This window comes from Metopolophium dirhodum, chromosome 1 (assembly GCF_019925205.1).
Source record: "Metopolophium dirhodum isolate CAU chromosome 1, ASM1992520v1, whole genome shotgun sequence".
Taxonomy (NCBI): domain Eukaryota; kingdom Metazoa; phylum Arthropoda; class Insecta; order Hemiptera; family Aphididae; genus Metopolophium; species Metopolophium dirhodum.
In genome coordinates this window covers 22,015,516-22,260,117 of record NC_083560.1, presented here as the reverse complement: position 1 = coordinate 22,260,117, position 244,602 = coordinate 22,015,516, and the positions used below count along the sequence as shown (strand labels likewise).

General features: G+C 27.9%; 5 protein-coding genes across 15 annotated transcripts; 2 read left to right on the top strand and 3 right to left on the bottom strand.

The window, feature by feature from the left end:
* Positions 1-3,057: 3,057 nt before the first annotated feature.
* LOC132940456 (sentrin-specific protease 2-like) lies at positions 3,058-17,838 on the bottom strand. Its single transcript, XM_061008083.1, has 4 exons — positions 17,700-17,838; positions 5,313-5,389; positions 5,179-5,239; positions 3,058-4,044 (listed from the first exon to the last, which is right to left on the bottom strand). The coding sequence occupies exon 4, from the start codon at positions 4,029-4,031 to the stop codon at positions 3,399-3,401; it is 633 nt and encodes a 210-aa protein (XP_060864066.1). The 5' UTR covers positions 4,032-4,044; positions 5,179-5,239; positions 5,313-5,389; positions 17,700-17,838; the 3' UTR covers positions 3,058-3,398.
* LOC132940433 (uncharacterized) lies at positions 7,254-135,815 on the top strand. Of its 7 annotated transcripts, XM_061008046.1 has the most exons (11): positions 120,333-120,363; positions 120,545-120,643; positions 120,948-121,111; positions 121,181-121,348; positions 121,427-121,498; positions 122,950-123,020; positions 134,585-134,694; positions 134,755-135,087; positions 135,158-135,298; positions 135,404-135,516; positions 135,575-135,815. In XM_061008046.1, the coding sequence occupies exons 7-11, from the start codon at positions 134,587-134,589 to the stop codon at positions 135,705-135,707; spliced, it is 828 nt and encodes a 275-aa protein (XP_060864029.1). In that variant the 5' UTR covers positions 120,333-120,363; positions 120,545-120,643; positions 120,948-121,111; positions 121,181-121,348; positions 121,427-121,498; positions 122,950-123,020; positions 134,585-134,586; the 3' UTR covers positions 135,708-135,815. The 7 variants fall into 7 exon arrangements, 2 of the variants coding, with proteins under 2 accessions (XP_060864029.1, XP_060864037.1); XM_061008054.1 differs by lacking the exons at positions 120,333-120,363; positions 120,545-120,643; positions 120,948-121,111; ... (1 more) ...; positions 121,427-121,498; positions 122,950-123,020 and adding an exon at positions 130,125-130,736; XR_009664089.1 differs by lacking the exons at positions 120,333-120,363; positions 120,545-120,643; positions 120,948-121,111; ... (6 more) ...; positions 135,404-135,516; positions 135,575-135,815 and adding exons at positions 13,439-13,971; positions 14,039-14,154; positions 16,767-16,847; positions 17,572-18,996.
* LOC132935832 (probable peptidoglycan muropeptide transporter SLC46) lies at positions 30,971-40,633 on the bottom strand. Its single transcript, XM_061002464.1, has 10 exons — positions 39,945-40,633; positions 39,717-39,876; positions 35,705-35,947; positions 35,462-35,636; positions 35,006-35,177; positions 34,720-34,858; positions 34,488-34,583; positions 34,188-34,415; positions 33,953-34,109; positions 30,971-33,290 (listed from the first exon to the last, which is right to left on the bottom strand). Exons 1-10 carry the CDS (start codon positions 39,951-39,953, stop codon positions 33,230-33,232), a joined length of 1,440 nt encoding a protein of 479 aa, XP_060858447.1. The 5' UTR covers positions 39,954-40,633; the 3' UTR covers positions 30,971-33,229.
* LOC132934308 (NF-kappa-B-repressing factor-like) lies at positions 126,895-128,314 on the bottom strand. The gene is made up of 5 exons (XM_061000603.1): positions 128,298-128,314; positions 127,912-128,038; positions 127,653-127,846; positions 127,134-127,325; positions 126,895-127,072 (listed from the first exon to the last, which is right to left on the bottom strand). Exons 1-5 carry the CDS (start codon positions 128,312-128,314, stop codon positions 126,895-126,897), a joined length of 708 nt encoding a protein of 235 aa, XP_060856586.1.
* Positions 135,816-225,088: 89,273 nt separating the features above from the next.
* Positions 225,089-239,964, top strand: LOC132933975 (GTPase-activating protein skywalker-like). Of its 5 annotated transcripts, XM_061000248.1 has the most exons (12): positions 225,089-225,327; positions 226,033-227,067; positions 227,787-227,975; positions 228,078-228,202; positions 228,278-228,385; positions 228,454-228,627; positions 228,710-228,928; positions 231,441-231,527; positions 233,784-233,942; positions 234,023-234,240; positions 234,326-234,463; positions 236,520-239,964. In XM_061000248.1, the coding sequence occupies exons 2-12, from the start codon at positions 226,683-226,685 to the stop codon at positions 236,527-236,529; spliced, it is 1,812 nt and encodes a 603-aa protein (XP_060856231.1). In that variant the 5' UTR covers positions 225,089-225,327; positions 226,033-226,682; the 3' UTR covers positions 236,530-239,964. The 5 variants fall into 5 exon arrangements, with proteins under 5 accessions (XP_060856231.1, XP_060856232.1, XP_060856230.1 ...); XM_061000247.1 differs by lacking the exon at positions 225,089-225,327 and having other exon boundaries at positions 225,426-227,067; XM_061000249.1 differs by lacking the exons at positions 225,089-225,327; positions 236,520-239,964 and having other exon boundaries at positions 225,425-227,067; positions 234,326-234,467.
* Positions 239,965-244,602: the final 4,638 nt, after the last annotated feature.

Sequence of the window (244,602 nt, the reverse complement as noted above, 5' to 3'; positions counted from 1 at the left end):
TAAAATCGGTCGGTGGTCCATTCCTATTATTCCTTTTTTTTAAAAAATTCAAATTTTTAACCCTATTTCCACCCAGCAAGACAAAACTATTTTAAATAATTGTAACGAAGGCTCGTAACTTTCAAGATACAGCTGACAATAGACATATAAGGTTTTTTCCTGTCTTAAAAATTGAAGGGTTAAAAGTGAGTTAAATAGCCTTGATTTGTGCAATAGATGGTATTTATGATTTGACGAAGCATTAACTCGTGATCAAAACCTATGGTATTCATTTCCAGTTTATACCACTACAAAACATTGCACTTTTTTCATTAGGTACACACATTTTTTAACCCCCATACATAGGTACCTACCTAAGACATATTATAATGTCAACAATCGGATAACATTTACCAAATTAGCAAAGCAAAAAAAGAATACAAATTTATGATATTGTAAGAAAAGTAACTATGATGAAAAAAATGTAATTACAATTTTATTTATGTTATTTTTTTGAGCGTGTCATTAGATTACTGATTCAACTTCAATGTATCAAAAGGTAGTTAAAAGAAAAAAATATTTAGCTCTTGTAAATTAAACCTATACCAATTATTTCAATTTAAAAGTATTAATGCATATTTTACTAATCTTTAGAAGACCATAGTTAATATACCAGCAAACCAAAATTGATGATTTAACTATCGAAATTTTCAGGAAAAAAAGATTTACCAGAATCCATTAAAAAATATAGTAGTTACCATTTGAAAAAATAAAGTTGATTTTGCTATTGGTACGCCTAGGTGTTTAAAAATTTTGAAATTGTTATAAAAAAATGACCTGTTAAAAATAAAGAAACGTTTTTTCGTTTTAACAAAAGTTCATATCATTGTTCCATAATTGTTAAAAAAAACCCCACATACAATGACATAAGATACACCCTGTATAATTATTATCAATTATTATGGCCCATGACACATACGCCAATATAATGGAGGGGAATAGTAAGTTCCTACATGAGAGTATAAAGTAAAAAACTACATACATTAATTCCTACAAATGTGATGTGTTAATTCTTACACTGATCATACACTAAATTTTTATCAACAATATATCCATATATTTTGAAAATTATTTAAATACTTTAACCAACAAAAACTTTTACTATTGTCAAATGTAGGACAATGCTATTTTCTTTTCAAAATATACTTCAATTTGTTAAGTGCGACTGAAGTTTAAACTATACAATTTTGACTTCTTACAATTTTCATTTTTAAATACTTGCCTTAGTCTGCAATATGTATATACAGGCAAGGATAACTTAATACATATTTTCCAGACAAAAAAAAATAATATAAATTACCAGTTAGCATCATAATTTTTGGGTCCAAATGATTTTAAGTTTTATAAATATAATAAAACGAAGTACAGCAAATCTTAACATTTTATATTTTTATAAACTGAATTAAAATGTAGCACAGGCCAGTGAAAAATGAAACGCTGGCCGCCAGTTGCCCATCCCTGCTATAGTGTATTGTTTTTTTACTTCAAAATCAACTCGTAGGTATTATAAATTTAGGTAGGTACGCTAGGTGCACAATTAGCAATATTGCGTTAACCTGGTTACCTATCTGACACATATCGGGCGCAAAATAATATTATAAACCAGATTACACGCCATTTATTTTATTATTATTGTCGTTTAATCCGGCCAACAAATATTTTGTACTTCACTATCACACGGACTTATCTTTAATAAATACTAATAATCACTTACTACGCACACATTTAGACCATGACAAATCTAGTTTGTCATTATTTACACTACCCGCACTCAAAACTATAATATGAAAATAAATTGCATAGTACCTATGTTTAATTCCTTAAAATCGGTCGGTGGTCCATTCACATTATTCCTTTTTTTAAAAAATTCAAATTTTTAACCCTATTTCCACCCAGCAACACAAAATTATTTTAAACAATTGTAACGAAGGCTCGTAACTTTCAAGATACAGCTGACAATAGACATATAAGGTTTTTTCCTGTCTTAAAAATTGAAGGGTTGAGAGTGAGTTAAATAGCCTTGATTTGTGCATTAGAAGGTATTTATGATTTGACGAAGCATTAACTCGTGATCAAAACCTATAGTATTAATTTCCAGTTTATACCACTACAAAACATTGCACTTTTTTCATTAGGTACACATTTTTTTAACCCCCATACATAAGTACCATAGTTAATATACCAGCAAACCAAAATTGATGATTTAACTATCAAAATTTTCAGAAAAAAGATTTACCAGAATCTATTAAAAAATATAGTAGTTACCATTTGAAAAAATTGTTGATTTTGCTATTGGTACGCCTAGGTGTTTAAAAATTTTGAAATTGTTATAAAAAAATGACCTGTTAAAAATAAGGAAACGTTTTTTCGTTTTAACAAAAGTTCATATTATTGTTCCATAATTATTAAAAAAAACCCCACATACAATGACATAAGATACACCCCGTATAATTATTATCAATTATTACGGCCCATGACCCATATGCCATTATAATGGAGGGGAATAGTAAGTTCCTACACGAGAGTATAAAGTAAAAAACTACATACATTAATTCCTACAAATGTGATGTTATAATTCTTACACTGATCATACACTAAATTTTTATCAACAATATATCCATATATTTTGAAAATTATTTAAATACTTTAACCAACAAAAACTTTTACTATTGTCAAATGTAGGACAATGCTATTTTCTTTTCAAAATATACTTCAATTTGTTAAGTGCGACTGAAGTTTAAACTATACAATTTTGACTTCTTACAATTTTCATTTTTAAATACTTGCCTTAGTCTGCAATATGTATATACAGGCAAGGATAACTTCATACATATTTTCCAGACAAAAAAAAAATAATATAAATTACCAGTTAGCATCATAATTTTTGGGTCCAAATGATTTTCCAATCCGTCGAAATGTACATTATTACATTAAGTACCTAAATGAAATATATTTTCAGATTATTTAGATGGTATAAGTTAGGCAGTTAGCTATCTATGAACGAGTAAATAACCCAAATACATTTGCATGTTGTAATTTAATCAATATTTGAAGAATGACATTTTAAAAACACAAACAAGGATTTGACAATCTTATGTTTTCAAAAATATTATTGTCTTATTATATAACATATTTTCCACAAAAAGAAGGACACAATATAAACATTAAATAATATAAAACTAATCAGTACCCATAATATTAACTTACCATTTAAAGAGAATAATAAACAAAAATACATAAATACAATCAGTCAATAGTTTATGTATTTTATATACACAACTTTTTACACTGATATAATTAAATCTAAATACTTAAGACTAATATTTTATTATTTACAAATAATAGGTACTAACCAAAAATTAAATTAATTTGTTAATTAAAAAATTATTAGTTATACGATCTATTTCCTCATCAATATGATTTTCCTCCACATGTATGTTAATGAGTTGCTGGGTACTCAGTTCATAAGCGATTAATTTCCTAAATGAGAGCATATGCTTTTGACTGAAATTAAATACGGCATCTCTTGACAAATACTCCGCGAATGTGCACACAAACACTCCGCAGTCCTTCCCGTTAGACTGAATGGGGTTGTCAGCTTTTACTAATTTCCAGTCTTCAAAAGGTAGAGGTGTACCCAACTTTCGTCTGTGCTCGAGGCCTAAGTATTCCAATATATCACTATGAATTTCAAAATTGTGATGATTGCTTAGACTGTCATAGTATACAACTTGCTGGTCTTCCATGTCCGCCATGACGAGTACCCAGTGTGCAAAATTGTTCGCTTTAATGTTGATAGGAAAAAATACTTTTCTTTTTGAAAAAATATTAACACGTTTTGTCCAACGCTCTATAAAATTGTATCCAGATTTCTTAAGCCGCTCATAAAAATAGGTATCAAAGGAATAAACGCTCGGATTTTGTTTTTTGATCAAATTAAAATAATCATTTATTACGTTGTCATTTAAGTACCAGTGGGTCGGTGGAGCCATACTTGTCGACAAACTAAAATCATAAAATATAATTATTAGAAACACAATTTAATTGTACTTGTTTTATATTTGTTAAAATTAATAGTTTCTAGTTTGTTCTTACGGAATACAAAATAGACCCCCTGTAATAGTTACACATTTTAAAATTAAGTAACTTGGTGACATCTTACATTTCTAACTTATAACAAGATTGAATCATTTTCAAGTGACATGCCAATAAATATAACTAGTTTCAATGTGTGTTGTAACTTTTTATAATAGATTCATGTAACATAATGTTCTTATATTACGTGTCTATGCTTTAGCTAATTTAAATTATATTAACTCAACAAGATTTAATCAGGCAAAGTCTATTAACCTTTTCACAGCTAAGTTTTTTTTCCTGAAATAATCATATCTGCTGAGTAATTTTTTCACTTTATTAACCACTGGAATAAATAATATGTTAAATTAATTTTCATTGCTACCATAATGAACATAGAAACGTTTTTTTTTCATACCAATTCGTTTAATTTTTCTGCATTTTTCGGTGTAATCACTAATGAGATAACGTGCGTATTTTGTTTTATAAATAAAGGAACGTAATACTACGTCTGTGGCAGTGAAAATGTTAATGAAAACAGATTTTTAGGCAAAACCAGTTTTTGACAAAAAGTTCAGTTTTTTTGATATAACACAAAAACATATAATTATAGATACTTTAAATTTTAACGAAATCTTTGCATGTCAATTTTCCATACATACTTACATTTTCAAAGTATTTTGAAACTTATTCAGCTATTTATTTATTAATTTTTTTTAAAATTATTGTCAGTATATTTTACGTTTTTAAAAAGAGTATAGATGTTAACCAATAAAATTTTTTGTAAAACATTGTTAAGAATATTTTAATAAGAGAAATTAACAAACTCTAATTAATATATAATAATAATTAAATAAAAATAGGTTTCATCAAAACATTGATTTTTTAAGCTTATCAATCGAGCTACTTATTATTGAGTTTATTTACAGACTTTTATAGTTTACAAATAATGAATATAAACTAGAAGAGTTTTTTTTTTTTTTTGTAAATACATTGACTAAAATAAATTACTCTTTCAAACAAATTATTATTTTATAAACATAAAACCAATAATAAAAGGTATACCTTGGGTCTTGAAAATTTGAATAAATTAAAGAGTGTTGATGGTAAATTGGCAACAGCAGACCTAAAATAAAAGTTAAAATTCAGCATAAAGTTGTATAATACATGATATAAATATATATTCACAAATTACTTACAATCCAAACCGGGCAATAAATTGCAATTTGTGAAATTGTTCTGCGTTGTAAATAAGTGTTTCGAAGCATCAAATTTTCTGTGAAAAATGTTTAAAACTTAGATAATATTTCATTAAAATGTAAATTTTCAATTTTTGTATGTATATTTTGTAAGAGTTTTATGTATTAAATGATAGTTTTTCTTTTTTATAAATATCAATTAACATTTTTCATTGAGTTGCAATGATTGAAAATTGAATACAAGGGTTCTTTATAAGTAGTTGATACTATACCTAACCAAAAAACTAAATATTATAAGACACAGTTTTTATTTTATAGATATTTTAAGTTCAAATTGGGATAAAATTAGATATTTAAATGAAGAATAATAATTGTAGATGTTTTGTTGTAATTTTAGGAATACTAGCTTAACGTTTAACTACTATTAAATTGCATTAACTACACTCTGTCTCATATTATAATAAGAGTACCTAACCTAAGGCAACGACAGATTTTTTTTCTGTACTTTTTTACTGGTAATAGTCATACTACTATGGATAAAATTCACTTTAATTGCCATGAGTTTTATTAATTTTAAACATAGCATTGTTTTTAGACTGGGTACAACATTTTTTTCTAACCGATTTTAGTAACGCTTTGTTTATTGCCAAGGAAATGCAAATCAACAATAATAACAATAAAATAATATAAATGTATATAATATAAGTAGCGTCATAGTAAATAGAGGTAGCAATTTGTATTGATAATATTATAATACCATTATTATCTTTATTCTAAAAGTATTATTTTTTAAAATAATATTTTTATACAACGAACTGCCACTGGATGATTCGTCAATTTTCTTTGAAGAGGAAAAATGTTTAGTACACATATCATACATATGTTCTAAAAAAAAAAAAAGACATTCGTAGGTATAATATAATAATATTTATATTTCATAATAATGTTAATATATAAGTATTATTATATTATACCTACGAATGTCTTTTTTTTTTTTTTGGAACATGTATAAATTAGTTTATGAGATAGTGCGAAACAAATATTGGAGAAATTTTATGTTTTGCGATTTTTCCTCTAGATCAGGGATCTCCACCGCAGTTTCACTGCACAAAAGTGTGACATGAAATTATTTATTGTAATTTTTGTCTTATTCAGTGTAGCATGTGTCAAGCATCAAATGATAAGAGAGTTTAAAAGGACGCCACCCCCGAATGTGTTATCTCTTTCTTACAAACGCGTAACATACCAAATTTATGCTTAGCAGTTCACATTTTATGCCGTTAGCTTAAAAATTAGAGTGAATCGATCTATTATGAAACTTTATGGAACCTAAGTACATTATTTGTGTTTTGTTGGAAGTTTTTACGATAATTCAGTTTTTAAGTGAGTTATGAGCATTTTTAATTTACTTAAAAACTGATTTATCGTAATAAAACTTCCAACAAATCACAGATGATGTTCTTACCATCAAGTTTCATAGTAGGTCTATTCACTCTAATATTTAAGCTAACTAAATAAAATGTGAACTTCTGAGCGTAAATTTGGTATGTTACGCTTTAGTACAACGGAGACAACACAAGTTTAAAAGTTATACGTAAATATGCTGATGGTTATTTATGTTTTGGTTTCACCCGAAATGACTAGGTATTGATTATAATTTACCCGTTTGTATCGTCAAAAATAAAATGTATTCATTTATTTGTGTGTGTCGTGAAAATGTATTAAAAGATCAAAGCGCCGTCAAGTAAAATAGGTTTGGGGTCAATGAACTAGAGAGTTGAGGCGCATGCGTAACAATAAAAATAGCAAAGTGGGGGTTATTGTTCCAATACCATTGTATATTCAACGCGTCTGGTTATGATTTCTTCTTTAATACTTTTTCAGTATGTATCGTCGCCGTCGCGTAACGCGTTGTCGAGTCACCGACCGCCGCAAACTCGTTAAGGTGGTTGGTTTTAAATTTACGGTTTGTTTATAAGTGATTGGTTTTAATTTGTGAATTGTCCTACGATAAAGTATCAGTAACTTAAGAGATCGTGAATCTTAATAGCCATCAGTCGTCACAGCACAATCAAGAAATTATCTGAAGCCTAATATTCTGAGGAACATACATGATTTTCAAGAAGAAAAAATCGGTAAGTCTGTTGTACACATTCTTAAAAATGTAAAATATAACTTTACAAATGGGCTATAACTAAATAAAATAATGATTTCCTCAATTTATTTTTGCACCGTCCGCATCTAACTCTTTGAAATACATGTCTCGAAAAACAAAAATCTTAAAAACGCGTGGTAACTAAATCTAATTTGTACCGAGTACCAAAACTCGTACTGAAGTCTGAGTCTGATACTGATCGGTATTCGTGTAACACACGCGTAACTTCTCGAACACTTAATATTAAACCGACACGTATCGTAATACATTTAACTCAAATTTATTCCTTGAAAATCTAGATGAAAACTCGAGTCTTTTGAGATCTTGGTGTACCACACTTGCACATAGAGCACTAGATTTTTTCGATTTTACAACAATTGTTATTACATCTGTATATTGTAAACGTCTCTATCGCGTGCCCACGCCCATGCACAACAACAAAACACGACGCAGCTGCGAATGCACTTTAACCCTCGTTATTTTACTAGGGTTGCTACTTTTAAATTTTATAGCTCGCAGAATTTTACAATCGAGATACATATTTTGACGTTTCATAAATCACAATTATTACATCTTTTCGTGTTTTAGAATATCGGTAGCAATGAGAAAGCATTTTCTGAAAAGGATTCAGCTATCAATATTAAAAACAATAAATAAGAATGAAAAAGTTCTAATTAAATTCATTTTTTTTTATTTTAGGATGAAAAGGTTTTAATATAGAATACTTATAATTTTATAATTAATTGTATTTTATTAATTTGTATACCAGCTAATACAGCAAATTATTATTATAATGTTGTGAATTAAACTAAGCAAGTAGCTGCATGCCTTAGAACTTTAAATTTCGACAAATTTTGTTCAAGGAGTAAAATATTTGAACTCAAACCTTAAAATTGCTCTTTTGGACAATTTAATACAAACGATTTAGAACCTTTTCATTCTAGACCCACTACGTGTGCATATTATGTGTATCTTCCATAAACATTTTATACCGATATGTATCATTATACTTAAATTTGTTTCTTAAAATGTTGAATGTTAATGCAATATTAACATATTATGCACATGTATAAATGCGTAAAATTGTACAAGCTATACAATTTTAAAAGGGTCATGGTTCAAAATAATGCATATATTTTCCAAAAAAACTCAAAAAACATGAATAGTTCCTATACTATGTGGCTTAAAGTAGCAACTCTAGCGATCGCAGAGCTGCGTGTGGCAGTTTTATCGTGCGACTCATTTCGACGCGTTATAAGAACATTCAAAGACCTTTAACCACGCCCTTATCTTAGCCCGTGCTATAAGTAGTTAAGTAGTTATCATGGTTAGTCTTCATGATTACCCTAGATCATATACAAAAAAATGGCTTAGCTCCCGTGAATTATAATTAATAATCATATAATCATTTCAAAGAGTATAAAAATAATTTGTGAGTGAACCGTGATGAGGAAAATTCGGGAACGTTCGATAAGAATTATGTCCAATCCATTGTTTGTTATCTATGAAACACGTATAATGTCTGGTTGCAGCGAGGTCTCCCTTCCGTGTTTTTCAGTTCATCTGATCGTGTATTGCTTCTCTATTGTTCTGTATTATTAGTTTTTATAGTCGCGGCACACTTTGTATAATAATTAGTATTGTGTAATTTGCCAAAAATTAATACTACAAATCCGGTAACAAGTTTTCATAGACCTTATAGTTAGTTAGTATAAGCTCTATGCGTTTATTAGCACCGTGAAAACTAGAATATTTTACTCTTCATAATTAACTTATTAGTTACATTATCACAGAAGCAGTATACAATTTAACTAAAGAGGGTGAGTGGATGTAGCTCTGCTGTACATTAGGTTACACATGGGGAAATGTATACTATAATGAATTGTATTAAACTTGAATTCAATGATATAATATCATTGTTTAAGAAAAACGTTTCTGAGTGGAGACGGTTTGTCATTCAGGATATGTTATATTGAATTTATTCGTTATAGCTTGTAAGTTTAATTAATTATATAATATTATTATCTTTTATTCATTTCTATGGTGATAAACAAAGCGTTAGAAATTAAAATCCCATTTTAATCGATTTTTTGTAATTTGTTGGTGGTTTTTCTAGTGCCATTAAATTATTATAGAGAAAATCTAAAAATGACCTCTTTAACGTACCACCTTGATCCAATTTGCTAAAAGATAAGATACTATATGTTGATATCGAAGCCTTCTTCTTCTAGTAGAAATTTTGTATACAGGATAATATAAAAATAAAAATAAACACCATTGTAAAATTACTAGCTTCCTCACTCCACTCAGAATTTAAAATAATCAAAAATAAGTTTTATATTTTATTTTAACAAATTTAATAAAATTATAACAATAAAAGGAAAACATTAATTCATTAGTATACTAAACTAATTTATCAATTTAATTAAAAATGGTTTCTATTAAGTTTGCTTCACTTCAAGGTGATTAAAACAAATTTGATATACAAAAATATATATGGTAGTTGTTTCAATAAAATTAACTGTAAAAATTAATAATTTGAAAGAGAAGGAGAAATTCCGAATTGGCTACTTCTACACATTATTTCCAACATAGAGAGTCAAAAATCAATATGGACAAAACAATTATAACAAAATATTGTCATACATTTGAGGTATTTACAACTAAAAGTGAAGAAAAATGTTCATAAAAAATAAATAAATCGAGTAAAAAATGTAAAAAATAAATAAAAAAATAACTAGCTTACACAAAACATTATTTTACAGATTTTAATGTTAAATTCTGCCCTTATTTTATTAACTGATGGGTTCACACAACTTATTGTAAAACTCGCCTTAAACACCAAAATTAAATTAAACTTCTTCCTATTCCTACAGACAAAAATTACAAACTAAAGATCTAGACCTAAATGCTAACTCAAGCCTAAATATTTTCTAAGCATTAATTATAATTTTATATTTTTAAATGTCCTTCTATTATTTATTCATAAGACTAGGTGTCTAGGTAGTATGATTATAAAACATCAGTTGTATAGAACATACAACTAATAACCAAGTGATAACCTAATTTAATAAATAGTAATACATTATATTAATTTAAATTTATATTTTTATATTGGTACACACAAGTAACGTGCCTAACATGAGTTGGCTTGGTTAAATATACTATTAATGTTTGTTATATTATTTAATATTATTTTTAAATGTACTAAGATATTATTCCAATTAATTCAGATAAAGTGACATCTGCTTGTGAGTATTATTTTACATTGATTGTACTTAAATTATTGTGATTGATGAATTTGGTGAAGGATACCCTGCTACTTTTTATATCAGTTCAAAGATAGATAAGTATATGTCATAGCTGTTTTACTTTTTTTGAAAATCATGGAGGTAACCAGTTGGCAACTTACAACTCCCGATACAGCAGTCACTCGATAATTCGAAAATTTAGGGGACTGAGATAAAAATTCGATTTATATAGGTTTTCGAATTTACAGAGTGTTCGAATAATAAAAGGAAAACAAATTAATTTGAATTAAAGAGAGGTAAAAAATTGTATGTATACATTACTTTTTTTTTTGACATTTATTTATTATACATACATATTAAAGTTTAGATTAGGTAGGTAAGGTACAATAACATTTATAAACAACGATAATATTTAACCAACATTGTTATTAGTTTCATTACGAGTATGTCAAATAGATTGTACATAATTTTTATATGTACATACATATGAACTTACATATAACCACGTTTAAGGAAATTTGAACTGTGAAATGTGTCCCACGGACAGACATTTCGAATTATCGAGAGGATAATAACCGGAATACCTAACCTATTTTCTTCTAATTATAGAGGTTTTCTCAGGGGACTCAGCGTTAAGTTCGATTTATGGAGTTTATCCAATTATTGAGATTCGAATTATCGAGTGACTAATGTATATTTACGACCAATAATGCTCCTACATTCTGGAATGTATGGATAAAAACTATATCACCTATTTTTAAATTCTATCTTTTATGTAAATGGGATATATTGACCACAACTGGCACAATATTGAAAACAAATTCAAAGTTCACAAACTACAAAAGCTTACATTTATAAAACTATTCATATCTTACTTAATGAATCGGTTGAAACAAAGTTTGAAAAGTTGTTAAGTATTTTTCTGTACTAGTTAGAAGAGAATCTTGCAATGCATAACTTCTAGGCACACATTGTAAGCACTTATATTTAACATAATAACATAGGTAGCTGCATTACCTAAATTTTAGTAGGTGCAGTAGTTACAATTAACTTGTTGTTACTATATTATATTTTAACTGAAATTGTACAACCACTTTATAAAAAATATGTTAAAAAATAATAAGTATCAAGCTTTCATATTAAGTATCAACAGTTTATTAATTTAACTATATATCTAATTAGTATATCTTAACTGATTATCAAAAATTACAAGCTAAAGATCTTTACCTAATTGAGTTAGCAAGCCAATATTTTACAAGAATTAATTATAATTTTATATTTTCAAATGTCCTTTTATTATATTATTTATTCACAAGACTAGGTATCTACTAGAAAGTATGATTAAAAAATATAACCTCTTAAAAAAATTTTCTTCTTTCAATATTGTTACGTATCAGTAGAGCTCAGGAAATAGTAATATAATTTATTATAATCAAGGCTGGATTTAATGAATTCATAAGTTAAAAGTTGATTTAATTTTAACATATATACTTAAGAGGATGTCAGCACAATATTTCCAACGCGCACATAGATAAAACACTTTCAACTAAAATCGTTATTTTGTGATTTTTAAGTAATTTTGAGTAAAATCAAAATTTTTAAAGATTATAAAAGATAATATTTTGAAGGTAAACATATTAGTTTTATATTTTGATGTTATTTGACTTTCAAAATAAACAAAAAAAATGTTGTTTAAATTGTATAGAGACAATATTTAGACAAATCGATCATACACACAAAAATATAATTCTGTATCATTTTTATAATGGGCTCTAAGACTCTAAAATGACTCCAAAATGACTTAAAAACATAAAAAAATGATTCTGCGTAAATGCAATTTGTCTATGTTGCGCGTGGGCCAGATAGAAAAAATGTATAACATTACGTTATTTACGAAGAATTTTATTCATAAATTTTTAGAAAAAAACTATTATATTGTTTTAATTAGTACAATAATACGATTATCATAAATTGTACGAATAGTACATACCTATGAATATAGTTTTCTATCAAAGTGGTCATAATTTATTTTATTAATTAATATGTTATCGATGGAGTCTTTTTAATTCTTTTTAATGAACTTAAGTTAATTGAAGTTAAGAAAAGTTAACAGTATTAGTTGGTCTAAAATTGAAGATTTTCTAAATTATTTATTTTGGTAAACAATTAACAAAAAATATGCAGTCATTTTTCAACACACATTTCCCATTACCTACTTTTGTTGTAAATACCAACCTTTAGTGTGGGATTTATTATTATTAAATTCTACAATAAATTTGATTGAAAAATAAAATACTTTTGTATTATACTAAATAAATCTATTTTAGCGTTTGCTTACTTATATAGTTTGACGTAAATTAAAGTAGCATACAGCAGTTAATTAACAAACTCTTCATAATTTTTTCCTATTTCAGGTATTTTTTTTTTTTTTTTTTGCTTTATTTAATGATTCATAATTAATGCTTATTAGAGTGCTCATAAATATGTTTATTAAGAGATTATTAAGAGATTATTCTGATGAGTTTCTGATTTAAGTGCTGGACGTCCAGAGCCCAGCTGGTCGTGATTACTGAATTCTCTATTGTGTACATATTGTTTATCAAATATTCAAATTGTTTCATTCTTAACCAATGGATAATAAAAAAAGTTACTTTATTTTCTATCTTAATCATAGATACCTATATACAATAACTACAACTAGATAGCCGTCTCCTTCTTATCATTGAAGCCGACCGCCATTTACCAAGCGGGTAATGATTACAACATCATCACAGAGTATGATGCGCATATATAAGTATATGAATAAATGTTAACATTGCCCTCTTTACAAATGGTGACAGACTTCAACATCGACCACAACCCCGGCTATTGAACTTAATCAAGTTACCATAATATTATAACCTAATCTATGTAGTATAAAGTCTGCTATCTAGAATTGTGTGATAAGGCAACTTATGTGATAGCGTGAAACTGATAAAGAATGAGGTGGTAGACGCTAGTGTAGCCGTGTCTTAAACGAGATCGCGCACCAATCGGAGTGAACCACGCATATGTTTACTGCCACGTCAGTGTTCGGGCCCAGCACTGTTGCCCGATCCGGCATTACGATTTTCGTCTAAATAGTAAAGGTTCAACCAGACACCAGTAACCACGCATCCAAAGTGTTAACTATAGGACATATTATTATTATTAAAATATGTCTATGGCATCTACTATCGATTATCATAGAGTTGCCGCATGGTCATAATTTTAGGTTAATTTATAAATTAATAAATTAAATAAATAAATACAATTAGTTTATAATTTTGTGTGCTTTATAGTCTTACAATTTACAAATGGAAAATGGTTCCATTTGTGTCAACTGTAGGTCGCAGGATGATGTTTTGAGTGCATTGAAAATTAACCCCAAATGGAGAGAAGTGGATTAAAACACGTGGTAAGTGAACCAACTGCATTAACGAAATATTAGTATTTAGTCATTAGAAATACATATTATTAGTAGTAATATCAGCTGATATCAGTGCCGTAACTATTAATTCTGAGGCCCTTATTCAAAATGTATATTCCTAATTAATATTATAATTTAGCAATTAATTTATTCTTTATAAATTCTAAGTGGACCAATGAATGTATTGATTTTTCAAATATTATGTGTATTATTTTTTTTGTATGTGTGTATACACGATAAATTGTTGAAATAATACTTTCAACTTTAAGGGTGGTATCTAATAGATAATAGGATCTTGTTGGTACTTTTAAATGGTTAAATGGTAAAAATTGAAAATTCCTAGTACTTTTCAAGCGCGTCCCAATTTTTACGGTAAACCCGATTTTCCCGAAATCAAAAATTTTTAATAACCGTAAATACTTTGTAAATACTTTGTTTTTTTTCTTTAAATGTCGTACCATCAAAAAGTTGTTAAGTTGACGTCACACCCGCATGTGTTGTCTCCGTCTTACACACGTACGATATAGACAAAACGCGTTAACGCAGTCCAAGTATAAATCGCTCAATTTTGGTTCTAGAGTAAAAATACCTATTATAAAATTTAATTGTGACAATATTTCTGAAGGCATGTTGTTACGTTTTTTCAATTATACCCAATGTAACGTTCATTATATCGTTTAGATAAAATTTTAATTTTTTAAAAAAAACTCAATGCCCTGCTTTCCAAAATATTGTCGTCTTTTAATTTTGTAATAATTGTTGTTTCTATTTTAACACCAAAATTGAGCGAGTTATACTCAGAATGCGTTAACACGTTTTGTCTATGTCGTACGTGTGTAAGGCGGAGACGGTGTGTCCGTCCTCATAATATACCATTTAAAAAATGTACAAAATACATATTTAAAATATTTTCTATACGCATTTAAACTAAGAATTATGAAGTCAAAATTGCGAAAATTATTTTATATGTAAAAAATTTATAGTAAAATGTTTTTCTCCAACTAACGTTTGAAAATGTAATACAAGATTCATGATTTGTTTATCTACCTTACAACAAAAAATGTTTACCGAAGTCACATTAATTTTTTATGAGCATTTGAAGTTCAAATTGTTACAACTTTGGTATATTATGCAGGTAATAAAACGATTTTTCACCTAACAATTTTCTTATGCTTTAGTTGTAATTCAAAAACAAATGATAACTTTTTAAAATTTTACTTTATACAGTATTTTCATACAAGTTAAATTGGAAAAAAAATAAAATGTTCAACTTAAAACAATTCACGGTAAATATTTTTTGATATAAAACAAAATAGATTAAAATAGTGAAATGTGATAAAATTTAAAAAAATAATAATTATCTTACCTATTAATTGAAATAAAAAATGAATGAATTCAATTTATGTTAATTAAAAAAGAAATTTAGTGAGTTAATAGTTAATTAAATGAAAATTCCAATAGTATAATGTAAGGTATAAAGTTTAAATTAAATTAACTTTAACTTTATAACTCGTTAAGTTAAATTGGAAAAAAATAAAATGTTCAACTTATAACGATTCACGGTAAATATTTTTTGATATAAAAACGAAATAGATTGAATAGTGAAATGTGATATATTAAAAAAAAAATAAAATAATTATCTTACTTATTAATTGAAATAAAACATGAATTCATTCATTTTATGTTAATTAAAAAAGAAATTTAGTGAGTTAATAGTTAATTAAATGAAAATTCCAATAGTATAATGTAAGGTATAAAGTTTAAATTAAATTAACTTTAACTTTATAACTCGTTGAGTTAAATTGGAAAAAAATAAAATGTTCAACTTATAACGATTCACGGTAAATATTTTTTGATATAAAAACGAAATAGATTGAATAGTGAAATGTGATATATTAAAAAAAAAATAAAATAATTATCTTACTTATTAATTGAAATAAAACATGAATTCATTCATTTTATGTTAATTAAAAAAGAAGTTTAGTGAGCTAATAGTTAATTAAATAAAAAATCAAAAGTATAAAGTTAAAATTACATTAACTTTAACTTTTTAACTACCTATACCCAGCGTTGTAAATAGTACCTACATTGAAGAAACCTTTTGAATGATAACTTTTTTAAATTTTACTTCATACAGTATTCCCATACAAGTTAAATTGGGAAAAAATAAAATGTTTAACTTAAAACAATTCACGGTAAATAATTTTTGATATAAAATAAAATAGATTGAAATAGTAAAACGTGATAAAATTAAAAAAAATAAAAACTTAAATTACTAATTAAATTAAAAAATGAATTCATTTTATTTTATGTTAATTAAAAAAGAAATTTAGTGAGTTAATTAAATGAAAAATCCAAAAGTATAAAGCGAGCTATAAAGTTAAAATTAAATTAACTTTAACATTGTTAAGTTAAATTGGAAAACAATTTATGGTAAATATTTTTTGATATAAAAACAAGATAAAATGACTTTGTGAAATGTGGCCTATTTTTTTAATTGTTCCAAGTCTTGAAAACATGCAATCACTTTACAAATATATAATATATATTTTATGTTTTGTAAATTCTGTAGTTCTTGACCGATTTTTTTTATTTTCCAGAGTCTTGAAAACGTGCGATCACTTTGCTATTATATATTCTAATATTATATAGTATATATAAACACCAAAAAATGGTTCAAGGTACCTACAATGTATAATGCACCTTGGAATTTACATTGAAATTTATAAAACAATTTCGAATATATTACTTGAAAAATAATATATAACCACTTAATTTTAGGTAGATGATAAAAATATAGTTCAATTCTTTAAAAATTAAGAATTAATGATTTTGTCCAAAAGTACATGTATATCAATTCGGTTGAATGTATTGATTTTGGACCTAAATACACATTTTTGTAAGAATGGACTACACCATTAAATTCTAAACAATAAAATTTCTAAACTTAAAATTGCACTAACCTTAAGAACTTCTATGAAAAAATTTAAATGTTGAAAATAAAATTAAAAGAAACCAAAAATTGTTATTTTGATAGGAGAAATTAATAATTTTTATAAATTAATGAGTGGTTTCATTGTTTTGACTGTGAGTAAATGGAGTTCCATAGTGACTATAATTGCTTCCACAAATAAATTCTTTATCAATTATTAAGGAAGAAATAAACATTAGACCAAGGTACACAAGGGCCAAAAAAACCAATACCAACTCTTCTTCACAAAAAAAAATATATTCATTTATTAATTTTATAAATTAAAATAGTATATTTTTATTGTAGAAGATAATGCAATTAAAAAATATAGTTATGATTGTTTTTTTCTAATACATGGTTTTTTATTAGGTATGTGCTTAAACCTTGTTTTAAATTAAAACTAATTCTTTTAAACATAACAATTTTCCTTTCAGGTATATCATTATAATATGAGACACAGTATAAAATGCAGGTTCTACAACACAGATGGAAGCAGTGTTGTAAATCAATGGATAACGTTGTTTTTGAAGTGTTAATTGTCTTAGTGTACTAGGCCGCTTACCTTCACACAACTTCTTAGTGTCGACTACTGTATACGACACAACTGGAACGCTGAAAGCAAGATGAAATTTATGTCTGACGTCGGTACTTTGACACTCTGCAAACAATCGTTAATGAAGCGCAGGAAAGCGATCGACACACGTTGACGAAGCGCTGACAGATCTCTGACGACACAGACCTAGAACCGAGAGAAAATTATTGAAAACATGCAAATACAACTGTGTAAAGGTCCCCCCCCCCCCCCCCACACACACACTGCAGCACTAGGCGTTAAATTCTATCGTCTTGGTTTTACCGCCGCGGTGAGCGGTGAAATGTGTCCTGCGTCGATTCACCGCCACCGCTGCAGTGCGTGAGGACCCTTGTGAAAAACATTTAATGCCACCCGAACAACAACAACAACGGTAATTTCAATGATGTCGCGTCGCACGTACAGAAACCACGGTAGTCACCGAACTCGCGTTATGACGTGGGTCTCGTTAACCGTTCGGTACGAAATATCGTATTCTACTATAATAGCGAGCAATCCCTTCTTTCGGATACGACGTTTTCGCCGACGGACGAAATGCGCGCGTTTCGGCACGTACAATATTCCCGTCGTATTAGTATTTCGGCGTACCTAACCCTATATTACGTGGTTTGGAAGAAATACACGCGTAGGTACGCGGTGGACCCGACGGATAAAAATGGCGTTTCGCGTCGTGTACGCGGTCTCGGACGTAAAATTTCGGACGGTTTGTGACGCGCAGACGTCTATTTGGCTAGTTTCGATCGCGTTCGGGGAAAAAAAAAAAAAATCGTACGGCGGCGCGCACGCGGTCCCGGGGCGGCGGTACCTCGAACGGCTCGGCGGCCATATTTCGTTGGAGACCGCTGCTTCGCATTTCGATGTTCGCGAAAAAAGAAACGTCGTGCGATCGCGTTGCGCCGTTACCGACGTGTCGTCGGGTGTCGTTGGTTACACTTACGTTGTTACGAAAAAAATTGCGATCCGAAGACTCGTTTACTCGGTGCAAGCGACGGGAAAAAATTCCGTTCGTAGACGACGAGAACGCGTCGTAGTAGAAAAACGAAAATGGCGTCTGTAAACAACTGTGTCGACGAATCCAATGCCGTGTGGCGGGTTCATTGTCTGACAGTCTGGCACTCTGACACGGAGATTTTCGGTGATAGATAAGGAACGAGTACGATTATTATTATTATTATTATTATTATTATTATTGTTGTTGTTGTTTGTGAGCGGAACGTAACGGCGGTGTCTATGGAGGCATAATATAATATTATAATAATATGTGAAATCCGATGGCGGTATTATATTATAAAAACCAAAATTTTCTAAACCAAAATAGTATTTATATTGTAATAAAAAACTATAGATATGATGTTTTTTTCTAGTACATGGTTTTTTATTGGGCGTGTGCTCAGACCTTGTTTTGAATTTGACTAAATCTTTTAAACATGACAAATTTCCCCTTTCAGGTGTATCAGCATAACAATAAAGACACGGTAAAGTATATGAAATGCGAATTCTACGAGACCCGCTCGGTAAGCGGTGTTGTCTTCGGAGCGTAATTGTCTTGGAATAATAGGCCGCTCACCGCCCGCACCGATCTACGAAGTATTTCCTACCGTCGAACTGCCTACTGTACGGGACGACGTTGAAATGCGAGACGAAATCTGTAGGTCTGACGTCGAACACTTGGCGAACAGTCGTCGACGAAGCGCCGGAAAGCGACCGACACACGTAGTTGGCGAAGCGCAAACGGAATTCTGACGACACGGCTGACCTAGGGGAAACCGAACGAAATGTGTCGAAGTAACGCGCGAATTCACAACAGTGAAAACCGTTTAATTATAATTCGTCGGCCGTTCGGCACGAAATATCGTATTCTATTATGATAGCGAGCAATCCGACTTTTGGATACGAAGTTTTCGCCGGCGGACGAAATGCGCGCGAATTCCCGTCGTTTCAAGTGTTACGGCGTACCTAACCCTATATAACGTACGTGGTCTGGACGAGAAATGCACACGTAAGGTGCGCGGTGGGCCCGACGGATAAAAATGGCGTTTAACGTCGAATAAGCGGTTTCGGGTGTAAGATTTCCGACGATTTACGACGCGCGGACGTCGGATTCGGCCGGTTCCGATGGCGTTCGGGGGGAAAAAATCGCGTGGCGGCGGCGCGCACACGGTCCTGGGGCGGCGGTACCTCGAACGGCTCGGCGGCCATATTTGTGCGAGACCGCCGGCGTCGGCGTTGGCGGAAAAAAAAAATAATAATGAGCCCCGAACGGTCGCGTTGCGCCGTTGCCGACGTGCCGGGTCGTTGCGGTTGTACTTACGTGACGAACAAGCGTCGGTCCGAAGACAGATTTCCTCGACGAGAGCTGCGTGTAAAAAAATTCGATGGCAGACGACGTGAACGCCTCGGAGGTGAAAAAAGGAAATGGCGACTGTGAACGACGACGGCGACCGCACAGACGAATCCAACGCGAGCTCGGTGTCTCGGGCTCGGAGATTATGGACAAAAGCGATTGTTGTAGTTGTTGTCGTTTGCGAGCGGAGCGCATGCGCGGTGCCCGTGGAGGTAGATGTGTCGATTTTCCAATGGCCGTAGTTCGAATTGAGCGTACCGCAGCTCTTAACACCGTGGTGTTACGCCAGATGAAATGAAAAAAATTACAGTGGTCGAGGAGGAGATTAGGACGGTAATTAATACCGTGAGAAAACGATTGTTTACTCTTCGTCGATCCGGGTGACTTCGAACTTCGGCATAATACTTGAAACGGTTTCCTTTTTTTTTTTTTATTAATCGTAGCAATAATAATATACCTATTGTGTTACCGACATTTTAAGAAGTAGGTAGTAAGCGAACCGTTATTGGATCACAATTTTCTTTGCGTGTCTGTGGTTCAAAATATTCTTATCGATCGGTCGGATTCGTCTTGGCGAATACGAAAAACAATAATATTAATAATCCGTTATTAAAATGTTCCATATTTATACGTAGAACATCAAATTGTAACGTTTGTATATTGTAGGTATCGGACAGTATATAGTTTAAAAAAACATTTATTTAATCGAGAATAAATTAAAACGCTTTTCTTGATTTTAAAAATTTGTAAAAATTCGAAATGCTGAACGCGACGAGTAAAAAAAAAGCTTTGTCGCTTAGTGTTCAAAAAAAAATAATAGTGCTATTATATAGGTACATAATTATACCATAAAAAATGGGTACCTAAAATATAATAATAATATAGTTTATCCAGCTAAGTAAAAAAAAGCGAGTTGCCACTATAATGTACAATCAACATTAGTTGTACCATCGAAAAACCGTACAAATTTGTGCTAATCCGCTCTACAGGCCAAACGGCTGAACACATAACCTACCAATTTACCTCTTAATAATATATTGTTATAATTTCATACACTTTTCACCCGTAAATGACAAAAAACCCGATCGGCAGATAAGTGACAACAATTTAAACTTAATAATACGGAATGATGAACGCAACGAGTAAAAAAAAACCTTGTCGCTTAGTGTTCAAAAAAAAATAATAGTGCTATTATATAGGTACATAATTATACCATAAAAAGTGGATACCTAATAAATAATAATAATATAGTTTATCCAGCTAAGTAAACCAAAAAGCTAGTTGCCGCTTATTATATTGTATAGTTAACATTAGTGCAAATTTGTACTAATACATCGGCTAATCCGCTCTACAGGCCAAACGGCTGAACACATAAGGTCGTGTGAAGTATCAATCGATCAGAAATACTGTGCACATGGAAACGGAGGAACTCGCGAGCAGATTGGTCGGATGGCTTAAAAGATACGACCAAAAACGTTCGAGTACTTTTAAGTCGGATTTTTCGTACCTATACGCGGCGAAAAAATCGAAAAATGCGAAATAATGTCCCCCCGATCCGCCGCCTATCCATCACTTCACTCTTGCCGCTGTGGCAATTACAGTCGTAATTCGCAATATAAACAATATGAATATTAAATAGAATTTAAAATATATTATATCATACATATAATTTATACAGAGTGTACCTATAATAATATCACACCAAAAACACTTCGTTATAACTCCGTGTAAAAATAAAGCTAAGTTAAAAAAAAAAAATTTAGTAATGATAAATCTTTAAAAGTCGTGATATATTATGGAAATTAAGTAAAATGACATTTTATAATATTACGAATACCTATGATGACAAATAAGATCAATTGTTATGTTAAATACTTAGTCAACATAATATTATGTTTAACTATTTGGCAGGACGTAGAAGTATACTTAAATAAATACAATTAAGTAACCACTACAGTATTTACAGGAATTAATAATGTATCAACAATATGTTGACTAAGTATTTAACATTACAATTGATCTTATTTGTCATCATAGGTATTTGTAATATTATAAAATGGCATTTTACTTAATTTCCATATTATATCACGTATTTTAAAGATTTAATCATTACTAAATTTTTTTTTTTTTAGCTTAGCTTTTTTTTTTACACGGAGTTATAACGAGTGTTATTGGTGTGATATCAACTATTTTTAATGTTGATGTGTTAATTATCTGGTATTCTATAATAATAATAATGATAATAATAATAATAATAATTTAATAATTAAATGATCGGTTTGTTAACAAAAACACCGATCATAATAAAAAAACACTGCTCTAAAAGTTGCGATAAAGCTTTATTATTGCTAAGTTTTTATACTTTAGATATCACCTGTGTTAAAATCGCCTGCTAAATAATTGAACTTGGCTTAGAGACTTAAATTAAGCACTTAAAAATACTATAGCGTAACGAGTACCTACCAGTACATAGGTACTACATAATAATATAGTCTACTATATTATTATTGAAATAGGTAGTGCGTATTACTAATCAAGTGTTTTAAAGTGGGTTTCAAGCCAAGTTCAATTATTTAGCAGACTGTTTTAACATAAATTATAACTATAGTTTAATGACTTGACTATAAAACGATATCACAACTTTCAGAGCCTTTTTTTTATACTTTGTACTTTTTACAAAATAAAAATACACCTTTGCTGCGGGATGTCATATTTTATAATTTTTATTGTGTATTTGGTGATACAGCCATATAGATACTTGAAAATGTTTCCAAAATTTTATATTTAGGTATTATCTTTGATCATAATCGAAAAGAGCTGATAATATTATATTATATTAAGAAGACGCTACACGGACACTTGTTGTCTCCGTCTTACTAGTACGTAACATACCGAATTGTACGCTTAGCAGATCGCGTTTAGCTCCGTTAGTTTAAAATTTAGGGTGAATTGACCTCTTATGAAATTTAAAAGTAAGGTTATTATCGAGGACATTTCAAAGGATTTTCATCATATTTTAATTTGAAAGCGAGTTATTAGTGTTTTAAAACTGTAAATTGTTTGTACATCTTAAAATACTCATAACTCGCTTTAAAATTAAAACGTAACAAAAATCATTTGATATGTCCTCGATAACAATATTACCCTTAGATTTCATAAGAGGTCAATTCACTCTAATTTTTAAACCAACGGAGTTAAACGTGATTTTCCGAGCGTAAAATGTGCTATGTTACGCACTTGTAAGACGGAGAAAACAAATGTCCGTGTAACGTCTTCTTAATTTTATTGTTTTTAGAAAATTATTTTATATACGTATTTAAAATATTATAAAAAAAATCTTCGCAATAATATACTAAGGTAATTTACATTGCACTTGCTCAATATAATATTATTAGCTATGTCCTATATGGAATATGTATTTGAGGATCAGCTTTTAAATCTCACCTTTACCCACTGAGCATAAGTTTGAGCAAGTTGTTAAGAATAAATTTACCTACTCAGTTTATTCTCTTTATTCCGAACTGTATGTTTAAAATTATTTAAATCCCATTTCTATAAAAAAATATTCTGGTTTACTTATAATTGCACACATCCGATGACATAAAATGTAATCATAAATATACCAACAGGTAGGTATGACTATAGGAGTTAGGAAATATCGAATATTACATCTGATTTTTGTTCTGCTAGGTACCTATACTTTTGGCAAAAGTCGGTTTAAACATTTGTAAATCATTACAATTAAATACCTATTTTATATTTTAAATCCGATACTATTACTATACGTTTTGGTGTCAATAAAAAATGATTATTTTTTTGGGGCGGAACGCAGTCACGTCGGCTGTCCACCGTTGTCCACTGTCCGCACTCACGACTCGCCGTCGTCGTCGTGAGCCTGTCGATCGGGCGTTGAGACCGCGGTATAAAGGCGCCGTTCAATGACCACGATCTACCGGGAAAATTCCAGACCCGGACCGAGGCGGGCTCGCGGATTAAGGTCGTGACTTTGAACCGGCCTTAAGGTCGCCGTACACCGGAGCCGCGCGAAACATCCTTTGTCTCGGCGGTGGAGGTAAGATATCGCGTCCGCCGTCCGGCTACACTCCGCCGTTACCACTGCCGCTGGGGCCGCAGTGTGTCCATCCTTATGACTCCGAAAAAAAAATTACGTTTACGAGTCAAGACGACGCGACGTTTAAAAATTAAAATATCTCTCCGCCGCTGGTTTTTCGTCGTTTCCCACCGTTATTAATCATTATCTATCGAAAGTACTGTCAATTATTACTATTCAAAATAAAAAATATTATAGACCATATTATTTGGTTATTTCAACTAGTCCGTTCGGCCATATTTGTTTACTCACACAACTGCACAAGACACAAACGCACAGTCCGGCGGGTGGGCGTGTACGAAAAAACAATTGAAAAATACGACGCCGGCCAGCGGCTTCCGTGGCAGGCACTCCGAGCGGAAGCCGGAGCAAGTCGGTGCGCAACGGCCGGCACCGCTACGTGTCGACGCGCATCGATGCGCAACGACGTCGTCGCGAACTATTACGACGTAGATCGTGGCTACGGGATTTTTCTTCCTCGGTTTTATTGGCAATTCGCATTAGCTAATTTAACGGGACACGGCCCGTACTCGAAATCGTAGAGGGTCCTACCCCGGGAAATGGCAATCGGGACGAGGCATACAAAACGATGGGCCGAACTAATGTAGGCATTAGATTTAAATACAAAAGTTTTTATCGTGGCACATTGGTAGGTCATCTGTCTGGAAGCGGCTAAATATACAGAACACCTGTAGCCTAATTATAATATTATGTACAATAGTCGTGGGGTACCTACCTTGTGTTTAGTATCATTATATTTTTTTTTTACATGAAACAATACAGACAGGTACGGTGTCGAATAGCTGTATTTAAAATTTTAAAATATAGTACCTACACACTAATTAGTAATTATCAAATAAAATAGTGGATTTAGTACAAACAGGTAGTACGTATAGCGGGTAAACCTACTGAATCTGAGGCCATACCTCCCTATACTGCCTACAAATCGGTAGACGGGCGAAAAAAAAATCAAGAAAAAAAAGTAAAAATTATGAAATTAAAAACCAAATTTTTATGTTATGCCAGTATGCCGCTACATGTCTTGCCTTATTTCATTGGACTACATTAAATTTTATAAATTTTTCAATTTCGTCGAATTTACCTACTCATTTATAAAACGATATTAACTATTTTTCAGTTGTGTCCACGTAATGTTAATTTGGTTATTATTTATATTTTATTGAAAAACGTTTAAAGAATGTAAACATTTAATGCATACAGTATAGTCCAATTAAATTACGTAGTTAATATTATATTATAGATTATAAATATATTATTTAAGAAAAAGAAAATTGAAAATAAATGTGAAATGATTTTGTATTGAATATTTATTTGAAGTTACTGTCAACTGTAAAATAAAAATAATAATAATAAATAATAACAATTAATATAAAACATTTATAACAAATTGTTATTTTAGATTCTGAGCGAAGCGATGAAAGTATTGATTTTACAATGATCTGTGTTTTATTTTTATTTTTTTATTTTTGTGTCTGTCATCACCTTTTAGGACAGTAAGAGTGCTTAGATTTTCTTCAATAGTAACTTTTCTGATAGGAAAGTGAATCTAGTTAGTACTTTTGGAGGAGGAGGGGGGGTCAAAAGTAAAAATTTCCCAGTAGTTTTCAAAAGCGACGTGAAAAAAAAAAAAAATTAAGGAAAAACGGGAATTTTTACGCAAAATCTGTTTTCGAGAAAAACGATTTTGGTTTTTGGTGTAACTCTAAAACAAATGACCGTAGGGACATGACATTTTGACTGAATGTTTATATTAGCATTTTCTACACACCACAACATTTTGAGAATATTTTGACTCTTTTTGAGATGTATACGGACATTGTCAGTTTTCAATTTTTTTAGTTTTTTTTTCTATAAATATCAATAAAATTTTATCTGTTGAGTAAAAAAGCTTGAAAATTTAATAGAAGCCTCCAAGGTAATTGTTTCAAAGGCAGATGAAAAAAATTAAAAAACCTTAGTCACAGTTTTTATTTATAAGCATTTAAAGTTCAAATGTTGACAAAATACGGAAAAATCACGAAAATTAGCAAATTATTTTGAGTTGAGAATTCATAAAAATTTTTCTGTTTAAATCTAAGATTTTAAAATGTAATATAAGATTACTCATAAGTTTGTCTACCTTTATCAAAAAAAAAATGTCTACAAGAAACTTAAATTAAATTTTTATGAGCGTCTGAAATTTATATTCTTACAACATTTGATATTCACTCGATTTCTCGTGTAACGATTTTCTTATTTTGTTGTAATTAAAAAAACGTATGACTGTAGATATTTGAAAATTTCACTGAATGTTTATATCAGCATTTTCTATACACTATACAATTTTGAAAATATTTTGACTCTTTTTGAGCGGCTTACGGACATTGTAAGTTTTCAATTTTTTTTTTCTATAAATATCAATAAAAAATTTTTTGTTGGGTAAAAAAGCGTGAAAATTTAATATAAGGCTCCTGATATATCGTTCTAATAACAGTTAAAAAATATTAAAAATACATAGGCACAATTTTTTTTTATAAGCATTTAAAGTTCAAATGTTGACAAAATTTATCAAATTTATAATTTATAAATTATTTTGTAGTTAAAAATGTATAAAATGTTTAACTTTTATGGCTAAGGATTGAAAATTTAAAACAAGGCTCCACGTAAATAGGTTATATATAAATTACTTTATTCACAGTAATATCATCAAATATACTTGAAAATATCATAGGCTGACTGACCGTTTTCGTTCAGCATCGTTTTTCTTATACAATGATATTATGTCATTGCATTTAAATTTAACACCATCCATTACAGTGACCCACTTGTAACCTACAGTACAGCAGAGCGACATCCACTTATCCACCTTTTTTTAGTATGATACTGCAATCAATTTTATTATTTTTTTTTTACTTCAACATCTATGTATTAAATTGATTAAACTAGTTTTTTTTTATAAAAATAGAATTTTGTTTGGATCTATAATTGTTGATATTTTATTTATGCAAAACAAATTTCAAAACTTCTACCATTATCTCTTTTGAAATTACAATGGTATACGGGGGAAAAAAAATTTAAGGAAAAGAAGTAAAAACTATGAAATTAAAAACCAAATTTTTATATTATGTTAGTATGCCACTATGTTGTATGCTTTATGTTATCAGCCTACATTTAATTTTATTATTACAAGTTTTAGATCAATAATTCAACTGACCCATTAGGTATACTCCTACAGTCATACTAATTCATAATAGGAAATTAATTAAATTTATGTCTTTGTATTTAATTAGATAAAAAATGAATTAGTCTAATTAAGAAAAAAAATACAAATACCTAGAAACTTGGCCAGTCAAATAAAGTAAAAATAATAAATATATGGTTAGTCAAGCAATGTTATTGAAAAAAAAATATATTTATTTAGAAAATGTAATTTATTATAATATATTATTATATTTTATTAATTTAAAACTCGGATGTTGTTGCATTTGCAACTTCTTTTCTACTGTTGGAATTTATTGATAGAAAGTCTTAAATGTGTTTCACAAATTAAATCATAAAATTATTAAAAGCAAATTTTTGGAATATTTCAATTTTGTTGAATTTACTAATTTATAAAACAATATTAAATATTTTTCAATTGTGTTCACCTTATGTTAATTTGGTTTTTATTTATTGGCTCCAAATTGAAAAAAGTTTAAAGAATATAAAAATTTAAAGCAAACAGTATAGTCCAATTAATTGTTTAAAATTGTTTAAATAAAATGAATAATATTTATTTATTTTTATGTAGAATTTAAAATATAATATTTAAGAATAAAAAAGTTGAAAATAAATGAAATGATTTTTTATTGAATATTTATCTGAAGTTACTGTCAACTGTAAAGTAAAAAAAAATAATAATAAATTAAAAACAATTAATTTAAAGCATTCATAACAAAATGTTATTTTTTAGTATGATACTGCAATCAATTTTATTAGTTTTTTATGACATCAACATCTGTGCCATACTTATATTATGATTAATATAATTAAATTTATTAAATTAGTTTTTTTTATTAAATAGAATTTTGTTTGGATTTATAAATGTTGACATTTTATTTATACAAAACAAATTTCATAATTTCTACCATTATCTCTTTTTAAATTAAAAGAATAGATATTATACCTAGTATTAAACAAAATATACAATTTACATACTTCCTAATATTATTAAATTAATGGCAAGGGCTTCTAATCGCTTAAATAACTATGTGCAGACAAAAATTTAGAATTATATTTACATTTTACATATTATGTACTATGGTACTGAAAATTATTTATTAAATAATATGTTTACCATAAAATATAAACCATAAATATTTTATGAGAATTTTTAAGTATGCAATTTTTAAAAACTAAATTTTTTCATTAAAAAATATAACTATTCATATTAATTAGTTACTTAAAAAAAAAATTGATATTTTAAACACATAAATAAGTAAATTTAAAAATATTCTTGTAAAATATAACATTGATTCAATTAGTTATCTAAATAATATTGATTTTATATAAATCCGATCACATAAAAGTTGCAACACTATGATTGTATAATAAGTATTATTTTGTACATAATATATATTATATTATAAATATTATATTTTACCTAATAGTAATTCCATATTGGCATATTGTACAATACCAATTTAGTTTTCCATTGTTATGAACTCACCAACTCCAAGCACAAGCTTCTCTTTTTGGAGAGGATTTTATCAATTAATGTAAAATTAATTTGTTTATGTATAGTTTTCTTTCTTATGTAATAATGAAATATATTATTAATATTATTAAAATAATTATAAAAATATAAACCATTCAACTTTAATAAATGTTTTTACAATTAAGTTTTCTAGAATCCAGATTTACAAATTTGTATTCTAAAATAAAAATATTATATTATATGTGTAGCATATTCATATAATTGTACAGAAAAAAAAATTATTAGAACAAAAAAAGTTATTTAATTTGTAGTAGGTAATTAATATTTTTAATTTTTAATATATTATTAATTGACTCTTTTGCTACACTTATAATATAATATAACTATTTTCTAATTAATGAGTCATATTTAAAAAAAAAAATTAAAAACTACTTAAATTAACGTATTACAATTAAAATTCTTTTTGAGAAGCAGATTTAAAAATTAACTATTTCAATATATTATTTCAATCAGTTTTAATATTAAAAAATTAATTAAATATGTTAGATTATATGTGTGGCGTAAGAGTCAATAAATAAAGTGGTAAAAAAAAATGAAAATATTACTAGAGACAAAGTTATTAGTTATTACATTTGTCTAGTCTTCCTGTTATAATCTGATTACAGTAAATTTGTTTGGTCCTATCTTGTTTTTAAAATAAAAATAAAAAATAACTTAGATTTATTTGGGCATTCTTAAAACAGTTACAATTCATCAGTTCAATATAAATAAATAATAAATTATTTATAACAGTTTATATTTAACTTATGTAACAATAACACAATTTTATTATGATAATCATGACAGGTTAGTGTATTTTATCATTTTTCATACATGTTCAATGTCAGTTAAAATAATTTTGAATATAACATAAACAATAAATTTTTTTTTAATTTTAAATTGTATGCATAATAAATTTAACTTCTTTTTAGTGTAACATATTTATGATTATGTCATAAATTCTGTTTAGTTGACTAGATTTATTTTTCAATATTTATCACAATTAATAAAAATATATCAAAAATAATTATACAAAAAAATATATTATTTAAACTTACTGATTTAATACAATATATTATGGTTTTATAAATACACCTTAGTAACAGTAAAACCTGACAAATGAAAAAACTTTTGCTAAAATCAAAATTTTAATTTTAATTTTTTATACTGATAGTAAAGAAATTTAAATCTGATATCGAAATTTTGAAAAATTCAAAATACTCAATTTGTAAATCTGGTTTATAGTAACAATTTAACCGTACAAATATCTATTCGAGCAATGTAGTTGATTTTTATATTTTTTTACATTTTATTTTTATTAAATTAAGTTGATCCAGTCTTAAAAAAACATTTTAAATCCAAAAAGTATTAACTTCTTATAAAAATTTTATGAGAATTTTTAAGTAATTGTTGAAAACTAAATTAAAATAAAAAGTTATAACTTCAATTAATTACTTTCTTCAAAAAATATTCTATTATAGTTCAATTATTGATCTAAATAATATTATTTTATATTAATACGATCTAATAAAAGTTGTAACACTATGATTGTATAATAAGTATTATTTTGTAAATATATTATATTATAAATATTATATTTTAACTAATAGTAATTCATATAGGCATATTGTATAGTAACACATATTAACACCAATTTAGTTTTCCATTGTTATGATGAAATATATTGTGAATATTATTATTTAAAAAAAAATATAAAAATTTAAACCATTCAAAACCTAGATAAATGTTTTTACAATAAATTTTTCTAGAAACCAGATTTACAAATTTGTATTAAAAAATAAAAATGTTAAATTATATGACGTATAACGTAATTCAATTAATTATAAAGAAAAAAAAATTAAAAACCTTTATTAACTTAACAATTTTAGTTCTTTCATCTGTTTTAATTAATATTTTTAATTTTTAATATTTAAATAATTGACAATTTTGCTACATGTATAATATAATATTATAACATTTTATTTTTTTAATACCGACCTGTAAATCTTGATTTTAGAAAATTTGATTATAAAAACATTTATCTTAGTGAAATGATTTTTTAAAAGTTATTGAATTAACTCATCATTTGAAATGTAATAACTTTTAAAAAAAATATTATGATTTTTAATTTAAATATTTTTTTCCTCCCTTACTCTCCAAAAATCAAATATCTCGGGCTCACTCTCGACCAAAGGTTAACCTGGGATCATCACATCAAAATCAAAAGATTAGCACTGAATCATCGTTTCCGTATCCTCAAACCCTTATTAAGCAATAACTCTACCGCCATTAAAACAAAAATTCTGATTTATTAAACACTTCTCAAACCCATTTGGACTTATGGACTCCAACTTTGGGGAAACGCTAAAAAGTCTAACATACTGAAAATTCAAACATTTCAAAATATTGCTCTCCGAAAAATAATGAATGCACCACCCTACGTGTCTAATCACACCCTTCATACTGACACCAAACTCAAAACAATTAATGACGAAGCCAAGATATATTATAAAAGATTTTATTCCAAACTAATTAACCACCCTAATTAACTCATAAAAAAACTTATCTACTCCTTCCATACCTGGTAATCCCCCTAGACGTCTGAAGCGTAAGTGGTGTCGTGATCTCTTAAGATAAGAAAAAAAAAAATCCATAGAAAGTGCCATCGATAGGTGGCTTCTTTCATCAAATTCCCATGTCAATCTTTGTAACTCTCATCATATATGCTTATTGTGTCTAGTCGATACAGATTGTGTATAACGTTTAAAAATATAAAAAAAAAATATATGATGCTAATATTCTCGAAAAAACCTTAAAATATTCTCATTATATTCTCTTAAAAATTTAAAAAATATGCTAAAATATACAAAAAAAAGCAAAAATATGCAAAAATAATCAATAAATATCATTATATTTACTTTAATATGCATTTTAAATTTTTTTTTTTCAATTTTATATTAATAGTGAGTTAATTATTAGGTATTTATATTATTGCACTTTAGTAAGAGTTGGAAATGATAAAATAAAAAATTGTAAATGTTCAAAAAAAATTTTTCTGGGTACCGTAATATTAAAATTTAAAATAAATACAAATTTTTTCTCACAATTTACGAAATATTCCAAAATATGCTAAATGAGTTAAATATTCTCTAACCCATAAATTATTCTCAAATATGCAAAAAAAACTTTTTTCTATGCATTCAGAATTGAACAAATCATCCACATTTTTTACTTTCATAAGACTGCATAGACCCAGTAACGATATGTAAAAACATATAAATCCGGTCTTTACTAATGACAATACGGTACACTTGCGATAAACTTTGCAGTTTCAAAGGATCTCGTATAGTAAGCAATCAAACATGGGTATCTCCAAACACAATAAATAAAAGCCAAATTGAACACGTCATAATAGTCAATAAATCCGGTCTTTAATTATAAGTGTAGCAAGAGAGTCAATTAATTATGTATTATAAAATATAATAAAAAAATAAATAATCTTGATTAAAACAAGTTATTTAATTTGCCAGATCTTCTTGTTACACCCTGTAAACGGTTAATTGGAAGTAATCCACAGTATTATTATAATAATAATTTATATTTTAAAATAAGATATTTCAAAGATATTTATTGCAATTTATTTAGATAAATCACACGTTACAACAAAACGTAACTGAGAAATTTTTTGGCGATTTAAAGGTATCTATAAAATTGATTGAGAAACAATGAATACACTGCAGCTCAAATAAGTAAAAAGTAAAATTAGTGTTAATAAATTAAGTTAAATGTTGATAAAAATATATCATTCATAACTGAAAGATTTACTTAAATTTTTTAATTTATTAGAAATAAAATGTGTGTATTAAATAAAAAATATAATATAATATAAAATCAGTAATAATAAGTGTATATATTTAAATTCATAAAAAAATCATAGTTGACATTTCATAAAATTGTAAAACCTTCATAACATAAATAGTACAAAAACATCACAGATATAATATAAGATCCAACATGAGTATCAAAAATTGAGAATTTCTTATAATATACTAAATAATACGTATTTAATGTCATGCATAATCATTGATCTTACAATTATTATATTAATTAAAATGTAATATCAATAAAAAAATAAAATAAAATTTGTTAACATGTTTTTAAATTTTAAGCGAGTATTGTATTCAACTATAATATAATATTGTGTACATTGTATTTAAATTAAATAAATCTTCACCAAATAAACAATATAAAATGCTATAGGTACCCTTACATTTCAAAAAAAAGTTGGATGTATTTCCTTTGTTCGATAATTAGTTTATAATTAATAAATCTTCTGTTTTGGTACTTCTTGAAAGTAAGAATAATATCATTCTGAAAAATTAATAATTGCATTAAGTTGATAAGCAGAATTGTAACTTATTTAAATATAAAAGTTTAAATTAACATAACTTTGTTTAACGAACCTCAATTATGAATACATCAAGTATTACAGAAGATAATCAGTAAGTAGGTATACAGATACCAAGGAAAAAATTAGAATAGAAGTAAGCTGGATTTAATTTAATCAACATTGGGTAGAAAATTTATACTGTTATCTATACAGAGAATTTCATCGTCAATGATAGTAGACACTAGACAGAAGTATAAGAAATAGCAATTGAAAAAGGACAACTGATGAAAGTCATCATCGCCATTTAAGAATGTTTAATGATAAATCAAACATTTTCCTTCACTAGACTATTTTCTGACAAGGTTTTTCTAAATATTAAAAATTAAAACTATTCAAAGATAGTTTAATTTTTACCCACAATTGCACAATGATTTTTGTAATCTAGATTTGACTCGATTGCTTGGATACCTTTAAAACAAAATTGAGTAACCAGTAAAAATTAAATGGGGGCTATGCTACAAATCCCTATAACCATTATTATACCTGCACAAATTACAAAAAATATTTATAAATGTTTTTTTAACTATAAAATTAAATTAAAAAATAAATTTATTGTAATCTATTTGAATTGAAAATAACTTACATGTATAAACCTAAAACAAATGTGCCAAATATTGATGATAGGAGAAATATGAAATTGGCAAAATTATGGATTGTCATGTTATATGCCGTGGTATATATTGGAGAACCGAGTAATGTACCAAAACCTTCGATCACGCTTATGAACGCATATATTTTGCCTGCAAATTATTATTATTATTATAACCAATAAACAAATTTAAGAATGGTTATAATTATTTTGATTTGTTGTAATTTACCTAAATCTTCAGGTGGAAAACTCTTAGACAATTGAGACCGAACTAGTGGTTCACTGGTCAATACCACACAACCAAAAATCTTCACAAAATAAAATTGCCATGTATATTGTGAGTATGCTAAACCAACTTTTTCTATAATTCGTAGTCCTGTAGCAGCAGTAGCAAGATACATGTCTGGTATTTCAAGTTTAGTACTCAACACATACAACCCAATTGCAGGAATACTAGCTAAAATAATAAATAAATGCTTAGTTTATGTCTAATATTACATAAAATATTTACTAAAATAAAATTACAAACCACTTAATAAAGTTGCATAAGCATTAAACAAAGTATAATTTTCTAAAGTCCATGAAAATTGTTTTTGTAAGTACATATACATCAACGAATCTTCACCTAAAAATAAAAATACAATATTAATATATTGAATTGGATTAAATGACTTTTAATTGGTATTTATACCGAACAATGTTTTTAGGAATATTTTATTATAATTTATTATTGATAGTAAATAAATGAATTAAGTACTTGCCTAATACAATAGCTAAATTAAAAGTTAATACCACAGCAGAAAGAATTATTATGCATCTCAAAAATCCAAATCGTCTTTTCATAACGGTTTCCCACATACTTTTTACTAGATCGAGGTTGAAAAGTTTTGTATTTGTACCCTGTAAATAAACAAAAACAAGTTAAAAATGCATTAATTATGAAACCATAAATTTCTTACCAAGTACAGAATCTAAAAAACAAATGCTTCAACTTAACCTAATTTTTACTTTTAATTTAGAAAATATTAAAATTTATAAAATACATACTTTTTTTATGACAACAGTTTCTTTGAGAAAAAGAGATGTGTAAAGAAGGCCAGCTATTGTGAACATTGAACTTAAGGCAAAAGCATAAGTAGGCGATTTGCTGTATAACAAAGGACTTAGTAATGATCCAATAATTGAGCCAAAAGATATAAATGTTTGCAATACTCCTAATCTGTAAATAAAAATAAATTATTAAGTTACAATAAACTAAACATTTACAAATTGATAACATTCAAATAATGTCATTAAATGTAATTAGTACATTTTATAAACAATTTATTAAAATCTTATAGTTAAACGGTGATTTGGTGATATGTATTTATAGTTTTTTAATTTTGTTATTGAAATATTACGGTTTGATAATGTTATACATTATTATATTTCGTATAAAATACAAAATGTTGATTATATCTTAAATTGCTTTAACTCTTTAATCCAATATTTGAAATTTATTACCTGAAAGCTCTGGTTTTGAAATCAGTAATGTCAACAATATAACAAAATGAAGCTATAAACAATGCACCACCACCACCACTTACGGCAACAGGTATGCTACACAGCAAAAACATTATTGGAGGTAGACTAGGCATTGTAGAAAACACACAGTACATACAGTTAGAGACTACCATACCTTCAATTTTAAATGATCACAATTTCAATTAATATATACAAATAAATATTTGTACAATTATTTCTTACCTGAGATAGCTGCTAAAAACAATGGCAAACGACCGTTTAGATCACTCCATGGCCCTAAAAATAATGCTGTTACACAAGGCACCAATGTTTCGATTAGATTTTTAATCATCTGCAAATCTGCCACAGCCGGCTGAACTATTTCTTGTTCTGCTGCAGTCATATTGTAACAATTCACAGATTTATTTTTTCCGAGATCACTATGGAGGCATACACGTTCTTCGATTAGGTTAGTCTGCACCATCACTAAAATCATAAATAATAAATTTAACATATTTTCTATGAATAAAGTGATTTCATATCAAATCTTAGGTTATTGCAAGGATGGGTTAAAAAGTGAATTTTATTTAAACATTTGAACTTAGCACTACTTAATACTAGTTAAATGTTTATTTTAAGATTAGAAGTTAATTTAGATTTCAATATCAATTTATTTTATTAAATTTCAATCAATTTTGTTTTTATGTCAAATATTTCAGGTAATATTTGGTGTGAATTCATTACTTCAATGAAATACTGTATAAACACTTTATATTTTTGTATTGGTAAAAAACTTAAATATTTTTTCAACTTAATAAATTTAAAAGTTTAAAAAAATGTTGTATTGAACATCAAACTTAACTCAGTTAAGTAATCAAAAATGTATATTTAACTTTTAACTTTTTCTTAATAATGCATATTAACTGAACTGAGTTTAAAAAAAAAAATCATTAACTTGTTCAGCTTTGGGTTATTGCACAAATTACATAAACACGAAGCTGTATAAAGAAATAACAATTTAATTTTAATTATTAATTATAAATAATTTATAGTTAGGCAAAGAATTTTTAGTGAACAGCCAATGGCTGATGGATAAAAACTGGTTATAAATCAACGAGTTGTTTGTTAAGAGGATGTTAGTACAATATTTGTTTTCTCTCATAGACCCACACGCAATATTGATATACTTGATATACAATATTGAGCCGAGAGAGCATAAGTCTCACGCGTATCCAAATGAAATCGCTCCGCGGTTTTGGGATCTAATTTCTCCCACCAAATGGACCATCGTTAACCACCGCACGTGAGCCGATCATTCGACAGCGGAAGGCACGTTGGTGTTAGATGTGTGGACAACAAGGAATATTATAATTAGTCATGTAAAATTGTTTCTAATGATTTTTCAGTAATCTTATTTGAATATCACCTCTATGGAAATATTAATACATAAATTATAAATCTATTATAATTTATTAAAACAAAATAACATTCATATAAAAAATAACATATAACTACACACAATGCAGTGCAATAAGATAATATTTATTAGATATGATGTATACCAGCAGAATAAATTAAATAATAGTGACAACAAGGGGGTACCTTATACTAAATATCTCGAGAAGCTAATTTTTTAAGTAATAATCAGTTTGGCTTTAGAAAAGGATTATCTACCAACTATGCAATGTTTATTGTCACAAAATATAATAATGATAATAAAGTCTTAAGAATATTTATTGATCTAAAGAAAGCTTTTGATTCCATATACCAAAATCATAGTTGCCACAATATTTCATTAAGCACTTTCCCTGACTTTTCAATAACATACACATTGTTCTCATGACATATTTTAATAGTAATTATGTATTTTGTTTAGCAATTTTGTTAATTATATTTAATCAAATGCTGTATAAACACTATATAGTTTTGTATTGGTAAATAAATTAAACATTTTTTCAACTTATTGAATGTAAAAGTTTAAAAAGATTGTGTATTAAACATCAAACTCAGTAACGAAAAATTAAATTTATATTTAATTTTTAACTTTTTGTTCTTAATGCATATTAACTGAACTGAGTTTAAAAAAAAATCATTAACTTTGTAATTAACAACAGTAACTTTTCTGATAGGAAAGTGTATCTAGTTGGTACTTTGAAGGGGCCAAAAGTAAAAATTTCTCAGTCGTTTTCAAACTTGAAGTGAAAAACAAAAGAAAAATTAAGGGAAAACGGGAATTTTTACAGAAAATCTGTTTTTGAGAGAATCGATTTTGGTTTTTGGTGCAACTCTAAAACAAATGACCGTAGGGACATGACATTTTGACTGAATGTTTATAATTGCATTTCCTATACACCATAACATTTTCAAAATATTTTGACTTATTTTGAGCTGTTTAAGGACATTGTCAATTTCCATTTTTTTTAGTTTTTCAATCTATAAATATCAATAAAATTTTATCTGTTGAGTAAAAAAGCTTGAAAATTTAATAGAAGGCTCCTAGGGTTTTGTTTCAAAGGCATATGAAAAAAATTAAAAATCCTTAGTCACAGTTTTTATTTATAAGCATTTAAAGTTCAAATTTTGACAAAATACGGAAAAATCACGAAAATTAGCAAATTATTTTGAGTTGAGAATTCATAAAAAATTTTCTTTTTAAATCTAAGATTGAAAAATCTAAGAAAAAAAAAATGTCTACAAGAAACTTAAATTAAATTTTTATGAGCGTCTGAAATTTATATTTTTACAACATTTGATATTCATTTGATTTCTCATGTAACAATTTTCTTATTTTATTGTAATTAAAAACGAATGACTGTAGATACTTTAAAATTTCACTGAATGTTTATATTAGCATTTCCTATACACGGTAAAATTTATAAAATAATTTGACTATTTTTGAGCTGTTTACGGGCATAGTCAGTTTTCAATTTTTTTAGTTTTTTTTTCTACAAATATCAATAAAATTTTATTTGTTTGGTAAAAAACCATGAAAATTTATTGCGAGGCTCCTGATATAATGTTACGATAGCAGTTGAAAATATTAAAAATACATAGGCACAATTTAATTTTATAAGCATTTAAAGTTCAAATTTTGACAAAATTTAATAATTATTTTTTAGTTAAAAATTTATAAAATGTTCAACTTTTATAACTAAGGATTGAAAATTGAAAACAAGGCTCCAGGTAAATTTATATTTATATTATAAGTAATAAATTACTTTATTTACAATAATATCATCAAATATACTTGGTAATATCATAGGCTGACTGGCCGTTTTCGCTCGGAAACGTTTTTCTTATACAATGATATTATATCATTAAATTCAAATTTAACACCATCCATTACAGTGACCCACTTGTAACCTACTGTACAGCAGAGCGACATCTAATTACCCACCTTTTTCTATATTAACTTAACGAGTTAAAAAAAATAGTTCACTTGACCAGCCTTGAGTATCCTAGTATAAGGTCTATGATAAAATATGATACAAAGAACTATAAATTCATTATAATCGCGGGGGGTATGTATAAATAACAGTAAGACCAAACCGCCATTATTTAAATATTGTCATCTTTTAAATTAATTTATTATCACGTTTAAGGTCTGTGATTTAGCTTATATCATAGGTATACTTTGGATATACCACAACGTATTATTTTGTTCCCGATATTGGCAAGGAGTCTCCGAATTAGGTGATTGATGTGCGCATGTGTGATGCAACTACTTGCATAATTATTATCTATAGGTTACTATCACAGAATTATTCTAAATCTTGCTATCTTTGATTGTGGTTAGTTATATTATTATAGTAATTACTAATTATTATATTATTATAGTAGGTAGGTCATTATACTATTTATTGAATGTAATATTATGTTTAAAACATAACATGGTGATTTGATAACAGGTATTATCTGTGGATAAATATGAGAAATAAGTAAATTGTAGGTATTATGCTATTTTTTGAATATAGTATTATATTCAGAACATAATATGATTCAATATTTTGACAAATCAATATGTCATATCCACAGAAATATTGTTCTCTATAATTTTTCTAATGTTACAACCACCACCGCAAATACTCGAAAACGTGAAAAAATTAATTTATTATGTGGGAACACGTGTTGCATACGCCAGATAGAGAAAACAAACAGTGCGCTGACATCCCCTCAACATAACATTATTAACCACCAACACAACTTTTGTTTAAGACAGTATAGGCAGGTACGGTCAAATGGCGAAAGCACTCACTGCTGACATTCACTCCCAGGAGCAACAGCATCATGATGGGCTCCAAAGTCAGCCTGAACTTGGTCTTGTCACTGGGCTCGATGACTTGCACAGCACCGCCGTCTGTCTCGGGTTCCTGGATGCTGCCCGCCAGGGCCACCACGGACGCACTCTCGCCGTCCTGCAACAGTCGCACGCGTGAACAACCGACGGCTGCCTACGAAACCCGAAATCGTGGAGTGTACTCACGGTTTCCATGTCTCGGTGGCTCGGTCGACTGCCGGGGACGGGGTCGGTTTTTTACGACGTTGTGTCCGGCGACGACGGGTACGTCGTTATTCGCGACACTATTAATAACATGCACCGCCGATGCGAAAACAACAATGTTATTGCCTATTCAATAACAATATAATCATACCGTGTGCCTGCCTGTAGTTGTGCTACAACGTTTTTGTTTGCCGAACAAAGGAACTCGTTACGCAATATCAGTGACATTTACGGACGCGCATTGTTCTGCGGACGACCTCCGCGACGGCACAAAGTCGAGAGACGCGCTACAACTACTACTGCACTACTACGTATAATAATATTATTACTATCGTATCGGAGTCGATCCGGTCGGGACGGGAAAAAAAATATTTTTCTAGTCGGTACATTCACTAGGACTGTTCCTACTACAACAACTGTATAGTTGCGGTCAACCGCGTAGCACGATAAAAATAATTATTAAAACCGGTTGGTTTTTTCATCGCGCTACGTACACAATTCACCGTACCGAATAATATTACATAACACGAAATAATATAATATTTTATTATTATTGCTCAACAATAATAATATTATTGCTGTTATCATCTATTCTGTTCGGACGACGTCGTTCGGTCTGTTCCGGCCGCCGCCGAGCGATACGACAACGACATTCCACACACGATGAGAATTGAGAATAATATCATTCTACGATACGACGTTTCCGTAGACATGTGACACCGGGCCGGCGGTGTAGTGGGGTGACGGTAAATTGCGAATAACAGTGATAAGTATCTATGTGTATTACATGACGTATTCATGTGTCATTCACAATTTTAATTTATTGTGATAAGACCGGAACGTCGAAATCGAAAACCAGACGATGGTTTGAGAGGACGCTAATACGCGGACACTTGTTGTCTCCGTCTTACACACGTACGACACGGCAAAAACTGTTTTGCGCGGGACAACTTTTGTCTTTCCGTGCCGGGCCGGCGCTACAAAATTGATTGGATACAATTATTATAACACTCTGTTGAATTATACCTACGTAAATAAATTATAATATAATACATTTATGAAGAGGTTTAAAACTAAGAATTACACCGTTGATATATTATGACGTGTTATATGTTTTAAATGCTGTACCTAAACATTTTCAAAGGGACGATTTGTAAATTTATGAACTATAGAGTGACCGAACGTAACTTTTGGACAAAATTCGCTACCCGAATACTGCAGTGTCTGTGGACTATAGATAAAAAATAAACTTAGCTTCACTCGGAAATCAGAATCTAAAAATAAACAAAAAGATTTACGAGTGGCTTTGTTAAATACCTATTAGCTGGTAGGGTAAGCGAATACTATATTAGGTTATTAATTTATTATATTGAAATGGACTGAAACTTAATTACGCGAACGCCGCACGCCTATGGTTTCATATTAATTTAGTTTTATACCGTTTATTGTAGTTTAAGTACTTCAGTACCTAATAATTACGATTCACATTGTTTATCCTCTTCGATGAACCGTAAATACTAAATATTGTTAAAAATATTTGAGATTTTTTAAATTTTTGTTGATGTATAAAATGATGTTTTAAATAAAAGTTAGATTATACATATATTATAACCGTACGGATGTCGCAAAATTATTATTTCAACTGTAGTTTGAAAAATATTATCTTTTATAAAATTATAATATTTCATTAGTGATGATTTGCTTTTCTGGAGTGAGCTCAGCTTCCGCGGGGCCCTGTACAGGGGCACCGGTTGCACTGCCCTTGCTCCGGTCCTGTTTCTGTGTTTGTAGTAGTGACTCCAAAATTGCTAGAAAATTATCCATGCAACAGCGTGCCTATATTTTAAATAAGATAAATACAATAAAAGTCATTTCCTTCTAAACAATTGGTTTTTTTCATTTGCTTATAAAAAATAATTGGATAGTGCTATTTGAAAAAAAAGCATGCTGTTGCACGGATAAAGTTCTTCTCTATGTGTTGTGACATTTTGGTAGTTCTACAACAATAATATGGTGCGAGAAAAGTTGTCCCGCGCAAAACAGTTTTCGCTACGTTGTACATTAATATTGTAAGACGGAGACAACACGTGACGTCCTATTATGGGGCCTCGCTATGGCATTGATTTGAGAGGATGTCAGCGCACTATTTGTTTTCTCTCTCTGGTCCACGCGCGACATGTACAAAACGCGTTAACGCAGAATTATTTTTTCAATCTTTTTAAGTAATCTTAGAGTAAAATCAACTATTACAAAAAAGATAGAGAATAATATTTTTGTGGGAATGACATATCGATACTATATTTTATTGTTATTTGACTTTGTATTCGACTCTCGAAATAAACAAAAAATGTTGAAAATTTAAATTATATTTAAATTATTTTGGTACAGTATTTCGACAAATCGATATGTCATTCCCTTAAAAATATTATTCTCTATCTTTTTTATAATAGGTGATTTTACTCTAAAATTATTTAAAAACATAGAAAAAATGATTCTTCGTAAATGCGTTTTGTCCATGTTGCGCGTGGGCCAGAGAGAGAAAACAAATACTGCGCTGATATCCCTCTCAAGGAAAATCGTTTAGGCAATTTCTAATCTCGTCGTTGCCACTCGAGATCTATGTGTTAAAATTAAATTAAATTTTAGTCGTAAATGATTATTAGTGTGTCCATACAGGTCAATTTTATTGTTGCGGTACGGAGGGCTCTCGCAAGCACTCGCACAACCACATGTCAGTGTGTAATATTGTGATCATGAAAAAATGTTTATTTCCCACTCAAACATACGATCCTAATTCCGACAATACGTCGCAGCGATTACCTCGATTTGCATTCTGACAAAATATTCTTTTTTTCCACAAGTGCGAGGGTTCGATCGAGGCACATTTTTAAAACTGTATTTGGTTAATTAAATATTGAAGTTGGAAATTCTATATTTGTTTGAATATAGTTTACAGTTCTTATTGCAATTTAAATAAATAAATAATTAAATTACAAAAATTAAAAATGTGGCTCGATCGTTCCCTTGTGTATATTACGGACAATCCGAATTATTTTTTCAGAATGAAAATCGTGATAACTGTCGACACGTATCGTTGGAATTTTATTAGAAACAGTAGTTTTTGACAAAGTGGTAGCGAGGCCTCTTAAGACGACGTCGCACCATAGACCTAAACTAACTATTTGGTTTATACTTTATAGCAGCTCCCTAGGGTTTAAAAAAAAATCAAAAAAACTGTTTTAATCGTTTAAATGATTTTTTCAACTGTTTAAAACAATAGATGTAGTTTATTTTAAAAAAAAATTATTAATTTAATATCTTAATTTTATAAAAATTTTATATATATTTATATAAATATTTATTTATGTTGGAATACAACTATAATTACTAATTGTTATGTTATTTATTGGTATGTAATTTTAATAATTTTATTTCTAATTTCTATATAGCTTATGCTTTACATTATTACTTGTTAAGTGTCAACTGTTATGACTGAACAGTAAACATTAAACAATACATTTTAATATTTTATAATTCTGTTGTATTTTGTGTTGTAATTTGTAAATGAAATAGGTATTAAAAATTAAAATTAAACAAATATATTACCTACAGAACTGCAGAATAGTAATAGAACCATAGAAGTATATATACTTTTAGTAATTTGAATAAGTAAACTTATTATTATAAATGTTATAAATTTCAAATTTGTTTATGAAACAAAAAAAAAATAATAAATAGGAGTTGCCAGTATGAACTTATAAATTATAAGTTATATGCACATAAATTATGTTTTTCTGTTTTAAACAACTGTTTTTTTTATATTGTTTAAATCATTTGTTTTAAACAAAACCATGTTTGATTAATTTAGATATTCAAAACATGTTTTAAACAAGTGTTTAAAACATTTTGTTTTAAACAAGTGTTTAAAACATTTTGTTTTAAACATCTCAACTCTACTTCATAGACATATGCGTCGCACCCGTATGTGTTGTCTCCGTCTTACACACGTAAGACATGGCACATTTTCGTTTCCTAGTTTCAATAGTAGGTACGCCTGTCAGTTTTGATATTGAAGCGAATTGACCTATTATCAAAATTTTGAGTAACAACATTATCTGTGTTCTCTCGTTATTGGTTATTTATGATATTTTAGTTTGTAAATGAATTATGAGCATTTTAATATCGATGTTTTACATACTCGTGACTCGCTTAAAAACTAAAATATCGTACCTAAAAAACCAACGAGAGATCAACGAATAATTTTTTTTTGGTATTTTTGGAAAAAAACTAATACTTATCAAATAAAATCCAAGCGAATAAGGTCTAACCAAGATTACCAAACAATTTCAGCAAATTTTCATTTGTTTTTGTTTTTCCTGATTATTTTAAATAATACCGAGAATTTTCAATTTCGACCTCCCAAAAATATGAACTAGTCGAACTAGTTTAAACTTGCTTTCAAAAACCTCCATCAAAGTATATGTTCAGAGCGTTTTGATACGATACGATACGACATTCCCGTTGACATACGACAATGGTTCGGCGGTTGTTGGGTGGTGCGGTGACGGTATTATATTGCGAATAACAGTGATAAGTATTTATGTGTTATTCACAATTTTATTCATTGTGATAAGACCGGAACGTCGAAATCAAAAACCAGACGAGTCACTATATAGTTTGAGCGGACACTTTTTGTCTCCGTCTTACGAGTGCATAACATGGCAAATTTACGCTCAGCAGATCGCGTTTAAGAGGATGTCAGCCGTCAGCGCACTATTTGGTTTCTCTCTCTGGCCCACGCGCAACATAGACAAAACGCATTAGCGCAGAATCATTTTTTCTACGTTTTTAAGTACCTAAACTTAAATCACCTATTACAAAAAAAGATAGAGAATAATATTTTTGAGGGAATGACATATCTATTTTTTATTTTATTATGTTATTTGATTTTAAAAATAAACAAAAAAATGTTGTACATTTAAATTATCTAATTTTGAGACAATATTAAGACAAATCGATATCGACGAGAGAACAACAAATAATTTTTTTATCGACATTTTTAGAAAAAAACTAAAATTAATCAAATGCAATCCAAGCGAAGACGGTCTAACCAAGGTCACCAAACAGTTTTAACACATTTTTATTTATTTTTGTTTTTTTCGATTATTTAAAAAAATACTTATAAAATAAAAAATATTTTTCATTTCGACCTCTCGAATTAGATCCAAATTCCTTACAAAAACCTCCATCGATGTTTATGATCAGGGAATTTTTCCTACTGGAAAAGTAGAATAGTTGAAGTTGTACACCATTTTAAAATACCTCACCCATGCGTATAAAATGACTAGACTGGACAAAATAAAAATAAAATTATAATTAATTTTCAAGCCCCCCCCTTTCTATCATTGATATGGGTCCTTGTTCTAAGCAGAGCTCGAATTGTGCGGGGGCAAGGTGACGGAGCTCCCTTACTGTTTTTATATTTTTTTTTTGCGCACTCCAACTATTTTTTCTACAATACGTCATGTTCAAGTGTATAAGTTATTAATTGCCTTAGTTAAAAAAATAAATTAATGAAAATTAGTGTTGAAAATAATTTAATAATTTATCTAAAATCTAAAATATATCTTGAGGACTCGGGGATAAATACGTTAATGGTAGGTACATTATATTAAATTGTTTCACATTTTGCAATGGTAACTTTCGAAAACTGACTTCACAAATTGGAACGCAGTGCTGTTTTTATATTATATAGGTAGCTTGAAATATTATCTTCAGTAGGTATTTGTTTTGTGTTTTTTATTTTTACTATTTTGTAAACTATGTTATTTTCTTTTTGAATACCTACTATTAGTTTTAATATATAATATGTTTGTACTTAGGTAAGTACCAAACCTTAAAAATTATGGTTTGTTTTCAAATTTTCAAATTATTTTTAATATTATTATTTTTCACATTTTTGGTACTTCAATGTATCGTCCGACGCAATTGACGTATAAGCGTATGGCCTTTTTTTAATCCCGCAATTTTGTTCTTTTTACCTTTACGATTTCCGGCGCAATTTACGTAAAATTTTCAAATTATTTTTAATATTATTATTTTTCCCATTTTTGGTACTTCAATGTATCGTCCGACGCAATTGACGTATAAGCGTATGGCCTTTTTTGAATCCCGAAATTTTGTTCTTTTTACCTTTACGATTTCCGGCGCAATTTACGTATACCAGATACAGCGGCATTACCGGTAATAATATCCTTCAGGATCGTACCAGTACACCGCCACCACCCACTGCTGAGCGGCGACGTAAACGATGAAATTTTATGGTTTTTATTGGGAAACATAATATAATCGTCGTAATTTAATTATTATTATTATTATTATTATTATAAACAAGGGCGTCCGCAGGGGGTGGGAGGGAAGTAGGAGCAGTTACCCGTCCCTTGGCTTTTTCTGGGTTGATTATCATGTATTATTATTGATGATTTTAATGTTTTAAAAAAACCTAAATAATGCACTAAATTATTTTTATTTTTAATACTTGATATATAAATTCTAATATACATTTTAAACTTTTAAATGATTGTAGAAAAGTTTAACAGACAGAACTTATCATTTAGACTACTTATTTAATCTAAAAATTAACTTTTTTTTTTTGTAACTATAGGTTTAGACTTAAGATCATATATTCATTATAAAAATCATATAAAAACATGTGAATATTTTAAATTTAAATTTAAAAAAAATTTCAAAATGCTCTAAAAATCTTTAAATTTAAAAAATGACCTTAAATTTAAAATCGTCAAAAAATTCAATATAGGTACGGTATAAAACGAGTATCGCGTAGATTTAGAAAACAATGCAAAGTGCATTATAATCCCAACCTAAATCATTACCGTTGTAATATAAAATATCGAAAAATAAACTTTTTTTAAATTAAAAATAAAAACATTTTTTTTTTTTTTACAGAGTGATTTTTATTACACTCGATTCAGAGTCAGAACTAAGAACGTTGCTTTTATAGATTATGAGATGTAGTGGTGGGACCAAGTGCAATACTGAAGTGTCAGCCAAGTTTTTACTTTTTTGATAAAAAAAATTAAATGTTCATAGATGCATACCTACAATAGCTACAACTTTTTCAAGTTTGTGGTATCAATGACTGAATAAGCTAGAAATATTTAATTTTATAAATTACCTAAAATTATAAAACCAACGGTAAAATGTTATCTATTAAAAAATAATGTATTTGATAATTTAAAATTACATAACAATTAATTAAAATGAATGCTGCATGATTAAGTTTTGAGAGGACGTGATACCCGCATGTGTTGTCTCCGTCTTACAAGTGCGTAATATAGCTAATTCTACGCTCAGCAGAACACGTGTAGCTTCGTTATTTTAAAAATAAGAGTGAATTGACCTCTTATAAAATCTAAAGGTAACATAATTATCTAGACAACCTCATGGGCTTTTTATTATATTTTAATTTTTAAGTGAGTTATGAGTACTTTAAGATATACAAACAATTTACAATTTTAAAATACTCATTGCTCGCTTTCAAATTAAAATATAATGAAAGGCCCACGAGGTTAGGTTAGATAATAACCTTTAGATTTTATAAGAGGTCAATTCACACTAATTTTTGAACTAACGGAGCTACACGTGTTCTGCTGAGCGTAGAATTTGCTATATTACGCACTTGTAAGGCGGAGACAACACATGCGGGTATCACTTTTAACTAACTATGTACGTATAATTCATAAATATTTTTATATTCCTTGTCTATATGAAAGAAAATATGTCACAAAAAATACTTTATAACCAATAGGATAGTGAGACAAAAAATGTAAAAAGGAAAATATTTTGCCCTCCCCTTGACAAATTCATGCGGACGCCCTTGAATTTATACATACACGACCGGACCTTGGACACTTTGTTGCTATTTGACCACAGGTGGCAGTCCAATCGTGCACGACAACATCACGTCATCTCATGCCGGAGATCTATATTGTTTGCCGTTTGGCCGATTAATAAAAATAACGATTAAATCGTCGTAGCGCGATTGTTTGTTTTAAGGAATAATAATATTATTATTATATATTATTTGGAGAAAACCGAGCGGTTGCAGATTGCCTTTGCATAAAGTTAATATTTATTTAAAATATTTTAATTAACATATTGTTATTTTATATAATATTAAGTGGACATAGTACCCTATCACGCGTTGTCTCCGTCTAACCAACGCATAATATACCAAAATATGTACGTCTGGCAGTTCCAATTTTGTGTTGTTAGTTTTATAAATACTTTTTAATATTTAAAAATGCTCATAGTTCGCTTAAAAATAAATATATCGTAAAAAACTAACGAGAAACACGGATAATAATAGATCAATCCGACAATCCCTCTAATATTTAAGCCAACAACACAAAATTGGAACTGTTAGACGTAAATTTAAACATTTTGGCATCTAGCGTTATAGTATAAGACGGAAACAACTCAAGTGCGGTTAAATTAGGTTAGGTTACGTCCTCTCAAAAATAATATAATTCTCATAAGTTTACGTATTTTTTGTTACAAAAAAGAAAAGACGTGTTGACTGATTTTGAACCACTAGTTGATTGAATATTTTTGGAATGTTTAGACAAAGACAAAAAGTGTTGTATTAAGTTAGCTTTACGCTTTATATTGGCGAGGAAACAATTTTGTTAAACTATAAATTTTACAATCAGCCTCAGTTCGTTTTCAGTTTTTGTAAATATATTTATCATTAAAATGTATACGTTTTTGCCAACCACAACTCACAAATAATACACGTACACGAGAAGGTAACAGATACTATAGACAATTAGTTGACTAATGACTAGTGAGTATAGTGACTAAAGACTAATTCCGCGATTTCCGACCTAGCAAAAACCTGGGCAAGTTAATGATTTTTTTCAACTCGGTTAAGTTAAGTTAATATGCACCAATAACAAAAAGTTAAAAGTTAATTTAACTATATAGGTTAACTCAGTTAAGTTAAAAGTTAATACACACTTTTTGTTAACTTTTTATTAAGTTAAAAAAAAAGTTAATTTGTTTGTACAACGCTAGCGTGCTTAATTTTTTTCCAACCCAAAACTAAATTATAGACTATAGTGTTTATACTTTGTACAGTATTTCCATATAAGTTAGATTCGAATGATATACATTTTTAACTTCAAACAATTGTAACAATCAAAAGTAACTAGTTGAAAAAAATTTAAATTAAATTAACTTTTTTACTTAACTTTCACTTTTTAACTCGTTAATGCCCAGCCTTGGATTTAGGTACCACTTGTACACTGTAGAAATGTCGGAGAAAAATGTCAACGCCCCCGCCGATTAAATATAAATAGGTAATACAAATTGTATGTTATTTGTTCAGTACATTATGTGTGGAATTTCAGAATTAAATATAAACAGCAAAAAAAAAAACAGAGTGGCTACATTATTGCCAAAATATAAAAAAAGTACGCCGTGTACTGTTGAAACGCGTTTATAAGTAAAACGCGTCGAGAAAATCATCGCCAAGCATAGTATTCTATACAGTGTAGAAATCGATAGCCACTGTTTTTCTTGACGTACTTTTTGTTAAAACTCGTTTATAACAATGTAAGCAACCGATGTCTTTAGTATCAATAATGCATTTTCATAAATGCATAAATTATCTTAAGAATGTACCTTTAGGTGTACATCAATTTGGTATTCTACAAACCGGAGTCTTAAACATTTCAGAAAACAATTTATTGATTCAGGCGTTTAAAAATATATGTATATTTTGAGTATAAAAACAAAACAAATATAAAAATTAATATGTACATTTTTATATTCTCATAACAAAAAAACGGGTAAATGGAAGTCACTCTGCAGTAACAAGTGGGTCACTGTGTAATGGACGGTGTTAAAAGTGCATTGAATTCACTATAAAAATATAAAATATACGAAAAAAGAAAACGGTTTTGAGCGAAAACTATTTGTCCGCCTATAAAATTTCTAAGTTTATTATTGATGGTATATTATATTGTGATTAAAGTAATTTATTTTACTATTAGGCATTAGTACAACAGTAGGTTAAATTTATTTCTGACAAAAATTACATTTTAAAATGTCATTGTGTGTATAAAATATAATAATATAATATATTCTAAAGTTTCATATACCAACTACTAAATAATTTGTACATTTTAAATTTGAACTTTGAATAGATACTAATAAAAAATGTAACTTTTCTGATAGGAAAGTGAATCTAGTTGGTACTTTGGGGGGGGGGGGGGGGGGTCAAAAGTAAAAACGTCCCAGTAATTTTCAAAAGCGACGTGAAAAAAAAAGAAAAAATTAAGGAAAAACGGGAATTTTTACACAAAATCTGTTTTCGGGAAAATAGATTTTGGTTTTTGGTGTAACATTTAATATTCACTCGATTTCTCATGTAGCGAATTTCTTATTTTGTTGTAATTAAAAACCGTATGACTGTAGATACTCGAAATTTTCACTGAATGTTTATATTAAAAGTTTCTATACACCATACAATTTTGAAAATATTTTGACTCTTTTTGAGCTGTTTACGCACATTGTCAGTTTTCCATTTTTTTAGTTTTTTTTTCTATAAATATCAATACAATTTTATCTGTTGAGTAAAAAGCTTGAAAATGTAATAGAAGGCTCCTAGGTTATTGTTTCAAAGGCAGATGAAAAAAATTAAAAATCCTTAGTCACAGTTTTTATTTATAAGCATTTAAAGTTCAAATATTGACTAAATACGGAAAAATCACGAAAATTAGCAAATTATTTTGAGTTGAGGATTCATAAAAATTTTTCTTTTTAAATCTAAGATTTGAAAATGTAATATAAGATTACTCATAAGTTTGTCTACCTTTATCAAAAAAAAAAATGTCTACAAGAAACTTAAATTAAATTTTTATGAGCGTCTGAAATTTATATTTTTACAACATTTGATATTCACTCGATTTCTCGTGTAACAATTTTCTTATTTTATTGTAATTAAAAAACGAATGACTGTAGATACTTGAAAAATGAATGTTTATATTAGCATTTTCTATACACCATAAAATTTTGAAAATATTTTGACTCTTTTTGAGCTGTTTACGGACATTGTTAGTTTTAAATTTTTTTAGTTTTTTTTTCTATAAATATCAATAAAATTTTATGTGTTGGGTAAAAAAGCGTGAAAATTTAATATAAGGCTCCTGATATATCGTTCTAATAGCAGTTGAAAAATATTAAAAATACATAGTCACAATTTTTTTTTATAAGCACTTAAAGTTCAAATTTTGACAACATTTATCAAATTTTCAATTTATTAATTATTTTGTAGTTAAAAATGTATAAAATGTTTAACTTTTATGACTAAGGATTGAAAATTTGAAACAAGGCTCCACGTAAATAGGTTATATATAAATTACTTTATTCACAATAATATCATCAAATATACTTGGTAATATCATAGGCTGACTGACCGTTTTCGCTCAGAATCTTTTTCTCAGAAAATTTTTTTTATACAATGATATTATATCATTGAATTTAAATTTAACACCATCCATTACAGTTACCCACTTGTAACCTACTGTACAGCAGAGCAACATCCACTTATCCACCTTTTTATTATCTTATTGTAATTCAAAAAATATTAATTGTAGACACTATTATCTACTTGAAACATATCCACCACTATTTAGGTATTTTAAATATTATTTTCTATACATAATTCAAGTTTCAAAATATATACTAAATTTGGGTAATTTTGAGTTAGGTTCCTATTTATAGCAATTTTAAACGTATGATTTATTTTAGTTTTTTTCTATGAATGTTAATGAAATAAAGTTTTCGATCAAAAAGCTTGACAATATGTAATAAGTACAAGGTTCTTCATAAGTTGTTCTTATGAAACCAGTACTTGACATATAAAATTTCTCCATTTATTGTAGTTGCATTTAAATATTTATAAGCCAACAACATCTAACTTTTAACAGTGCAAATAAACAATTAGGTACCTACTTAGTTATTAAAAATCAATGACGCTTCAGACATTGCGGTTGATACGTTTAATATGTATTTGTTGGTATATTATATTATAAAAAAAAAAGGTGCTGCTCTCATATGCGGACTACAAATGCATGAGGTCTACCATCATAAATGTAGACCGCATATCGTAACAGAAAAAAAATAATTATTTATAAACTGCATTATAAACACGTACATCCACTAAATGATAAAATAAAATTTGTCAGATAAAATAATGTTCTGATATATGTCATATCTTGTATTTTCCAACTATGTTAATTGTTATTAAAACATGAAATTGTTGATATAGGTTAGGTACCTAACCTAGTAACCGACCTACAATTACTGTGCGACATTATGACGAATTCAATAAGGTTGTTAGTTACGAATTGGTCGTCGATTGGGTTGTACCTACTGCGTTTATATTTATGTCCGTATTGTATATCGTGTGCATTATGCAATTAGATGATTTTTATTCGTACATTTTTTATTATTTTTTATATTGAGGTTTTTCTTTTATTTTATGTAGACATATTATTATTAATACATTATATTTTTCAAATTTGAGCTAATGAACATATAATATTATAATTATGAAAAGATAAGCATGGCGCATTACAACATAGGTATATCATGCGATCTACGTCTTACAAGGTAGAACGCATACGTAAGCAGAAATATGTCTGTAGTCTGCATATGAGAGTAGCACCAAAAAAAATTTGCGTATTTAATTCATAAAATCACTTTGGTTAATGTAAAAATAATATGATTTTTTTTTAATTTAAACTATTCTAGGCAGATAAACATACAAAAAAATGTGAATAATCAATCATAATAGTAGCGGTACACTAGATGTATTTATTTAAATCAATTTATTGATAATACGTAAATTAAAAATATAATTTTTAATATTTTTTTTTTTTTTAGATCAACACAATCGAAACAAATTTTTGCTACCAGACATACTATATTGTCCACTGAAAAATAAAGGCAACGATTAAAAAATAAACACATTTTTAATATGCATAATATTATATTTTATAGTAATTTTTAGGGAATAGATATGCATTAGTAACATAATATCTAGAGATTTTGAAGTCTTATAGCATAATATGTTACAATTCATAATTCTATGGATTGTACCTACTTTCGACATAATATTATAACTAAAGTAACACATCACAGGAAAATGTTTATATTCGATTTAAATTAAGACTCACCAAGTAATTGGGTACCTACCTGCCTACTAAAAGTCCATGTAATGAAGACATGAAGTAATACAATATTTGGGATTAACACTTCGTGAAATCGTTCTTTTTAACCTTTCAAGAAAAGTTGTCCATTTCGATTTCATGAAATGGTCACTACAATTTTTCATAATGTAGTCAATGGTCATTCGCTTTGTGAAATAACGTATTTACCGCATACAATTATATTATTACTTACCTATTTTAATAATTAGATATTAAATGTACCTACCTACGAATATTATTTAATTACGTAAATACGAAATACCTAATTCCATACAAGATTTTATACATATAACTATTAATTTAAGTTGTAACCACTTGTAGGTAATTATATTTTAATAAGGTCTATTAGTTCACATTTTAATAATAATTAATATTTAGTTATCTATATGGTCTATGATTAGTCATAATATTTAACGTACATACGTACAAAATATTTAAATGTGTTTTTATTTAAAATAAAAAAATCAGTTTATTATAACCAGGGATGGGCAAGATATAGGTACTAAAAAATCAGTATCACGATACTAGATACTAGATACTTGGATTTAGAGTATCGAGATACTAGATACTCGATACTTACATTTTAAGTATTTAGATACTCAGTATCCGATAATCGATACTCGATACATTTGAATAAAATTAGTCGTAGGTTTTTTTAAAAATTGTATTTATACACAATTAAGTAGGAATATATTATGTGTTATTATATTATTAATTAGTTAATATAGACCACAAAGTGTAACAATTTAATAATAATATTCTACAAGACGATTAATTATTATTCACGTACATAATTATTTCGATAGTCATAAACTACATATTATTATAAAGCCAGTAAGTAATAGTTTAAATATTGAACTAGTATTACCTATATAATATATAAATGTTTAATTATGTATAATGTGTATTGTATAATAATAGTCACTAGTCAGGCTTGAATTTAATTTATATTGTACATACCTAGGTAACGTCTTGTTTCATTTAAAAAATGCTAATTTTACAAAAGTGACGTCTGATAATTTATTCCTCCAAGTTGAAGGCTACAACCTACAATAAATCACCTGTGACTACTTAATTGTATTGGTATTCCAAAAATAAATATTAATTAATTATGATAGTAAAATCAGAATTGTTGATAATTTGAAATTAAGTAATACTGTAATTGAGTTATGGTATTCATACAATGTCTAAATAAAAATCAGTTTTGATAGAACTTTAGTCACTAAATAATGATATAATGTAAACTAGGTACTAAAACTTAAAAATAATGTTTTAAGTAAATTGTTATTGTAATTATATATTAAGAAACGTTTTCTTAAGAATAAGTTTTATTTTATATTGAATAAAAGGACATAATACAAATTGTATTTGTCATTTGCTTGAAACGATATGAACACCGTTAAATTAGTAGATGGTTCAAAGCTAAAATCAAATGAAATCAATAACTTTTAGATAAGTAGTTCCAAAAAATAGGCGTCTATACGACTAAATGAAAATATTACAGCCTAATAAGCAGGGTTGGGATTTTATAGCATTTGCATATTTCTTATGAGATGCTTAAAAAATAGCAGAGTAAGATAAAAATGTGTTTCACGATACAGAGAACTGAAATTAAAAATTTTATTTTGCATATTTTGCGATTTTTTAGTTTTTAGTGGTTCTTTGAACTTTTTTTTTTCATTTTTACCTGTTTTTGAATCAAAATCGGCCATATTTTATGAAATTATATTTTAGTAAACGTGTTTTTAGATTTTTGTCAATCGAATTATTATGATAATTTCGTATTAGGTGTTTGGTTCTAATTTTTGTTATCTGCTGATTTTGTTGGGTTTTTTTTTGCCGATTTCTACTGCGATTATTAATCGCTGGTTATCAACGAACGATCGTTGAATGCGTTGTGTAGTAAATTCATTTGGATTTTGATCAGAGTGACTAAATTATTTCAAATCTTAAGTAACTACCTATAATAATGTGTAAGTGATCAAAAAATGATCAATTAATAAATTTCCTTTTTTTTGCATATTTTGTTGTTTTTATTGCATATTTTTAGCGATATTTAAGGTAATATTATAGCGCGTATTTATGCAATTTTAAGTGCTACAAAATCCCAACCCTGCAAATAAGTAATATAATGTAATGGTATAATAAATTATACTATACCTATTGAAAGACATAATATTATGCGATGATCGCCGGTGTAATATATATTATGATCCCTATAAGCTTATGGGGATAAAAAAAAATATCTTAAAACACTTTCCAAAGAGAGAGATTTAAATTATTTCGATGTTAGTAATTAATTAGTACGAACAGGTGTCATATTGAAAAGCGCTGGCCTGAAAATATATCGGTTGGCCCGCGTTAAAAATGTTCGGAGCCACTCCTCCCCCGCAGTGTCCATTATGTAACAGTTTTAGTATCTATAGGGAGGTTTGAGTTTCCAAAATCGTTTGCAGTGCACGAGTAAGAGCGCACGTCAATCCGGACGATGTGCCATTGTTTTAAAGGTACGTATTTTAGTATAATAGTATATACCTACCTAATATATATATATATATATATATATTATAAAGTATGAAAATACTAATTGATCCCCGGACGATGGAAAAAAAATAATATTTTATAGCTACTGTAATATACCGAGTCCCCCGGGTGTAGAAAAAAAATAATATAGCGATTGAATCCGTGATTGGGAAACGTAAATTTGTACTAATTGAGCAGTAGCTGATGCCTATCGGGAAAAGTAAAACGACATAATAATATACATCGATCGAGTCTGTAGATTTTTATTTTGTACGTATTTATATGAGGGCGTTTCTCTACCTACAGTTATGCAGGTCGAAACAACTGAACGCGAAACGTTAAATTAGTTTATTGGTCTATGCATTAACCGGATCTAACCGAAAGAAATTATATATATTTATATATCATACCTAATTAAAGAAAACGTAATTAGTGCAAAAAAAAAAGTGAAACAAAGACAATTATATCAAAATTATAGAATTTATTTATACATGTACAATAAGGCACATTGTTTATTACTGAAACGTCACATCTCTGCACTGTCCTGCTTAAAATATAGGTTGCCGGTACCATTTTTTGGAAAAAATGTTTTGTTTATTAAATGTGATTTAATAAAATATTATATTTCTAAAAAATATTGAATACAAAATATTACTGTGTATGATTTATCGTATATTTATATAAGTACAACTTGAAATCATAAATTATGTAAAAAAAACATTGTTTGGTGCCTATATAGGTATTAAATATAACATAAATAAATGCAGTGGGACCTTGATAACTCGAACTTCTATGAGTCGAATTTTCGATAACTCGAATTTTTCGATAAGTCGAAGTAATTTTAGTTGAATTTTGGCTTTTAGCTCGAATCTTTGTTCGACATACATTACCGAAAATCACTGAAATAATATAACACGCACGTACCTCGATAACTCGAAGGTCAAATAGAAAAGTGTATTTTTATAAATAACTAAAATCGTAATCGAAAACCGATTAATATTATCAATCTAATCCTTACCTAATGCTTGAAAGGAACAGTTATGAATTATATTTAAATTATAAAAATCCAGCCAGGAATAATTTTCAGCACTATAAAATATAGAATATACAAATATGAAATAATAAATCAACAAAAATAATATGTTTTTCTTTAATTCTAAGTGTGTAATAAATTTATTGTTTCTAATCATCTATAACCGAACACGTTTAAAAAAAGAAAAAAATATTTTTAATAATTTCAAGTGAAATATTTCAAATTTAGAACCCTAGGTATACCTATGTATTATATTTTAACAATTTATTATTGAAAATATTTCATATGATCGAAAGAATAAACCGATTTATTCAAATTTTAATTTTATTATTATGTATAATTAATTTCTTTTATATTTATTGACAATTTTTTATAAGATCGAAATTTTTAAATAACTACCTACCTACTTATATAAAATATTAATTTTGGCGCAAATGATATGTCAGTTTTGCGCCTTTGGCGCTTCTGCCTTCTGTTATAATATGTTGGGTATAACAGGTACTTATTGAATATTATAGGCGCTTATGTCCTACATATTTTGGCGAAAATGATATATTATTTTTATACCTTTGGCGCTTATGTCATATATAGCCACCTATTTAATATTCCAATTCATATAAGTATTTTATATAAATGTTAAGTAGGTATTTGATAATATTGAAGTAGGTCGTAGGAGGTACCTATTAAGTATTTAAATGCTTTTATTCGAATTCTTTACACAACTCTGGTAGACGTGAACCGCCTATATTGTCTGTACCGCAATGAAATAAGTTATTTAAGTTATTAGTTTATTATTTTATTTATTTATCGTATAGATCTATTATAGGTAACTACAATCATTAAACACACACAACATCAGTTCAACAAAAAATAAATAAATGTTAATACAGATATAATATGAGTATAACAAGTCATAAAAATCCCCTATAGTCGACATATTATAATAATTTCTAGAGTTTAATGTCTAAGTCCATATTCTAATGGGGAGGACGATGGTAGCCTGCTCGTGGGCCGTGGCCCTCCCTGCATAAGCTATTTCGACGTCGAAGATCTAACAAACGGAAATAACCAAAATAGCATGACGAATACCATTGCACCAAGGCGGTAATTACCAGCATTACTATTACTCTGTACCGTACACAGTGATAAATTGTATAAGAATAATAAATAATAATTTAATGCTATAATGTATTATTATCGTTACCTATATATTATATAATATAATAATATGTTCATTGTTCACTAGCTGTTTAGCTAGTGTACGTACGTAACCACAGTTTAACACAAACTGTTTAGATTACCTAAAGGTTGTACACTTGTACTACTAAGTCCTAATCTTATTATGATACAGACTACGACTTAGAAATTATATAAATTATTATAAAATAATTATGAAATAATTAAAAAATAATTATTATTATTATAGAGATATGGGTGCGATAATGGCTGTCCGAGCAATTTAAAATATTAACTGTAAAATTAATAGACGATAGAAAACATTTACATTTTAAGTTTTATTAGCGGTAAACAAAAAGATATGAAATTATCAACAAAAAAAATGTGAAGTAAAATAGAAATAATAAAAAAAACAAAATCCCACAAATCTAAAATTTAAGAAAAATCCACCATCCTAACCTAACCTGTACAAAAACTGCAAACAATTTACTATAATATGAAAAAATTGATGTGAACATTTGAAATATACAAAAATGACGTTAAAATAAAAAAAAAATTAAATTAGTATATTGTGAATCAACGGAGCGTGAAACGAGATTTTAGCTAAGATAGCATTTTGTAAGATTAAAGGAAAAAAAATGCTAAATCATCAATATCCTATCTCTAGTCATCACTTTTTGTGGTATTAAAAATACTTCGATTTTTACATCAGCATCTTTTCTGGTAGGAAAGTAAATTTACTTTGGGGGGGGGGGGGGGGAGGTCAAAAGGTTAGCCCAACAATTGGACAACATTTAATAACTAAATCAAAAACCTACTTTTAAATAGTCATGATAGGTGAAGTATGACAAGAGCATGTCAAAATATGACAACTGGCCAAATGTAATGACTAAAAAAAAAAAAAGTTGTGTGTGCAAGCTTGCTCGTATGAAGTGAAACTTCTTTCGTAGTTTTAAGTGATACTGAGCTTTTCTGAAAACGAACAAGGGACTTGCACGAACTCATAGGATTTTAGTTTCAAGTTCATGATACAAAAATTTATTCATTTGTTTGATTATTTTTATTCATTCTATTTATTTTATTTACAGCTTTCTTTATTTATTTTGCTTGATAAACGAAACCGTTCTGCATTAGTTTTAACCATAATACAATGTACAACTTGCAATTGTTTCGTATTCATAGTTATTACTATTATATAACACACCTATAGGTATATACATGATCATTACATAACTATTAAATATCCAAATAGATAATAATACTAATGATATATGTATATAAACTGAATTAACTTACAGTGTATATTAAAACGTTTCTACTCACTATTCCACACTATAGTTATTAAATAGATAAATAGATAAAAAAAAAAATATAATAATATTAGCAGATTTATATGATTTACGTTTAATTTATTTTTTGTTTTCATGGAAATTATCTTGTCGTGAACACGAGTATAATTATTTCGTTACAAATTTTTCAGCGGTGTACCCTCCGAAAATAAGATTCCCTTCAAAAAAATGATTTAGTCTGTGGTTGAATGTCTGTGGTTGAATTACTGTTTTGGGCGTTCCATTCCAGAAAAATATAAACTAAAATTGCCTAGTAAAATTGAGATTATATAAAATTGGACAATTGGGTATCGCTCTGATGTCGGTATATTATACTTACGGAAAACGATTCTGAGCGTAGAAGGTCTGTCAGCCTATAATACCAATATTATATATTATATAATAGCCTATTATTAATAGGTATAATAAAAATTATACCGGGTGGCGGGTATAGAAAATTCTAAAATAAACATTTGATGCAAATTTCAAGTGTACCTACGGTTATTCATTTTTGAATTAAAAAAAAAAATTGTTTGATGAGAATTCGTTAATATTTAGGGATGGATACCCAATGTCAAGATCATTTGAACTTCAGACGCTCGTAATTTTCAAATCTTAGATAGGTGTATAAAAATAATATTTAATAAATTATGAATATCTAACTCAAAATAATTTGCGAATTTCCGTGATTTTGATGAATTTGATCAAAATTCTAACTTTAGACACTCATAACAAATTATTGTGAACTTAAGCTCAACTTAATTTTTTTAATTACACAAATTACAACTTATAATAGGAACCTATTGTATTTAATTTTCAATTTTTTTGATCGAGCCAAAACATTACCGTCAATATTAATTAAAAACTAAACTAAACATTTTTATGTCTATAAATAACTTAAAAGAAGTCAAAATATTTTGAAATTTGTATCATTTACAGGAAATCCTAATATAAATATTTGATGAAAATTTCAAGTGTCTACGGTTATTTGTTTTTGAGTAGTGCCAATAAAATAAAATCAATTTTGTCAAAAACCGGATTATTGAAAATAAAATAACACATGTAATTTTTTTTTAAATTGTTCATCACTTTTCTCAGAATCTAAAATAATCTGAAGTCTTTAGTATCATAAAATGTTAACTAATTTTTATCATTATTAACCTAAAACCCTTTTACTTTAAGACGATATCAGCGCACTATTTGTTTTCTCTCCCTGACGCATTGATTTGTCTAAGTATTGTCTCAATACAATTTAAACATAATTTAAATTTACAACATTTTTTTGTTTATTTTGAAAGTCGAATACAAAGTTAAATGACAATAACATTTAAAATCTGATTCTGAAAAAATGATTCTGCGTTAATGCGTTTTGTATATGGTGCGTGTGGGCCAGAGAGAGAAAACAAATAGTGCGCTGACATCCTCTTAAAACAATAATACAATGTATTGTGTATTAAAACATATCTACAATGTTCAAACTACATAGGTATAATACATTTATATCTAAAAGCATTTCGAATTTTAAACTTACAACGTTATACATATTGGTTAAAAATGGTTGTAGGTACCTACTAAGGTAATGAGAGTAGAATGAAAATATATAGGCGACAATTGCAAACATCTAGCTCTAAACTTATATTCTTCATTTTTAATACTTCTAATGATCTATTTGGTAGCTTTATTATTTTGTACTTGTAAAGATAATAGTGAATAAAATAATTTACGTTTCTGTAGCTTATAATGATTTATAGTTCAGTTTACTTTGAATTTTAATCGTCGTATAAATAAAATAAGAAATAAGGTACATTTTTTGTCGAATCAGCCGATTCTCTGTTGAGGGCCGATAGAAATTTAAAATCTCGTTGGGCCGAAAAGTCTCAATCCTGAGCTGGAAGTACTACGTGTATAAAAAAAGCAAATATTATAGACTTAAACTGAAAATCAGGTAGACTTATACGTTCAACTTATCTCGTGAAACCGGAAGACGAATAAATTATTGATTCCCACAAGATTATATTTAATAGAAAAAAAAAGCGGGTAAGTGGATATCACTCTGCTCTACAGTATGTTACAAGTGGGTCACTGCATATTAGGATGCCGGATGGTATTAAATTACGAAAAATGATTCTGAGTGGTGAAGGTACTTATTATTAATACGGCAGCCGGTAAGTTGAATTAATATTATAAAATTACAACAAAATAACTAAAATCGTTATTCTTGGTTATTTTATATCTTTTTTCCTCCTGTAAATTCGAATATAAAATAACTATTAAAAAAACTGTGTTTTTATATTTTTGAGATTTTTTAGTTACAGAATAACCTACTAACGTGAAACCTTGTTTTAAATTTTAAATCCTTAGCTATAATAATTGAATATTTAAAACAATTTTAACCACAAACTTGTCAAAAACTAAAGTTTAAATGATTATAAAAAAAAAATTGTGCGTTATATGTATTTTCAGAAGTAATTCCACTTCTATTGTAACAATATATTAGGAGCCTTGTATTAATTTTCCACGCTTTTCGACCCAACAAATAAAATTTTATTGACATTTATAGAAAAGAAAACCAAAAAAGGTTGTCAAGTGGATGTCGCTCTGCTGTACAGTAGGTTACAAGTGGGTCACTGTATAATGGTTGGTATTAAATTTGAATTCAATGATATTATATCATTGTATAAGAAAATCGATTCTGAGCGGAGACGGTATGTCAGTCTAGGTTTAAGACATATTATATACTTATCTATGGTATTAAAAAAATAATTGACCTATAATAAATTCCAAATTAATCATATCACAATATCCATTAGGTACTTATAACGCGTTATACATCAACAACTAGCCGTGATACTATCATAGATAATAAAAGTAGTATAACAATAGTATACTTAAGAAGTTTCAAGTGTCCACGAATAATATTATACAATCAGAACAAAATAACTAAAAAAATATTCTAGGTTTTTTAATATGTAATTTCGTCCAAATTTGAACTTAAAATTACTATAATAATAAACTGTGTTTATATGTATTATTTAGATTTTTTGGTAACATAATTAACTATTTATGTGCAATCTTGTTTTAAATTCTCAATCTTTAGATATAAAAGTTGAACATTTTAAACATTTTAACTACAAAATAATTATTCAATTTTAAATTTGATAAATGTTGTCGAAATTCGATCTTCAAAGGCTTATAAAAAAAAATTGTGCCTAAGTATTTTTAATATTTTTCAACTGCTATTGTAACAATATATCAGAAGCCTTGTATTAAATTTTCACGCTTTTTTACCCAACAAATAAAATTTTATTGATATTCATAGTGAAAAAAATTAAAAAATTGAAATATTAAACTGTCCGTAAAGAGCTCAAAACAAGTCAAAATATTTTAAAAATTTTATTAAGTATAAGAATTGATAAAATAAACATTCAGAAAAATTTTCATGTATCTACAGTTATTCGTTTTTGAATTACAACAAAATAAGAAAATCGCTACATGAGAAATCGAGTAAGTATCCAATGTTGTAAAAATTTGAATTTCAAACGCTCATATAGATTTAATTTGACTTTCTTACAGAAATTTATTTTTGATAAAGTTATATAATCTAATAAGGAATCTTGTATTACATTTTAAAATCTTAGATTTAAAAAGAAAACTTTTTATGAATTTCTAACTAAAAATAATTTGCAAAATTTCGTGTTTTTTTCGTATTTTGTCAATGTTAGAACTTTAAATGCTTATAAAAAAAACTGTGACGAAGGATTTTTAATATTTTTCAAACGTAAATGTAACAACATAGTAGGAGCTTTGTATTCAATTTTCAAACTTTTTTACCCAACAAATAAAGTTTTATTGACATCCATGGAAAAAAAGACTAATAAAATTCGAAACTGAAAATGTTCCTAATTAATTCAAAACAAATAAAAATATTTTGAAAATTTTATCGTGTATAGAAAATGCTAATATAAATGACCAGTGAAAATGTGTATACGTTCATTTGTTTTAGAGTTACACCAAAAGCCAAAATTGATTTTGTCAAAAACCGATTTTGCGTAAAAATTCCCGTTTTTCCTTAATTTGTATTTTGTTTTTCCGGGCGCTTTTGAAAACTATTGGGAATTTTAAATTTTAAATAGCTCAAAACAAGTCAAAATATTTTTAAAATTTTATAGTGTATAGAAAACGCTAGTATTCATTGAAATATACATTTCGACCTTCCAAAAGTACCAACTAGATTCACTTTCCCATCGAACAAAATACTGAAGTTGAAAATCAAAACATTATTTCAACTACCAATCGTGAAAAAAGACACAAAAATAAAAAAATAAAAAAACAAATTGAAATTTTAAATTGACCGTAACAGCTCTAAACAAGTCAAAATATTTTGACCATTTTATCAAGTATAGAAATTGATAAAATAAACATATGGTGATATACGGTTATTCGTTTTAAATTACAACAAAGTAAGAAAATCGCTATGTACTAGAAAAATCAAATGAATATCCAATGTTGTAAAAATTTGAATTTCAAACGCTCATAAAAATGTAATTTGACTTTCTTATAGACATTATTTTTTTTTGATAAAGTAGACAAACTTATAAGGGAATTTTATATTACATTTTAAAATCTTAGATCAAAATAATTTGCATATTTTCGTGATTTATAATTAAGTTGTCAAAATTCGAACTTAAAATGATTATAAAAAAAAAATTGTGACTACATTTATGTTTTTAATATTTTTCAACATTTATTGTAACAATATATTAGGAGCCTTGTATTACGTTTTCGAGCTTTTTGACCCAACGAATAAAATTTAATTGACATTTATAGAAAAAAAACTAAAAAATTTGAAACTGAAAATGTCCGTTATGTCGTATATTGCAGACAGTCGTCAAAATAATATTATTTAATTTATATGTAATATAGGTGGGAATATTTCAAATTGTAAATTATTGACATAGGTTAGGCCAGCGAAGCAATAATGTGCTGAGGCGACGATAATATTTTCTATATAACACCGCCGTACGCGCAGGCACGGCCCCGTTATCGCTGAGTGATTCGGCGAGGACGTAGGTACGACGTGCGTGTGAAACGCCGATCGTAGTACGGGCTAGGCGATCTGAATTTGCTAAGTGTTTTATTTATGTTTGTTTTAATACGATAAAAGTGTTTCCGGCCTGAAAACCCGAGTTAAACATTATTTTAGTCATTCTTACGTTCTTACCTTTTATAGGAACAGCGCCGGGATATACGTATACTATGTGTCAATGAAGTCTTATTAAACTGAATAGTGCCAAGGTATATTATGTAATCTTTGAGTCATTTCAACTAGATAGGAACGAACTAAGAATTGACAAGCGCATACCATCGTACCTCAATCCGTGCCATTCTAATTAACTTTAGAGAGTGTCATTAACTAGAGAATACGAGGGTAAGGCGTATACTAGTTGGTTTACCGCGTAGTGTCCAATACGAGTGATACCACAATATTGCTAATTCAATATCAACGAATTGTCGTGCTCAAATTATCATTCGATTAAATTTGGCAATGTTGGAAAAAAAATAAAATATCGAGCGTTCTCAATCGTGTTACCAAAAATGCCGTTCTCAATCGTATTTTACCGGTTGACACAGATCCTCGTTATTTAAACGGAAATATTATGTTCCTTACTCCTAATTTGGTTTTAAACATTTACCAAGCAACCTATATTGGTGATTTCAAAAGCCATTTAGATTCATATCTATGCATGCATGTAAATTACATCGATAGCAATGATTATCCGATAACAATTAAATCAATGAAGTTTTATTAAACTGAATAGTGCCAAGGTATATTATGTAATCTTTGAGTCATTTCAACTAGATAGGAACGAACTAAGAATTGACAAGCGCATACCATCGTACCTCAACGAGTTAACAGTGCCATTCTAATTAACTTTAGAGAGTGTCATTAACTAGAGAATACGAGGGTAAGGCGTATAGTTGGTTTACCGCGTATTGTCTAATACGGGTGATACCGCAGTTATAACTGCTCAAAACAAGACGAAATATTTTGAACATTTTATCGTGTATAGAAAATGGTTAATTTAAACATTCAGTGAAAATGTCATCAAAAAACAAAATCAATTTTGCCGAAAATGGATGTTTGCACTTTGCGAATAAATTTCCGTTTTGGAATTTTTGTTTTGTTTTTCCCCGCACTTTTGGAAACTAAGTTTTTCCTTAATTTATTAAAATTTTGACCTCCTAAATGCACCAACTCAATTCACTTTCCCATCGAACAAGATCTTGTATATCTTTCGAAGAAGATAGTTTGACTGCCCCGAACGGTGATGACAGACACAAAAATTAAAAAATTAAAAATCACACATTATTGTAAAATCAATACATTCATCGCTCCGCTCAGAATATAAAATAAAACATTGACTATAATTTCATCTTTTAGACAGTGTATATATCGTGTTAGCAAACACCATTTTCATACTCATCCTAATAGGTACCATATATGTTTAATATACAGTAGATTCTTAATATGTCGAACGTCGCTATCTCGAATTTTTCGTTATATCGAACTACATTGAATTCCCCTTGAAACCACTATTACACTAAATAGTGTTTTGCTCTCGATAACTCGATATAAAATGAATCGTTTTTCGTTATCTCGAATAAGTTGCTTCATAAAACCCGGTTTTCAACTACTATTTCTGATGATAAATGGAATTTTGTAGCTTAATTTAGATGACAAAAGTTTTTCACATCGTGTGGAAATGGACAACAAATAATATTGAGCAAACCTTAATAACAGTTTTTTAAAAAAAAATAATAAAATAATATATTCAGTCATTTCAATTTTTTAAGTATTCAAACTATGTATTTTAGGCATTTGTGTTATTTATTATTCATATACATTTTCATATTCATATTGCATTTCATTTAGGTTAAATTTTTTAATAAAACTCGATATCTCGAACTTTTTTCTGTTCCTTTCGAGATTCGACATAACGAGAGTTTACTGTAATATCTAATAACTTCATATTAAAAAAAAATTTTGTTTTGTATATCAAGAAAAAAAATATTGCATAAAAATGTCATGTGCTTAGCTAATCTTGGATTGGTTATGTGATTCTAAAAATGGGAAGGAAAATGTAGGTATTAGACATATTGGGTGCCCGTATAAATTTCGCCCAAAATTATGTACATACATTTGCCTAAACGATATGTGTTTTAGCCTTTTTGGGCGATTTGTTCATATACGAATACCGCCTAAAACCAATCTAAAAACAGAATTTGAATAAATGTACTATATCAAAGAGAAAAACGGGCGTGAGTATGCTTAAAAAATCACTCTGTATAAGTAGACAATAGAAAATATATAGTATAATATACATAATAATATTATCTCACACAATACGTCTATATTATATTGATTATTCACTAGTTAAATAAATAGGTCTATGAGTTGCATACACTGCAGATAAGTACCTACTTCTTTAACTAATTGCATTTTTTATAATTGGGTACCTATCTATCTCGTATGCAAAGGTCGTATGAGCAGTATTATGATATACACTAGTGGTAGTAGTACTATTATAATTATTATAAGTGCCTACCTAATTATGTAGATAATTGTAATATTATTATTGTGTACATACAATGGAGTATGGATATTATAATATTTTATAATGATTACAGTCATGATTATAATTGTATTTAATTTTAGTAACATCAGTCGACAGTAAAACACAAACACATTTGTTTTAAGACATATAATTTACCAAAGGAGATTAGAAATTTAAATTTTCTTGTTTGTATATTATTATATTAGGGACAAGTGTACAGAGTGTGTTATGTTTTAAACATGAATTTATATAATTTGTTTTAAACGTTTTGTTCGTTATTTAAAACAAATAAAACATAATATGTTTAAAACAGTGTAAAATCCAAATGAATATTGTGTTTTTTTTTTGGTTTATAGTAAATAACAATTTAGATATCCTTCAGAAAAAAATTATATCTATTAGGTACCATCCTTCAATTTAATTTAATTTAAATTTTATTGAATAAATTACCAAATTTAAAATGTTTTTACTTGATAGTTAATATATACATAATTTAATGTCCACATAAAACATCCATTCAGAAGATATTTAAAATACATTTAAAATAAGTAATAAATAAACAGTGAAACATATTATATACTAGACACACGGCATATTGGCATGTAAGTGCAAAAATTAATTGAAATTGTATTATTATTTAAAATTATATATTAAATTAAAATTAAATTATTTTAAATAAACTGTTTAAAACATTGTTGTTAACCGTTTGAAACTCAAAATCATTTTTTTTAAATAGGTGGGCAAGTGGGTGTCGTTCTGCTGTACAGTAGGTTACCAGTGGGTCATTGTACTGGGTGGTGTTAAATTTGAATTCAATGATATAATATGATTGTATAAGAAAAACGATTCTGAGCGAAGTCAGCGAGGTCAGTAGGCCTATGATATTACTAAGTATATGTCCGTAAACAGCTCAAAAGTAGTTAAATTTGTGAAATTTTCATGTATTTACAGTTATTCGTTTTTGAATTACAACAATATACCTAACAAAATCGCTACATGAGAAATCGACTGAATATCCAATCTTGTAAAAATATGAACTTCAATCGCTTATAAAGATTTAATTTGATTTGCTGTAGACACTTTTTTTTGCTGATTAAGGTAGACAAACTTATGAGGAATCTTGTATTACATTTTTAAATCTTAGATTTAAATAGTTACATTTTTATGAATTTCTAATTCAATATAATTTGCAAATTTTCGTTAATCTTACGTATTTTGTCAATATTTGAACTTTTAATGCTTATAAAAAAAATTATGACTGAATTTTTAATATTTTTCATCTGTCTTTGAAACAATATATAAGGAGACTTCAATTAAATTTTCAAGCTTTTTTACCCAACAAATAAAATTGTATTGATATTTATAAAATAAAAAACTAAAAAAATTGAAAACTGAAAATGTCCGTAAACAGCTCAAAATAAGTCACAATATTTTGAAAATGTTATGGTGTATATAAAATGCCAATATAAACATTCATTCGAAATTGCACGTATCTACGGTCTTTCGTTTTAGAGTTACACCAAAAACCAAAATCAATTTTGTGTAAAAATTCCTGTTTTTCCTTAATTTTTCTTTTTTTTGGACGGCGCTTTTGAAAACTACTTTTTGACTCCACAACGTACCAACTAGATTCACTTACCTATCAGAAAAGATACTGTTGAAGAAAATCCAAGCACTTTTACTGTCCTAAAAGGGGATGATAGACACAAAAAAAAAATTAAAAATAAATATATATAAAAAAAAAAAATCATTGTATAATCAATAATACATTCATCGCTCCGCTCAGAATCTAAAACAGTTTAAGACAATAAATACGGTTTTTTTTTTTCAATAATGAAAAACTACACCAATAATTTACACTACTATGTTTCCAGATCGATGTAAAGCTCGAAGCACAATACATATCGGCTGTTTAATATTTCGCCGCAAGGGCCCGCACTTGTGATGCGAAATTCGTCACACTTTTATTGCCGAAAATTCCACAAAAATCGATTGAAAACATCGTAGAGTGCCCAAACTCGATTCATAGGGACAAAATCAAAAAAATATCGAGTAGGTACCTACAGCGGATTTCTTTGCGTGCGCTGCAGAGATTAGATCTGCGTGGAAAACCTTTTTACTATATGCGTTACTTTATTGATCGCGTACGGTTAAAATTAAATAGGTATACCTTCTAGCTACGTTGCAAATTGAATACGTCTGAACTGTGAATAATATGTCACAGGCATGTGATAGACGGAGACAGGAAATCACCACTTCCATTCAACTCGAGTTCAAAAAAAAAAAATAAATAAAAATACTTGACCTCGAATCGAGTGGGTCGCTCGGAAACGAAAGGATAATATAATATACTACGAGAGTATAAATTATGATGATTAAAATTCAACTTTACACGCTTTTAAAGTGGATTTTATAATTTTTCAAAAGTCGCGCTGAATTATTAATGCAATTTAATGCATTTAAATATTTATTTTACATATTTTAACTCGTAGGAAAGGAATTCAAACAAATCATTTAGTTCTTCGGCGGCACTGCGATAGTAATAATAATATAATACCCACTTACACGTGACTTATATAAATGTTGCCGTTTTTACTGTTTGGCTGCTGTTAACTTTTGGTATAAAAGAGTATTACCTAAATACTTACATACTATAATACATATAATAATAATATTATAATGTGACCTTTCGGCTTCTGCTAACTTGATTGTCTGTTCAATCATATATAATGTGACCCTTTCCGAATTCTATGACCCGCACCTATCTATATTATAATAATATTATATTATTTTGATCATATTATAATTATCGTTAATTATTGTTCGCACGAATTATAGCAATTACTTCGCGGGAGCAAAGTACAAACATCAAATTCTATATCAGAATACTACTCGATATTTTCCCCTTCAGGAAAAATGTACGAATCGTAATATTCGTAAATGTGTATTTGGGTTTTAAACGAAATTTGAAAAATATCGAGTACTAAATTACAAATAGTCAAAATTAATGTCTAATAAAACACAATTATAACCAAAGAAATTATTAATTATGCATTTATCAAATTCCCTTTGTTCTAACTCATTACGTTTCCGTTCCCTGAACGCTTTCTGCAGGTGTCGGAATTTATGATTATTTTTTAGTACAAATTCCGATAAAATTCTGGATGATAAGTTTTGTTAATAAGTGACCATAACAACAAAAATCTTACGAAAAATCGGTCAGCAACAAAAAAATTTTATATCCATTCCATTATATTTAAATTTAAATATTTAAAAAAAAATAATAATTATTAATTATTATTTTTTTTTTATCAATAATTATTATTGATTTGACGCCGACCGTTTTTAAGGAGTTTAATATAGGCAATTTATACGAATGTAGTACCCACAGCATCGTCGGTTCTAACCTGAAATAAAAAATTCCGAAGTAATTTTATATGTGTGTGAACGCACAATATATTATGTCAATATCGCATGAATATAATGATATGTACAGTCATGATTATAATAATATTATATTATTATGATTATATTATAATTATTGTTCGCACAAATTATATTTAGCAATTACTTCGCGGGTGCAAATTAGAAACATAAAATTCTATATCAAAAAGCTGCTCGATGTTTTCTACTTTAGGGAAAATGTACAAATCGTAAATATGTTTTTGGGTTATTAACGAAAATTTAAAAATATTATGTGATTTTAATTTGAAAAATATCGAGTATATTGTGCTATGCGTTATAAGTTATTTTTTTACTTAATTAATTGTAAATTGGTGTGTGAATGCACAATATTATATTATGTCAATATCGCATGAATATAACAATGTGTATTAATTATTTTGTTTTTATCATAAGTATACCTATACGTATTGATCTTTTGCCTGCAATTGTTTCACCTGACATATTATCTATCTGATTAAATTTCCAAAATTATAGGTAAGAATTTAAATTTTTTATGAAATTTACTTGAAAACGACTTTCTTACATTTTTAAATTAATTTGTTCACTTTAATATGATATTGACATTTTAACATTTGTAATATACTAAAATAAAAGTCCAATATTGAAAGGTTTAGAATAGTATTTTTGGAATCACAACAGATTTTTTTTCATTTAAATATACTGCAAAGTGTAACATAATGACCCATCAAATTAAATAACTTTTGTTCTGAACTAAATTTTTTTTTTTTTTAATAATTTATATACACACGTGTTACAAGAACAGAATGCATTATTTTCTTTTAATACCAAAAGTTTTAAATTATTTTAATTTGGTTTCTGAAAAATTTTAAATTGTAAATCTAATTTTTAGACGAATTTTGATGGTAAAAACGTTTATTTAGGTCAAGTAGCTTATTTTGTTTTGAGAATTTCCTAACAAGACGTGTTTTTCTTAAATTATTTATTACACATATAATTTGCATAATTTTTTTCATATGTCTAACTAGTAAGTACCTACCAACTTCAAATGATTATAAAAAAACATCGTCCCTATAATTTACTATATATTATGTAGTATGTACCTACCTAATTTTAATATTTTTGAATAGCAATAATAGCAATTTATGATTCAACTTGTATTACATTTTCAAGCTTTTTGATAGAGCGAAGACATTTTTATCGATATTTATAGGAAAAAAACTAAAGTAAAAATATTTTGAAAATTGTTATAATATTATGTATAGAAAATGCTAAAATAAACATTTGGTGAAAATTTCAACGGTCATTCGTTTTTATATCGAAAAAAAATAAGAAAATCGATTTTGCCAAAAACTAGTTTTGCGTAAAAATGTTCGTTTTTCTTAATATTTGTTTTTTGTATTACGATTATTTTGAAAAGTACTGGGAATTTACCTCAAAAGTACCAATTAGATTCGATTCCCTACCAGTTAGGCAGAAAATAATATATTTATATCAAAAACTAAAGCATTTGTATCTTCTATATAAAACGTAGGCACAAATACATAAAAAAAAACGACTCGCACATCATCGTGAAATCAATACATTCATCGATCCGCTCAGTATTTAAAATTTAACTTCATCAACAACAAAAAAAAAAAAATTACAATAGATACTGTGTTTAAGAAAAAAACTTACTCGACGACGAGATATCTGTTGTTGAAACCAAATTTTACTCAAAACCAAGAAATAGTATTGCACTCATCTCAACCAAAATATTTACGCAAAATGTATGTATAAAAATATGATATTATTATTATTGTTTAATCCTTCGAAAAGATAATGGGCCCTATTGAACAGGTTCGTGGGGGCCCGTGCGTTCACGATATACAGTATTATTATTCATAATTATGACGAAAATTTATAATTTTATTACAATCTATAATTTAATTGTTTTGAAATGTTTAGCTTATAATTAGTAGAGGGCAGATTTGTACGCACTAAAAAATAGGTATCCAAAAATATGCAATAAAATATGCAGTCAAAATCGTGGAAATATGCAACAAATATGCAAGAAAAAAACTTAAAATTATATGTAATATTGAAAAAAATTCGCAACTTTTATTCGATAATTATTTTTACTAGTTTATAAATGTATGACTTAAAATAATTAAAAACAAAGTAAACAACTTATAATTATAATGACCACAAATAGGACAGGTATCTCCTTAATAAACAAAAATCATTTTTAATTCTATAATTTATAGTTTAATATTATTAAAATAAATAATCATTTATAGTGCCTACAAAATTAATTACTCAATTTTCTGCTTGGCTAAATATGATTTTATACGTTTTAAATGTTCGCTTCGACATGTAATTATTTTTGAATAAAATCCCAAAATGTGAAAAGGAAAAATTCCGTGCTCTACTTATAAGACGAAACTAACTACAAAACATACAATAATGTAAGTAGCATTAATAAAGGAGACTATTATATAGAAGATAAAATAAAATACAACATGAAAGCAACTATAGATTAAAGGAACCTATAAGATAATAATGTTCTATGTTTCGTTCATTCTACAGTCAATTATAGGTAATTTTTTTTTCAAAGTATTACACATGAATGTTATTTTGACGTACGTTTACAAATAATTTTTACGACTGAACGGAACTTTTGTTGTAAAATTACATTATGAATTCGGGTCACGACTGATCTAATTCCGAAAGGTTAGTTCGAGAATGTTCAATTTCAAATAGTGGAAAAGTTGTTTTTAAGTACCTACCTAAACTCCGTGACGAATTCAAATACGTTTTCAAAAGTTTTATCCTAAATATAATGGCCGGGATAGTCGGTACTGCAATACGCGCATTATTGGCATAATAATAATAATATAACGACACGTCAATTTTGGTATAGAACGCACGGGGACACGATCGAATCGCCTTAAAAAAATAATTTCCAATTACATTTTAATAAAATTGATGTGTCGTCCTATGCCTATATTGTTCGCATAGTTATATCTAACTACGTGTTGAATATTTGGGCAGATGTAAACATTACATTTATTGACAAATCGTAATTATTATTCATAAATTAAATTACGCGTACAATCAGACAATCTACATAATTACCACCTACACAGTCTATATGTGTACATTAGGTAGGTACATCATATTGTTACACGCTGTGTTTAATTTGATGTGTTGCACTTACATTCACAAAAATTTACTATCGGCGATTGGATCGTAAAATAATTACTATAATTACTGTAATTAGAACGTAATAATATGCATGGCAAAAATGTTTGGTGCAACACCAGAAAAGTATCAAAATATTAACATTTTGGGTAAAAAAAAAAATAACGATTCCTATTTTATGTGTTGCCCGCAATTTATTTAGAATATTATGTACTATCTAAAAAATTTGTTCATTCGATGAAATTATTTTAAACGGCTTCAAAAAAAAAAAAAATAGAAAAAAAATCATTTTTTTGGCTCTTCTATACAATTGATAAAACTTCACTATATTATACCAACGCCCTTTTTCCTTTCCGTCATAGAATTATTATTTTATGTTATCGTAATAATATTATGGAACTTATTTCAACGTCGTGCGATATGTAAATGGGACGTATAATATTATGTTTCAACGAAACAACTTGTTCCGTATGTTAATCGTCTCGTGCATTCTATATTTTAATATTTTGCATAAAACTTGCTGATAAGTCTTGTTTATGACTTACTGCGGTCGAGTGCTTAACTTGGTGTGTGCAAACAAATTATAGCTACTGTTTCTGGTGATACTATATTATATAAACTCACTTCTTCGAATTCTAGAATTAAAACTTACTGCTTTACGAGCAGACGTTTCTCTAATTGAATCTGTGTTTCTGTGTGCAGCTCTTCCAGTTAATTGGAATTCATGTATACAAGTCATGAAATGTAACGATAGAGTCGTGTCTTTCATCCCACAGAGTGGCGGCACACAACGCTTTGAGTTTAATTTTACTAATGGGGAGAGCGAGACAAGTTGACTATACCTTAAGGTTTGATTAATTATCTCCTGCAACGGTTAGATTATCTTGAATATTTTTACAGGCATAATCTACTAAGCGTAAATGGTAATTTTTTGGTTTCTTAATATTTAGTATTTAATATTTATATTTATATTGTACCTCATATGTATTAAAAATAATGTATGTAAGTTTGTCAATTTCGTAAACTCGCCCCATGGTTCGGGCAAGACGCGGCATTTCAACGGGGCAAGTTGACTTCTGATGTGGTTCTAACATTTTATAAATCTCGACCAAATATTTTAAAATAACTTTAATATTAGCTTATAACATGGATCCAACAAGATAATATAATACCTATGTTTTTTACAAAAATTTTTTAGTAAAAGTACGTAACTTGGTAATTTTTACTCAACTAACGTTTTCTTTTATTTAAAACTAATTTTGATTTTTTTAACAAATAAAAACTTTGAAGTTATAAACATAGTTCAATCACGATAAAATATATTTATAAGGACCATACTCAAATTATCGCGGAGTTAGGATTTTAGGAACATATTTCTATTTAAATAACGAGGACCTATAGCGTGTTCTTTTGTGAAGATAGTTATTCAAACTTATTATAGTATAGGTAATACAATTATTGCGTATACCACCAGTATAATAATATAATTGCTAACAAATACCACTATCCGTTTACGCAAAAATAAAAAGTTGTAGTTAATTAGTTAATCGTTGAAGTGTAGTGAGAAGAAATTACGCGGGATGGTAAGGGGGTAGTTAATTTTAGTGGTATAGGTGTGTATTTAAATCCGACGTTATGAAATTACGCGTAAAATACTACGAACAATATGCTGGTTTGACGAGTCGTTTCAATGGGCGAAGGGACGCAGCCGGCGGAACCGGTTACTTATTGTATCCTTCGGAGGACCGACGGGTCAATGACCCGCTTTACGACGTAGTATTCGCCGACGAATCGATATACTGCACAGGTGTTAATCTGGGCGTATATCGATTCCGCCGATTTTGTATCAATTCCGCCGGCTACCGTTTATAATATCTACACATCGATTCCGCCGGCTACCGTTTACAATATTTACACATCGATTCCGCCGAACACTATTCATCCCACCCCCCTTTGTATATGTATTTTAAAATGTATAGTCTATTTAGTATAATTTGGACAATATATACAACTATAAATTAAAATATTAGTATTTAATTAATATGTGTATGTGAATATACATATATATTGTTAATTGTATATAGTCTAAATTGTTTAGTTCAAAATTAAAGTGTATAACTTTACTTTTGGTAATATTTGGAAACAGTTAATAAGTGAATTTATAAATTTTATAAATCTATAAATCTATTTTTGATATTGTGCCATATTAATGTTTTTACAACCATCAGGTTTCTTATAATATTATGCGTGTAGCGCACGAGTAAATACATTTTATTTCAAACCGTACCTATTGCTATAACGTATTAAGCTACGTATTTATTATACTGAAAATATTATACTCAAAATTAAATTCACAATTCACAAAAGCTCACCCCAACATTTTCATATTCACCCATGTTTTAAATAAAAAAATACAAACTGACACTTACATACATATAAACGGAATGAACATCGAGAAAAATAGCAAAAATAGTGCTTTTAACAAAAAAAAACAAAGTATTAAAAATTTATCAAATGATTTGAACGATAATAAAATTTCTAGGTTTACTTATTTAAAGCATGTGTCCAAATATTATCAAAAGTAGTTTGATTTATACCTATATTTTTATTTTATACTTATATATTATTATTATAATTTTATTCAATTTACATTATACATTTTAAAATATCATATACATAATATTAATTAGAAAAAAACGATTTACATTTATACATTTTTATTTTATACTGATATACTATTATTATCATTTTATTCAATTTAGACATGTGACCAAATATTATGATCAAAAATATTTACATTTATGCATTTTTATTTTATACCTACATAGAATTTATTGTATAATTGTATACAATTTAGGGCCAAATAACATTCATAAACAAGACTTTGGCTTAAGAAAATAAAAATTAATACTTAAACTGAAGTTCGAGACCTACCTTAAGTTATTATCACACATTTTTATTTATTAAATTATCAAATATTGTGAATAGTGTCCGGCGGAATCGATGTGTAAATATTGTAAACGGTAGCCGGCGGAATCGATATGTAGATTTTATAAACAGTAGCGGGCGGAATAAATAGCCGGCGGAATCAATATAAACCTTTTTCTTAAGCAGGTAGTTTCGGCGGAATCAATAATTCCCCGTTAATCTAAGATGGACTGTGAGTGAATGTATGTGTGTTAAGACCGTAACGCATATCTCGCCACCGGCCGGCACACGCATACACTCACACACACACACACACACATGTCTGTTACCTGTTCGTCCCTATATTATTATGTTGATATTATTGTTTTTATTTTAGTATAATATTGTCCGTGTCAGCTGTGAGTTATATAATAATATGAAGATTAGAAAAGCCGGACGAGCCGGTACGTGTAGCACGGCCGCCCAAGATGTCACCAGTCCGTTACGTAGTGTTGACGTAGAACTATAATTTTTACGTGCGAAAAGCGCCGTTCTTTTTATATTATTACAATATACTATATTGAAAATTGTGGGTGCGAATCGCCATCCTTGTATTTTTATTAATTCATCTTTAGTGAGCGCTAATCGCTACTAAAGTATTATTATAATAATATATTGCGCAAGCGCAAATCGCCAACTACTATTTATTATACCGTTGTTGTGGACGCGAATCGTCACCGAATTTGTATTATTGTCGTTGGCGCAAATCGCCACGAAGACTTATTTTATTTATTGTCATAATTTATACATAATTTGCAATTATTGTAACTTATCAATTATTATATTGCTCATAATTTATTGTGTTAACATTGTATACTGATTAGCTACAGGACCAGCTGGCCAGTCTGCGCTCCACGATCTGTGAGTTATTTATTGTTATTTATTGTTATTATATATTATTTTATGTTACAGCTCAATTAGCTGCCTTCAATTATTATATTGTTGGGCCACATATTTATATTATTCGTTAGCAGCTCAAATAGCTTGCCATATTATTAGTTTATTGTATTGTTGAGCCAGTAGCTCATATTACACCTTTACGAGCTTACAGCTAAAACGGCCAATATTATTATCTATCTAGATTGATTCTATACTTTATACTTGATGTTGCTGTGATTTATATATAATATTAGTGTTTCTGATTATTGTGTACAATACAGCAACTCATTTTTACCAGCAACCGTGTTACTCATTTATTTATTTATTAGACTTACAATTGTTAAGCATACACACCCACACATATATACACACCTTACACATCACCACACCACATAGCTCACTAGTATTTGCGCGGCGAACCCAACCAATCCTAGCTGACCTATAACAGATATACACACAAATACATAGGTCGGTCGGTGTGTGAGCGTTGCGCGAAGTCCTAGTGGTACCGGGCGCACGGTCTATATTTGTATCGTCCCGGCCCGAACAATGTGTGTAGGTATATGTTAAACGGTTATGAGTTTGTACTCCCTTTAAGTGTGTATGCGTAAGGTCGTCCCACTACAACTGCATTATATCTACCTAATGTTATTTTGCATTGTGTATATTGTAAATATATATATATGTATGTATGTATTTAATCACTGACCTTATGTGGCGGTTGTTGTAATAGTACTCTGCATCTGGTTTGTGTTCCTTCGGGGTAGTGTTCGACGGTCGGTATCACAGCGACAATATATGTATTTTGATTCACAGGGTTTTATAGAGCATAGAGTAGTTTTCTAGAGCCTCGTATGATATTTGTATAACAGGAATGTTAGTTCCGTATTCTAACTATTGTGACTGTGACTATTATCGTATGCTCTTAAAATCCCTACATTCGTAGCAGTCGTACACAGTCAACGGCTAATCGGATGCAATTTAAGTTGATGAGCACTTAAAACTGTGCTTATTTTCTAAATGAATAAATATTATTATGATATAAAAATAAATAAATTATAGTAGTATGTATCTAAAATTATGCTTATATTCTAAATAAAATAAATATGATTATGATCGAAGTTCTGCTCTTAAAAATCCCTACATTCGTAGCAGTCGTACACAGTCAACGGCTAATCGAATGTAATTTAAGTTGATGAGCACTTAAAACTATGCTTATATTCTAAATGAATAATTATGATTATGATCTAGTGATAATTAAATTAATGTGGTATATATCTAAAATTATAATTAAGTTATTATACGACGATAGACACAGAGTTTTATATTGTAAGGGGGTGGATAGATAAATAGATTTAAGAAATGCGAGGGTGAATTTGTTGAGTAATATGGTATAATTATATAGATGGTCATACAGAATGTTGAAGTAATTCAATAAACATATACGTCTGAATCGATGGTGGTAGATACTCTTTTGAGCATGTGGAGAAGGTGTGACGCTGACTGGCGTGGACGTTGTGCATCGGGTCGTCTTGTGGAAAAAACTGCTGGCGAGTCGATCCCGTGGGGTCCTTATATAATATGATTTTGGTGTAATCCCTTCTTCTTTTGATATGCATCGACATCCACTTTTACGTAATAATGTGTTTACGATTTTGTCTTCAGCAGTATGACAAAGGTGCCGCCGGTAATTTATTGTGTTATTATGTCCCAATGTCTTGATCGGAAAATTGTCGACGGGGTCTTGGAGTCTATGAGTTACAATGCGGTGTCGTCTGGCGCCGTTGATAATTGATTGTTTTGGTTTTTATGAAACGTCTGGTCGGAGAGGTGTTGAATATTATTTATGTTTTGCATGTGTCGTGCGTGTGAACGAGGGACCGTAAATATATGCCTAATGCGTATATATGTATATGTATATTGGGTCACCCCACATTCCATATGGTCCATCGTTTATTAGTTATGTGTGTTTTTATTTAAGTCTAAATATCATATATTACAGAAGTCTTACAGTGCCTATATAATGTTCTTCACGTTTTAATTGTAATGCAATGAACAAATAAAGGACGACAAGTGCTTAATTGTTATCGGATAATCATTGCTATCGATGTAATTTACATGCATGCATAGATATGAATCTAAATGGCTTTTGAAATCACCAATATAGGTTGCTTGGTAAATGTTTAAAACCAAATTAGGAGTAAGGAACATAATATTTCCGTTTAAATAACGAGGATCTGTGTCAACCGGAAAATACGATTGAGAATGGCATTTTTGGTAACACGATTGAGAACGCTCGATATTTTATTTTTTTTCCAACATTGCCAAATTTAATCGAATGATAATTTGAGCACGATAATTCGTTGATATTGAATTAGCAATATTGTGGTATCACTCGTATTGGACACTACGCGGTAAACCAACTATACGCCTTACCCTCGTATTCACTAGTTAATCACACTCTCTAAAATTAATTAGAATGGCACTGTTCACTCGTTGAGGTACGATGGTATGCGCTTGTCAATTCTTAGTTCGTTCCTATCTAGTTGAAATGACTCAAAGATTACATAATATACCTTGGCACTATTCAGTTTAATAAGACTTCATTGACACATAGTACGTTTATCCCGGCGCTACTCCTATATAAGAGGTAAGAACGTAAGAATGACTAAAATAATGTTTAACTCGGGTTTTCAGGTCGGAAACACTTTTATCGTATTAAAACAAACATAAATACAAAACTTAGCAAATTTAGATTGCCTAGCCCGTACAACGATCGGCGTTTCAAACGCGTGTCGTACCCGTGCCTGCGCGTACGGCTGTGTTATATAGAAAATAATATTATTGTCGCCTCAGCACATCTTGCCTCGCTGGCCTGGCCTACGTCAATAAGTTTAGAATTTAAAATATTCCCACCTATATTTTACATATATATATATTAAATAATATTATTTTGACGACTGTCTACAATATACGACAATATATTATGTAGATTGATATTAAAATTCTAACTGAAACGTCAAAAGCAGAAAAATATTGAAAATAGCTACGGTAGTTAGAGTTGGGGTACTAAGGATAATATGTCTAGGCCGTATGGCAATAGCCAATAGGTTAAGTAGATTTGGGGTCTTTGGTGATCTAAAAATGTTAGTAATCCTCCATCAATATGAATAATTTGTAAAAATTATTAAAGTATAACGAATACTACCTACATCTAATATCACATATAGCTTATATTTTTGTAAAACCATATTTAAGGACTATTATCCTTGGTATGAATATTTTAACTATTTTAACAATCATTAATACGATGACTTTTTTCAAGAATATTTATTTTATGCATACGGGCATGAATCTTTCGATAGCCAAATAAATGATATGGAAACGTTGCACGTAAATTCGTTCTCAATCGTATTCTTTTTTGGGGTTTTTTTGGGGGGGGGGGGGTCATTGGTAAGTTCTTTGTTATTTTTAAGTATTCTCAATCGTTTGGCCAAAAAGGTATAACGTTCTCAACCGTTTGATAGCCGTGTCAGCTCACCCCAGCCTGTACTTTTGTGACGATTGTTATTCACATGTGCACTTACAGTATTAGTTAGGGATGGGCAACTCGCCGGGCCGCGTACCATTTTTCACTGGCTCGTACTACATTTCAAATTAGCCTGTAAAAATATAAAATGTTAGGATTTTTCTGTATTTATTTTATTAAATTTATAAAATTATTAAAATCTATGTTTATCGTAAAACGTAGATATAAATTCTTATTTTTAGTATTGAACTATTAAATATGTAAATAATATATTATATTATTTATAGAAACGTGATTAACGTTTCAAAATTGGCCCTCTATAGTAGCATTGAGTTGCCCATCCTTGGTGTAGGTAATACAATTATTGCCATTAAATTATGATTGCTGATAAATAAGTTAATTTTAATTAAATAAAAAGTTTTAATTAATTAGTTTATTGTTGAATCTATGCAGTCGTGTGGTCTACACGTTTTAATTGTAATAATGCAACAAACAAATAAAAGACAACATGTGCTTGAAAAAAATATAATAATAAAGGTCAACATAATGGCTCAAGAGGGGTTCTACAAACTGAAAGGTACAACTATGGACTTATGATGATTTTATTTTTCATTTAATATCCAATATTCTTCCATAATATTTTATAGGTTACTAAAACAAAATTATTAAACTTTCTTAACATTTTAGATTTGGAACAGAGCGAAACCTCTGTTGGTTTTACAATACTATATGACGTTTGTGTTTGCGCGTTTAACGGAAATTAAAAAAAAAAGATTTGAGCGTAATTACATAATTTTTTTTCTTTGAAGGACGTGTCTGAAGTTTAAATTTTGACTTAATTAATAATATTGTTCACGAGTAAAATAAAGATTTCCATTTTTTAACATTGCAATTTATTCGAAAACGACTGTTTGCGTAGATGTACTTGACATGTTCACCAAATGTTTATATTATTATCATTTTCTATACATGGTAAAATTTTCAAAATATTTTCAATTTTTCTCGTTTTTTTTTCAAAAATACATTTCGGTAAAATATTTTTCATTTTATCAATAAGCCTTATTAATATTTCATATAAGGCTTCTAACAAGTCGTTTTTACTGAAACAAAAAAAATTTCAGTGTAAATCCACAATAATTTTTTATTACTTACCGTTTAAAATTGGAGATTTGACGTATTTTGTAAAAATAGCGAAAAATTGCACATTATTTTGTAGTAAAATTCAAACAATTTTTTATATTTATGTATAGGATTTGAAAATTAAATATAATAGTCTGTTCCTCATAATTTTTTATTACTGGAATTAAATACTAAATTTATTATGACATATATATTAATAAATTTATACAACATAAATTTATTATAATAAATAAATAATTTATTTGGACGAAATTATATAATATTGAAACGAAGAATAATGATTATAATGTAGTTATCTTATTGTAATTCAAAATTATTTTTCGAGGGGATTTCAAAATATTTACGTCAGTATGTTATTATATTTTGTATGCACAATGATATTTTCAAATCATTTAGATTAATTTTATGATATTATTGACTATTAATACAATTAGGTATACATCGAACCTATATTCAAATCGTTCTACCAAGAGTCGACTCAAAAGTTAATATTGATATAAAATATAAGTTCATAATAATTGTAATAAACGCAATGTTATGGACAAAAGTTAACTCAACCTACCGTATTACTAGGTAATAGTAAAATAAATTGCTTGTTATAGAAATATTTGTTTATTTATTTTTGGTTACGTACATGAGTCCCTAACCCAAATACAAAGTACAAGTGCTGCGGTAGGTACTTAACTTGATGCATATAAAAAAAAATTGTGCCTATGGATCTTTCAACTGTTATTGTAACAATATATCAGGAGCCTTGCATTAAATTTTAATGCTTTTTTACCCAACAAATAACATTTTATTGATATTTATTAAAAAAAAACTAAAATAATTTAAAACTGACAATGTCTGTAAACAGTCAAATTATTTTCAAAATTTTATGGTGTATAGAAAATGTGAATATAAACATTCAGTGAAATTTTCAAGTATCTACAGTCATTTGTTTTTTTAATTGCAACAAAATAAGAAAATCGTTACATGAGAAATCAAGTGAATATCAAATGTTGTAAAAAAATAAATTTCAAACGCTTATAAAAATTTCATTTGACTTTCTTATAGACATTTTTTTTTTTTGATAAAGGTAGACAAACTTATGAGGAATCTTGTATAACATTTTCAATTATTAGATTTAAAAAGAAAATTTTTCATAAATTTTAACTCAAAATAATATGCAAATTTTCGTCATTTTTACGTATTTTGTCAATATTTGAACTTAAAATGCTTATAAAAACAAATTGTGACTGGATTTTTTATATTTTTCATCTGTTTTTGAAACAATTTACTAGGAGACTTCTATTAAATTTTCAAGCTTTTTTAACCAACAAATAATTTTAGTGATATTTGTAGAAAAAAAAACTAAAAAAAATGGAAACTAAAATTGTCCATAAAGAGTTCAAAATAAGTCAAAATATTTGGAAAATTTTACGGTGTATAGAAAATGTTAAAATAAACATTCAGTCATAATTTCATGTACCAAAAACCAAAATCGATTTTCTCGAAAACAGATTTTACGTAAAAATTCCCGTTTATCCTTAATTTTTCTTTTATTTTTCACGTCGCTTTTGAAAGCTACTGGGAAAATCTTAGCATTTTTACTGTCCTAAAAGACGATGACAGACCCAAAAATAAAAATAAAAAAAACAAAATTAAAACACACATCATTGTAAAATCAATACATTCATCGCTCCGCTCAGAATCTAAAATTAAAAAATAACATATAATAACTAAAATTAAATTGAATTTACAATGAAAAATGAATAAGCAATAAAAAAGTTATATTCTAATAACCTAACCTATTTCTTATTACCTATTATTTATCAAAGAAAAAAAAATCAATTACTATATTATTAACAGATTACCATTCGTTAATAGACTGCTAATAATTGGAGAATAACATATTATTATATATTTATATCTAAGGGAGGTATTTGGAATATAAAATAAACTGGAATTTATAATATGATGATTTATGATGGTTAATTTTAAGGTTAATAAGACTTAATAAATGGTTATCATATATTAATCTATATAGTATTATTTAAAATTATTGTTTGTAAAAGAATAACATAAGAATCTTTTCTTTTCTTTTTGATCATCTAATGATTTAAGATTTAAAAAGTTACTTCCATTGATATATACCTATGATCAGAATTAGGAAGCCTTACAATATTGAATTTAAAACGAACAATTTTGTTTTGAACAGATTCTATAATATTAACTGCTTGGAAATACCAATATAGTCCTAGATAATATTTGTAGCATAATATACTCTAAATGAGACCTGACAATAATAGAAGTAAATAGAAAATTCAGAGTGAATGGATCATTGAAGGAGGAATAATATTACTAAATATTTTAAAGAAATATTATATTAATATGAGAAGAGAACAATTATCGGTTCAGCGTCAAAAGGAATACCATAAGTCTTGACCGAATTCGTACGATAAAAAAATTATATTATTAAGGTTATAAGTAATTTTTTGATATTAATTATTATTAATATTTAAAGAAAGACCATTATATATTTTGCACTAATCATTAAAACTTATCATATTTATATCTATTTCTGGTGATAAATAAATATACCTATAGGAATGTCGTAAAATATAACTAAAATTTAGTTTGATAGTTAGTGATATAGGCTGACATACATTATTGTCTTAGCTCAGAATCCTTTTTCGCATGCAATGATATTTTGTGATTGAATTCAAAGTGTATAACTGTATTACATTCGTCACAATAATCGGAAAAGAAATTACTGTGAAAAAATCTTCGGAAACACACCCCCGTGAAGAATAATCCTCAAAGCCACTAACTACTTAGTATTTAAATTATAGAAGACAGTATAGCAACCTAAATTCAATTATATTATAATTTATAATATAAGGCACATTGGAAAATGAAAAAAAAAACTATAATATATTGTGAGTCATTAACACAATAAGTTAGCACTCGCTCGCGGAAGTTGTAGGTAAAATTGTTTTAATAAAAATAAAAAGATAAATAACTGTAGGTTCGTCGATGATTATAATATATTATAGTCAGTCAGTTAGTCAGTAATAAAAAAATTAAATTAGTATAATATTATTACTAATAATAAATTTAACATTTTTATATTTTTATTATTATTTTTGACAGCACTGTATCCGACAACTTCCGCAAGCGATTGCTAACTTTGTCTTATACCGAATGACAATATATTATTAATTTTTTATTAAGATAATTTAAGAATTTTTGTTCCGGAGATTTTAAAGTTTAATAATGTTTTACATATTATTTCATTAGGCACCTCAGGGATGGAGCTACCTTTTGCGAGGCACTGGGCCAAACTTATATTTTAACCAATGACCATAGTCACCTACTCACCTGTAGAGTATAAGCCATAGGTGTAATATTAAAGGTGAAAATTATCAAAAATGTATGTCCCAAATAAAACAATTTTAGATTCTGAGCGGAGCGAGGCAGCTATAGTGGTTTTACAGCGGTGTTTATTTTTTATTTTTTATAGTGTATACACAATTTATACCAGACGGAGCACTTCGAATTCAACATATAGTATTCTATATTTTAGAAAATTGGATCAAGGTGGTACTTTAGAGAGGGAATTTTTCGATTTTATCAATAGTTATTTATTGCCAAGGGAAAAATCACCGACAAATTACGAAAAACCGCTAAAAAAGGGACTTTAATTTCTAACGCTTTGTTTATCAACAGTAGAAACGAATAAAAAAAATACAATATTATAATATTAATTCAACTTACAGGCTATAATAAATAATAACAGTATAAAATATCCAGACTGACAAACCGTCTCCGCTCAGAATCGTTTTTCTAATAACAATGATATAATATCATTGAATAATTCAATATCCATTATACATTGACCCACTTGTAACCTGCAGCAACTGTACAGCAGAGCGACATCTACTTACCCGCTTTTTCAATTGACTTCAACATATTAAAGACTTAAGCCCTTCGAAGATGTAGATTCTAGTGACACATATATGATGTTTGTTGGAAAAAAAAAATACATTAGCAAAAATAAATTTTCAACTTTTTAAAATGAGACATGTCAAAGTTTCATAAGAACGCAAAGTGCTACCAGAAACCGGGGTATGGGTTTAATGATCGGAGCAATATTTTATGAAAGTTGTCGTGTTTTTATACTGATAAAAAAATACACATGTCGAAACTATTACAGTCTTCACTCAGAATCTAATATTAATTGTTAAAAAATAATATAGAAATATTATTTGCATGAATAAATATTGGTTTGAGAAAGTGTCGTTCGACCAGCTCAACAAAACCAGGTAATATCAGACTTGTATGATAAAAGTTCTAGGTAAGTGAAATTATTATTTTAGAGTCGGAAAAAATGTTTAGATACCCTTTTATTGATAACTGCCACCTGAAGAGGACGCGACGTCAATGTATTTTGGGCACGGAAATCACAGAAGAAGTATTTATCGTACAGCAACCAAAATTCTATAGCGTATTATAGTGGAGAACAGTATATTATTATACTTAGTGTAATAGCGTTGGATTTTTTTCAATATCGTTCGTATAAATCGGGTTATTAGTTGATGAATATTTAGTTTTTACCGTTTTCTAATTTATGAATAAAAAAATATATTATATACAAGGCTGTAACTGGGGGGAGGGCGGACAAGGGGTCCAAGGGTCCGGATCCCCTCCCAGAAATTTTTAAAAGTAGAAACATCTTAGCGGTGAATATAATTTATTAACTATAATTTGTATTAAAGAACAATTTTTGTATATTTTCGTTAAAGCAGCTGTAATTTAAAATGAAATAAAATTTATCATTTTATTTTATTTCAACGTCGTAATAAAGATTAGAATTAATAGGTAAGGTTAGCCGTTTAGGTAATAGATACAATAGAAGGTGATTGTCACAGAGAATATAAACTTATATATGAAAGTCGATCACTGAAAATCCAAATTATTTAAGATTAAGAATATAACAAAATTGTGTGTATTGTAAAACATTCATTTTACTGCTGTTCGTGCTGACGTTAACTTTATAAAATGAGTAAAAGAAACCAAATTCAAAATTTATTTTACAAAGCGTCAAAAGGTATGTTAAAAAATTACCGATGATTATTATATAAAATGGTTAAAATACAAATTTATGATGTGGATAAATAATTATTAATTACCTACCATACAATAGATCAATTAAAAAGTACTACTTTATTTATTTAAGACTGATTATGTCCTCACTGTCCAAACACAAGTAGATATTACTTATCATCTGATCAAGAGAGTTCTAGTATTGTGAAACTAAAAATTTAGAATATGAAAATAAAAAATTTAACGCTTTGTATTTAAGTCCTCTAATAAAAAATAATTTTATCGAAATTCGCGGAAAAATTACTGCAGGAACAAATAGAAAAAAAATCAAGGTGTTTTTCAGTATTGGTTGACGAGACAACTGATATAATACGCACTCTTAGAACAAGACTGCCACAACTCAAAATTTATAGTTTTGAGAAAAATTAATTTGAAGTTTGGACCCAAGATATTTTAATGAGTTTTTTACTTATGCGTTTGAAATTTAACACTTAAAAACTTACAATCATACTTTACAATATTAATTTTTCAAATATTTTGAAATTCACTCTTAAACCCAAAAATTTAGACATGTGGCCATTTACAATTTTTTAAGTAAATGCAAGACTGCCATATTTTGAGATGCGACTGTATTGCATACAGAAATTGATTTTTAGATGGCCACTTATTAAAATATGGCAGTATTGAATTTAAGCCATGAAAAAATGCAATTATAAATTATAAAATGCAATACTGCCACAACTCTAAATATTGCTGTTTTGCACTCAACATATTATTACACGATAATAAGTTTTTATTCAGTGCAAGAACGCCACAAGTCGAAATAAGGCAGTCTTGAATTTTGACTTCAGTGATAATTTCAATAAATAAAAATAAGTATACTGCCATAAAGTAAATATGGCTCTCTTGCATTGAAAATTAACCAATATTTAAATAATTCAATACTGACAAAACTCTATAATTGCTAAATGAAAAATAATATTGAATGTGGCGTTCTTGCATTTAATAGAGCTTATTTTTCTCTATCCAAAAGTAGTCATAACTCAAAATTCATGAATTTTGAGTTGTGGCAGTCTTGTTCTAGGAGTGCGAATTATTATCTTGCTTTGAACAATTATCATTATATGTGTGATATTTGGAGCAAAGTATAAATGTTAAAAATAATGATAAGAATCAAATTTTATATTTTTAACGTAAAAATGACAAGTGTTTAGTATCTATATTTAAAAAAATTTTGGATCCCCCCCCTAAATTTTTTTCCAGTTACGGCTTTAATTATATATATATATTTACACAATATAAAGTTCAAGGTATTTTGTGTGTACGCGATCGGAGGGTATTTAAAATCATTGAACTAGAAGTATTTGACGATAAAGTGTATTCAATATTTTAACGATATTATTGCAAGCTTCTCTTCAAACAGCTCAGAAGACTGAAAAACAATTGAGAATCTTCGACTTCAAATGTTGGCTGTTATAGTTAAAACATCAGAAAAAACATATTGATTTTGTAATAGACATTAGGGTGGTCCTTATTTTTTCAATGTGACTTTTTTAATACAGTACCCCCCTAATTTGTTAAGTTATGTGAATAAGTCATTTGGGTAAAATTTGGAAGATCTCACTCAATCCCTTCTGGTGCCGCATTAGGGTTGAAATATGGAAAAAGAGGGTAGTTTTTTGTTTTTTTTATTTAATTCAGAATGTATAGTATTTAGCGAAAATATGTAAAGAACTAAATGATAGATTTTAACATTGTATATAAAAAAGCATATACATACATTTTCGTAAGTTCATTTATTTTTAAGAAAACTCATTAATTTACAAAATATTGTATATATTTAACGAACTTGGATTTTTTTGGTTTTTAAATATGTACAACGTACGGTTGGATATATGACAAAATATGTTGAGTAACAATTATACAGAATTAAATAATATAAAAAAACATTACGGCTAAAAAAGTCTTAAGACTCTGTAATATACGTTTTGGTTTTATTTACTTGATTTTCGTGTAATTTTTACAACATAAAAATAGAATTACCAATATGAATTTTTTTCATCGAATTGTAGGTATAATTAATTAATAACAATTAAAATGGTTTCTTCAGCGTGTGTCTGTCACTTTGCGGGTATTTTTTCCGGTAGTCTTGAACAGTCTAGAAAATATAATAACATTTTTAAGTTTAATTTATTTTGAAAATAGTAAAATATATTACCTGTAAAACAAGTTGTTTTTGTTCTTCGTTTTTTGTAAATTTATTGTTATATTCTTCAACGAGCTTGACTCCCCTCTCAGCTGTGTCATTTACGACTTTTAGTGAGTTTATAATTTGTTTTCCTATTTTGTAGTCCTCGTGATTATTCCAATTGGCCGTTTTGGTCTATTAGACATCAATAAAAAACGTGTGTTTAAAACAATATTTTTAGTAAATTTTAAAAATTTTAATTTTTAACAATACTTTTAGATTCCGAGTAGAGTGGTGAATGTATTAATTTTACTATGGCGTGTGTGTGTGTGTTTGTGTACACGATAAGTAGTCGAAATAATGCTTTGATTTTCGGGAATCGGAAATTTCGGCGCGGCTAACCTAACTATACCTAGTATTAAATGTTTTCGTAATATTTTTTTTTTAAAATAAAATTATCCGTAATCACCGTAATAACCGTAATCGTCAATAGTACAATTCAGTCAAATATGTGTAACGTAAAAACCGATTAAATAGGTAAGATAAAGGTAGGTACCAGCAGTTAAGATAAAGCGATGAATCGACCGTCTGACCGTAGATGTGTAGATGAGTATTAACTGTAGTTTGTAAGTCAGTCATAGACTTATTAGAATGGTTCGAAGACAATTATATAGGTCGAACTAACCGTAATGGTCGGGGAAGAAGAAATGCGCGTTTCCCTCCAGAAATTTGGAATCTATATGATAGACTCTTAAATTCTGAAAATAGGACAAATAATCATGCTGAGGCAGCAAATAGGAGATTAAATATTGAAATGGGAGTGTGTGGCCCAACAATTTGGACATTTATAAATTGCTTGAGAAGGGTTCAAACAGGCCACGATGTGTTTATAGCGCAACTAACTGCTGGAGGGAGTCCCCTTAAAAAATTAAAAAAATATACCGACCTAAATCGCCGATTATATAAAATAGTAAGCGAATATAATATAAGAAATTGCATTGAGTATTTAAAAGGAATCGCACATAATATTTCTTTAAAATAAATTTCAATTGTATATTATTAACATTTTATTTATATTAATTCATTTTTTTTTTAATTCATTTAATCTAACATTATATTATCAACATTATATTTATTTGTATTTTTTAAAATTGTAATATTGGAATAATGTATTTATTTGTATTTTTAAAATTGTAATATTGGAATAATGATATAGGTAATATTATTTATTTTTTAAATTGTATATTAATACCTGCGGCGCCGAAATTTCCTCGCGCCGAAATACCCAGCGCCGATTTGTCTTCGCGCCGAAATAGCCGTGCCGAAATGTCCTAGATCCTTGATTTTCAACTCCAGTATCTTTTTCGATGGGAAAGTGAACTAGTTGGTGCATTGGGGAGGAAAAAATGTATATGAAATTTTCTATGAATGTTTATATTAGCGTTTTCTATACACCATAAAACTTTAAAAATATTTTGACTTGTTTTGAGCTGTTCACGGATATTTTCAGTTTCCAATTTTATTCGTTATGGAAAAAAAGGTGGAAAATTTAATACAAGACTGCTAATATATTATTACTATGGTAGTTGAAAAATATTAAAATTAATAAATAATCACAAATATTTTTTAGAAGTATTTAAAGTTCAAATGTTGGCAACATACGTAAGAATCACGAAAATGTGCAAATTATTTTGAGTTAGAAATTCATTAAATTGTATTTTTTTAAATCTGAGATTTTAAAATGTAATACAAGATTCCTCATAAGTTTGTCTGTCTTTATCAAACAAATTATGTCTGTAAGAAAGTCAAATTACATTTTTATGAGCGTTTGGAGCTCATATTTTTACAACATTGGATATTCACTCGATTTCTCAAGTATCGATTTTCTTATTTTGTTGTAAATTAAAAACGAATAACTGTAATTACTTGAAATTTATACCATATGTTATTTTATAAATTATAGTAAATCCAATTTTATTTGTTGCGTTAAAAAACGTGAAAATTTAATAGAAGATAAAAATATTAAAAATACGTATGCACAATTTTTATTTATAAGCATTTAAAGTTGGAATTATTATAAAATTTATCAAATTTAAAACTAAAAAAGGGGTACGTGGATGTCACTCTACTGTACAGTAGGTTACAAGTGGGTTACTGTAATGGATGGTGTTAAATTTGAATTCAATGATAAAATATCATTGCATAAGAAAAAAGATTCTGAGCGAAAAGAGTCAGTATTACTATGATATTACTAAGTGTATTTGATGATATTATTGTGAACAAAGTATTTTAAATATAACCTATTAACGTGGACCCTATTTTAAATTTTCAATCCTTAGCTATAAAAATTTGAACTTTAAATGCTTATAAAAAAAATTACGCCTATGTATTTCTAATATTTTTGTACTGCTATTGAAACAATATATCAGGAGCCTTGCATTAAATTGTCACACTTTTTTACCTAACAAATAAAATTTTATTGATATTTATAGAAAAAAAACTAAAATAAATGGAAACTGAAAATGTTCATAAAGAGTTAGTCTTTAGACAAAATAAGTCAAAATATTTGGAAAATGATATGGTGTATTGAAAATGATAATATAAACATTCAGTCAAAATTTCATGTACCCACGGTAATTTGTTTAAGAGTTGCACCAAAAACCAAAATCAAAACAAATTTTGCGTACGAATTCCCGTTTTTCTTAATTTTTCTTTTGTTTTTCATGTCGCTTTTGAAAACTACTAGGAAATTTTGACCCCTCAAAGTACCAACTAGATTCACTTTCCTATCAAAAAAGATACTGTTGAAGAAAGTCCAAGCACTTTTACTGTCCTAAAAGGTGATGACACAAAAATTAAAAAATTAAAAAACACACATCATTTTAAATTCAATACATTCATAGTTCCACTCAGAATCTAAAAATGATCTTTTAGTTAAGTTTATAAAATGTTGATCTTTTATATGTTAGGATTGAAAATTTAAAAAAAGGTTCCACGTAAATAGTTAAATAAATGTCTTTACTCGTAATAATTTTATTATCAATTAATATACTTAGTAATATATCATAAGCTTACTGACCGTCTTCGCTCAATACCGTTTTTCTTATACAATGATATTATATATCATTGAATTCAAGTTTAATACAATCCATTAAAGTGACCCACTTATAACCTACTGTACAGCAGAGCGACATCCGCTTGACCACGTACGTTGCGCCAGCCCAGCCCATTTCGAAATTTTGGAAAATTTTTTCACCAATAATTAGCATGCAATTAGCATGAATTTGCACGACTAAAATTAGAATTTGCATGATATTAGTTTAACGGTTAAATCCAAAATTTGATGAGCCGGGCTGGCGCAACGTTGCGCTAGCCCGGCACAAAAGAAAAAATATAGATATCGAATATTTAAATATACCAATATTTAGCACGCCATTCGCATGAATTCGCACGACTGTCCCCGGAATTCGCACGACATTTTTTTACTGTTAAAAAACAATTTTAGTGTTTTTACCGTTGCACCAGCCCGGCCCATTATATAAATTCTGCGAATTTTGGGACTTTGACTATACCAATATTTAGCACGCCATTCGCATGAATTCGCACGACTGTCCCCGGAATTCGCACGACATTTTTTTACGGTTAAAAAACAATTTTAGTGTTTTTACCGTTGCGCCAGCCCGGCCCGTAATAGAAATTTTGGGATATTTGCGATTATGATACGGCCAATATTTAGCACGCCATTCGCATGAATTCGCACGACTGTCCCCGGAATTCGCACGACATTTTTTTACGGTTAAAAAACAATTTTAGTGTTTTTACCGTTGCGCCAGCCCGGCCCATTATATAAATTCTGCGAATTTTGGGACTTTGACTATACCAATATTTAGCACGCCATTCGCATGAATTCGCACGACTGTCCCCGGAATTCGCACGACATTTTTTACGGTTAAAAAACAATTTTCATTATTAACATTTTTTAGTATACATAGTAAATATTTTTACTTAACAATTTTTAAATATAAATAAAATACTTTGTTTGTTTTAATATACGACGTAATAACAGTCACATTCACAGTAAATGATAAATAAAATAATATTTTTTTCTATTATTTATCAGGCTTTTTTTTTATATTCAATCTAAACTGCTCATCGTAATAAGTATTTGAGAAAAAACACAGAACGCATGAAAAATTTGAATAAGAAGTCACCCAATAGTGAACCTCTGTTTGAAGAGTAAATGAGGAAAAAACAGTGAAGGAAATATTGAAGAGAGAAGAGACAAGGAGAAGAGAATTGAGATTAATTTAAGACCACAGTTGTTGAAGATCATTAGACCAAATTGGTTTTAACAATGATTCCAAACTGTTTTTTTTTTAGGGCGAGACCGAAATATTTAACTGTTCCGAGGCGTTTCTACACGACAGTTCATATTTTGTCTAATGATGGTCATGCGTAGGGTTATTGTGTCTAAAAGTTTTTGGTCGTCAACTTCCAACTGAGTGTAATTACTAATTAATATATTATTTCTAATCAGCTATAACCGAACACGTTTAAAAGAAGAAAAAATATTTTCATAATTACATTGAAATATTTCAAATGAAAAATTTCAATTGAAATATTTCAAATTCAGAACCATAGTCATACGTATTATAACCTAACCTAACCGTAGTCCTCCCTCAAAAATAATAGGTACTTCCAGCACGTCCGCACAAAAAAAAACCCACCTAGTAAAATATTTAAACATAAATAGTTTTAATAACCTATCATGTATATTATAAATTAATACAATAATAAATCGAAAATTAATGAATTTCAAGTTATTTTTTGCTGGTAATAATTTAACTTATAATTTTGTTTGGATAATATTACTCTATATAGTTTATGCATATGAACGATTTTATAACATATTAAGATGATCTATACTATAAAGGGTCGTTCAGTGCAAGTTAAAACATTTTAATATTTTATCGATGATGAATGATGATTGTTTATATTATTCTTCATACCTGCATATTATATTTCAAAAAATATAAATATTTTTTTTCTTTATTATGGGTTGAGGCTTCGACAAATAAGGTCATTATCATGCTAATATAAATAGTGTGGTACGAAAACAGTATCATAATCGCAAAATTCGCAAAATTTCTATTACGGGCCGGGCTGGCGCAACGGTAAAAACACTAAAATTGTTTTTTAACCGTAAAAAAATGTCGTGCGAATTCCGGGGACAGTCGTGCGAATTCATGCGAATGGCGTGCTAAATATTGGTATAGTCAAAGTCCCAAAATTCGCAGAATTTATATAATGGGCCGGGCTGGCGCAACGGTAAAAACAGTAAAATTGTTTTTTAACCGTAAAAAATGTCGTGCGAATTCCGGGGACAGTCGTGCGAATTCATGCGAATGGCGTGCTAAATATTGGTATAGTCAAAGTCCCAAAATTCGCAGAATTTATATAATGGGCCGGGCTGGCGCAACGGTAAAAACACTAAAATTGTTTTTTAACCGTAAAAAAATGTCGTGCGAATTCCGGGGACAGTCGTGCGAATTCATGCGAATGGCGTGCTAAATATTGGTATAGTCAAAGTCCCAAAATTCGCAGAATTTATATAATGGGCCTGGCTGGTGCAACGGTAAAAACACTAAAATTGTTTTTTAACAGTAAAAAAATGTCGTGCGAATTCCGGGGACAGTCGTGCGAATTCATGCGAATGGCGTGCTAAATATTGGTATATTTAAATATTCGATATCTATATTTTTTCTTTTGTGCCGGGCTAGCGCAACGTTGCGCCAGCCCGGCTCATCAAATTTTGGATTTAACCGTTAAACTAATATCATGCAAATTCTAATTTTAGTCGTGCAAATTCATGCTAATTGCATGCTAATTATTGGTGAAAAAATTTTCCAAAATTTCGAAATGGGCCGGGCTGGCGCAACGTACGTCGCTTGACCACATTTTTTGTTGTTGTTGAAAATCAACAACTTCAACGATTTAAAAACTAAAAACGATGGCATCCAAAAAAATTGGACCAATTGATGCTGACAAGTTTCCATAACTGAAAATAAGCATGACCCCCCCCCCCCATTTTTTGATTGCACCAACGTTCTCAGCGTCAAAATCTATAACCAATCTATAATAATTGACCATTATAGTTTATAAGGCTTCATTAAACATGTAAAAAAACACATCGTTTAAACGCCGTTTTTTTTTTGTTTTTTTCCAACCCTGCTCGTAACTGGTTAGTGGTTAGCACACAAATCCTCAGATAATACTGATAATAAATATGTTAAATGGTATGTTTAGGTAGTTATCGTAGTGTAGCCGGCACATGTAATCAGACGCGGCGACGACTGACATGACGATGTGACAGCTGCTCGCGAGTATTTGTCAATACAAATTAAATTTGAGAAATGCGATAACTTTTCCAAGATTCGGGGGTTTTAATACCGTGTTGTGTGCCGTACCGAACACTTTTAATATGATATTATCCTGTTGTTTGGTTTCATTACAAGATTTCCATACAAATTATTTTTCAATATAAATGTTAAGGCACCAACACCTGCACGTAAAGGTGGAAAACCATCAAATTATATTCCTCGATATGATGGTGCAATTACTTAGTTCCACAAGAAAAACAAACAATATGTGCAGAATGGCATAAGAAAACTAGATACTTCAAGATGTACAAAGTGAGATGTTGGAGTGCATTTGAAATGCAGTATACAGTTTCATATAATAAAAAGATAATGATTTTTTTTAAACAATTTAATAAGCTATCAATTTTTAAGAATAGACATTTTTAATAACTTTGTTCAATTATAATTAAAAGAGTACTAATTTTTTTTTATACATTTAAACATTATACCTTATTTTTCCACTGTCCTACATATTGGACACCTTTTATCTACCAAATTATGAGCAAACAAATTTATTTTACATTTTTTTTTTGGTTTTCCGAGACCAAAAGTAGTAGGAATAACTTAGAAAAAGGTAAATTAATAAAAATGTTGAACATAAATGAGTTTAGCGCGAGGCCCTGGACAAATGCCTCGTTTTGCCCACCCCCCCACACTGTCCATGGCACCTATATACTCTACCACAGTCAATAACTTACTGTTGTTATAATGGATTAAACAATTAAAAATATAACTTTTAATAATATTATATATTTTTTATATGCGTTACGTGTTGTCTAGTGCTAGACTGTTACCGAAATGGAGTACGACGTTTAATTGCTTTTTCAAATTTTATGAATTCTGTACGTGGGATCACTACACACCAGTTTAAGTTAGAGTTAAATAGGTATATATATAATATTTATAAAGATTGTAAATCAATCGAGTGTAAAATCAAAGCTAAAAAGTTTGAATTTTCTTAGAGATAAATGTAACAGTATTGAAAATGTTATGATATCGTACACGATTTCCCCTACAGCTGAGTTGTGTTACTTTTCCCCATTTGTCTTTCTTTCTATAATATTATTTAGTTATTGCTAGTGTTACTACCTACTGCAGCAGTAGACGGTCATTCGATAAAATATGCATTTTTAATTATAAACAACAATTTATTACACTACCTATTATTATTTCAGATTAGTATTGATTAGAAATTAAAAAACACACATATTTTCATAAAATATTAGGTATTGCCATAGGAACATTGTTATAGGATAGCTATAAAATGAAATATAAAAATATAAAATATGCATGAAAAAAAAAAAAACGTTAAACATGAATAAAAAATGTTGTCAATATACGAAAAATAAAACGCAGAAAATAAGACACGCGTGTGCATTTAAATATTATATATAATGTTATGTCTGTAAAAAGTACACTGGATGGATAGTACACTGTCGACAGGCATTTTTTGTCATTCGATTAGAAAAAAAAATTGTTAAACGAAGCAATGATTATACAAATTTCAACAACATTTTTGGAATGTCGTAAAGTTCATTGGTCTATTTCATTAGACATATCAATCGTCGCACAAATCGATAGATAGCAATGCGTCATAATACATTTTTTATCGAATTTTACAAAAACAAAAATGTTCTCTATACGATATAGTATATGAGCATATATACCATCATCACAGGATTTAATTGTCGATGATTTTATTTTCTAAAAAAACACGACAGATTTACTAATAATTATAACAATATTTTTACACAACAACCTGTCAACCTATTATTTTAAAATAGGCTCCAACATTCATTTTAAGGGAAATTTTGTCAGACTTCACATTTTTTTATAAACTATTTGTACGTATTTTTTTTTGGTACATCTATGCTCACACCAGTCAAGTTTCTGTATGTCTATACAGAGTGTGACAGAAAGACACGACAAATTAAATAACTTTTGTTCTAATGAATATTAAAATATTAATTTATTTTTATATAATTTATATAGACGCTAGTTAGTATATAGTACAACATTTTTATTTCTAATACCGAAAGTAAACAATTTTTAATTTTTATATTACTTAATAACAGTGATGTTGTAAATCTAATTTTTAGACAAATTTTGGTGGTAGTCTAAACCCACGTATAATAAATGAAATTGTGCAGTCCCGCAAAAGAGAATTATTTTAAATTTGATAAAATATATTTTTTGGATCATAACTTGTTTAAAACAAAAAAGTCGAAGCGCATTTTTTTTTAGGGCATTACGCATTTAGGCCAGGCTGTCAGCCCTAATTATAACCAAAATAATATATTTTACAGGGAGTTACAGAAACATCTGATAAATTAAATCTAATTTGTTCGAATTTCTTGGAAAAATTTAAAATAGCTTAAAAATCTAATTTGTATACTCATTTTGACAGTAAAAAGTTTATTCAAGTCAAGTAGTTATTTTAAAAAATATATATTTTTTTAGAGTTAATTAATTTGTAACGTTATTTATGTATATAGTATTATATACTTTTTTTTTTTAAAAAAAATCGTTTATTTAAATGAATATTTACAATCTGTACTAGGGGGCACAATAAGTAAAATGTTTAGCATAATGATGAAAAGGACAGTGAAAGACATGAAGGAGCTTTACATTAGAAGCACCTAAGTATTATAAACTTATAACTTTTTTTTAAATTATTCTGTTTAGACATTTTTTTACAAAAACAAAAATGTTCCATACACGATAGAGTCTATGAGCATTCGTCATCACAGGATTTAATTTTCGATGATTTTCTTTTCTAAATGACACGACAGATTTAGTAATAATTATGACAATATTTTTACACAACAACCTATTATTTTAAAATAGGCACCAACATTTTTAAGGGACTTTTTGTCCCACTCCAGATTTTTATAAACCATTTGTACGTATTTTTTTGGTACAACTATCTCTTACACCAGTCAAGTTTCTGTATGTCTTACAGAGTGTAAAAGAAAGACACGACAAATTCAATAACTTTCGTTCTAATCAATATTAAAACATTTTTTTTTTATAATTTATAAGCGCTTGTGCGACAGCTATAGCATACACTTTTTATTTCTAATACCGAAAGTAAATAATTTTAAATTGTATTACTTACATTTTCTTGGAAAAATTAAAAACAGCGAAATCTAAATCTAATTTTTAGACAAATTTTGATGATAGTCTAAATCCACGCATATAAACAAAATTGTGCAGTCCCGCAAAAGAGAATTATTTTAAATTTGATAAAATATAATTTTTGAATCAAAACTTGTGTAAAATAAAAAAGGCGAAGCGCATTATTTTTTTTTTAGGGTATTACGCATTTAGGCTAGGCTGCCAGTCCTAATTATAACCAGCATAATATTATATATTATAGAACGAATAACAGAAAAATCTGATAAATTAAATCTAATTTGTTCGAATTTCTTGGAAAAATTTAAAATAGCTTAAAAATCTAATTTGTATACTCATTTTGACAGTAAAAAGTTTATTCAAGTCAAGTAGTTTATTTTTAAAAAATATATATTTTTTGGAGTAAATTAATTTGAAACATTATTTATGTATAATATATAGTATTAAATACTTATAATTTTTTTCAAATTATTCTTTTTAGAAATTTCCTGATATAAGTATATTTCCTAAAACATTCATTATCTATATAATTTCGATGATTTTTGTCATAATATTATGTCTAACTATAGATACAATTTTTTTTCACGTTTTCTGTAAACATGTATAATGGCGACAATTATGGTAGATCGGCTATGACAACGTTACCACTTACCGCACTGTTTTCTATAGCTACTGCTGGTTTTATAACATATCCAAATTTTACGTATTTTTGAATCAGAATGGGAAGTTTTTATTTTGCATTTCTCCAACAAAAAAATTTTTATTGATATTTATAGAAAAAAAAACTAAAAAAATTGAAAACTCACAATGTCCGTAAACAGCTCAAAAAGAGTCATAATATTTTCAAAATTGTATGGTGTATAGAAAATACTAATATAAACATTCAGTGAAATTTTCAAGTATCATTTTCAGTCATTCGTTTTTTAATTACAATAAAATAAGAAAATTGTTACATGAGAAATCGAGTGAATATCAAATGTTGTAAAAATATAAATTTCAGACACTCATAAAAATTTAATTTAAGTTTCTTGTAGACATTTTTTTTTTGATAAAGATAGACAAACTTATGAATAATCTTATATTACATTTTAAAATCTTAGATTCAAAAAGAAAAATGTTTATGAATTCTCAACTCAAAATAATTTGCTAATTTTCGTGATTTTTCCGTATTTTGTCAATATTTGAACTTTAAATGCTTATAAATAAAAACTGTGACTAAGGATTTTTAATTGTTTTCATCTGCCTTTGAAACAATAACCTAGGAGCCTTCTAATAAATTTTCAAGCTTTTTTTACTCAACAGATAAAATTTTATTGATATTTATAGAAAATAAAGCTAAAATAAATGGAAATTGACAATGACTGTAATCGTAAACAGCTCAAAATAAGTCAAAATATTTGGAAAATGTTATGGTGTGTAGGAAATGCAATTATAAACATTCTGTCAAAATTCCTGTTTTTCCTTAATTTTTCTTTTTTTTTTTCACGTCGCTTTAGAAAACTACTGTAAAATTTATACTTTTGACCCCTCAAAGTACCAACTAGATTCACTTTCCTATCAGAAAAGTTACTGTTGAAGAAAGTCCGAGCACTTTTACTGTCCTAAAAAATGATGACAGACACAAAAAAAAAAAACACACATCATTGTAAAATCAATACATTCATCGCTTCGCTCAGACTCTAAAATGTCTATATTTTTAAATAGTTTTCAATTTCCTTTATAAGATATATACATCGAACAATTGGTAAAACTGCGTAAATTTAAGTATCATTCTCTAAAAGTTCAAAAACCAATGCACCTAATATTTTGACATCATAATATTATTCTTTAAGAAAATACTAAAAAAAAAATTCAGACAAAAAAAAAAAAAATAATTTAATTATTTAGTATACGTTTTTACGCAAATAAGATGAGTAAACGTAAAAATAAATATATTATAAAAATTATAATGAAAAGTTATAATATGGCTTTTATCGTGGTAATAATACATCAACTTATAAGTTATATTAATATTTAATTGTATTAATTTTGTAATACGCAACTATACTTTAATGCTTTTTACTATATTTCATTAATTAATATATTGTTTTTGTAAAAGAAAAGAAACTCTACAATTCCATATAGGTATTCAAACTGTACATTGTGTCTCCAAGGGTAACGCAAATGATGGTTAAAGAAGCCACAGAACAGAAGAGGAAAGAAAACAATAATGTCCATAATTTTGTTACGATGAATAAATGATTAACATTATCCATTTTTGTCTATAATAATTTGGGAGCTGTTGTGAAGAGAAAAGAGTTGTAGGATAAATTTTTTTGTTATGAAACAGCTTAATCTTAATGATTAAGACATATTATAAATTAAGTTTGATTTATTATTTAAAATTAAGTTTATAAAACAATTGTTTTTAATGGTGAAACGTGATTAATGATTACAGGGATCTGAACTTTGCACATTTCTTAGTGAGCCAAAAAATCTGATAAATTAAATGCAATCTGTAATGAAAAACAAACAGGTGGGCAAGTGGGTGTCGCTCTAGTGGTTACTATAGTGGGTCGCTGTAATGGATGGTGTTAAAATTGAATTCGATGATATAATATATTATAAATGATATATGGTAGGTATATAATTGTATAAGAAAAACGATTCTGAGCAAAGTCGATCAGTCAGCCTATGATATTACCAAGTATATTTGATGATATTATTGTGAATAAAGTAATTTATATATACCCTTGTAACAATTATAAATATAAATATGTTACATGACACCTATGTATTATATAATACAAACTCTACCGTATGTACGATTAACTGCTGACCGATATATTATTAATATTAAAACACACACATAATTGTAAGGCCTATGGCCAACACATACAATGTATTAGTAAGTTAGTTCGCTGTGCACCTTAGACCTCAATACACACTACGATAACCGGACTCCGTATGACTACGATACAGTTACATAGTATAATAGAACATAGTTGATATATTTGTGAGTATTAATATTTGTAAGTGTTTAGTAGACAATAAAACATAATTAAAACTGAAAAGGAATCCTAGTAATTTAAATATATTTAAGATCCTGATATCTACATATCTGCCCCTGGCTACGGTATTTATATTTATAGGATCCTACGATTCTCCCTGGATATCTTATATTTAACTGGTCGTTCCTCCGACCACGTTACACCCTATTTATGTGAAACCTTGTTTCAAATTTTCAATCCTTAGCTATAAAATTTGACATTTTATAAATTTTTAACTACCTACAAAATAATTATAATACATTTTAAATTTGATAAACATAGTCAACATTTGAACGATAATGCTTATAAAAAAAATTGTGCCTATGTATCTTTCAACCGCTATTGTAACAATAGTTATTAAATAGGAGTCTTGTATTACAAGTTCATGCTTTTTTACCCAACAAATACAATTTTATGGATATTTATAGAAAAAAAAACTAAAAAATTTAAAACTGACAATATCCGCAAACAGCTCAAAAACAGTCAAAATATTTTTAAAATTGTAGGGTGTATAGGAAATGAAAATATAAACATGCAATACAATTTTCATGTATCTACAGTTATTCGTTTTCAAATTACAACAAAATAACAAAATCGCTACATGAGAAATCGGGTGAATATCCAATCTTGTAAAAATATGAACTTCAAACGCTCATAAAAATGTAATTTGATTTATATGTAGACATTTTTTTTTCGATAAAAGTAGGCAAACTTATGAGGAATCTTGTATAACATTTTCAAATCTTAGATTTAAAAAGAAAATTTTTTATGAACTCTCAACTCAAAACCTAATTTTCGTGATTTTTCCGTATTTTGTCAAGATTTGAACTTTAAATGCTTATAAAAAAAACTTTGACCAAAGATTCTTAACATTTTTAAGCTTTTTTACCCAACAAAATATAAACAACCAGTGAAAATTTCATGAAAATACGTTCATTTGTTTTAGTGTTACATCAAAAACCAAAATCGATTATGTCAAAAACTGATTTTGCGTAAAAATGTCCGATTTTCCTTAATTTTTATGTTGTTTTTCCCGGAGCTTTTGAAAACTATTGAGAAAATTAACATATATGGTATATCATTGTTTAAGAAAAACGATTCTGAGCGAAGACGGTCAGTCAGCCTATGATATTATTAAGAATATTTGGTGATATCATTGTGAATATAAAGTAATTTATAATATGTAACCTATTTACGTGGAACATTGTTTTAAATTTTCAATCCTTAGCTATAAGATTTGAACATTTTATACATTTTTAACTACAAAATAACTGTTAAATTTTAAATTTGACACGTTTTGTCAATATTCGAACTTTAAACACTTATAAAAAGAATTGTGTCCAGGTATGTATTTTTAATATTTTTCAACTGTTATTTAAGCAACCAGCATCAGGAGCCTTGTATTAATTTTCACGCTTTTTGGCCAACAAATACAATTTTATTGATATTTATAGAAAATAAAATTAAAAATATTGACATTTGAAAATTTATACTTGTAACTGGTCGGCGGCCGACGGACATTGAAAGAGGAAACCCTGAGCACGGAATGTGTGTTTTCCGGACGTTCGAACGCCAGCGGCCGGCTGTCGTAAGTTCTAAAGTGGTCTCGAGTCTGAGGTCACAGCTTCGGTGCGGAACAGGTGACGGAAAGTTTAGCGCGCTGCCATGGGCGTAACTAAGATTGAATAGTTACAGAGGCTAGAGTCCTAGAAAACCAAAGTGTAAAATACACCGTAAGGGGCACTCCCCTAATCAGCGTCACTGAAATTCAATGGTCACAAAAACTTTGCTAAAATCAAGTATCTATACTTCAAACATTCACAACAATTAAATTTGACTTCCTTGTAGAAATTTTTAGGTAGACAAATACTTATGAGCAATCTTGTATTAAATTTTCAAATCTTAGATTTAAAACGAACAATTTTTACGAATTTATAACTTAAAATCATATTCTCATTTTCATCATCTTTACGCATTGTGTCAAAATATGAACTTTAAATGCTTATAAAAAAAAAAATTGTGACATGTATTTTTAATATTTTTCAACTGCTATTGTAACAATATCATAAGAGCCTTGTATTATGTTTTTAACTAACATTTTATTGATATTTATAGAAAAAATTGAAAACTAAAAATGTCCGTAAGCAGCTCAAAACAAGTTAAACATTTTGAAAATTGTATCGTGTAAGGAAAATGCTAAGGTATTAACATTCAGTGAAAATTTCATGTACTTCATTCTACGGCCATTAACGATTTTGCCTAAAAATTACCGTTTTTCCTTAATTTATTTTAGTTTTTCCTGGTGCTTTTGAAAACTACTGTGAATTTTTACTTTTGATCACACAGTACGATACAACTAATATAATATTACAAATATTATAAGAATAGGTATTAGGTAGGTACGCCAATAAGGGTACCTATTTAAATATAATAAAATAATATATAATATTATGATGGCCCATAGGGGCGTTATGTAAGCTTGAAGCAATGTGCAATAAGCAGATAAGCTATACACAACACGCACATTTCTTCCGCGAAAACTATGACCAATATTACGATAAATTCGTACTTGGTACATCCACGTATATTTTATTATATTTTATATTATTGTAATATAATAATCATTACCTATTAATTATTTTAAACATTTTTTTTTCTTCGTAAGGATTTGGGTTTCAACTATACGAGCTTATAAGGAGGGTCTGAAAAGTAAAACCTTTTAGGGGGGCTAAATACTAATACGGGAGGGCTAAGCCCCCTCCCCCTAGTTACGCCGATGCGAGCTGCTCATGTCGGCCAGACCTCGTCTGCAGGCTGAGCAAACGAATTACGATAAACAAAACACGTATAGAGGTCAACCGTGAGGCGATTCCTCCAGGCCCGGTCATTGCGAACCGATTGTGCTGACACCTGCGAGCATCCGTTATGTGGATAGGTACCTCGGATACATAATTTTTTGCAGAGGCGGTTTGACATTTTTCAGTTGGTGGTTCGAAAATATAGTTAATACCACCCACCCCCACCTACCAAAATTGTATATAAGCCACAACAACTTTCCTAAAAATGTTACTACTAACTGTACTAAAAAAGTCGTGTACACACTCAGATGCTTCACAGCAATCAACAACACCATATGATATAAATTGTATAAATATATGTATATACAATTTGTATTGCATTTTTCTTCTCATTTTGTATTTATGAGCGTAATCCTTTTACAAATCATTGCATATTAGATGCACCATTCATAATAGCTTGTCGAATTTTGCCGCCAATTCAAGTTATATTTTTCACATACTTTACAAAATAAATTTAAAGTACATCTCATTTCCAGTTGAAATTACAGTTTTATCAATACAAATTAATCGTTCTTTTGTGAACACATCATTATTGTACAAACACTTATACACAAAAGCAAATTGATCGAGCTTTGGCACATCAGTTGTTGGATTCAGTATAAGTGAATACATTTCAGCCCATTTCACATTAAAGTGTAATTCAGTAATAACGATATTATTATAATACAATTCTAGTACAAAATTGATTGTGATTTTCAAATAACAAAATAATGTCACATTGTCTCATACTTTATAACTTATATGCTATGGAGCCAGGGGGCCCGAATTGGGAGGTCAGCAGACAATTATTGTAATGTTTTAGTTCTTTACTATTATTTTCATGTATTATAAAATATAAATTGTATAATTTTAATGTATTATTTTTGACTTTTGTATTGGATTAGAATTTAGAACCACCTTCTATATCTCTTGAAATGAAATTAGTCATTGAAAACTAAAATAAAATAAATATACTACAAATATACGTATAAAAATGTATAATCCCTATTTAAAATGATTTAAATATTTCGGGTAAATTTGTTAATTTAATATAAATTTTAATGCAACAAATAAAAATAATTAATTAATAATACCTAAAGGCTAAAGCTTGTAGGTACATTTTACATTTTACTTAAATTTGTTATGACTCATGCAATATGGTTATATTGAATTTTGGTTCATAAATAAAGTTATTTTTGACACAACGAATAAAATTTTATTGAAATTTATAGAATTGAAAAATTAAAAAAATAGAAAATTAAAAATGTCTATAACTTAAAACGAAATGACATTTTTTTTGAAAATGTTTTCATGTATAGAAAATTATATAATAAACATTTTATGGAAGTTTCGAGTGCCTACAGTTATTAGTTTTTGAATAAAAACAAAATAAAAAAACCGTTGTATGAGAATTTGTTAATTTACGAATATCCAATACCTATCTAGTTTCAAAAGCTCGTAAAATTTAAACCTTCGCTAGTAAACTTATTTTTTGTGTTTAACGTAGGTATAATAACTTAACTGCAATCTTGGATTACATTTTCAAAGCTTAGATATAAAATTGATCAAATTTAAAATTAAAAAGCGGGAAAGTGGATGTCGTTCTGCTGTACAGTAGGTGACAAGTGGGTTACTGTCACGGATGTTATTAAATTTAAATTCAATGATATAATATCATTGTATACGAAGAACGATTCTAAGAGGAGACGGTTTGTCAGGACTAGAATATTTTGTATTTTTGTATTATATTTATTATTGATATTGTTATTACTTATTATTAATACGATAGCCAGTAAATTGAATTAATATTATAAAATTAAAAAAAAAATAACTAAAATCGTTATTTTTGGTTTTTAATATACTGATATGTAATTTTGTTCAAATTTAAACTTGAAATAAACATTTAAAAAAAACTGTGTTTATGTATATTTTTAGATTTTTTGATTACAGAATTAACTACTTACGTGGAGCCTTGTTTTAAATTTTAAATCCTCAGCTATAAAATTTGAACATTTTATAAATTTTAAATACAAAATTATTTTTCAATTTTCAATTTGATAAATGTTGTCAAAAATCGAACTTTAAATGCTTATAAAGAATATTGTACCCATGTATTTTAATATTTTTTAACTTCTGTTGTATCAATATATTAGGAGCCTTGTATTTTCAAGCTTTTTGACCCAACAAATAAACTTTATTAATATTTAAAAAAAAAACTAAAAAATTTAAATTTAAAATTTTACATTAATAACTTGAAAAGAGTTAATATAGTTTCAAAATTGTATGATGTATAGAAAATGAATTTATAAACATTCAGTGAAATTTTTATGTATCTACAGTAATTGGTTTTTGAATTACAACAAAATAAGAAAATCGTTAATTAAGAAATCAAGTGTTGTCAATATCATATGTTTTAAAAATTTGAACTTCAAATTCTCATAAAAATTTGATTTGACTTTTTTGTAAAAATATTTTTTGTTAAAGGTAGATGAACTTATGAAAAATCTTGTAATACATTTTCAAATATTACATTTAAAAAGAGAAATTTTTTCTTAGCTCAAAATAATTTGCACAATTTTGTGATTTTGACGTATTTTGTCAAAATTTGAACTTAAAATGCTAATAAAAAAATTGTGACTGTATTTTAATATTTTTTACCGCCATTGTAACAATATATTTATAGCCTTGTATTAAATAATAAGCTTTTTGACCAAACGAATACAATTTTATTGATATTTATAGAAAAAAAAACTAAAAAAATTGGAAACTGTAAATGTTTGTAAACAGCACAAAATAAGTCAAAATATTTTGAAAATTTTATCAAGTATATAGTAATTAATAAAATAAACATTTAGTAAAAATTCCATATCTCTACGTTTTTCTTGTTTTATCAAAAACTAAAATCGATTTTGTCAAAAACCGAATTCGTTTAAAAATTCCCGTTTTTTTTTAATTTGTTTTTTGTTTTTTCCTGCGCTTTTGAAAACTACTAGAAATTTTGACTTTTAGATTCACTTTCTCATCGGAAAAGTTACTGAAATCGAAGCATTACTTCGACTTCTTTTCGTGTATACACACACAAAATAATAAAATTAAAAATTAAAATAATAAAAGTAATAAAAGTAATTTATATATAACCTATTTACGTGGAGCCTTGTTTAAATTTTCAATCCTTAGCTATAAAAGTTGAACATTTTATACATTTTTATTGACCCCCCAAAGTACCAACTAGATTCACTTTCCTATCAGAAAAGTTATTGTTGAAGAAAATCCAAGCATTTTTACTGTCCTAAAAGATGATGACAGACCCAAAAATAAAAAAAAACAAAATAAAAACACACATCATTGTAAAATCAATACATTTATCGCTCCGCTCAGAATCTAAAATTACAAAATAACATATAATATTAATTGTAATAAAATAATTATAAACGTATATGTTTTGTTATGTCTACTTATGTAATTTGTTATATAAAATAATTATTATAACTTTGGTTATGATAACATGAGATGTTTTGTAAGAAAAAAGGTATTCGAAAAAAAATTGGTTATTGGTCGCGATTTCTAGAAATCTTTCATCGGGGGTCCGTGATCTACAGAAGGTTAAGAACCGTTGATTTAAATAATAATTTATTGTTTTCATACGTTCAAATAGTATCATATTCGTATAGCTCGGGTCTTTCTGTTACACCCTGTATATACGGGACGTTTGCGCCATAATCAATATTATTAATCATACGTTGATGAGCTGCGCGCGTGTGCCCGCGATTATACTTCATTATTATTTTCCGAGAAAACGTAAATCACGTCGAATATTATATTATAATATGTACATATGAACATTATATTATAATATACGAAATTCTGAAAATCGAGAAATGCGTACATTTTCCCGGCGGAAAATCTACGAAAACGAGGAAAACTCGCATAATTACACCGGACGTCGTATACCCACTCAGATCGCTGAATTTATATTCCGTTATATACAGGGCGATTCTTCGAGCGAGCTCATCGCCGTTTATTTCCCTTTAACAGTCTGTACCTATAAGTTTATTCAAATTCTGATTTTTAGAATTTTTAAGTGTACCTACTTACCTACCTAAAAACCATATAATATTGTGGTTTTACAAAAATATAAAACATTACGAAACTAAATTTTATTTTTTTTACATATTATTCTTATCAATAATTCAATAGTATTCAAGTACTAACATTTTCAAATCATCTATGCCTCCATATAATCTACTTAACCCATTACCATAGACATATTATCCTTAGTACCTACATAGTTTTATATATTACTAAAAAATACTCACTCAAATTTTGGTTTTGAAGCATCGAAATTCTCAAAAAAAATATCTGCTTAATAATTATAAAAACGAAAAAGGGATCGCTGAAGTTATATCCTATTATATACAGGGCGATTCTTTGAGCACGCTCGTCCCCGTTTATTTCCCTTAAATAGTTGGTACCTATATGTTTATCCAAATATTGATTTTTAGAATTTTTAAGGAATTTTTATACTTTTTGTACCAGGTAGGTTCTCGAGGAGTGTCTGTGGCGATAACAATTTCTATTTTGTAATTAAAAACCACCCTGCCTCTCCTCCTTTTTTACTTCAAATTTTTTAAAGGATGATTTTCATTAAACGTTGATGTGAAAAATATGCTTTTCTAACTCGACGTTACAATTAATAATAAGTACCTAAATAGTTATTTTTGTAATATTTTTTCATTTATTGAATTTTTCGATTTCTTATTTTGTTAATCTTTCTATATTCTAATGATTGATGTTCCAAGAAATTAAGGTTATTACTTAAGTACCTATTTGAAACATTTTATCAAATTATCAGTTGACAGTATCATCATTCATCACCAATAATTCAAGTTAGTTACCTACCTACCTACTTGATAATTAATTTATGTAATACATTACATTTGAAAAATCGGTTTTTAAATTTTAAACAAAAAGAAAAGAGTAACTTCTAACTAACAAAGTCAGAAATTTGTTAAATTTCAGAAACTAACTTAATATATTCTAACTTGGTTACTTTTTATATTTAAGTAACTCAACTTTAACTAGTCGAAAAAAATGACTGACTTGCCCAGCTTTGGGAATATAGCGTATATTACACGTATTATACAGGTATTATATTATAGGATACCGTGATAGAGCTGTTACACCGGAATTACACCATATATTATATTTTATACATATTAATATATTGCCTCGACATACAAGTGGAAAAATCAGACCACTATACATTCAAACATCGTCAACGTGACATTATATTTTATATTATGACGTATCATTATAACGTGAAGAGGCGTTTTATATTATATGTTCATAAAAAAAATCCACACACACGCAGATATCTGCCGACGAGAGAGCTGCTGCTGCTGCAGGTCTTATATATATATTATGCGCTACAGGAGGTATTATATATAATAATATTATTAAGGACCACTATAATAATAATATAATAACATTATACAGTGTCTACGGAAAATGTCACCACTCGACGTGCACTATATATATTATATTCTACGAACAGATCGTTATAATGTGACGTAGACGTATCGTATGTACAAAACAAAATTTGGAAGAAACTCACTGCCTACACATTGGTTGGGTGGGTTAAGTAATGGGGTGCACTGAGCGATTCATCGAACATGCTCGCCCACCGAGTTTTTCCTTTAAAAATAAAATTATTAAAATACTGATTTTAGGAATTTCTAAATACATTCAAAGACTTTTTTTTATGGAATTCTTCAAATGTTCGTACTAATTAAGGAGTGCTCCATGCAGGGCATACAAACTTATATTATTCAAATGAGAAACCCCCTTTTTTACCGTAAATTATTTAGTGGATATTTTTTTTGAAAATGTTGACATGTACAAATCAAAATTCGGATGATTATAGTTTCTCAGTTATTATAATATTTATTCTAAGGTATCCTAAAAATGGTTTTACAAAAATATAAAACAGATGTAATTTATTTAAAAGTATTTATTATACTCAGATCATTTTTACAAATTATTAATGCTGATAAATTAGTACTAATCACCAACATTTTTAAATCATACCATAGCCCCAATATCGTCCGAACACTCCGAACTCATTATCACCGACCATTACCCTTAGTACCTACACAAAGTTAAATAACTCAAAAACTACTTGTTTGAATTTTGATTATAATACGTCAAAATGTTCAGAAATATTATCTGGTAAATAAATTACATGTGCAGGGGGGTCTGATGAAGTTTGAGTTACCACAGGATACTTCTCAAGTAATACAAAAAAAAAAAAATCAAAACTTTAAAAAAAGGTCTTAAAATGTGTAATTTAAAAATTATAAAAATCAGAATACGAATAATTTCGTTATCAAAAGAAAAATCAAAACATGAAGGTGAGCATGCTTAGCGAATCACTCCGTATACTACTGAGTTTTTCTTCTGTAATTTTATCAAACACAAGAATGACATTCAATAATTTATATATATATATAATTAGTTAAGCCCGTTCCACAGTCGTTCGGGTGGTCGAGTCAATCCAATTATTTGAACTGCCAGTTTCAATTTAAATCTGCTCCACTGATATTATATTATATTATATTGCAACTACATTATATACAAAATCAATTGGCATACGCAGACTCTGATAGTTTCAGGAGAAGCACTTCGGATAAATCCTGCTGTTTTCCAATAGTACCGAGGTATATGCTGTACAGTAGGTTACAATAATTGTGAGACACTGTAACGGATGTGTTAGGTTAGAATTCAATGATATTAAATCACAGTATACGAAAAATATTCTGAGCGAAGACGGTCTGTCAGCCTATAATATCACTATCAGTAGGTATGCTTGATGATATTATTGTGATTAAAATCAAAGTAATTTATTTTACTTTTAGGCATTAGTACAACTTACAGTAGATAGGTTAAATTCATTTTAGTGTATAAAATGTGTATAATAATATACTCTAAAAGCTTCATATACCCACGAATAGTATATTTTTAAATTACAACTAAAATCGTTATTCTTGGTTTTAAATTTTCACTATTAGTAATTTTGTCCTTATTACAAATTAAAATGTATATTAAAAAATACTGTAGGTATTAGTAAAATGTTTAGATTATTTGGTGATAGTATGAACTATATAATATAAGAATCGTTGTTTTTAATTTTCAATCCTTATAGAACATTTTATAATTTTTAACTACAAATTAATTTTAGAATTTTTGAGATTTTGTCAAAATTTTAACATTAAATACTTAAAAAAAAACATATGGATGACAGACACAAATAAAAATAATTCATCATCGTAAAATTAATACATATACATCGCTCCACTCAGAATCTAAAATGTGGCCAAGTGGTAGTCGCTCTGATGTACAGTTGGTGTAAATAGTGACACTGAAACGGATATGTTAAGTTAAAATTCAACTATATTAAACTATTGAATACGAAAAGAAATTCTGAGCGAAGTCAGTCTAGTTATAATAATATTTTAATAATAATTAAAAACAAATGACAACAACCGTTATACATCTTCATTCAAATTTGGACTTCAAATTTCGATAAAAAAAATACTTTGTTTGTATAATTTTTAAATTTTTTGGCTACACTATGAAATTTAAATTTTCAATTCTTATACCTATAAAAATGAAATATTTTATACATTGGTAACTGCACATTTTCACGGTTATGATGAATTTATGTCAAAAAGTTGAACTTTAAATACTTATAATAAAAATCGTATTTACGTTTCTTTAATATATTTCAACTGATATTATCACATCTTATGAAGAACGTTTTAAACTTTTTGACTCAGCGATGATATTTTTATCGATATTTATAGAAATGGAATTTAAATAAGATCGAAAACTTCTTAAGCCTAAAAATAGCTCAAAAAGTGACTAAATATTTTTAAGATTTGGCGGTAAATAGAAATTGCTATTATAAACATTCATTAGAAATTTAATGCATATACGAAAAAATTAAAACTACAGATAGTCTTAAAAATGTAATTAGACTTTCCGGTAAGACTCAACCTTTTTATTTTATTTACACTAATAACAATAACTTATGACGAGGAACCTTCCAACGAATTTTCAAGTTTTTTGACTAGATGAAAATAATTTTACCGATATTTATAGAAATTAAATTTAAAAAAAAATCGAAATTTTCTTAAGCCTAGCTATAAACAGCTCAAAAAAAGCCAAAATATTTTTATATATTTATCGTTATTATACATATATTAAATTGTATATGATGTACATGACATTTTAATATAAAGAAGAAATTTAATTTACGGTTCACCTACGGTTGTTTTAGATTTTATAGAATTGCATCAAAAACCAAAATCGATTTTGTCGAAAACTAATGGTTGCACTTTGCGTATAAATTCCCGTTTTTCCTTATTTTTTTTTTGTTTTTTCCGACGCTTCGGAAAACTACTGAGAATTTTCAATCTTCACCTGACTAATTAACCAACTAGATTCCATTTTTCCCCAGAAAAATTACCAAAGTTAGAAATCGAATCATTATTTCGACTTCTTACTCATCGTGTACCTACACAGACACACCGAATAATAATTTTAAAAAAACACAAATCATAGTTGAATCGCTCCGCTCTGAATCTAAATTAGGGCTTTTGGTGTACACGTTTTTGAAATATAGGTCACGCAAATTAACACTAATTGCACACAAGTTGCTGGCGACGAAAAAAAATATGCAAAATCGACTTTTTTGTTATTATTATTTGGTTAAGTGGGGATGTTATGCTAATTATTTTGGGTGGCAAATCCAAGTTGACTGTATAGAAACATTTCCACACATTTTTAAAAATCGTATAAAAATTGTTTTTAATTATAATTTATAATATATTACGTTGTTTATTGCGGTGGAAGACATAAGTGCCAAAATGAGATAATAAATGAAAAAAATGTATCGAATGAAAGCGTTAAAATCGTATCGTACGAAAGCGCCAAAATCCAAGACACCTGTGTGCCACGGTTAATATATATTAAATTTAGAACTATATAATATTTTATTTTAACAATTTATATTATTGACAATTTTTTATAAGATCAAAAAAATCAACCGATTTATTAAGTTATAATTTTATAATTATAATTAATTTAAAATATATTAAATTTATCGAAAATTTTTTATGAGATCGACATTTTTAAATAACAAACTTATATAAAATATTAATTTTGGCGCAAATTATATGTAATTTTTGCACCTTTGGCTCTTCTGTCATATGTTGGGTATAACCAGTCTTGTAAAAAATACTTTTGAAAATATACTAATACTAGTATTCGAATAAAAAAGTATTAAAAATACTATTAAAATACCTACCATTATAAAAATATATTTTACAAATACTCAGAAAGTATATATACATGTTCGCATATATAACTCTGCATTCAGATATATTTAAACTAATATTGATTAAATTTTAATGAAAAAAATAAAATAAAAAGTGGTATTAACTGTTAATATGGAACTATTTAAAAATTATTAGATTTTCAGTTTTCTTAAAAAATTCCAGTACAGAAACCATATAAAATTAATAATCGGACTTTATATATGGTATTTTAATACAAGTATTTAAATTTTGTTAAGAATACTTTCAAAAAGTATTCAAAATATTTAAAAAATACATTAAAAAAATTGTATTTAGAATACCATATAAATACAAGACTAGGTATAACAGGTATATATTATTATATTGGCACTTATGTCCTACATATTTTGGCGTAAATGATATGTCATTTTTGTAGTTTTGGCGTTTATGTCATATAGCCGTTTATTGTATAATGTAATTTGTGTACACTTTTATGGAGGTACAATATTTAGTGTGGCTCGTAATTCAATATTCGGCGGACGCAGCTGCTCGAAAAAATTCAAGGGCAGTATATTATGTTGCATCTGCTGCCCCCGTATGCACGCCTATGAATTACAAGTATACAGTGTGATCATCAGTGTTCGGATTAGATAAGTACTTTTTTATCTAGATAAAGATAAAAATAAATACTTTTTTTTCTAGATAAAAAAAAAGATACGATTATTTTTTAAATAGTTTTAAATTTAGGTATATTTTAGTTGGGCACTAGGAACATAATAATAATGATATAAATAAAAATAATTACATTATTTATAAACCATAAACTTTGTTTGAGAATCTGTATAAATATTTAAAAATGCGTTTGTACGATTTCGCAATTTTTATCAATAAAAAATGTACCTAGATGAATAAATTTAGATAAGTAAAAAAATGATCTAAGATGAACGTTTAGATACCTTGTAACAATTTATCTAGATAAGATAAAAGATGAACAAATAATTATCTAGATATTCATCTAGATAAGTCCGAACACTGGTGATCATGTAAGTTTGGAAACTGTAGTTTGAGTTTCATTAAGCTTGACACTTCTTGTAGTAAATTTCAAAACGCCGGTGCTTTCACCGTCTAAAATTTACATTTGTTGGATCAATTTTAGAATATTAGAGTCAATAGTTTGGTCTCCAATCTCGTCTCAAGAGTCATAATAAATTAGTGTTCAGCTTTTGTAGGCATAATTGGTCTAAAACTATACACTCGATTTATTATACTACTAAAATCATTGACATTTTATTTAGATTTTATGATTTTTATTTTTGGTTTTTTGGGCGCTGTTTTACGTTGAATTGTTTTGTTTTGTGTTTATCAAAATGTTTTCTAAGCCGACGTATTAGGAAGGTCGATATTTACTTTTATAATGCGTCGTAAGGAATTGGGTCAATCGATTTTATATTTGTATCTCGTTACCTATAATATGTTAAAAATTATAAATAAATTGGTTAAGAAATTTTGTTACACATAAACATAATCTAAAAGATCTCAATTTATAAAAATATATGGTTAGATTGCCAGCGATGTTTCTTTTTAGAAAATATTATAAACATTTTAGTCGTTTAACTTGGATGTCACTGCAGGTAAAACTACTTAATTTTTTAAAAATAATTGGATAAAAGCAAAACTTAAATTAAAATTGCACATTATTTTCTAAACAAACATAACTTCCACAAGCCACTAGCCGTAACCATAATTTTTTTTGAATATTTTTTATATTTATTTTCATAAGCACCTACGTAATTTTAATATTTTTTTAATTCAATATTTTTATATATTTATTTACAATTTTGAATATTAAACTAACCGTAACCTCTTTTAGCTATTAAGTTATATTCGTACTTTAACGAAAAATTAAACAAAATTAAATGATACGAGTTTAGAAATTAGAATATACGATTTTTGTAGGTATATTGAAAATAGTTTAGGTGCTTTTTAAGATTTTGAGTGAGCGGAGGTATATGGTTTTACAAACGGAAAAACGGGAATTTATACGCAAAGTGCAAACGTCAGTTTTTGACAAAATCGATTTTAGATTCTATAAAATCTAAAACAACCGTAGCTGAACCATAAATTAAATTTAATCTGTATATTAACATTTTATATACACCATACAATTTAATATTATATGTATAATAATGATCAATATATAAAAATATTTTGACTTTTTTTGAGCTATTATTTTAGGCTTAAGAAATTTTCGATTTTTTTAGATTCTGAGTGAAACGATGTATTGATTTTACAATGATGTGTGTGTTTTTTTTTTTTTAATTTTTAATTTTTAATTTTTTTTTGTGTTTGTGTACACGATAAGTAGTCAAAATAATGATTGAATTTTCAACTTCAGTATATTGTTCGATGGGAAAGTGAATATCGTTGGTGCATTGGAGGTCAAAATTTATAATAATAAATAATAGGCTGGCTGACTGTCTTCGCTCAAAATCGTTTTCCTTAAACAATGATATACCATAAATATAAATTTTCTCAATAATTTCAAAAGCGCCGGGAAAAACCACATAAAAATTAAGGAAAAACGGGAATTTTTACGCAAAATCGGTTTTCCACAAAATCGATATTGGTTTTTGCAGGTGTAAAACGAATGAACACTAAAACAAATGAACGTATACACATGACATTTTCACTGGTCATTTATATTAGCATTTTCTATACACGATACAATTTTCAAAATATTTTGATTTGTTTTGAACTAATTAGGAACATTTTCAGTTTCCAATTTTATTAGTCTTTTTTTCTAAGAATGTCAATAAAACTTTATTTGTTGGGTAAAAAAGTTTGAAAATTTTATACAAGGTTCCTTCTATATTGTTACAATTACATTCGAAAAATATTAAAAATCCTTAGACACAATTTTTTTTATAAGCATTTAAAGTTCAAAAATTGATAAAATATGGAAAAATCACGAAAATTACCAAATTATTTTGAGTTAAGAATTCATAAAAATTTTTCTTTTTAAATCTAAGATTTTAAAATATAATACAAGATTCCTTATAAGATTATCTACCTTTATCAACAAAAAAATGTCTCTAAGAAAATCAAATTAAATTTTTACGAGCGTTTGAAGTTCATATTTTCACAATATTGGATATTCACTCGATTTCTTATGTAGCGGTTTTGTTATTTTATTGTTATTCAAAAACGAATACCTGTAATTACATGAAAATTTTACTTAATGTTTATATTTTCATTTGCTATACACCATACAATTTTGAAAATATTTTGACTTTTTTAGAGTTATTTATGGACATTGTCAGTTTTTAATTTTTTTTGTTTTTTTTCCTATAATTATCAATAACATTTAAACTGTAGGTAAAAAAGCGTGGAAATTTAATGCAAGGCTCCTGATATATTTTTACAATGACAGTTGAAAAATATTAAAAATACATAGGCACATTTAAAGTTCAAATTTTGACAACATTTATCAAATTTAAAATTGAATAATTATTTTGTAGTTAAAAATTTATGAAATGTTCAAATTTTATAGCTAAGGATTGAAAATTTAAAACAATGTTCCACGTAAATAGGTTATATATAAATTACTTTATTCACAATAATATCATCAAATATATTAGTAATACCATAGGCTGACTGACCGTTTTCGCTCAGAATCGTTTTTCTTATACAATGATATTATATCATTGAATTCAAAGTTAACACCATCCATTACAGTGACCCACTTGTAACCTACTGTACAGCAGAGCAACATCCACTTGCCCACACCTTTTTTTGGTTGAAAATATTGAACAATTTTTTTTTTATATGGATTTTGTAATTATTATTTTTTTTAAATTATCGGCCATTTGTTAATTATACATGTATTCACAATACGCTTACCGACTTACTTATATAAAATAAAAAATACTAACTATTTAATATAATATATAACTTAACGTTAGTGTTCGAAATTTAAAAAAATATATAAGTTATAATTTTTCACTATCGTTATTATCACAGTTTTTATTAATATTACTGAACACGTCAAATTAAAAATGTTTAATACTATTATTATTTATTACAAATTATGACGAAGTTAATATCGTGACTACGGCCCATGCCTGCCTCTATTGGTATTCGTATATGGTGTACCTAAGTTGTATAGAAAAAAAAAATTGAAAAAATGAAAGTTGAAAAATTTCAGTTGTTGAAAATTTTTAATGTTGCTGAAAATGTAATGAAAAACAAAAAATTTCATTTGAAAATTTTCAAGTTTACATTTCTACTGGTATGCATGCATAGACCACAGAGTCACGAGAGCTTACATTTACTTGGCACTGGGCCACAAGGTTATAGACGGCACATGTCCCGCTTATCCCTTATCGCAGTGATTATTTACAGGTACCTACCTAGTTATGTTGTATTTACTGCAGTCTTCTCGGGTTGACCTAAGTCAACCATCCTAGACTTCGCGTTAATCGTATGTCCTCTTCACGGACCTGGTTTATAGCCAGCCGTCCTAGACTTCCCATACGGAAGTGCCATTTTGCGAGCCGTCATAGGCCACCCACTCTCGATTCCCGTGCACGTGACCGGACTAGTCGTCAGAAGCCTAAGCCACCTGACGCGTCCTCTTCGAGCGTCACGAACCCCTCGACCATCTTGTAGGAGACACCGAACGTCTCCTCCGCTTCTTCGAAGACGAGTTCTCTCTCCGGTCGGTCGACCGGGAGGTCTTCGGTGGCCCATATGACAGAAGTGCCTAAGATGCAAAAATGACATGTAATTTGCGCCAAAATATATGCATAGGACATAATCGACAATCTAATATTATACCTACCTGTTATACCTGACATATTATGACAGAAGCGCCAAAGATGCAAAAATGACACATCATTTGCGCCAAAATTAATATTTTATATAAAAGTAGTTATTTAAAAATTTCGATTTTATCGTACGATACGATTTTGGGGCTATCGCAAGATACAACTTTTTTTTCTTATCTAATTTTGGCACTTATGTCTTCCACAGCTTCAAAGACAGGGCCACACAGGTCGATATACGTCATACGTCAGCTATACGTAATACGTTTCACAATCAGCTTAAAAAAAAATGCACTTTCCTACAAATTCGCAGCCCTGATTAATATAATATTTATTGTATTTCCTACATGACGTATAGTATCAAATGTTATTCAATTCAACAGTAATTCTGTAAATGAATAAAATTATAATAATAAATACCTACCTAAATAACTGTTCATTAATAACGATCAATGAGTATATTATAGAGTAGCTACCTACACAAATATGTTTAGGTATGGGATACCTACTGAATAAAAAGTTTTATTTTTCTTTCCGAATAGCGCAGTTAGGTATAACTTTTCTGTTGATAATATCTATAACAATACATTATGTGAATATTCAATATTAAACTAAGGACCGGATTTATACGCAAATGCATTGCATTATGTATTGAGATAAGCTTTTTGAAATCCGACGAGAGTTGTTCCCGATTTAGATCGTTCTCATTAAACTAAAGCTAATTGTATAGCTAATTTATATCATGATCCGGAATTATTATAACTAATCAGGTATGAAATCATTATGACCATCTAGTGAAGATTTTATGAAACATGCCAAAAAACAGAGTTAAAAACAATATAATATATTTTGAAATATTTCAAGAAGGGTGAAAGTCGCAAGTTTGAAATATTTCAAAGTGAAAATGTCATGTGCAATGTTTCACACTCATAACCCTATTCATATCCACTTGCAGGGTACCTATGTAAGCATATTATACTGTCTTAATACCTACTTATGATTTAAATTGATTTCAAACTTACTGGTATTATACATAGGATTGAACAACGCACAAACACAGCCGACATGCCGTAGGTACCAGCTACTGTCAGCCCAAAATATGGATACCAACTTGTGTTTTCACTAAAAATATTCATACAATATCGGTTTTTGTAAGTACTCCAAACCATAGGCGTGCGCAGACATATTTTGTGGCAGGGTGGGCTAAGTCAATAATGATTAAGAAACCCGAACTCCGATAGAAGAAACAATTAAAATGTTACATACCTACTTTAATTTACCTACTCGTAATCACCCACTGTTTAAGGAATAAATCATGCATATGATAAGAAACAGATATATATTTTTTTTAAATTAAATAAGAAATATTTTAATAATAATTGTCAACACAGTTTTAAATTTTAAATAAATACAATTTCGCTATCTGTAATGGTAATATGTTATCAATTTTATTTTTAAAGACTTTTAATTTATTATTATTTATTATCATTGAGTACTTATCAAAATAATATGTCAATGTTATTTTCACCTACCTATTTAATGTTTTATGATTTAAAAAATCAAAAATAGTGATGTTTAGATCATGTATTACTATGTGTACAAATTTCGGTAGGTCTCGCAGCCCTAAGGAATACTATTCACAAATCAAACACCTCCTCTAAGACACTGTTGTGCTGAAATATTTTGTAATAAACAATAACATATTAAGTAGGTAAGTTTAATTAATAAAATAGCAAAGGTAAAATAACAAATTTGTTTACTCAACTGTGAACGACAGAATTATTTATTTTATCATAAATTCCTGGCCAAAATGAAATTCAACATGTAAACAGTTTGGTTGAGAAATTGATAATATGTGGCATGTCAAAGATAGTTAGTTGTGTATATTATTTTTTAAGTTATTGAAAATTTAAATTAACTTCAGTTGACTTTTACTTTCAAATATTTGTAGGTGATTGATTTAAATAATGGCAAATGATTGAAAGTAAATTCAAGTGGTGTACTGTGTTTCATAGGGCCATGGTCATGAATGGTTATGAGAACCTCAAAGAAACAACAACAACAATTGATGGTGAAGGATGGCTCCATATAGAGGACTTTGTATACTACGATCAATATTATAATTTTTATATTGTTGATAGACTCAAAGAACTTACCAAATACAAAGGGTAGGTACCAGGTAAAAATGAATGCAGTTACTTTATTTTATAGTGTTTTTATGTTCATATTAAATTTTTTCTACCTTTAGGTGACGCCTGCAGAATTAGAATGACTGTTATAAACACATCCCAAAATTGAATACGTGGCAGTTACTCAACTTCCGAATCTGGAAACCGGAGAACTTCCAATAACATTTGTAGTTAAAGCTCCTAATTCAGCTCTCAGTAAGAAAGCTTGAGAAAACAAATTGTTCACAGTTGAGTAAAAAAATTTGCTATTTTACCTTTGATATTTTATTAATTAAACTTACTTATGTTATGTTATTGTTTATTAGAAAATGTTTCAGAATAAAAGTGTCTTGGAGGAGGTGTTTGATTTGTGAATAGTATTCCCAAAAATCAAAGTGGTAAAATATTCAGTGTATTATTTAAAAACCTAATTAAACAATCAAAATTATATAAACAATTAATACAGTTATATTTTATAGAAAATACTTAGCGTAGGTACTATGTAAAGTGAAGACTATGTAGAGTTTATTTGGTGAAAATATTGAAATTTATGTTCAGAGATTTATGATTTATGATTTATGATTGTATTTAGTTTTCAATAAACATGTTTATACTTTAAGCAAAGCTAGGCAAGTCGACAATAATTTTCAACTCGTTAAGAGTCAAGTTTATATTGAAAAATCTAAGTCAAGTTTAAAATTAAAAATTTGTTTTTTTTATTCTGATTTGTAAATCAGTCACTTTCTTTTAATATAAATTGATAATAATACTTATTTTTTAAAATATTAGCGAATAAATAACAGTAATTTAATAAATGTCAAACAGTTTTAATAAATGTATGTATTATAATGAATTTCTGTGAGTACTTGTAACTTGAGTCTTGAATACTTTATTTAATGATGAAATCTAACAAAATAATTAAATGATATTTACGTATTTGTTTACTTTATGGTCCACAACAATACTAAATTATAATAAGCGAATTCATATTCATTATTAGAATAAAATTAATTATCTATACTATTAAATTAAATTGTAATTCTATGAATGAATAACAATGTAATAACTAGGGGCTGGAATTATATTCTTTTGCATATTTTATTTTAGTCTATGCAGTTAGACGGGGGATCGAACTCTTTACAAATAATGAAACAGTTGAGTAAATGGCAAAAGTCTTTTTATATTTCCTTATTTTTTAATATTTCAAGATAAAAGAATATTTCGTATAATATAGAATATTAGAGAATATATCGATTAATTTTTGTAGATGTTCGATATTTTTTGTTGCAGTGGCGTAAATAATATAAATTAACACATATAAAAACATTTTAACTGACCGTTGTACAAATATGACACCAGAGCACATGGAACAAAATATAGTTTTTCTATTAGTTAGTTTTTCTTTAAAAATTAAAAATAGTTGAATATTAAATATTATTATTAATAATAATTTTATCAAACTTTTCTTAACATGTATTTTTTATTATGTACCTATTTATATCAGGTTCTTGTGTTATTTGCTTAATTATTTTGCATATTATGTATCTATTTATATCAGTTTTTTGTATTATGTGTTTAAATATTTTGCATATAAATGCATATTTTTAGTTTTCCAAGAGAATATTTTAATAAAAAAATATATTTTTTGCATATTTTATTATGATTTTTAAAGAATATAATTTCGGCCCCTAATAATACCCACTTTTACAGTATTAGTAAATAGTAATAACTAAAAGTGGGTAACTCCGGACTTACGGAATACATTTCTGACAATACAGTTTTTCATTTATACTGGATTATTCTGATAATGAAATTGATAAATTGAGAACATTGTTACAAAATATTATAGGTAGATGTTTCAAACGAAAAAACTACATTGGTCAACATTACCTACCTCCAATTTACATTGATATTATCAAGGTAAACAATTAATATTCAAATTACTCTATTTTTAATTTAAAGCTGATAATAGTCACATACTATTGTGTGTTAATGTTATTAAAGCATAGTTTTTTTTAATGAATTTGTAATTTTGTAAACTATAAATGATTATCAACACTCAAGGTTAATTTAAAAAAAAATTTAGAAAGTAGCACTGATAAGTTCAAAAAAAGTAGTGTACTAAATGTATCTCCGAACACCATTGATTCAGTGCGTAATAATAAATACAAAATTTAATTTAGACCTTTTGTTATATAATATTAATCAGTAATTCTTTAATTTTTTAATTTTTTAATTCAAAATGTTTATTTTTTTAAATTGGGATTAATAAACCTATTTTTATTTAATTTTAAATTTATATTAATTAGAATTTATTATTTTCTCTTATTAAAATATGTTTAACAAAGTGTAATAAAAAAAAATTGTTGTTCAACATCAATAGTTTTTTTTTAATAAAGTGAAAAATAGTCCGGAGATAACCGCCATTATAATAACATAATTTTTCTATGAATTTATGTGGCTACCTATCTGGTGTTACCTCATTTTATGCTCACATTAACGTTAATAATGTTAGCTCTCCTGAAATTGTCATACATTTCCGCCAAAGTATACGCTTAACTCCAGACAATCTTGAATTTTATATAAAAGTTCAAATATGACGAATATAATTTTTAGGAGCTTATAATAATTTTCTTACATGCATTGCTGTTTTGGTTATTTTGAAATTTTTTTACAGAATATTAGATTCATTATATTTAAAAATATTTGAAAAAAATTGCTAATTTGTTCTGGAGTTACCCCAATTTATAATCTTTAAAGAGTATACACACAAGTATGGGATACTGAGAAAATAGTTATATTTTTATTTTCTCAATAACGCAGTTACTCCTACATCTTTTCTGTTTATAATATATATTATATATAGTATATTCTGTGAACATAAAATATAACCATTATTATAAATTATTATTCATTACTTATTATATTTATAAATAATATTTGATATTTCCGATTATTTTTTTTTTTCACATGAATTATTTACAAACAGAATATATTTTAAACCCGTAGCATTAGGAAAAAAAATAACTTAACGTGACATTACAATTAATTAACTAACAAGTAATTCATAACATGGACAAAAAATTAACTCGGTATGTAACTTAGTTAAAATTAACTTAACTTTAGCTTTTTAACTTGTTAATACTCAGCCTTGAATTAATTTATGTATTGATGAGCTTATTAAGTGGTTGCTTGTTATTTATAGCATTTTTATGAAGGGCCTATCAATAAAATTATATTCAATATTGTTAAATATTGTAGGACAAAGTTAAGGGACAATATTATAGTGTTGAAAGTTGTACACCAAGTTATCTGATGACAACTTTATAAACATAGTACAATAAGATAAGTAAAACTATTACAGAATCACTGTTATAATTAAATTATTAAGGCTGCTTTAAGGAATTAGAATGTGTACTAAATAAAATGTTAGGTAGGGTTATTATTATTTAATAACTCATTTTATAATAATTTAAATATGGTAAGTGATAACTAGGGCCCGGAACTTGATGGATTTGCATCTTTTTTTCTAATACTTAAATTCGAGGCTCGTCCTTACAGAAATTTGATTCATGGAGTATAGAATTTAATAGTACAATTTTTATTTTGTAATTTTTTGCAATTTTAGTGAATTTATTGATTTACAGTAATTTTTTTAGTATTTTTGGTGCATTTTATTCATTTTTGCAATTTATTTTTTTTACATACATTTGCATTTGTCTTGTTGGAAATTACACTTTATTGTAATACATTCAGTTTCCTTGAGCTTGTCGATTATCAACTTTCATTAGGTACCTTTATCGTTTGTTGTCACAAAATATTTTTGAAAGCTCTTTCAACAGTAAAAATGTTTAAAGTGCACTAGCCTTTATTAATTTCAATTTATTATACATGAATTGTATAAAACGTAAATTTTTAAAAATGTTAAGTCATTATAAGGTAATTTTTTGCATTATTGTGGTAATTTTCGAAGTAATTTCTTGATGTTTATAAGTCATTTTAACATTTTTTTTTGTGTGCGTTATTTAAAGATTTTTAGGGCATCAAGTTCCGGGCCCTAGTGATAACCCAATGATTCAAGGCCTAAATACCATTGGACAAAAAAATAATATTTTTACGGTACATTTTTTTTTACTGTGTGGTCTCCATGTTACAAACATAGAACATGGCAAATTTTACGTTCACAATAATACAATAATAATTTCTAAAATTAGAGTGAAAAGACCTATAATACGATTTAAATGTAAGATTATTTTCTAGGGCATCTTATATGCTTTTTATTATATTTTAATTTTAAAGATAGTTATAAGTATTTTAAAATTGTAAATTGTTTGTACATCTTAAAATACTCATAACGCTTTAAAATAAATAAAAATATAATAAAAAGCCTATACGATGCCCAAGATAATAATCTCACCTTTAAAATGTATAAGAGATCATTTCACTGTAATTTTAGAAATTGCTATGTAAAATGTATTATTATGAACATAAAATTTGCCATATTGTAAGTTTGTAAGACGGAGACTACACTACTGTGGCATCCTTTTAAGTTAAAGTAAAAAAATGATTTATATCAAATATAGCATTACTATTGCATTACATTTACATACATAGATTAAATAACAGTATAGATAGGAAAAGCTAATGCAATCATTACTTTGATTTGGATATGACTCATTAGTGGCACATTGTGGCAGTATGAGGTGGGAAATAAGTATCTACTTGCGTCCTGCCACTAGTAAGTCAAATAGATATAATGAACAATAAATGATGCATTAGTCATACATATCTATAGTGTTACATTTTAATCTAAATTAGTATTTATTTTTTATGTACTACACATTTCGAATACAAATAATAATTAGTGGCTTGGCACGGCGCTGCTAAAAATCAATTACGCAACATGGTTCAGAGTAAGCAACAACCACTGCTACTAGTTCCTGGATGGGTTACCACCCGATCCATAGTGGCAAAAACCTTACCACACATAAACGTGTTTCCAATCAACCGTACTAACCCTACCAACCATAACCCCTACAATAGCTAATGGCCAGTTGCCGGGCTCTAGACCAATAAAAAAAAAAAATAATAATTAATACCTAATTACATTCCAGTAATTCAGTAATATTATATAAAAGTTAAATATAGTATAGAGTATAAAGTAATTTTTATTTTCCCAGTCTTAACAATGTAACAAATAGCACAAGTTTGTCATAAAATAATACAAGTTAATAATATACTTAAATTATATATTATAGTCCGGTCACCGAGAGAACGCAACTAGACAGCAACCAAAACTCATTGTAGTCTGTGCATCTCCCACCATCCAGCGATCGGCTGTTGTATCGTTAAGTGACGGTTTACGGTGGTCTACTGGGGAGGAGGGGGGAAGAAAGATCTCGAGACGACGGAGCGCGTTCATTTGGATGCGCTCTTGAGTAGCGTTCTCTCGGTGACCGGACTATAGGTAAATCATCCAATTGAGAAAATGATAAAATAAATAATATTGATTAAAAAAATAATAATTAGAGAACCATATTATTATGTTTCATTTATAAAATAAAAAACCATCAACTGTAATATTCTATCAATTTAAAACTACATAATCCAAAAAAAAAAATCATCCAATTGAGAAAATGATATAATAAATAATATTGATAATAACAATAATAATTAGAGAAGCATATTATTATGTATCATTTATAAAATAAAAAACCATCAACTGTATTATTGTATCAATTTAAAACTACATAATTAAAAAAAAAACCCATATTTATAATTCCATATTGCATTGTTAATTATTGAATTCACAAGGTGGCGGTACTAATATGTAATATTCATTTTCAAAGTTGATGCAATTACTGAGTTCATCAAAAATTTCCCGTGGAGTTTGTTTTTTGACTATAGTAAGTTGCCGCTCGTTTCCATTTTTTTCATAAGTTTTGGTCCATAAGCCAACGTTTACACAAATCCTAGTAAAAACAAATTATATTTTCACAAACAAACATAAACTGTTATATTTTCAAATCTTACGAGTGAATAATTTTACGCTCATCCTTCGAGAACTCAGTTGAAAATGAAAGTCTTTTTTTTGGACCATATAAAAACCTCATTATGTATTTCTTAGCTTGTGTATTAAAGTCCATCAAGTGTGTTCTATTAGTATTAGTATTAGTGTCATAATTTTCCATATCCAGTCCAAATCTTTTTTTAAAATGAATAGTTCTGTATACAAGATTCACGTAGACAAAGATTAAAAAAGAAACTTATTATTATGTTTAATTTGTTCAACAATAATATATAAATCAAAAAATCAATAATTTTTTATTTAGGTATGTTATACGGATTTTATAAGTACTAGGTAAATTAAATAATTATCAGCCAGTGGCCTAAATAAAATGCTGATGATTATTCTAAAAATTAAAAACCGTTTAAAAGTATTCATTTTTAGAAATTTCTTGTTAAAATTATTAGATTATGATGTTATATTAAAATGTGTATGTGTCAAACAAATTATATAAATATTAAACATATTTTGAATTAATGACTTACTCTATTGGTGATGTGATTCCTTGGTTATTCTTTCCTAATCCGTTACCTTCTTTCCAACCCATGTTTTTCAAAATCATATAACCGACTCTGTTTTCTGATATTTTACTATGGTGCATTGTGTAGTTAGAAGTATCAATTCTTGAATCATCCATAACATCTAACAATGTAGTTTCAGATTGTTTATATTCTTTCACCTAATCAATTAATGATTTATGATAACACACTAAATAATAAATAATATTATGTTATATGTTTTTACCTTAATAATAAAGCACTTTTTCAACAAAATCACTAAGGCATTATTCCATGCATACGAAGAAGCAAATCTCTTTTCATCTGCATGTCCAACTGCTATCAATTGACCTTGGATGAACAAACAAGCTCGACTATGTATGATAAAAATAAAATGTACTAAATGTTATAAAAAATTAAATAAATTCAAGGTGATATTTTTATACTAAAATAATGTTTTTAAGCTTTACAAATAGATTAGAGATTTTTTATTGTAAGATCTAGTTAAAATTATCAGCTATTTTATAATTGAATCTGGTATCTCTAAAGTAAATTGTAACTTCCATGATTCAATCAATTTACCTAACTTATATTGCCAATTTTGTTGATCAAAACAGACCCACAAACGCCTACAAAACCATAGAAATCATAGAAAGATAATCTACACCTCTATACTTAATACATCTATAACTCTCATTGAACAATTATTGTATTGACAGATTTTATTTATAAAAATAAAATTAGATTGAAAATATTAATTTATATACGTACATTTCTAAAGAATTGTTTTAATTTTAAAAACATTGATATTAATAGCAACATTTTACAGTATTAGTACTAATAAATATTGTATAAAAGAAAGATACAATTATTTATGTGTTGTACATTTCTTATTAAATTAATCATTATTTAAAGGAACCAAATATTGATGAAATTAAGTACATAATATGTTATACAAAAAATCTATATTTATCAGTTATTTTTATTGTTGAACTTAAGATGTTATTAAATGTAATTGTATTATAGAATATAAAACAGCTTGATACATTCATAATTGTGTAATTGAGTCAATCAATTCTGTCACTTGTAATAACAAAGATTCAAGCATTTTAACATCTTAAAAACATATATTTTAGTTATCAAATAGTAATCTAGCTTTACTAATAGAAATAAAATCATAATTACTAATGATGTTCACTTATATGTTCATTTTTTATTTCTGGTTTTGCTATTCCGCTAAAACTACACGACTGTTTAAGAATTTCAAATTGATTTTGACGTACATGGTTATTGACTAACAACATAAAACCTGGTACTATAAAGTTCTGATCCCATGGTGTTTTTTTGTGAGCGTTTTCTGAAATTCATCAAAATCTATATTTAGAATGTAATTTCTTAAAGTAAAATTGTTTATATAGAAAAATTCACAATAAATACCACCAGCTCCAGCAGCGTTGGAAATGGTTCTTCTGATTTTCGGTAAATTGAGTATATTTCTCAAATGAAAAACAAAACTTTTAGATAGATTTTCAATAAGATCCATGGTCAGCTTTGAATACCTTAAAAGAATTTAAGAAATTGTATAGCTTTTAAGTAACAATTATAAATAATAATAATAAGTAATTAATAATATTAATAACCTTTAACTCACCTGTAATTCTTAAATTCAATATTCATAAAAATATCAGACAAATCCAATAATTGATCTCTAGGGTATTTTTGTTTATTGACAATCAAAAATGTTTCCCTAAATTGCCATTGATCCAAAGTTTCAAAGTCACTTTTACATATATCAATGTCCCACGATGTGTCGAAACTCATTATAGATAGTACTCGTTTTATACCAAACTACATAAACATAATTTAAAACAACATACTGTAATAATTGCTGTTAGTATTTTCTAAACAAGAAAATAAATTATTTGGACACATAATTATAAATTATTTTGACTTCACATTTTGAAATTCATTAGTAATTCTAATTAAATAAATATATTTCATAAGTATAAAATTAATCAAATTCTTACACAAATACTGCAAAATATGGTTTACCTATAATATCTCCTATAATATTTTGTTTTAATTAAGTTTCAATCGTATTTTATAAGCCGATAATAATTTTTTTTATACAACACAAATTTTAGTCAAAACTTAATAAACATTTCATCTTAGAATAATCCAAAATAATCATAAACACATTCATATATGTCTCAAATATACTTAATTGTTACCTATATCTGTACATATTTGTATTATAGTATAATAATATTATGCATAACATGGAAAATGTACTTTTTATGGTAGGTGGGGGGTTATATCTTTACAAACTAAAGTAGTTAAGTATAAAAATTCCTGGTTTTTCTGTTAAGGTGGACTAAAATAAATAAGCAAAAAATAAAAATTTGATAAATTTTAATTTTAAAAATTTAAAATTAATTAATCAATATAAAAGAAAACACAAAAAATAAAACCAAAACATTTTAAACCATTCTATGGATAGTTATAACTTATAAGATTTGTCCCCTAACCTGTACATATCTTACAACCATACGGGTACAGGACTATTTATGTTCTAAAAAAATAAGTCAACACATATAAGTCATCAATCAGTGTTTGTCAATAACTCAAAAAAAAGTTAATAAAAATTGTTATAAGTTAGCAGTACATCACCTAATACCAGGCACGTAAGATTTCAATATCATTTAAAACATTAGTGGTAGAACAGTCTGTGATAAAAAAAAATAACTAGGTATGAAATTAGATTCCTTTTTTACAATAATTATGAATTAAAAAGAACTACCTAAATAAAAAATTAAAGCCAATAGATGTAAGGTAAGTAGTCGTAGCCTGGGCCTACAATAAGGTACAAGACCAGGGAACACAAAGAGAAATTGGCACCATTCATAATAATAATAATAATAATAGCCTAATGTTCTAGATATAAAGACGGGAGATACACAAGGGGTGGCAAGGGACTATTCAACATCAGTTGTTCAACGACATCAATTTGAGTACAACCACAATATTTTCATGATGGCTGTGTGATGGCTCAATGTTATGCATGAACAAAATGTATTAGTATTTACTTCTGGGATTTTTAATAATTTTGTTGATTATTATCTAACACTTTTGGAATCATAAATAAATTTAACTGATTTTTAATTTATCTCAAATATTCTAGGCCCTAGATTTTGCAAAAAATTCTGCATACTTAACTTATTTTAATAACGTGGAAAATTATATGTAACTCCATAAAAATTATTTTTAAAAAGTAATTTCGTTACAATTACGTTAATTTAAAAAAAATAATAATATATAGGTACCTAATGAAATTAGTACAGTGTTAGAGCAAAAGTAATTACCTACATTACAGTAATCAGTAATTTGCGTTACGTTACTACACAACACTGCCTACAAGGCTACAAATGAACATTGAACACAACAAACATAAGGAAATGTAAAAAAATGTAATTCAAATATCGTGTAGCTACAGGTGTCGGGGAAATTCAAAAAAAAGACCAATGTCATTTTCAAATTCTCATTTGCCAATAACAATGTTGAAAAATAAACGCAAACCTTTGGTGTCTCGGAAAAACGAAATAGAGCCAAACTTGTAGCACTTACATGTGTAAAAAGTCAATAATCTTGACCACTGAACGTGGGTGGTGTACTTAAATCCAGAGACTTGAATTGTGAATCCACAGAAAATATGGCGGTCGTACAGGAGCGCAGTTCTTGAGTTTTTCAGTATCGCAACTTGACAATGTCCTGCATCTGTTTGTGTACACACCCACTTACCATACGATGACTCATACCGATTACTGGCTATCTGCTCATGTGTAACAATAGTGTTAAAAAACATGCCAGCCAACCTTTATACTTAACATAATTATTCCTTACCTTATTTCTTATACCCGGACGATGCCCGTTCTCCGACAAATGATAACAACCAATTTTTACTCCGACAGTCAGAGTGACCAACTGTAAAAACAAAATATCAAAACTCCTTTTTCTATAAAACGTTAGTCTATTATGGAGTAAACAGGGCCCGTTACAATCATAGTTTAAACCTCGGTTACGCTCTACCCACTGATTTTGCCGGCCGAATTCGGCAATTTAACCTTAGTTTGACTATTGTAATACGGGCCATTACAGCTTATAGCTTTCTAAAAAAACTATGTGTAAAAACATAACATGTCAACACTACAACCTACAAATCACAAAGCTGAAAGTACTAACGAGTTACAAGTTACAAGTGTTAACTTCTGAAGTTTTTTTCTACGCTAAATTATTATAAAATTTTTTTTAAATTATGTTTATTTATTGAAATAGCTGGAAATTATGTGCTATGCCCTTTAGATTTATGCCCTTTCAATCGTTCTATTTTCATAATCTAAACAATTTTTTTTGATTTTAGCACTTCGATCTTTATACATTTTTTTGATGGTGGTTCCATCCCAGCAACATATTGCTCTATTTTCATTCTATTTACTTGCGCCTCTTTTTACAACGCATTTAAGAACTTCTATATTGTTGGGTGGGATGAGAAGTAACATTGCAGAAAAAAAATTGTGCCACCCTTCTACGGAGTTATTTGTTCGGGGTAAATCAGCAGACACTAAAGAATAGCAGTTCCATATATTTATTGGAAAATTAGGTTCTCTTCTTTTTTTATTTCTGTGTAAGCGACCAATCCAATTTCCCTCAAAATAATCTATTAACAGCATCAATATCGCTTCATTCACACAGAAGAAATAACATTCGAATAATAAACAGCGTGAACAGTATAAAGTTGTTGAAATGTTTGTGGGGCAAACGAGAATGCTCCGTCACAAAACCAATTTTCACAGTTAACAATTAATTCAAGGTTCCGTTTTGTACAGAATAATAGAATTCGATTTGTCTCAGATCTGTTATCAAATTGTAAAAATTGCTAACCATTCGTTGTTTTCATGAATCGGTCTGGAATTTCAAAATTTAAATTCTCATTATTGATATCACCAATAACATGAACGCGGCCTCAGTATTTATTTTTAAAACATACGCATCTCCATATTTTCTTTTGTACTCCATTTTTTTCGAAATGATACATAAAACCTTCATGAACTAATATATTTGCACCTCTTTCACTTTTTATATATTTTAAAGACATTTTAAAATTACTATATTATATAGGTAATAGTTAGAAGTAGCACTGTTATATTATGGTGTTGTACCGACTGACAACTGATATACTGTATAGTATAGGTACTAGTATAGGTATTGAATATAGTCTCATTATCTTTATTGCCTATATTATTTTAGATAGTAATATTAAGTTTCCGATTCTGATGTATATCGGTTTTATTAGGTTTTATTTTATTTAAGAAATCTATACGACGCTATAAATTGTCATACTATCAAAAGTCGCTCACGATCAATTTACGCGCTATAAATTGACCGCTATCTATTATCGCACTATCAATTATCCGCTATCTATTGACGGGACACCAATTTTCAAAGCTCAAAAGGAGTGAAACAGAGTAAGCATTAACCATTACGTTATGCTAGGTTAGGTTAGGTTAGGTTAGGTTAGGTTATAAGGATGTTATCAAACTTATGTTTGCCGGAGAACGGCCCCCATCACCAGTTGGTACAGAACGATCGGTGCGATTGGTGTGACCAACGTTTCGGATGGCACGTCTGCCATGGAACTGCGTCTTGTCCCGTTTGGTTTGTTTGCTTCGTCGCTACTGACCACTGGGTACGGTTGTTGTGTATTGTATAATAATTGTGTTCAGACAAATTCACATCACTGTATCCGTCGTTTGTGTGCGTCGTGGCCGTCCAAAACGCTAACCGCTTCCCTTGTTGTGTCGTTGTGTTTGTGTTTATTATTTAATTTTCTCGTGCATTCATCGCAATCAATCAATCGTCGTCAACGCACGGCAACAGCTAAATTAATATTACCTAGTCGCAGCCGATAACTTTTTACCATCGTTGATTTCTCGTCACTATAAGCAAACTTCGTAAGTATATTTTATTAGCACCGCAGCGCGTTAGGCCGGATTTCGTTTGCCACCATTTTCACAAACATATTGTGTTTCGCGACGCGAATGTCGTCAAAATCCTATTTTAACCTCCCAAACGATTGCCGCCGGGGTGCGTCCACACGATACTGGACTAGGTTTGCCGGCGGCCAGGCACCCGCCTGCCGTTCAAAACGCTATTATCGTCGTTTATCTTATTATTGTTGAGGACCGGTATTACGCCGATCGGATTTTTCGACAATCATCGCTTGTCGAAATTCCTCTCACGCATTTTTTTTTTCTAAAGTTTTATTTGCTATATACGTCTGTCCGTATCTTCGAACTTCCGTCTTCCAATGTGTAGTGAGTACCGTCACTTGTGTGTGTGGTGCGCGCGCGAGCGCCAGTGTGTGTGTGTGTGTGTGTGTGTGTGTGTGTGTGTGTGTGTGTGTGTGTGTGTGTGTGTGAGTGTGTGTGTGTGTGTGTGTGTGTGTGTGTGTGTCTAATGATAACGATTTGAAAATTGTTTGAGGGTAAAATGAAACAGGCGATATTGTTCGTTACTAAAATATAATGAGTACATTCGATGTGCCATACTGGCCGTTGTAAACCGATGCTTGTAGCTACGGAACGTTTTAAAGTTTTCGGGATCTAATCACGATTTTTTCACCGGAACTTTGAAACATCTTTGTTCATGGTTTTCACAAATTTTACTGCGTTTATTGATAAATGTCTTAAATATTTTATCATATAATTGTAGGAGATAAGTATTTTTAATATTATCGTGGTTTAGTCTTAACCCAGGGGTTTTTAAACTATGGTCGAAAAAATGTTTAAAATATTCGTTATTAATTTTAGTTATAACAATGTAATGTGTTTACAATATTAATATAATTTAAATTATTTTTTTAGTCATGGTGAAGATGACTAAGATGAAGGTTCTAGCAGGTGACCCAGAAAATGAATTTGATGCCGAAGAAATGAGAGACCATTCTGATAATGAATTAGCTCCAACAGCTGCTGTATGTTTTATTAGTATTATATAATGTTATGATTAAATAGTAAATTAATGTATTTATTAGGCCAAAACTCCTGGTAAAAGAGGACGATTAACCAAAAGTACGCCTGCTAAAAAAAAGAAGAAACCAAAGGTTTCCGATGATGAAGAAATACTACCAAAAAAAGATAGAGGATCAAAGGCTAAACCAACCCCACCTGCACCAATACCAACATCCGTTAGAGGTCGGGGAAGAGCAACTAAAGTATTAAAAGTGAAGCCTGAAGAAGAGCCGGAAGATGATAAAGAGGATGAAGAAATCAAAGAAGAAGAAGATGATGATGATGACGATGTAGAAGAAGAGGAAGAAGAGCTTAATCAAGGATCAAAATATGCAGAACCAGCTAAAAATTTCACTGTACGTATATACATTACTTACAATATGAAATTTCTTGAATTAAGTTTGAAATTTATATTTAAATTTATAGTCGGGAGCGTTTGTCGTACTCAAGACTGATATGATTGATAAAGGTTACCCTTTTGTATGGAAAATTGATGGCGCATCGTTGTTACAAAAGTATATTCCTTTCAAACAGGATGATAAAGTATTATACATAAATACCCTTTTTGTAAGTATATTTTTATATATTATGGAAATATAAAATTAAATAATTTATTCATCACAAGTAATTTGTGGTTAATTTTGCTTTTAAAATATATGTTTTACTTTTTAGTATACTGGTTGGGATTACCATTTTAAATATCGGTACTACTCTGCACCTGTATCATTTATACAGCAAACGCGTAATGAACACATTATAGAATTTTACAAAGATCAAATTAAGATGTAAGTTCTTCACTTTTATTTAATTGTTTTTTTTATTAACAATTAAAAACTATTCTAGAGATCCTAAAGTTGAAGAAAATTTCAAGAAAGTATTAGAAGAGGAAGAAGCTGAATTAGCAAGGGACGAAGCTGAATTAGCAAGGGAAGAAGCTGAATTAGCAGATAAAGATAATGATGAAAAGGAGGAATAAGATGATGCGTAATATTGTTACATTAAGCCGAATTAACTCGTTTAAAACATCATTTTATTTAATTTCACTATTATATTTGTAAAATTGTGATTTTACTTACTGTACTGTCATTACCTACCTGTTGATAAATAAATAAATATTTATACAGCAATATCATATAATATAATGATCTTTCAAATTCTATATTTCTTTTATAATCATTAATTATTATTTTGACAGCTGTATTCAACAGTTGAGTATAGTTTTGGGGATTTTTTCCTATGTTCATTCTACTGTATTTACTATATAGTTATATATAATATTGATACGACAACATACATTTTATAGATACCCAAATTATATGGACCAGATACTTAAGTGTTTTATGTACAAATATCTTTTAATTAATTATGTGTTATGTTGCGTACAAATTAGTTAAGTAGATTCAAATGTATTATAAGTACTGACGCAACTATAACTAAATATTGATTCCTTTATTATCTGTGATAATACCACTTAGTACCTACCTACTTACTACTTTACATGTGTTAGATGTCAATTGTTTAAGAAGTTCAATATTAATTCATTCAACATATGGAATTTATGTCAGAATGCCAACAATTAATGGTTAACTTTTCAATTCAATTAACTTTAATTTAAAATTTAAATATGAATCGAAAATAAGTGATTATAGAACATGGGAATGCTCAAATAAAACACGCAAAGCCAAATTGGTCAATAAAACACACATGATCATTGTAAAACCAATGAATTCATTGCTACTCGATGAATCTAAAATACAACTTATAAAACGCGTTATTCAATAAATATTGAAAAATGTAATAATATAAAACAAATAATTCAACTGTCAAAAAATGTAAATATTATAAATATGTGATTCAATTGTCAAAAAATGTGAGCATAAATAATTCAATAAAGTTGTCACAAAATGTTAATATGTTAAATGTTAATAATAATAGGTAATAATAATTTATCAGGTGAACTATGGCTGTGGGCCAACTTGCCCATGAATATGACAGTCCTATGGCCTGCTCTTTGAAAGAACATTAAGAGGTTCCCATCTTCATTAATATTTATTAATATATTAATATTATCCCTTATTCTATGCTTTGAATCTGCTCTTTCTACTCTAGACGTAGACGTAACTATGATTTCTTATCTTAACATTTCAAAATAACATAAAATCATAAATATATAGGTAAATATATCGTATCTACATTTAAAATAAAATGAAATCATTCATTTGATGTTAGTTTTCTTCGAACTTGGTCCATCTCAATGTAAAACTGATTTTCAATCAGCAAAATTAAATTATTAAATGATATGAATTATATTAGGTAACTATACTTAAGTACCTGATAATAATTAAACCAACATCTCCTGCTATTTGCTTTCGGGGATTGCTGATTTCACAGCATTTATTAAGCCCCTTTTAAAATTAGAAATAATTACTGGCTTCACATAGTTTAACGGTAAAATCTGACGAGTAATTATGAAAAAAGATTCATATGCAGCCTGGGTCATTTTGGAAGTCAATGCATAAACCATTGGAAATAACTCAAATGTGAAATACAGTTAATAGGTATTAACTTCAGAAAAATAAAATCATTTAAACTTCATATACTTACTACATTTTTAAAACCACTTGTAATGTTAATAGACAACCTTTGATGAATTGTGGTGGTCATCTTGGAACCGTTCTTTTAAGTAATATTTTAACACATAATTGTGATTGCAAAAATGTGTAATTTATTGCACCTTCTGGATTTCCAAGGCAGTAAATAATTGTATTGTTATTATAATAACTTTTTTTTATTGCTCTTTTAAGTTATAACAATACTCTGTAGCAATTAGTTAAAAGCTATGTATTATTGAACTTCTTTTACATACACACAGTGCCGGTGAAAGGTTTTGCGGGGCCCGGGCATGTAAAAATGTGGGGCCCTCATTCCTATCTTATACATTAGATCCCCATACTAAATTAATTATAGATTTAATTCAAAACGTAATTTTATTCATCGATTTTAAATCAAACAATTATTGTACATTAGGTATATAAATAAAATCAAAACAATCATTGATAAATGTATTATCTTATTATTTGCATAGAAAAAAAACTTATCATCTTAATCACTATTATAAAATATCAAAATACAAATCTTATTAATAATAACTTTTACTAATTAAATATATAATTACATAATAGGTAAATAATAACATTCATTTATAAAGGAAATTTAAAAAAAATGAGTGTGTTCAAAAATGTATAATATTTTAAATACATAATAAATTGTTAAAGTAAAATATTGTCAGTTATAATTCTTTAATTTTTAATGCAAAATCATTTATTATATCTTCATGTTTTAGTTGTTCTGTATTATAAATAGGGCTATGATTTATATGAAATAAAAATTGATGAAATATGCATTTGTTTTATTAAAAATATGTTAAAAATAAACCACATAAATATTATTAAATAAATAGTTTTTTTATACATTTTTAAAAAAAAGCTTGAAATTTTCAAATATTCTTCAATAGCTTTAAAAGTAAGATATTTGGAAAATTAAATAAAAGGAAACCTAGTTGTATCACTGGTTATCGAATATTTTCAACAAACATAATATTTTCAACGTATCCAATGAAAATAATCTTGAAGAAATCAATTTAAATTTACTGTACTTAGGTATTTTGGGTAATATGTTGTTAGTTTGTGTTGAGTTATACTAAGACTCACGAAGACTCGCCCCGACGCTTGCTCTGGCACTGCATACTCGACTATTTCTCTGTATAAATTCCTCTAACAAAACTGGACATAGTTCCAAGTTTTGTACCTGCTGTACCAATAGCTCTTCTCATATTAACCATAAGAACATCTACTAACTGAGGATCATGGTTATGTTGTCCTAGTACCGTTATAACATTTTCGTTTGTGCTTGCATAGGCAGTTGCAGAACAAAATTCTCCGCAATTTTTTGGTTTTTGCATACTAAATATCTAAATATGTAGTTATAAATTATAAATTTTAAAAATATTATAAATTAATGTAAAAGAACTGTCAGCATACTATAATATAGCCAAACAAACCAAATCTTAAAATAATTGTTTTTTAAATTCCTAATGTTAAATGATATGTGATAATTCTACTAATTTGTATGTCATTGCTTGTTCTTGAACTGTAGAAATATAGTGAAAATTAATATGCAAAATGTATATTAAAACATTTGATACAAATTAATGTGTAAGAAAGTACTTATCGTTGACTTCTTCATCTACATCCTCAATATTTTGTTCCGGAAAATTAGGAAGAAGCAAAAAGTAATTATGCTCATCTAAATGATTTCTATCCATATTGGATAATTATATACTTGCACAATAAGTCTCAATATGAAGTGAAACAATATAGAGACATTTTAAAAGCTTGAAAGGAGTGAAACAGAGTAAGCAATAATCATAGAGTAAGCAATGACCATAAAATGTTCATGCAGTTGATGTACAATTTTGTAGTCTATTAATGTATTAAATATAGAAAAAGATAAGATAGATAATATTTTACTATAGCTTATACCCTTATACTGTAAATGGCATTGAGAATATACCTTCCCTGTTCAGTCAATAATATTTATAATTACTATTTTCCGGGAAATCGCATAACCTAACCTAAGCTTTATTAATACAGATAATATATTATATAATATCTATATAGCTATTTTATAGGATATTCAGGTGGATCCTAATATCTGTTAAAGATTATATAACTGTATTGGGTATTCTTGCCATATTACCACATGTTTTTCATATTTTATTAAAAGATCATGGATATCTTACTGTAATTATCCATATTATGTACCTATGTGAGATAGATATTTTAATGTGTGTGTTTATGTGTGTTTTTTACTATACAAATAAACTTTGGAGGGCAAGATAACAACATTCTTAAATTTATGATTTAAATTCACAAGTCCTTTATATCTTTAAATATTGAAAATATGAAATTTAATTAATATGTATCAGAAAAAAACATTGTAATAGAAGTATGTTCATTGTTGCTTCACTCTTAACATGATGATATAAGCAATTTATTTGTAAATTTCAAAAATAATAATAATATATATCAGGGCTTTTAAATATTAGATACTGAATAAAACTTAAAATATAATAAAGATTTGCAAACATTTTACGCCATAATTAGAAAATATTTTAAGACAGTTATTTAAATTACATTTAAACTTCAAAATTTATATACTATAAGTATTAAATAATTATTAATTTGTTATATATTTTTAAGTTAGTTAACTTATGAAACTAGTTAATTAATTTTCTAATCAACTTAACTTAACTTAACAACTTAACTTTCCTCAGTTTGAATATTTAATAATCATGTTAAGTAAAATAGATAAATAATATATTGTATATTAACTTATCAATCTCGTGTCCTTTTAACTTAATTTGAGTTAATTGTTTTCATTAACTTGCCCACCTTTGGGCCATAATTCCTAAGCATTCATTTTTTTTAACTACAGCATGATAAATTTAATATGTATTTCTAGCACTGCTTGAAGGTTAAGGAGCGGTGTGACAATATGCTTAGTATTATCGTAACCAGAATCTGCAACTATTAAGCTAATACTTAATACTTTTAAAGTCCCAAGTATTACTTCAAATGACCAACCCATGATTATGTACAGTATAAATGGTTTACACTGATAATTTAAATATTCATGGAACTCTTCGTCGTCGTCATAAAAATGTATTTCGTTTTCAAAATGCATTATACCTTTTTATATTGCCAAGTTACTTTACTATTAATGTAACTTCATGTAATTTCATAAAAATTAAATTTCCATTTTTGTTTAATAATAGTGTTTAATAATAATTAGGTATGATGTCAATACGACAATACATTAACTAAGTATAATGACAAGCAACAATATGAAATTATTTATTATACTGTATATAAAAATCGAAGAAGATTCAAGTACATCAAATTGATAAGTCCAATGCGGTTGTTATTACGTTTGGATGTATAAGTGTATAACTGTAATAAGTACCAATAAGGTATATTAGTGACTAATTAGTATATTTTTGCATTATTGCTGGTAGGTACGCTTTCCTGAACAAATACGATTGATTCGTTGCGGTAAAAACCTACTGTGTCGTAGTGTTTGTAGCACGTAGGTAAATTGAAAAATACTTGATAGTTAAATTTTTTGCACGTAAAAACTGTTATGATACTAGGTTAAACTTATTAGTTTGTTATAATCGATGATCGCGCTTTGTTGCTGTAATACTTTTATGTACCTATTTGACATTTGTTAAATTTATTTTTTATAGCTCGTGAGTCGTGTCTGTTTTTAATTTGGACAATTTGGTTTACCGCATAATAATTATTTTAATTGAAATACCGAATATAGGTACCGAATTAATAATAATATTGTATGCTATACTCGTAATATACTCTGCCGTGAGTTTACCTAGTGCGTACATAGTGCTTTTATTAGTAAGTACATTATATAGTACTATATACTGCCACACCGGTACCCAAGTTGACAAGATATACCAATTGGTCAAGATGGATAATCAAAAACAGGTAAGACGATAATACCTACCTATTACATAATATGTAACTTAACTTATTTAAGTATGTATTATTACCATTACCCTGATAAAATAGACAATTTAGTGTAAGAGCATACCATATTATTAGGTATGTGGTTACATAAAGCTAAAATACTAATATGTTAATGTTTGGTTGTGACATGTGAATATTATAATATTGTAATATTTAAATATTTTATAACATTTAATAAGAACGTTGTCTGAAATGTAAATCGTAATATATTTTATATGAACTACAAAACAATTATTTTTTGTATGGTTGTACTTAAAATTAAATGATGTATTGGTATTATTCTAATAAATAATATTCAGTGCTTGAATTTTATGTGGCGTGAGGGGATATTTTCTTATTTAATAATATTTTCCAATTTAAGCGCTGATAGTATTTAAATATCAAGGCACTATAGAGTTTAGCATACTAAAATACATAATATACCTATGTCCTATATAATATAAATAAATAATAATATTTATAAATGTATTACCATATTATCTATAATCTATATATATAAGTATATTAGCAATATTGGAATCTAATCAAACCAGCAACAAATTTGAGTGTATCTAGTTGGTACTTTGGGAGGGTCAAAAAGTAAAAATTTCTCAGTTGTTTTCAAAAGCGACGTGAAAAACAAAAGAAAAATTAAGGAAAAACGAGAATTTTTACGCAAAATCTGTTCTTGAGAAAATCGATTTTGATTTTTGGTGTAACTCTAAAACAAATGACCGTAGGGACATGACATTTTTACTGAATGTTTATATTAGCATTTTCTATACACCATCAAATTTACAAAATATTTTGACTCTTTTTGAGCTGTTTACGGCCATTGTCAGTTTTCAATTTTTTTAGTTTTTTTTTCTATAAATATCAATAAAATTTTATCTGTTGAGTAAAAAAGCTTGAAAATTTAATAGAAGGCTCCTAGGTTATTGTTTCAAAGGCAGATGAAAAAAATTAAAAATCCTTAGTCACAGTTTTTAATTATAAGCATTTAAAGTTCAAATTTTGACAAAATACGGAAAAATCACGAAAAATAGCAAATTATTTTGATGAGAATTCATAAAAATTTTTCTTTTTAAATCTAAGATTTGAAAATGTAATATAAGATTACTCATAAGTTTGTCTACTTTTATCAAAAAAAAAAATGTCTAGAAGAAACTTAAATTAAATTTTTATGAGCGTCTGAAATTTATATTTTTACAACATTTGATATTTACTTGATTTCTCATGTAACAATTTTCTTATTTTATTGTAATTAAAAAACGAATGACTGTAGATACTTGAAAATTTCACTGAATGTTTATATTAGCATTTTCTATACACCATACAATTTTGAAAATATTATGACTCTTTTTGAGCTGTTTACGGACATTGTGAGTTTTCAATTTTTTTAGTTTTTTTTTCTATAAATACCAATAAAATTTTTTTTGTTGGGTAAAAAAGCGTGAAAATTGAGTATAAGGCTCCTGATATATTGTACTAATAGCAGTTGAAAAATATTAAAAATACATAGGCACATTTAAAGTTCAAATTTTGACAACATTTATCAAATTTATAATTTATTAATTATTTTGTAGTTAAAAATGTATAAAATGTTTAACTTTTATGGCTAAGAATTGAAAATTTAAAACAAGGCTCCACGTAAATAGGTTATAATATATAAATTACTTTATTCACAATAATATCATCAAATATACTTGGTAATATCATAGGCTGACTGACCGTTTTCGCTCAGAATCGTTTTTAAATATAATGATATTATATCATTGAATTCAAATTTAACACCATCCATTACAATGACCCACTTGTAACTTACTGTACAGTTGAGCGACATCCACTTATCCACCTTTTTTTTTTTTTTTTTATAATATTATCAATTTTAGTGTTGAAATATTATTAATACATTATGTATTCTTTTACAAATTATTCAATAAATACCTACCTATACATATAATGTAGAGTATAATATTTTTAATTTAAGTAAAACAATAAAAAGATTATCAATTAATGTTAAATTTAATATAGTAAGAAGAAAGATAACATATGTAAGCCATATTTCCTTAATATATTTATACATATACCTGTACAGCTGTACCTATATACAATATATATATAGATTTACTTATATTTTAGTTTTCAGACAGTAGTACGACATTAGATGAACCACCTTTTTAGCTCTATAAAAATACTACTCCTGTATCAAACAGTTGTTCAGACCAAATTAATATTAATGTTAATCATAATTATAAAGGTCAAACAATACAGCCAAATTATGAGATCCAAATTTTCCCTATATCTTGTAAATATAGTAAGAAGTAAGAACCTATTATTAAATGACACACAATTTAATTAAAAATTTATTATTACAATTCAAAGGCAACCTCATCGGCTTTTTATTATATTTTAGTTTTAAGGCGCCCAGTGCCGATGCCATTTTGTCCTCAAAAATACACTCTGCGGGAATAATGATACCGCCTTGTAAAATCAACCAAATTTCATAATTTTTTTTTTTATTACTAGAGGGGGATATTTTACAGCCCACATCGATCTCTGTTTTTCAATATTTTATTCTCAAACTTTATAATATGTCTAAAAAATACAAGACAAAAAGCATTTTTTTACAATTTTTTTAATACAACTATTTGAAATAAAATACAAAATCAGAGATCGATGGTGGCTGTAGGAAGTCTTCTTCTTTCAGATAAAAAAATAGTCATCAAAATCCAACAATTCTACAAAGCTTGAGAGTTATTCCCGTAAAGTTTTTTTTTCTGGATATAATACACCCTATCAACCCCTCCTAAATAGGTATCGGGTAGTAGATAAGTGGAAAAGTCTTATAATTGAGGGGGCAATTAAATTTTAAATTTTAAGTTTCAAATTTTGTTAAATTATGGGAAACTTGAAGAACTGGCACCGGGACCCTTAAAGCGAGTTATGAGTATTTTAAAATAGTAAATTGTTTGTACATCTTAAAATACTCATAACTCGCTTTAAAACTAAAATAATATAATAAAGAGCTATTAGAAAATAAGGCTCGATAACAATATCACCTTTAAATTTTTTAAGAGGTCAATTTACTCTAATTTTTAAACTAACGGAGCTAAACGTGATCTTCTGAGTGTAAAATATGATATGTTACGCACTTGGAAGATCGAGACAACACATGAGGCCCATGAGGGTACAAGAAATATTCGTTTATTATATTTTTTACAAAATTATTCATAGTAGTTTCTAATTAGTAATCATATATAATTGATCGTAGCTAATTAACATGACCTATTAAAAAAAAAAAATATTATATAAAATTATTATAGTTAATAATAGCTATAATATGCTAGTTTTTAGTTAATACTAATAAAGTAATAAATAATACTACTAAAAATAATTTACTATGAACTGATTTATTAACATCTTCTTTGACAAACTTGTATGACATGGATACTAGTATACCAAGAAATTCAAATAATGTTATGAGTTCTACAGTCTAACGGTCAACATCAAAAAACCAAATTACAAATTCGAATTCCGATCTTAATCATGAAACTAGCTCTATAAGTCAGACAACACACAGCTCCTTACCAATTAATATATTGTCAAATTTAACTGACACTGCAGCTTTAGCAAGTCCTCTGCCTTCAACGTCTAGGGATATAAGTAGCTCTTTTATTATAAATGTTTAAGTACTTCATTTTAAGATAATATTTCTACATAATTTACATAACCTATTTACATATAAACTTGTTTTTATTATTTAAATTTTTTTATATTTTATGAAATTTGTATAAACAATAGGTAATTTTTATAATATTATGTACCTATACGAATTTAAATTTGAAAATATAAATAAATAAGTGTTAAATAAATTTGATTAATTATAACCTAAAATTGTGAAAACCTATTATATTACATATTATAATATTATAGTAATTATGATTTTTATGATTCAGGTATTCGAAATAGCCCTAATACAGACTTAATGCAACAAATTTTGGAACAAGGCAATGCTACTTATTTATTTTTAAAGAGATTAGAGATTAGATGGAAAGATTGATCGTTTGACATAAATTCCTAGGTATTTCTACAAATCGAAACAATATTCAAACATTAAATGAAGATTTTTTATCATATTTTCCCATGAAAGATACAACCTCATTTGATAATAGTAATAATAGTTTATTACCAATGATATTGATCTTAAAAAAAATGTGGTTGGTTTATTATTTATCTATACAGTTATTAATAATGTATAATGAATATATTATAAATTATAATCGATAATTATTGAATAGGTATAATTTGAGATTACAAATAATATGATTAAAAGTACCTACTTAATATTTTTTTTAAATGTTTGTTGTCAAGATTGTTTTCCATTTTTTTTTTTAGGAAAATTTTATAACTCAAATTTGAGGCACTGATGCAAAAAAATATTATACTAATTGACACGAGGCTGGGCATCAATAACGTGTTAAAAAGTTAAAGTTAAGTTACTTTAAGCTAAGTTACATAACGAGTTACTTTTTTTCTTTATAGGAGTAACTTCTAACTTAACGAGTTCAATAATTTTTTTTCCATGATACGAAGTAACTCGTGAGTTAATTAATTTTATTGTCGCGTTAAATTATTTTTTCCCTAACGCCACAGTTAGTGCCATCAGGTCGATTTTTTTCAAAAAAACGAAAACAGAGTAGATAATAATAATAATAATATACGCTTAAGATTTACGGATAATTTTTGAAATCTGACAAACTATTTATCATGCCGTGTCCTACTCCTTGTTGTGCGTACCTACATCATATTATCTGGTTTATCATTGAAAACATCGGAAGGATACAGTGTACCGGGAGAATAATTCATCTGTAAGGGTATTTCCGGTTTTTCCGTGAAACCCAAGGGCCAATGCCATTGGAGTGCAACGTTTGATTTCCTCGGATCCACTGCCGTAGTTATAGGGATACGTATTTGTACGGGTTTTGGTAAATTATGACTAACAGTCACCTTACGGATTTCAAACGGTAATCGCATCACCTGTGATATTATTTTGTCATCTATCTCCGGAAATTTATCTTCTGTGTATGGAGATTGCAGTTCAATAGGATTAATAATATTTTATGTCGCCCGAAGCGAACATATTTTCGATCACACAGATAGAAAAAAAATCGTATTTACTATTTTTATTATTTAAATAAAATATTATATTGACACCCGTCATAAATTATAAATTCACCATTTACGTATAATATATATTATATGTTATATATATCCCGAGTAACAATCTTGGTACACATTGGGTGCCCTACATCAATTTTTAGGTTTTTGTTACCATCATGCTATAACGGTGCACAGCACTGTGTTTTTGATAAAATTGAATACCGATTTATTACATGGGAAGCACCGTGCCGGTAAGACTCAACAGTCGGTTCTGGAACCGTTTTAGTGTGCAACTGTAACTACTGTTCATTTGTCAGACTAGAGTCGGTGTTGCAACCGCGCAAGAGTGAACAAAATTACAGTGCCCTAACCGTGTATGAGTGTTGACAAATACCGTGCATATACCGTGACAAAAATAAACATAAAACGTGAAAACACGCAAATCACTTTTGCGAGATGACAGCATCGAGCCAGGAACCCCTAAACAACCTATGCCAGGGATGGCAAATAAGTGGCACGCGTTCCATGGTTGGCACGGGAGAAATTTTCGATGGCACCCGAAAGACTTTCATGTGTCTATACATATTTTTTATAAACCTTGCAAGCAACGGCATAATATATAAAAAGTCTTTGAAGCAATATGAAGTAAAATGTTTCGAACAATCAATAAAAATTGATTTTTTTAGTAATTTTTTCTACATTATTATTATTCATTTTTCTTTTATATTTTGTAAAAATTCTCCGTGTTATCAAAATTAATTAGTGGCACGGCTGAATTTTTTTTTAATTGTGTCATATATTGGCACGTTGACCAAATCCTATTTGCCATCCCTGACCTATGCTCTGGAAAACCTAATTCAAACTAAATTTGTTTAAACGTTTGAAGTTCAAATTTTTACAACATTGGATATTTACTCGAATTCGCACGTAACGATTTTTTTATTTTGTTGTTATTCAAAAATAAATAGCCGTAAACACTTGCAATTTACACCATATGTTTATTTTATAAATTCCTATACTTGAGAACATTTTCAAAATATTTTGATATGTTTTGAGCTGTTTACGGACACTTTTAATTTTCAATTTTTTCAGGTTTTTTTTTATTAATATCAATAACATTTTATTTGTTGGGTCAAAAACTGTGAAAAACGTTAATACTTTAATACGTGGCTCCTGATATAATAGCAGTTGAAAAATATTAAAAATATATAGACACAATTTTTTTTTATAAGCATTTAAAGTTCAAATTTTTACAGAATTTATCAAATTTTAAATTTTAAAATTATTTTGTAGACAAAAATGGGCTACAATTAATTTGCGCACAAAAACATAAGTAATTTTCTGTAGCGTGCGCAGGGGTAGGGCTCTAAGATTCTGCCCCCCCCCCCTGAAATTTCTTTCTTTTATAATAAAATCTTATTTACCACCATTTGAATATACAGAGTCGATCAAAGTTAGTCATTTTTAATAAATATAAAATAAATTGTTAAATATGACAAAGACGTCAATAACCATAGTTTCAGTTTTTTTTTGGCTGATTTATAACATAACTAATAAACGTCTGCCATAACCGTCGTATGGTGTATCATCATTGATCATGTATCACCGTCCATCGATTTTTTTGACACGTTTATTGCGACCCGAAGAGACTCTATAGATGACCAGATGTCGAGGTTAAACACTCGAGTGTTCTAAATGTAGAGAAAATTAGAGACTAACTATAATTTGTTATTACCAATTATATTAAAACTGATTAGCAAAAAAGAATGAAAATTATTTACTCAGGTAAAACCTTAACTGAACTAAAATCCTGCGTACAATACTGCTCATTTGCGCAGAACTATGACAGAATTCTGATGTTATAGACCAGGGATGGGCACTCATTGTTACTAGAGAGCTAATTTTAAATGTGTGAAAATCTAGCGGGTCAGAGAACATAGGAAGCAAAAAAAAATCCTAATGTTAACTATACCTCTATAAATTATATAATATTATTTACATTAAATAGTTCAATACTAGATAAGAATTTATATCTACGTTTTGCACATTTTATCGATTTTAATAATTTTATAAATATAATAAATTAAAATACAGAAAAATCTTAACATTTTATATTTTTATAAACTAAATTCAAATGTAGCACGGGCCAGTGAAAAATGGTACGCGGGCCGCCAGTTGCCCATCCCTGTTATAGACTGATGGATTTAAAAATATTGTTTGAGCTATTCGTTTTAGAACAGTTTCCTTAGAATGCCATTATTCATAATTTTGTCAAATTACAAATTACACACATTTTATAATAATAATATCATTAGAACATTTATTAATACACCTTTATTACTAAGGTTCAATCATTTTTACAAAAAAGCCATTAAAATTTACAATTTGTTTAAATTACAATTACAATCATTTTACAATAATACTATCATTGCAACATTTATTACTACACCGATTATTGAAAATTGGAATATCCATTTTTTTATTGCCTATACTCTCAAAATTTGAATTTTATCAATATTTTACAACGTTTTTCTCTACATATTAAACAAAGAGCGTCTATTGTTCTGCAATTCGCAATCGGAGACTAAACTAACATTTATAAAATACATTTGTAATAAGGTTTATCGGTTATCGCCGGAAAAGTTCAACAAAAATAGTGTAAAATTAGAAATATAACAGAAATATAGCAATAATATCATTAATAAAGATTGAAGCTTGTCCCACACGACGAGCGTTAATGCCGTTTTTGATAGATAAAAACTTATGGGAAATTACATTATGCTTTGAGAGGACGCCACACCCGCATGTGTTGTCTCCGTCTTACAAACGCGTAACATACCAAATTTACGCTCAGAAATTCAAGTTTTATGCCGTTAGCTTAAAAATTAGAGTGAATCCGCCTACTATGAAACTTGAATAACTTGATGGTAAGAAAATTATCTGTGTTTTTTTGGAAGATTTTTTACGATAATTCAGTTTTTAAGTGAGTTATGAGCGTTTTTAATTTACATTTATTATACAGGCATAACTCAATTAAAAACTGAATTATCGTAAAAAAACTTCCAACAAAACACAGATAATGTTCTTACCATCAAGTTTCATTATAGGTCGATTCACTCTAATTTTTAAGCTAATGTCATAAAACTTGAATTTCTAAGAGTAAATTTGTATGTTACGCGTTTGTAAGACGAAGACTACACAGCGGGTGTGGTGTCCTCTTAAGACCTGCATGTCCAATAAAGCGGCCCATACACGATCAATATTATTTATTAATCAGTATTCGAAATTGACCATGTATTGGCTACATTCAAGGTACTTCAATAATGTTGAAAATATTACAACCGTTTTGATATTTATTGACGGGTGTTCATTGATATCAATAATATTGATAGTGTTTGGGCGGCTTAAGACAGTACAGGGTGTACACCCAAAACTGTACCTACCAACTGGTTTTCATTTACGAATGATCGTAAATTTAAAAAATATATATTAATATGTGCGTCAACGAGTCTCAGCCTATACTGAAACCAAAAATTTTAAACAATATAAAAACGCAGTTTTTTTATATAGTTATTTTATGTTCAAATTTGGACGAAATTACATATATTAAATAACCAAGAATAACGATTTTAGTTATTTTTTTGTGATTGTATAAAATTAAGAGGATATCAGCAATTTTGTTTTGTAAATCATGAAAAAAAGCGGGTAAGTGGATGTCGCTCTGCCGTACAATAGGTTACAAGTGCGTCGCTGTATAATGGATTGTATTAAATTTTAATTCAATGATATCATATCATTGTATACGAAAAACGATTCTGAGCGGAGACGGGTATTGTCAGTCTAGATATTGTTTTATATTGTTAAGAAAATAAAATCGATTTTGTCAATAACTGGATCATTGAAAATAAAATAACAAATAACACACATAATTATTGTAAAATCATTCATCTCTCAGAATCTAAAATAATCTGAAGTCTGTAGTGTCATAACATTTTAACTAATTTTTATCATTATTAACCTATAGCCTTTTACTTTAAGACGATGTCAGCGCACTATTTGTTTTCTCTCTCTGGCTCACGTGCAGCATAGACAAAACGCAGAATCATTTTTTCTATGTTTTTAAGTATTCTTAGAGTAAAATCTCTCATTACAAAAAAGATAGAGAAAAATATTTTTGAGATAATGACATATCGATTTTATATTTTATTGATATTTGACTTTGTATTCAACTTTTATAATACACAAAAAAATGTTGTACATTTAAATTATGTTTAAATTGTTTTGAGACAATATTTAGACAAATCGATATGAAATTCCTTCAAAAATATTATTCTCTATCTTTTTTGTAATGGGTGACACTAAGAATACTTAAAAACATAGAAAAAATGATTCTGCATAATTGCGTTTTATCGATGTTGCGCGTGGGCCAGAGAGAGAAAATAAATAGTGTGTTGACATCCTCTTAATTCAACTTACCAGTTAGATACTATTTTAATAATAAGTAAGTACCTAATAACAATGTAAAATATATAATATAATATATCCTAGACTGACAAACCGTCTCCGCTCAGAATTTTTGTTTTTCGTATACAATGATATTACCTATATCATTGAATTCAAATGTAATACTGTCCATTACAGTGAACCACTTGTAACCTACTATACAGCAGAGCGACATCCACTTAACCGGTTTTTTTTTTTTAGTTGCCCACGTGAATGTAAAAATATTAGCAAATTATCAAAACTTTCACAGCACCCACGGGCCACAATCTATTTACCCAAACTTAAAATATTATGTCGTATTCGGGCAAGCTTTTTAATTTAAAATCCTTGACAATAAGAAAGTGCAATAAGTGTATGATATTAGTTTTACACAAACGATTTTTATTAATACAACGGATAATAATTATTTGTACATAAATAATCGTTCACTCAGCTGAATCTAAAACACAAGTTGTTGTAAAACCAAAACGTCATAAGCTCTGCTTATAAACTAAAATTTAATTATCGTTAATAATGCCTCATACGTGATAATGCTATATTGATATTGAGGAATACTGTCTGTCTATGACATCCATTTCATATAATATGTGCAATCGCACTTTTATCATGTCGATATTATTATTATTTTTATTACCAAATTATTATCGTACGTAGGCACCTACTAAACAATATGGTCTGGTTTATGGTAAGTGCATAGTTACATGGAAAATAATTTTATACAATTTAAAATCTAACAACGCCTCTAACAGAGAACATTGTTTATACCAGTTTCTATAAATGTACATTTTTGAAAATAATATCAAAATATAATATGTAATAATAATATTATAAAAAAAACGATAAGTTACACTTTATTCAGCAGAATTAACTTTTGGTTTCTTATTTTTAGTTCACAGTAGGTAATTGTTTGGTAAAATGGGCATATTTTTCAAATTTTTTCTATATACTCTTATGTTATATACCTTTACGTAAAATAAGATGGGAGATTTTGAAAAAATTCTCAAATATGCGCCGCATTATATATTTATAATATTATGATCCTTATAAGTTATAAATATTTAAAAATCAGAATTTAAACATTATATACGTTAGAGGAAAAAGAAAAATAACTTTTCCAAACTTTTTGGACTGTATACATAAATTATTAGAGAGGAATATAATTGGTATTAAGTATAGAAGTCAAACTCATAATATTTTATGAGAGTTTAATATATATTATGTACGAGGCAGCACTCACTGGGAAATTTCGTTTTTATATCTTATAAAATTTTCGTTTTATTATTTATATATTATTATCATAACAATCATAATAATATGAGTAAACAAATTCGTACATCGTGTGCTATAATTATAAATCAAAAGCATACTCATTTAAGTGGTTCTTTGTTTTTCGAAATCATTTATTTTTTACGCTTCACCACCCAAAACCAATTTATTAATAAATAAATTACCGAAAACATTTAAAATTTTTTTGTTTTCGTTTTTGATTAACGGTTTTAAATATTTCTGATTAACGTTATTTTTCTATATCGTCTCTAAATAATGATTTTGATTATTTTATTTTAGTTTCTTTTTTTAAAATTCTTATAATATATAATAGTTACGCGCAATATATAGGTAGGTATAGGTAATAATTAATATTCATAATTCTTAATATTTAAATAATTTAAGTTATAATACATTATTATAATTTATACGAAAATGAACAATTAAAATGCCTTTACAATTTAAAAGTGCATTAGTAAAGTAAAGCATTAGTTCTAGAGAAAAAATGAAATAATTCTGAACTAAGAAGTTTACTACTTAATTATGTAAAATACATATAAAAATCAAAAAGTTGCTCTTACTATTGACCTCTAAGTAATTAATTTTCAGGATTACCAATTTTTCAATAACCAAATTTTTATTTTACATTCTGAGTGGAGCACTGAATGTATTGACTTTACAATGATAAATTATTTTTTTGTGTCTTTTATCGCATTTTGAGACAGCAAAAAAAAAAACAAAATTAAGGAAAAAATGAGATTTTTACGCAAAACCAATAAAAAAACCAATTTTTGATTTTGTTATTTAGTGTAACTCAAAAAACCGTAGATACATGAAATGTTAATTGAATATTTATAATAGCAATTTCTATGTATGTACCTTAAAAGATTCGAAATATTGCGACTCTTTTTAAACTAATAATATTTATTTAGAGTTGTATTAGTTTTTTTTTAATTATGGGCGATAAAAATTTTTATGCTCGATCAATGAACTTGAAAATGTAATACAACGTTCTTTAATAAAATTAGCGTAAATCCACAATAATTTTTTATGGCCGTATGAACTTAAAATGTTGACAAAATCACGAAAATTGGCAAATTATTTCAAGTTAGAAATTTTATAAAATTTTTTCTACCTATGTATAAGCTTTGAAAGTTTAATACAACATTATTACCAGGAAGTCAAATTAATTTTTAACGAGAGTTTTAAGTTAAACATTGGATTAAAAAATTCTCGTTCAACGATTTTCTTATTTTGTTGTTATTAAATAACTAATAACCGTAGGTACTTTTAATTTTCAACAAATGTTTATTTTATCATTTTATAAATACATGATACAATTTTCAATATATTTTGACTCGTTTTTAGTTATTTAGAACAATAGACATTTTCAATTTTCAATTTTTTATTTTTTTTATACACACAATGAACTACTGTTTTATTAATGCCTAATAGTAAAAGAAATTACTAAAGGTAATCGCAATAATATCATTAAATATACTTAGTAATATTATAGGCTGACAGACCGTCTTTGCTCAGAATCGTTTTTCATACATATAGGTAATAATTTTATATAATTGAAATCAAATTTAACACATCCATTACAATGACTCTCTAGAAACCTATAATAGACATCAGAGTGACATCAACTTATTTAATATTTTATTTAATGTGTAATTTATAGTTATTTGTTTTTTAGAATTAAATTTAATAAATGCTTCTTTTATGGCTACCTACTTAAAACGCTTTTTTAAGGATTTGTTTTGCTACAAAATCTGAGCCCTATGTATTATTGAAGACCTGATATAATTGCCAAAAAATATATCAAAATTGCACTAAAAAATATCAAAAATACAATGAAAATATATCAAAATTATTGCAGTATAAATACTTTAAAATTTCTATGAAAAGTACATTACAGTTACATACAAAAACCATATAAAATATATAATTGTTAATTATACTTAATTACATAATATGACGGATATTAACATATTACAGAATTATAAAATTGTATTAAAAAAATACTATTAAAAAGTATTTAAAAATTAAAATATATAAAGACATATTTAAATTTATCTAATAAATAAACTATAACGCTCACTTACCCGCTTTATTTTTATCGTGACATAGGTGAATAATTTTAGTTTTCGATTTTGATTTTTTTTCGTTTATATAAATGACGTTTCCCATCCCTGAAATAAATACATAATTGACATAAGCAGACTCAGAGATTTATTGGATAAAATATTAAGTTGAAACCTTCACGTCGTATAATATCTTCCAAATTACAGTATAGTTATACCAAAGTTTAAAAATATTATGTCCACTGATTAATATCGTCAAACTTCATTGAGCTGGAAGCAGTGTTCGTTTTTACTGAATAAACAAATTATTTAAGAGTTTGTAATTTGCACCTTCGTTTGTAATCGAAAATAGTGTATGTAAATATGTAATATGCACCAAACTAAGTGTCTACAAGTGCCTACTCGATTATCAATAGTATTTGATTATTTTGTTGGTACACTATCGTTGACGACGTGACTCGTGACTCGACATACTCGAATGACATTAATAATTTTTGGGAATTTATAACTACCCGCTGCCGCACAGCAGTCGGAAACCAAATTTTAGGCAGACAAAATTATTTTGTTTACAATATAAGTATGTGTTTCCTATGTTGTTTTGTTTAAAATTAAAATAATTATAAAGTTTTAAATATGATGACAATGTACTAGAAAATAGAAATTTAATTTTCATTATTAAAATTATAGCAGTTATTAACGTATAATTTTATAATTTTTATTAACTGACCTCAGTTATCGAAGCCTCAACCAAAAAAAAAAAAAAATAATAATAATAATTTTATTCGGAATCATCGACATCGCAACAGCCACTGTGGCCACTTTGGCGCAAATGTCATCGCTACGGTTATTTGTTTTCGAATCACAACAAAATAAGAAAATCGTTCTATGAGAACTTGTTAATATTGGGAATATCCAATGCCGAAGAAACTTAAACTTCAAAAGCTCATAAAAAATTAGTTAGTCTTTCCAAAAAACTTATAGAAATCTTGCATTACGTTTTCAAATATAAGAAATTATTAGAACATTTTATAGTGAATTTTTGACTCAGAAAAATACGCAAATTCTCATGATTTTGACGAATTTTATCAAATTTCTTTCTATAGTCGCCCGTAAAAATTATTGTGGATATACGCTCAACTTTTATTTTAATTTCCACAAACAACCACTTATGAGGAACTTAATGTTCCATGATTTTTGACAGAAGGACATTTTTTTATCGACAATTATTAATTAAAAATTATATATGATCCTAAGACACTGACCTATAAAAGATCTCAGATTTATTGGTCAAAGTTAACAGCTGCCGAAATGTAGGTACCTAAAGTACCTATTATTACCTACATAATATAATATTAATTTGTTTCGTGGTATAAACATTTTTTTTTATATAATTTTGTAAAGAGAATTTAAAGTCGTTTATATTAGACAACTATTATAGTTAAAACAATATATTATTTTTTTTTATACCTACATACAAATTGTATTACTCGTTTTTATTACTTTTTATATTACGACTTTCGTCAAGTTGTCATAAATACTATTGGCTGTAGGTGACCGAGTGTGGCTTCGTCACTCCCTTTTCGTTTTTAAATTTCCACATATATACATTAAACATATTAAACGAATGGTATTTTATCGAGAAGCTTTTAAAGTTTATATATATATATGAGCGGAGTGCAAGTGAACCATGAATCCATGCCCCTAGCTTAAACTTTAAATGCTATTAACCATTAAAGTTATATTATAATTTATAAATACGATTATTCGTTCGATACATTAAAACTTGTGTGAATGCATTTTTCCTATATGATTATTAACACTGTATAAATAGTAAATCAAATTTCCGATGAAATGTCATCGATGCACGGTTTAACCATCGCCGATTTGAGAACGAAAAAAAGAAAGACAATGTATTATTTAACAGGTGCTTAAATTTTAGGTGATAAAATTATAGATGCGTATTATAAACCTATCGTACATTTTCTAGAATATAAAATTTCTAAAAAATAAAATATTATTATATTGATAAACGACAGAGCACACACAATGCAGTTATAGTGTTAGATATAAAACTATAAAAGTATATTTTAGTACCTATACAATAGGCCACAGCATGTGATGTCGATCACAAAATAGTCACTAAGATTATTTAGGTCACATATTATACGTTTAGTGCCAAAAAAGTTATTAAAAAAAGCTCGTATAGAAACATTATTATATAGTATAGTGCTTACCTACGACTAGCGTAACATCTAACTTTATACTTAAGTGGACATTATTATTTATTACGCAATATTATGTTTGTAAATGTAAACGCAGACCGGTATAATAGGACCGGGACCTCTATACTAACATAAGTTTATCTCATATAAAGAGAAATAATTATTACAAAACAAATTTTAAACGGCCACAAGTAATATAATAAGAATTATTTTTATTGTTTTTTAAGAATAAAATGCTTTGAACAATTTGAGTGATTATGAGTAAAATTGTGTCAATTCCATGAAGACATTATTATTTAAAACTAATTGGTAAATAACACAGTAGGTAAATCATATACATATGTTGGTAAACAGAAACCACTAGCTGTGTCTTGCAGTAGGTACTCTTTTACCTACCTACTGTGGCATGCTCAGCTTTTTTCATAATAGTGGGAGGGGGGTGATGCATTTTTAAATATATTCTCAGACCCCTCCCTCCGTGATCACGACCATGCTTATCTATACTTAATAATCATAATATTATATTATATCTTAAATAGAAAACCAGGAAGAGTAGAGTAGTGTTATCAGCTGTTATTGTCATGATAGGGTTTAGGTTAAATGGCTCCTAGGCTCCTAAGGCTCCTAGGTTATTGTTTCAAAGGCAGATGAAAAAAATTAAAAATCCTTAGACACAGTTTTTATTTATAAGCATTTAAAGTTCAAATCTTGATAAAATACGGACAAATCACGAAAATTAGTAAATTATTTTGAGTTGAGAATTCATAAAAATGTTTTTTTTTAAATCTAAGTTTTGAAAATGTAATACTTGATTATCCATAAGTTTGTCTACCTTAATCAAAAAAAAAAATGTCTCCAAGAAAGTCAAATTAAATATTTATGAGCGTTTGAAATTCATATTTTTACAACATTTGATATTCACTCGATTTCCCATGTAACGAATTTGCTATTTTGTTGTTATTCAAAAACGAATGACATGTAGATACTTGAAAAATGAATGTTTATATAAGCATTAAATTTTCTATAGCATTTTCTATACACGATAAAATTTATAAAATAATACATTTATCTACAATACATGAAAATTTTACTGAATGCTTATATTTTCATTTTTTATACACCATACAGTTTTGAAAATATTTTGACTATTTTTGAGCTGTTTACTGACATTATCAGTTTTCAATTTTTTTAGTTTTTTTTTTTCTATAAATATCAATAAAATTTTATTTGTAGGGTAAAAAAGCGTGAAAATTTAATCCAAGGCTCCTGATATATTGTAACAATAGCAGTTGAAAAATATTAAAATACATATAGGCACAATTTTTTTTTATAAGTATTTAAAGTTCAAATTTTGACAAAATGTATCAAATTTAAAATTTAATAATTATTTTGTAGTTAAAAATTTATAAAATGTTCAACTTTTATAGCTAAGGGTTGAAAATTTAAAACAAGGCTCTACGTAAATAGGTTATATATAAATTACTTTATTTACAATAATATCATCAAATATACTTGGTAATATCATAGGCCGACTGACCGTTTTCGCTCAGAATCGTTTTTCTTATACAATGATATTGTATCATTGAATTCAAATTTAACCATCCATTACAGTGACCCACTTGTAACCTACTGTTGTACAGCAGAGCGACATCCACTTACCCACCTTTTTTTAGATGGTTTCAAATCGTTACAAAACTAAGACTTTAGAAAAATAAATATATTTTCATCCTTACAGTTTTCTAAGTTTCTTTACTGTTTTGAATTGCAACATACAGTTTTAATTTACTCTTCGAAAGCAGAATATTATTCTGAGTATTTCGATACACAAAAATCGAATTTAAGATGAGCAGGTAGTTTATGAGTTATAACAATTTATAAATTTTTTGTTTTCAAAAACATTTTTTTTTTTTTTTAAATAATGGGTGTTGAGTTATGAGAAACAAATCACCTGGTATAACATTAATATAATTAGGTACTTTAGACTATATACTAATTTAAGTGATGAGTGATAAGAAGGACAAATGCAGCTTTAAGAATATATTTACAAACACTTTTTACTGCTAAATAATAAAAAAATGTTTCATTGGCGTAGCCAGGATCTCTTAAAGTGAATGTCCGATAAAAAAAACCGGGTAAAAATTAAATTCTTATTGTTTGCACTAGAGATTAATACACGCCCCGCCGAAATAAATAACATTTATTACAACTTTTTATTTATATTTTCATTTATTCGAAACAATTTTATATGTACATCTTTATGATATGTACTTATGTGATATAATATTATTATTATTGTGTCCAAGTCCAATCGAAAACTTTCATTCTTCTTGGAGAGTGCTTATTTTTTATTAAAGCGGTCAATATTTATTTTTCTACATTGTCGTGTTCGGCATGGCTCCTTTGCCCAACCACCCAGCGTGGCTACGCCACTGGAATATTTGATGCAGCGAGTTAACGGACTTTACACACACCGAGGTCGAGTCCCCGAGACCTCGTAAATATAAACAGAACGCACACCGGACGGGCGTGAGAGAGCGACAGGTGGAAGAGGGGACGTTACATTACCTACCCGCTATAATAGACGTAATATATTATGGTCTATAACAGCACGGTATAGAGCGACCCAAGATATTTACTCAATTTTTATGCGACCTTTTCAAAAATAGGTAATGTTCAATGGGGGGCTAACCATCCACTCACCCACCCGATATTCATAATTTATTTATTTTTACTCGTATAGCTTATATTAATGACGAGTCCATTTGTTAATTACATTTTATTGTTTAATTACACAATATCAACGTTTTAATTTTTTGGTGACCCGTTCAAAATTGATCGTGACTCGACTTCGGGTATAAAAATATTTGTGCTGATTGTGGTACAAAATAATTATTAGTGAATGCTGCTGCAGTTGAAGAAGGTATAATTGAATCTACTTTCCAATTAGCCGCACCACGTGATCATACATTTGTATGATCACGTATCATCATCAATTTGATGTTTGAATTTTTATTTTACGACATTTTACGGACAAATTCTTTAAATAATTCTGTGTAGCAGTTTTATACGCATTAAAACATTAAAGGGGAATGCACTTCCCAAGCGATTTTTTCGAATACTGGACTAACGAATACGGGTACTGGACAAATAATAAAACATAAAGTAAAAATTTAAAAATATTTTGATCTCCAAATGTACGTAAAGTATTTTAAAAAAATTATATGTAGGTAAGTACCTATTCGTCTCACCCTTGTTACGCCACTGGACGTAAGTCACCTCCAGACGTATTTTAGATTCATTTTTTTTAACACTTTTTTTCGTGTCAAGCAACCTTGTATATTAATAATATGAATTATACACATAAAGTTGGTAGAGTAGTAGATAACATAAATAAATAAGATAAATAAAATATAAGAGAAACATGTATACAATAAAATTATAAGTCAAAGACAAAAATGGTAAATAGCTAAATACTGGTATCAGTCCAAATACTAAATACAATAATAATTTTAAAGTATATTTATGAAATAAAAGTTGAAAGGTGACAACTACTGACAAGGTGAAAAGAGTCAAAGTCAAATACATTTTTAATGAAGCCGTTTTGAAGTCTGGATTAAAATATTTTTTTATTTACATTATTAATTTACATTAAAAAAAAAAACATTATACAGCTATTGTATGCCCATGGCCCATGCAGGTAGTATTATTACAACATTGTTAAATGTTAATTATTTAAAAATTCATAAATTGTAGTAATCTATTTAGAACTTGGATTATAAAAATTACTGAGTGATATAAAAAGTTAAATGTGTGCTACTATATGGCTATAGTGTTATGTTAAAATAAATTAAATTATTTATCCGAGTAATAACTGTAGTTTTTGAAAAAAACTCTGGCCCACTTACAAAATATATCTGGTCCACTCACTACTAAGCACTCCGTGAAAAAAATTTTAACGCCGTGCCTTAAAATGGGATTTTAATTTCTGACGCTTTGCTTATCACCATAGAAACGAATAAAAATATAAATAACGATTTTAGTTATTTTGTTGTAATTTATAATATTAATATAACATACAGGCTATAATAAAATATAATAACAATATAAAATATCCAGTCTGACAAACCACCTCCGATCAGAATCGTTTTTCGTAAACAGTGATATGATATGATATCATTGAATTCAAATTTAATACAATCCGTTATACAGTGACCCACTTGTAACCTACTATAGCAGGGCGACATTCACTTACCTACCCGCTTTTTTATTATAATAATATTAATAACTATTAGTATCTATATAATATTGAAATATATACACAATGTCTAAATTTCCACACTAATAATTCTTGAAATCTATTATAATATATTAATAGTATAAGTAAAAATTATATCTTACCAAAAATCACAGAAGTACAACCCAAATTACAAATTTTCCATCACCCGTTTGACCATTGCCTTAACATGTTTACCACCGATGTATGAAAGTTCATTTACCTAAAAAATTAGTATACATACAAATAGAAGAAACGTTCACTTTTTACTTAGCATACTAAACATTATTATACCGGATACACAGTATATTATATAATTTCTTACCAACTGAGTACAGAATTCTTTATTGCCAATAATTTTGTCATCAAAGATTTCAAGATCAATTATATTGTCAAGAGGTACATTGAAATCTTTATCAGTTGAAGAAGATCATTCATTGTTGTAACAATTGGAAAAAACTATATGATGGAATATTTTCAAGTCTAGTTTCTATCATCTCTAGTCTTTGAGCCATATCTCTTTGGTTATTAACTACTAGCTTTAATTCAAATTTTAAAAATGTTGATAAATCACTTCTTTTTCAAATTCTGTAGTTCCTGAAAAAAAAAAAAAAAATATTATCGATTTATATTTTTAAATACTAATATTTTTTTTTAACATTATAAATTTATAACATTATGACATTTGTCATAGACAAGATCAACTTTCGGCGCCACTTCTCTCCAGTTCTTAGAATCGATTCATAGACAGTTCAAATTGACTATTTCATTTTAGATATTAACTAGTAATTTATGGGGGGAGGGGGGGGGGGGTCCGATACAAACAATTTAGGAACCGATATGACGTAGTTGGATATCAGTTTTTCGTTAGACGCGTAATCACCCGCAAACACGTAATTACCTATAGACGTGTAATTATACGTGAACATAAGTTTTAAAAATGTATATTTAATGTTTGTTTTATTACCTTAATTTCCTATTCTATAAATCGCGTTTTTTTGTGCACAGTTAATAATAGAACCTTATAAATAACTCCCAATGCTTTTACACAATAATATCACTAACAATTTAAAATATATTACAAGATATGAAAATGAATTACGTTAAATATCAGAAAAATAATTTGCCATTAAAATAAGTAGGTGGGTAGATATACCTCAACTTAGATGACAAATAATAATATTATTCTGGGCGGCATTTTTCTCCGTGCAAGTCACGGTGTCCGGAGAACAAGTGCCGCCATCCCCCCACCCCGGGGCACGGCAGAAACCTACGGGTGCCCCATTAGAAATTCTGCCAAACACAACACACACGTGTACCAACCTTCCCAATATAAAACCTACCAAACCTACCCAATATAAAACCTACAGTGCCCTCCCCACACCCAATGGCCTATGTTGCCGCGGGTTACCCAATAAAAAAAAAAAAAAAAAAAAAAAATAATATTATTATTATATCATTTTAGAGAAAAAAAAATTATTTTAACCAGCGTGAAATCAACAAATTAAGCCAATTTATTAAGTTTCCAATTTCATTTATTTTATTTTAGTACACAATCGATTTAGTTTTCATGTCAAAAAATATTTCTTGGAATTTCTGGTGTGAATTATTTTATTTTTAGTGACGAAAAACTTCAATGAAATACTATTTCCTGGTGTTATAGTATATTGTATAAACACTATTATAGTTTTGAGTTGGTAGAAAAAAGTTCCTAGATGACCATAGTGATATACAGCTATAGTGATTATTTTATAGATTATCATGAACCACTCATTATTTCAAAGAGTATTTATGTTATTGAAAATTATTTTTACATGGTTTCATGTTGTTACAAAATGACGGGTTAGAAAAAAAAATGTTAAATATTTTTTATTCTTATATTTTTTTCATGTGTTCACTTTTTTGAATGACAACATACATTTTTAATTTAATCTTCTAGAGCGGAATATTTTTCCGAGTATTTTGATACATAAAAATTGAATTTAGATGAGTAGTTTATGAGTTATAAATAAAGACCGGATTTTATGTTTTTACATATTATATCGCTGCTCAGTAAAAAGTCTTATGATAGTAAAAAATGTGAACGATTCGTTCAATTCTGAGTTCATAGGAAGAAGTTTTTTTTCATATTTGCAGATAATATTTCATGGAATAGGGATTAGGGAATATTTTGCTTATTTAGCATATTTTAGAATATTTTATAAATTGTGAGAAAAAAATATTAATTTTAATCAACGTATTTAATTACGATTGTATGATTTTTAAGTTTTTAAAATAAACAATTAAAAAAAAAACAGTTAATTAAAAAAATTCAAGTGTTTATACCTCACTTAATAATTAAAGGACTGTTGTAAAAAAAATGTTTTAAAAAATATAGTACACTATTGATGTTTATTGGTTGTTTAAGCATATTATTTAAATTTCTAAGATAATATAATAAGAATATATTTTGAAGGTTTCTTAGAGTATATTAGCATCATATTTTAGGTGTTTTAAGAAAATATAAATGAAGTCTTTAGTTAAAAATATTTAATTTTTATGCTCATCCAAATATTAAATGGATGAGCTTGAGAATCTTAATTCGCCCTGTAGCATTAGATTTACCTATATTATATGTTTTGAGCTATTATTTCATTGCAAAGGTTTGAGCTGTCGGGGATATATAGTAACTATCGTAATATTATTATTATTGTAATCTAAAAACAAATTAAACGTAGGAATAATAACAATAATAATAATAATAATAATAATAATAATAATAGTATGTGAAGGGTGAAAAATATTAAAACGCTTAAATACCTACGTCATATATTGGCACATCAAACAGACATTTTCGTGGAAAAAAGGCTAAATCGTTATTATTTTATATAGGTCTCTGCAGCAACGTGCGGAATTGCGGCGCGTCTATTGCGTATATGAAAGTAATTATTATTTATGCGATGGCGTCTATCCGACGGCAAGTGACGTAATATATTTCAGAGGAAAAGTGTGTTGTTTTGGCCTCAGGAACACTACAATAGGGGTGGGTGGCAGGTGCGCTGATTTTATGCATATAAACTACCCTCTCAAGACGACTAACTATATATACCTACCAGTATTTGATTAAGCGTTCAAAAACGGGGTTTTCCGGTTGATGTTTATTACATTGCGGAACACCACTGACGTAGTATATTATTTGTAATAATAATAATAATCTATTTATTTCACGGCATGAAATTCCAATTCCGATTTTAACGAGACAGTGCAATACAGATTTATAATAAATAATTTCAAATTAAAACATAATATATAATATAGATTAAGTATGTTATGATAATGGATAACGACAAACAATGAGTTAACTGTTAAGTATACAAATATTGAAATATGATATTAAACTTTACGAATAAATAAAATTAAATGAACAATACTTAAATAATAGTTTTAAACGGTTAAAATTATAACGAAAATTCGTTGAGAGATATAGACATTAAGAGGATTTCTGCGGTAATTGGAAAAAAATCCCCGGAAATAAAATCCAAAATCCCCAAAGCAAATACATACATATAATTGTACATCGTAAAATTCTCAAAACTCGCTTTAAAATTAAAATATAATATAAAGCCTATGATGTTGCCTAGATAATAATCTTAGCTTTAAATTTTGTATGAAGTCAATTCACTCCAGTGGCGTATATTTAAATAATCTTTGGAAAATTTGTTACTTATATAGTCGTCGAAATTACCTCCCACTAATTATAAATAATTGCTATGTTATTACTTTTTTTCATCTAGATAATGTTATTAGTGATGAGTGTTATTATAAAATTGATAGTTGTAGTATATTACATATTAATACTTTAGTTAAAAATCATTTAAGATGTTAGGATTCATAAACAGGAATACGATTAGTTTTAAAAATATTAACTAATTTATAATATAATATTATTTAATTTCAGTATAATATTTGTCAAATTTAGATTCAACTTACTGTACTTTTAATTTTTATTACCAAATGATATACCTATCCGTTTATAAATAAATGAATATTTATATAGCAATGTCATATAATATAATAATATGTACCTATTTGTCAATATTATAATAATATAATAATAAAATTATCATTCAAATTTTATATAATATTTTAGATTCTGAGCTAAGCGATGAATGTATTGATTTGACAATGATGTGTGTTTTTTTATTTTTTTTCGTGTTTGTCATCACCTTTTAGGACAGTATAAGTACTTAGATTTTCTTCAACAGTATCTTTTCTGATAGGAAAGTGAATCTAGTTGATATTTTTTTTTTTGTGGGGGGGGGGGGGGGGTCAATAAAAAATTATAAAATGTTCAACTTTTATAGCTAAGGATTGAAAATTTAAACAAGGCTCCACGTAAATAGGTTATATATAAATTACTTTATTCACAATATTATAATATCATCAAATATACTTGGTAATATCATAGGCTGACTGACCGTTTTTCTTATAGAATGATATTATATCATTGAATTCAAATTTAACACCATCCATTACAGTGACCCACTTGTAACCTACTGTACAGCAGAGCGACATCCACTTACACTTATTATTATTAACTATTATTTTTGACAGTTGCACCCAGCAGTACGGTTAGGTATAAGCTTTGGGGATTTTTTTCCTAGATTCATTTCAGCGCACTGTTTGTTTTCTCTCTCTGGCCCACGTGCAATACATAAACAAAACGCATTTATGCAGAATCTTTTATATTTATATTTTAGATTAATATTAGAGTTTTAAACGCAATCAATGCAGACCTCCTCACTTTGGATAATATATGTTGACATCCTAAGCTTTTTTTTAAATTTAAAACCTATAAAATACAGTCCAAATCTGTTGTCCAAACTACTTAATAATAAAATAGATTATTCTTCACCAGTTACAGCAATATTAATTTAAAAATAAATAACCATAATACTCGGAAAAAAAGACTGATTTAATATACTGCCCTATTCCCAAAGCACTTATTGCACTCACTCGAATATCTTATTAATGTCTTCCGGAAAAACAATGAATCATATAGATTTTTGTTTTTATTCTCTCCTTTAGTAATTATTTATTTGTTGTCTTATATATTAAACTTATACTTCTTCTTTTTATTGTATAGTAAATATAATATATGTTAAAATATTTTTCTCGTCTTATATTTATATTATATATTATCTATTTATCTGTCTATAAATATTGGACTACCGTCCGTTAAACAAAAAAATATTTTTAGGGCATGACATATCGGTTTATCTAAATACTGTCACAAAACCATTTAAACATAATTTATAGTTACAAAAAATTTTAAAGTCGAATACAAAGTCAAATAATAAAATACAAACCTATATAGGTAGGTATGTCGAACCCTCAAAAATATATCCTCTATAATTTTTGTAATAGGTGATTACACTCGAAGATTACTCAAAAATCATAAAAAAAATTATTTTAATATTTAGGTGTAAGTGTTTTAGCAGCTATTTTGCGCGTGTGTCTGAGAAAGAAAACAAATATTGCGCTGATATCCTCTTAAGACATTGCATGGAAAGTCTAATAGGTAATTTTTTGTAATAATTTTCAGATAGAACAAAGGTTTATCACGTGATCCTATCATATTTATTTTAAAATTAATACGTTCTAATAATTCAGGGCAGTCGATTAGGTGTGTTTTTAAATAATTTATTTAAGAATATTGTAATTCATTTTTATTAAGTACAACTTTAAATTTTGATAGATTAAAATATCCTTAGACACCTGTTCACTCTGAGTGCGGAATTCTTTCGACATGCCATTTAAATGAAAGAAACCTGAGGAAATTATTTTGAATTTTATATAGTCTATGTAATTGACTTAAAGATTTTGAGTGCCATAATATGAGAGGATCCGTATATGAGCAACACCAATAAGCAATACAACAATTTAAGAGAATCTCGTCCTGAATATAAATTCTTAGATAGACGATAAGAACCAAAACACAACGAGTTGTGTTCCAAATACTGAAATATGCCCCTTCTTTTTTTAGGTAACACGGATTGTGCTCCTCAGTTTTTTTCCGGTTACTCGAGTTTCGTTTTTTAGTGGCTTATCTGGGCTTTTCTGAAATTGATCAATCTTGCGGCAAGGACTTGCATAAATTGATAGGATTTTAGGTTCAAGTTCGTGGTACAAAAAATAATTTATTTGTTTGATATTTTTTATTTATTTTATTTACCTAGGTCAGCGGTTCTCAAACTGTGGTAGCGTACCACTAGTGGTACGCCAAAAACTAAATGGTGGTACGTGGAAGACTACATGGTGGTAAAACAGAAAATTAAAAATAAATATGAGATTTTGAGCGTAGCGATGATTTTACAATGCAACTGACAAAATATTTAAAAAGTTGAACCGCTTTTTTGTTGTAAATGGATTAAACCGGAAAAAGTGTGTTGGCTTCGGTTCTGACGGTGCTCGGCTATGACAGGTAGGTAAACATGGAGGTGTTGCGACTAAAATAAAATTGTTTACAGACAATTGTACTTTCATACATTGCAGCATGCACAGGGAAGCTTTAGTAGTAAAGTGTTTGCCAGAACAATTTAAACTAGTACTCCAGGAAGCCATAAAGGAAGTCAGTTTTATTAAATCTCGGGGTTTACAATCTCGTTTATTTACAAAACTGTGTTTTGAAATGGGGAGTGATCACATCCAATTGCTTTTACATACGGAAGTGAGATTGTTCTCTCGCGGAAGTATGTTTAGCAGGTTATTTAAACTGTATTTTGAAGTTCAGTTATTCCAAGGAGAGACCCATTTTGAACTCGGTAATAAATTGACAGATAACCTGTGGATAACAGCATTGGCATACTTATCAGACATTTTCAATCGTCTCGATGTATTAAATTTAAGTTTAAAAGGTAAATCAAATAACATATTTTCAATTAATGACAAAACTAAGGTATTTATTACTTAAAGAAAATTGAAATGATAAGTAATAATATTTCGAATAAAAACCTACAGTGTTTTCCTAATTTGGAACAATTTGTGACAGAACACGAACTTCAAGTGGAAGATGATCTCATAAAAAACGGAAAACCCCATTGTAATATGCTAAAAACAACGTTTGAAGAAATAAACTCTAATCTCGAATCGAATTTACGCTTAAAATTAAGTAGGTACCTACTACTGAACTGGATGTTTCATCACTAATATCAAATCTACAAATCCATGGTTCACATTGAAAATTTTTTGTTTAATTCATGTAGTAATATTTGAAAACACTAATAAATTTGTATCAATGAATAAATAATAATTTTACCGTAGTATTTTACTACCTTTTTATTTAAGATAAATGTATTTAACTATGTAAAGCTTGTATGGTTCTATTTTTAATCATTATTAGTGGTATACGCGACTGATTGATAATATTTTACTCGAGTGGTGCGCGAAAAAAAAAGATTGAGAACCGCTGACCTATAGGTACTCTCTTTATTTATTTTACTTATTTTATTCATGTTGGTTGATTTTATAATTCTAAAAACCTACAGTATTTTCCTAATTTGGAACAATTTGTGACAGAACACGAACTTCAAGTGGAAGATGATCTCATAAACAACGGAAAACCCCATTGTAATATGCTAAAAACAACGTTTGAAGAAATAAACTCTAATCTCGAATCGAATTTACGCTTAAAATTAAGTAGGTACCTACTACTGAACCGGATGTTTCATCACTAATATCAAATCTACAAATCCATGGTTTATAGTGAAAATTTTTTGTTTAATTCATATAGTAATATTTGAAAACACTAATAAATTTGTATCAATGAATAAATAATAATTTTACCGTAGTATTTTACTACCTTTTTATTTAAGATAAATGTATTTAACTATGTAAAGCTTGTATGGTTCTATTTTTAATCATTATTAGTGGTATACGCGACTGATTGATAATATTATACTCGAGTGGTGCGCGAAAAAAAAAGATTGAGAACCGCTGACCTATAGGTACTCTCTTTATTTATTTTACTTATTTTATTCATGTTGGTTGATTTTATAATTCTAAAGGCACGACAGCAATTATCAGTTTATGGTAACTGTAACATAACTGATGTAGGTACCTAAGTACAACCAGCAATCGTTTCGATATTCATAATTATTATATTGTATACAATATGATTATTATAATTATTACATAATTGTTAAATATTAAAATATCTAAATAGATAATACCACTAATAATAATAGTAATAGGTAATATGCGTATACCTATGTATGTATGTGTGTACATTATTATTATATATTATGTAAATAAATTAAATTAACTTACAGTGGGTCTACTTACCTATATATTATATTAAAACGACGATCCGTCTCACTATTCCACACTAATTATTAAATATTTAAATAGATAATAATACTATTAACAATGGTAATAATATACGTCATATTCTTATATAATATGTATTATTAATACCGTTTTATAAAATAAAAGTTGATGTAAATATGTAGGTAATTGTCTCACGAGCAATTATTTACGTTATTGGATCATCACAAATCACAAACACGTCGTACAATAATTAATTGGAGTGACCATTTTGTGAAAAATTAATTTATTTTCACATTTGGTTGGTATTACATTCAGTTTTCCGTCGTGAGCATAATTTCGTTACATTTTTCGGCGTTGTACCCTCCGCAAAGTAGTTATCAATTCAAAAGTAGGTACCTAAGTAATAACTACACAAATCAATGTAATAATAATAGTACACACAAGGAAAAAAATGTTAAATGGTGATATTTTTATAAGCTTTTTACACGCGAATAAAATATATACTGTATCGTAATAATGAATATAATATACCTACCTAAATTAAAAATTAAAATAATCACACATTGGTATAACGTTAAGTAAAATAGTTTTTTGTAAATTCGAACTGAGAACATTGTCCATCACAATATTAAAGGTAAGTGCTTATTACTTATAAACGAAATTATAATGATTATTGTTAGGTTAGGTTAACTATTTTACTATAATAATACGATTACATTTGACGATTTACGTTTTACATGAGTAGGTGTAAGATGAGTTTAAGTCCTAATGAGTTTAAAATATATTGTTCGTACAAAAAAAATCATCGTATTACTATAGTAAAATGGGTTAACCTAATCTAAAAATACCAATATTGTTTCGTCTAATTAATATAAATAAAAAGTAAAAATAATTACTCAAATGATTTTAATAATGAGTAGGACTGTAAATTATTTGTAGGAAAGTGAATTTTTTTTTTTGGTCGTGAAATGTGGCTTTGTAAGGTACATAAATTGTATTGTGTAACTACGAATCCATTTACAAAACTTTTAATTTGCATTTTTTGCATTTGTTGGCGTTTTTAACTTTTTAGGTCATTTTCCGGTTATTTATTGTAACATTTTTTGTTTTTGTACACATGCTGTATATACGTCGTTAAAATAAGGCAATTATTCCTAGATAACTATAAATAAGGTATTCGTGGCATATCGTATATCAGTCACGAATTTCCAGTTCAAGTTGGTTGATTAATAATAATTTTAGTAGGTAATTTTTATTATTTTTTTTTATTAAATAAACACATTTTTATGCATGTAAAATGTAATGTACTAATGTACGATATCCTATAATATGTTAATATCAATATAAATATAAAAGTTAAATTAAAAACCATTCTAAGTGAATTTTATACAAACATGTTTGCCATTTTTTTGACATTTTTAATGTATTTTTTAAGGTTTTTTAGTGCATAAATTCACAGCCCTGATAATGTGTATTACACAAATTTAAATATTATGATACCGTCCTAATAAATTCAAATCGTGAATATTACATCTTCTTTAATTGTACAGTAATTTTAATTTTAATGTAAAAATCACATTGCTAATAATAATATCGATCAGTAACAACTAATATAACTACTCATAAAAAGTTGTAAGTGTAAAATTGTGGAAATAACTCAAACAATAAATAAAAAAAATGGTAAAAGCAATAAATGTAGGAAAGCTAAACATATTTATACTTTAGTAAAAATACAAATTTTTTAACAATAGATAAAAATGCACATTAGTTACTGAGATCAATTTATTTGAATTTTAGATTACCTATATTATGTTATTATGTTATTATGTTATAATATTAAAATGGGTAAATGGTAATATACAAGTGCATAGTTTTAAATATAATTATGTAGGTTAAATATATTATAACCATATTATACTATCAAGAGATTTATTTGATCAGAATTTTTTATGAGAAATTATAACATTTTCAGGAAAATTCACATCACTTCCTTAATATACTAATACTTAACTAATTTATAGTACAAAATATGGTTCAAATAAAATAATTTCATTTGAGTTTCTGAGTGGACTTTGATAAATGTATCAATTTTACAATAATGACGTATGTTTTTCCATGTATTGTCACGTTTTGTGGTAGTAATAATGCTTAGATTTTCTACGTCACCATATTTTCTGGTAGGAAAGTAATTTTTTTTTTGTAGCCTAACTCACAAACGAATAACATTTCTATACATGGTAAGATAATCAAAATATTTCGACTCTTTTAGCCATTTATGGGCATGAGAAATTTTCGATTAAATTATTAATTGATTATTATTATAATTACACTTTTAATTATAATATTGTTAATCGATAATTTTTCACACAGTCTTCAGTAAACTTTAAAATTGAATACAAGTTTTTATATGTGTCTGACGGTAGAATTTTGTGTTAAAAGTTCATAAAAAATTTTCATTTTATATTTAAAATTTGAAAATTGAATACAAGATTCTTCATAATCTTACCTACCTTTGTCAAGAAAAAAAGTTTAGTTACCGGAAAGTCATATTAATTGTTAACTGTTATATGAGCGTTTCAGCGTTTGAAATTAAAATTTTCAAGACACGGATGACGACCCAAATGATTTCTCATCAAACAATTTTCTTATTTTGTTGAAGCCGAATAACTCTAGATAATTTAAATTGTCTGCAAATTTTTATTTCAAAATTTTTAATTTTTTGAACATCTTCATAGCAAAAACATTTTACGAAAATGTACATCACTATAGACACAACTCGAGTACCTACCCCACTTTTGTCATTGGGACACAGCTCGTTAACTGCAAAAATTATGTCCCATATCGTTCACCATCATCGCCAAACGTGCATTAACCCTTATTCGCGAAATAATAACACGAGCGGTAATCGTGATGATATATTTTTTACAATATTATTATAGCGACGCGCGCGTGTCACGAACCATTCGATTCTATCGATTTATTTATTAATGCGTGTCCACGAATTTGTTGTAAATAATTTTTATTGGAACTATATAGCTACTAATATTGCCGTACACCTTCGCCTGCAAAATAAAATAAAAATAAATATATTCGAGAGTCACGACCTTATCGTCGTGCAGTAAACCGTCATGACAATAAGCCCTACAACGTAAACGCACGTGGAGTTGGTCTGGCTCATGACTGGAGAGTGGAGGGTGTAAAAATTACTTAAGCACTTAGGGTTAAGCTAAAAGTTAATACACGATTTTTTTTAGACTTTTTATCAAGATAAAATAAAGTTTATATTATACTACCTATAGCTGATTAGTACCCGATAAAAATACCAACTCTATACGATTCAACGTTGGTGTTCAATTCGTCATTTAATACCCAAAGTAGTTATGTTCAAAACTTCCCGTGGCAAGTTCCAACGTATTTACACAGCTTAATTTCCATTAAGCACTCTTACGACAGTCATAAGTCATAACTCATAACAGTGCGGTTAATGGTTAGTATAGTCACACTTATTTTGACTAAATATAAATTTTAGGTTTAAAATTACATTCAATCATAATAACTATTTTATTTTTTGTACCAATAGAGCAACCCAATATTAAACAAATATATATATTACTCAATTTTTCAATAAAAAAAATTAAGGGCCACTTATCGAGATAAAATATATAGGATAGTGTAGCTTTCTAATGGTAAAAATAATTTTGAAATCGGTCAAGTAGTTACAGAGATTACACAGGGCAAGCAAACAATTTTTCTTCTTTACATATTATAGTATAGATTACACTATAGATTTTAGAAACTTTATGTCTTATCTAACTCAAAATTGTGTAGTGTTTATACAGTACATATACCTACCTATTTTAATAGAGTACTTTATTAGGGATTTTCGTCACTAAAAATAAAACAATTCCCACCAAAAATTACCAGAAATATTTGTTGACATGAAAACGAAATCCATTGTGTAATAATATAAAACAAATGCAATTGGAAACGCAATAAATTGACTTAATTTCTTAAAATGTAATTTGTTGATTTCACATTAGTTAAAAAGGAGTTAGGTAAGTTAAGTAAGTAGTTAAATAATTGATGGAAACCAATTTTGATACATAATATATCAAAATCAATAGGACAGAAACGCCAGTATAAAAATATACCCAATGTATATTATTATGTTAAAAAAGCCAAAGATATAAATTATTAAATATAATTTGTACAGATACTAATATTTTTCATAATGATTTTAAGATGGTAATACGATCGGCACACAAACAATTTGGTATCAATCGGGTAGAGATAAATATAAATACGTACCTATTACAGTATAGAATTATACAAAAATAAAAGACAACCTTTTGGGTTTTAGACGGTAAAGTAAATGTAGTAAAAACTGCAACTTGTGGTCAAAATTTGCTTTGATTATCTTAGGCCTAGGTACTATATTTAATTAACTGGATTTTAAATTAAAACGGAAATTATTATACTATAAAAACAAAAATCAATAAACTAAAGTAATAAACAGATGGTTATCGTGTAACTTACCATAAACCAAATTGCTTATAAAAAATGATTAGCATATGATATAATATTTACATTAAATATGGTATTTATTCTTTATGTTTAATAGTGTACCTACTGAATCAGGGGTTTATTCTTAAATCAAAATATGGTCGAAAACACATATTGTATTCTCAAACAGTTTTCGATCAGAGTTATTACCGTATTGTGTTCGATTTTTTGTTTCGACTGTTATTTTGAAGCATATAAGCATATATTAAAGCTCACAATAATAAATGATCAGTTGGCCATTTAGATTTAAGAAGTTCTATTTTAACAGGTTAACATTTTTCGAATACAATTTTGTAAATAATATATTTTAAGAATATATACCGAGCCTCGAAAATGAATGTTGCAAAAAAAACCTTTGATATTTTATCTATTAATTATAATTAGTTATTGTAGTCAAGGGCGTCCGCAGAGGGGGGAGGGGGCAAGTAGGGACAGTTGCCTCCCCCCTTGGTTTTTTTCTGGGTTGATTACCATAATTATTATTGATGATTTTATTGTTCTAAAAAAACTTAAAAATGCCCTAACAATTCTAAATAATACACTAAATTACTTTAATTTTTAATATTAAAGATGTAAATTCTAAAATAAATTCTATATAAATTATAATATACATTTTAAACTTATAATGATTGTATAAAAGTTTTAGAGACAGAACTTATCATTTGGACTACTTATTTAATCTGAAAATTAACTATTTTTTTTCTTTACCTATAGGTTTGATCATTATATTTATTATAAAATCATGTACAAACAATTGCAAAATTAAAAATTTAAATTTAGAAAAAACTTCAAAATGCTCCAAAAATCTTTAAATGCAAAAAATGATATTAAAATTTAAAATCGTCAAAAAATTCAATGTAAGTATGTTATAAAACGAAAATCGAGTAGCTAGATTTGGAATGCAATGCAAAGTGCATCGTAATCTCAACCTCAATCATTACCGTTGTAATATAAAATATCGCAAAATAAACTTTTTTTAAATTAAAAATAAAAACATTTTTTCTCTGTTACAAAGTTATTTTTATTACACTCGATTATGAACGTCAGAACTAAGAACGTTGTTTTTATAGATTATGAGATGTAGCGGTGGGACCAAGTGCAATACTGCGGTGTCAACTAAGTTTTTACTTTTTTGATAAAAAAATTTAAATGTTCATAGATGGCAAACCTATTACAGTAGATTCAACTTTTAAAGTTTGTGGTATCAATGACTGAATAAACTAGAAATATTCAATTTTATAAATTACCAAAAATTATAAAACCAACGGTAACATTTTATTTATTAAAAATAATGTATTTGATAATTTAAAATTACATAACAATTAATTAAAATTAATGCTGTAAGATCCAGTTTTAACTAACTATATCTACGTATAATTAATATTAATTATTCATAAATATTTTTACATTCCTTGTCTATATGAAAGAAAACATGTCACAAAAATACTTTATAACTAATATTATAGGAAAGTGAGGCAAAAAAGGAAAATATTTTGCCCTCCCCTTGACAAATTCCTTCGGACGCCCTTGATTGTAGTCAAACTTCAAAGTTTTAGTTTCTTATTTAATGTCTGTGTGAGTTGAGCGATAAATGTATTGATTTTACAATGACGTGTGTTTTTTTTTTTTTGTGTGTGTACACGATAAGTAGTCGAAATTATGTTGCGATTTTCAACTTCAGTAATTTTTCTGGTGGGAAAGTGAATCTAGTCCCTACTTTTAGGAAGTCACAATTTAAAGCTCCCAATAATTTTCAAAAGCACCGGTCAAAACAAAACAAAATAATGGAAAACGAGGAATTTTTACGCAAAATCAGTTTTTGACAAAATTAATTTATAACTTTAAAACAATAGACCCTAGATACATGCAATTTTCACCGGTTGTTTATATTGGCATTTTGTATACACGATAAAATTTTCAAAATACTTTAATTTGTTTTTAAATGTTTACGGACATTTTCAGTTTCCAATTTTTTTAGTTTTTTTTTCTATGATTGTCAATTAAGTTTTATTTGTTGGGTAAAAAAGATTGAAAATTTAATACAAGGCTCCTAATATATTGTTAAAATGGTGTTTGAAAAATATTAAAAATCTATAATCACAATTTTTTTATAAGCATTTAAAGTTCAAATCCTGACAAACCATGTAAAAATCACGATAATGTGCAAATTATTTTCTTTTTAAATCTAAGATTAGAAAATGTAATACAAGATTTCTTATAAGTTTGCCTATCTTTCTCAAAAAAAAAAATGTCTACAAGAAAGTCAAATTAAATATGTATGAGCGTTTGAAGTTCATATTTTTACAACATTTGATATTCACTCGATTTCTCATGTAACGATTTTCTTATTTTGTTGTAATTCAAAAACAAATAATTGTAAACACATGAAAATTGCACTGAATTTTTATATTCTCATTATTTTCTATACACCATAACATTTTGAAAATATTTTTTTTATAAATATCAATAAAATGTTATTTGTTGGGCAGAAAAGTTTAGTACAAGGCTCCTGATATATTGTTACAATAGCAGTTTACAAATATTAAAAATACATAGGCACAATTTTTTTATAAGCATTAAAAGTTTGATTTTTAAAAAATGTATCAAATTTAAAATTTAATAATTATTTTGTAGTTAAAAATTCATAAAATGATCAACTTTTGTAGGTAAGGCTTAAAAATTTAAAAAAATGTTCCACGTAAATAGGTTCAGTACTTATAATATAAATTATTCTATTCACAATAATATCATCAAATATACTTATAGTAATAACCAATATCATAGGCTGTCTGACCGTCTACGCTCAGAAACGTTTATCTTGTACAATGCTATTCTATCATTGAATTCAAATTTAACACCATCCATTACAGTGACCCACTTGTAATCTACTGTACAGAAGAGTAACACCCACTTGAACACCTTTTTATAATTTCAGTTTTAATTTTTAACTGATAGAAGATTTGTTTGGACATATCGATTGATCAAAGTTTTTGTTGATAAACTGACTGGACACAGTAATGTCGTTCACGAAAGCTTCAAGCGCATGAAGTCATTGCACAATGTTGGCGAAAAGTATACTATATTTTTATTGTTGAAAGATTTCAGATGTGACATATTTCTCATTTGTAGAAGTATACTCAATTATTTATTAGAGTATTTAAGGACACAGGCACGGCGCTAGAATTTTTTTCCAGAGGATGCCGAGTGAAACAGATATATTTTGTACCGGTGGAGTACGATTGCGTGCGTTTTACATTTTTGGGCATACGATTGCGCGCAGTGTCGAAATAACAAAGAACATGATTTTGAATATTCAAAAGCGTACGATTGCGCGTGAAATGTGATGCGACGTTACCAAATTGTTTGTAACAAATTTCAGTTATTTCGTAATTCATTTTTAAATTTAAATACAGTTATAAATTCATCCATTTGGGAAGTTTTTAAATACATTTACTTAAGTACTTATTATTATAAAAAAATATATCGTTAAATATACGTAAATAACACAAAATAAAACAAACACTTTATTAAAAAAAATATTCATAAACAATGGTTAAATATTCGAATAGATAAATAAATTAAAAAATAAATAATTAAAAAAAGTTGACAAATTTAATTACATTTAATATTTTTAAGTTAAATTTTAAAGCCCGATATTATTATATTATCGTGATACCGATTTCCAACTATGGTTAAAAACTTAAGTAAATTTTCTGTCGTTTTATTTTTTTATACTCTTCGTATTCCTTACACATAAATTCTATTTTCTTAAGTTCTTTCTTCGATATTTACAGTGCACCTATATATTTGGCAACGTTGCCTAGAAGTTAAAATAATTTAGCGCGCGCAATCGTACGCCTAAAAAGGACCGCGCGCAATCGTATTGCACCCACTTTGTACATGGGCTAGAGCTTTTTGAAAAATGACAGTGATTACTCAGATAAATAATTAAATTAATTTTAATATAATACTCTAGTAGCTATTGTATAGCAGTATAGTACACATTTAACTTTATATAACATTCAGTAGTTTTATATTCAAAGTTCTAAAAAGATAATAATATGTGTGAACTTTAAAATAATTAACAACGTTTTAATAATAATAGTTATTCTTATTACCAATTATGGTTGTATGATGTTTTTCATGTAAATAAATAAATATTTTAACACAGACTTTAAACGATTACATTAATAATGATGTACACATTTGCCAATTTAATTTTTAATTTTATAACATACACCTTGTCATCTTTATGACTCGATGGTTATGATATTTTCTTAAATATAAATATAAATTGTTGTATTTAATATTTATAGTGTTAAGCAGATGAATTTGATTGATTGGAATTTTAGGTAATGATTTGGGATACGTATACTTATCTTTATTTCCATTTTATAATTAGGTAATACTTGGTATTGGTAATGAACAAATAAAATATTTATTCCTTTTTTTTGTAAATCAAAAACAATTTATTTTATAGAAATTGTGGAAAACAATTATCATTAGTGACTTGGTGTGGCGCGGTCCGTACACTCAATTGTGGAAAACCTCTGAATGGATGTATAGGGCTGGTGTAGCTTTCTCTCGGATGGGTGACCACCCGGGATTTTTAACAATAAATCCTTGCCACACATACAAAACGTGTTCTAACCACAACCGTTCCACCCCCTACAAACAAAAACAGCTAACGGCCATAGTTGCCGGGCTTCACTCAATAAAAATTTAAAAAAATTACTCATGAAATAAATAATATTTAACTTTTATAAAAACAACATGTGACAGTCTGTTACATTTTTCAGTGCGAGTGGGCTGGTGAGGATGCTGGACTAAACCTTCTGCAATTGCACAACGGGCCGGTGTCATGATATTCCACCCCCCGGGTTGGTAAAAAATAATCCACCTGTTGTAGTATTATTAATGTTACTGATTTTTTAGGATATCTCCTATTTAGAACATATTGCTAGTGGTCCAACACAATCCATTCCGGTCAACTAAACATTAAATAGGTACTTATAAGCTATGAATTATAACTCATTAAACTATACTCATCCAAAATTTGATTTTAATTTATCGAAGCTCTTAAAAAAATATACCAATTTAAAACACGAAGTTAAAACTGTATGTTTTCATTCAAATAAACTTTAAAATAATATAAGGATAAAAAATATTAATCAATTTTAATTTGTAACAATTTGAAAATATGTAAGAAAAATATAGCTGTTACCAATAATGACCCAAAACACAAAATTAATATATTTTTATCATTTAGATCGCTTGCTTTTCCAGCCTTCAAGTACAACCAAAGAATTTGTTGTAAATAGGTCTACTATCTTATCTTATCTACTTATTAGGTATCAAGCAATTAATAATACCTTAAGAGGACGTCGCACCCACATATGCTGTCTTCGTCTTACACGTGTACGACATAGCAAATTTTACGCTCAGCAGATCACGTTTAGCCCCGTTAATTTTAAAATTAGAGTGAATTGACCTCTTATAAAATTTAAAGTTAAGAATGTTATCTAGGGCACCTCATCGGCTTTTTGTTATATTTCAGTTTTAAAGTGAATCATAAGTATTTTAAAATTGTAAATTGTTTATACATCTTTTAATGCTCATAACTCGATTTAAAATTAAAATTTAACAAAAAGCCGATAAGATGCCCTGAATAACATTCTTATTTTTTAATTTTATAAGAGGTCAATTCACTCTAATTTTAAAATTAACGGGGCTAAATGTGATCTGCTGAGCGTAAAATTTGCTATGTCGTACACGTGTAAGACGGAGACAACATGTGCGGGTGCGACGTCCTCTTAAATTATCATGCAAGTATAATCAATCTATCACATTTTACTCTAGATTTTACTTATATGATTTATAATTTTAATTACAATATAAATAATAAAATACAATTAATATTACCTTAATACTTATTTAGTATGATGAGTAACCAAAAGCCAACATTTAAGTTCTGAAAGTAAAGGTAGTGATAGTAGATGGTTGATCTTTTCTTTTATTATAGTTTTCCACCACTGCGTGGAGTAATTAGCAATTAAGTGATAACATTTAGATATTATAATGCTCGATCAAAAATCACATAATCGATTAGCTTTTTAATATAAAACAGTGCAAAAAACAACGATCGAATCAATTTATTATTTCGATCAAAGCTTACAATCGCATAAATATATTACGAAACTGTATTTAGTTGTCATTAAGTTATAATATTCTATACTATTACAATTATGTAACTCTCTATCTCCAACACAAGCCTAGCTTAAAGGAAATATATATTTAAATATGTTATATTTTTTAAATTTATCATGTATATAGTATATATCTACATATTCTTTTTGAACAATAAAATACAATTTTATAGTTATCCTGTGAGCGGTAGTGTGTCGGCAGGTCACGAAAAAATACAATTTAAAACAGAGTGGACAAGTAACAAAATAATGAACTCATTGCCTATACCCAATCAAATAAGTAATGTTTTTCACATATTATTTCTTTTTAAATATTGTTATGAGTATCTATAGGACCTGGTTCAATGCAAATTCGTTATTTTTTAGGTGCTCCAACACAATACTTTCCAAGTACCTATTTAATTCGTTTCATGTACCAGTGATGGTACTTTAAAAGTGAAACTTTTACTTTCCATTTTTAAGCATTTTCTGGGATTTTATTAATTATTTTTAATACGTTGTACGACATTTTAGTGTAAATTAAAACGTTCAAAATATTCCATCAAGAAATATTGTTTTCGTAACAACAGTTTTTAGGCATTTTTTTCATCCGTACCAAATGTCAACATTTCTATTATATACCTACCATATGAAAGCGATAACGTCTTTATCTATCTCAAGTGATTATCGGAAGGGGCGTCTTACACGCGGAACTCAACAAATAACAACTATATAATTATATTGGTCAGTTAGGCGATAAGTACATCGCGATCGCATTTATTATTCCACTATACTGTATATTTGTCGTGCGTGCCTAAGTTTGGTATTTGGTTTTTATAGCTTATAGTTGAGATAAAATGTTAAGAAGGCAAGTGGGTCATGTTCTGCTTGACGATTGTAAGCTGCGCTCAAGGTGCAAGTAAACATAAAATCACACATGTAAACTGCGCCCGCAAGTTCTTATCAAGTATAAAAAGATGATATGTAAACCGCGCCCGGGAAAAATTTTAAAAATCAATAGGAAGGTAACAATATTTTTGCAAAATCAAACAATATTACTAAACTACATGTCTTAAAAATCTACAATACTTAATACTTAGTACTTTATACTTAATTCGTTACGACTATATAATATGAATAATTAATAGAATAAAATCAATAATTAAAAAAAAATATAATTTTAAAAAGTACAATACACGATAAATAATAACATATTGACATTTCCCCACTATTATATTTATTAAGTAATTAAACCTTGTAACTTTTCACGTTTTTTTTGTATTAAAATATTTTGATATTTAAAGGGTTGATTTATACTATTTAATTTTATATATGTTTCTATTTGAATTTCATTAACTTTTTTATAAACATAAAAATATTTGGATGAGTTGTATGATATAGGTTCTAGCAGACCTTTGCCGGAAATGGTATAATAACTATCAATTGTCATATTACCTACTGCAATAGTAATTCAATAACGTGTTGCCATGTTAGTGTTTTAATTTTTGGTTTTTTGGACAAAAAAAATTTCTGTGATATTACAGATAAAAAGTCGGGCGCAGTTTACATTATATATTATGTATTTTCAACACAGATAAAAATTCGGGCGCAGTTTACGTTATACCTTTTTGACATCGATAACAATTCGGGCGCAGTTTACGAAAAAAAAAGGTCGTTTGGGCGCCAGTGTTATTAGTAAATTAGTTATTTATTTATTTTATCATAAATGATGATTACGCCTGTAGGCAAACAGTACAGATAAAATAATATCAAGAGTACATAGTGTAAATAGAACACATTAAAAATAACTAAGTAATAAAATAATAATTGAACAAATGAAATAGTACCAAATAGACTAACTACATAAGTAAATTAAAAAAATATAAACGTATACAGAATACAAATTAAAGTTTTTACCACATATTATAGACCATAATAATGTTGAAGAATTATGAAAAAAATAAAAATTGTTAATTTTATTACATATAGGCAATTTCAGTATGCGAAAACCGGCGAGTTTCCACTATAGTTCTGTGAGTGAGTTAGTGGTTATATAAAACATAAGATAAGAACGGAGAGACGCTTGATAAAAGTTTATAGGTATTAAATTTAAAATTTCTGGACAGTCAATATTACTATTTAGTAGACTATTATTCCGTTTTACATCAAAACATTTTCTTCTACTTAAAATAGAATGCAATTTTAGATTACTATGAGTAAATCATCATGTCTAATTTCATAATTATTTATTTTATAACAAATTAAAGTTAAAAACTTAAGACACGATACTGTATGGATTCAATCTTATTTACCTACATCACTTGACACAAAATGGAGACCATACAATAGAATCGCATTATAAGATAGATCGTACAAGTTCAATACATAAAGTTTTTAAGCAGGTAACAAATATATGTGATAAGTATCGAGAAAGATAAATCACTAGATTCAAAAATACCTAAGTCTTTCACGTATGGCTAAATGTATTGAGATTACAATGATTACATCCATTAATTACATATTGGTGATGAACGTAAGATTTAGTTCTAGTAAAAGTAATTTGTAAGCATTTACTCTCATTAATCTACAAGACTGCAAACCATTTTTTACTAACCAAATATAAAGTTTATCTAATTCAGAGATGATTGTATTTGAGCATATTACTTTAAGTCATCGGAACATAATAAATACTTACAATGATTAAAACTTTACAAAGACCATTTATAAATATTATGAAATATGAAGAGAATATAGGAAGAGAATAATGCCCACCCTTATGGAACCAAACATTGTTTGACAAATTTTCTGTTTTTAGAATATATTTTATATAATATATATCTTTTTTTAACAATACTGCACGTTGAGTCAATACATTTATTTGAGTATACAAAAATTATGTCAATTTACTATTTTAAAATTTATTGTCCATAAATTAATATTTTTTAACGCTTTTAAGAATTTTTAAGGTTTCATTAAATACGCAGATGGCACAATACCTATACAATTTGTATTATCTACCTTGCTCAAGTTTGACTTGACAATAAAATAGGTACCTATGTGACATCTGAAATTTTTGAACCAATTAAACAGTGTATTTATAAATTATTTAGTTTAAATAGTTAATTAATAATTTTAAGTATACATTTGTGATAAACGTAAAAGCGTTTTAACTTTTAATATATTACAAAAAAGTAGATAGGAGACACTAGTTAAGTATTTTGAATACTTTAAAATGTTTTTATATTTATATTCAAATACTTACAAAAAACAGTATTCTGAATACATTTGAAAAGTATCAGTGGCGTATTTATGGGGGGAGATTAGATTAATATATCTCCCCCTTGACCTTTTTTTTTAGCTTTTTTTAGCTTATATTTTTATACACGGTTAGTTATGTTTTTCCATTTACCACTTTTATCAGTAGGTAATAAAATTCTGGGACATTTGGTATCAGGGAGGTTATAAATATAAGATGTATTCATGTATTTCGAGTGGTGGGAGAAAAACTATAACTCCAGCCTCATATAAATCCTAAATATGCCACTGAAAAGTATCCTTGACAAGACTGTCTGCAGGTCCCCTAAACGTCTTAATCCGGGCTTGTGTCTACAGGTGTCACTGTAACGGATGTGATAAATTTTAATTCAATGATATAAAACTGTTATATGCGAAAAACGATTCTAAACGACGACTCTGTCTGTCTGCAGCCTATAATATACTAAGTTCATTTTATAATATTATTGCTATCAAAGTAATTTATTTTCTATTCGAAGTTAATACGCAGCAGATTGGCTAAAAAAATTTAAATATGTGTGTAATATAATAATAGACTTTAAAAATTTCGAGTATCTGCCAATAATATTTTTAAATTGCAAAAAAATATCTAAAATCGTTATTCTCCGTTTATATATGTAATTTCGTCCAAATTCTAACTCAAAATATCTATCACAAAATAACTGTGTTTTATATTTTTTGGTTACAATGTGAACTACTTACGAGATACCTTGTTTTCCATTTTCATTCCTTGGCTATAAAAAATGAACATATATTTACACATTTTTAACAACAAAATAATTTGCAAATTTTCGTTATTTTAATAAATGTTGTCAAAATATGAACTTTAATAAAAAATGAGTATACTTACTTTACGTATCTTTAATATTTTTCAACTGTTATTATAAAAACCTATGAGGAAACTTGTATTACATTTTCAAACTTTTTGGCCCAACAAAATTGAAAATTTAATTACCACAAAATAAAAAATCTTTCTATGTTTAAGCTATAGAAAATAACTAGAAAAATACATAGGTCAAATTTATGTTTATTCCCCTTGAGATCCGAGTTCTCCAGACATGAATGTAATACATTTTGACTTACTGTCACTCACTGATATAAAATCGTTATCCCTGGATTGACAATTCTGCTCTTATATGTTCAATAAAATTTAATCCTCAATATTCAAAGAGTTATTACAACTATTCACATTGCACAGCTATCCGCTTTACCCTTGTCACCCCTATCTAAGATGTATACTTGACAATTTTCTGTTCATTGAAAGTTTCTGAAAACTTTCAACTTTCTTTGAACATTTTATTTTTCATGTATTTTTCTTAACATAATTAATTTTGGAGGTTGAACAGTTAGTATGTTAGTTAAATTGTTATTATTTAATTAAGAAATAAACGACTGTGAGTATTAATTAAAATTAAAATATATTTATACAGCGGTACCTACCTACCTATACATTTTAAATAAAACATATTCATCAATTATAAATAGTTCTGCCTTACAATTTAATTTGTTATAACTAATAACTGCCCATAAAAAGTGGTTAGTGTAAAGTTGTGGAAATAACTCAAACAATAAATAGATACCTAACAAAAAGTGTGGAAATCAATAAATGTAGGAAAACGTTATACACTCGATATATTTATACTGAAATAAAATTACAAATTTTTTAACAATAGATAAAAATGTATATAATTTTTTTTTTTATTATTGATCAAGATAACGCTTCAACAACAATGGTTATTAGCATGTGTGGTTACATTTTTTTTTTAAAAAACAGTATTATTATGCAGATATTTTGCTAAATAAGTTTATACAAATCAGACATTTTTAGAAAATGTATTATTTTGTTGTTTGCATCTTCGTCGGGTCCCAAAATTTCGGATAATTATTCTGGCAGATTGTTTTTTTTCCTGAGGTCTTCGTATTTTAGACAATCAGTGAGATGTGTTTTACTGTTGTGCGTGTTCCACATGTGGTATAAATTGGGGGCTTTCTTTAACAATTCAGAACCCGTGGGTGAATTTTGTGTGTCCTATTCTTAGTCTGTTTAAGACTGTTTCATTTTTTCTGTTTTGATTGTTTAAAGGCCATTTTAAGGTTGATCTTTTAATTACGGTGAGTTTTTGGTTTTGTTTTTTCCATTATTCGTCCCATTCTAGTGTACATATATTTTTTATTTGTTTTTTAATGTCGGTGTATGTTTATATTTTTATTTCTATTTGATTTGTTTGTGCTATTTGGTTGGATGCTTTATCTGCTGTTATCTTGCTGTATATTAGAGCAATTTTTTTATTTTGTGTATTTATTCAATTTTCTATATTTACTGTGATTTCACTGGGATTGAATCGATTTTAAATGTATATTTATTATAGAGCTAAATTAATTTATATTTTGGAATTCTCATACTATGCTTAATAGTATGTACCTATGTATAGTATTAAAACAATATTAAAATTGGTAAATGTAGTAATACAAGTACACAGTCTTAAATATAATTATGTGGGTAAAATATAGGTACTACAACTATATTATAATACAATTAGATTTATTTGATAAGAAATCAATATGAGATATCGTGAGATTTTCAACTTGATGAAAATGTTAGTGAAAATTTACATCACTATCCCACCTATAAAATATTTTGTATACACGGCTGGTATGATAATAATAATACTATGGTTTATTAGTCCATCACGACCATCGTTCGTGATTTTCCGTAAAACAAACACCATAATATATAATATAATAATAATGCAAATCTAATTTAGAAACAACAAGTAGATGAGAATTTGATTTATAACATTTCTCATTCCTGGATACATAGTCAACGTAAATGTTTTATGGGCGAATTTTAACTCCGAAGCATGTGTGTTTACGCAAGAGTGCATTTAAATCATCGTCATGTGCCCACGACTTGTTGGCAACGGAAAAACAATTTTTTTTCCACTTAAAAAAAGTATTTATTTTTTGCTATTCCTATTTCCTCGGGTTTTTGAGCTAAATCCACATAATTTTACGTAAAAACACTGACGAGTAACAACACTAAAATGCGCATATTATTATATTGTAGGTACCTATATTAATATACAAATCAAAATATTTTTTGTATTTTATTTTAAATGTGAAAAAATTGATCCTATGTATAAAATACTCGTTAGTTCGTCAAGCTAAGATGATAATATTATTCATCCAATAAAAATTGTACAGCTTTGAAATTCGTAAATAAACTATTAAATAAGTGTCTTGGTATAACATTGGATAATAAATTTAATTGGGACCATCTTATATAAATGCGCTAACCAATAAAATGTTTTTATATCTTTTATATTTTTTTAATGATGTAAAAATATATTTAATGTAGAAATAAAAATGCTTATTTATATATCGCACTTGTACAATTAATTGTGAATTACGGGATAATTGTATGGGGTCAAGCCTATATTATGAAGCTCTTATACCACTCAATTAAATTAAACTGTAAATAACCTAATTAAATTTTTGTTAAATAAGCCGAAATAACATACCAATATTATGATTATGTATGTCACAAATCAAATGTAAAAAACATCAAATATTAAAAATGATTTGTTTAAAATACAGACAGTGGTTGAGTGGTCTGAAACATATTGGTTTGCTCGTTTAATTAAACCGTAATATGACAACTATATCTAATAAAATGTTAAACAGAAAATTAGTACGGTCTATATAGTGTTTTGAATAAAAGAAATGATATAGCCATATAGGTGCGGAATATTGATACTAGAAAATATTTTATTTTCAGTGGTTCAAAAATGTGTCAAAAATTAAATTTAATATAAACTCACAATTGCATACATATAAATTCATAATAGTTACAATAATAGTTTCCCTATGGTATTTAAAAAAATATCCATTGTCATTTCTTAACTTAAGTAGGTAACTATTAATAGTTTGATATTTCATCAATGTATTGAAGTGAAGCATATTAGATTTTGAGCGGAGCGGGGAAGCTAGTGGTTTTACAATGATGCTTAATTTTTTTTCTTTTGAACACAAAATGTTTACTAGAAGGAGTGCTTCGATTTCAAGATATTATAGTATCTTATTTTTTAGAAAACTGGATCAAAATAGAGCTTTAGAGAGGTCATACTTCGATTTTCCCAATAGTTATTTAATACCACGGGAAAAACCACCGACAAATTACGAAAAAACGGGATTTTAATTTCCAACGCTTTTTTTATCACCATAAAAACGAATAAAAATCCTGACGAATTTAAAAATATTAATTCAACTATTACAGGCTATAATAAATAATAACAATAATAATATAAAAAATCCAGACTGACAATCCGTCTCCGCTTAGAATAGTTGATATTATTGAATTCAAATTTAATACCATCCATTATACCACTTGTAACCTACTGTACACAAAGTGACATACAATTACCCGTTTTTAAATTTTTTTTTCCTAGGCGTTAAATTATCAGATTTATGACGTATTTTTTTTTAATTCTTTCAACATTTTCTATTATAACAAAATTGTGAGATTGTGGGAACGTGGTAATAAGCTATAAACTCATACGTTTCAGTTGCACAATGCACATGCACTAGGTTGTATGAAACCCATACAATATCTTTAATCATCATTATATCGACATTGTCATTTGCTGTAGTAGATTGAATTAATACTTCCCTAAAACACCTTGCAGTATTTATCTAACGTGTCAATACTTTATGATTGTTTTTTTTTCTAGTTTAATAAACCCTGATTTTTAACGAACGTATACCAATATTCCACTTTCAAAACGACCGTACCTACCAATTTTCCGACAGTCAATAAAAATATATCTAAATGTAATTTCTTACAATTTTATGTCGATAAGATAATATATTAATTTAGGAAATAAGTCATGAGACAATAGAAATATAATATCAACGTTGAAATAGTTACAAACAAAGTAAACGGTATAATTATGAAATTTTATATTTGACCTATGAGAACATAATATTATGTTAATAGAGTTTCGACATTTTGTTTTTGGAATTAATTTTGAAATGGGTACTTTTGAATGCCTACAACAACGTTTCAGAGACCTCTGTATGGCCTGAAGAGGCTCTATAGATGACCATTGACCTGATTATAAAATCTAAACTAGTTTCACGGGTACATACGCGATTAATCTTAGGTAAAAACTTAACCGAACTAAAATCCTGAGCATGCTACTACTACTAGCTGCAGTACAACCCACGGACTTCGCCTGGGGAAAAATAATTAAAATTTGTAAAATACGGCGTTAACCCCATAAGTCCTATCAGTTCAGTTATCATACCGCTTCGAATATTTTCGGACGTGGTTCAGACTATACTCTCTAAACTTTCCCTGATATCTCTAAGAATAATCTATGACGTTTTTGTAAAGGAGCCTGCAGACGCAGTGGCGTGCTCAGGAATTTGAAATTTTGGGGACAAAATTTTTTTTTTTAATAAACAAAAAAAAGCGGGTAAGTGGAAGTCACTCTGCTGTACAGTAGGCTACAAGTGGGTGACTGTAAATTTGAATTCAATTATATATACCATGTGTGCAAAAAACGGTTCTGAGCCTAGGATATTTTATATTATACTTATATTGTTATTATTAATATATATACATTTTTAACTACAAAATGATTTTAGAAACTTGTGGTTTTACAATAAATATATATTTTTTTTTATCCTGGATACAAAATTTCTACTAGAAGGAGTGCTTTGATTTCAACATATATAGTATCTTTTATTTTAGCAAATTGGATTAAGATGGTACTTTAAATTATAATTAAAATCTTGTATTAAATTATCAAATCTTAGAAAGTTAGAAAAAATGTTTATGAATTTCTAACTCAAAAAAATTTGCACATTTTCGTGATTTTTACGTAATTTGTCAAAATTTGAACTAAATGCTTATATAAAAAAAAATTGTGACTGTATTTTTAATATTTTTCAACTGCCATTGTAAGAATATATTAGGTTCAAATTTCGTATTAAATTTCAAGCTTGTTGACTCAGCGAATAAAATTAATACTTAAGAAAAATTAATAACTCTAGACAGCTGTAATAACTAATAACTAATAAGTGGTTTACTGTAGGTCGGTAAAAAAAGACAATGGGGGGAGGGGTATATAACCCCTAACCTCCCCCTGAGGCTTCAGTACCGGTTCTACAATTTGAAAATTATATTTTATATTTTAGTTGCCACATTGAATATAACGCTTTTCCACTTTTCTACTGGCTGATATTTATTTAGGGAGGGAAGGTGGGTTATGTGATATAAAATATCGAACAAAAATTACTCCACCGGAAAGATCCTCGGGCCTATTATAGTATTGTTTGATTTTGATAACTATTTTTTATCTGAAAGAAGAAGACTTCCTATTACAGGCCGTATTGAACTCCGATTTTTATTTTATTTTAAAATAGTAGTATAAAATAATTTGTAAAAAAAAAGCTTAACATTTTCTTATTTTTAAAGACATATTATTCAGTTTGAGATTTAAATATTTAAAAACGGAGTTTAATGTGGCCTGTAGAATATTACCCTTTATAAGTTAAGGAAAAAATTATAAAATTTAGTTAGGTTCCACAGAACAGGATCATTATTGCCGTAGAGCATATTTTTGGGAAAAAAAATAACATATTGGTAACGATTGCCTTAAAATCGGCCGTGTAGTTTTTGAGTCTATATAATAGGTGACAAACTTATGAAAGAATCGAATTTTATAAATAATCTCTCATATTTGTTTTACAATATTAATGTATTTTCTCGAGGCCATAAAAGCGACAATTTGATGCATGCTTTTACCTCATCTGCCCTAGTAAACAATGACAACCATTTATGGACAAAAAAATAATTTTAAATTTTCATCGTGAATCTCAAAATCAGTACATATGCACCTCTTTAAAATGCAAATTTTAGAAAGCCATTTCTTAATGCACCCTTACATGGTGATGGTGGTACATAGGTACTATGAAAGTGTCAAGTAATATCTATAGTATGATCGTTGATCAGTCAGTTAGTTAGAAATCAGAACACGTTCGATTATAATTATTATGTAGACTCTAACAAAAAGACTCAAAGAGCTGACGAAAAAAAAATTTTTGCTATTTAAACGGTTGACCAAAAATATAAAAACTATATGGATAATAATTTAAGAAATATACGTCAAGAAATTCCCAAAAAGATTACTTTGAAAAAAGTTATTACGTTTTAAATATTAATTTACTCCAAAAATATTGGTATTTTATAAAACAGTAAAACATAAACTACTTGACTTAAATAAATGTTTTTACCATAAATATTTGACTATAAGTTATTTAAAAAAAAAATAAAGTTTAAATATTGGTTAGAATAAAATATGTTATTTAATTTGTCATGATTTTCTGTTACCTACACTCTGTACCTATATAAATTAATAAATTATAATTAAACGGTAGATTACACTTATTTTTGACAAAGCATCGCATATTGCTATATTACCTACATCGATTCATTATTATAAATTATTATATACTACCTATATAGTATTATAACTATTATGTTGGTGTTTACTTATATAAATTATAAAATAGAAAGAAATAGAAAGTTTGAATAAGATCGTAGTGACGTAGTAGGTATATAAACAGCTTTGAATAAGTCTAATATTATCATAGATTTCTATGGAATGTTAACTACGAAATTGGTACTTAAATTATTTTCGTGATTTTCACTAAACAAATGAACCAAACGAAAAAAATATTAAAATCTATTTTGTTGAGAACTGATTAGTGTTTATTAATTAATATGGTAGTCCAGTGTTGGGAAAATTACTTTTGAAAAGTAATACTGTTAAGTAATACGTTACTGGTTACATTAAATATTTTAATTTTAATTACATTCGCGTATCCGACATCTTTTTTATCACTTTAGGTACGTTATTTTTTCAATCAAAAAGTATGTTAATTCGTAAATAAATTTAATTGATTTTTAATTTTCCTCGAAACCTAACCTAACCCTATTTATTGTTGTATATTCTACATTCATAAATAATTTTAATAACGTGGAAAATAACCCGTTACTCCATAGAGCAAAAATTGCGTTAGTTTAAATGAAATATTATTAAATATGTGTTACAGTAATTTACAAAAACTTAAAATAAATTAATAATTAAGACTCCGAAGAGAGCCCTGTCCGCAGGAATTGATTTGTCAGTCATCAGCCGAATATTTGGCTCATTTCAAATTTGCTCCAATTACTTCAGTGGACGTGGAAGAAAGTTTTTCTAAATATAAATATTTACTGACCGATAATCGTCGTTCATTTAATTTTGACGACACCAAACGCGCTTTTATAGTGCAATGTAATAATTTTGTGAATAATTTATAAGCTTTAATAATTGGTATTTTAAAAATTTAAAAAAAATTTATTTATACGTGTACTTTTTTTTATTTATTTTAGGTCACATTTGAAATTTTTTTCATTCCATTTTTGATGTTTTTAACGCCAACAACTTTCGAACCCTATAAGTTATGATAATTGACCTAAAAATATCTAGGGGCAACTGCCCTTGATTAAATTCCGAAGGCTTTGGCAATTTTACTATTAACGCTTTAATTTCTTAAAGCATCAATTTGCTCTTCGCCTGTACACGTATCCGACCAGGTAGCAGTGTTCCACAGAGGTCAGAAATACAATTTTAGCCTTTAGCGGACAAAATGAAAAAATAAAAATATTTAAAGTTATTTATTTTGCACTTGATATAATATCAGTACTAAGTATAATATTTAATAGCCTCTGGATTATTAAAGCAACGAAAACTACTTTAAAACGCGAGTACTGTATAACTTTAGAGACAAAATGTTTATATCTATAATTATTATGATCATAATATACGGTTAATTAAGAATATCAATTAATTTCATCATCGACTGCACTCAGAGTGTCTGTACAATTTTATAAAAGTTAAATTCAATTATTATTTTAAATGGGCATCAATTCAAATCGTACCTATATACTTGTAATTTCAATTCATACATATTTCTCTAATGACTAGGTACGTCGTACTGGATCATCAAAAATTATCATATAAAAATAAATATATTGGTATTATATTATCATAAACTTGAACCTCCAGATTAATTGTAATAACTGACCATATTTTCCTAATAATATGATAATATTTTCTTATGTTTGTATTGTTAATTGCTACGCCCTTATACCTTATACATATTATAATTTTATACCAAAAAGAATATAAAATCGTGCGAATTTTGTTGGCATTTCAGCACTTGCCATAACATAAATGTGAACTCATGTGTCACAAACGATTTATCGATGGTTGATTTTCTGAATTTTTTCCAAATATATCTTTTCTATTGAAATTTTGAAAGCTATCCACATTACCAGTTTCGACTTCACACCGGAACGCACATCATGTTCTACCATAATAAGATTAAGATTCTAGTAAATGGTTATAACGCATTTCTGTTCATTAGGTGTCTAGAAAAGTCTTTGTAATATATTATTATGTATTCAATTTGAATTAAATTACATAAAATAATTGTATACGAAAAACAATTCAGAGCAAAGGCGGTCTATCGGCTTATAATATTAGGTGGGTACTAAATATAGGTATATTTTATAATGTTATTGTGATTAAATAAAGTAATTTATTTTACTACTAGGCATTAGTACCTACTACTGTAGGTTAAATTTATTTTCGTCGAAAAAATTGCATTTGAAAATGTAATTTGTTTGTATAAAGTATAACAACATACTCTAAGAGTTTGAAGTACCCTCGAATAATATTTTTAAATTACATCAAAATAACCAACATCGTTATTTATGGTTTTAATATGTAATTTCATCCAATTTTTAACTTATAACAATAAAAATACTGTGTTTATATATTTTTTAGATTTTATGGTTACAGAATGAACTACGTACGTGGAAAATTGTTTTAAATTTACAATCCTTAGCTAATGAGATTGAACATTTAATACATTTTTAACTACAAAATAGTTGGTAAATTTCTAATTTAATACATTTTTCCAAAATTTGAACTTAAAATGCTTGTAAAAAAAAATGTGCGTATGTATTTTTAAACGAATATTGTAAGAATGTGTGAGGAGCCTTGTATTAAATGTTCAAGGTTTTTGACCCAACGAATAAAAATTTAATATAAATCGAATAATTTAATTAATATTTTCATAAAAAAAAAAATGAAAAAATGAAAATTGAAAATACCCGTTAACAGCTCAAAACGAGTCAAAATATTTTGATAGTTTTATCAAGTATATAAACTGATATAATAAACATATGGTATAAATGTCAAGTATCTATACAGTATACAGTTATTCGTTTTTGAATTATTACAAAAAATTAAGAAAAATTAATCCATGAGAAATCGAAATACGAAACATCAAACGCTCAAAAAATTTAATTTGACTTTCTCATGGACATTATTTATTTTTTTAAGGTACAAACTTATGAAAAATCTTGTATTAAATTTTTAAATCTTAGATTTACAAAGAAATATTTTTATAAGTTTTTAACTCAAATTAATTTGCACATTTTCGTGATTTTGACGAATTTTGTCAAAATTCCAACATTAGACGCTCATAAAAAAGATTGTAGATTTACGCTCAATTTTTTTTTACACTACCTAACAACAACTTTCGAGGAAGATTGAATAACATTTTAAGTATTTTTAGGAAAACATTTTTCACTGACAATATTTTTAAAAAGTATTATACAAATTGAAATTTTCTTATGTCTATAAATAGTTTAAAAAATGAGGCAAAATATTTTGAAATTTTAATGGTGCACAGAAAGTAGTAATATAAATATCCGAAGAAAATGTTAAGTATCTATGATTATTATAGGTTTTTGGTTACATATATAAAAAACTAAATCAATTTTGCCCAAAGATCCTCTTTTTTCCATAATTGTTTGTTTTTTTCCCTTCGTTTTTAAAACTACTGACAATTTGACCTCATGAATACACCAACTAGATTTACTTTCTCATCGGAGAAGATATTGAAGTTAAAAACCGTTGCATTATGTCGACTACTGTTGGTGTATAAAAAGACACAAAACGTTGAAAAAAAAATATATACTCATCATATTATAAAGTAAAATCGTATATACGAAACCCATCGTATAAAGTACGTCTTACAGGTCTTAGCTCTTTTGATGTACATAGGTAAATCGATATATATCTATATGACGTGACCAATAGTTTCGTAAAAGAATAAAAATACTGCTAGACTTCATATATATATAGGTAGCAGGTATAGGTAGGCACTATAAAAATATTTAATTTAAAATTGTATACATTTATCATACTTGCAATGGATAAAAATAAAAACCCTTATTTGGATGTATTATTATAATATAGCTTGGTATACATTTTTTTTTCAAGTTAGTTTTTTATGTTATGAAAATATATGACTTGGTTTGCAACCTTTCCCGAAAATTTGTTCCAGCTACGGACTTGTACAAACACACACACACACACACACACACACACACACACACACACACACACACACACACACACACACACACACACACACGTCATCGTTGTAATAGGTACCTACCTACCAATACAATCATCGTTCCGCACCAATGTTCAAATTGAGATTTATTAAGTAGAGGAACTCAATTTTTCAAAGTTCAAAATTATTTGACCCGTGAAGGACGTAATATGTAAGTGAATGTGTACTTGGATTTGTACTCACTTTGTTTTTCAAAATATATTCCAATTACATTTTAAACACTCAGTCACTTAAAAAGACATTTTTTGATTTTATTATAATTCCCATTTTGGTAGAAATAATACCTACAAGTTCAGAACAAAAAATTATTATTATCAGTGATAATATCATAATTCGCATAGTTCAGACGTATAATATTATGTTGATTGTCATGAATAGGGTTATAAGGATTCTAACTATTGAAATATTTCAATGAAATTATGAAAAATATTTTTTTTTCTTTTAAATGTGTTCGGTTATAGATGATTAGAAACAATAAATTGATTACACGCTTAGAATTAAAGAACAACATATTATTTTTGTTGATTTATTATTTCATATTTGTATATTCTATATTTTATAGTGCTGAAAAATATTCCTGGCATTATTTTGAGAATAAAAACATTTTTTACATGAGTTTTAAAATATTGTTGTATATCAGCGATTCAAAAGATAATGGTTTGAAATAAAGTTGAAGTCAATTCCAACAATGAATGAAATAATAGTGTATTTTTAGTAATTATAAAGTGTAAAAAAGTCGTATAAAATGTGTGTAATGTGATGTGAAGGTGCTCTGGGCTCATTATTTAATACTTAGATCATATAGTTTGTTATAAGTTATAAATATTATAGATTTGTTAAGCAACTTATAAATTATATGTAAATATGTTACATATTTTCTTTGTTTCATACAATAAACCAACTTTTAAAAATATTCACTTAGAAGTTGACGACTTTAAATTTTTAGGTATAATAAACATTTTATTTTTATTTTTCATCAAAATTAAATATTTCATGAAATTTTAAAACCCTAGTCATGATTCATGAGATATACTTGATAATACAATAGTTTATTATACATATTGATGCACTAGGTGTCTAGTGCACTAGGCAAAGAACAAGTTTGATATAATAAAAACAAACTATAGTAAAAATAGCAAGGTAGGTTAAGTTGTCTAAAGCATAGAAAATATGGGAAAATATTTTTGATATTAAAAATTTTAAATTCATTAGATACCTTTTTGTTGTGATAAGTAATTGATAATTGACAACAGTTTAAATCCACTCCAAATGTTAATAAAAATTATTTCGAAGAATAGTTTGTGCAATTTCCCATCCAAGTAAAAAAAAATAAAAATAGTAGAGGAGTGCTCCTTCTCCGCACACCCTCTCAGTACTTACCGCCCAATTCGAGCATCAATCCGCTCAGGACCTAAAAATAATCTAACACTAATATTTATAGTTATAAAAATTAACAATTATTCGACAATTATTATAGATTATGCACTGTCCACATAAAATGTACCTTAATTAATATTTGTGTAATATCTCTGTATCGCGGGTATTGGTATATATACTATATTTATAATTAATAATTTTTCAACAAGATAAATTAACATTATCGTGTGGGGGCTTAGGTAAATAAGATATATTCTTGTCAGTGTTGGGAAGTTGCATTTTTTTAGTGACATAAATTACGTTACGACGAATTACCTTTCAAAATATTGTAGGTAATTAAGTTATTGTTAAAAGTTACTTTTTTTTATTCGGTCAAGTTACATTACTTTTGAATTTAAAAAGTCACTTCACTACAATAATTAATGTGAATAACTTTTTTATTTTAATTTCCAAAAATATCCCTGGAACTTATTAATTATGTTGTCAACACCAAATGTACTAAGTAGGTAATGAAAATCAACATTATGAAATTACATAAAGTGTTTATTCAAGAAAAAAGAAGACGATTCTTTAATTTTTTAAATTTATTTAAGTAACAATGCATTTTCCAAATTACTAATTTAAAATTACAATTCATGAAAAATTAAACTATTTTGTCAAATAGCTATAACAAAATTTTTATTGTCACAAAAATGCATATTTATATATATTATAATTATCAATTGGTTCTTAAAATTAAATAACGAGTAATTTAGTAATTTTACTACAAAAAAAATGGGTATCGTTCTGCTGTACAGTATATTATTATATGTGTTTAGAGAGCTTGCAGTAACGGATCGGTTGAATTTGAAATCAGTGATCTAAAATCATTGTAAACGGTCGAAAAAGGATTCTGTCAGCCTATATTAGCACATGTTATTCAATCTACCTAATATTATTATCATATTTTTGGTATTTAAGTAATTTATTTTCCTAATAGACTAATAGGACTCTAGTAGGTAGGTTGCATTAAAGTTTGCCAAAAAATTTCATTTGAAAATGTCATTATGTGTATATTATATAATAATATGCTTGCCTACATTAAAAGTTCAAAAGTTGTGTTTGTATATTTTTTAGATTTTTTTGGCTACAATATGAATTACTCATGAAAAACTTTGTTTTAAATTTTCAAATCTTAGATGTAAATATAAATTTTTTATTAACATTTATAGAAAATAAGGTAAAAATTGAATCTTGAAAATGTCTATAAATAGCTCAAAATGAGTCATGCCGATTGGAAAATTGTATGTACATTTTTATGTGTCATATAGAAAATTATAAAATAAACATTAGGTGAAAATGTCTAGTATATATAAATAACTTACGGTCATTCATTTTTAATTGCTATAAAATATTAAAACGAGAATTTACGGCTGAATATCTATATACCTATCAAAAATATATGAACTTCAAACTCTCACAAAAAATTAATTTTACTTTACGGTAAATTTTATCAATGGTAAAAAACTTATGTGAAATATCTTGTATTGAATTTTTAAATCTTAGATATAAATATAAATTTTTTATGAATTTCTAATTAAAATAGTTGACAAATTTTCGTGTTTTTGACGAGTTTTATCAAAATTCTTACTTCAAACGCTCATAAAGAATATTGTGGTTTTATGATAACCTTTTTATAAATTTCCATTTATAATGACTACTTTTGAATAACTTTGTATTAGAGATTGATGTCTTTTGAACTAGTGAAAATTGTTTATCGATTAGATTGGTAAGTTTTAATATAACTAGTTACCTACTTTGTTTAGTAGCTTGTTTGAGTAACTATTAACTAGTTGTAATTTTCCTGTATATATTGAGTGACGTAACAACTAACAAGTTATTTTTATAAAAATCATTAAGTTATTTAAACATTTTTTTAATAAACTATTCTCAAATATAATGAAATATAATTTGTCAAATCCCAAAATTCAAAATTTTGAACAAAATTTTTTATTAAAATGTAAGCAGTATTTAACACATAAACATAATATATTTTAATGTTTGTGTTAATTAATTTAATAGTTGTCATACAAAATTAAAATATTTCATCGTTTAATCTTTTTTTTTAATATAATTTAATTTCTGGGTTCTTTATATGTTCATATTATACATATAAGAGGTACCTATATATTATAATATTTTATGTAGTATACATATATTTTTCTAACTTTTTGGTAACTTAATTGGTGTTTTAATCAAGAAACTTTTAATAGGATGTCAGCACACTATTTGTTTTCTGTCTCTGACCCACGCGAAACATAGACAAAACGCATTTGCGCAGAATCGTTTTTTCTATGTTTTTAAGTAATTTTAGAGTAAAATCACCCACAAAAAAAAGATAGAGAACAATATTTTAGAGGGAATGACATATTGGTTTTATATTTTATTGTTATTTGACTTTGTATTCGACTTTCAAAATAAACAAAAAAATGTTGTCAATTTATATTATGTTTGAATCGTTTTGAAACAATATTTAGAGAAATCGATATGTTATCATTCCCTCAAAAATATTATTCTTTTTCTTTTTTGTAATGAGTGATTTTACTCTAAGATTACTTAAAAACATAAAAAAAACGATTCTGCGCAAATGCATTTTGTCTATGTTGTGCGTGGACTAGAGGGAGAAAACAAATAGTGCGCTGACATCCTCTTAAGTTATAACCGAACTATATACGTTATATATACTTTATTTCTTAAGTGATTTTAGTACTTAACTAGTTAGTTTTTTTTGTTTTTAATATTCCAATTTTAACTGTATAGTTATATAAATTATCACTAACTTGCCCTGCAGGCTTGATAATATTATATAATGTATATAGTATATCGTTATCTATACTCTACAGTATGTATCTTATATTTAATAATAAAAATAAAAATGAAAAGTTTTTCGTTAGTGAGAGCATCAATCGAGAACGGCTGGGCCGATTTGGCTCAATGTTTTTTAAATGTTCGTATTGTTCGTAATCTTTAAAACGAGGTTTTTAGTAGCTAAAAGGTAAAGCTCATTCATAAATTATTTTCCGGCTTACAAGAAAAATTTTTTTTTCTTGTCAATTGATGTGATTATTATTGGTTACATTACTGCTATTATAATAATATTTTTATGAAATGTCTACTAATTATTAGTAAAAATATGAAACATATATTTAAAAAAAATATATATATATAAAAAAAAAAATTTTGACTCAGGCAATGCCGAGAGGATCAGCCATAGTTTATACATCTAATAAAAATGAAAAACTGTTGGTAACCGTAAGACTTGGAAGGTGTATATAGTTCATTTTTCAATCCCTATACTTAGGTAGCCATGTCTAAAAATGAAAGGGGGTGGGGGCTAAATGAAAAAATGTTCAATTATTAATCAGTCCTAAATGTCAATAAGCAATATAATATAATACGTTTTAACAGTATAGTAGCTCCTCTGACCTCTTTTCTATAGTTAATAAACAGAACATTAAGGTAACATTTGAAATATTTTAAGTACCTATGGCCTAAGAGGAGGGATTCAGCCCCTATATCCCCCTTGCATCCACGCCTGTAAATAGCTATAAAAGGTTAGGCTCACATGTGAATTTTTTTCAGCTCACGAAAAGATCAATATTTTATTTGTTTATGTTTGCCTTTGATTACATAATATAATATTATTATAATATTACCAATATAAATTTGAAGAATAATAAATATGGTACATTTTTAAGTACTAAACAGAGGAGTGTTTTTTTTTAAATTTTTTATCCTACATACAAAATTTCTACCAGAAAAAGTGTTTGGATTTCAACACATAGTATCTTACCTTTTAGGAAATTTGATGAAGATGATACTTTAAAAGGGTAATTTTTCGATTTTCTCAATAGTTATTTAATGCAACAGAAAAAACCACAGACAAAGATTACGAAAAACCGCTAGAAACGGGATTTTAATTTCTAACACTTTGTGTATCGGCTATAATAAATAATAACAATATGAAATATCCAAAATGACAACCGTCTCCGCTCAAAATCGTTTTTCTTATACAATGATATTATATATCATTGAATTCAAGTTTAATACAATCCATTATACGTTGACCCACTTGTAACCTACTGTACAGCAAAGCGACATACACTTACCCGCTTTTTTTTAGAACTAAATATAAACAAATAAAACATAACTTTTTAAAATATGAACGGATATTTTTTGTTATTCCCAAAAATTACTCATGATTTCTTCTTTTTTAAAAATATATTTATAAAAAAAAAACAATTCTTTGGCTCGGGAAACGCCGCCGGGCGGGACAGCCATAGTTTATGTTTTATGTGTACATATTGTAGTCAGTATATATAGTTACGGTTGCACTGCAAATACGCGATAGTAATAATAATGCTTTCCTATATAGCGTATATTATACTATTTTCGTCGCGGCTGAAGTTAACCAGCTACATATACATATAGATAGACGTTATAATATATACACGATTCGAGTTGACCCCGGTTCGCGTTTACACCACAAGCCTTACACACTAATATAGAATCGCATTTTCGTAATAGCATAATAATATCATATACGACGCGACGTACCCGCGTATCATAGCATATTCCCATTACGTGGGTGAGTCGTGTAAATAGTCACCTACAGGGTGGGCCACCCGCCGTCGAGTGTTTCACCCGCGAGTAGGACGCGGAAAGACGAACAAATGACGAACTCGCCCTGTATAGTGCAATATATACAGTGTCGGGCGGGTTAACATGCAGAACGCAGTAAATAACATTTGGGGACGATGTGTACAGAGCGATTCACCAAACGTACTCGCCCTCCCTCCCCCTCCTTATTTCGTTCTCCGCGATAGTGCCGGTTATTCAAAATGGGATTTTCCGAACTTTAACGTCATATTATTATATTATACTCGGCTCAGTACGCACGCTTTGAAATTCTCGAGCTTTTTTCGTACTATACTCAAGGATAATATATAGTGTGTCCGGTGCGGGGTTTGTTTAACTTTTTATTTTCAAAAGACGCGACCCCCCTTTTTCTACGGGATATTAGGGATATATGACACAAGCGCCAAGGGTCAACAATATCTGTTATTTAATATCTATTAAGCGTGGCACACAGACACAGGTATCTAGGATTTTGGCGCTTTCGTTCGAAACGACTGTTTTTTTCCTATCTCATTTTGGCTCTTATGTCTTCCACCGGATATCAGCTTGTTAAGCCGATAATTAAACTGAACGTTTTTAAGTATCAACACTGAAATTCAAACGAGTATAATTAAAATGAGTATAATATTATAGTCTATTTGACTTTGCCTACAAATGGGCGGATGGAAGATTTGCATTGAGGCCATGGTGATTTGAACAATTTAGTAATAAAATATTAAATATATTAACATGTAAACATTTGTATAATTTGTAAAAATGGCCCAAATGTAATATACATGCTCGTCCCAATATTACATCTATTTTATATTTTTGAAAACCGCTCTTATATTTTTGATAATTAATTGAACTCTATTTATATAAAAAAATATGTTGTATTATATTATATATAATAATAACTTTGATAGCGTTAAATTTAGCATTAAATTTAACCATTTATATAGTTCTAGGAGTAAAAGTAAATTAAACAGTAGATCTGTCTTGTGTAGCTCTACATTTATTTTGGTCAACATTATAGTCCAATTGCCTAATATTGGTGTTAAATTATGTAAATATTTTCAACTAAATTTAAGAAAATTCAGTTATTTTTCACTTTGTGATTATTCAGTGTAGTTTAGTTAAAATATTAAACAATTAGTTTGGTAATTGTTTATATTATTAGGGTGTTAGGTATGTATTTATAAAATGTAATTTTATGTTTTGTTTTTTTACCATTTTTGACTCTCTCATTGCCATTATACATATTGTATTAATTTCTTTAAAAGCTTTATTTAATATCGTCATTTTTTCTCAAAATTGTTTTTTAACTCTCTCTCTCTCTCTCTCTATACATATATAGTACAAGATCTTAGCTAGTCTTAGAGAGACTCGAAAACAGAATAATTTACATGTGCATATATATATATATATATATATATATATATATTATATTTACGATAATTTAATATTTTAATCCATTAATAGGGCGTCACACCCGCATGTGTTACCTCCGTCTTACACAATATGTACAACATAGCAAAAACTGTTTTGCGCGCGACAACTTTTCTCGCACCATATTTGCTGTAGAACTACCAAATTTTCACAATACGTAAAAAAGAACTTTTTTGTGCAACAGCGTGCTTTTTTAATAGCACTATTCAATCATTTTTTATAAGCAAATCATTTTTATAATATTTATGTTATCTAAAATATAGGCACTCTGTTGCATAGATAAATGTCTACCCTATATGTTCAGACATTTTGGAGTTACTACTACGGACACAGAAAGATAAAAGTTGTCCCGCGCAAAACAGTTTTTGCTATGTTGTACATTTGTAAGGCGGAGACAACACTTGTGGGTCGTGGGTGTGACGTCCTCTTAATGTATTGTTAGTTATAACTGTTTATTATATCAAATTAACTATTATTATTATTAAAAAACATTGTTAAACCAATAAATCTCATTGGTCCACTCAGAATCTAAAATATCCCACATTAATTAAGTAGGTGGTGTTGCCTATCAATTTGCACTGACACTATGCATATATGTAACACAAGTAAATTGTGAAAGGTCATTTTAAACGCCGAAGGCAGCTGGTATAGGTATTAAAAAATAAATTTCTTAATGCAATGGCCGACGAACTTTGGAACTTTTATGTTGCCTAGAAGAATATTTTTTCCCGGCCTGAACTCCACTTATGCCGGGTCACATGGACGACCATTAAATATTTATTGAATCAATAGTGAGCTAATGGTCACTATTAAACACAATTTAGTGGACCACGTGATTGGTCCGTTAGATTTTATTGAACCATTAAATTAATTAATTTGTCATGCAACCCGGCATTAATATATCATTACTTCATGTATTTACAAAATCGTACGATGATTTAATACCCAAGCGTATAGTGCGACGTGTGCTATGTCTATTAATATGTTTAAACCATTTTAGGTAATTATGACACAATTTTATCATAGCAAATAATTATTAACTATGGGCTTATATTATTATTATTATTAACTGAATTTCGGAAAATCACGTATATAATATTATAGTAATTAAAGTTTTTTTTTTTAAATGCATAATATAATAAGTATAGGTATGGAATAATATTATAGTCACGCCAATACATGTCGTAGAAAATTCTCGTGGGTCCCCTGTACCCCCCACCCCATCTGGTACTGATTGTATGGGTAGCAATATTATATACACGACGAGGGTGTATTAAAACGATTTAATATATTTAGAATAGGTACATGCCGACACGCAATAAAAGCTCCGTAATAGGTACGTTGCACGCACAACCGCACGGAGTTATGTGCACTGCACGGCGCGTTTAAAAAGTTTGGAAAACTAAGTTTTTCTTCCCTTTGATTATTCCGATTTTCGCATACTAATTTGAGCACCACATACAGAGTGCTTCTCAAACCACGCTCATTTTATTCTGATGTCTGAAATGTTAAAATTTACTCAAGACCATATTTTCAAATTCTTCTCATTTTTTGTGCCTACTATTTATGCGTGAAAATACAAACTTTTGTTTTTCAAATGAATTATATTTTTACATTAAATTAAACGTCGGCAGGGGCGCCGTTTGGGGGATCCTCGCACACCCTGAAATTTGTTTATCTACAATTGGCATAGTCGTCATTGATATTTTTTTTAATTCGTATTTTCCCTTTTGTTTGATATCCTAATTTCAAATACGGTGTACTCTCGGTAATTCAAATCTCAAGGGGGGGGAGGAATACTACATACTAAAAATGTCGAGTTATAAAAATCTTAATGTGTTATTGTTATTTGAAGGGGAATTTTATTTGTTCGAGATGTCGAGAATTTTGAGTTACCGAGAGTTACACTGTACAAGTAACTATAATGAAACAAATAAATAAATAAATACAATTTATGCGTTAAAAAATTTAAAAATAATAAAAGCTGAATAGGTCAAATGACCTAAGCTGAATTACCTACCTATAATTTGAATATTGTATATTTAATTTATTAATTTATATGTTATGTATGGAAACCAAGTACCTATGTTTATGATAATAAAAATTCTATAGTGAAAATACGAGAAACGTTTTTTTAACGATTGGTCTGGTGGTGGGAAAAAATTGGCCTCTTTAACTGTATGGACACCCTTAGTAAATAAAACTGAAATGGAGCCCCTGAACGTCGACGGATAATTATTCTGAAAACTTAGACGTATCAATATATCAAAATTTTAACGAATAGTTTTTGAGTTATTTAACTTTGTGTGGCATAATATGTTAATGATATTGGGTTTGGATGCTTATATGGAAGGTATGGAAATTTAAAAATTTTAGTGATGATTATTAATTCATTATTATCTAAATATTTTATAAAAATGGTCCAATAGTAAATATAATAAATACTAGATATGATATATTACACAATATATTTTATATTTTTGTAAACCCATTTTTAAAAACTATAATTATCCTTAATATAAACATTATTTTAATAGCTGAGGGTAACTATAGGAACTTGTTCGAGTTTTAAATTAAGTAATTAAGAGTTCTCATTTGAAAAACAGAAGCTTATATCGGCACAGGAAACCTCTAAGTAGGTAGTATAAAAAATGTCAAAAACTTGTAAGTATATTTCAAAATTCCAAAAATCAGAATTTTAATAAATAAACAATAATTAATAAATACATTTTAAAAAGAATGGTGGTGAGAATGCTCGGTGAATCGCCCTGTATATGAGCGTATTATTTGGGAATATTTTTCAAAATATATTGAAGTTTTAGTTTTCGTGCAAGAATTACGCGTTGCACCTATTTACGTAATTTTTGATTTTTATGTGGCAACGACAATTTTTCTTTATAATAGCGTATATAGCGTGATTTAACAAAATAAATATTAATTAATTAGTTTTAGATAATATATCCAGTAAAACCTCCTTGGTACAAATCGCTTGGTACCAATACTGATTTTTCCGTTATAAAAGAGTTTCCGTGATAAGGAGACTAAAATATATGGGAAGTATGTTGTAGTTCGTATATTGTAATATTTGTAGGTTATACGGCACTGTTTTTGTTTTCCGTTATAAGGAGATTTCCGTTTTACAGGGGTTCCGTTATAAGGAGGCTTTACTGTATAGATACATGTGTAGAGGAGACTGGTTTAATATGACACTATTAGTAATGGCTACCATGGCTATACCACACTTTGATGTTTCGATAGGAAAATATACTGATAGGTACAGAGGCGATTCTAGGGGGGGGGGGTCAGGAGGTCAGCTGATACACAGTTAATATTTCCTGATCAAATTGGCCTCTTTTCAGATCTTGGGTAGATGGACACTTGGATCCTCGAATAAACACACATACAGTTTAAATTAATTTTTTTGTTTAATAAACCTAGTCAACAAGTATAGATTTCTAATCTGGTTTTAATAAGTGGCCCCTTGAAATGTCCTGACCCACAGTTTCCTAACTCTGGATCCGCCCCTGGATAGGTACTGTACTTAATGATCCAAGAAATCTTTAATTACACGACTATATTAGGTATAACAGTTATGCACGATTATACATGTTGGCTCTATGATTATGTACCTTAACACAAAATATTGTATTTTGTGTGATTTAAATTTTTTTTTTATCAATCTTAGTACCTATTACATTTTTAGGTTTTAAATTTTGTCGTATGTACTTAAAACTGTATATTTTAAGTTACATAAAAAAAGTAAACCATGGGTACTATTATAGTTCTTAACAGTTAAGTTAATAATGGAGTTGATGAAAAATAAATTTAAAAAAGTTAATATTAACTTGACTTTAACTTTTCAAATCGTTTATGTCCAGTATTAATGAAATTCATACAAACACTGTTGTGGTTTTGAATTGACAGGCCAGATAATATATCGAAAAGCTGGTGCCAGCGTCACGTGATACTGGCACCCGCTAATCGATTTTGGATTTCAGCTAAAATTTTTACAAATCGTATAACAATTACTGCGATGTGGCTTTTGAGCTGAATTTCAGACATACCGCGGGTGCTAGCGTCACGCACCCTAAAAAGAGGTAGCTTTTAATTGTTCTGGACCTGCGGGATTTCTATTTCTCAATAAGCCCATAGGCCTATATGTTGTGTGATTTATGTCGAATAACAGCTACGAGATAATACACATTGCATATTATAATGCACGCCATGAATTAATTCCTAATGCTCTAAAATTAATACCATAATATACGATAATTTATTAATAGCTTATTCAAATGTTAGGATTAAATTTCGATTCCGATGATATAATATATTGCCACTATATTATTGGCAAATACATTAAACATACCGATATACGAGGACTAAAATTTAAATTTGATATTTTTTATTAAATTGATTTTCCATGTCCCGCCCAGTCAAAAATCAATAATTTCACATTTTACTATCGTTATCGTAGGTACCTACCGTATTTGTAAAGAATTTATAATTAATTATTTATCGTGTTATATATTGATTAAAACTGGTAAAATATTAATTTTAAATATCATATGCACTGCAGTTGTAGTGCAGTTAATAATATTTTAGTAATTTTATTTTTGTTAATTTGTTGAAAACTCAGTGTAAAATTATTTTAGGCCAGATTGATGGTGTATAACATTTTTATCCGAAGAGAATTCTATAGGTACCTAATATAATATTATTTCTGGTAAAACCAATATGAAATAAATCAAGTATTTTAAATAAAATAATAATGTTATGCAATACTAGCATATAAGAGCTAGGGAATAGGGACTTTATGCATTTGCATATTTATTCGGAAAATAACTAGAAAAATCTGATTTCTATTCAAATTATTTGTTTTGAGATGGTCAGGTTTTAAATTTAAAAAAAATGTACAGCATATTTTTGTATATTTGCTTAGTTTTTTTCAATTAATACATATTTTAAACATAATAATATTATAATGGTTTGTTTTGAAAATTTTGAACAATCTATGAGAACAATCAGTTTTTAAATTATATACAAACAAATGTATATTATTTTAAATTAACGTGATAATTATTAATTAAATTATATAAAAATATTACAAATAAAACATTGTTAACACATTTTAGCAGGCTATCAAAAAAAAAAAAAAAATCCATGACAATATTTGTGTTTTGATATGTTTTAAAGAAGATTGAACACATTTTCAGTGGCGAACAAAGTGATATGCAATATTTACCAGAAGACCTGCAGCATGATACCTACATGTAGTAATGACCTGATATCTTTAAGTACTCTCCTTTACTCTCCTATCTCGTCCATTTTACGTAAGTTAGGACGATCATATTCTGCTTATATAAATTCACTTAGAAATATATATATTTGCATCTTATGGTGTTCGCCGCAATACGTTCTTCATTTATTTCACTATACAGGATAAAACAGGATGACATGACAGCTGAAATAAATTTTGGTCACATCAATATTTTTTATTTTAAGTTTATTGGCGTGTGCATTACATGTAGGTACCTATAATATAACATTTTTTTATTTTTATTTTTTAATACTAAAAATAAAAATTTTAAATCTGGTTAATATTTGAAAATAATCAATTTGTTAATTTAGTTTTTAGAAAACTTTTGTCAATAAAAACATTGAACTAAATGAAATGGTTTATTTTTTATGATATTTAAAAATGTTAACATTATTTGAAGTAAGACTTGTTAATTTAGAAAGTAATGAATTTTAACAAGTAACGTAGTAACGTATATATTTAAAAATTCTCAAAAAATATTTTTAAAAAGCTTATACTTTTTGAATTTAAAATGTTTTTTACGACTGGATCAAGAAAATTATGAGATTTAAAAAGATTGTAAAAAATTTAACTTTATGACTTAAATAAGTAGCCAGGTTAAGCCAGGTTCACAAATTGATATATTGAATTTTTCAAAAAAATGTAGGTAGGTACATCAGATTTGAAATTTTTCATTTTCAGTATTGAAAAATAAAAATGTTTACACAATACATGTAATGTAAGAGACTGTAAATTATATATGAAAAAAAAATTAAAAAATATTGATTTGAACATACTGAGTTATTAATTGGTCAGGCCTTCCTGTTCCACCCTACTGTAACCTATTAAGATATTTTACCTATTTGCATAATTATATAATATGTTCCTAATTACTATAATAGGATTTAAATGCTCTAAAAATCGAGAAAAATTCCTTAAAAAAATATGATTTAAAGCACTCATAAAAAAAATGGTTAAAAATAAAAATTATTTTAAACCCTGGAAAAAAACTATTTTATTATATAAATTTATAATATTTATAATGAATAATATTTTTTATCTTATCTTCTTTCTACCCTGAAAATTATTTCCAAAAAATTTTTAAAAAATAGTGCAATAAGACTATATTACGATTTTGATAAAATAGCTTATCGTTTTCTTTATTACATCGTACCTCTATTTATCTGGTACAATCGGTAAAGCCATAATAAACAAAATAAATATGATTTTTTTTTCTTTTAGGAACAAATTAAAATAAATGTTATCAAATGTTCTAATAATATTATCAAGTGCGTAAAAATAAGAAAAATTTTCTTAAAAACCTAAAAATGCACTTACAATATCAAAAAATACTCTAAAAATAAAAAAAATTCAAAAAATGCAATATATAAGCTTTATATAAGCTTTATATAAGCTTTTTTAATTCATTGATATATATATATGAAACAAATTTTGTACTTGGGATGCATTGTTTTGGGACATTCAGAAAAAAATGCAATTTGCATTGAAGTTCGCTCCCTACTAATTAATAATTAGGTAGGTACTAATTAAATATAGATATTAGGTAAACATTAGATACATATGAATCTGTGTTCATCATACATAACTTCCAAATCAATATCACCTACTGAAAACGTAATGAACGATAAACATATTATAATATTATGTTCCCACTATTTATTTTTTAATATAAGTCAATGAAACTTTACTTTTCTAACTTTTGAGTTGGCGAAATTGTATATTATTTTGCGGATGTTTAATTATTCAATTAGTAATTGCTACTAAGTAAGTTTGCTGACAGTCAATTTCGGCTCATTGAGTTTCTCAAGTAACTTTTGATGGGCTTCAGTTCAGAACGAACGGCCTTGCGGCTGCAATACTGTTGCAATGTTACAGCCTTACAGCCTACAGGTAATGCGAGATAAATTATTGATATGTATATTATGCACTTAAAATATCACGATAACATAATGACGTATTTATAACATTTATTTTTATTTTTTTATGTACTTATACGGGTATAATGTCAATCATTTGATATTTTTCACTTAAATTAATTGGTGTAGTATATACCGTATAGTAGGTAACATAATCATGTGATAATTTTATTCAAATCGACTTCAATAAAGTTAATTAGTTTAATTATTGGTTCAAGAAATCAAAGTTACAATTATTTAATTTAAAGCACGACTGTGCGTTTTTTTTTATTACCTGTACTTAAGGTGTGTCCTGTGGTGGTACAAACGTCTGTTTTTGATATGAGAACGTCACTTTTTGGCTTAAAATTATTTAGTGGATAATTTTATTTAAAAATGTTGTTGCATATCTAATCCATAACCTTAACTAGTAGTTTCTCCGTTACTAAAATGCTTATATTAAGGATAAAATGTTAAATGATTATAGTCGCCTTAATAATATGGTTTTACAAAAATATAAAATATGTCAAATTTATAATTCTATTGGACACTTTTTACAAATTATTAATGTTGATAGATGGGTTAATATTAATTATTACAATTTTAAAAACATTATAGCCCGCATATTTTTCAATATGGACCTATTATACTTAGCATACAAATTTAAAAACTCAAAAACTATACTTAATCGAATTTCGATTCTGATGCGTCAACATTTTCAAAAAAAATTATCCACTAAATGATTTACAATCAAAAAGTGGAACTCTCGTTTGAAAAACAGAATTTCGTATCGAATAGGACACTCTTATTTAAGTGGTAAAAAATACTATTGAAGAAAAAAGGAGGTAAGCATACTTGGAAAATCAACCTGTACAAAAATATATTAATATAACATATTATTATACCAACAATACATACTGCCCCAAAAGCCCAAAATATTTGGTGCTCTGGTGTAAGTTACATACTTATATTTAAAGACCAGATTTTGCATAAAATCCATGTTGTTATTTTCAACAACATATACATGAAGGCAATGAGTGACCACAAATCATTACTTGATTGATTAAATATCAAACTGTAAATCGCATATTTTTGCATATTCTGACGAAAGTGCATGGTCTGCATATTATAATATGTTTCAAATAATTAAATTTGTCATAGGTACTACTTACTAAAATTGTAATAACTTAGTTTGCGAGCTATTAATGATTACAAATCAAATTTTTATTCTTCATATCTATGCTAAAATAATACATTTTGTTTATAAAAATATTAATAAAATTAAAATTAAAAAAAATTGAAATTTTACTATGCATGTTTTGAATTTTTTTCTTACATTTTTTGACTTTTTTTAGTGCATGTTTGCATGTTTGCAATGTTTGCATTTTACATTTTAAAAAGCATATAAATCCGAATAACTTATATTAAATATAGGTGCAATATATAATTTCATTTTTGTACCCAGTAATACCCAAGTTTCTTAGGTGTTTCTCTAGAAATGGATGTAAAATCACGCATATCCACGATTTACGTGTTCCAGAAAAAAATCACTCACTTTCACTTATCTATTATTGATGAAATAACATTATTTAATTGGATATATATTTTCTGATTTCAAAAATTTACCAAGTCATATACCTATATTGTCTAGAAAATTCAAATATGATTATTTGGGTACGATTCTTTCTAACTATCGGAATTAATGTTTTAAAACAGGTTTGGACGTTCTGGGTCAACATTGAATGACTGCGTATAAAACTTTGAAAGCTCGTATTGGCCGTGGAACCTATATATTCGTGAATTTAAATAATGGACATGCAACCTGTTGCTAACCGTCTGAAATGTTTTGAAACAGGTTTGGACTTTCTGGGTTGTGTTGATATTATATTGAAGGACTGTGTGTAAAACTTTAAAAGCTCGTTCTGGTCGAGGTACCGACTTGCAAATTCCGATAATGGACATGCAAAATCTTGATAATGCCGGAAATGCTTCAAAACTGGTTTGGACACAACTTACGCACCCAACGCCCTCGCTATTGTTAGATATCCCACTGCACGCATATGTGCAGACATGCAGTTGTCTCGGTCGCGGACAAGAATTTTAAATTTGTTAATTTTTGTAATACTTGAAACAATCACGAGTTTATTCAAAATTAAAATCTGCACGATCCCTGGATTGTATCATATAATATTAGAACCTGAACATTTGATAATAAGTCGATAGGTTATATATAGGCAGTCATACATTATTTACTCTAATGTTAACAATAACAGAGTAAATAATAGAATAATTAATCTGAACTTAAAATTTGCAGTGTTGCGGCACTATATTATAACGGGGAAACAATACCGAATTTGTATTATAATATTATCGTCTATCGATATGAAACTTAAATATATGTCATATTATAATATTGTATTTATGTTATCCTCATGACTTGATAACGAGTTATGATTTTGTATTCGAATTCTATTAAAATAGATAAATTTAATAAATTTACTATTTTTTCTTATCTTTACCTACTAATAAGTAAAAACTACTACACTGCAGTCATACAATTGAAAGGATGAATACTAATTTATTTTACAAAAGATTGTTATTTCATTTATTATTTTATTTTGTGTCTAATTATTTCGTTTATAAATTTAACATTAAAAACAAAGGTAATAAAAAGGCGGGTAAGTGGATTTTGCTCTGCTGTACATTATGTTACAAGTGGGTTAGTGTATGATGGACTGTATTAAATTGATATAATATACAAAAAACGATTCTTAGGGGTGACGGTTTGTCAGTCTGGATATTTTATATTGTTATTATTTATTATAGCCTGTAAATCGAATTAATATTTTTAAATTCGTCACAATTTTTTATTCGTTTTTATGGTGATAAACAAAGCGTTGGAAATTAAAATCCCGTTTTTAGTGGTTTTTCGTAATTTGTTGGTGGTTTTCCCGTGGTATTAAATAACTATTGAGAAATTCGAAAAATGACCTCTCTAATGTATCTACGATTTGCTAAAAGATACGATACTATATTATGTTTAAATCGAAACACTCTTTCTGGTAGAAATTGTGTATACGGGATAAAAAAAAATAATAATAATAAACACCATTGTAAAACCACTAGCTTCCTCGCTCCGCTCAGAATCTAAAATCTAAAAATGTTAAATTTATTATATTAGTAAAAATATTACTAATTTTATTTTTTTATAGCTGACTGACTGACTATAATATATTACTATGATCATCGACAGACAGTTTTTTATCTTTTTTATTTTTATTAAAATTATTTACTATTTTTCCTACAAATGACCTCTTTAAGAGGACATGATACCCGCTGTGTTGTCTCCGTCTTACAAGTGCGTAACATAGGCAGAATTCGAATTGACTTCTTATAAAATCCAAAGGTAAGATTATTATCCAGGCAACCTCGTGGGCTTTTTATTATATTTTTTTTTAACGCGGTTATAAGTATTTTAAAATTGTAAATTGTTTGTAAATACTCATAACTCACTTTAAAATTAAAATATATTAAAAAGCCTATGAGGTTTCCTAGATAATAACCTTACATTTAGATTTCATAAGAGGTCAATTCGGTCTAATTTTTAAATTAACGGAGCTACACACTAAAATTTGCTATGTTACGCACTTGTAAGATGGAGACAACACATGCAGGTATCACGTCCTCTTAATATACCATATTGATCCAATTTGCTAAAAGATACGATACTATATTATGTTAATATCGAAACACTCATTCTGGTAGAAATTTTATATACAGGATAAAAAAAAATAAATAAATAAACACCATTATAAGACCACTATAGCTTCCTCGCTCCGCTCAGAATCTAAAATATTATGTTTATGCATTATTATTTTATTAATTTTATTAATATTATTTATTATTCATTAAATTTGTGTTGCATACAAGTACATAGTTTGATGTTAAGAAAATAAATTGGTAAAAAAGCATATTTTTTAATATTTTACTTATATTTTTAAAGAATATTATACAAGCATACATTCAAATTTTTAAGAGAATATAAGCATCATATTTTGGCTATTTAAAGATATATAACGCTGTACTCATATATGTCATGGGGTAAGTGGCAAGTACGGGTAACGTCATTTCAGAAACTCAAACATTGAAAATGCATAACTGCAGACGTATAGCTGGTACCTGTAGACTGTATAGTTGCCCGTGAATACAATACAGTGTACAATAATAATAATTATTAACCTTGTACTGAGGTTTCAAACGACGAACATGCACAAAATTACGTAGCACGCATTTGATCATCGAGTGTATTTATTAACAATAATAATAATAATAATAGATATTATCGTAATCCGCGATATTGATACGCATTTTGTCGTCGTACATAATATTAGGTACATTATATTCGAACCGTAAACATTTATTCATAAAACAAATATATTATATTAGCTATAGGTAGGACGTATCTGCGGCGAATCTACTCGATTTTTTTACGTGTAATAAATGTGTTATGTGTATAATATAATATTATATTATATTAGAAAACTGTTACCATAATCGGTCACCAGCTGATGCAGCAGTGTACCTATATGCGACAAATGAGGTTCGGGACCGGGCATACTCGATGACTCTAAAAATTGTTATGTACAAAATAACAAGATTGGTTTGAGCGATGACGTATTTAATGACAAAAAAAAATTTGGTGTAGATTGAGGTTTTAAAAAAACACTAATTTTATACGAAAATCGTTTTTTCAGTGCATATACCTACTCACCCAGATTTAAAAAAATTGCTATTTTCTAAACTTGGTAGGTACCATATAATAATAATAATAATTTATTCAACTTAGGTAAAAATGTAGATTACATAAAAAACAAAACAACATAAATAATTATATGAACTGAGCTGATTATCCCTCTCTTTAAGCATGCATTGGAGACTTCAGATATTAGTTATACAAATAAAATATCAATACCATCAATAAGATTTTTAAAACTTATAGAAGTGAAAAACTATTACAAGAGTATGGTAAAAAAAAAAAATAAAAAGAATAGGTAGTACTTAAATAATAATAATAATGAACAGAATTTATTAATGATTATTTCTCTGGTACATATAATTTTGTATACTTTTTTTAAACAACATTTTATTATTTATTAATTTAATATACTTTTGTAGTTTATTAAAAATTCGTTGTGTTGATAGAATTTTTGATAAGCCTTAGAATTACATTTAGGAACTCTAAGACAATTCTCCCTTTTCCTTTATAGAACTAAAAGACTCATTAACTTGGATACTCAAATCAGAATGTAGTTGGATTAACGAAAAGTACTCAAAGAGTTGTTTTATATTAAATATTCCTATGATGTCAACAATTTGTGAGGTATTCATGCTGTCATAGCCTTTTAATGCAATTCTTATTAATATTCTGTGTGTAGTGTTTTAGTGTTTAACTGTTCTATAGTGGTCGGGTAAGCCGATCCCCATAAAACTATACCGTAGGATAAGACAGACTGCACCAAGGCAAAATAAACACTACGCAAAGTAAATAAATCTAGAATAACATTTAATTCTTTAAATATAAAGAAAAGCTTTCTTAATCATTTTGTATTTAAATTTATTTGTGTTTTCCATTTTATATCCTCATCAAAGTAAATACCTAGAAATTTAACATTATTTACATGTGTTAATTTAAAGCAATTAAAATCAAAACTCCCATTTTCTAAACAAGCTGGTGAATGGTTTTCTAAGATATTTAAAGCTCAAATAGGTCGTTTATATAAATTGAAAATAATATAGGCCCCAAAATAGTGCCATGGGGTACACCAAATTTAACAGATTTCACATTAATAATTTGACCATTAATTTGCACTACTTGAGTCCTTTCAGGTAGATATGATTTAAGCCATTTTAAAAAATTATTTTCTCCTAATAACTTTTGCAATTTGATTAATAATAATATGTCATGTGAAACCGAGTCTAATGCTTTTGCAATGTCGATAAAAATAGTTAGACATTTATCGCCCTGATCAAGTACACCATAAATAGAATTTTCAAGTGAAGTATATGTATCATTAGTACCCATGTTTTCTCTAAACCCAAATTGGTTACAATTTATAAACATTTTTGAAGTTAAAAAATATGTATAATATATTTCTTTTTTTTCATACAGAGATTGATAATTGTATGATAAAAATAACCTTTCTATGCATTAGCGAAAGTTCGATAATAATTATTGACAATCACCACATTAATAAGATAAGGTGATACGAAGGACTTTCAAGTTTTTTTTTTAATTGGTTCCAACGGTAGTCTAGTCCATCGTATATTTTGAGGATTGTGTTTTTATCAATCCTTTTTTAAGTGTATACACATTTAAAACGTACTATTAAAAAACAAACATTTTGTTAAAATTGTAATAATATTATTATTAAAATAATATTTCTTGGTACCTAACCTAGGTATTCGTTAAAAATGAACAAATGTCACCATGTAGGTAAGTACTTACTTGATAATTAATTGATAAATGATATTGATACTGAAAGAAACAGATATTATATTAATTATTATAATATACTATACCATTTAGAGTTCATCGATGATATATATAATTTTAGTATAGTATTAATATTACATTGTTTATGGGTAACCATACCCATGGGCGTATTTAAGGGGGGCACAAGGGCCCCGTAATTACCGTATCCACCTTAGGCAATTAAAATGTTTTATTGCTGAGAGACGGGAGTAGAAGTAAATGTTTATTAACACCCCAGACGTTATTCAGCTATTATAACTTTTATAAAATTTTTTTTATTGAACATAATAAATTAAATTTTATGTTTTTATAACACATATATTATAGTAATAAATTATGACATTATTTCGAAACGTATATTTTTTTGTCCCCCCCCCCTTATTAGACATTTTTATATACAACCCTGGCTATTGGTTATACACTTATACCGACGTCTATATAGCTAAGTACCTACAATAGTACAATCGACATATTATAATATGTACTAAATTGGTATTCGGAAAGCAAGTATAACAACCAAAATCTATGGTTAGTATTTAGAAATAGTAATAATAATATAATAGAACATAGTTTTGTTAAAAACGGGCTTGTTGTATATATTATGATTGTATGAACACCATCGATACAGAGGCGTGTCCAGGATAAAAATTCAAGACAGGCCCGGTTATAACTTAATAAGAAAAATGTGTACAATATAGATACTTCCACATATTTTTTAAGGGAATTTTTATTGTTTTTTTATATATTACGTGTAATAGTCAGTAATATTATTAACAAATTTTTAATACATTTTATATAGTTAATTTTTAATTTTTATCATATTATATGGTTGTTGGCACTGACACGTTATGTTACAGCGGTTATTGTTTTCAGAAAACCACATTTACTACGAGTATTAACCGAGAAATTCCAATTCTGCGCCACTGCGACTGCCGAATGATGGGCCAGCCGGTCACTAGTGGGAGTTACCGGTTTCCGACAAAATTAGGTAGGTACTTACAATTAAAATTAAATTTTTCATATTTTTCAATTTAAAATGTCAATTTTACATTAATATCATTTTAATTTTAATTTCGAACTACGAGAAACCTGTCATCGCTGTATGGCTGTTTAACAGGCCAAAGAAAACAAAATATTAGTTATTTATTTATTATTACTACCTAGGGCCCGAATATATATGCATTTGCATGTTTTTTTTATCTGTCCAAAAAGTAGCTGGATAAGCTACAAGCTTAAATTATAGTAAATATATTTCCAGAATGCTAAGTTTTATTTTGCATATTTTTGCATATTTTGTCATTTTTGATGTGTACTGCATATTTCTGTATTTTGTGAATACAGAAGTGTTTCTTACCCATTTGTTTTACAATTATTCGTTGGTTTTTCCGGACTATTCTGGACGAGGCAAAATTAAGAAAAAAATATTCATTCGATGTACCTATATATGAACCAAACCATTGCCAAAATCCACGATTATGTATCATAACAAAAAAGTGGATGTCGCTCTGCTGTATAGTAGGTTACAAGTGGGTCACTGTAATGGATGGTGTTAAATTTGAATTCAATGATATAATATCATTGTATAAGAAAAACGATTCTGAGCAAAAACGGTCAGTCAGCTTATGATAGGAGCCTATGAAATAAGTATATTTGATGATATTATTGTGAATAAAATAATTTATATATAACCTATTTAGGTGGAGCCTTGTTTTAAATTTTCAATCCTTAGCCATTAAAGTTAAACATTTTATACATTTTTAACTACAAAATAATTAATAATTATAAATTTGATAAATGTTGTCAAAATTTGAACTTTAATTGCTTTTAAAAACAAATTGTGCCAATGTATTTTTAATATTTTTCAACTGCAATTGTAACATTATATCAGGAGCCTTGCATTACATTTTCACGCTGTTTTACACAACAAATAAAATTTTATTGATATTTATAGAAAAAAAACTAAAAAAATTGAAAACTGACTATGTCCGTAAACAGTTTAAAAAGAGTCAAATTATTTTCAAAATTTTATGGTGTATAGAAAATGCTATTAATATAAACATTCAGTGAAATTTTCAAGTATCTACGGTCATTCGTTTTTTAATTACAATAAAATAAGAAAATTGTTACATGAGAAATCGAGTGAATATCGAATGTTGTAAAAAATATAAATTTCAGACGCTCATAAAAATTTAATTTAAGTTTCTTGTAGACATTTTTTTTTTTGATAAAGGTAGACACACTTGTGAGTAATTTTATATACATTTTCAAATATTATATTTAAAAAGAAAAGTTTTTATGAATTTTCAACTCAAAATAATTTGCTAATTTTCGTGATTTTTCCGTATTTTGTCAAAATTTGAACATTAAAAGCTTATAAATAAAAACTGTGACTAAGGATTTTTAATTTTTTTCATATGTCTTTGAAACAATACCCCAGGAGCCTTCAATTAAATTTTCAAGCTTTTTTACTCAACAGATAAAATTTTATTGATATTTATAGAAAAAAAAAGGAAATTGACAATGTCCGTAAACAGCTCAAAATAAGTCAAAATATTTGGAAAATGTTATGGTGTATATAGGAAATGCAATTATAAGCATTCAGTCAAAATTTCATGTCCCTACGGTCATTTGTTTTAGAGTTACACCAAAAACCAAAATCGATTTTCTCAAAAACAGATTTTGCGTACAAATTCCCATTTTTCTTTAATTTTTCTTTTGTTTTTCGCGTCGCGTTTGAAAACTACTGGGAAATTTTTACTTTTGACCCCCAAAAGTACCAACTAGATTCACTTTCCTATCAGAAAAGTTACTGTTGAAGAAAATCCAAGCACTTTTACTGTCCTAAAAGGTGATGACAGACACAAAAATAAAAATAAAAAATAAAAAAAAAACACACATCATTGTAAAATCAATACATTCATCGCTTCGCTCAGAATCTAAAATATGGACAAAAATCGTGTAATCTTATATATATATATTACAACCAGGTACACGTATTTCCGCGGCTCTTAATTTAATTATTAATTAAAATGCATTTTTGTTTGCATATTGTTGCATATTTTAAGTGCATATTTGAATGATAATCAGTGCATAATCAGTGCATGCATATTTCGTACGTTTTTAGTGCATATAATTCCGGACCCTAAATTTATTACCTACATATGAAAAACATTATAGACCTATCAGCAATTTATAGTCGATGGGGCTATTGTTGAATTTTAAAATATATAATTTAACTATTTAAATTTTAAAACGACTATTATTTTGGTATAAATTATCGATTTTAATTTTTTTCGATTTCAATATAAATTTTGAATATCATTAAAAAAATATATTTTTATTTGACGGCTTATAGATTATTTTCAACGATTTAATCGATATTTAAAATCGATTTCAAGCCCTAGCTAGTACAGAGTAGGTACTTCAAACTTTAACAAAATTAATAAAAATTAAATATTTTTTCGTATTTATTCCTAACAATTTTTCCGTGTGCCGTATGATCTGATACAATAATTTAGGAAATAACAGTATAATATGCATAAAACATAATATAGTACATGAACTACGATTATGATCTTAAAAGTTGTAAGATATTGCAGAAAAGTGAATCGACGGTAAAGGGAAAGGAAGTTACATACTTTTGGCGGGAATCGACTATATACCTATGGCCTTAGTCAATAATTTATTATTATATTTACATACTTATCTACCGGCACTGTCGTCCGTGTTCAAATGTCAAACCAAAATAATATATTTTCGTACCTGCGGACCGAAATAATTCGAACAAGTGATAAATTCGTTTCGAAAAATTCGTGATTACCTATATATAAGCCATAATACTTTATCTTACATACCTATATTATATTTTGTCATAAATACATATTTAACATATTGCGGTCATCAGAAACGCGGCGATTAATCACGTGATATAAAGTTTTAAAAGCGTTACATTTTTAACTTTTTTTATTATAAGTGCTTTAAGTCATATTTTTTTAAGTAATTTTTGTTTTTTTTTTTAAATAATTTAAATCCGCTCCCTACTAATAATATTAATAATATTGTAAAATGCCCGTATAGTTACTTTTTGCAAGTGGCAAGTCTGCAATCAAACGTACCTAATAGTACCTACGTTATTCATTTCTAAGACTATTTACATGGCGGAACGGGAAGACCTGAAAAATGAGCGTCTGTAAATGATAATATAAGAAAAAATAATTAAAAATGTCGATTAGAACAAAAGTTATTTAATTTTTCAGGTCTTCCTGCTGTTACACCGTATGCCTATATGTATCGCAATAAATGAGAGTATAATTTTTATTTAATATGATATGATTTATGTTTAAAAATAAATTAAATTATAAATTGTGACCTTTTTAGTACACTTTTTAATGTACCTCTATTCATAATATACCTGCACGAATGGCCAAGCCGTAATAATTATGATAATCATATTATGATCGTAAAACGCACAAAAAAATTGTTTCTCAAACTGCGATGCTGTTGGCAGGGGAGGTGTGGAGTAAAAATGTGTAGTAGGTATTTTTAGACCATTTGTGCATATAATTTTTAAACTTAATACGCGAAAAACAGCAAACACACTGGTCACATTAGTGAAACCTCACCATAAAAAATTTCCTAAATAAAGTAACACATTGGAGCTTTGCCTCCCCCCCCCCCCCACTAATCATTGATTATTTATATACAGAAGTACACGTTGTATCGATTTGGTAAGTTTACAAGATTCAAAAAATAAAATTATGGTAGCTGCAGAGAAAGAACAAATTTTGGAGAATATGCGTAATAGAAAGTGACTCGACGAATTTGAAAATTTGATTAGATAAACAAATTTACTTTAATACAAATTTACATTTTATTTCATAATAAAAATGTCCAAGTCCGTGAAAAAGTCCGCTCGATACAATTAATGTGTCATATGTTTTTGGAAAAGTCGAAAAAATCGAATCATTTTAAAATATCTGTTGGTTAATACTCAATTATTTAGGTTTAGCTGGTTTATGCACCCATTGTAAATAGACCGAAATGACTCGGAAACACTCGGGCCGAGATACTTCATGGTGGTATACACCGTATATCATAATATAGGTACTGTACCTATATTATGATAAACGGTGTGACACTTAATTAAATCTTGCAAAGAAATAAATATCTGTGAACTAGGTGCATTGGAAAATAATTAACTATGAAAAATGTATAATTAGATAAGCATATCAAACATGTCATTAAACAAAATTATGTAAAAGAAAATTAGTATTTATAAAAAATATAGAATAGGTAAGAAACAAAATATGTTTAAACCAGGGTTGTTATGTTTAAAACACAATGTTTTAAACAACTTGTTTATAACATGAATTTAAAACATTTGTCTTAAACGGTTTTTTTTTCATTGTGTAAAATGAATAAAACCTATTATGTTCAAAACAGTGCAAAATCCAAGCGAATATTATGTTTTTTTTTTTTGGTTTAATATTAATAATAAATATAATAATAATAGATATCCTTCAGAAAAAAAGTAAATGTATTAAATAATTATTTCTATTACCATCCTTCATTTGAATTACATTTTTAAATTCAATTTAATAAATTACCAAATTCAAAATGTTTTTATTCTTAATAGTTAATAATATATATACATAATATAAAATCCACATGAAACATCCATTCAGAAAATATTTCAAATACTTTTAAGATTAAAATAATACACTATTTAAAACACTGTTTATAACTCAAACAATTTAATTTGTTTAAAACATCGTTTGAAACAGTTTGAAACAAAAAATACAGGTTTTTTTTTTTCAAAAATGAAAAATACGCCAACACTGAATATATCGACTAAAATAAATCCAATGCCACGGGCGGGCGACCGCGGCCCTGTACGTTGATCTCGATCGGTCCACGTCCGCGGTCGTAAACGTTCAACTGGACAGGCCCGAAAATAAGTGCGCAAAAAAAGCTTGGGCCGACGCCACGTACACCTATAACACCTATGCACCACCTGTACGGTACCGAAAACGAGTAAAATATGCGATCACTCAGCGGCGGCGCGGCGATCGATTAGAGGCGACCGAGTGCGGGTTAACGATTTTTTTGTAAAAATATTTTATAATCTCGCGGGGGACCTCGTCCGCGGCGGCCGTTTTGCCGCCGCGATCGTCGTTCCGATCGGGCAAAAACAAACGAACGAGAAAATCGGTTGGCAAACCGCTCGCGGGCGGAAGCGGACGGGAAAAGTCGAGAGAGCGATGACGATGACGATAATTATAGTAATAATAATAATAAAAATAACGCGTAAGCATAATAATAATAATAAAAATAATAATATACGCGACGGTATGTCGTATGTGTGTGTACGCTATTATAAATCAAACGCGCACGCACAACGAAATTATTGTTCGATTATTATTATTACAACGCAGAATAATATAATAATAATAATAATATATTTTCGCCGGCCAAACGGCGCGGCGGCCTTTATTTTATTTTTCTCTCTTCTCGCGGCTGCTCTCGGCGCGAGCTATTATTATTGCTCGCGTCGGCGGCGCGCTGTGTAAATAATTCAAACTTGTCGAGGAAAAAAAATAACAAAATGATTCACACACACACATCACGTGTGTATATTATTATTACAGTGCAAATACTTTTTAACGTTTGTGTGTGTGTGTGTGTGTGTACGTGCGAGAGCAGAACGAAATCTGGCAATCCGTCAGCGGGACCACTCGTTCATCGCATAAACCCCGTTTGCTGCTGCTGCTTTACATTATTATAATGCGATATATTACGGCGGCTATATAATATAGTATAGTATTATATTTTACTCGTGTGTATACAATAACAGCTCCCCGTCACCCCCCCCCCCCCCCCGACGACACTACACACGCCTCGGCAGTATATATATGTTTCAAAGTCCGCGATAGTATATAGATAGCAGTCTGACCACTGCCTATACTGCCATATATTACTATTATTATTATTATTATTTTATTATTATTATTATTATTATTATTATTATTATTATTATTATATTAATATATTCAATTAAATAATGATTGTTTAAAATACGCATTGAAATAATATGCCTATTGCACGGTTTATAATAATATCTGCAGGGACTGATTTAATGGAATTCCAGGGCCAAGCGCGACGACTTATTTGAGGTCGAAAATTAGAGTGGAAGAAGAAACGTTGGTAATCAAACAAAAAAAAACTTTTGCTTAATGCGTTAAATAGGTACCTACCGCTATATATCTCTCATAACTCGTGAAGAATTTCTACATTATTTTATGCGGATACTATAAATACAATTTAGTTACTTGGTTTCGTAAATCAAGGACAACGAAGATATTATACTATATATTAAAACATTAAAAATATACTCTAGAATTTTAATATAATTTAAATCAAAATAAACTAAATGTCAGTACTGCATAAAAATGGAAAAATTACTTAATTACCAATAATATAGTGTTATAGTTTATTTTGCAGCTTGCGGGGCCGAGTGTAAGTGCACCATCAGCTGCACTTGCGTAAATCAGGGCGCACGGACATTGTTATAACGTACTTTGAACAATTTATTTATTTATTTCGCTATCCCTGGCACGATCAATTTTTTTCCAACGGAATTGCGCGAACATGGGGTGGCACTTGCGAAATACACCCGACTTCTCCGATTACTATGTACTTCGAATATATATGGTTTAATGAGGTTAATCCTTGATAGGCCAAGGTTATATCCCGTTCTGTTATACAACGAATTCAATGTTCTTCCAGTTGGCCGTAGGCATACTAATATTTATATTATATTTTTTAAATATACTCCGATAGTCCTATGTACCTACTTATAAAAGCAAACATTCATAATAATAGTAAATCTGTATCCTGCCACTAATATAATATAATACTAGAAACAAAACAAACAGTAGCTGAACAAATATTATAGAACATACAGCACTACCTATAATACAATTATTACTGTTGGGCAACTGCGAGCACCGAGATTAGAAATATTGTTTGTAAATTAGATAAATTTTAACCGTATAGGTAGGTCGCAAGTATAGTTATTTAACTTAACATTAGCAATGTTGTAAACACATTACACATTCCATAGTACTATAGTAGGTACCTAGTACCAGAGTACCTACACTATAATATATATATGTAATATCAAACATTGTATATTATAATACCTACTCGACTCTCTCCCTTTCGGGGCTGCACATAATAGCTTTTAGCTTTTGAAAGGAACACTTTAACTTTTTTTGTTTTCTCATAATATTATATTAATTGTTTACGCGCATTATATTATACATGCAGTGTTCATTATGCTGTTTGATTAGGACAATAATTATTAAGTTAATTATAATACTATAATAGGGATCGCCATCGCGAATAATCATTATCGTCATAAACAATATTATTGCGTAAACACACTATGATAATACCACCTACCTACTCGTAATAATATATTATTATAATGTTATTATTATTCTATGCGTACGACCGCTAAACGCTAATAATGTTATTCGCCGATGTGCAAAACACGAAATACGATATTAATTATGATTTCAATATAAACAATATTATTAAAATGTGCATCGTAAACATCACGAGGCGAGGCAGTCGTCGGCCGTCGCGTCTCGTTCGTGCGGTCTACAATATTATGTTACATTTTTCGGTATAGGCACCTACTTATAATATTACGGCTATAATAATTAATAATATAATAATATAATTTTATTATTATTTATCAAAGTGAAAATACTTCACAGGTGACAGCGAACCGTTTGACACATGACGGATTTTAACGTTGAGCGTTAAACGTATTAAATATAAATTAAATTAGTATTATTTTTTTATTTACTCTAGATAATATTATATATGTAGGTATTTACCGACTATATATATGCGCAATATTGATATAATTTTAATTATATTATTTACATAACACGTTTATATTATTATAGTATATACCTAACATAATAATTGTGTGAAATATTTTAAAAATTCCAAACAGACTTTGATCACCAAAGTCAAATATTATACATTTAAGTATTCACTTCTGTTTGTGTGTACTGTGTCTGTGTGACTGACACGCAAGTTAAATAAATTGTTTCATTGCAGTGTTGGTTATATAGTGTTGCCGTGTCTGCTGGTGTGACCGCGTTAGGACGTCCTGTGACAATATAATTTTCGTTGGATTTTCCGATCAAAATTTCACCGCCCCGCCTCCGCCACCACCACCACCTGCCGATTTCCCGGATTGGCATTCCGACGCACCGTCCAGTGCACGAACAACCGCAGCCGTCTGACTCGCGTACCGATATATTATAGGTACGTAGGTGGTGGTTAGGAGGTAGGTAGACAGGTAGGTCGTGTATAGGTGCCTACTCTATAATTTTATGATATGATCGATAGTGGTAGCTGACTGGTAATAAAGGTTTAAAGCGTTTCGTACCTATATCAATAGTCGTCGTTTCGAAGTCGCGGCGGCTACAACGTCAAAATCGTAATAATAATAATAACGTTATTATTATTATTACTATTGCCGTCGTGTCCACATCCGTGTTATTACCGTACACACCTCTATCTATATTATAATATGTAAATACCAAATAATTGTAAGTACATAATAATAATAATAATAGCATATTATTATCTTTGTATATAAACGACGCCGTCCGCGCCGCGGCCCGGCGGCCGCTCGTGCGTGCACAGATACCGCTTTCACGTCGTCGCCTTAACCCTTTTTTCCCCTCCACCACAAACCACCTCCACCACCGTCGCCGCCGCCGAGGTCTCCGCACGGCCGCACGGGCGCCTACTATATTCCTTTGACCCTGCCGCCACCGCCGAGTCGTGCTCGACGCGAACCAGAACATTTTAATCAATAACAAGATAAGGTGTTGTCCGCTCCGCTATCACGTCGAGACGACGACGGCGGGTCTCGTCGTGATAAAACGGCCGCCGCGTAATATCAATTATCAATATTATAATATTATCGTGATAAACAGTAATAGTAGTAATAACAATAATGAGGTGATTAATAATAATATTTAAAATATTATTATAGACCGCAAACACCGCCGCCGCCGTCGCGGTCGGTAACAACGCGAATAACCGTCGACCGGGTAACGACGGTTGGGTTCGCTGCCGAAGGATCGTAGGCCAAACGACGACGACGACGACGACGACGATAATATTATTCGTATTGTCGTAGAGCCTCCGCGAGCCGTACGCAATACGGGAAGTGAGCGACGACGACGTCGACTTTGCAGCCGCGGGACGCACACTAGCGCGCACGCGCGAGAGGTGTGCGCTGGGCGATTGTCGCGTGCCGCCGCCGCCGCCGCCACCGTCGTCGATAGTGATAATGCACCGCGGGTTTTGAGAGGTTCTCCGCCGCAGACGACGATCGGATGATGTTCACTTCGTCTCGTCGCCGCGACGGTAATAATATTAATTGTAATAATAATCGTCGCCGTTGTTGATATTGCGAAACACCGTCGTCGTCGATCGTCGATCGGCAAAATGAACACACCTGTCGGCTGCCGCGGACGCCGCCGCTGCTGCTGTCGGTCTGTCTTCGTTGTCGTCGTCGTCGAGCGCGCCCTCACGTCTCGGTCCGGGTCCGCTGCAGGTGGCGATCAGGAGCAGTGATGTCAAACGCCAGAAAAACCAAGTTCGTGACCGTCAACGACTACACCTAAGTCAGTCCCCGGCATGGTGGTGGCCGACAGTGCCATGTTGTCGTCGACAGCCAAAGAGGAGCTGCTGTCGTCCGCGGCGGACGTGTACCAGCCCCACGTCAACGTGGATGGTATACCGCCACCGCCGACGGCACTTGGTCCGCCGTCCGCATTCCCCGGCAGTCCCCTGACGGCCAAGAAGCAGGCTCTCAAGTCGTTCGGCGAAATCCAGAGCCTCCTTACGGCAGGCTTCCAGAAGGACGTCAAGAAGATGTTGCGCGACAACTGCTGGCCGACCAATCATCCAATCAGGGCTCAACTGTGGCCGGCGCTTTGCAGGCAACACGCATCCGAAAACAGCAAAAACATGCAAGAGGGATTTTACTGGGATCTTGTACGACAATTGTTTGGGTCTACTGGTAAGAAGTTTGCTATGCTTTTTCATGAATTATTAAATTTTTTTTTGTCAATAATACCTACAATGTTTTTGTGTAGGTACTCAATTCAAAAACTGAGACATTACCAAAAGAAATTAATTAGACACTTATTGTTTAAAAATCTATTGCTGATAAATTTGTTTCTTATAAATCTTTATTTACGTCTTTTTTTTCCTAATAATTAAGATTTTTAATTTAAAATGTTTCCATTTTAACTAAATACATATCTAAACTTAAAAAACAAAAAAAAACTAGGTACAGAATTTTATATTTTTATGAGTTATTTTAATTGTTTTATTTACGTACCTAGGTACACAATATTTTATGATCATATTTTTTTTAAGATGTTATATTATATAAATAGTAATTACTTACTTATTTATGTACTATTATAGTAACAGTAGGATAAACATTAATCAGAGATAAATATTTTGTTTTCTGTGATCATTCAAATTACTTATTTTTCCTGTACCTAGTCCATTGACCATTATTCACTCTTCTATAAATCAATCTTATTCACTTGTTTTAACACATTTAATAATAAAAAAAAAAAAAACAATTCTATTGACATTTGAAAAATTAAACATTAAAAACTGATTTAAAATAGTTAGAGGTACCCACTTACCTTTATTAAGATAGAGTTTTGTTAATACAAGTTTATATTTCTGAAAATAATTTAAACATTCTTTGCATTTTACTAGATCTTCCAGATAAACCAATTATTTTACCGACATTTGTTGAGTCGAAACACAGACATTTACATCATCTTGATTCAACAGGCAAGAATATTACTGACAGAATTGTTTGCGTGCTGGGGTTTGCTTGTCCAGACATCACTTATAGCCCTGCTATATACTCGTTAACATCATTGCTGCTACATTTTATGCCTGGTTTGAATTTAATATTATAATTATTTTAATAACATAGGTACTTCATCTAAGAAACTATCTTTAAATTTGTTTTTTGTATTTTGTATTTTGTATTTTTTTTAGAAGAGGAATGCTATAATAGTCTAACAAGCTTAGTTTCGTCCAAGAACTTAGTATTTGTAACACAAACAAAATTATTGTATGAAGTTACATGGAAAACTGTATTAAATATATGTAGAAAACATGTTGTGCGTACCTACAATTTATCAAACTGTAAATATTATAATAGTTTGTTTTTTAATTTTAAAAATAATAAATTATAGAAATCTGCTGCGGGGCATATTGGGAAACATTGTCCAATAAAAAAATCAGAAAAAATGTACATGGATTGGATTTGGTGGATATTTCAAGGACTACCGTTTCATCATGCAGTTAGTTAGATATAATGAAGTTGTAGTTTAAAGGTAAATTAATGTACATAATTATATTTTTATTTTAGGTTCGTGTAATGGATTGTTATCTTCATGAAGGCATCAAAGTGTTATATCGTATGGCAATGGCTATATTGCAACTTTTTTACAAATACTCAACTACAAGTAATTCTATTTGGGCCGAAGAAATAAATAGTCATGGAGTAGATGTGGCTTTGATGAATTTTTGCCGTCAAATGCCGGTACCTAATTAAAATATACAATATCTTAAATTAAACTAAATAAATAACTGTTATGATTTATGCGTTTATTATCTTATTTTAGGCAAATCCACAAAAAATGCTTAAAACAGCATTTAAAATTCGAGGCCTCAGTTCAGCATACATTCATAGAGTTTTTGTGAAAACTGAGATGATATTGAAGAGTAAAGTTGTTTTATCTGGTTCCAATAAATTAAACCGTTCCTGTTCTAGTGAAAATTTACCTACTAGTCAATCTCAAATGAATATTCAGATGGCCTCTCATACACTTACTATTCGTGAGGTAAGTTGTAGAATAAAATATAATTTAGTAAAATAATAGTCTTATAATTGCTGAAAATGTCTGATCAGTTATTATTTTCTTATACCTTAAAGTTAAAATACCTAAGTAACTTAAGTACTTATATTTTTCTTCGATTTTTATGAATACTGTTAACCATTTGTTTAACTTATTCATTGTATTTCAGCAATTTCTTAGTACATCATTTATCTTTTTCAAACTTCTAAACTTGACTATAATTTAATATTAAGATAACAATTATACGTTACCTCCATTTAGTTGCGTTTTGCATTATTGTCATAACCTCTTGAATTTTTAGTTTTAATCCGACTGGGGATTATTAAACTTTCAGCAATCGTAATTATAGTTAATATATTTGTATCGTTCAAATTATATTACAGTGTTGTCAAATAATCACAATTTTTTAATGTATAAATTATACTGAAATCATTTTTTTAACAAATTACTCAAGTTGTCGTATATTTTAGAAATTATTCTTATAAACTGGGCTTGTAAGCTTGTGAATTTGTATATCAATCTTGACAAGTCGTATTAAACACTAGGTAACATAGTGAATTGCTTCAAGGTGACAGGATTTTAATGTATAAAATTTCAATTTGCATATAATTAAATATTTCTATGTTTTGACAGGTTTGTTATATTTTGGCATAATAATGCATTTTTTCATACTTAAAGAGCATTTGAAATTTTTTTAATTTATTTTGTACAACATGTAAGTGCCAATCTTTTAGATGTCAGTCAAAAACAAAATATGTTTTAAAACATCAGTATTTTAAAAATATAATCAATATATCATAGACATTATTTAGACAATAAAATTATTAAAATAATGTACCACCCATCTAGTCTAATTAAAACAATTAAAATCAAAAGTAAGAACAAAAAATTGTGTTTATTCATTAAGGGGATTCCATACCGTGATTTTCTGTTTTTGTCTAACACACGCGCGACATAGGATTTTTGACGGATTCTTTGCCAAACATATCAATTGATCTAATGAAGTGATGAGAATTCTGAAAACAGATTTGAATTCGTCGTCAAGTCTACTTGAAATCGACATTCCCACAAAATTTTGATTTTTTGATTTTAGCTTCTCCAAAAATTGAAATACAAAAATGTTTAAATACTCTTTTTTAATATGACGTTTTCTGGAATTTGGGGGATAATATCAAAAATGTGGGAAAGTCGATTTCAAGTAGACTTGACGACGAATTCAAATCTGTTTTCAGAATTCTTATCGCTTCAATAGATCAATTGGAAGGTTTGGCAAAAAACACGACTAAAATACCATGTTGCGCGTGTGTTAGACAAAAACAGAAAATCACGGTATCGAATCCCCTTAAAGCTTAGAATAAAATTACTGGGATGCGATTAAGTATTATTTATAAATTAAAAAAATTAATTGACATATTTATGAGTTTTATTGCAATAAAAAGTTTTTTAACTGCATATTTGAGCACTTTATGGAGTATAATTACATGCATTTTTCAAGCGTTTTTTAGAGCATGAACTTACAAGCCCTGCTCATGAATATTTAAAAATAAAATAAGTGAACAAAATATAATCAACTTATTCCAAAATAATAATATACCTACCATATTATAGCCATAAGTACTTCTACATTTTATTGTGTTCAACCTGTTTTAATTTTTAAGTTTGTTATTGTTAAATAATAATGTACCCATACTATTGTTAAATCACAGTTAAATAATATACATATTACATAATAATATGTATGTAAAAAAAAAAATAATATTAAAAATTAGGCTACAGGTTCAAAACTACATGATTAGCTCAAGAGAGCTATAGTTATTCTATATAAGTCAATAAGATATTATACCAATCCCAAACATCTATTCTATTTTTCTGAAGTACTATCAACTGACCTATCTATATTAATTTGATTATTAAGTTATTATGGCCAATTTTAATTTATATTTTAAAATCATTCCGATTATAATTTTCTTGTAGTTGCATGTATAAAAAGATTCTAAATATTAAGTTTCAAAAAAATTTTCATTTCATTATTTTTACTTGAAAATTATACTTGGTAAATTACATAGTTAATGATAATATAATATACACTCCGTCCGGAGTAAGAATATCCCTCATCGCTCAAATGGCGACCGATTTCCCACCAGTAACCTTATCATTGTTATAAACATACAGTTATAGTCATAAGACCAATCTGTGCACAGCAAACCAGTTTTGGTCTGCCGTTCAGGTACTTTCTTATTCCAGACGGAGTATATTGTGATTGGTTCCAAAGAAAATGTGTGTGTGAGATAATATAATTATTTTAAGTCAATTTGTATTGTGTAAATCTAATGATATTTATAGTTGTCCAATAAGTCTTAAATGTATAAATTAATTAAAATAAATATAATCTGGTGATTTAAATCTTCAAATGATAGTCTGATAGTGAATCAAACTTGCATTTTATCAATAACATAACATTTGGTAATAAACTTATATGTGTTATGCTGACATTCAGGGAGAACATTCACCAAGCCCTCGTGCTTCCACGATGGCCAGTTATCCAATTAACAATATCAGATCTTTGATAGCTAATCATCAGGATGTAAGTTTATTATACAAACTGCAGCTGAATCGAGATATTTAAAAAATTTTATTTATTTATTTTTGCAGAACGTTTGAACTTAATTTATATTTTTTTATCCAAGCTTTATTCTGTATATTTTTTGAGTACATGCAATTAGCTTATATTTTATAATTATGTTTTTAGAAATCTAGAAAATAGATCTAGAGTGCCATACATTCTAGTTTAATTTTTAAATTTTAATTTTGCAAGATTAATTCCAGTGTTGTTAATCAATTGTTTTAGTAATTAGAATATATTAGACTATTAGTGTTATCTATGTATATGTTTACACAGACCAACTACTTAAGTAATCACTGTATATAGATAAATTTACAATTTTTATTTAATTACCATAAGTGCACATTAGACAATAATAATAAAATTGAAGTATGTTATAAATGAATTTAGATTTATTTATAAACACTAATATTACAATTTATCATTTGAAAAATAAATTATTGCATCTGATATTTACTCAGGGGTTAAGTATGTTAATAATTGTTTGATGAGGTATTAACTTAATTAGTTTACACTAGCTGATGGTTTATCTTTTGACAGTGTTTCAGATGCATCGGTTATTATTAGGGCTTGGATTTAGTAACAAATTAAATTGTTAAAAAATTTCTTGAATAGTATTTATTTAATTTAAGCTTTGTCCACCGGGGAGAGCTTACATATTTTTATACATTCAAAATTATCTTTGTACGTCAACTGATGTTGTGAGATCAAGTTTCTTGTAAACTAAATTGTTTAAACTGTACATTAATATTTGATGCAGTGCTATACTGCCATTATGAGTGTTAATTATATGTTTAGTTTGTGTAATACTTTGACAAAACTACAATTCCGGTATTCCGTTAATTACCTTATACCAGCCTTTATATTTAGAAAATTTCAGTTATGAGTAATTTCTGGCCATATAATAGTTATACAATTATAATATTGTGGAAACATTGTTAATGGGGGAAAAAGCTCATTTAGAGGAAAGCAAAATAAAGTTCACTTTGTTATGATAAGAATGATTTGTAGTAAGTTTATATATAAACAATTATCTATTACATTTCCAGCCAATAATTATTTTTGCTACAAATACAGCTTTAGTGTCTTTCAGTTCCCACATTTATTGCTCATTGCATTTTTAGTTTTAATGTTTTATATTTTTATTTTGTCTAAATTTTTTTACTTTGGTAAACAGAGCAATACTAATTAGTTACATCCATATTTTTATAAATTACATCTTTATTAAAACTAAGGTTAATTCAAAATAATCATTGTTTTATTTTTCTGATTAGCTGCATCCATAATTTTACCATTTTACCAACTATATGTTAAAAGCAAGTTAAAAGTATAATTTTATTCAGTGCAATTTGTATGAAATACTATTTAATTTATTAAGTTGTATACATTCTAAATATTGTATTCATGCATGAGTTATATCTAAAAGTAATTTAAACAACCGACAGGGCCAGTGGCGTAGCTGTGGAGGGCCATGATTAGATCGCACCCGCTTGGAATTTTTTATTGGTGATGTTTTAATCACGGTCATAGGTAATACAATATAATAGTATTTAAATAGACCCCCACCCTTGATTGAGCTCCAGCTACGTTACTGGACAGATCCAGTATTATTTTATGAAATAGTTTTCATCTTGTTGTACAAAATGTATACTGTTATATTGTTGTATTAAATTATATATCTAATTGTACATTATTACAAAAAAATCAAGGCATGTAACCGGAATTATTTATATCATAACATGATAATATTTTGTTGTTAAAAAATGTTCATTATTTCTCAAAATAATGGAAAACTTAAGTTTATTATACAGTCAATCTCCGAGATATTCAGTTGATATATCACCAAAAACAACATCAACATTTTAAGTGAACAATTTGTTTAAAACTCGTGCAGTTATTTTCAATACATACGGAATTTTCCTTTGTAAAATATTGATGTAAATACTGTGTATAATATTATTTTTGTTAATATTTTATTTAGTGTGTTGTTAGAACCTAAATAAACATTTGTTTTTGGCATTATTTGGAGCCAATATTTGAATTGTGTTCTGAATTCTGATTTCTTCAATTGAATTATTATACATGTTTTTAATGATTTTATAAGTGGATTTCATCAATATGGTTACACGCCTTGAACTTACTAATTAAAATTGGTTAAATTTAATGTATAAATATTTTTGATAAGCTAATGGACATTTTTGTATTAATTAATTCCAGCTTTTTACACTATGGTCTTGGTTGCCTGTAAGGATAACAATGTACCAACCAATACTTCTTTACACAACTGAAGAGCATGGCTGTAGTTTAACTACATTTTATGTTAGAGTTGAACACCATGAACCAACACTTCTACTAATAAAAACTTGCAATAATGAAGTATAAAATAATATACCAACTACATACTATAATTTATTACATTGTTTGACAATACTCTTATATAGTCAATTTTACTGTAGGTTTTTGGTGCATATTGTTCTTCTAAGTGGATCGAGAGAAACAAAAAGGATGATCGAGGGAATAGACAAGCTTATTTTGGTACTGGTGAGACATTCATATTCAGTCTATATCCGGGTAAGGCAAAATACCCATGGGTTGGAATGGAAGTTGATAACGTACATCATGCCAATGAGCTGTTTATGGCAGCTGATCAAAAAATGATCACCATCGGCGGAGGGTAGAGTTTTTGATTAATTATTCTATTTAAATACCTAGTTTGAAATTTGTTATGATTATTTTTGATGTTTATGTTCTTAATATAGTGATGGTCAAGCAATATGGATGGATGAAAATGTCCGTTATGGAAAAACAGAGGGTTGTTCTACATTTAACAACCCACCATTGTGTAAAAGTCTGGATTTTGAAATAAAAGTTTTGGAAGTCTATGGTTTTGATGGAGTGTAAGTAATTTAAAAATCAATATGAATAGAGTAGAATCCGCTTAATTGGGACACATCGGGCGGTGACCTATTTGTCCCCAATATCCGACTGTCCCGATTAACCAAATAACTAATAAACCGAAACTATTAAAGTGCATATATACATAATATATCTTTATTTAAAAAATATATACATACACACTTAATTAATACTTTATTTAAAAATTACATATGTATTAACTATTATTATTATTATTATTATTATTAGCAGTTGTACATTATGTATATGTTACTGTGAATGTCCGCAATTGGTGAATGCTGATAGTCACCTGGTGAATGTCAACATACACCTAATGAATTGGTGAATGTTGAAAAACTAAAATAATACAGACATTTACTAGTGGATGTTGACATTTACGTTAGGATTTTGGACAATGTTGACATACACAACAAGATTTTGGTTAATGTTGACATAGATACGTATTCGCACATATATTATTATTAAAGTACTATACATATAGTTAATAGTTGAATGTATTTTATGTTATAAAGTAAAATATTATTATTAGAGCATGACAAACAATATTATACTATATTATATTTGTATAATTATTAGGTATTTAAATTATGATTATTTTATAATATTACTTATTACAGCATGACAAACTGTCATGACATTGTGTACTACATAAAATGCCAACATTTCTACATTTACACTTCTTTGTAGTACACTTTGTTTTACAGTTACATCTTGTACATCCCTTTGTACATCGGTGATTGATATTAAATTTTCTTTACAGGCAGTTTCTTTAGGCAATAAAACACTTTATCGAAATTATCAACTTGTACAATACTTTATGCTGCATAGGTACTAGATAGTATGTAACAAAACATTTTATCAAAATTATCAATTTGTATAATACCTGTTTTATAATTGCGATTAAATAATATCGGCATTACCAACATTCACCAATATCGTTGTATAAATGTCGACATTCACTAGTGTATGTTTACTAAGGTCACAAATTTAATCAATAAGTCGACATTCACCAATGAATTTAGTGTATGTTGGCATTAACCGGTGACTGTCAGCATTCACCAATTGCTTTCACAGTAACATATTCATATTTACTATTTAAAATATAGAAATACGAACACCACGTTCTGTAACAGCAGAAAACCATTCGTTCATAGCTTTGTCTACTTCGGGATCTTTGCCTTCTCGTTTTCTTTTTCTGTTTACAGGTGCACTTTTGTTGTCGTTTAATTTTTCATATTGTTCACGAATAGCTATTTCATTATTTTTCAATCGGTTTAGCACTGATTTATACGTGCCTATTAATTTCTCTAACTCACGAAGACTAGTACTATGAGGTTGAGCCTTAATTTTATCCAGTATAGAAATTTTTTCAATCAATGTTAAATCTTTACGAGACATAATATTGTTACGTACTAACACAAACTGGGATTAATAAAAACGCACATACATTAATACACATCGACGAAAGAAGTGAACTAAAGGTTTTCGATTTTGTACGTAGGCTAGTTGACTCTTGTCGTGGTAAAAGAAAAAAATGATTGACATAATTGACGTAAGATATAAGTAAATTACTTGTATGTACATTATATGTAGATATACGTGCGTATATTAAATATAATAGAGCCGTAAAGATTAGATAATTACAGTTTCGATAAGAAAGTAGATAATTTAGGCCAAAATATCTAGTTAAACAATTTTATTTTTGTCCCTTATAACCGATAGTTTGTTCCGGATAAACGAAGTTAAATTGCATTAAACTTATACATCCGTTCGGGACTATGACAATTTGTCCCCATTAAGCGGTTGTCCCCTTTAAGCGGTGTCCCAAATAAGCGTATTCTACTGTATATCAAAATTATGAAGAATTAAAGTTTTAAACTGTGCTGAAAAGGTTACAGGTTACCTGTGACCAACCAAAATCTCTAAAAATATTATTTAATTAATAAAATACAATAATATTGGTATAATGATATATTACAACAATTAAATGTTAATTATTATTTTTTAATACAAAATTAACCATAATTTTATTTTTAGGATTCTTTAAAGCAAGTAGTGATTCAACTCAAAAGTGACAAGTCTACTAGTCATGTATTTTTTTTTATTCCCATGGTTACTTATTTAGTAAGTTACAATAAGATTTTTTTGTAATACAAAATTCACGACAATTACAGAACTTTTGTTCCTGGATTTTGATAATAGGTACTTACTACTTAGTTAATAATTATAACATGTTTTGAGGTTGCATGAGTACTCGAATTTAACTACCAAATTAGATCCAAGTTTGAATTATTTTTGATTAATGAGTACTCGGGTATGCAAAATAGCTCTAGTACAAAATTTTTTTAAACATTTAACTATTTCAATTATTAAAATATTACTATCATAATATTATATGGTATATATTTTTTTATTGCAATAAAATAATAATTACACCTTAAGTATTCATTGTTCGACGTAGAGTTGGGCTTATTAAACTTTTCACAAACAACTGTCTGTTCCTGCATATTGAGTACCGTAATTAACTCTAAATGGAAAATACGAGTATATGTGCAACTTTAATATTTATAAAATGTTATTCTATTGTCATATAAGTGATAAATACAGCCTGTTTCAGAAACAAAAAGCCTAATAATTAGATCAAAAAAATGTTTTGCTCTTGAGTAAATCACCAATGTATTACATTGTTGTATCTGAATTTTATCTAAAAATAATTTATTGTGGATTACAGACTTGATTGACTTGTTCATAATTTAATAATGGAGATAATATTGTATATTAAGTAACTTATACTAATTATAAAAAAAAGAAATTCTTTTGGTTGGATTTTTTTTAATTCAACCATGTTTTGCATTCTAATGTCTCTAAATGTGTTCAACAGTTTTTAATCCTAATTTTAAGAAATATTTTTTCCCATATAATTGAGTAGAAATTCAATAAATCTTATAATATGTTCCTGAATACAATTTTGTTGGCTTTTATATTCATTACAGGCTGTATATAAAAAAGGTATAGTCATTAAAAATTATTTTAATTAATTGCTTATGTTATAACTAAAAAGTGTACTTAATTATTACTAAGTGTGTGCGTGTATATTGTTAAAATTGACTCAACAGAAAATGATGGATTAGAGTTGAGAACTACTAGTGTGCCACTAACTTAAAATAGTTTTTAAAACAATAATAATTATTTTCTGTTGAATATATTAGGTATAATTAACATATTATTGGTATCGGAACACCATATAAATCACCACTTCATTATTTAATTGTTACATTTTATAATTACATTTTTATGATTCCTATTAAATTGTTTAAGGTACATCTTTCATCTAAATACAAACATACATACAACTGGTTTATAAATGTTAAAAAATACTCTTTCATTTTACCAAAACATATACAAAATAGTTTTATAATATGTATTGGTGAGTTATCAAACATATTAGGTCGATACTAATACCAATACCTATATTTGATCACTTATTTTGTTTGTTGATTTTGGGCATAAGACATACATATTAGCGTGTGAAGCATTTTTAACCTATTACTTCGAGTATATACAAAGTGCTTTTTGAAATTTACCATTTTATTAGTTTGAAATGTTAAATATCGTGTTCACTAGTTTTACGATTCAGTTGAGTTTCGGGTTCGTGTAACTGAAAATTAGAATAAATTTGATTTCAAATGGTTCATCATTGGAGTTAATTTGATTCTAAATGTTTCATCCAAGATACAACCAGTACTTAAAAAATAAGTTCATATTTATACATTATATATACGTTATAGAACCGGTTTTGAACAACATTTTATTGGGCATAGGCCGCTTAATGTAGGCATATAAGTGTGGTCTTATTATAATTATTACTATACCATTTGTTACTGAGTATTGAAAGTTTGTTTTGTTTTTTTTTATATATTACATATTCTATAATACATTAGTCATTATTGTTTGCTCGGCTATTTTGTTGTTACCAAGTTAATTCCAATATTATATTTATATACCAATATCCTAATGGATAAAATAGTGTGTTTGAAATATCATGTTAGATTGTGATATAATTTGTGTGGAGTGTGAAAAAATTATACTACTTATGTTGTAAAATTGCATTTTGCATATTATATTAAATTATTATTATTATTATTATTATTATTATACGCTTAGACTGCTATACTCATAGTCTAGTGACATATATATATATTATACAATACCTATATTATATATATTCATTATAGTTGACATTATTTAAATACTACAATACATAATAGATGTCTAATTTTTTCCATCGAGCTTTTTAGTTGTTTAAAGTATACATACTTGTTGACAAGAGCATTTTATGCGCACTCTCATGTCAGTTTTATTTATATGTTAATTAATTTTGTTAAGTTTTTTTTTTTTACCAAGTGTACACACAGATAGCTTTATAATATTGTGTTTAATTGTTAAACGTTTATGACATGTATACCCTTGTTGTTTTATTTTTGTGTGAAATATATGTTCAGTCTCCGGTAAAATTGTCGCAACACAACCTCAACCTTTTTACATTCAAAACTTTTATGGACGTTTTGTTATAACTAAAATTAAGGCTATAATATCAAATATAATATTATTGCTATATGAAAAAAAATACTGTTGGATACCTATAAACACAATTCAACTATTCAACTTTGTTGCGACTTCTTTACCAGAGACTTCCATTAGTTCCAACCATATTGCTATAATATGTACAGTAGGGAAATTTTTAAAATGTGTTTTTTATTACTATTATTATTATGATTATTGTTTTTAATATTATTATTGTTTTTGAAGTCTAGTCTAATCCTTAAGTGGCGCGTCTTTTATAATTCCGCCCATTTTATTATATCCCTCTCAGCGATACAATATTGTTACCTTTTAATTGTTTTATATATCGTCGCCATCTGTGATAACATCCATATTATAATATATTATGTTTCTCCCCTCCAGTCGGCCCCTATTTTTTAAATGCAAGTTTTTACTACGTTTATTCAATTTTCATACAGTGAGTTGGCTTTACTCGATTTCGGATGTATATCGCATTCTAGTAAACACTTAAAATGTGGCATGTACTTATGTGTGTCCGTCCAGTAAGTGCCGAACAAATTTTTATTGTGTACCTTTCCCCGCCCTTGACCAACTGTTATACGCGTCATTGCTGTTTATTTCATATGCTATACTTAGCATCTTACTGTACATTTTTGTTACAATTCACTATGTTATTAATATTATATTATATTGATTCGTAAAGATGATTTTTTGTTGTTTATTTATTTATTTATTTTTTTTTTTTGAGTAATTTGTTACCAATTTAGTATTATTATAGACATTTTAATACCTTTATACGCATACATAATAATATTATAGTATCATCTGTACATAACATTAGGCTGTGTACTTTTTGAAATGTGTGAGTTAGACCACAATGTATTCGAACTAAATAAAAATTACATTTTGATTAACAGTATATTCAACAAATATTTTATTGTTCTTTATTAAGAAAAATATTACCCGTTATTTAGCGGTCCCGATGAGTAGTTAATATTAAATAGTGGTCTGAACTATGTTCGTTTGTTATTAAAAAATGTACAAGGTTGATTACGATTTAAAAGCACAAAAAGAAAATAACTTCTTATGTATGATAGCACAATTAATAATGATATCTAAATGTTATATTAAGAGTATATCAGTGCATTGTTTTTTGTTTTCTCTCTAAATCATCTTGTCGAACCAATCTAGTGCGTTAAGATTGAATATTAGAGTTAATTGACTTATATAATATTATTATTAAACTTAAAACGTAGAGCATTATCTGTGTGACTATTTTTGTACGTTGGATTTTTTCTTACGATATTTAAATTTGTATACAAGTACCTTTAAAAAATATTACAATTTAAATAATTCAACATATAAACACAGATAATATTCTGAACTTAAGATTTGATAGTAGAGGCCAATTCACTCTGATATTAAAGCCATCAACATAACGCAAATTTACTATGTTGTGGATGGGTCAGAGACAGTGGGCAGACATCCTCTTATAAGGGCATCCCGTCCAAAATCCTACCTATCTTATGACCATTTGTACTGATGACGACTATCCTAGTCATCGGATAAGACTTCTGTAATATAATATTTGAATTGGTCATGGCCCATATGAGGTATCCTTCGGTTACTTGAAAACGACTTTTCCACTTTTAAATTTTAATGTTGAACTTTTCTAATAATTAATAACATTCAAAATATGTTTATAATATTGTTGAGAAAAATTAACTAAGAAATGTAAGAAAATAGTTTTTAATACCTACATATCCAAATGTCATGACAAATTCAAAATAATATACCTACCTAACCTATGAAATATGTTTTCAGAAATGTTATCGGATGAATACATATAAGAGAATATAGCAAAAAATTGATTGCTTTTGACAATTAATATAAAACGAAATTAGATATTAATTAACCTCACCAACAATTTTGCACACAGACCACAAACTATACAATCAATTAATGAATAATGTTCACTAGATAGGATGTTAATGGCTTGCGTTTTTTTTCCTTTGATCCTACATAATGGTATCTTAGCTAAAAAATTCGGTACTCGAGTAGTATATGCCACCTACCGGAAAATATGACATACCTATCTACTCTTGTAATATTATTTTATGTTCAATTTTTATTTAATTTTACTGCGGGAAAGTACCTGTGTAACTTGAATAATTAAGATAAAAAACACAATATTTTAACGCCATAAAGATCGAACAGTACCATTATACATAGCTGTTTAGCTATTATACTGGTAAATTAACGCTAAATATCCATCTGCGAGACACACCACAATAACTTACTATAGGTTGTTAATAACGTAATAAAAAATTAAAATGTTATCGATATTATGACGTCTTTCTAATATACAAATAATATGAATAAAAATAAATGGTATTCGTGTAGGTAGGTAGTATGCGATTCCTGCCTAAATAGCTATTATACTGGTACCTAAGTTACTTCCACCAAGACCCACAATAACTTACTTTTAGATATTAAATTATACTAGTCTGTGTTGGGTCCTTCCACTTCGGTGTGTAAGCAACGAATTTGTTAGACCGTCAATCAAAAGAGGAACGGTAGTGGTCCATTAAAACACAACGCAACAATTGATTTGAACTTTTTTGGGGTGACGCAGCTGCATAATAATAATTAGGGCTAGGATTTATATGCTTTTGCATGTTTTTTTCCTTAAGTCCAAACTGATTGGTTGTCAGATTTGTCCACGGTTTGGCTTATTCTCGTTTAAATAGAACCAATTTTTTTTTGCATACTTTGAACATAATGCATATAATTGCATATTCATAGATTTTTGAGAATTTGATTTTTTTTTAACTTAAATTTTTAAATTTTTATAAGATATTGTTAATTTTAATGGTGTTTATTTCACGAAATCGATTACTAACCTAGAAAAAAGAACACTATCTCTTGATGGAGGCTTAAAAATTATTTTAAATGTGAAAGATAAACTGTATAAATGTAACGGGAGAGTAGCTCCTTGGTAAAAACTAAAATGGATTTCATAGTAAAGAAGAATAAAGGATTCAAAATACTTTTAAAAAATTGTAGCATTATAAACGGTGAATATGAAGAGGAAGAGGAGAAGAAGATATTAATATTAATTTAATTCCAGGCCAAATCGCGTCATTTAAATATGCTCCAATAACCTCGTGTGATTTTGAAAGGAGTCTTAGACAATATAAATCTATTCTACGTTCAAATCGCCGGTCGTTCGTATTTGAAAATTTGAAACAACATATTATCATAGTAGCATGTAATAATATAAAATAATATTTAATGTAATAATATAAACTAATATTTAGTGTAATAATAGAAAATAATATTTAATGTAATAAGTAATAACTTATAACAATAAATTATCAATTATAATAAATAATAATATTCTATAGTAGGTAATAATAAAAATTTGATTTTGCATATTTTAAAATTTGTTATTGCATACAAATCCTAGCCCTAATAATAATATAATATAACGTATTAGAATACTAAAAAATAGGTACTTGACAATGATTATCAGAAAAACATTAAGTGAATTTTAGTTTAATCAATTGTTATTAATCAGTACCTATATAATATTATGTACAATTAATGGTTAACACCAGAAAACTTTTTTGGTAGGTAGGAAGCTTTTTATGGTAAGTATAGCACACTACACCAGCGAAGTAGAGGTAACTACACGAGTACTAAAAATATTCGTTTCACGCTCCCTTGATCACTTACAATTATAGCAGTTGAAATTAAAATACATATCGGCACAATTTTTTTTTATAATCATTTAAATTTTGAATTTTGACAAGATTTATCAGATTTAAAATGTAATAATTATTTTGTAGTTAAAAATTTATAAATTGTTCAACTTTTATATCTAAGGATTGAAAATTTAAAACAAGGTTCCACGTAAATAGATTATACAGGGTGCGGCAGTGAAACCCGACGATTTTACCATGAAATGGTGGGCATGGCCAAAGTGGTAGCGATTTCGGGTATGTTCTCATCACTTTTAAATACCCGGAATTTAGTGATCACGGAGCATTGGTCGAGTGAACAGTATTACAAAAGTAATGAAATATGAAGTAGTAATGTGTGGCTAACCGAGGAAGTCATTTGCCTGACACAATCTTTAAAAAATTAAGTTTTTAAATATATAACATAAAATTATTTCACTTCTGTAATTTTTATTTGTTTGGCGGAAAATTAATAAAACATTTTTTTTTTATTTTTTCAAATCGTCGGATTTGACTGCCGCACCCTGTATATAAATTACTTTATTCGCAATAATATCATCTTGTATTACATTTTCAAATCTTAGATTTAAAAAGGAAAATTTTTATAAATTCTCAACTCAAAATAATTTGCTAATTTTCGTGATTTTCCCGTATTTTTTCAAGATTTGAACTTCAAATGCTTATAAATGAAAAAACTGTGACTAAGGATTTTTAATATTTTTCAAATGTCAATGTAACAATATAGTAGGAGCCTTGTATTAAATTTAAAGCTTTTTTACCCAACAAATAAAGTTTTATTGACATTCGTAGAAAAAAAGACTAATAAAATTGGAAACTGAAAATGTTCCTAAATAGTTCAAAACAAATCAAAATATTTTGAAAATGTTATCGTGTATAGAAAATGCGAATATAAACAACCAGTGAAAATGTCATGTATATACGTTGATTTGTTTAAGAGTTACACCAAAAACTAAAATCGATTTTGGGGAAAACCGATTTTGCGTAAAAATTCCCGCTTTTCCTTAATTTTTATGTTGTTTTCCCGGCGCTTTTGAAAACTATTGGGAATTTTAAAATTTGACCTCCCGAATGAACCAACTAGAGTCACTTTCCTATCGAACAAGAGACTGTCGAAGAAACCCGAAGCAGTTTTACTGCCCCAAACCGCGATGACAGACACACAAAAATAAAAACACACACATCATTGTAAAATCAATACATTCATCGTTCCACTCAGAATCTGAAATTAGATTTAAAACAATTATTAATAATAGGTCTAGAGCGAGGACGCTACACCTATAATACGTGTTGACTAAATTCTTGCAATTGTACAACATAGCAAAAACTGTTTTGCCCGGGATGAACCACTCGGAACCCAGGCTGTAGTGATAGTTAAGATTCCAAATTTATTTAAAATATAATTCGAAACATTATCTGAGAAATACCGTTTTAATTTTTTTGATATCACTTAAACGAAAAAAGTTCATATTGTTTCGAAGTCTATTGTTATTGTGTTTCTCAAACTCGAATAACCTTTCTTGATATCGAAAAAATTAAAAACGATATTTCACAGTCTACGCTCTCCTTTTTCTGTGGTGAAAATTTCGTTTCTTAGTTATGACTTTCGCCTTCTCGCGGGTTCTTTCCCGCGCAAAACAGTTTTTGCTATGTGCTACGCATATTAATATGTTGGAAGACGGATGCAACACACTGCAGTGGCGTACGCAGGATTTTTCAATGAAATATATATTTTTAACACGAAAGTTAAATAATGTACAGTAGTTACATTTTCCTAAGAAACTGCAAGAACTAAG

Coding starts and splice junctions, on each gene's coding strand:
- LOC132940456 (XM_061008083.1), bottom strand. CDS start 4,031: ATGGCTCCACCGACCCACTGGTACTTAAATGACAACGTAATAAATGAT.
- LOC132935832 (XM_061002464.1), bottom strand. Junction 35,948..39,716: donor CCTGGGAGTGAATGTCAGCA/GTGAGTGCTTTC, acceptor TTATGATTTTAG/TGATGGTGCAGACTAACCTA. Junction 33,291..33,952: donor TTTGTTTTAGGTTTATACAT/GTAAGTTATTTT, acceptor TTAATTTTTCAG/AATGATATTATTCTTACTTT.
- LOC132934308 (XM_061000603.1), bottom strand. Junction 127,847..127,911: donor AAAAGTGCTTTATTATTAAG/GTAAAAACATAT, acceptor TTAATTGATTAG/GTGAAAGAATATAAACAATC. Junction 127,326..127,652: donor GGAATCACATCACCAATAGA/GTAAGTCATTAA, acceptor TCTTGTATACAG/AACTATTCATTTTAAAAAAA.
- LOC132940433 (XM_061008046.1), top strand. CDS start 134,587: ATGGTGAAGATGACTAAGATGAAGGTTCTAGCAGGTGACCCAGAAAAT. Junction 135,299..135,403: donor TATACATAAATACCCTTTTT/GTAAGTATATTT, acceptor TTTACTTTTTAG/TATACTGGTTGGGATTACCA. Junction 135,517..135,574: donor TACAAAGATCAAATTAAGAT/GTAAGTTCTTCA, acceptor AAACTATTCTAG/AGATCCTAAAGTTGAAGAAA.
- LOC132933975 (XM_061000248.1), top strand. CDS start 226,683: ATGGTGGTGGCCGACAGTGCCATGTTGTCGTCGACAGCCAAAGAGGAG. Junction 231,528..233,783: donor TGATAGCTAATCATCAGGAT/GTAAGTTTATTA, acceptor AATTAATTCCAG/CTTTTTACACTATGGTCTTG. Junction 234,241..234,325: donor ATGATCACCATCGGCGGAGG/GTAGAGTTTTTG, acceptor TTCTTAATATAG/TGATGGTCAAGCAATATGGA.